The following is a 288,358-nucleotide window of genomic DNA, read 5'->3' as shown; positions in this document are numbered from 1 at the left end:
CTAAAAAATCATGTAATATTAAATAAACCCAATAACATTGTTTTGTTTCTAATAAGGATTCTTTATATCTTAGTTGGGATGAAGTACAAGCCAGGTACTCTTTTATTGTTACAAAGAAAAAGGAAATCATTTTTTTTAAATGTGAATTATTTGATTAAAATGGTGTCTAAGGGGAATTTGCTTTCCTGTAATTCTGAGCTTTCTGGATAACGGGTTTCCTGATAACAAATCCTATACCCGTATATTAATCAAGAGATAACATTACCTTAAGAGGTCTTTATAAATAGATTTTGTCGTTTCCAGATAAGGGCCAATCATATCTTCAAACTGGCAGATTGCTCCCCCAAGACAGAGATGTTTAAAGAGAAGGAAGAGAAACTGTTCTCTGTCTGATTGCTTGAAAATGTCAAATTTATCACAGTCATCCACTAGAAGGACCTAGAAGAAAACACAATATGATTGAAATGTAAGGGTATAAATGATAAATTAAAGGGGTGGTTCACTTTTTAGTGGACTGATTTATCAAAGGTCAAATGTTAGATTTTTTTTAACCTCGAATGGACTCGAATGACCTCGAAACTCAAAAAAAAAGTCTAAAATTCAATCAAATGTCACTGACCCAAAAAACTCGAATTGAATTCAAACGCAATTTGAACCCAATTCTCCAAGGGAAAAACTCGAATGTCAGGAAGGCTTAATAATAGGTCAGCGGAATTTGAGTTACTTCCAAGGTGTGGGAATGATAAATCTGATAAATTTTAATTTTGAATTCGAGTTGGTGGTTTTGAACTCGTTAACTCGTTGACCAAAAAAAAGAACTCGAAAATTTGAGTGACGTGCGTGAAACACGCTTACTGTATATGCTGTAAACATAGAACACCAGAGGGCACCTCTAGAAACGTTTACACTACAGTCAGGAGCCACATTACAGTCTCTCTTCTAGCCCTGTTGTTAAAGGAAAAATAAAGCATAACAAAGAATGTGTCTAGAAATGCTATACATGATGCTTCGGGCTTTTGTACCAGCCCAAGGCAACCACAGCACTTTAGCAGTGAAGATCTGTACCACAGAAGGGGATCAGGGGTACAGTAGGTCTCCATTTTGTTGTGCTCACTTCTATGGGCTTCTGTCAGATGCCAGGGCTTTGGGACCTCCATTTTATGTTTTTCAGGGGACCAGGAAAAAACTGTGTAAAATCCATGGAAAATATAAACCATGTCACATTCTATTGAGGCTTATGAACACTTTGTTGGGCATTGCTCTGCTGCTGCCTTGTGGGGTAATTGTCTTGTGTGACATTCCCCTTAAATCTCTTTTCCTCTGATTGTTAAAGGGATACAGTCATGGGAAAACATGTTCAGTAAATAGTGCTGCTCCAGCAGACTTCTGCACAGAAATCGGATTTTCAAAAGTTTTTTAAAAAAATGTTTAATATATAATTTTGAAATCGGACATGGGGCAGTCAGTTTCCCAGCTGCTCATGTGCCTTGTGCTCTGATAAACTTCAGTCAGTCTTTACTGCTGCGCTGCAAGTTGGTGTGATATCACTCCCTCCATTTCCCCCCAGCAGTCCATCGGCAGAAAAATTGGAAGGTAACCAGATAAAAGCTCCCTAAGAGCAATACTCCGTATTAAAAATCCATGTCCCACTGCAACTCCTTCAGTTACATTGAGTAGGAGCCTGCCAGAAAGCAGTTCCATAGTGCAGCACTGGCTCTTTCTGAAAGCACATGACCTAAGATGGCTGCCTACACACCAATATTATAAAAAAAATACACTTGTTGGTTCAGGAATTAAATTTTACATGGTAGAGTGAATTATTTGCAGTGTAAGTTACCTTAAAAAAATCATGACATAAGCCCTTTAAATGAGCTACGGCGATCTCCTACACCTCTGTAGCATATTTATAATTTTAATGAACCTTTTAAGTAAATTATTTGTCCTGTGGGAAAGTGATTCTAATACAGGAAGTATATCTGGAACCAGGTCAATTAATATTGCCCAGGTAGCTGCCGAGAAGTCAACCTTTTTCTAGATCTGGCTTCTGATTTTAAGACATTGTTATGAGTACCTTGCGGAGTTCATCTGAAATAGTGAAGTCATCTATGTATTCATCAAGACACTTGCAAATGTGCCCACTTTCTCTTACGATTCCTTCGGAGTACAGGCAGTCAAAAATTGACATTGACAGATGAGAACAGGGGATTTCTTCTACATCAACTTTCTTTACTTTGGTGCCTAGAAGGAGAAATGGGATGTTGTACAATTGATATTCTTGCCAGTTTCTGGATGGAAAAAATGAGGGCAGAAACACAACCTGTGCCATCAGCCTAAACAGGGGAAGACTGGTCAATTCTATCTTTCCCCATACCTTTCTGTGACATAGGCTATGTAGTACAGAGGCCTAAGCTAGGTTCTATGACTCCCAACAGAAGTGTAATGGCACTAAAAGGTTTAAAATGCACCACTTCTTGGTTATTCAGAAAGCACTTCTGGATGTGCACTGTAATGGTGTGTGACTGTTTGTCGGCCCACAGTGGACCCAATCCCATATATATATATATATATATATATATATATATATATATATATATAAATTGTTTATAATAAACAAGGGAAAGTTGTGCTCACCATTAATTATATATATAATATATATGGAATAAGACATGTAGGGTGCGTCCTAAATCATGGTGAGTGAATCCATGTATAACATATATATGTTCCAGCAGAGTCGCACTCCAAAAATGTTAAAACGTAGCATTTATTGTTCCATCATAAAAACATGTTCAATGGCAATTGCTGTTCAATGATTGCTTCACGGAAAGCGACAGGGAATCCAGGTCACCCCGCCATATGAGGAACACATCATCGATGTACCGCCACCACGCCAGACAATGTCAGGCAAACAGCACATCAGTATAGACATGTCCCTCCTCAAACCAACTCATGAGTCCGAATGGGTTAAATAGGGACTTTGACCTACACTTATTCATTTGATATGAATGCTTATTAACCCGCCTGGTGATTATAACAACATGTAATCAATTAATTATGTTGTGGCCAAGCTGTAAAGGTGATAACATAAAGAATACAAGATATATATACTGTATGGATTGTAATATCATCCCTGTATAATACTAATGGATATCTACCATACATGCAAACCCCGTTGTAACATAGAGTGAATATAGCCAATAAACAATATGGCGTGAGTTACTTCAATGGGCGGACGCTTGTGTGCTCGCTTCTGTGACGCACTGACGCTGTGGCGTCTTTGCGTCGGAGTGACCGGGCACGCAGCCTCCGCTATATCAATGGTAATGACCGACTTCTGGCTCCTTTCCTTATTCCATGCGAGACACTACGGGGACACACTTGAGAAAGGGGGCAGGGGACCCCCAAAACATCGCGTGATGTCTCCCATGTAGATGAGTATATCTCTATTGAACATGTTTTTATGATGGAACAATAAATGCTACGTTTTAACATTTTTGGAGTGCGACTCTGCTGGAACATATATATATATATATATATATATATATATATATATATATATATATATATATATATATATATATATATATATATATATATATATATTCGTATTCTAAGGAATGACGCACTCCAGGACTTCATAATGAGATCAAGCAAAGTGAAGTTTTATTTGTCAACGTTTCGGTCCAGTCTGGACCTTTCTCAAGACATTTATCTGACCTTTCTCAGATAAATGAAACGCACACTCAAAATGCTTACCAAAATACACTTTGTGTGCCTGCACCCAGGCCGATGGTTTAGCAACATGTGCAGGCACAGGGTTAGACTGGTGCAAGTGTAGGGGCTGTAGCCACAGAATGAGAATTATCCTGTTGTGCAGTAGCTTAAAGTGGCCATACACAGGCCGATAAAAGCTGCAGACAGACCGAGTCTGTTTGTGGGGCCCACCGACAGGCTTCCCCGATCATCATCTGACTGGGAGTTGGGCAGATGTGGATCGGGCAGGGTTAAAAGTTCTTTTGGATCGTGGACCGCATCTGTTCATTGATGTGGTCCTGCGATCCACCCACCCATAATGCCTGCATTATGATCCAATCGTTGGGCCCTAGGGCCCACAATTGGATCAGCCCGATATCGCCCACCTCAAGGTAGGCATATCAGGGAGAGATCCGCTAGTTTCTCGATTTCTACGTGTATGGCCACCTTTAGAAAGCAAGAACATACTCTGGTGGCCAGATGATCATTGAAGTCTTTCTGCTCGTCACTTTTTCAGGGGCAGCGAATTAAAAAAACGTGGAAAAACCAAGAAATGCCTGTTCAAAACAAACGCCTGTCTTTATACAGCAGATATTTTGGCTGGATTTCCCATACTGTTGAGTGTTATTTTTGGGCTGGAAAAAAAAAAAAGGTCAAAACAAAAACAATCACTGTGACCAAACTTCCCCACAGCATGTGGTAATACCCTCAGACTGACCACCTTCAAGACACTGATCCCTGATGACAGTGAAAGCTGATAATCCTTATCTACTATCTCAGATCAGGGTGGGTAAGCCCTCGGGGAGTGGAACGCTTCAATGCAGAATTTCATTGGAAGGGTGGGGATTCACTTCTGAATCATCAATCAGGGTGAAATGCAGGCCAAGCAAGGCGTGGTGGAGCTGAATTGATTTGTTGGCTGCCATCAAAAAGTCAAGGGATTCCCAATGACATGTCAAAATAATCTGCAGCTTGGGAAATGACAATGTTTCTCTCGGGCCATTCATGGATTAATTACAGAGTCTCACAGATAACTCTTACCTGAGAGGTGTTTTTGTTCAGTGTGTTTGAGCATTTTATCACCACATTCAAAGAGAATGGAAATTGTTGCCAGCCAGCAAGTCTTGTTTCACTAATAGGTATGATGTCAGGGGTCAAAGGGGTAATTCACCTTTAAGTTAACTCTTACAATGTTACAGGATGCCCGATAATTAGCAACTGTTCAAAACACGATAATTAATTAAACTAATAATTTCCTTTCCTCCTCTGCCTCTTTCCTGCATGCAATCTAGCTGGCTACTAAGCCGATAAGCCCCAAAAAAAATTATTCCAGCAATTCAAACAATTGCCCGGTGGCTAGGCTAAACAAAAAAATAACAAGAATGAAGACCAATTGCAAGAGGTGTCATAATAAAACTGTCTATCTACTATTAATTCATTGAAAGCAGAATTGCCCCTTAATCATGCTGCTGGGCAAATATCAGTGCCTTAAATCATAGTGGATTACTATGATACTAAAAAAGTATGGTGGTTATTTAATAAACTCCAAATGCAAAAATCACGAAAAATTCATGATTTATTTTTTTATAAAATCGGACATTTAAAAAAATCACAAATTTTTCGGAATTTATTAACCCCCGAGGATGGAAAAGTCCGAATCTGAAGATCTGGCATCTCAGACCTGTCGAGGTTGCATATAAGTCAATGGGAGAAGTCTCAGTGATTTTATGATGTGCTCTGGGTCTTCGGGCAAAAATCTGAGTTTTCGGGTAAAAAACACAAAAATAGTGAAAATCGGATGAAAAATCTGAAAAATAGGGAAAATCTGATTTTTTTTTCCGGGAAAATGCAATAATAAATAAGTGTAAAAAACCTGAGCGGATTTGATTGGAGTTTGTAGCAGAAAATATTTAGATAAATTTTGACTTTGATAAATAACACCCTAAGTGTACTCTGACAGACAGGTCTGGGCCTTTGGGTGTCTATATATAAAATCCAGTCCTGGTAACAGGCATGAATATTCTTGTACAGGTATAAGACCTGTTATGCAGAATGGTCAGGACCTGGGGTTTTCTGGATAGGGGGGGGTCTTTCCGTAATTTGGATCTCCATCTTTAAGTCTACTAAACAATCATTTAAACATTAAATAAACCCAATAAGATTGTTTAGTTTCCAATAAGGATTAATTATATCTTTGTTGGGATCAAGTACAAGCTACTAATTTATTATTACAGAGAAAAGGGAAATCATTCAAATTCTTAAAGGAACAGTAACACCAAAAAATAAAAGCATTTTAAAGTAATTAAAATATCATGCACTGTTGCGCTGCTGTTTGATTTAGAAAGACTACTATCTTTATAAGAATAGGTTGCTGTGTAGCCATGGGGGGCAGCCATTCAAGCTGAAAAAGGAGAAAAGGCACAGGTTACATAGCAGATAACTCAAAGGTTAAAAGCATTTCCCACTTCCTCCATTGTTTTTTTTTTTTCTTCATAAACTGTATCCAGCTTTGAGAAGTTGAGAGACCTTTCATCCAATTTGAGATATTTATTACAATTCAAGGGGTATTAGGGGAATTATCAAATTTTGATCTTGGAGGATTCCCAGTGGTTTAATATTTTTCTTATTTATCAACAACTTCCTGACAGTCAAGAAAGCGTTTTAACGAACTGACACATTTATCAAACAAGATCCATGATACAAACAAGATACACAAGTCAGTTCAGCAGTCTGTTTTAAGGGATCAAACACATTTTTTTGTCTTGATAATGCTATCACCAAAGCTTACTCTCTTATGTAAATCACATACAGAGAGAAAGGATTTGGATAACTGCTAAATAGGAAGTACTGCTAATAGCAGTAAATGATAAACCTGGCTCAAATCTATGGGAAAAACCTGTAATTCAGCATTTTGTTTTACTCAGGAAAAAGGCACTAGGAAAGAATAATAAATATGGTACAATTTCCTGGCAGTTCAATTTTTTTTCCACACGTGAAAAAAAAATGAGAAAAGAAAATAATTCTTCTTCCATGGATACATCTGAATCTAAGGATTTATCTAAATATTGCCAAAAGTGCTCAAATCCCGCCAAATCCCATGCAATATACTGGATCTGGTTAATTCAAATTTTGATTCAAAAGTTCTAAATAATATAGAATATTTGATTTTTTTTTATCTCTTTTTATTAGAGTTTAACTTCGGAATTGAAAGATATGGGGTCCGCCACGATTTGGCTATCAATTGTTTCACTGATGTGAATATAAATGTAATTAATTTTCTGGAATTACCACTAATATTAGGTATCCGGTGGTTGAATAAGGCTACCCAAGGGTCTCGAATAGGGATTTGGGTGATGGCCAAAGACTCTTGACCAATATCTTTGCACTGAAGGACAGTGCCACCAAATATGAGCCATCGTTCCCTCTCCCCCACAATTCCTAAAACAAGTTAAAGGTTGGGATGGAAACATTTTATGTAGGAGTTAGGGAGTGTAAGTATTTTATATGAGGTTTCTACTTGACCTAAATTGACTGAACATTTGTTTGTTCCTTTCCATATTTCCTTCCAAGCCTTTGGGTCCAAGGTTTTTCGTAGCTCCCGCTCCCAAGTTTTTATGTAGGATGGAGGGATCAAATTAGATTGAGAAATTAGGGATTGATACAGCATTGAGATTAAACCTTTCGAATGGGGATATTTCATACACACCATCTCAAGTACAGATAGAATATTTGATTTTAACTTACCTAGTCTTACCCATTGGCCAGAATTTTCAGAGACTACCTTCAAATGGGAAAGTACATCTGGATCTTGGAAAAAAGCCTAGAATTAGAAGACAGAATAGACAAAGTATCAAAGCACTGATTGAGCACTCTGAAGAAATGCAGACAAGGTTGATCTTATCAAAACGGTGGCATTCTTTTGTGATCTTCAATCACCAGCCTTAATTAGTAGGTATCATACATGATGCTAGGGACTGCAGCATTTAAAGCCCTGCAGCCCAACATGACAAGCGGAAATAATGCCATTCATCTAACTAGGTTCAAAGCATTGCTTCATTTGTTTCCTGGTTCAACATTCTGCCTATTTATAATGGAGCACTTTCCATGAATGGTGCCTGTAAAGTATCAAACTTTATCGAACTAGAAAGCCCTCAGCTTGTGACTGACACCACAGTCTTGTAAAAAATAGGCATCCTGTGGAAATGAAGGCAATTACTTAGAATGATCAATAGAGAGTGCCCATGCTGAACTGGCCAGGCTGCTCAATATGATGCATTTTCTGGATAGGACATTTTAAGGGAGGGGGTGCTATCACTCCAACTTGCAGTAAAGAGTGATTGAAGTTTATCAGAGCACAAGTCACATGACTTGGGCCAGCTGGGAAATTGACAATATGTCTAGCCCCATGTCAGATTTCAAAATTGAATATAAAAAAATCTGTTTGCTCTTTTGAGAAATGGATTTCAGTGCAGAATTCTGCTGGAGCAGCACTATTAACTGATTCATTTTGAAAAAAAATTTTTTTTCCCATGACAGTATCCCTTTAAAAAGGTTGTACCATTTAAGAAATAATTAAGTTAGTCTTCAGTATCTCACTCTTTACAACCTGTCACTCTTCATGCTCTCGTCATGCTGAGGACTGGGCCACATTTTGATTGACAGGTATGTCTAATACCTCGTTTAGGGGCTCCATTTCTTAGCAGAATAACTCAAATAACCAACTCCAGCACAAACAAAATAACAGACCCTGGCATATAACCCTGCACACAGAGAAACAGGATTTCCATCAGAGCCGGTTATTTTTAAAGAGTGAGCACCTAGGTTAAGGGTGAACCCCAAGGATGTATTAGATCTGTCAATCAAAAACTGACTCCACCTACTGCATGAAGACAGAATGAAGATAGACAGGTTGCTCAGAGGGGGAGAGTGAAGAGTAAATTGATTATTTCATAAATGGTACATCATTTTATAATTGATTATATTTAGCAAGATGAAGCTTATGTTAAAATTTAATTTTCATGATAGATCCCTCTAAAAAAATGTTACCAGCTATCTTTTTGAAATCAAACCTTTGTTTCAATTTTTTTAACAGTGGGAGGCCATGATCATTAGGTTTTGCTCAACCAGCCCTCTACCCACTGGCTCTAATTTATTTTCTTGCATTTTGGCTGTTTCAGGTAATAAGGCCCTATTTAAACCTGCTATCTGTATATGGCCAAGCTCCAGAACTTTTATTAGATATAATGTTGTCTGCCTAGTTCCTGGCATTTGCATGTGAACATATTATGATACTAGCTATCTGCTTTCACCCTTAGCCTGGATACAGGCTAGTTCCCAGACCTCTGGCTTGGATAATGGCTAGGCAAGTGAATGAACTCTGTATGTATCGTAGCAGATAGCCTGGCTCCCATAAGCTAGTCAGTGAACATCTTTTTGGGAGGGTTTCATACTAAATAATGGTAGCCTCAGTATAAGGGCCAGTCATACCAGGAACTGGAGGCACAAGTAGAAGACACATACAAAATGGGTGCAACTCAAGTAGCCCCTGGGTAAAACAGCAGCAGAGGGTTATAAATGTACATGTCTTTCAATTGCGTGTGATTCAAGTGGTCTATAAGCACAACTCCCAAAGGGTGCTCTAGTCAAGGTAGTTTGGGTACATGGCTTCCCATGTGTGCAACTGAAAAACTGTTGAACAAGTATAGCGGAAGTAGGCAGAAGCATACTGTGTATGGCATTCTGAAAGGCATAACTCATAGACATTTTAGTGCCTACTGCCTAGCAATCATAAATGAGCCACATAACATTGCATGTTCCATATGATCAGGGTAAAATGGAAGAATAACTCATATATGGCATAATTATAAGGATAAACAGTCTAGGAGCAGATAGGCTCTTGGCATGATTATCAGACGTATACTTCCAACAGCATATTTATACACATAGCTATTCAATCAACTTGTGTTTGTGTTGCTTGGCAGCATCATTGGACTATAGTCAACAGTATGTCTTGAAATTTTTATTGTCTTAAAAATTGTTCCATGTGTCACCAACTTACTTTAGTAGGGAATTCATTGATGCATTCCTCTGGTGTCTCAGACACTGCAAAACTGAGCTTACCAAGTTGTTTTATCAAATACCTGCCTAATTTGTCTCATCCCTAGGGCTAGGCAAACAGTGGCTCATACCTAGAGTAGAGATCTATGGCATACACAAGGCTAACTAGAGTAACCAATATGGAGGCACACGGGGCAAGATTATCCAGACAAATTCTACATGTGATGTAATATAGACGACCCTATGTCCACTAAAGTTGGCCATACACGGCAGATAAAGCTGCCGATATCGGTCGTTTGGACCGATTTGACAGCTTATCTGCACGTGTATGGGGGCTTCCGACGGGTCTTCCCGATCGATATCTGGCCACGATATCGATCGGGAAGGTCGGATTTTTACCCGACCGACCCGTCGGAGCCGCTTGGCGCATCGTAATTCGATCGTTCGGCCATACGGCCGAACGCTCGAATTACCCCCAATATAGCCACGCAGTTTAGTGGCATATCGGGGAAAGATCCGCTCGTTTGGCGATGTCGCCAAACGAGCGGATCTTTGAGTCTATGGCCACCTTTACTTGGTGAGGAGCACCAAGAATAGAAAACCATGGTTCTACCCCTCTAATGTACCTTCAAAACTTCACTCTGGCAAACTCACCCTGCAAAGGTTCAGCAAACCTTCACAAACACAGATCTTAGCTGACATTACAGCCACATTTGTGTAGGATAAAATTGTGTGGGATATAATCTTGTTTTGCTTATGCTTATTATGATGAGTCATTTATTTGTTTGACTAAGAATATCACTGATGTGTTTGAGACAGAGACAACTCTGAGGCTAGTCCGACTGCTGAGAAGCATGGCACAACTTTGCAATATAAACTGGCCATACAATTAAAGGGTCTTTTGCTGATATGCACAATTCTGGGCTGATCCGATCAGGCCACAATGAAAGTAACAGTGTCCATACACAGGCTAATAAAAGCTGCCAATTTGGTCCTTGAAGTTTATTGGTCCATGTATGGGGAAGCTGATCGGCCTGTATAACTGATATCTGGCCAAACGATCATATCAGTCCAATATCCCCCCATACTGAGGAAAGTGACACTAGTCTGGAGACCGTGCCAAAACATGTGGATCTTTAGGTGTATGGCCAGCTTATTTCAGGCTTTCAGGGCAGCATCAAAGATGTGATATTCATCCTGATGGGATTTCTAAATATGTCCAGACAGGAACATTGGCAGGCCCCATGCACAGCCCAACAGCAACTGTTGGGGGTCCAAAACTGTAAATTGCCCAAGCCTGAAAAAGAGAAAGGGGACATATTTGAAACAATTAACTTACCCAAACAAAATCATTCTTTTGGTACGACTGGAAACACTCATCATAGCGAAAGGCTTGGGCTGTGATTCTGCCATTCATAGACCTATATATATATAAATATAAAGTACATATATATATGTGTTATATAGAGAGATATACATCATAGGAATTACTTCTCTTTTACAGAATTGGTAGATTATTGGCATTGTACTGTATACAACACAGATGGAAGACTGAATTTGCTGTTGTAGTGTATAGCTCAATGGCAGGAGAAATGAACTGCTAACAAGTACAGCAAATCAGCAGTCCCGAGCTATCAGTTTGTGTGTGGATTTGTGCTAAAAAAATATATACAGTGTTACCATTAACATGTTGCCCTAGTGTGTCTGGTCTCTCCAATTCTTCCTATCTACAACTTCTCCATAATATTCAGTTGCTCTGATAGGTGCTGGAGTCACAGCAGGACTGGATTCAAAATATTCTCTGGCATTTCAAGTACAGGTATGAGATCTGTTATATGGAAATCCGTTATCCAGAAAGCTCAAAATAAAAGAAAGGCAGCCTCCAATAGACTCAATTTTTTCCAATTATTGATCTTTTTTCTCTGTAATAATAAAACAGTAGCTTGTACTTGATCCCAACTAAGATATAATTAATCCTTATTGAAACCAGCCTATTGGGGTTATTTAATGTTTACATGATTTTCTAGTAGGGATGCACCAAATCCAGGATTCGGTTCGGGATTTGGCCAGGATTCTGCCTTTTTCAGAAGGATTCAGCCGAATCCTTCTGCCGGGCCAAACCGAATCTGAATTTGCATATGCAAATTAGGGATGGGAGGGAAATTGCATGACTTTTTGTCACAAAACAAGGAGGTAAAAAATGATTTCCCCTTCCCACCCCCAATTTGCATGTGCAAATTAGGATTCGGCTTTGGTTCGGTATTTGGCGGAATCTTTCGCGAAGGATTCGAAGGTTCAGACAAATCCTAAATAGTGGATTCAGTGCATCCCTATTTTCTAGTAGACTTAAGGGGTGGTTTACCTTTACGGTAGCTTTTAGTATGTTATAGAATGGTCAATTCTGCTCTTATTTTTTATAGTTTTATAGTTAATTGCCTTTTTCTTCTGACTCTTTGCAGATTTGAAATGGGCGTCGCTGACCCCTTCTCAAAAACAAATGCTCTGTAAGGCTACAAATGTATTGTTATTGCTACTTTTTATAACTGATCCTTCTATTCAAGAATCTCCTATTCATATTCCAGTCTCTTATTCAAATCAACGCATGGTTGCTAGGGGAATGTGGCCCCTAGCAACCTGGTTGCTGAAACAGGAAACTGGAGAGCTGCTGAATAAAAAGCTAAATAACTCAAAAAACACAAATAATAAAAAATGAAAACCAATTGCAAATTGTCTCAGAATATCACTCTCTACGTCATACTAAAAGTTATCTCACCGTGAACAACCCCTAAGGTATGAAGATCCAAATTAGGGAAAGATTCATTATCTGGAAAACACCAAGTCCTGAGCATTCTGGATAACAGGTCCCATACTGTACACAGAGGCCAAAGCAGCCACCAAAGACCCTATAAATAGAGACTGTCTGTGAGATCTTCCAGCAGCCCCTCTGGTATTTGCCAGAACCCAAAAGCCCTTCAGCTGATACTAAACTACGAATTAAAGGTGCAGCACACAGAATTCTGCTCTTGGCTGGTTGCTGGGAGTTATAGTTATAATAGCTGGAAGACAAAATAAAAGGTGTACTTTCTGCTATAGCCACATGCGGCCCCTGTGATACAGAATGTCCCCCCGGTTTGTGGATCCCCAGCGGCCAGATGGGAATGCTGGAGTTGAGCAACAGGAAGTACAACTGCGTGTGGTCACCATTTCATCAGCAGCTCCCGAGTGTCACGGTCTGTGAGAAAACCGAATGTTTTGTTCAGGATGGGGGAAAAGGTAAATGTAGCCGGTTCGGTAGGGAAGCTTCCGGCAGACATCTTTCTCTGTCACATTCACTGCTTGTGTATCCCGCCGCGTCTCCCGTATCCAAGGAAACCAGGGAATATGCGCAACCAGAAAATGGGCCCGACCGCAACTGCGACGAAGCGGAGTCGTTCCGCCACATCTATGGTTCCAGTTATCACTAAATTAGTCATTACTATTTCTGCTGGTCTAATCATAGGATATAACCCAAGTCCTCATTTACGGGGTCCACTTACTTATGTAAATAATAATAGCTGGGCAATAAACATGTTTTAAATACTGGTATTCTCTATTTCCCCCCTCAGAAACCTGAAACACACCTCCCAACATTTGCAAAGTAGAAATAGGGACAAAAAACGTTTTTGAACACGCCCATTTTATGGCCACACCCCCTAAATACCACATTCATTTACAAGATTTGGCAGGTTATGAAAGTTTGAACGCATATCTGGGGGTTTTTAGAGCCATGTTTTATGTGTTAAACAATTGCCCTTTAAGGTGCAAGTTTTCCCAAGAGACCTGCTTAAATTGTTACAATTGTTTCTTTGCTTATCTTAAAATGTTATTTAAGTGCAGCTGCCAAGTATTCTGGGCTCTCTGCCAAAAGCCTTTTATTAGAAACTTCGGGGTAGATTCACTGAAGGACCAAGTGACTAACGCTAGCGACATTTCTCCAGGAATCCCATCCCTAGGGACATCGCCAATTCACTAACATAATTCTATAGCGAAAGAGACCGTTGTTAGCGTTCGTTCGCATTCTATCTCCAGGCGACTTTTCGCTCTGGCGAATGGTCATTGCTCCGCAAATTCACCAAATTGCGGATTTTACTTAACGTTACCTCTTTCGCCAGAGTTTCCTTCCCCACCTCAAAACAGGCGAACTGCTGAAACTAACCTACATCTTCCTCAATCAGTGACATCATATCCTGTTCGCCCGGAAAGTCATAAAAAGTGTAAAAAACGCAGGCAGCTTTTCTATTTTTAAAGTGGGATTGCCTTCAAAAGTCCGAACTATTAGGGGCAGATTTAACAAGGGTCGAAGTGAAATCGAGGGAATTTGCGAAGTTAAAAAATTCGAAATTCGTAGTAATTTTTGAATACTTCGACCATCGAATAGGCTACTACGACTTCGACTCGAAGTAAAATAGTTAGACTATTCGATAATTGAAGTACTGTCTCTTTAAAAAATTTCGACTTCAATACTTCGCCAACTTAAACCTGCCAAAGTGCTATGTTAGCCTTTAGGGACCTTCCAGAGCATATTTCTAAGTTTTTTGTATTCGAAGGAAAATCGTATGATCATACGATAAAATCATTCGAATCGTAAGATTTAAAGTACGATCGGAGTACAATCGTACGATCGGAATACGATCCTACGATGCAAAAAATCCTACTATTTCGACTTTCGTAGTATTCAATTCGATGGTCGAATTTCAAAGTATTTTCCACTTCAAAATTCGACCCTTGATAAATCAGCCGCTTAAAGATTTTTGTGAACATTTTTTTTAACACATTTGAGGGGCAAATATATTTTTGGGTGGACTCTTGTCTAGGGCATTAGTGGAGCTTTTATGTCTTTATTAAGCTGTCTTGGACATTTGTAATAAAAAGTGGGCACTTCAAGCATTTACACCAATATCTCTACAAAAGACGTGTATACGACTTTTCTGCGCCTCCCCTATTCAAATTGACCTAAGTGTACGTTTACTAGCAAATTTTCGTTAGGCACAAACAACACTAGCGAATCTGAGATGCTCGCACTGAAGAAGTATCACTGAAGAAGTATCACTAGCGAAAAGTCACCAGCGTTCGGCACCCAGGACGCAACCTCGCAATTTTGTGAATTAGCGTAGTGTTAACTGACAAATTTGCGCCTGGTGAAGTGGTGCAAATTGTGTGAAGCGGTGGCTGGCGACAATTTGTCCTTACGTGAATCTGCACCATTGTATCTTTTTCTGCCTGTTCAGTGCAGGAGATCAAAAAGAAACTGGGGACATTTCAGTAACAATCCGGGACTGCAGGATGAGCTGTCAAAATCGAGACTGTCCTGCAAAAAACAGGGCAGTTGGGAGGTATGATTAATTGTGTGGGATTTTGCTATTGCTCACACACGCACACAGTAAAGGGTTAATTATTGCAGTCAGACGATAAATAATGGAGATTATGACAAACAATAAATTCATAAATAAAGAACAATACATTTCAACATCATAGGGACCTGCTGTGATTACTCCATAGGCACTCCTCTGTAACAAGTCTCAGCAGCACCCATCATTTCTGCATATTTGTCTCCAAACGCATTGAAGCCAATGGGTGTTTTTTCGCGTGACAGTTTTTCAAACCGCAGAACATTATTTTAAACCGTGCAACATTTTTTTTTACTATTATTATTACCATGTATTTTTAGAGTGCCAACATATTGCGCAGATCTGTACTATTCATTATAATCGAAGGGCATTTTTTCTCAGCGAAACAAGGTGAAATATTTCGCTCATCCGAGTGCGAGTGATACAATTTGGGTCATTAATACTTGTGTATTATATAGGGATGCACCGAATCCAGGATTTGGTTTGGGATTCGGCCAGGATTGGGCCTTTCTCAGCAGGATTTGGATGAATCCTTGTGCCGGACTGAACCGAATCCAACTCCTGATTTGCATATGTATATTAGGGACAGGCATGGAAATCACATGACTTATGTCACAAAACAACAAAGTAAAAAAAAAATTCCCCCTTTTTTCTTTCCCATCCGTAATTTGCATATGCAAATTAGGCAAATTAGGATTCGGATTCAGTTTGGTATTCAGCAGAATTATTCACGAATTTCAAATAGTGGATTTGGTGTATCCCCAGTGATATACAACGTATCTGAAAACATTGTGGGTTCAGGCACCCTGGTGCCATTAAGAATATCATTCACAGAAATGACATACAGTAGAACAGTGGCCCCCAACCTTTTTTGCCCCACGGACCCCCAGTCTGACCCTTGATGTGTAAAATTTGGTTCCGACGCGTGAAATTCGGTCGACACGTCAAATGCGGGCTCGGCAGGCCAGTTCAGGTATGTCCTGACGTATGGGGACCCCTGCAGTAAAACACCACTTTTCGTGGGCAGATTTATCAAGGGTTGAATTTCGAAGTGTAAAATACTTCGAAATTCAAATATCGAAGTTGAAGTATTTTTCAACGAATTTGGCCATCGAACGATCAAATCAAACGATTTTAGTGTACGATCGAACGATTTTACTTCATTGTGTAAAGACTTAGAAAATTAGGCACTTCGGCAGGTTTAATTTGGCGAAGTATTGAAGTCGAAGTTTTTTTTTAAAGAGACAGTACTTCGATTATCCAATGGTCAAATTCGAAGTAAATTTGAAGTCGTAGTATCCTATTTGATGGTCGAAGTATCCAAAAAATTACTTCGAATTTTTTTACTTAGAAAATCCCCTCGAATTCACTTTGACCCTTGATAAATCTGCCCCTTCCTTTTTATCAGTACTGCTAAAAGCGTGAAATATGGGAATAAGTCACTTAAAGGGGTTGTTCAACTTCCAACATTTTTTTTACTTCAGTTTTTTTCAGATAGTTTACCAGAAGGAGGAGGGGGGGGGTCACCGACTCTATTTGCTGTTTTAAATTGATACATTTCTTATCTTTATGAAGCTTTTGTCATTGATACAGTAGTTGCTAAGATTCCACAGATGCTGCTGAGAAATGTATGAACTAATGTAGCAAATTGTAACAGTTCAAAATCACAATGCACCTGAATTACTGAGCTGCCAGACTTAAACATCAGAGGCAGGAACAATAAACTTAACTTCAATTTTGGAAAAACAGTCACAAAAAAAAAAAAAAAAGGAAAGTCATTGGATAAAAAGTCTTTATTTCTGGTGAACAATCTGAAAACAACAACTGAAAAAAGTGTTTTGAAGGTGAATAACCCAATTGCACCTGACCACAATTCAGTGATGTCATAAAAGGTGTAGGAACTGACTTTCATTATGTCTTGACCTGCAGCAGGTCTGTGCAAAGGAATTCTGGCCTTCAAAAATGTTTACAGAAAAGGGGTAGATCCTATAGACAGAATCCTACATGGTATCTACCCTTTCATACTTTCAGGGTTCATATCTTAGGATATTCTAGTTAGGAATTTACTGAGTACATGTCCACAGACTGTACAAAAATCCCATCCTCTAAAGCTTTCGATAAGACTTGAAAGACAGACAGGCTGTGGTATGCTGCACCCTATTAACTGCACTACATAAGGGAATTTTATATTAAAGGGGAACTATCTCGGAAATAAAAATTTAATATAAGCTCCCTCATACTGAAATAAGAAACTTTCTAAATACAATCAATTAAATAGTCTGCATTGTGTCTAAAATAATGAAGTTTATATTCACTATTCCTCTCTCAGCATCTGTTTCTCTTCATTCTGTCTTCATGCAGCAGTTGGGTGTCAGATATTCATTGACAGTTAGATCCAATATATCTTATAGGGGGGCTCCTTTCCTAGCAAATGAATTAGAGCTCACTCAAATAACTGATTCCGGTACATACTAAATCTAACAGAATAACTCCCTTTTGCACAAATTCTGCATGTAGAGAGACATGATGTCTAGGGAGTTTAATAGAGTGAGCTCTAATACATCTTCTAGGCAAAAGGAGCCCCCCTATAAGATATATTGGATCTAACTGTCAATGAATAACTGACACCCAACTCCTGAATGAAGACAGAATGAAGAGAAGCAGATGCTGAGAGAGGGATAGTGAAGATAAACTTGATTATTTCAGAATACATAATATTTCATTGATTGTATTTATAAAGTTTCTTTCAGTATGCTGAAGCTTATTTAACATTTTAATTTTTGTGATACTTCCCCTTTAAACAAAAAAAGGGAAACTATCACAAAAATCATTCTAAAATCAGAAATGTTCTAAATACAATTTATTAATTAAAAATCCAGGTCCATTTCTGAAATAATCAAGTTGATCTTTGCTCGTTACCAAATTTTAAATTGCTTATACAGGTATGCTCTGGTCCTGGAGTTTTCCAGATAATGGATCTTCCCATAATTTGGATCTCCATGCCTTAAATATATACTAGAAAATCATTTGAACATTAAATAAACCCAATAGACTGGCTTTGCTTCCAATAAGGATTAATTATATCTTAGTTGGGATCAAGTACAAGCTACTGTTTTATTATTCTGAAGAAAAAGGACATCCTTTTGAAAAATCTGGATTATTTGGATAAAATGGAGTCTATAGGAGATGGCCATTGCGTAATTCCGAGCTTTCTGGACAACGGGTCCCATACCTATGTATAGAAAGTTTCTTATTTCAGTATGATAAAGCTTGTATTAAATTTGAATTCTCATGATAGTTCCCCTTTAAAAAAAATCCAATAGTCCAGTAGTGTCTGAAAGATCACTAGGATTTACTTAAGACCTCTTTTCCCTGGATTCTGCTGGACTCCTGTGTCATAAGCAGATGCCACCATCTGTGTCTCTCTTAGCATTCTGCAGTCTAAGCCATACTGAGCTTAGTGCCCCAGTAAAAGTCTTTTGTGCTTCTCGCTACATATACTGGAGACTGCCAGTAAAATAGCTCTTGGACAGGGGTCTCCAACCTTTTTAACCTGTGAGCCACATTCAAATGTAAAAAGAGTTGTGGAGCAACACAAGCATTAAAAAGACCCTTGGGGTGCCAACTAAGGGCTGTGATTGGCTATTTGGTAGCCCCTATGTGGAGTGGCAGCCTACAAGAGACTCTATTTGGCACTATAATTAGTTTTTATGCAATTAAAACTTGCTTTCAAGCTTGGAATTCAAAAAACAAGCACCTGTTTGAGGACACTGAGAGCAACATCCAAGGGGTTGGAGAGCAACATGTTGCTCACGAGCTACTGGTTGGGGATCACTGCTCTAGGACAATCACCCGTCCCTGGATGACAAATCCATATGACACCAAAGTATAGGGAGAAGAGCTGAAGGGTCTTTGAAACAAGGGCACAAAGAAAGGTAGGGTTCTGATCTGAAAAAAAAAAAATACAGATAAACCTGGTGGGAGGTGTGTCAGCCCACAGTTATTTGCCTTCAACACTGACTTAGGTTGTGTCACCAGACCATGAGTGTTCTGCTGCAAGTCTGCCCACCACTGCCCTTATACAACACATGATGGGAATTATTTCAGAAAATAAATATTTTGTAACTTGTTTTGAGCTTAAAGCATTGAAACACGTGAGAAGACAGACAGGAGTACTGTGGCTCACAGGGTCAGCCACGGCGTAATTGTAGCCCTTGAGCATCCTTTGCTCTGTCTGGAACGGGTTAGAAATGTCAGCTTCTGATGCAAACGAAGCTCAGTGTTTACAAAACATATCTGGACACAGTCCACAGGAACAGCTGGCTCAAGCTGGTTTGGATAATACCAGGGTTCTTTCTCAATGCACTGTGGCTGCTCCTTTATTCAGTAATATACAGTATCTATAAATGTATATACCACCAATGCCTATGTATACCTGATAATAAGGGCACTTGATGTTTAATTTAATAAATTTAATATTTTAAGAAGCTTTTCATTGCCCATGTCTTGGTTGTGGATTGAATCCCACGGATGAACTTTTGTACTTCTGTACTTGCCATCGTTTATTTATTTTAAATATAGCAATCATAAATCATGTTAGTTACATAGTTACATAGTTAAATTGGGTTGAAAAAAGACAAAGTCCATCAAGTTCAACCCCTCCAATTGAAAACCCAGCATCCATACACACCCCCCTCCCTACTTTTAATTAAATTCTATATACCCATATCTATACTAACTATAGAGTTTAGTATCACAATAGCCTTTGATATTATGTCTGTCCAAGAAATCATCCAAGCCATTCTTAAAGGCATTAAGGGGCTGATTCACTAAATTCGAGTGAAGGATTCGAAGTAAAAAAACTTCGAATTTCGAAGTTTTTTTTGGGCTACTTCGACCATCGAATGGGCTACTTCGACCTTCGACTACGACTTCGAATCGAAGGATTCGAACTTAAAATTGTTCGACTATTCGACCATTCGATAGTCGAAGTACTGTCTCTTTAAAAAAAACTTCGACCCCCTAGTTCGGCAGATAAAAGCTACCGAAGTCAATGTTAGCCTATGGGGAAGGTCCCCATAAGCTTTCCTAAGTTTTTTTGATCGAAGGATATTCCTTCGATCATTGGATTAAAATCCTTCGAATCGTTCGATTCGAAGGATTTAATCGTTCGATTCGAAGGATTTAATCGTTCGATCGAAGGAATAATCCTTCGATCGTTCGATCGAATTTTCTGCGCTAAATCCTTCAACTTCGATATTCGAAGTCGAAGGATTTCAATTCCTAGTCGAATATCGAGGGTTAATTAACCCTCGATATTCGACCCATAGTGAATCAGCCCCTAAGTGTTGTCAGATGGTATCACCCCTTGTCCCCCTCACTTCATGCACTGAGCTATTTCAGCATTTAATCCACTAATGGGTGGATAAATAACTGGGATGCCAGAGAGGCTTCCAATGCGTTTCTGCAGCAAACAATTAAGGGTCCATGGAGTATAGAATGTAACAACGTTGTTCTGTTTGTTATGTGGTTGCTACTGCATATCCTGTGTTGTTTAGTTGCATGCGGTTTGCTGATTTAATGGCCACGAACATGATAATTCTCACCATGGGGGGCAGTCTGTACAACAATTGGTAAAACCTTGAATGTTTGAAATCTTCCAGGAAATAGCTCTGACTCATGACCATGCATTTATCATAAAACTCGTATGCACAGCTTCTATTCTCTACGGCAGGGGTCCCCAATCTTTTTTTTTACCCGTGAGCCACATTCAAATGCAAAATAATGTAGGAGAGCACAAAGCATGCAAAATGTTCCTGGGGCTTCCAAATAAGAGTTGAGCTTGGGTATTGGTAGCTCCTACGTGGACTTAAAGGACCAGTAACATCAAAATTTTTTTTTAAAAAATTCGTTAGAATACAACAAAAAAAAAAACACCAAGACAAATTAAAATTTATTAAGAAATAACTTACCGAAACTCCACTTCCTGTCCTCTTCAGAAACGGCCATATGGCGACCATCCATAGTGCGGTGCTGGATTTGTCCTCCCTGGCTAGCTCCCATAGTATACTGACAGCAGGAAGACGGTGCTGGAAAGCAGACGGCTGGATGAAAAGCTGAAGTGCCCGGTGTGTTCCCGGAACATCCTTGTGAGGAGCAGCGAGCCTCTGGGGAGATCTTGCGGGGACTCAGCCTCCTTAGTCCCGCTCTGGAGAGAGGCAGCTGGGATTGTACTGATTCCCCTTTTGGTTCCACTCAAATCCCTCATCACCGGGGCACCCCTCCTCCTCCTCAGGTTTATCAGCATGCTTAGTGAGAGTGCCACAGGCGGGGGGCCCTGGGTGCTTCACATGCAGGCGGCAGTTGTGGCAGTGACCGGGAGCTGAAGCCGGAGCAATGGAGGCGAAAGGAGGGGACAGGGGAGTGCTGCTGCTGCCTGTGAAAAAAGTGTGCGGCTGTCGGTGTGCGCTCACTCTTGCGCCTCACACAGACACCGGCACCAGCCGCACACGCTTCTTGTATCTGAGCGATGTAACTCTCCTGCGCTGATACAGTAGATGCGCCCAGAGGGGATGAAGAGACAATCTGCGATGCATGCGATGTCTGTGTGCCCTGCCACCTGCCTGGGGCACTCTCGCTAAGAATCACCTGCTGCTGCTGCAGGGCCGGGTTAGTAGGAGGCTGAGTCCCCGCAAGATCTCCCCAGAGGCGCGCTACTCTGCACAAGGATGTTCCGGGAACACACCGGGCACTTCAGCTTTTCATCCAGCCGTCCGCTTTCCAGCACCGTCTTCCTGCTGTCAGTATACTATGGGAGCTAGCCAGGGAGGACAAATCCAGCACCGCACTATGGATGGTCGCCATATCGCCGTTTCTGAAGAGGACAGGAAGTGGAGTTTCGGTAAGTTATTTCTTAATAAAGGCTTTGCAATTTTAATTTATCTTGGTGTTTTTTTTCGTTGTATTCTAACAATTTTTTTTTAATTTTTTTTTGATGTTACTGGTCCTTTAAAACCAACAGGAGGCTCTGTTTGGCACCTGTTTTTTAAGCGATTAAAGCTTGCCTTTAAGCCTGAAATTCAAAAATAAGCACCAGCTTGGAGGCCACTGGGAGCAACATCCAAAGGTTTGGAGAGTAACATGTTGCTCATGAACCACTGGTTGGGGATCACTTCTCTAGGGAATGAACGTTTTCTTTTCAATACAATGTATTCAGTTTATGCTCACCTATTTATATCAGTATCTGTTATACAGTTAGGTCCATAACCTGAAATGAAGTGACTGTGTTAAAAAAAGGCTTTAGTTCCTCATATTTTTATGCCATCTTTTTGTTCAACCCACTGAATTTAAGGTGAAAGTCTGCAGTTCAACTGCATCTGAGTTGTGTCAAACGCCCCCAAATGCCCAATGTCCATTCTGCAGGGTGATTTGGCTACTACAGCTATGTATTATATTATCTGGAAACCGTTATCCAGAAAGCTCCGAAATACAGTACAGGTATGGGATACATTATTCGGAATCCAGTTATCCAGAAAGCTCCAAATTACAGAAAGGCCGTCTCCCATAGACTCCATTTTATCCAAATTTTTAAAAACGATTTCCTTTTTTCTCTGTTATAATAAGACAGTAGCTTGTACTTGATCCCAACTAAGATATAATTAATCCTTATTGGAAGCAAAACCAGCCTATTGGGTTTATTTAATGTTTACATGATTTTCTAGTAGACTTAAGGTATGAAGATCCAAATATCGGAAAGATTCGTAATCCGCACCAGGTCCCAAGCATTCTGGATAACAGGTCCCATAGGTATATATCATCCATTATCCAGAATACTTATAACCTAAGGTTTTCTGGGTAAGGATTCTTCCCATAATTTGGATCTCCATACCATAAGTCTGATAAAATCAGTAAAAAAAACCCCACTAGGATTACTTTTACCACCATATGGAATCATGCAGTTTAGTTACCATCAAGTATAAGCTACAGTTTTATTATTACAGAGAAAAAAGAAATACTAAAAAATATTTTCTTAAAATGCAATCTATGTAATTCAGAGCATTCTGGATACTGGGTTTCCAGATAAGGGACCCCATACCTGTAATATGAATTGCCATTATGTCCTATTGAAATAAACTTTTTATTTACATTTCTGAACTGATTTGCTTTTGCTCTTTAAAGGGGGATAACTTTTTGAGATAACATTTAGTATGATGTAGAGAGGGATATTCTGAGAAAATTTGCAATTTGTTTTCATTTTTTATTATTGAAAGTTTTTGAGTTATTTAACTTTTTATTCAGCAGCTCTTCAATTTGCATGTTAACCAATCTGGTAACTAGGGTCCAAATTACCCTAGCAACCATGCATTGATTTAAATAAGAGACTGGAATATGAATAGGAGAGGACTGAATAGAAAGATGAGTAATAAAAGTATAAAAAAAACCGAATACATTTGTAGCCTTACAGAGCATTTGTTTTTTTTAGAAAGGAGTCAGCGACGCCCATTTGAAAGCTGCAGAGAGTCAGAAGAAAAAGGCAAATAACTATAAAACTACACAAAATAAATAATGAAAACCACTTGAAAAGTTGCTTAGAATTGGCCATTCTATAACAAATAATAAAAGTTACCTTAAAGGTGAATCACCCGTTTAATTAGTAAGGAAGCTGTCTGAATCCACACTAAAGGTAAATAAAAATCGAATGCTTATATTATTTTTCGTAGCTTTAAAAGATGGTGGATATTAAAAACAATATGCCCAAAGTGTGTTCTGTACAAACCCTAGCCAGTGTTTTAAAAAAAAAGGAGGTGTAGTGCCCCTTTAAATCACAAAATACAATGAAAGAGCCAGAGACAATGAAGCCGGCAGAATCGAAGAAAATAAACACAAATGACGAGCAGCAAAATCATTTTATATTAGTTAGCAACGGAAAACTCAAATAACACACTCAAACCATTTTTTTTTTTTAAAAAAAAAAAGAGGTATTTTCAGAATGTAAAAAATAGAACAAATCTAATAAAGTGCATTCAAATAATTACAAATTCCTAAGGTGTAATTAAGGCAAATTCTATTTCCATCCAAATGTGTTAGAACTCCCAGATCATGGAAAGCAGTGTGACTCCGGTTATAGGGTTTAAAGGCACTGGATATAAAGTGAAGGCACTGCAATGCCCCCAAGTGGAAGACGAGTATTATGGCTTTGAATGTTCTCTTATGCCTGTGTGTGTGTGTGTATATAGGCTACACATATAAACTAGACAAGTGGGGCAGATTTATCATGGCAAGACAGTGACGTAACTACAGTACTACGGACATTGCACCTGCTTAAATGAAAGGAAAGCCCAGTAAGGATCCACGCTCACCCCCTGCATGCATCCATATCGACCATCCTCGTGGGGTTGTAAGTAGGGATGCACTGATTCCAGGATTCGTCTCGGGATTTGGCCAGGATTCTGCCTTTTCAGCAGGATTCGGCCAAACGGAATCCTAATTTGCATATGCAAATTAGGGACGGGGAGGGAAACTGTGTGACTTTTTCTCACAAAACAAGGAAGTAAACAGTTTTCGCCCCTTCCCACACCTAATTTGCATATGCAAATTAGGATTCAGATTTGGTTTTCGGCCAAATCTATCGCAAAGGATTCGGCCGAATCCAAAATAGTGGATTCGGTGCATCCCTACTAATTAGGGATGAACCAAATCCAGGTTCGGGATTCAGCCTTTTTCAGCAGGATTCAAATTCAGCTGAATCCTTGTGCCTGGCTGAACCGAATCCTGCATATGTAAATTAGGGGCCAGTAGGGAAATCACGTGACTTTTCGTCACAAAAGAAGAATTTTTTTCCACTTTTTCCTTTCCTGCCCCTAATTTGCAGATGCAAATTAGGATTCAGTATTGCCGAATCTTTCACCAAGGATTCTGGGATTCGGCAGAATCCCAAATGGTGGATTTGGTGCATCCCTACTTCTAATAGGCCATATCCACTAGCATTTTATCCCTAGCAAGAGTTTAGGTGCCCAGCGTCTTCCTCAGGCTGTCACTGTATATATTCTTCTTTAAACACTAAAGGGCTCATTTATCAAGGAGGTAAAGTTGCAAATTGCAATAAAGCCTAAAAGTGCATTTTTTTCTGTCACAATGCCCTGGCCTCGTGTTATAATAAACACAAAGGTGCTACAGGGCTAGGGATGATGTTACAGGAGTGGGGTTATGACGTGGCAATCAGCAATCTGTATCAAACTAGGGGAGTCCTACTTAATTTTCCGAATTTGGAAAACTGGGCAGACAGTTTTGACCTGGGCAGTCCTTCTGTCTGGGTCAAAACAAGACAGGTGGCAAACCTATTCAGAACACTTTATTTAGGGGGTTATTTCCTAAACCTCGATTTTTTTATAGTTTGGCTCTTTGGGGCAAAGACTGGAATTTTTTGTGGAAAATTGTTTTTTTTCAAGATTTCTTATACTCCGATGCTGCAAAATTCCTGTCCGGAAACCTGGCATCTCAAACCCAATAATCCAAAAAAAAAATGGAGCAATGCAGGAGCCCTGAAAAGTTCACACGATTCGAGTTTTTGCTAAATTTTATCGACTTTTTTTTCCCAACCGGACTTTTTCCAGGTTATTCTATTGATAAATGAGATAAAATCATGGATGGGAGTTTGGTCGAGCTTGGTTTAATAATAATATGAGATAAATCAGAGTATTAGTAAATAACCCCTTAAAGGGATACTGTCATGGGAAAAAACATTTTTTTCAAAATGAATCAGTTAATAGTGCTGCTCCAGCAGAATTATGTGCTGAAATCCATTTCTCAAAAGAGCAAACAGATTTTTTTATATTCAATTTTGAAATCTGACATGGGGCTAGACATATTGTCAATTTCCCAGCTGCCCCAAGTCATGTGACTTGTGCTCTGATAAACTTCAATCACTCTTTACTGCTGTACTGCAAGTTGGAGTGATATCACCCCCTCCCTCCCCTCCCCCCAGCAGCCAAACAAAAGAACAATGGGAAGGTAACCAGATAACAGCTCCCTAACACAAGATAACAGCTGCCTGGTAGATCTAAAAACAGCACTCAATAGTAAAAACCCATGTCCCACTGAGACACATTCAGTTACATTGAGAAGGAAAAACAGCAGCCTGCCAGAAAGCATTTCTCTCTTAAAGTGCAGGCACAAGTCACATGACCAGGGGCAGCTGGGAAATTGACAAAATGTCTAGCCCCATGTCAGATTTCAAAATTGAATATAAAAAAATCTGTTTGCTCTTTTGAGAAATGGATTTCATTGCAGAATTCTGCTGGAGTAGCACTATTAACTGATGCGTTTTGAAAAAAACATGTTTTCTGATGACAGGATCCCTTTAATGTCTGCTTGGACTACTCCAGACTAGGTACGATTTTGCTTGCACAGTGCTTGCATCTGTCATTGCTAAATGAGCCCTTTTGGATCAATTCAGGGGTCCAGAACTGCTCCAGTATTGTCATGAGATTATATATATACTGTATGTATGTATATATATATATATCTCTATATCTATATATATATATATATCTATATATATATATATATATATATATATATATATATATATATATATATATATATAAATAAATACACAAGAGCCATGAATATCCTGTAAATTATATCCTTATAAACGATGACTAGTGATGTCATCAGTTATAAACGGTGAGTTCTGAAGTCATTTTTGTTGAATGACTCACTAAAACTTGTATATTACAATAAATAAAGTTCCCCTTATTGGAAAATATAAGGATATTAGAAGTCAACTCAGAGTTCCATGACCTGTATAAAAACACTCGGCCTTCGGCCTTGTGATTTCATATGGTCATGGAACTCCTCGGTGACTTATAATATCCTTATATTTTACAAGAGGGGGTACTTTATTCACTATCTTTTATATATATATATATATATATATATATATATATATATATATATCCCTCATAATGTTTACACTGCATAATCTCAAGTGAGGCGTGAGAACATCAGCACTTCTGATTCTGACCAGTAGTGATAAGCTGTGAGACCAGCTACAGCCCCCAATGCACAGGGTGCATTATTATATCATTATTTTATTTACATATATTAATTACCTTCCAAAATACACTACAACAGAAGGTGATGTATGTGGAAATCTGCCAACTCTCACATAGATAATAATAACATCACCCCATTCTACAGAATATAAAAATAAATAGTTCTGTAAATAACAATAATTAATTGTAGGCAAAACACAGAAATCCCAAGTTAAACATGTAGTTACCAAAGAGGATTTGCTATAAGAGTTGGCAGATCCTCCTACTCATCTCTATGAGTCCAATTCATTAAGGAATTAAATGTACCAAATATGTAATACAAGGAAAGGATATTTATGAGATTCAGTCATTGAGACAAAAAACTGAAAGCAAATGTGAGAAATATGTGAAATGTAAGACAGAATGCTGGCAAATCCCCACCGCTCCTGTGAAATGTTGCTATAAAATGTCGTTTTCTACTGCATATAGTACATAGTACTGATAGTCCATATAAGATGTATTACAGTGGCAGATAATACTCTGGTGTTTGTTGCTGGCGATTCAGTACCGTCTTTGGATTTTTATGCGTGGATCAGCTGACAAACTGCGAAATCGCTGCACATGCGCTGGTGTGTCAGAAGGGTGGGAGGGAGATTGTTGGAGATTCTGTAAAAGAATTTGGTGCAAAATGACATCAATCTAAGCATAGCACATAGACAATAACACTGAATGGGATTCTATCCTACTATTGTATATCTTGAGGGAAATCACATTTGCCTACCCATAACTCTCTTAGAATTCAACCTTAAATTAAAAAAAACCTACCCCCTACCCTACATAGACCCCCCCCCCCTCCTTCCTCCCAGTCACTTTCTGGTTGATTGCCACATTACAGGATAGTTATATAGGCAGGTGCTGGGAGTCCTGTGAATCTATAGGAGATGTGCCAATAATTATAGTGAAAGAGCCTATGGGATAGTGAGTAAGAGACCCAATAGTGAGACCCTTTTTATTGTGTGCGATATCATTTATGGCTGATGTGATGTAGGAAGTCTCTGGGGAATGAGAGTGGCACCATAGATACAACTGTCAGGAAAATTCTCAGTGGAATTTTGTTTATTAAACTGAATGAGGTGAACTACAAGAAAGAGAATGTGAATCTATGGGTTCATTTGGAATGTTCTTGGTTCAATTCATTTTCTTAAGATGTTCCTTAAAGTATGTTTATCACTGTAATGAATGTAATATTCTTGTGACAATTGTACTGTATGAAGTCTGAACTTAATGTAAAAATGTACAAAATTCCCTCAGTCCCAGCCTAGCTGCCCCCCCCCCACCCGGGCAAATGCCCCTGAGTCTTTACTTACCCCTCGGTGCAGATTCTGTCCAGCGGAGTTCACGGCAGCCAACTTCCGGCTCTTCTGAATGAGAGCATCGTTTCGTCAATTTCCATGACTTTTGCGTAAAGAGAAAATTGCTCCAACTGCGCATGCGCCGATAGAGCACTTACTTCCCAAAGATTAGCGAAGAGAAGGAGATGTCTGCCGTGAACTCCGATGCACCGAGGGGCAAGTAAAGAGTTAGGGGCATTTGCCCGAGGTAGCAGCTAGGCTGGGGGGGAGGAGGGTCTATATAGGGTAGGAATTTTTTTTACTTTACGGTGGAATTCTCCTTTAATCTTTAGATGCATAAATTACAGGTGCAGGAAGAATCTCCTGATGCTCTGCTCTATCATTAGTTTCACACGGAGTGGTAGAAGAAAAGCACAAAAGCGCTCGAGGATACTTCCTGTATCAGTAACTTAAAAAGGTGGTTCACCTTTAAGGCAACTTTTAGTATGTTATATAATGCCCAATGCTAAGCAACTTTTCAATTAGTTTTCATTATTTATTTTTTATAGATATTTCTCTTTTTCTTCTGACTCTTTGCAGCTTTCAAATGGCCGTCACTGACTCCCATCTAAAAAACAAATAATCTGTAAGGCTACAAATGTATTGCTAATGCTACTCGATTTTCCTGATCTTTCTATTCAGCTCCTCTCCTATTCATATTCCAGTCTCTTATTCAAATCAGTGCTTGGTTGCTTGGGGAATTTGCACCCTAGCAACCAGATTGCCTAAAATGTAAATTGAAGAGCTGCTGAATAAAAAGATAAATAACTCAAAAACCACAAATAATAAACAATGAAAACCAGTTGCAAATTGTCTCAGGATATCACTCTCTACATCATACTTAAAGGTATCTCAAAGGTGAACCACCTCTTTAAGCTCACAAAGCTCTGCCCAGCCCTCGGCCACACAAAACAACAGGGGGTGCTTATGACAAACATTCACAATAACAGCATTGCTCGGGCTGCCTGTCAACGGCATTTGAGCACAAAAATGTGCATTTAAGCAGAAATACCCAAGGGTGAAATAAACTAGTGATGATGGGGTTGACAAACTATCGACCTGAACCTGACTGCCTCTCCCAACCCAATCTTATATGAGCCCATGATTTATAAGCATGGCAAGATATGCAGACTGTTGGGGCAACAATACTGGAGGGGCTGGGCCTGGGGTAGAGTCAGAACCCACCTGCGAATAATTAATTGGCCAAAAACCACACGCCTAGCAGGTAAACCCACAAGTGTTGTGTAGACATTACATGGGTTTAACAATTCAGCAAAGAGCAAGAGAGACTTCTGCGGATGTTACAAGGCACTAAAAAAAAAAAGAGTTTTGCTGTATGGCCCACCAACATTTAGACACCACAGTAAAAAGTCCCATACAAAACTCACCAGTTGAGATTTCCCTGGAAAATTCATTGTTGATGTTGGATATTTGACTATGGCTTCCTGGACATCTAAAAGAAATGCACGATGATGAGTTTTTTCAAGTTTGGGACGAAATGTTTAAAGGAAACCAAAAAATTAATTGTATTACTCCAAATCAGTAAAAATAAGTCAAATCAACTGGACTTGCTATGTTTGTTTCTTTTTGAAGACTTTTCATCAGTCATCCGACTGGCTTTTTGGAATAAATACCATGGAATGTTGCTCCAATCAGCAAAAGCAATGGTTCAAAAGTCATTCTGAGTTGAGAAAGCCAGTTGGATAACTGGTGAAACGTCTTCAAAAAAACAAAAACACAGCAAGTCCAGTTGACTTGACTTAACTCTACAGATATACCATGACCTGGACGAATGAGAATCTTCACAAACATTACTCCAAATCTGTATTCCAAGTTTGTGTTTTTATTTGCGAATATTGAATACACATGGAGACTGATTTTTTTTTTCTTCCGTTTTGGAATGGAGCTTCATCGTTAGTAGATTACCCAGAGTGGTCTAATCAATGTAGCTAACTCCAGGCAATAGCGAGCTATGTCAGCACCAGGTATGGTGGTGCAATCAAACATCTAGGGGCAGATTTATCAAGGGTCAAATTGAGAATTCAAATTTTGAATTGTCGAGTTTGTTTACGGCCAAAACTGACAAATTCAACGATTCAGTTTTTTTGTTTTTTTGTTTTTTTTAAAACATTCAAATTTGAGATTTATCATACTCTGGCCCTTGAAGAACTCAAATTTGACTATTCCACACCTAAAACCTGCCAAATTTCTGTTTTAGTCAATGGGAGACATTTTGGGATCAAATTGGAGTATTTTGCAGCCTTCCTGACAGTTTTTAAAACTCGAATCAAATTGAATTTGAGTTTTCGGGTCGATCCTATTCACCTGAATTTAGGAAATTAGATTTTTTTTTTATACATTTCAATTGGTCCAATTTCGAGTTTATGGGAGCTTTTAAAAACTCACATGAATTGGAAATTCGACCTTTGATAAACGTGCCTCCTACGTGTACTCTTCACCAAGTCACCATGTTTCAATGAGACATATTATCCGAGTTAAAATGTGATTTGCGGAATCAGTTACTGTACTTACTCTGCAATCTCTGGTTGAGACGGTCTAGTGATTGTAGAAGCTTTTGTTCCTCCTGAGACAAAGCACTAAGACATGTACCATGAGGACCTTTGTGCATCTGAAGGCCTTTTCTGCTGGATGACATAGCTTGTATCTCAGCTAGAATTTCCCCTTCGGTGGCAGATGTTTCCACCAGGTCCTCAGCCAGCATAAACTGAGCTGTGCTCTCTGAAACTGCAATGAAACAATGTTACTGTAAACAACTGTGCTGCAAACTGGAATCTATAAGTGCACTGCGGAGACTTCAATTTGTCATTTTATTGTTTTGGTTTCATAAAACTAAACACTTAGCCTGTTTACACTAGGAACACAATTAATCATAAGGATGAAGGCTGATCCATATCCTGGTTTGCATATTTAAAGTTTATTGTACTGAACATTCATGGATTCATTATGGCTTTGCACTGTGAGCAAAATAAGGGAACCTCATGCCTGAGATAAGCTTAGTTCTATGTATTGCCTATGTATTCTGCTTTTTTCTTGCAATGTTAGGGCCTATGCATGTTTTACTCTTCCTGCAGCATTCGTTCCCCAACTGTGGGAGGCCCAGAGAGGTGACAGTTTGTAAAGGAGAATAAACTACCCTCTTTTTATAGTTACACTACAAGAATGTTATTAAAGTTTCACTATTTCAAAGATTTCAATTGCTACCAATTATCCACACTCAAGTGCTCTTAAAAACAAAAATCACTATTGGGGCAATCAGGGCCGGACTGGGAGTAAAAAGCAGCCCTGGCAAAAAAAATCAAAGCAGCCCACAAATGCGTGCTAGTCTTTTACCTATACACACACACATATATATATATAATATCCTTATCATTTACAGTCGGGGGTACATTATCCCTTATAATACATGAGTAATACTCAGAGTTCCCTGTTTAACTCAGCCTGCAGCCTTGTGCCTTTATACGGTCACAGAACAACCCCTCAGTGACTTCTAATATCCTTATCATTTACAGTAGGGGGTACATTATCCCTTATAATACATGAGTGATACTCAGAATTCCCTGTATAACTCAGCCTGCAGCCTTGTGCCTTTATATGGTCACAGAACAACCCCTCAGTGACTTCTAATATCCTTATATATACCTCCCATCCCCCATATACACTCTGTGCTGCACTTACCTACACTATCCCCTGATATTTACCTCCCATATACACCCACATATACAGCAAGCAATAGGACAGTTTCCTGCCTCAATACCCTGTAATGTGACAGTTAATTTTAAAACAGCAGAATAGGGAACAATGCTATTGTCTTCTGTCTCTACTCCCCTGAAACAGTTAATTATAAACAGCAGCAAGCATAACCAACAATACCATCTGTCCTGTGTCCTTAAAGCCCCCCCCCTTTCCAGCAGCCAGTATGCCTAGAGAATTTACGATCCTTCTTGTGACCCACGTTAACTTTAAACAGCAGCCTTCCAATAAGAGTGTGCACTTCTCCAGAGCAGCAGAGAACAGGCGCTCAGTGCAGGCCAATCCTCCCACATTCTTTTATTGAGAGACGTGCACACTCTTACCTGTCCCGTGCTGTTTAAAGTTAAATGGTACAGCAGACCAAAGCCACAAGACGGATCATAATGTATTGCTGATTAAAAGATTCATGCTATTAGAATGAAGTTTAGGTCAGCGCTGCTGCACTGCTCCTACATGAATATGTTTACCTTTGAAGAGTAGAGCGCTGCTCGCTCAAACACAAGCAGGTCATCAATCTCGTAGGAGGTGGGCTGGGCTAATTGCAAGGGCAGGCATCAGGAGAATGCACGCTCCTGCGTGCACTCTTAGCATATAATCAGAAGAGGCTGCCCACAGATCTTCCAGTCTCTGCCCTCGTGGCTCAGCCCTCCCCCTGTCCTAAAATGCTTGCCGTAAACCTAAAGTAGACGGCAGGCATTTTTTCTAAAGTAAGCACCGCATCTAATAAGGAAGAGTGTGGCCCACTTCAACACAGAATAGAGCGGCCCCTCGGGCATTTGCCCGAATTGATACATTACCAGTCCGGGCCTGGGGGCAATATTTACTTACCATACATAGGTATTGAGTACTTTTTGAACATTAAGGGAGATATTTACTTAACTCTGAATGCAAAAATCCCCAAAAATGTGTGATGTTATTATTTTTATAAAATCTGACAAATTTTCTGAATTTATTAAATCCTGAGGATGGAAAAAAATCTGGCACCTCAGACCTGTCAAAAACAAAAATCACTATTGGGGCAATATTTACTTACCATACATGGGTATCGAGTACTTTTTGAACATTAAGGGAGATTTTTCTTAACTCTGAATGCAAAAATCCCCAAAAATTTGGGATGTTTTTCTTTTTATAAAATCTGACAAATTTTCTGAATTTATTAAATCCTGAGGATGGAAAAAAATCTGGCATCTCAGACCTGTCGAGGTTGCATATAAGTCAATGGGAGAAGGTCCAATGATTTTTAGATGTGTGCTGGTTTTCGTGCAATACCCCAAAGTTTTCGGGAAAAAAAGCATAAGAGTTTTCGGGTGCAAAATCCGAAAAAAAAATCGCGAAGATCAGATTTTTTTCCTGCAAAGCAAATTTTCGGGAAAACGAAATAATAAATAAGCGTAAAAAAATCGAGCGGATTTGATCAGAGTTTGTAGCAGAAAATGTTGAGATAAAATCGGACTTTGATAAATAACCCCCTAAAGGATAAGTCAACCCCAAAAATATTTTTTGCCTAATAAAAGAAAACACAATTTCTCATATACATTCATTGCAAATTTTCTATGGTTATTTTTGGGGTTGACTTATCCATGAACTGTGACACAAACAAGATATGCGCAGGCCCTACATTTGCATTTGAGAAGCAAAGTACGGCTCTAGTTGTCTCTGATTTTTCAGACAATCTGGTATCTTATAACTGAAGAACCAGACAGCTCTCATTTAATGCAGATTTTTATGAAAATGTATTCTGACCTAACTAACTGGAAATGTGAAAACTGTAAATGTTCCAGCTTTTGCAACTGCCATATAATGAGTGCAGTCCTACTATGTTTATCTTATTGGCTGAGCTTCTGCAACCGACCACCATTACATTTGCTGAAGGCATTTGGCTATAGTGTGTGTAGGATACAGTCGTTGAAAAGATTAAAACAAAGCGTACCTTCACCGGAATGACTAAATGCTGACGGCACTGGTTCTCGTGCACTCGCCAACGGATTTATCTTCAGTGTGTGCTCATTCTGTACAAGAAATAACAAATGGAAAGAACTGAATTCAGCTCAATAGCTAGCTTATTGCACCCTAAAACTAAAAACTGCTCTTCACTTGACTTCACTTCACTAGAAACTGGAGATCCTTTCTGGAACATGCAGAACCTCTGCAGAACCATCCACACATACTACTGCTACAAATTGCTGATCCACCATAAAAACCCAGGCTATTGTTTCAAGATAGAATTGTTGTCCAACTGGAGAGCCACATGTGGAGAATGTTATGGACAGTGGTTGTGATGAAATTTGCAACTTTGTTCAACCAGTAACAATAAAGATAGCTATAAGGGGAAATCCACTCTATCACCATTTAAAAAAATTTTTTGGTAGCTAAATAGGCGACTGCTTTGCGGATAATAGATCCCATACCTTTACTTTACAGTTATCTTGTTTGCAGCAACAAATTCTATGAATATGCAGTCTTTTTAAAGGAGAACCTTATGTAGTAGTACATTATGTTGTGGGCTTCCCAAGGCAACCACAGCCCTTTAGCAGTAAAGATCTGTGTCTCCAAAGATGCCCCAGTAGCTCCCCATCTTCTTTTCTGCTGATCCACTGCACATGCTCTGTGCTGCTGTCACTTACTGAGCTTAGGGACCCACTCACAATATACAGTACACATAGAATAGAAATGTCACAATATAAGGCTGATTGGTAATTAATACAGATAATTACTACAGGGCAGTACAGAAACCAGTGCAATTAGCATCAGAATTTAATAATCAGCCCTGTAGCATCATCTTATATTACAGGCCAACCTCATTTTCTGCTTGATAATTTGTGAAGACCCCTAGGCTTAGCTTCTCAACAGCTGCTCAGAGCCCACTGAGCATGTGAGTGTCACAGACACTTTCCAAGATGGTGACCCCCTGTGACAAGTTTGAAGTCCTGGATCATTGCTGCTATTGACAAGCTGAAACTTTAGGCTGGAACAATAAGTTCAGTATATAAAATAATTATTTTCTTAAATGAGGATTATAAAGGCCCTTGGGCTTTCTCTTTGCTTCTATGATTGTGACCAGGGTCTGATCCACCTATTTCTTCTGGTATTTAAAGATTGGGGAGGTTTATTTAGAACATTAAAAACAAAACAAATATGTATATAACTCATATTCACACACTTAGATAATATACAAGTAAGAGTTTTACATAGTAAATGAACAACTGCACCGGCGACTATTTGTAGGTCACTGCTGATAAGTAATGGATTTATTTGGTCCACATGTTTGTTGCACAATTATTTACAGACATGTGCATGCAGATGTAGGAATGCTGGATGGAAAATTAATTTCTAATCTTTTTTCTGTAATTGTTTTTAGTTTTTTATTTGCCGTTTGTACACAATTATGAAAGCAGGATGATGCTAAGCCAACATATTTGTGCTTTAAGTAAACAAGTGTCATTAACAGGCCATGTAACAGCTGTATGTTTTCATATCAATCTCATTATTGTTCATTTTATCTAGTGGAGTTTAGAGTTCAGGCTCATACATAACAGGCATCAGTTGCCTTATGTTATAAAAGTCTAATGATGGGACTGTTCTAAGAATAAGGTCATTCATTTTTAGCGATTCACAAACTATTTCTGCAGTTCAACTTAAAGTCCAACCTTTTGAACATCCTGTAACTTATATCCTTATAAATGGTGCTTAGTGATGTCATCGTTTATAATCAGAGCTAAGTGATGTCATTTATGTCACATGACTCACTGAAACTTGTGTATTATAATAAATAAAATACCCCCTGTTGCAAAATATGAGGATTTTAGAAGTTACCTCGGCCTCGTGTTTTTATATAGGTCATGGAACTCTTCCGTAACTAATAATATACTTATATTTTACAAGAGGGGGTCTTTTTTCACTTAGTCCCTTTGTAAAATGTATAATGAAGCAATAGAATTCTTAATGAATCAGATGCAATTTGAGTGTAGGACTGGCCAGATATGGGATGACTTATGTTGATTTTCCTAGAAGCACATCATTAATACCTCAGTCTGCAGATGCCGCCAGTTTGTAGAGTTTGGATTCATCCGCCTCTGTTCCATCAGTGCCCTGTGCTTGTTTTCGTTGTTGTCTAAGATCTGTTTTCTCCGCGTAAGTGCAAGGTGACCTTTGGAAAAACAAGACAAAGATTACGTTGAGGCAGATTGTCTGCAGAACTGACAGGCCATTCAAATAGTATTTCACAGTATGGGGAGAGATTTTAAAAAATGTCAGCATCTGGACAACTTAAGCACACCTATTATTTAACTCTTAAAAACAGTAATATTTTATATTGTATTGTGTACTTTGCTTTTGCTGCCCTAGACCATGTAGGTGGTCAAGTTGGACAATCTGCTTGTTTGGTGACCTTGCTAAATATCTGATCATCATGTAGAGCTAAGGAGCTCCTTCAGGAGACAGTCCTCACCCACGAGATTTACCCTTTAGATATCTGGCCATTTCCAGACAAGTTGCCAACTTGGTCTGAACAATTAAAGGAGACCTGTCACCATATTAAATAACTCAAAATTGCTTTCTTTTGATTTGCCTAGCAAAATAAACTTTATTTACACAATATAAATGCGTTGACTCTTGTTTCCTTCAGTCTTGGAATTCACAATGACAGCAAGCTGGCAGCAGCCATTTTGTAAACACTGTTATTAAAGGAAGCATTGCATCATGCCAAAACCTTGTTTATATGCCAGAATGGAGGACCTGATGCCCATACACATGCACTGGCTATACAATTAGATGGCGAGGAGGGAGGGGAATGTGAGTAGTGCAATTGAATCTAGCAAGTGCAGCAAGTGAAAGTAACTGCCTGTGCCCCACTCCTATGCCTAAGGCAAATAAATGGGGCAGGCAATACATGATTGACAACATGGCAGAGTTTTTTTTAAAATACTTTAATAAAAGGCATGTTAATTGAAAAAAGAATGTGTGTTCCATATTTAATCTGAAAAATAATTTTATTATAAAGCTTTTTATGTCTGGGTGACAGGTCCCCTTTAAATTGGCAGCACATGTATGGCTTCTTGGAAGGGCTTAGTTAAACCTCGATTTTTTTCTGGTCAACTTTTTAAAGTGAAAAACTGGAATTTTTTTGTAAAAAAAGGAAAAAAGATTAATTATAGCCCAAAGCTGCTAAAAATTGAATCTGAAAATACTCCAGCTAAAACATGTAGAAATCAATGGCAGATGTCCCTGAAGGTGACATCGGGATCTGAGCTGGTTTTCATATGTTAGTCCAAAAAAGTAGGGGTTTTCAGGCGACAACTCAAAAAAAAAATCGAGCTATTCGGGCATCGCAGTTCAAATTTCACACGATTTTGTCGAGACTTTTCTGGCACTGATTCTTTCGAGCTGATTTTTCAATAAATGAGTTAAATTCGTGGATGGGAGTTAGGTCGACTTTGTTTTAATAAACAAATGAGATAAATATGAGTTTTAGTAAATACCCCCATAGTCTATGGATCTAGTTTAAAGATCAAGGTCATATTTTCCCGTAGATGTTAGTGGGATTTTCACACGGCAATCCATGACATACCATTTTCTTATAAAACGGAATCTGTGCCGTCATTTAATAACTTCTACACAAATGTTCTAACCTCCTGAATGTTATGAAACTTTTCTTACCATTTGTGGGTGGTGAGAAATATCCATTTATTCTAGAAAACGATTTCATATTAGTCAGCAGATTTCCCCCGTCAATAATAACATGTGATAAGTTAGTCCGTGTCGGCTGCATGCTCGGCCGCTGATCACCAGGTTGGAAAGTTCCTAAAAATAGCAGTTACATATCTTTCAGCAGAGAATATAATAGGTTCAAGTACATTTATTCCTGCAAGTAGTTTGGCCTTTCCATTACCTTGCACTCACTTTCAACTTTGCTTTTTATAAGAGTTCTTTATTAAAGGGAACTTATGCCTCTGGATATCACTCTCTACATCATACTTTCAGTTAATCTAAATGTGAACAAGCCCTTAACAAAAATGTTATTTTTGGATTTAACACTTTAAAGAGATACGGACACCAGAAATTTTTACCTCTATGATAACATTGTCTTTGCATGCTATTTATAAGTTTGCCTTTAAAGTATTTTCCCAATGCTTTACATTACCTATCTGATCGCCCACGTTCCTCTGTAAGGGAGCTGCCATATTTGAGCAGCAGTAGTCAGTTCACATTGGAATCATTAAAGGAGAACCAAACCCTGAAAATGAATATGGCTTCAAATGGCATATTTTATATACTGAACTTATTGTACCAGCCTAAACTTTCAGCTTCTCAATAGCAGCAACGATCCAGGACTTCAAACTTGTCACAGGGGGTCACCATCTTGGAAATTGTCTGCGACACTCACACATGCTCAGTGAGCTCTGAGCAGCTGTTCCGAAGCTAAGCTTAGGGGTCGTCACTAATTATCAATGAGGTTGGCCTGTAATATAAGCTGATGCTACAGGGCTGATTATTAAATTCTGATGCTAATTGCACTGGTTTCTGTGCAGCCATGTAGTAATTATCTGTATTAATTACTAATCATATATTGTGACATTTCTATTCTGTGTACTGTATATTGTGAGTGGGTCCCTAAGATCAGTAAGTGACAGCAGCACAGAGCATGTGCAGTGAATCAGCAGAAAAGAAGATGGGGAGCTACTGGGGCATCTTTGGAGACACAGATCTTTACTGCTAAAGGGCTGTGGTTAAGTCCAAAACATAATGTACAACATTTGTAGCTACTTCTTTAGTTTGTATTATTATTATCAGTGAAGATGTTTTGATGTTGTTACCGCAGAATTGAATAAAAATAATGCTCACCTGTTCCAGAATGTTTGTGTGTTAATGCTGTACGTACTCCTTGCCACAGAACAGCAATTTCATCATCAGTCGGGGTATGATCCAAGCGTATTCCATTTTCCCCATATACGGGGTATCTTTTAGTAGACATGGGCAGGCTATCTTGTAAAGTCATCGCCGATTTTGTGCTAGGTTCCCAAGTAGACGAATTGTAGGGATTTGCAGCCAACAGATTTCCTGCAGATGGTGCTGAACCTTGAAAGGTACCAACATCCTTTGCCACAACCAGATTGGATGGTAGCATCATGTTATTCCCACTGTGGGAACGATTTTGACTCTGAAGAGTGCTGTTGGCTACAGTGGGGTTATTTACTTTGCCTGAGACAGGCCTTGGAGGAGGACGGGGCATCATTATTTTTCCCTGAGATCTAACAATTTTGCTTGCCTCACTAGCTGATTGTGGTCGGATTATCGTTCCCTTTCTATGTTTGTGCAGAACAGAACTTTGGTTCTTTGCAGATTTTGGTCTCCGTATGATTTTTGTCTTCCCTTTGGGTACATGTCTGTTATTATTACAATCTGTTGCACTGGTTTCCAAACCTTTACTTGCCTGCCAAGCTTGTTTAGCAACATGGAAGCCTGTGGAATGCACAGAGCCACAATGCCCATTGGATATTTTTTCTGTTTCGGCTGTAGAACCGAAAGGTGCCGGGTCACCCACTTGATGACCCAAACTCTCAGAATGTTCAATGTTTGACTTGGGTGAAGCACTTACATTCCTCTCCACATTGCTCGCCTCTTTTTCAGTCATTATTTTATCAATCTCATCTAACCATCTTAGTTTTTTCTTGCCTGTTTTTTTATTCTCTTTTTCTTTGACGAGTTCAATGCTGTCCCGGATAGCATTTGTACCTGCGTCACCAGTCTGTAATATTTTGCTGATGCCCAAGGCTCTGCTGTAGCCAAGCTCGTATTTTGAACCTTTCTTTAAAATGCCTTTTAAAAAACGTTTTTCATCTTTTCCGGAGAGGTTGATTTTTGCCTTTTTACACTGTGAAGGGAAACCAACTTGCATATCTCGTAAAGGAAGATGTGGCGGATTCTCTGTGCCTTTGGAATTGTTACTGCACATGGGTGTAAATATAGGTGAACTTTCTTGCACCGATAACTTCTCACTAGGAGTTTCTACACTCTTATGTTGCCCGTGTCGCATTTCAGTATTGTTTGTTTCTACCCCATTACCCGCACTGGCAACGTAAAACATTTCTTCCGGATGTCTATCGCTTTTATGTTCACCCTGAAAATAAGGAACCCATTCAGTGGATGAGATGACTATAGGAGTGGTGAAAGGTTGACTTGTGATAGGGGGCTTTTCTGATGGTTGCGTTGGGTCTTTCTTTTCCTGCGGCACTAAGGTCTGAACGACTCCATTGGGTGTGGGTTCCGGAGTGCCCCAAGCATTGGTTGGTTTAGCTAAAATTTTTAATGAGTGTTCTCTGCTGTCATGTTCAGACACAGCAGTCCAAGGATTAGTTTTTTCTCGAACATTCTCTTTGTTTTGAGTAGAAGCAATCGGTGGCTTTTGTGGAAATAGAATGCCATTCTGGGTAAAAGCGTTAGTCATTATATCCTTCTGCATATGACCAATCAGAACATCTGGATCCTGGTCATATAACATTATATTTGTTGCCATTCTGTCAGGCGATAAGGGATTAGGTGTAGTATGACTCAGACCATTCAAAGCAGACACATTTTCATCACGAACTTGATATTCATTAGACGCTTCCACAGTGACATTATTCAGAGGAAAAAGATCTATTGCTGAAAAAGCATTCTGTAAGTTTATAGCTGCAATGTTTTCTTCTGTTTTAACTTCTTTCTCTTCTTCCAGGCTGTCCACGCTTGACAGACTTTCAGAACGGGCGAGGTGTTCTACTTCACGGTGGAAGTTCTAAAATGCAAAAAAGGAAACGCAAATTAGGCCATATACTTAGGGTCTTCTTCAGACGTGACACCACCAAGGTGCATTTTATTTTCCAAAATGAACAATGGTAAACTACAATACAGAGCAAAAAGTTACAATACTACAAAAGTTTTAGTGAATATTTCACATCCTCTGTTCAGCTCTGGTTTCACCTTTCTTCCACGCCACTACCACCTATGGAGCATTGGGGTAACTTTAGAACTGCCGCAGTGAAAAATATTGGGAACAGGGCCAGAACTAGGGGTAGAGGGGTAGGTGAAGAAGCACCTGCCTAGGGCGCAAACATAAGGGGGCGCTTGGCAGGTACCTATTAAGCGTATTCTGCCTAAACCGTATTCCGTGTTTGCTACACCAGTCTGTAGTTCTCCTCTCCTTGAAAGTTCAGGAGGAAGGCAAACTAGCCGTTTAGATTGTATTGACTGTACAGTGCTGCAAAATATGTTGGCTCTTTACATATTCGTTTTAATAATCCGTGATTAAGAGCAACAAATGGAGTTTTGGTACTAGAGTTTTGGCTCCCTCTACTGGGTATTCTGCAGTACTTTACAGAGATATATATATTTTTTTTTTGATGCAACAATAAAAGATTATACTTTTTACACAAAAGGGAGTGCTGGTTTCTGAAACTATTGGTGTATATATATATATATATATATATATATATATATATATATATATATATATATATATATATATATATATATATATATATATATATATATATATATATATATATGCTTAAGGTATACATAATTAGCTCACAACAAGAAAAAATAAAGATCCATTCAAGCAGTTGTATGGCAATAGCATGGAAGGGGTAAATAAAAGGCAGGGCTGACCAGCACTCAAACGGATCCACAGGACCGGAAAGAATAAGTTAAAAAAAATATTTTTATTTATACCAAGTTAAAAAAATGTATATCTGCATCTCCAACCGCCCTATGCGCTTTGCACCCACTTAGGGTACTCAGTCATGGGCAGGTTACCAGGGGCTGCAAAAAGCTGCTCCTGGTAACATTAAAGGAGAATGAAAGCTTCAATCACTTGAAGGTACCAAATGTTAGGCACCCCCGTGTATTTATAATCACCTGATACCCTGGTGCTCCTGCTAGCAGAAAACTGCACCGGCTCAGGGTACTTCTCATCGAACACCACTGAGCGATCATCTCCTTCAAAATAAAGCTTCTAAGATTAAAGCCACGCAGGGCGTTTTAACCACAATCTGACGCTTCTAAGTTTATAAGCAGAGGTCTGCCTGTCCCTCCTACATGGGTTTCAGGAAACGTGCGTCACACAGATCACTTCGGGAAGTGGTGACACTGTTTTCACCCTAAAGACAATGGTGGAAAAAAACCCTGGGTGCCAACTACTACGGATGTACTGAATCCAGGATTCAGATAAGGATGTTGCTGAATATTACCAGAATTCTTCGAGATTTTTTTATACTCCGACCATGGAAATAGGTTCAATCCGAAAGTACACCATCGAGGTCATGTAGAAGTCAATGGCAGAGGTCCCTTAAACCATTGGAAGATATAAATAGCCTTCATAATGTTTCAGTTTTCAGGGGTTTGTCCAAAAAACTTGATCAATTTGAGCGATTAGAGATTTTGTCCCACCAAAATCCCGATAAATTCGATTTTTCGCGTTGTTAACATCAAACTGATGCCAAAAAATCTGCCTCTAGCTCAGATTTTGCCACAATGTTTTTAGCAAATTAGCAATCTACTTGCTTGTTATAGTGCCCAACTGTACCTTTCCCACACACTGAACAATATGAATACATAATCATTTGCTATAAAATACTACAGGTGAAAATTTCCAATATACCTATTGTATACTCTGGATGCCAAGATTCTAGAATCAGTTAGGCAACAAGAATAAAATCATCACACCTAAAAGCTAATGTATGGGACCTGTTATCCAGGATGCTCGGGACCTGGAGTTTTCCGGATAACGGATCTTTCTGTAATTTGGATCTTCATACCTTAAGTCTACTAGAAAATCATGTAAACATTAATCAAACCCAATAGGCTGGTTTTGCCTCCAATAAGGATTAATTATATTTTAGTTGGGATCAAGTACAAGGTACTGTTTTATTATTACAGAGAAAAAGGAAATCATTTTTAAAAATTTTGATTATAACAGAGTCTATGGGAGATGGCCGTTCTGTAATTCGGAGGTTTCTGGATAATGGATCCCATACCTGTACAAATATAAAGGATAAAGCTACAAATTATGGCAGAAGGTGAACGAAACATAACATGTCATAACATAAAATGCAAAACATAAACAGCCAGCATGTCTCTGGTAAAAACATGAAAATCCATTGGTGCCTCTATGGTGTTTGTATGTGAGTGTCTGGTGAATAGTCTGTGTATAGTGCTGTGTAACATGCCGGTGTTATAAAAATAAAGGTGGTGCTATATAAATCAAGGATAATTAAAAAACTACACCTACAGGAATAAAACATTACACCTATTGCTAACTAAGCATTGCTGCAGAGGGAATGCATCCATTCAACTTTGATCAAAATGTCCTTACCTTTAGGTTGCTCAGATGCTGCTCTTCAAGGAGACGCTGTGCTTCCTCCAGTCTGTGCTGGAAGTAAAGTTGATTGCTATCCAGATGAATGGCACTTTTTTCTTGAAAAGTCTTTTCAAATCCCAACTTTGTGGCTGACTGTTGCTTTTTATGCCAGGTCCCATGTCCTGCACTTGATATGCTTGAGGGCGTATCTGTATTTCTTATAGAACACAAAAATCATAAGATAACAGGACACCAACGGGCTGATTTAGCTACATTAGAATTTGAATTTTGAGTTTCAAATTTGATCTAAAACTCACAAATTCGAATTTAGAGTTTCAAAAACTTCTGGAGATTTATTAAGCACCAAAAACTCGAATCTAAAAATTCTGCTGCAGACTTCATGTAGACATTAGTGGGAGTTGTCCTATGTACATGCAATATTTTTTTTTCAATGAGAATTTTTCATATCATTTTGAGAGTTGGTAGACTATTACCATTCGAGTTTTGTTAAAATTAAAAAAAACTCTAAAATTCACACATTTTGATGAATAAGCCTCCCAGTACAGTAATATGTCTGGTGGAATTTACAATTGAGTGCTTTTTCTTGAAACAAGACAATACAGGCAAAATAATACTGACACTATGGGGCAAATTCACTAAAGCGCGAATCGGCTAACTCCAGCGCAAATTCGCCAGCGTGACGTCATTTTGTTACTTTGCCAATTTACTAACGGGCGCTGGCGTAAATTCGCTAGCGAAGTAGACCTACTCTAGCGCTACTTCACACCCTTACACCAGGCGAAGTTGCGCCATGGCGAAGGGACATAACTACGCTAATTCACTAACTTGCGCATTTTACTGAACGTAACTCTTGCGCCAGACTTGCCTTCGCCACCTCAGACCAGGTGAAGTGCAATCGAGTAGATAGGGATTGCTTCAAAAAAAGTTGAAATTTTTTGAAAACTCACAAAAAAAACCCCTACATTTCCTAACATATGGCACCTAAACTATACAGTGGGCTCATGTATAGGGCTAAATAACAACTATTTTATTCTATGAAGCTTTCCCAGGCTTGTGTAGTGTAATGTATTTGCTGCTACATATTCGTCCATTGTACTTTAACTTGGCGCTGTATGCAAATTGAGCATCGCTAGCGTAACTTTGCTTTGCTTGACGAATTAACGTTAGCGCAACTTTGATACCTTTCGCCTCCCTGAGCACAACTTCGCATTTTAGTGAATTAGCGACGCCCTGGCGAAACTTCGCCTGGCGAAGTGCGGTGAAGTCAGTGCTATCGCAACTCCGCAGGTTAGTGAATTTGCCCCTATATCATATACTCGAAAACCTGATGCTTTAGAAAATGCACCTTGAGGTGGGCGATATTGGCAGTTGGACAAGGACCGAATCAAGAAACCGATGCAGTCCTCGATCTAACAGTATTTCTAAACCCGTCCTGTCGATATGTGTCCGACTTTCTGGCAGATATCGATCAGGGAAGCTTCAATAAACTGCTGACTTAATCTGTCGGCAGCTGATATCTGCCCGTGTATGGGGGTATGCAAGGGCTTATTCATTTTGTATTTATCAAAAGTCAATAAATCGGGTCATAAATGTCTGATATTTAATCTTGCCTTGTTTTGTCTATATTCAAGAAAGTATTTCAGCAGCACTCTGATTAAGTGAAAAAATTGAAATTTTATTTGTGCCTCAAGCTAAGAACATCGCTTAGCTTGAGGCACGAATAAAATTTAAATTTTTTCACTTAATCGGAAGTGCTGCTGAAATACTTACTTGAATATGGATTAGACCTGAGCAGACAGAGTCACAGTCGGCACCTGACCCAACAAAAAGGAGTGAGAGTGTTTGTGCAGCAATACTTTGTTTTTGTGGCCTTGTTTTGTCTAGTTACTTGATCACAGAAAATTGTTTGACTACACAAAGGAGCCGTTTGATTAAAATATGAGCCCTAAATTCACATCACACCTTGACTGTGTTGTCATACAGTTCACATAGAGTGTGCTGACCAAAAAGTGCTAAAACAAACATTCTGACCAACTTCATTGTTCACACACAAGAGAGAGGTTTTTAACGTTTGTTCTCGGCTATTGCTAACAGGCCAAGAAACAAAAAAAAAAAAAAAGGATATAGGATAGAAAGGATAGGAAGGATATAGTGTTATTATATGTACAGGTATGGGACCTGTTATCCAGGATGCTCGGGACCTGAGGTTTTCCGGATAATGGATCATTCCGTATTTTGGATCTTTTTGCCCCAAGTCTACTAGAAAATCATGTAAACATTAAATAAACCCAATAGGCTGGTTTTGCTTCCAATAAGGATTAATTATATCTTAATTGGGATCAAGTACAAGCTACTGTTTTATTATTACAGAGAAAAAGGGAATCACTTTTAAAAATTTGGATTATTTGGCTAAAATGAAGTCTATGGGAGAAGACCTTTCTGCAACTCAGAGCTTTCTGGATAATGGGTTTCCAGATAACGGATCCTATACCTATACACCCATAAATACGGATATTTTTTTAAACTCATAATGGGTCAGTATATTGTTTCTTCAGAATAAACAGAAAGCAAAATAAAAAAAACCTGATACAGACATTTGTAGCTTTATGACCCAAGGAAAAGAACAGGTTACCTGGTATGGCTTGGATGCGTGTTATTCGATAAATAATAGAATGATGGGGTAACTGATCCTTGAATCTGATTCAGAGCATCTTCCAGCTTTGGGGTGGGCTTTTTATGAATAACATAAGCTGCAGACACAGAAACCAACAAAGGAATTAAGCAGTGCATTTTACATTACCAAGTTCTGTAACGAGAGCAAATTAAACACAACACTTCTATAAAAAAAGATTAATAATTTTGGGGGGTCATTTACTCCAAATGTATTTCATTATTTTATTTAAAAAAACAATAAAAACACAACCAAACTCCCATGCCCCATTTGACCTTATTTATTAATTGATTACAAAACTCGAATTATTTGGATCAGCGGATAAAATCAAGTCTAACCTGAATCAACTGATCCCCCCCTCCGATTGATGTTTATGGGTTTTTGACGAAAAGCCAGAATTTTTTGGATTTTTGGGCTAAATAACTTCAAATTGAGATAGGTGCCTATCCCATTGACTTATACAGGACCTCAATAGATCTGAGATGGCAGATTTTCGGATTCTGGATTTTTGCAGCATCAGGATATGACAAATCTCAAAAATTTGGTCTTCTTGCGCTTTGGTAATTTCTGTCCATTTCGGCGGCATGTGCAGTTGTCACAGACCAGTAAATTGTTCAAACTGCGCATGCACCGATTCGCCGGTTTCAGTCCCATATTACTGAAGACCAGGAAGATGGCTGCGGTGAACTGCGAACTGCATTTTTTTTTCGGAGGAAAAATCTGATTCGAGTTTCGTTTGTATTCGATTCAAATACGAAACAAATTTTCGTATCGTTCCCATTCGATCTAATATTTAACGTTCAAATTTTTTCATAAATAACCTCCCATTTGAGTTGTGAGTAAATTCGAATTTATTAGAGTAAAAGAATTCACATCAATTCAAAAATTCGACCTTTGATAAATATATGCCCAATACAGTTGCAAAAAAATCACATTGCAGTCCAAGGGTTGCCAAATCCCAAACTAGGTGAAAAAGACCCACTGATATAAATGCATTAGCAAGAAAAGTTATAAAATTAAAAATGTAAATTAGGACATGTGTAGCTTTAGGCCTAATAAACATTTTTTAATTTTATAATTATCCTTGCTACTGCATTTACTATGAGTGGGTCTTTTTCATCTATTTTTAAATTTCCCGATATGCAATGTTCTAAATGAAAAAGGGACAAATATGGAGCACACCTTCTCAAAAAGTAAAACCGCTTTTTATTGGTTCATTAAAACGATAAAAGTGGTTGCTGTGGAATAAAATCCTGATGCATTTGGGAAACACCACTTAATCATAGGCTGTTCTGTTGAATCTTAAACCTGTGCTGACAATTGGGCATATATGAAATGTTACCGATTGCAACTGACCTGTTCTCCGACGCTGTGAAGGCGGTAGGTGAGCGCGTAGGAACTTCTCTGTCACTTCTTGCAATTTCTGCTTCCTCTGCTGGAGGACAGTCTCTCTGAATCTCTGCTCCTTCACTTCCTCCTCTCGGCGTTTCTCTGCCAGGGCTCTAATACAGGGAAACATGCAGTTTTAGTTCTCAAAAATCTCCACCAACATAATATGAAGTTAAAACATTCTAAAGGTCCCCCATAGACGCAAAGATTTTTCTTTGGTGAACGACCGATTTTAGTGCAATCCAACCAATCTGTCAAATTAGCGTGAGGTTAGTGGGAATAGAACGATCGTGCATCTAACGATTTTTCATCCGACATCTGTCAGAAAATTGTTTGGCCAGGTTAAAAAATTTTCATCCGTCACAGTGAAATCTATCTATGTTTGCAGGGCCAAGCAGGCAGCTACCCTCAGTTTTCCTGGCTTCAACTAGACAATATCTTTTTAGTTGATGGACAAATCAGACATTTAAACGATCGTTTCAAGATAATCTTGGTCTAACGATAACGAAAAGATCTTTTAAAAATATTGACATCTATGGCCAGCTTTACATTTCCAGAATATAGGGATTGAGGTCATGAATGTAATAAAATTGGTCAGTAAGAAATGCACATTTTTTTTTTTAATTTGTGGAAGAGGAAACTCAACATATATTTTTATACTAAGCTAAGTTACAAAACACCTTTTTTCTGTCAGAAAATATGCCCCTATTTTTGACTTGAGCTCAATGTAGAGGTACTTAACACTTATGTAGGACTTATGTAGAGGTAGATAACACTGTTTGAACTTCTAGAAATAAAATAAATATAAATTTATTTACTCATTATGAAAACCATGAAACCGGTAACGCCAATTACCAACCCACCTTAGGCTCAAAGAGAAAAGCAACATCCTACTTGTTTCACTGTGAATTAACTAAGGATGCACCAAATCCAGGCTTTGGTTTGGGATTCGGCCAGAATTTGGCCTTTTTGAGCAGGATTCTGATTCGGACGAATGCTCCTTCCTAGCGAACCGAATCCTAATTTGCATATGCAAAACAAAGAAGAACATTTTTCCCACCCCTAATTTGCACATGCGAATTAGGATCTGGTTCAGTATTCACCAAATCTTTCACGAAGGATTCAGGGATTCCAGTGAATCCCAAACAGTGGATTCGGTGCATCCCAAGAAGTAATGGATTCTGGGATTTAAAATCCCTCTGCTTTCCATAGTGGGTGGTGCACAAATTCTCTGGAAAGCAGAGGGACAAGTGAAGTCCAACACTTCATTATAGGGGAGGGGAGAGACAGATATGATCTATGCACACGTCAAAATGAAGCTGGTAAGCAGAGAAGAGTCATATGACATTTCTCTGGTCAGTTCATTCATGCCAGGACCCTGCTTTTCTCATTACCAGTCTATTGCACTTCTCGTGAAATTCATTTCAAGCGAACGGTGGCAGTCGACCAAAATGAACAGCAGGTGGGGCTGTTGTTCCAAATGCAGTTTTAAAAACCCTGAATATCATAAAAACTAGATAAAAACAAACAAATTCATATAAAATGTGAATATAATATTTTCGTGGAATTTTCGTGGAAAACAACTCGATCCTTAATAAATCGGCCGACAAATATGAGAAAAAGTTAAAGACCACCGGTGATTTAGGATATTTGAACACGTATTAATTTTCATTTTAGGGCCCTCTAATCCTATTGTACTCTGTAAAACCTTGTTTGTTACTTTTGTATATAGACAGCACCACCCAAAGTAATTTTAATTAAAAAGCCTTTATTTGAAGGGCTTCATCTCAGACAAGAATACAGTTCAGCAACGTTTCAGGCTTACACCAGCCTTTCCTCAAGCTACTGATTGCACATAAGTGAACACATTTTATACAATTTGGTGCAGGGATCAGGAACCTTGGCTCTCCAGCTGTTAAGGAACTACAAGTCCCACAATGCAATAATGGAGCCTTTTGAAGGAGTCTAAAGGCAAATGCATTGTGGGACTTGTAGATCCTTAACAGCTGGAGAGCCAAGGTTCCTGATCCCTGCGCCATCTATTGCCTATATAACCTTGTTTGTTATTCACCATTTATTCCCCGTAGGTTGTAAACAAAGGTTGTACAAGGGGATCCTTGTACAGAACATTATCAAGCCACAAGAGATGGCGTAGGCACTGAGTAAGTGTAGGCGAGTCAGGACAGCTCATTTTGGGTACATTCCAGAGATAGTTCTGTTCTATTTATATGGGATATTTGCTAATGTCTTCATTTTAACCTGCAATTATGTGCGTCTTAAAAGGAGGAATGCTAAATGAAAATACCGAAGCAGACAAAAGCATTACATTACAATTATAAGAACCTAGGTGATCGGACAGTGAGATTTCAAAAACCAAAGGGCTAGATACATTACATAAGTTATTATGGTATATATTTATAATACACAAAAGCCATGAATATCCTGTAAATTATATCCTTATAAACGGTGAGTTCTGATGTCATCAGTTATAAACGGTGAGTTCTGATGTCATTTCTGTCACATGACTCACTGAAATTTGTGTATTATAATAAATAAAGTACCCCCAGTTGCAAAATATGAGGATATTAGAAGTTACCTCGGCGTTCCATGACCTGTATAAAAGCACTCGGCCTTCGGCCTCGTGTTTTTATATGGTCATGAAACTCCTTGGTAACTTATAATATCCTTATATTTTACAAGAGGGGGTACTTTATTCACTATATACATATTTAATCATAATTTGGCACTCATATTTATTCATGAGGTACACTTCCGTAAATAAGGCTGTCATTTATTAGCGGACATGGAACCCTGCCACAAGACAACTATTCTTGTTGGTGCTTGCTTACTTTATGGCCACGAATAAAATCCACAAGGTTTGATTTATGAACAAAGCACCAGAATTGCACCAATGCAGTTAGTTCTAATTTTGTATCTTGCAACCTGTACAAAACAAATTGCCTGTATATTAGTAAATGTCTCCTGTACATACAAATTGTGCATAAGCACCCCAGAATTCAACTTGGATGAAACCATAAGTGGGTCTAGGCTTTATATCTCAATCGTCAGTTTTCTCCTATGTCATCATTTAATGCTGAAACCATCACCCTTGAGTTGATGGATTGCAACTACCAGAATCCTCTGGTCATGGCACTAGTATGAAGTATAGGTTTTCAAGCTTAGGGCTCCATTTTTAAAGGAGAACTAAACCCTGAAAATGAATATGGCTAAAAATGCCATGTTTTATATACTGAGCTTATTGCACCAGCCTTAAGTTTTAGCTTTTCAATTACCAGCAATGATCCAGGACTTCAAACTTGTCACAGGGGGTCACCATCTTGGAAAGTGTCTGGAAAAGCCCACTGAGCAGCTGTTGAGAAGCTAAGCTTAGGGGTCCTCACTAATTATCCAGCAGAAAATGAGGTTGGCCTGTAATATAAGCTGATGCTACAGGGCTGATTATTAAATTCTGATGCTAATTGCACTGGTTTCTGTGCTGCCATGTAGTAATTATCTGTATTAATTACTAACCAGCCTTATATTGTGACATTTCTATTCTAGGTGTACTGTATATTGTAAGTGGGTGCAGTGAATCAGCAGAAAAGAAGATGGGGAGCTACTGGGGCATCTTTGGAGACACATATCTTTACTGCTAAAGGGCTGTGGTTGGCTGGGGCTGGAACAGAAGCCCAAAACATAATATACAACATTTCTACCTACTTACTTAGTTTAACTTTCCTTGTCCATTAAATGCTTTTTAAATATTGTCTGTTTTCTTTGTCTGTATAATGTCATTATATAATACAGGTATGGGATCCATTATCCGGAAACCTATCATCCAGAATGCTCCGAATTACAGAATAAGGAATCTCCCATAGACTCCATTTTATCCAAATAATCAAAACATTTTAAAAGTATTTCCTTTTTCTCTGTAATATTAAAACAGTACCTTGTACTTGATCCCAACTAAGATATAATTAATCCTTATTGGAAGCAAAATCAGCCTATGTTTATATGCTTTTCTAGAAGGCTTAAGGCAGTGATCCCCAACCAGTAGCTCGTGAGTAACATGTTGCTCTCCAACCCCTTGGATGTTGCTCCCAGTGGCCTCAAAGCAGGAGCTTATTTTTGAATTCCAGGCTTGGAGGCAAGTTTTGGTTGTATAAAAAACAGGTGTACTGTCAAACAGAACCTTAATGTAGGTTGACAATACACATAGGGGCTACCAAATGGCCAATCACAGCACTTATTTGGAACCCCAAGAACATTTTTAATGCTTGTGTTGCTCCCCAACTCCTTTTACTTCTGAATGTTGCTCACGGGTTCAAAAGGTTGGGGATCCCTGGCTTAAGGTATGAAGATCCAAATTACAGAGAATTCCATTATCCGGAAAACCCCTGGTCCCGAGCATTCTTGATAAAAGTGCCATACCTGCACATACCTCTTCCTATAAATAAAAAGCCAGGTATAGTTTCCATTAGCTTAATGAGCTTTGGCACTGAACATATGCGATTATAATTTGGCAAATGAAACCTTTAGGAAATGGACTTAATTTGAAGGCAAAATAGAAGCGTCACACAATCACTGCAGTCGACTTAGGGCTATGGTCACAGATAATGTTCATTTGCCCAATTCACCATCCTATTCCAACATTGGTAGTGAATCCAAAGCCCTGTTCTAGCATCAGACACATGCAGTGATTAAAAGGATTGTTCATCTTTAAAAATTAACTTTCAGTATGATGTAGAGTGGTATTCTGAGACAATTTGCAATTGGTTTTCATTTCTTATTATTTAAGGTTTTTGAGTTATTTAGCTTTTTATTCAGCAGCTATTCAGTTCGCAATTTCTGCAATCTGGTTGCTAGGGTCCAAATTGTTTTGATTAAGAGACTGGAATATGAATAGGAGAGGACCTGAAAAGAAAGATGAGTAATAAAAATAAGCAACAGCAATGCATCTGTAGCCTTACAGAGCATTTGTTTTTAGTGGGGAGTCAGTGACCCCCATTTGGAGACAGAAGAGGAAAGCAAATAGTTCAAAAACTATAAAAAAAAGGACAAATGAAGGCCAATCGGAAAGTTGCTTAGAATTAGTCTATTCTATAACATACTAAAAATTAACTGGTGAACATCCCCTTTAAAGAAGGACTAACCAGGGTAGAAATGCTACACAAGGGCTTATGTATTTCCACAAGTGAGGTTGCGGTTCTCACAATTTCCCTGCAGTCAGTTGAGCATAAAACTGCTTTTATTAAAGGTACAGGTATGGGACCTGTTATCCAAAATACTCGGGACCTGTGGTTTTCTGGATATTGGACCTTTTCATAATTTGGATCTTCATACCTTAACTCTACTAGAAAATCATGTAAATATTAAAAAAAACCAGTAGTCTGTTTGCCTTCAATAAGGACTAATTATATCTTATTTGGGATCAAGTACAGAGAAAAGGGAAATCATTTTGGAAACTTTGGATTATTTGGACTCTATGGGAGACAGCCATTCTGAGTAATTCAGAGCTTTCTGTATAACAGGTTTCCGGATAATGGATCCCATACCTGTACTTGCTTCACAATGTGCTCCTTATAGTGTATTCCCAGTTAGACTGCAGCTTTCTAGGCTGCGTTGGCCCAGATATATGCACACTGGAAGATTTCAGTGCAGAAATCCACCGTGTGTGCACCCTGGCCCATGCAATGGTTCTGGTTGCAGGCAAAGAAGAAAGTTAATGGGAGCGTTAGGCCCGTGTGGCATAAGCCTTAGGGTTTTTGGTTTACTCTGCTCCTACAAGCTGTCTCTTACTGGCAGTCCTAATGATAAATATGTACTGCGTAATGCAACAGTTACAATTATACAGGGTATGTGGTTACAGTAGATGAACAAGGGAAAATGATGCTTGTAAATTAATTACTTCTGATCTCTTTTAATAGATTCTCCCTGTAGGTATACAGAGGGCCTTTGCCAACATGCTAGAGATTAAGCATAATGTGAGTAATTCTATTTACTGCCAGTTACTGGTATGATTAGTAATCATGAGCAAACTTGTAAGTTTGCTGTTAAATTACCTACAATGTGTAATATGATGTAATAAACCGAAATGACACGTGCGGGTTTTTATTGCGTTAATTACAAGATGGTGCATTTCAGCTCTCATTCTTAAAATATTCATCCTTATGTACAGTAATATATTATTATTATTAGCTGTTACACCATTTCTTTCAGAATTTAGACATTCCAAAATGGTTGGATGGAAAACAGTAGAGAGGGCCCAGACTAAAGACGGATTAGGTGGATATTATCTTTGTATGATATTCAGTGCATGTATGGCTGGAGATGGAATGATCTATAGCGGCCAAACACTTGGATATCAGTCGGTTCGTCGATTGACCAAGAAGGAAAATTTTGATTGGGCCTTTGAAGGTGCCCGAACATCAGCCAGGGTTTACTGCTGAAGCATCAGATAGAGGTAGAATTCTTTAGTTTCTACGTGTATAGCTGACGGTGCCGCTCTAAACGTTTGTAATGAAAACAAAGTAATAGTCACAGGAAAGATCGAAAATGTTACGTGTCTGGCTATTTAGGGTGAACCCTTCTTTGTTCATCAAAAATTGGTAGCTCAAGGTAAAGCATGTAAAAGGGCAACATTTAGGGGGTTATTAATTAAACTCTTAATGCCAAAAACCCGGAAAAAAATTGTGTTTTTATACTATAAAATCTGAATTTTTAGTGGGGAAAACATTTTTGGGATTTATTATATCCAAGGATGGAAAAAGTCAAAATCCGAAAACCCGGCATTTCAGACCTGCAGAGGGAAAAGTCCCGAAGATATCTTGATCTGCGCTGGGTTTTGTGCAAATATCCAAAGATTTTCGGTCAAAAATCTGAAAAAAAATCGGAGTTTTCAAGTGGAAAATCCGAAAAATTCGCACAATGCGTTTTTTTTCCCAGCACATAAAATTTTCGTGAAAATGTATTGATAAAGAAGGAGAAAAAACCCATGCAGATTTGGTCAGCGTATTTTACAGAAAATAATGAGATAAATTCGGACTTTGATAAATGGACCTCTTACTGATATGTACATTGTAGATGGTTATGTTTGGGTGGGTCGATGTACAGGTTTTGTCTGGGTGGGTTAGGATCAGATGCAGGCCAACTATTTGTCAGCCGACACATTACTGGTATAGTTTTACTTAAAGTGAAAGATGGCTCTGCTGGACCGTAAAGGAGCACTTAAAGGAGAACTAAACCATAAAAAGTAATACTACCCCAAATGCCATATTTTATATACTGAAATTATTGCACCATCCTAAAGTTTTAACATCTCGATAGCAGCAATGATCCAGGACTTGTCACAGGGGGTCACCATCTTGGAATGTGTCTGTGACATTCACATGCTCAGTGGGCTCTGAGCAGCTGTTAAGAAGCTAAGCTTAGGGGTCGTCGCAAATTATCAAGCAGAAAATGAGGTTGGTCTGTAATATAAGCTGATGCTAAAGGGCTGATTATTAAATTATGATGCTAACTGCACTGCTTTCTCTGCTGCTATGTAGTAATTATCTGTATTAATTACTAATAAGCCTTATATTGTGACATTTCTATTCTATGTGTACTGTATATTGTGAGTGGGTCCCTAAGCTCAGTAAGTGACAGCAGCACAAGAGCATGTGCAGTGAATCAGCAGAAAAGAAGATGGGGAGCTACTGGGGCATCTTTGGAGACACAGATCTTTACTGCTAAAGGGCTGTGGTTGCCTTGGGCTGGTACTGAAGCACAAAACAATGTACAACATTTCTAGCAAATTCTTTAGTTAAGCTTTAGTTCTCCTTCAAATTCAAAAATTGAGAAAACCATGTGCCGGATTACTTAAAGCATTTAACCCACAGCTTCTAGCAAAGAACAACTGGATCTAGAGACCATTAGAACTGAGGGATAAAAAGGTTTTCAGCTGCCCTATCTAAACCAGAGGTGTACAGAACAAAACCATGTGAGAAAAATCAACTACAATATTGAAATTGTGAAATTAAGTTCTGGGTGGTTTCTTTCTTTTTTTTTGTATTTGACTAGTGGGACCAACTGAGTTAAGGTTTATGAATGTCTGTAAGTTAAGGCCTAACTTGTAATCAATATTCATATCAAGTTAACATTCCGGTTTGCTACAGGCATTTGTGAACTCACAACTGGCATTTAGAAAAGAAGCTTTTATGCCAGTGTCTGTTCAGTAATCGGTGGCGTTTCTATAACCGATTAGCAATAAAATGGCAACTGCATTAATAGCAAATGAGTGCACAAAGTGAATTGCAAAGAGATGATTGTTACAGTAGAGTGTAAGTTTCAGGATCACTAAACCAATGAATGGGTTTTCCTTTCTAAAAGAATTAGTGTAACAAAGGATCTTCGGGACATATTATCTATCTATAGCCTCTAATAAGTTAGGTCTAAGGTAACTCTTAACCTATGAATGCTTCAAATGGAAACATGCATATATATGTGCCTCCATACATTCTATAGCAAAGTATTAAGTTCACCTACACGCCTGTTACTTATAAGTTCCGCAAAATTTAGTCAACAGATGTCCTTGTTCTACAGAACACATAAAAAAGTGAATTAAAGGGGTTGTTTACCTTTGAGTTAACTTTTAGTATGAGGTGGAGAGTGATATTCTGAGACAATTTGCAGTTGGTTTTCATCTTCTATTATTCACGTTATTTAGCTTTTTATTCAGCAACTCTCTGGTTTGCATTTTCAGCAACTCGGTTGCTAGGGTCCAAATTACCCTAGCAACCATGCACCAATTTGAATAAGAGATTGAAACATGAATTGAAGCGGGTCGGAATAGTAAGGGCAGATTCGTGGAGATTTAGTCGCCTGTCGACTAATCGTCTCTTCTGCGGGGCGACAGAAGAGGTGATTTCTGCGTATCGAACCGCCGTGAGTGCATTGGAGCTGGCGTTTTGTCATTATAGCTGGCGGCAAGCATCTCCCCGAATGTGCGCCTGTGAAGTAGTTAATAGCAGCTACAACAATAAATTTGTAGCTTTACAGAATATTTGTTTTACATGGTGTCAGCCAGAAAGAGTCAGAAGAAGGCAAATAATTAAAAAAATAACAAAAAAAATGAAAAATTGCTTAGACATGGCAATTATAAAACATTGTAAAAAGTTGAATCAATGATGAACGACCCCTTTAAGATGACAATTTAAAGGACAAAATACTCATTTTCTTATTCAGGCATTTTCCTTTAGGGATGCACCAAAACCATAATTTTTTCATTTGTCTGAATACCGAACTCTCCATCACAGGAATATTGGTCTAAATCTGATCCCCAATTTACTTATTCAACTTTAAGGAAGAAGACATCAATTATGAACACAACTTTGTCATGTTCAGTTTTCTACAGCTTTAAATGTATTCATTAATAAGCGTAAAAAACCCGTGCGGATTTGATCTGAGTTTGTAGCAGAAAATATTGCGATAATTTCGGACTAGATAAATAACCCCCTTGGATACATTTCTCAGCAGCATCTCTGGAGTATTAGCAACTATTGTATAAATTATAACAGCTGCCTGTAATGAAACCCAGGGATTTTGCTCAGCAGGGACAAACATAAGAAATGTATCAACTAAATGAATCTATTTAGAAGAGTTTAGAGAGTTGGTGACACCCTCCCTTCCAGAGCTGCTTTAGAAGGTGAAAAACTAGATTTACTTCAATATTAGAAAAACAGTCACACAAAGAAAATAGAAAGTAATTGGAAAAAGTCTTTATTTCTGGTGAACTATCTGAAACCAACTCAACTCAAAAAAGTGTTGGAAGGTGAACGACCCCTTTAAAGGGTTGGTTTACCTTTATGTTAACTTTTAATATGTTATAGAATGGCCAATTTCAAAGCAACTTTCCCATTGGTCTTCATTATTGCGGCGCTTTGATTTCCAAAGTCGCCCAAAGGTGCCGTGAGTGCATTGCCTCAGGCAATTTTTCATTTTAGCAGACGGAAGGCAATTCGGGGAGATTGTGGCCCCGAAGAAGAGGCGATTAGTCGCCAGGCGACTAAATCTCCCCAAATCTGCCCATGTGGCCCTGCCCTAAGGAGTAGAGATGCACCGAATCAACTATTTGGGATTCGGCCAAATCCTTAAAGAATACCGAACGGAATCCACCTAAAACCTGTTGAATTCCTGCTGTATAAGTCGATGGGAAAGGTTCAGTGACCAACTTGTAGATGATTCCTGACATTCTCTGAAAAAAAAAATTCGAATCTAGTTTGGTTGAATTCGAATGGAATTTGATTAGAATTTTAGGGTCTGTAAAAGTTGTCCGAGTTTTACATATTTAATTTTTTAAATAAATGACCACAATCGAATTCTGAGTAAAATCTAATTAATTGGAGTGGTGCGGTCCTTCGATGTCCGAAGTTTCCTCATGAGGCAAATTTGGCCAAACCCGGAAAACAAGGGGCTGCGAGTGCCATACCGCAGGCGATTTCGCATTCTACCAGCCGGGAAGCCGTTCGGGGAGATTAGTCGCACCAAAGAAGAGGTGATTAGTCACCGGGTGACCAAATCTCCCCGAATCTCCAGTTGTGATCTTACCCTTAGAGTTGCCAATTATTATCTGTATGTAAACACTGTAATGCTGTGAAAGACACAGTTCAAAAAGAAAATCCAATCACTGCTTGGACCCAAAATAACAAAGCCTAAATAGAGTCAGGTAGGGGGTATTTAACATATTGCGCAGAGCTTTAGAGCCCTCCCAGAATCCTTCAATGCTATTATATCTGCCCCTGAGCCTGAGGAGCTGCAGATCATTCTGTTCTTCACAGGCCATTCATTACTTGGAGGCACGTTTATCAAGGGTCGAATTTCGAATTCATGCGAGTTTTTTTTTTAAAACTCCCATAAATTCAAAATTCGACTAGTGGTAATTTATTAAATTCAAATTTTTTTTTATACTCGGACGAATTTAAACAACCCGAAAACTCAAATTGAATTCAATTAGAATTTTCTCTGAAAAAAACTTTAATGTCAGGAAGGCTGCAAACATCTCCAAATTGATCCCTGCACCTCTCCCGTTGATTTAAACAGTAATTCGGCAGGTTTTAGGTGGCAAATTTGAATTATGATAAGAGTATGATAAATCTCGAAAATGGAATTCGAATTTTTAAAAAAACTTGAATCGAGTTTGGATAACTCCTTAGTCAAATTTAATTTTTTTAATTTTAAATTCGACCCTTGATAAATCTGCCCCATGGCGTTTCGTCCAAACAAGAATGCCTAACCCAAACGTGCAACAAAACAAACGTGCCATAAGCAAAAATACTTTCTCTTTTAATTCACTATTACATATTGGTCACCTGTTAATGTAATTTTCCTTTAAAAAGAAATTTAGAAATTAAAATAAGACTTCATTTGGGTTTCCTTAGAAACTTACTTTCTTCGCCGATTCGTCTCTATGCTTAATTTTTGCGCTCGTATTCGACATAATTTTTGTTCTTCAAGCAGCTCCTGTCTTTCATCATCCAAGTTTATTTCCAGATGTGTTTTTTGGTTTCTTAAAGCAGGACAGAGTTAAGGGACATGTCTTGATAAATTTAGCCAACACTGTTTGTAGTCAAGCAAATCAGTTTTTTATGCAGGCAGGGAGAAATTGTAGTCATTTGAGTACGGATCACTGCTCTTTAGATGAGTAGACGAGACAAAACAAGATCCAGTCACCGGGAGCTCCAAACTAAGCACAGTTGGGTGTCTAATAGGAGTGACTGGATCAAAATGTTGACTATTTATACTAAGAAACTACCTATAATTATGTCACATATGAGTTACATAGATACATTGTGTATCCGCTGATGCACATAATAAAATGCCTTGCAAATCCCAAGGTGATACCAGATGATGAAAGTTCTTTAAGTAAGCTCACCACTTTGCTCGGTGGGTCCAGGTGCTCCAGACCTTCAGTTTATGTTTCAATGTTTTTTATTGGGGTTTTTCAAGAAAATTATTACAGCCATTGGAAAGAAAAATAGGCATGTTGTAAATAAGTAATATGTTTACATTAAAGATTGTACATATATGCAGCGGACCAACATCAGCATCGCAGCACAATAAACAAATTACCAATATTCCACTAACTGTAAAACAGTGTTATCAAAGTGGAGCAGAGTCTCCCTGGCAACCTCCGGAAGACGCATCCACATCTTTATATTAATATGTATCATAAGATGTGTGACACTTAACAATAAACTTGTGGAATACTATATTTTTATTACTTAATGATACATTTTTAGATACATTTCTCTCTCAAAAAAATGTATCAGATCTTCAGTTTAAAGAGCAGCTGTTGGGCAAAAATATTATCCCCAACCAAAGAAGTGGGCTCATACAGCCTGCACTCCAGTTCGGGGTAACACTAGAGGTATGGGATCCGTTATCCGGAAACCAATTATAAAAAGGCCGCCTCCCATAGACTACATTACAATCAAATAATCCAAATGTTTAAAAATTATTTCCTTTTTCTCTATAATAATAAAACAGTAGCTCGTACTTGATCCCAACTAAGATATAATTAATCCTTACTGGAAGCAAAACCAGCCTATTGGGTTTATTTAATGTTTACATGATTCTCTAATAGTGTTAAGGTATGAAGATCCAAATTAAGGAAAGATCCATTATTCGGAATACCCCCAGGTTAGAGTCCTGCAGTGGGTCGGGCACGCCTACTTCTGATGATGTCACTTCTGGTTCACGACAGCACTTCCTGTTTTACTCCTTTTTTCTGACCACGCCTACTTTCGATGATGTCACTTCTGGTTTACGACAGCACTTCCTGATTCTTGATGGTCATCGGGTCGCTGGTCCGGGTTGCGGATAAGGTACTTGCGGGTCGGTTAGCGGATAAGAATGCGGGTTGCGAGTACGGGTTGCAGGTTGTGGCTACGGTTTCCAAAAAATGGACCAGCATAGGACTTTACCCCAGGTCCCCAGCATTCTGGATAACAGGTCCCATACTTGTAGTTTCTTTTACAAAAATTGCCCCTGCCAGCGCTAGAACACTCACACCGGTACCGCTCATACTGGGTGCTGGTGGAGGGCAATTTTAAAAAAAAAAAAAAACTACTGTTATCCCACAACCAGAGCGTGGGGTCTATTAGCCCACACCATTGGTTGGGAATAATATTTTTGCTCAACTGCTGCCCTTTAAGGAGTATGCCACGAACAAAACACTGGAGAAATAGGCTGGCACAAACTGGACCACAGTCGACTTCAGCTGTTTAAATGGCTTGTTAAAAAGTTATGGCACCCATAGTGCAAACAAAAAGCCATGTGCATTTCATGCCTACATGGGGCACTTACTCATAGACAAATGATTAAGTGTCCCGTGTAGGCACGAAATGCATAAGGCTTTTTGTTATTATTCTTGCCTTGACAATTGTCTATTAAATCATACTCACTTGCTACAACAAAGCATGACTTCGCTGCTCCCCCACACGGAATAGTAGATATCAGCCATATTAATATCATAAATTATCTTGAATCAAACAGGAACAAAGTAACCATATAGTTATATTTATAGTTTTAATTATAGAGCAAAAAGTTTCTGCAGCACTACAATGCACCAATCAATGCTGCACAAATAAAATGTTCAATTGTGAGATAATGCTATCCAGACAATGGTAATATCTCTGATACAGATTCAGCTTGATCGACACTCAAGTCTTTGAATGACTTATCTCTTTGTTCAGCAACTCTCCAGACTGGAATGTCAGAGGCAATCTAGTTGCTAGGATTAAGTTTACCTTAGTAACCAGGCAGTGGCTTGAACAAGTGTAGAAAAAAATAGAAAAGGAAATATATATATATATATATATATATATATATATATATATATATATATATATATATACACACACACACACACAATATAAGTACAATATAAGTTTGGCTGTCGGGGGCTGTGATCTACATTTGAAAAATGAAAAGAGGTAAAAGAAGAAAGTAAACTATTAAAAAAAATGCAGACAAATTGCAAAGAATAGAACATTCTGATTGTGCTCAAAGAATCACACGCTAATGGGATATCTTTCCCACCAATAAAATAGCTGCAAATATATATGACACACTTTGCATACTGCCCTTGTGTAAATAAAATGACCCTTCATATATTTTGCAAATTCACATTCTGTCAAATTCAAAAAAGGTACAAATGTTTAATATGAAAAGAATACATACAAATTGTAATAGCTCTGAAATCAACACATTTACTTCCTTATAAAGGGGTTGTTCACTTTCAAATTAATTAGGGGCAGATTTATCAAGGGTCGAATTTCGAAGTGAAAAAAACTTCGAAATTCGACCTTCAAATAGTGTAGTCCAACATTCGAAGTTGAAGGATTTTTAAGATCGTACAATTTTACAAAAAAATCCTTCGACTTCTCAAAACTTAGCCAAACACTGGCTATAGGTTCTAGGAGGTCCCCATAGGCTAACATAGCAACTCATCAGGTTTAAGGTGGCAAAGTGTGAAAGTCGAAGTTTTTTAAAGAGGCAGTACTTCGATTTTCGAATGGTCGAATTTGTGAAGTATTTTCAATTTGAATCTAAGTCGAATTTGGCCTGTTCAATGGTTGAAGTACCCACAAATTACTTCGAAATTCATTTTTTTTAATTCGAAAATTCACTTTGACCTTTGATTAATCTGCCCCTTCGTATGATGTAGGGAGTGATATTCTGAGACAATTTGCAATTGGTTTTAAATTTTTAATTAGTTGTGGTTTTTGAGTTATTTAGCTTTTTTTTCAGGAGCTCTCCAAATTGCAATTTCAGTAATCTGGTTGCTAGGGTGCAAATTTCCCATATCAACCATGCATTGATTTGAGTAAGAGACTGGAATATGAATAGGAGAGGCTTGGATAGAAAGATGAGTAATAAAAAGTAGCAATAACAATACATTTGTTGCCTAACAGAGCAGAGTTCTTTAGATGGGGGTTTAAAGCTGGAAAGAGTCAGAAGAAAAAAGGCAAATAATTCAAAAACTATAAAAAGAAAAAGAAAAAATTAAGGCCAATTGAAAAGTTGCTTAGAATTAGTCATTCTATAACACACTAAAAGTTAATGTAAATGTGAACCACCCCTTTAAGTGCAGTAAAGGACACAAAGAAAGAAAATAAAACCATATATATTTGAAAAGTGCACATGCTGAGAACGCCAAAATAGCCTGTCTTTAAAATACTCTCCCAAAATATAAAAACTTTGCTAAAATTTGTCTTTTTTCTGAAATTTGTAGAACTCACCGTCATTTTGCACTAAACCGCATACTATCTCCCATGTCATTAGATGATAACACGAAGATAACACTAAAATAAACGCCAGGGGTCCCCTGAGCACTTTTGATGCCCCCTCTATGAACAGGTGTACACAACTATGGGGCATGTAGAGACAAAATAAAAATAGTGTAAACTCATTACTGTTGTGGCTGTCACACTACTGTAAATATGTTTTTCCACTCCAAACTAACAAATTGCACAGCTTTACTAACAATGGTTCAATGCCATTATGCATAGAATTACAGACTTTTGAGGCCCGTAGAGGACATAATAAAATGAAAACATTGCACAAAAAAGTCATAGGGTAAAACAGGTAATAAGAACATCACAGAATGCAATAAAATCACCCAAATTAATTAAAAGCAAGAAATACAATAAAATCCCCAACAAAACCGTGATTAGCCTTCATACTAACCACACAGTCAATAAAACATTTTTAGAGCAAAATAAAACAAGCAAAAACATAGAAAAATATTAGAAAAGTGGAGACATATTAAGTGCATATAAATGTGTACAAGTATGTGTGTGTGTGCTGTGAATATGCAAAAGCCCCCAAAAAAGTATGTGTGTGTGTGTGTGTGTGTGTAAATGTATCTGTGTGTTTTTGTAAAAGGCTTGTGTATGCTGTGACACTGTAAAAGGTGTGTGTGTGTGTGTAGTGTGACACTGTAAAGGTTGTGTGCATGTTGTGTGACACTGTAAAAGGTGGTTGTATGTGCTGTGACACTGTATAGGGTGTATGTTGTGTGACACTGTATAGGGTGAATGTGGTGTGAAACTGTAAAGGGTGTATGTTGTGTGATACTGTAAAGGGTGTATGTGGTGTGACACTGTAAAAGATGTGTGCATGTTGTGTAACACTGTAAAAGGTGTGTGTATGTGCTGTGACACTGTATAGGGTGTATGTTGTGTAACACTGTAAAAGGTGTGTGTATTTTGTGTGACACTGTAAAAGGTGGTTGTATTTTGTGTGACACTGTATAGGGTGTATGTTGTGTCACACTGTAAAAGGTGTGTGTATTTTGTGTGACACTGTAAAAGGTGGTTGTATTTTGTGTGACACTGTATAGGGTGTATGTTGTGTCACACTGTAAAAGGTATATGTTGTGTGACTGTGTAAAAGGTGTGTGTATGTGGTGTGACACTAAAAGGTGTGTGTATGTGGTGTGACACTAAAAGGTGTGTGTATGTGGTGTGACTGTGTAAAAGGTGTGTGTATGTGGTGTGACACTAAAAGGTGTGTGTATGTGGTGTGACACTAAAAGGTGTGTGTATGTGGTGTGACACTAAAAGGTGTGTGTATGTGGTGTGACACTAAAAGGTGTGTGTATGTGGTGTGACTGTGTAAAAGGTGTGTGTATGTGGTGTGACACTAAAAGGTGTGTGTATGTTGTGTGACACTAAAAGGTGTGTGTATGTGGTGTGACACTAAAAGGTGTGTGTATGTTGTGTGACTGTGTAAAAGGTGTGTGTATGTGGTGTGACACTAAAAGGTGTGTGTATGTGGTGTGACACTAAAAGGTGTGTGTATGTTGTGTGACTGTGTAAAAGGTGTGTGTATGTGGTGTGACACAGTAAAAGGTGTGTGTATGTTGTGTGACAGTGTAAAAGGTGTGTGTATGTTGTGTGACAGTGTAAAAGGTGTATGTTGTGTGACACTTACCTGGGGCAGGCAGGAATGGCTGGAGGTGGGATGCAGGATCTGGAGGGCGGCAGGCATGTGCCTCTCATAAGGCAGAGGATTTGTGAGACCCTGGAAAACTGCACCACAGGTGTCAATCATTCCTCCCATTTGTTGCCTTGGGGCAGGGGAATATGGGCTTTAAAAGCCACACCCTGAATGTAGAATGTCAGCTTTTGCCACTTAAAGGGTTCACTTCTGTGACTAGCCCCACACAATAATTACACAACACCTAATTCTAAACGGCAACATTATCTTCCAATTCATTCCTGTAAAAAGTGCCTTTAAATAAACACGGGCCCCTGCCCATTGAAGCCATGAAGGATAAAAAGAATCCATTAAAAGGATACGCGAATGAGGGAGCTTGTTGGCTTTGCATGTTTTCTTCTCCTGAAGGAGTGAAGTTGGTATCTACGGAAGGCGAGCGGTGAATTGGATAAGTAAACTCATTGGCGGACAGCGGGGAGGCTGCCGGGGCCGCATCTATAGGGCTTGGGACAGCGAACGGTCTTGTAGCTCTACTTCTTGTCAACAGCAGCCAGGACGCGTAACTAAGCAGCGCAACGTGACGTGTGACGTCACTCACACACATCACGTTGCTTCGCTACATAGTTCACATATCTAGGACTGGGCGCTGAGAAGTTGATCATTTTTTGGTGACACCAAACTGAGACACGAGGCAGTGTGAGTGGGGTGTGAATAGCTGCAGCTTATTACTTCAAAGTTCAGCAAAGCTCTGGTGATAATTGTCTGCGTGTCAGGCGCCTGTACTAGAAAAGGGGTGATTTGCCTTTAAGGGTTTTAATAGATCATAGAGATGCTAATTCTAAGCAGTTTTTTAATTGGTCTTCATTATTATTATTTTTTTTTTCCTGCTTTCAAATTCATTGTGTGCACCATGAATCCTACGATCCCAGGGGACGGCCCTTATTTTTTAAAATATCTGTTTTCTATTTAGGATTACCCAATGGTTTATTTACATGAAGCCGGGCTTGACATATGAGCTGTTTTATGCAATATAGTTTTTTTATGAAGACCTGCATTGTTCGGGGGTATAGTTTTCCTTTAAAGGAATTGTTCAGTGTATAAATAAAATCTGGGTAAATACATAGCATACCTCCCAACATTTTGGAAGTAAAAAGAGGGACAAAAAATTTTTTTCCGCACGTAGCGCAGCAAATTTTTTGACCACACCCCTTTCTGTGGCCACGCCCTCTAATTACCATGTTCATTTTACAAAATTTAGCAGCTTATGAAAGTTTGAAAATATTTCTCCTTATCTAAACTGTGTTTTTGTGTCTCAAAATTGTTACAAAGTATCTTATTTGCACCTGTTAGCTGTTCTGGGCTCTCTGCTAAAAGCCAATTAAGTGAGAAACTTTATTTCTTTTTCTGGCTGTTCAGTGCAGAGAAAAGAGGGACTTTCCAGTACAAATGAGGGACTGCGGGTTGAGCTGTCAAAAGAGGGACTGTCCCTCTGAAAAAGGGACAGTTGGGAGGTATGACATAGGCTTTGCAAAATAAAAAAATATTTCCAATATAGATAATTAGCCAAAAAGGAAATGTTTTAAGGCTGGAGTGACTGGGTGTCTAACATAATAGCCAGAGCACTACTTCCTGCTTTGCAGCTCTCTTGGTTTCCACTGATTGGTTACCTGGCAGTAACCAATCAGAGACTTGAGGGGGCACGTGGATCATTATTATTAACATGTATTTATATAGCGCCAACATATTGCGTAGCACTGTAAAGTAAATGTGATTATACAACGAAATCACATGAATTCTATACATAGAACATATGGGGGTCCGTTTACTAAAGTGCGGTAAATCTGACTTTAAGTTTCCGCATGTTATTGCTGAGAATAATTTTACGCCAGAATATTCGCAGCGACTAAGTTTACTAAACAGCGATGCGCTCAGAAGTCATTGCGATCACTTGCGGTAACTACGATAAGGAACCAGCTTACGTTAGCGGTAATTTTAGCGAGTTGCGAATTTTCTGGCGAAAAATTAAGTTTTTGCGAATATTTATGCTATAAAATAGTCTTGTTTTATGGCGGTTATTATGGCAATTTTTACTGTGACATTTATGGCCAGAAATGCATCTTCAAAACTCATAAACTTTATTGACTGATGATTATACCATCCAACAACATCACCAGAGTAACACCAATCAAACATGTCTGCATCATATAAACCCTTCTGCCAATAGAATCATATGAACAAGAAATCATACCAGTCAATCTCTTTGCTTCATAGAAATGCACAGTTTAATGTAGCCAATCACAATGAAACCAAAAAAGTGTAGAGGCTGACGAATCCTTGGACTGTGATGCCGCTGCCAATAACACGACTCTGAGCTGAAACTGCTGCTGTTGCACCAGATTGAAGCAGAAGCCAAAAACATCCTTTCAGCAATAGCTACAGATCTGTCTCCTGTCAGCAAAGAATGATGGGTAAAAAAAAACAGTATTATGGGATATTTCCTGCCCCTTGAGAATATACTGGCGAAAAAAATACTTTTACGCCGCTACATAGTTGGCGGTAAAAGTTTACGAATATTCTGGCGTTAATTTTGTCTTTAGCACATTTCGCTGTTTAGTAAACCATGCGTTAATGTGTACGTAGCGTTATTTTCAGCGAATGCGATAACTGGCGAACAATTATTCTAGCGCAAGAAAATTCGCAAATTTATATTTATATTGTATTTATATTTACCGCAGGTTAGTAAACTGGCGATAACATATTTGGCAAAAATTCTGTCTATATATTGTGCGAATATTTTTAACGCACTTTAGTAAACGGACCCCATGGAGTTACATACATCACAATCAATACAGGTACTAAAAGGTGAGGAAGGCCCTATGCATAGGCATACAGTCTAAAGGGAAGGGAGTAATACACAAGGTGTGGGAGTGGGCAAGATCGAATTAAGTGGGTGAGAAATGTGGTACTGTATGTGGTGTTGCGTTTGGTAGTTAAGCAGAGTGAGGGTAGGCTTCTCGAAAGAAGTGCGTTTTAAGAGATTTCTTGAAAACAGAAAAACTGTTGCTTATGAATCTGAGCTGAATGCTGAGGATCAATTGCAAACTCACTGAACAGTTATGTCCCATGTGGCCCCCCCTTCAAGTCTAACTTTTTGAAAAATGATCCCAAAGCATGCTTAGAGATAAAAAGTATACGTTTATTTCACATAGTAAAAAGTCAGAAATACCCCTTATGGCGCCTAACGCGTTTCATGCTTACCTAGCACTTAGTCATAGGCAAAGTGCTAGGTAAGCATGAAATGTGTTAGTCGCCATAAGGGGTATTTTTGACTATTTACTATTTGAAATAAGGGTATACTTTTTATCTCTAAGCATGCTTTGGGATCATTTTTCAAAAAGTTATGGCAGTACCTCTGTTTGGCCACTAGAGGCTCCCAGCGTGCTACAACACTTTTTACTACCCCTCTGATCTAAGGTAACTTATATGTTTTGTATTGATTGCCTCCTTCAAGTCTAACTCAGAGTTAGAGAGCTGAAAGCAGGAAGTAGTGTTCTGGCTATTATGTTACACATCCAGGTACTCCAGCCTTTATACATTATATTTTTGCCTAACTTAACTATATTAGAAACGTTTTTTATTTTGCACAACCTACCTATTTACCCAGTTTTTATTTTCACACTGAACTGTTCCTTTAAGGTCATGGGATGTAGTCCTCAATCCGACCATCTGTATTCTCCTCGTTGTATCTGATCTTTGGGCACTAGCACCCACGATCGGATCAGCCCAATATCGGCCACCTCAAGATGGGATATCGGGGAGAGATCAGCACTTTTGGCCACCTTGCCAAATAAACAGCTTTATTCAAATCAATGAATGGTTGCTAGGGTAATTGCTGGAATTACAAACTGGAGAGCTGCTGAATAAAAAGCTAAATAACTCAAAAGCCATACAAAATAAAAAGAACAATTGCAGATTGTCTCAGAATATCACTCCCTACATCATAAAAATAGTGGAAAAAGCGAACAATCTCTTGTTGTTTGATGGGTCACAGAGGAACTTGAAGGAGAGAGAGAAGAGGTGAACAAAATAGAATCTGTAGAAGTCTATAAGGGTTAAGATGCACAGATATAATCCAGCAAAACAAAGTTTCGTATGATTTTCGGACTGTGTGGGCTCCATATAATTGTCCCAACAATGGTGTATCACGGAGACTGGTCATATAGTTGATCGACAGGTTAAAAAGTTATAACAATATCTTTTCATGTATTGCCTATCTGACGATATCCATGGGTAACTGTCTACTATTTCCTACAGTTTAAATCAGAATGTTAGTTTTATATGTGTCATTAAAACATATGATCGATATCCGAACGTTCACCGTACGACAAATAAAATCTGAATGTATATGGCCAGCTTTAGGGTGGTGGCACTCGAAACGATTAGATTTCCGAAGTCGCCCTAAGTTTCCTCATGAGGCAGCTTCGGGCGACTTCGGGAAAACGAATCGATCCTAATGCCATCCCGCTGGCGATTTACATTCTAGCTGGCGGTAAGGCAGTTTGGGGAGATTAGTTGCCCGAAGGAGAGGCGATTTGTTGATGGGCGACTAATCTCCCCAAGTAGCAGCATGGGCCACTACCCTTAGTGCAGTAAGGGAGATTGGTGGGAAGAGATAAAAATCAATCAGGATGCTGTTGGGAATGAATATCTGCAAAATATTACAGGACAGTGAGATGTTTGAGGTGAAAAGTTCAAATACATTTCATGATTATTTGTGTTTTAAGATTATATAAATGTAATAGGTAGTATGGGAAATGGGCACAGGTTGTGGGCGAGGAGTAGGAAGGAAGGTGGCAGATTGGCACCAGCATTATGTAGTAGTAAGTAGGGGTGGGGGATGGGTGCATGTAAGAGCTGGAAAGTGGGGCTGTGTTGGAGAAGGGCACAGGTAATGAGTGATAAGCAGGGTCTGTGACATTGAGATGGTTAGAATTGAAGGATACAAGTGCTTTTGGGAGATGGATACAGGCAATGGGTGTTCAGGGGAGATGAGTAGGAAGGGATGTGTGAGATGAACAACGCATACAGGTGAAGGATGTGAAGGCATTTGGGACATGTATGCAGACTATGGGTGATCAGGGGGTAGGTTATGAGGGGGGTTGTGAGATGGGTAGAAACCATTGGTGTCTGCAAATAGGGGCAGGGGGGCAGTGTCCCTCCCTGGACTATAGCTCTCAAACAGATCCAGCATTGCCCCTTACTAGCAGCTTTCTTACCTTTCTTCTAGTCCTGAATGCCCACTTGCTGCCTGAAAACTCTCTTCTAAGGAGATGAAAAAATTTAAAAATGACCGTGTGACTGAATAACGTATTGCCAACTTTAATTATTATGCAGGTTTCTGCAATGTGAAAAGCTGAGCTGGACAAGCAACAAAGGAACACTAAAAAGAGGGAACGTTTTTGGCATTCTGCTAGGTAATCATTTCAAACTATCCATTTTCTGCAGTGATCTTACTGACATGTCTGGGGTTAATGTGTTTATTGATCATCTGTTGTAATCTTACTGACTTGTCTTTATGTAGTTAATATGTTTATAATCCATTACTGCGGCAATCTTACTGGTATGTCTGGAGTTTGCTCATTATCCATTTTATAGTGATTTTGATAGTATGGTGCTCATGATCTATTTCTGCAGCGATCTTACTGGCATGTCTGGGGTTAATGTGTTTATAAAAAAAAGCATATAGTTACATTGGGTTGAAAAGATACCAAAGTCTATTGAGTTCAACCCCTCCTCACAAACTCAAAAAGCTAGTTTCTTAATGGGAGATATGATAGTGATAATTATGTATATATATAAGGGATCATTTACTTAATTGTCCAATGCTTTATTTACCAGTGGGTCCTTCCTGCAGACAGGAGGGCACCCATTTCAACTAGAAGAAAGAAGGTTCCATCTTAATATGTAGAAAGGGTTTATTAAGTGAGAGTTTTGAAGTTGGGGAATTCTCTCCCTGAATCAGTCATACTGGCCGATATATTAGACAGTTTGAAGAAGGTGTTGGGTGGCTTTATAGGAAATCCAGGGTTGTTGAACACAGTTCTTATTGCGAGTTGGTTCAGGGATTGGTCATCTGGGAGCCAGGAAGGAATTTCCCCCTCTGAGGCAAATTGGAGAGGCTTCAGATGGGGTCTAGCAGTTAGGCAGGTTTTATATAGATATAAAAAGTTGAACCTACTGATAATACCATCAAAGGCAACATTAGATTAGCAGACATAATGGTACTTATAACAGTCAAAACTATTCTGAAATTTTTGGACTGACACGGCCACCATCAAAACAGACACGGGAACGCAAACTACTGTACTCGATGCAACTCCAATGTGTTTTGGCATTACAAGATAAGGAATCTAAAGGCTCTTTATTTAATGATAGCTGGAATAAATACTTAAGCACAATTGAAGGATAGAAACAAAATAATTTACTAGCCCCTTTCCGATACAATAAATCAGGGATCTCCAACCTTTGTTACCCGTGAGCCACATTCAAAAATAAAAAGAGTTGGGGAGCAACACAGGTATGCAAAAACTTCCTGGTGAGCTGTGATTGGCTATTTGGTAGCCTCTATGTGGACTGGCAGCCTATAAGAGGCTCTCTTTTGCAGTACTCATGGTTTTTATGCAACCAAAACTTGCCTTCAAGCCGGGAATTTAAAAATAAGCACCTGCTTTGAGGCCACTGGGAGCAACGTCCAAGGGGTTGGTGAGCAATATGTTGCTGGCGAGCTACTGGTTGGGGATCACTGCACTAAATGGTGGGCAGAAGCCTCTCTCAGAGGTAAGCTTGCTTAAAGACATATGAACAAAAGAAATATCAACAACCTTACCTCCTCCACCAAGGTATCTATAAATGGTGACATCCTCTCTCTCCTCCTTTTCTCTCCTATAGTTTCTCTTTTTTTCTTCTCCTGTTTAGTTATGTCTTCAGTTTTTTCTTATTATATTGTTTGATATGTAATCTCACAGTGACAAACCTGGCAAAAATCGTTTACAAATATGCAACGTCGATTCATAGGTATTAAGGCGATTCATAGGGCGTATAATGGAAATATTATGCACAATATAACTATGTAACAGAATGACTATTTGTTCACTGTCACGAACATTCTCTCCATGTTTTTTTACGCTCTAGGAAAACAATAAAACAGTTTTACAAAAAAAAGAAAAATAAAGTTCCACATAACTTACAGTGTTACAGCCATTTCTACCAGTACACCTATATCTGATGTCTCCATAACTATATGGCAATAACTAAAATTCCCATATCTCATGGAAAGACCCATGGTATTATTAAGAGGCTCGGTATATTCATAAATCAACAATAAACCTTTTACATAACAGAAGCATCCTATACTAATCCAAGGGAAAATTCAACTGGAAGCAGTAGCCATTTCCTTTGAACTGAGAATTGCTCACTACATTGAATAAACTTTGCTGTTATACGACCACATACTAAGAGTTAATAAATTGAGTCCTGGTTGAAATTATGACCTCAGCTAACCCAAGACAACAAACTGCTGCCAGTTCGTAATTGGCAGACTAACAGTGAGCTTTTTCATCCAGAAATTGAAACATACTTTTCCTTTAATAAAGCAATGAAAAAGATAAATACTTCTTTGGATTCCATTTTTTGAAGAGCTGTATAACTTTTTTTGCTTCCTGCATTTCATAACTGCATGGTTTTCTTTTGAAGCCTTGACAACACCTACGGTAGAAAAAACAGAGGAAATAAGATCATTCATCATATTTGAACCGGGAAAAATAAAACTGAAATCCTCTTTAAAACGCAAAAAAACGGCAGAGGACCGATGCCCCAAATGCGGACAAGCAGAAGGTAATCTGATTGTATATTGCGTCGCCCATTCATTAGAAGATTCTTGATTCATATAAGAAATTATAAGGTCTGTCACTTGATTAAATAAATATGTACCTCTATCCCCTGCATGGGCAAACCAGGAAAACACCAAAATAACAAGGGGAGCTAGAAGACTGTTATTGATACTAACAGCAGTGGGCAAACAATCTATACTGCATTTTTTAAAAAAATGTTTTTTATGTGGACTGGGTGGAGGCATCTCGTGCGTGCAGCAAATCTCCCTGTGTGCCATTAGCCTTAAAGGAAAACTATACCACTGAACAATGTAGGTCTCTATAAAAAGATATTGTATTAAACAGCTCATATATATATATATAAAACCCTGCTTCATGTAAATAAACCATTTTCATAATAATAGACTTTTTTAGTAGTATGTGCCATTGGGTAATCATATATAAAAAAATTGCCATTTTAAGAATTAAGGGCCACCCCCTGGGATACTACGCTCATGGTGCACACAAACAAACCATACATGTTAGGTCACATGAGCCAATTAACAGACAGAGTTGTGTCTTTTTGCTTCGACACTAATAATAATATTCTGTTACACTGTTATAGATCAAAATGTATAATGACAGACATTACATTATTGGCTTGCTTTTACTGTTCCGATGTAATGACAATTGTACCAATTCTTGAATAAAAGTTCTTAAAAAAAATCAGAAAGTACAGATATTACGTTTTAATGATTTAGAAATAAGCAAACTTATAAAACATGAGTTTACAAGAAGGCTGCACAGGGCATGTGTAACTGTGTTTAGACACACAGGGGGTTATTTATCAAAGGTTAGAGTTTTTTTATACCTTGAATGAAGTCACAACTTGAATGGTTTCTAATTTTTTAAAAAAAACTCAAATCAGCGAGTTCAGGGATAACAACCCGAAACCTCAAATTGGTCGTGTTTTCGTCGGGAAAAAAACGTGAATCGAAATTGATCAAGTTTTCGGACAAAAACCTCGAACATCATGAAGGCAATTAACATCTTCAAATGGTTCAAGGGACCTCTGCCATTGACTTCTACATGACCTAATAGGTTTTAGATAGTTAATTGTGGTTGAAAAAAGATCATCAATCCCTGCAAATGATCCCCAGTACACACGTATCACACACACATAAACAGATCTATCTATACACTCACATATATAATAACACCTATACTGAACTAACTGTAGATCCTTAGATGTAGTATTCATTTACTTTAAAGTTGCATTTAGTTGCCAGCTAGTGATGTGAGGGCCAGCCCAAACCCCAGGAGTTGGATGGATTTGAGCTGGTAAGGCATATCTTTATTTCCAGATAGCCTTTATTATTTTCCAAAAAGAAAAATAAAAGGAGGTGAAATAGGCAGTTCCTGTATTTAAACCAAAATCCTATTGCTCAAAAAACAGTGTATTATATAGTACAATCAGATTAGGTTGATGGAACCGTTGACCCTTGAGTAGATAATGTTTGCCTACACAAGTATGACTGTGTTTTGGGTTGCCCGTTTAATATGTAAGGCACATCTTTAGTGGGTCACGGGTAGGTGGGGAACCCTTACATGCCTCCCACTCCTCCAGCAGCCACCTGCCCTTATTTATATGCTCACCACTGCATTATTCACCCCCTCTGGTGATGTCAGAGATGTGAGGGTCAGTATGCAGGGGCGTAACTACAGAGGAAGCAGAGCCTGCTGCTGCAGGGTGGCCCAGGAGTTATAAGGACCCTAATTTATATACAATTTTAATAAATATTGGATGGAAAACCAAACCTGGTTAGGATGTGAAGGGCTGAAAGGAGTGAAAAATCCCTTCACTAGCAATTACATGTAAAGTGAAGCCTTCTGAAATCAGAAGGTATTTACATGTCTCATGCCATATACACAGTACTGCCTAGATACCAAAAATGAGAGTTTTGACTCTCCCATAAGACATCATGGGCGGAGACATGCAAATCACTCCTTTATGTCCCTTTGGCCAACTATGCATCCAGAACCGCTGGTTTTATAGAACAGATACAGTCTAATGGTTCAGAGCCATATATCCAAACTTGCAGACAGCCTGTTTTGATCTTGTTAGATCTCATCAGTGCAAGATATTGGAACATGGTTTCTGAGGGGTAGGACTTTGAGAGTAACAAAATGGGAAACCAAACCTGGTTATGGTGAGAAGGGCTGAAGGAGCCAAAAAGCCCTTAACTAGCAATTACATGCAAAGTGAAGCCTTCTGAAATCAGAAGGTATTTACTTGTCTCATGCCATACACACAGCGCTGCCTAAATACCAAAAAATGGGAGTTTTGCCTCTCCCATAAGGCATCATGGGGAACAACCAGTTGGGGTTGGGAGAAGGCAGTGTGGGTCAGCTTTTAATATCCTGTGCATGATTATTGCAAACCCTCATTTTACAGAAAATAATCATATTTCAGCTCAATAGTTCTTGCTATAAATGATGGTGTTTGAAATTAGAATTTGAAATGATATGTTCATATAATTAGGGGGTTACTTATTAAGGTTTCAAGTTGTGTTTTCCATGAAAATTTTAGTTTTCCAGTTGATTTTTTTGGTCAAAACTCATATTTTCCGGTTAAAAAACCTCAAATATTTAGAGTTTTTTAAAAAAAAAAACTTGAATTTTTCAAGCTTTATTATACCCCGACCCTAGAAATGGCTTGATTCCAAAAATACACCTGTCATGGTCATGTAGGAGTCAATGGCAGAGGTCTCTTGAACCATTTGAAGACGTTAATGGCCTTCATGATGTTCGAGTTTTTTTCGGGGGGTTTTGGCCAAAAACTTGACTAATTCAAATGATTAGATTTTTCCCGCAGAAAACTTGATTAATTCAAGTGTTTGGGTTTCGCAACACGAAATCGCAGAATCGAGTTTTTTCATTCAAGTTTTTTCTTAAATAAGATACCACTCAAGTTTTGAGTTCATTCGAGGTATAAAAACCTCTTACCATCTACCATTTATAACCCCCTAAATTATATGATTAAAACATCTGAATGTGGATAAGATTATAATCTGATGCAAAAAATATCAACATTTGGATCACATAATATTCTGATGGAGAGAAAGGCACAGTATCTGTCTACTCAGCACATGCAAAGCAATCCACACATGAAACTTTTAAATCAAACCCTTGTGTCTGCAGCTTACAGAACTACAGTAGATCACATATAAACCTTTGCAATAACCCCTGCTAAAATGTAGTCTCAGAAGCTTATTATTCTGTTGGACTCAAAGGCAGTGCTTTGAGAGACCTCTAGTAGCCACAGCTGGTATTGCAGAAATCTAATAACACTAACTGCGATAAACTTGATATAGGTTTGGGACCTGTTATCCAGAATGCTCTGGACCTGGGGTTTTCCAGATAATGGATCTTTCCATAATTTGGATCTTCATACCTTAAGTCTACTAGAAAATCATGTAAACATCAAATAAACCCAATAGGGCGATTTTGCTTCCAATAGGGATTAATTATATCTTAGTTTGGACCAAGTACAAGGTACTGTTTTATTATTACAGAGAAAAGGAAATCATTTCTAAAAACTTGGATTATTTGGATAATATGGAATCTATGGGAGACGGCCTTTCCATAATTCAGAGCTTTCTGGATAATTTCCGTATAACGGATCCTATACCTGTAATATGATTTAAAAAGACATGGACTCCATCTGTATTTGCGTATACAGCAACTTTTCCATGTTTTATTACAGATTTTCATTAGTGTCAAATTTTGTGGAGGATGATTAATGTATTTTCTGCCCCCTCCTCTTTACTAAGGCATAGAGGCAGAGCAAGCAATTACTTCAGCACTTCCTAGATGTCACTGCTCTCTCCACATTCCCCCAGTTCTCAATTGTGTAGCCAGTGCATGGGAATGGACATCAGTTCTCCCACTGTGGTGCACAAACAAGATTCTGAGATGATGCAAGGCTTGCCTTAATAAGGCAACAAAATGGCTCCTGCCTGCTTGCTATAATTATGAATTCCCAGACTGATGGAAACAAGATTAATATAATTTTTATTGTGGAATTAAAGTTCATTTTGCTTGACTTATGTAGGGACCATGAGGCTTAAAGGAGAAGGAAAGCTACAGAGGCATTTTATTGCCAATAGATTAGCTGCAATAGTGCAAGCTAGAATGCTATATTTATTCTGTAGAATGTTTTACCATACCTGAGTAAAAAGCTCTAGAAACTCTGTTTATTTAGGATAGGAGCTGCGGTATTAACATGGTGTGACATCACTTCCAGCCTGAGTCTCTCAGAGAAGGGGGGGGGGAGCAAACTGAGCATGCTCTTGCCCAGGGCAATGAGGTTTAAACTGAAGGCAGGAAGTCTGATACAGAAGCCCATGTGTACACAATAGAAGGAAAGAAATGCAGTGTTTCTTTTGACAGAGGACTTAGAGCAGCACTTTGGGGGTTTACTGGTATATTTAGATGGACCTTTCTGATAAGGCTTACTTAGTTTTAACCTTTCCTTCTCCTTTAAGTTCCCCTTTTCATTCGGAGCCTCATGGTGGATACAGGGTCTCCTAGAGTTTCCAGGGGCAGAGCTCTTGGATTGGTGCAGCATGGCTGATCCCAAAAGCAGCCACAAGGTGTCGCTGTGCCCTATAAAAGGATTGCCATGTGCTCAGTCAGCCATTACTGCTGGAGGATTCTGCTGAGTTGTACTTCACTAAGGAGTAGTGAGTTCAGCTGCCACTATGTAGAGGCTGGAAGGCCTCTGCGGCTGGGGTGGCGACCCCATGCCTAGGAGCTCGATCAAGAGGGTCAGGAGCTCCCGATTTTCCCAACTGAATGTGCAATGCTCACGCTATATACAGTGCTGGGAGCTACAGTTCAGCTATGGATTCAGCAACAGTGTGCTTGTGATATAGACAGTGCTGGGAGCTATGTCATGGAGAATAATACAAGCTGCATGTGTTTATGGAATGGATTCATCGCTGTGGATGCCTGCTCCAGCTCTAGGTGAGCCTGCCAGCTCTGTGTATGAGCCCTTGGGTGAGTGATGCCAGGGGAGGGTGGAAAAAGAGAGGCTCCAGCAATATTCCATTAGTGACCCAGGCTTTGTTTATGCCTGCCATGAGGGAGCCAGTACCTAACCAGAGGGAAAGGTATTTTGGGCTGCTAGTGCTATTTGGGGCCTAATGTGCTCATTTGGGATAAGGGACTGAGACTTTGATCTGCAAATGAGTAGTGCAGGACTTTGCCTGGCATTGAGGGCCAGGAAATGGACTGCCACAGGTTCAGGGGAGTGGGATATATCGTATGATGTAAATCTGTTTTTACTTACCCTTTAAATTACACTTTCTTTATATAAAGTTGTTGTTTTTATAAAAGCAAAGTGTGTGTTGCATGTTATTCCTAATGGGGCCACCTGCAGGTGTATTCCCGGATCCCATTAGGTGGAGGAACTGCCAGAGAAGAGAATTCCCAGTACCCTTTCACCTTGCAAAGGGGACTAAGGACCTGTAAGTCTGAAATATTGTGATGTACCACCTAAGCACCACTAACATGATAAAATTTTGAGTGGAATTTTTTTTTTGAGTGACATGAAACAAACCACTAAAAAGTAAACCCAAATACAGTTTAAGCAATTTCCAAGTGTTATATATGCCATATATTACCACAAGTTGCTAATTAATAGCAAGCGCATTCTTTTCAGATTTCAAACAAGAATCTTTTAGGATTGTAAGTGAAAATCCTTAGACTCTTAGTTAAAGTCTTCTTTATTAGATCCAGGCAGCAGCGAGCTGATGTACTGGCTCCTCTCATGTTGTACAACTTCCAGGAACTCTCGACACTAAGGATCTGTGGTCTGCTGTGCTCCCAGAAGAGAAGCTGAAGGTTGTCAGAGAATTTGCTTTAATTCAGATAAAAGATCATGTATTATTACGCAGCTGCACTGATCCTTTGCCATATTGTTTTTCACGGAGATGAACATTATATTATTAATAATTTATCCCAGACCTCTGCAAAGGTAAGCACTCAGCTTTCATTCTGTTCCGCATAACTCAATTAGTACATTTCATAAAGTGCTTTTGTAGGTAATATAGAATACATTCTGCTTTAATCGCCCTGAAAAAATTCTTTGATTAAATCTGCGGGCTTTGAATATCATTTTTCTTAATGACTCGGACATATATGAAGTTATTGCTTTTAAAGGCAAATATGTGCTTTGATCGTTAAACTGCCGTTTTGAATTTTCAGAATTAATGAGAGAATGAATAAATATTTGGAACAAAACTGCTGCCTGCTGTGACACTCGTAAATATCTAGTTATTCTATTAGCTCAGAAACTGGAACAGCTGGATAATGACCATCTTCAGGAAAGCCAAGTTTGATCGTTTTCTTTTGTCTTTAAAAGGTGGTGTAGAACCAAAAAAAAACCTCCTATAATAAATAAAATGGTTGTATATATGTATTGCAATAATAATGATCTAATGTATGAAGCAGTTATCTAGAGTTCTGTATTATCAGCAGAGTCATTGTTTTAGGTTACATAAATTTACAAACAGAAAACAGGGAAACTGAACCCCACCATTAGAATTTCATTTGTAACTAGTGTTTTTTGCAGAATTTTTTTCCCTGCACTCCTCTACCTTCAGTCTTACCTTTTATGCAAAAATGAAGTTAAACTTTCTAAATTAAAACAAACAAATCTGTTCCCCTTTCTGCAACATGACCTCCCCCCCCCCAAACTGTACAAACCACTTTAGAGAATCTCTGTTACTGTTTATGTAACCTTTAGTTCTAGTGAAATGATCACATGTTCTGAACGGAGAGGATTTGTGTAGTTTTAGAGGTCATCAACCATGATTGAGCGATCAGTTAAATACATGATTATTTTTCTGGTAGAAGAAAAAATGTGATCTTAGTAAATCAGAGTCTTAGGGGCAGATTTATCAAGGGTCGAAGTGAATTTGAGGGAATTTTTGAAGTAAAACAATTATAAATTCGAAGTAATTTTTTGGATACTTCGACCATCAAATAGGATACTATGACTTTGAATTTACTTCGACTTCGATTCAAATTAAAAATCGTTTAACTATTCGACCATTCGATAATCAAAGTACTGTCTCTTTAAAAAAACTTCGACTTCAATACTTCGCCAACTTAAACCTGCCGAATTGCTGCTTAGCCTATGGGGGACCTCCTGTGTGTTTTGCTAAGTTTTTTTAAGTCGAAGGATTTTTTGGGAAAATTGTACGATAAAATTGTTCGAATCGTTCGCTTCGAAGTACGAACGGAGTACGATCCTATGATCATACTATGATCGCACGATGTATAAAATCCTCCGAATTTGAATGTCAGAGAATTCTATTCAATGGTCGAATTTCGAAGTTTTTTTCTACTTCGAAATTCGACCCTTGATAAATCTGCCCCTTAGTGTAAGTGGACCAAAAAAAACATTTATTCATAATCATTTTTTTTGCTGTTGAAGTAGCATGAAGAGTTTCATATTTTTATATGGCTGACCTGATCAGCAATTTAATTTGGATTGTTACATTACTTTCTCCCCTTATATTATTAAAGTAACATTTCAATTTAAAATACATGTGAAAAACTAATATAAGATTAATGGCCTTATTTATCAAAATCCGAATTTTTTTGGCTATTCAAAATAAAAAAAGTCAGACCAAATTAGAATTCATGATTGGACATTGTTTATTATTAAAAAAAAAGCACAATTTAACTGTACCAGGTATAAACTCGATAAAATCAAATGATACCGCTTTTCCAGAATCGCTAGATTTTTTGGGCTTTTTCCTGAAAAGCTAGAATCTTTGGGATTTTTTTTTTTTTTTTTTAGAAAAGTCCAAAATAGTCTTTTTTTGGGCTAATTCCAGCACAGACCAGAGAAACTTCCAAACAGGATAGGGACCTTTTCCATTGACTTATATACAACCTCGGCAGATTTTTTGGATTACGACTTTTTCCATTTTAAGGGTATAATAAATCCCGAAAAATTTAAAAAAATTTCCACTAAAATTTCATAGAACAAAGAAACTCGAATCTTTCGAGTTTTGGCATTCGGACTTTAATAAATAACCCCCTCACTGTCAAAGATAATTAATTCATATGATTTTTTTCAGAGAAAATAAAATGAATTCACATTTACTTTATTACTATAATAGTAAAAACTTTTCTTTGAAGAGGATTGTGTTGGAAGACATTTGTGCTACTTGATAATAGACTCAAATCCTTACGTAACCCGGCACATCTGGTTTTAATCCAAGGTTTTGTCAAGTAATATTATGGTAAAGTGTGGTTCTAATTTTGATTCTTTAGAAAAATAGAAATCACATTCACAAAAAATGCTTAGAATATTTCCAAAATATTAGATGATTTTAGATGAATTCCCTTTTAAAGGCAGCAGTTTCAGATACAGAGGTAGACAGTACAGTGTAAACCCATTACAGATGGATAGATTGTCATCATGATTGGCACCTTCTTTGACATTATCACCCAGTACAGATTTTTTTGTATTGAAACTTTTCTTGGTTTTGGTGAATTGCAGGAAAGAAACATTTGGATTCATAAACTGTATCAGTGATTTAGGGGCTGATTTTTCTAAGGTCGAGTGTAGGGGCACGTGGGCAGATTCGGGGAGATTTAGTTGCCTAGCGACTAATCACCTCTTCTTTGGGGCGACAATCTCCCCGAACTGCCTTCCCCCTGATAAAAATGCACTTGTGGCGCTTCGATTTCCGAAGTCGCCCGAAGTTTCTTCATGTGGCAACTTTGGGCGACTTCAGAAATCGAAGCACCGCGAGTGCCATTGCGCTGGTGTTTTCTCATTATCGAAGGCAGTTGGAAGTAAGTTCGGGGAGATTGTCGCCCTGAAGAAGAGGCGGTTAGTCGCCAGGCGACTAAATCTCCCCCCGAATCTGCCCGTGTGCCCCTGACCTTAGAGTTTCATTGAAAGTTGTCATTGAAACTCAAATAGTATCTTAATTAACAAAAAACTTGAATGGCAAAAACCTGATTCTATAAGTTTGAGTCCCGCAACCTGGAAACAAACAAATTGATCAAGTTTCAGCGGAAGAGCAGACTGTTAACCTCTTCAAACAGTTCCAGGGACCAAATGGGGCCATTGACTTCTACAGAACCTTGACAGGTTTTATATTTATATGGTATATTTTCGTATTCAAGCTATTTCCAGGGTCAAGGTATAATAATTCTCAAATAGTCTAGTTTTTTTAAAAAAAAAAAAGAAAGAAAGACTCAATTGATTCGAAAATGTGAGTTTTGACCAAAACATAAATAATCAAATTTTGTGGAAAAAACAACTCGAACCTTAATACATTTTGTTAGTCATTATTTGCCCAGGACAATAAATCAGAAATAAATCACAAGTTTTTTCGGTCATCTATATTAAATAATATATCATCCAAAAACACAATTGTTTAAACCTACTGAAATAAAAGCAGCCTACCATAATATTTTTTTTAATAAAAAAAGCTTGAAAACTCACAAATCTTGAATGTGCACTTATAATGAGAAACCTCGATCTATGTAAAAATGTGAAAACAACTGAAACAAAGTGAAATCACATTTTAGTGATCATTTAAATTTTTTTTGCCAAATCTCAAATAAGGCTGGAGAACTCAAGAAATAGCTTCCAATGTGTGTAGGTTTCATAATTTTATGCAGACAGGAGGATGTGCCACTTTTTATTGACTCTGTAGATGTTTCATCTTGGACAAATGTCTATATGCCAAGAGAGGAAGTTCTAAGAATATTTTTCACACTCTGTCATGTTTGTCTAGTATGGGCGTGAGCTCTCTCATAATTGTCAGTAGGATTTCCAGATGTGAGTTTACTGGGACCATTAAGGAAACCTGGCCGTGGGTCAGGGTATACCAGTTGCTTTTTCGGTTTGTTTGATGCTGTATTCAGTTTATCTGAATGTTTGTAGTGTATGATTTTTAATTTCGAGTATCACTGTTTACAATATGTTTTACTGCAGAATTTCTTCTGTGCCTGAATTCATCGGTTGGCATCAGTGGGTTATACCAGGTCCGAAGTGGTGCAAAACATTGTCCATTGTTGGTGTTCTTTTTTTTTTCTTGAAGGTTGTTCACCTTTGAGATAACTTTTAGGGGCCGATTTATCAAAGGTCGAAGTGAAAATTCTAATTTAAAAAATTCAAATTTCGAGCTCATTTTTGTGTATTTCCACTACGGGAATAGTCCAAATTCAATTCAAATCTGAAAAAAATGTGAACATTTGAATTTCGAAATTTATCATGTACTGTCTCTTTAAAAATTAGACTTTGACCATTCACCATTTAAAACCTACCGAATTCCAGTTTTAGGGGCAGATTTACATAGGGTCAAATATTGAGGGTTAATTAACCCTCAATATTGGACTGCCGATTGTAAATCCTTTGACTTCGAATATCGAAGTCGAAGGATTTACCGCAATTAGTTCGATCGAATGAAAAATCGTTTAAATCCTACGAATTGAAGGATTTTAATCAATCGATCGAACGATTTTTCTACGACCAAAAAAACCTTAGAAAGCCTATGGGGACTTTCCCCATAGGCTAACATTACACCTCGGTAGGTTTTAGGTGGCGAAGTACGGGGTCGAAGTTTTTTTTAAAGAGACAGTACTTTTGAATATTCAAATGATTTTTAGTTCGAATCGTTCGATTCAAAGTTGTAGTCGAAGGTCGAAGTAGCCAATTCAATGGTCGAAGTAGCCAAAAAAATCATTTGAAATTTGAAGTTTTTTTCCTTCTATTCCTTCACTCGAGCTAAGTAAATGGGCCCCTTAGCCTATGGGGACCTCCTAGAACCTATTTGGAGTCAATTGGTGGACTTTGAAAAATCTAATTTTTTGGGGGGAAAACGTAGAATCGGATGATTCGAATGCGCTATTACTTAGATTTGTACAATTCGAACGGAAAGGGACCTATTCAGCCAAAAACTTTCATTTAATTTCAGTTGGTCTTTTTGAATTTCGACATTTTTCAAATTTGAGATTTGACCCTTGATAGATCTGCACCTAAGTATGATGTAGAAAGTGATATTCTGAGAAAATTTGCAATTGGTTTTCATTTTTTATTATTTAAGATTTTTGCGTTATTTGGCTTTTTATCCAGCAGCTGTTCTATTTACATTTTACACAATCAGGTAGCTAGGGTCCAAATTACCCTAGCAACCATGCATTTGAACAAGAGATTAAAATATGAATAGGAGAGAGCCTGAATATAAAGATGAGTAATAAAAAGTAGTAATAGCAAGAAAAAGGCAAATAACTATAAAAATAAATAATGAAAACCAATTTAAAAATTCCTTAGAATTGGCCCTTCCTTTAACATATGAAAAATTACCTAAAAATGGACCACCCCTTTTAGGATTGTGAGAACAGCCCCCCAAAGAAATAGGACAAGAAAGAAAGAGAGATGAGAGGAATTAAAAAAAGGATGGGAGATAGGAAGTGATACACAATATATGTTGGTATTTAATCTTACTTAAAAGAAAATGCACAATTTTTTTGTAACAGATTATTTCTGTAATCGCAGATAATCTTGATCATACCAGAACAGTATAAATTTGGCATTTCTTTGCACCATGTTTTATGCCATTTTGTAAGTGTAAATGATCTAGCACAACCTTCTTAATATGTCTATTGGTAGAGCTTAGCAATATGTACAAGGTGTGGACAACTCCCTATTGACCATAAAGGAGAGCTAAACCCTAAAATACATTATCTTGGATCTTGTTAGGAGTATCAGTGACACAGCCCATGGTTATGGGCAGATTTATTAAAGTTCAAATGGTAAATTTGAATTCGATTTTAAATTTTTTTTGTTGTCAAAACTCACATATTCGAATTTAAAAGCACAGATTCGAAAGTAAATTTGTATTTGAGATTTAACACATCTTGACCATGGAAACAGCTCTAATTCGAATGTTTGCCATCTAAAACCTGCCGAGTTCATTTACAAGTCAGTCGCAGAGGTCGGTTGAACAACTGGAATATGTTAATTGTCTTCCTGACATTCAAGGTTTTTTTGAATATTCAGGTTAGGACTATGCAATCAAATTTAAGGAATTCAAGTTTTTTTATAAATAAAAATCCACTATTTTGGATTAAGCCGAACCCCTGAATTCTTTGCGAAAGATTCGGGCGAATACCGAACCTAATCCTAATTTGCATATGCAAATCCGAATCCTGCTGAAAAAGGCCGAATCCCGAACCAAATCCTGGATTCGGTGCATCCCTAATAAATAACCTCCCATTCGAGTTGTGAGTATGTTTAAATGTTTTTAGACTAGAAAAAAAATGTACATAAATTCAAAATTCAACCTTTGATAAATAACCCCCTTAGTGTGTTCTGGGCAGCTGTTGAGAAGCTATGGTAATAGTGCAGCAAATGTTCCTGATCTTTTTTTTTTTTGTGATCTGTTATATGGCTATTAGTGATGGGCGAATCTGTCCCATTTCTCTTTGCCAACCCCCAAAAAATTGGCCAAATGGCAAAAATTCGCAAAAGTCAATGGCGTCAAAATAATATTGATGCGCAACAATTTTGACAAAATCTACAATTTTTATACGAGCGACTCTTTTGTCCAAATGGATTAAAGTCAATAGATGTCCAAATAATTATGACGGTCACAATTGTTATGTACAAAAAAATTGACGCTCATAAAAATTGTCACCCGTCATAATTATTTTCCATGGCAAATTTTCGCCGTAGTTTCGTGAAAACATTCACGGGCAGCAAAAATGTGCTGCAAATCCATGTCTGGCTAATAAATTTGTCCATCAGTAATGGCTATAAGACATTCATATCTTGTTTCTCATGTTGTTTCTAAGTAATAAGGACGGTTTAATTTGTTTAGGGCCGCTTAATTGTCGGTGCCGCATCAGCCAGTGTTGTCAAAGCCTCTCTGAAAAATCTCACGTCGTCAAGGAGAAAAAGTGAACCACCCACAATTGAAATGTGCTTACCAAACTGCAAGGAACATTCCCCAACTTTGCAAGAAAAGAAATACAATATGTGCAGTAAGTAGTAGCTTTATAAATGGGCGCCCACATGTTTTTACCTATAACTATGAGAATAGGGAAAACTAACTAATATGACTCATGCAACTGTTTCCTAATGATGTATTGTCTGTATTGTAGGGAACCTGCAGAACTCCCTTATTTATTATGCAAGAAGCACCAAGAAAATGTTAAAGAATATGTTGGAAGAACAACAGAAATCTCTTGATTTTCTTTCAAACCAGGTATATTGTTTAGATGAAGGCCGTGTGCAGCCAATGTTATATTTGTTGCTGTGACAGAGGTAATTAGGAACAGGAGTAAGGCAAAGAGACAGAAATGCCAGATTGGTGTAAGGTTCGTTTTGTGAGGTGTGCCTATGTCTTTGTTAAAGGAGAAGGAAAGCCAAAAAATGACTTAAGCTGCAAGTGTTGCCTATAAATAGTAGATATAAGTACCAGCAAGCAATCTCCCATTAGATTTTCACTCAATCTTTTAGCTGCAATCGTTTTTTAAAAAAGTGTAAGCATGTATGAAATAGCATACCTTTGTTTCTGTCCACAAATGCTTCTGAATAGGGCACACGCATGCGCAATCGTTTGCATCCGTGCCCTGCGCATGCGCACTAGAATCATTTTTCTTCTATGTGCAGCGATGACGATGCGGTCACATGACACCTCCGCTCGTCATACAGAGGATAAAAGGTCAGCACTCACCCTTCATAAACAGTCTTTTGGTGCACGTCCCAGGCTGCCACCAACAGCCGAAATTACAGGAACATTTTGCATAAATAGACAGCACCCAGCGGGAATTTTCTTAAAAAGCCTTTATTTCCAGGGCTTTATTCAGACAAAATACAGCACGAAATACAGCTTGTCATCGCTAAGGAGCTGAGAACAAACATGCGCATTAACAACAGAGCGCAGGGCGGAAGTGACGCGCCTATTTGAATATGGCCGCGCCAAACTGTTACAAGCGCCATAACTTCGGAGTGTAAGTGCTCAGATGCAGCAGTGAAATACAAGTTTTTACAACATCGTTTCAGGAGGGGGCCTGGTGGGACAGGCAATAAAGTAGGATTCAATTTTTTACTTTCCTTCTCCTTTAAGCTGGCCATAGACGCAAAGATCCGATCGTACGATCGGACTCCCCCATCTCCCGACCTACCACTAACCATTCCGGTCAAATAAAGTAGTAAAAGAACAGATCTGTCGATGTTCTGCCCCTGACAGCAATCGTACGATAGTTATGTCCAACCAAAGCTGGTGACAGTCTCCCCCTACAAATCATACGATTGGCAATACACGCAGAGATATTATTGGCAGCCAACAGAAATCTTTTAACTTGTCCGATCGACTAAACGACCGATCTCCATGGGGCGAAAAATGTCGGGACTCTCCACACACGGTCCGAAAATCTTATGAATCCTTGATTCGTACGATCTGATCTTTGCGTCTATGGCCAGCTTAAAGCAAGCATACTATAAGGGTCATTTTGATGCTGGATCTGTCCATCGACCAATTGGAAGCCCAGATTACAGTGAGCATATTTCTGTATTGTGCAGATATATATGTTTATATTGAAAAGGTCCAAATTGCTTCCTGTGCCCTATAGTGCTATGTCCGTGTATCTAGATCGTCACTTAGGAGGATATTTACTAAATATGAATGCAAACATCACGAAAAATTAGGGAATTTTGACTCTGACTTTGAATCTGACTTTTAAAAAAATCAGGAATTTTTCAGAATTTATTAAACCCCGTGGATGGAAAAGTCCGAATCTGAAAATCCGCCATCTCAGACCTGTTGATATTACATATGTCAATGGGAGAAGTCCCAATGATTTTTTGATGTGCGATGGGTTTCGTGCAATACCCTGAAGTTTTCAGGTGAAAAATCCGAAAAAATCGCATACCTCCCAACTGTCCCGTTTTCAGAGGGACAGTCCCTCTTTTGACAGCTCAACCCGCAGTCCCTCGTTTGTACTGGAAAGTCACGATTTTCTCTGCATTGAACAGGCAGAAAAAGAAACAAAGTTTCTAAAGTAATTGGCTTTTGGCAGAGAGCCCAGAACAGCCACAGCTGCAGATAAGACACTTTTGTAACAATTTTGAGATAAGCAAATAATTAATTGTAAACACTATAAGATAACAGGTCCCTTGGGAGACGTTAGACTCACAGCTTAAAGGGCAATTCACCTTCATTAGCAAAACTGTAATAGCTGGAAAAAAAACACAGAAATATGTTCACCTGGCAAATTTTGTAAAATGAACATAGTAATTTGGGGGTGTGACCACAAAAATGTGCGTGGTCAAAACTTTTTGGACCCTCTTTTTATTTACAAAATGTTGGGAGGTATGAAATTGTGAAAATCTGATTTTTTTTTTGGGAAAGCAAATTTTTGGGAAAATGTAATAATAAATAAGCGCAAAGAACCAAAGTGGATTTGATTGGAGTTTGCAGCAGAAAATATTGAGAATAATTTGGACTTTGATAAATAACCCCCTTAATCCTTTGACAATTTACATGGGCAAGGTTTGCTCTGATAGCTTTGTTTCTGAGCTAAACTGTCATTTTCAATTAACTAAAGTTTGGCATAAAAATGTAATTTCACAAGGGACTGAAGCGTACATTGCACTGCTGCTGCTAAGCAAATTAAAATACATTCGGGAACAATACCCAAACGTTATTAATAAGTGATGGTATGGCAAGTGAAAGAGAGGTTATACTGTATCTCAATTTATGAGAACATTAAAAGCCCTTAGCATCTTATCTTAACCTTATGCATAATTCAATGCATAATCAATATACATTATGTTGCGGCTCTTCATATATATGTTTAGTAGGTGGGTATTAATAGTTCTGTGGCTCAAGCTTCGATTTGTTTTTATACTAATACGCAAATCACACATTTTTGGGGCCCATTTACTTAGTTCGAGTGAAGGAATAGAATAAAAAAAACTTTGAATTTCAAATGTTTTTTTTGGCTACTTTGACCATCGAATTGGCTACTTCGATCTTCGACTACGACTTTGAATCGAACGATTCGAACTAAAAATCGTTCGAATATTCGACCATTCGATAGTCGAAGTCTCTTTAAAAAAAACTTCGACCCCCTACTTCGCCCCCTAAAACCTACCGAAGTCAATGTTAGCCTATGGGGAAGGTCCCCATAGGCTTTGCCAGGCCCGGATTTGCGGCAAGGCCGCATAGGCCCGGGCCTAGGGCGGCAAAAAAATAGGGGCGGCATGCCGCCCAGCCGCATTATACGCCCCCATGCAATTACAGTAGCTGCGCCGGCGTTTTTTCGCCGGCGCGCTGGGAAGGGGAGGTGAGGTGGGCGCTAGGACCGCGCGGCCACCTGGTCGGACCGCGCGGCCTAGGGACGCCCGAAATTGAAATCCGGCGCTGGGCTTTGCAATCTTTTTTTGGTCGAAGAAAAATCGTTCGATCGATGGATTAGAATCCTTCGAATCGTTCGAAGGATTTAATTGTTCGATCAAACGATTTTTCGTTCGATTGTTCGATCAAACTATTTGCGTTAAATCCTTCGACTTCGATATTCGAAGGATTTACATTCGACAGTTGAATATCGAGGGTTAATTAACCCTCGATATTCGACCCTAGGTAAATCTGCCCCTTAGTTTTTAACAAATAACAATATACAGAGTGAAAAATAAACTAAATCTTACTGTCATTAAATCTATAGGTTCTTGAACTAACCAATAAGGTTCTTCTTTTGAATGCAGAAGTCTTGAAAAAACATACAGATCCTTTTCCACAAAGGCCAATTCAAACACACGGTGAGATATATTAATCTTGAGTGAAATACAGGTATGGGACCTGGGGGTTTCCGGATAAGGGATCTTTCCGTAATTTGTGTCTTTATACCTTGTCTACTAAAAAATCATTTAATGAAGCCAATAGGCTGGTTTTGCCTCCAATAAGGATTAATAATATCTTAGTTTGGATCAAGTACAAGCTACTGTTTTATTATTACAGAGAAAAAGGAAATTAATTTTAAAAATCAGAATTATTTGGATAAAATGGAGTCTATGGGAGAAGGCCTTTTTAGAAAATATTTAAAGGGCGTATTGCTAACAGCGCCTTGATAAATATTGTTATTAATATTACTATTATTAAATAATAGTTATATAACTGGTGACTAATAAATACTAACTTCCTATACCAATAGGTTTTGATTGCAGTGATATCAAGGAAACATTTCACTCAGTTTCTAAAGCTCCAAGTGGGTTGTACATAATCCAACCAGAAGGAACCTATTCACCATTTGAGGTAAATAGTGGCTGTTTTGTATTTCGGCTCTACATTCATGCTAATGAGATTTAGCTCCTTTCTTGTGTATCTTAGGCAGTCTTTATAAACATGGAGTAGCTTCACTTTCTGTCTTGCATGGTTAGGCTGAACATAGGGATGCACCGAATCCCGAGTATGGTTAGGGATTCAGCCAAATCCAAGTCATTTTTAGAAGGATTAGTCCGAATCCAAAAGCCTAGATGAACAAAATTCAAGCCCTATATAATGGGGTTTTTTTCGCTCGCACATTGGCAGTTTCCGCCCAGCGTGAGGGTTTGGATATGACTCAGTATTTGGCCGACTCCAGACAAAAGTATTCTGGGATTCGTCCAAAAACCCAAAAAAGAAGGGTTTGGTCCATCCGTAGTTGAAAGTAGTTGTTGCATTGCTGACTCGTCAGCCTATACTTCCTAATTGTGTTTGATCCCTTAGCTAGGACTTTCTCCCTTGGATGGGTAAGTTCCCTGTTATTTATACACTTATGCTTTTACTTTTTATGCTGTTGTGTTCCACCCCAGGTCAGTTCCTCTGTATTTTGTTGTTCTAATGCTGCTACTCTTTTGATTCAGAGCCTCAGTAGTGATGTGGATTTTTCTTTTATGGGTTGTTCAGCTATTGACAAAATATATTTCCCAGTGCCAAATCCCAAAAACGTCCTACCAATCTAAGTTACCAGGTTCTTACTCTAATTTGATGCAGTGATCCAAGGGAACCAATGGAACTGGGGGTCACATTTACTAAGCTCGAGTGAAGTATTCCAATGAAAAAAACTTCGAATTTCGAAGTATTTTTTTGGGTACTTCGACCATTGAATAGGCTACTACGACCTTCGACTTCGATTAAACTAAAAATCTTTCAACTATTGGACCATTCGATAGTCCAAGTACTTGTTAGCCTATGGGGACCTTCCCCATCACTTTTCTAAGCTTTTTTTGATAGAAGAAAAATCCTTCAATTGATCGCTTAAAATTGTTCGAATCGTTCGATTCAAAGGATTTTATCGTTTTTACTTTGAACGATCGATCGTAGGGTTTGCGCTAAATTCTTCGAATTTGATATTTGTATTCGAGGGTCGAATTTGAGGTTTTATTAACCCTCAATATTCGACCCTTAGTAAATGTGCCCCTTGGTGTTAGTGTTACAAGAAACCTTCTAATTGTTATTGATACAATCCATCCAGTAGAACCACGTAGTCTTTGACAACTACGGCTCTTGTGTCCAGAATATAAAGTACTTTGTTTTAGTTGATTTCCTTATTCCCTTAGTTGATTCTCCTTTGTGCGTGGATATCAACTGTAACATTTGCCAAGTAATGGCTACTGAGAATAATTTATTGAATGTACCTTTGGGCTGAAGAAAATCAAATAGGCAGTTCACAAATCTGGTTCCCCAATTCACTTTTATGTTCATCCCCCAATAACCAAATCATCTCTTACCTTCTCGTGTTAGTCCAGCTCACAATTATTTCTGTTAGAAAAATTTAATTATTTTGCATATATGCAATTATTGAACACATGCTTTTTATATATACTTCTGGAAGAGCTGCCTTCTGAGATGTTTATTTTCCTTTTGATGATGTAATTGTATTTTCCATATTTGAGTGCATTAATTTACTGTAAAAAAATGCTTTCCAGCTGCAGTAAGATCATAAAAAGTAACAGGTACAGTACTAAGCAGAGTTATAAAATATTTCTGAGTAAACTCATACATGATGTGACCCAAGCCCAATGAGTATATTCTCTTTGTAAGAGATCACTATTTATACATGTTGGAAATGTTGAGAAAACTCCTATAATGTTGAAAAGCTCCTTTAAAATAATGAGATGGATGCTTAATGGAAGAAAGTAAGACTTCATGGAATTTTCATTACTTTTTCAACCATCTTCTGTTATTGGTTGGAGAGTACCATTGGTTTAAACACTAAGGAACCAAGAACCAAATACAAATTCTGCTTTATAATCTAATGTTCTGGGTACTCCTGCACACGGACACACGTTATGGCACAGCCCACAGCATGCCGATGTTACTGTAATCTTACAATCAACTTAAAAGCAGCTTTGCTTCAATGCAGTCGCTACCAAAGTTATTCTTCATTTTCAAAAGCAGGTTCAGGTAAAATGAAAAAAATTGCAGAGGTTTTTTTTTGTGTCACACAACCCCATGTGATTTGTAAACTCAACGCAGGGTTTCCTTAAAGGTTGCAATCTTAAATTGCCCCTTAATGTCTTTTGTTGCATCATTCTCCCCCAAATAATTTAGACCCTGAGGGATGGCTGCAGTCATTGAAAAGCACAGCAAATTCCTGGCCCCACAGAAACCCATTCAGCATCTGTTTTGATGTGAATCTTGTAGGGGCAAATTCATCAAGGGTCGAATATCGAGGGTTAATTAACCCTCGATATTCGACTGGGAATGAAAATCCTTCGACTTTGAATATCGAACGATCGAAGGAATAATCGTTCGATCGAACGATTAAATCCTTCAAATCAAACGATTCTAAGGATTTTAATCCAACGATCGAAGGATTATCCTTCGACCAAAAAAAGTTAGGCAAGCCTATGGGGACCTTCCCCATAGGCTAACATTGGGTTCGGTAGCTTTAAAGTGGCGAACTAGGGGGTCGAAGTTTTTTCTTAAAGAGACAGTACTTCGACTATCGAATAGTCAAACGATTTTTAGTTTGAATCCTTCGATTCAAAGTCGTAGTTGAAGGTCGAAGTCGCCCATTCGATGGTCGAAGTAGCCAAAAAATCACTTCGAAATTCAAAGTTTTTTTCTTCTATTCTTTCACTCGAAGTTAATGAATTGGCCCCTTTGTGTTGGATTGGCTCACCAGGGTACCAGAAAAACTCCTAGTGAACCCAGGTGTCAATGAGCCCACCTGCTCTTTGATTTTATAATGCTATACTACTGTCATTTTTCATTTTGGTGTTTTAGATATGTCAGAGTAGATAAAACAGAGACTGGGGGAATAAAAAAGGCATGAGAAGAGAGGAGAAAGTGTGGAGAGTGGACCTTTTGACTAAGGTTTTCAGGAGAAATCCTAGCATCTCAGTCCAACACTGGAGACATATTCTAATGTGCCAAAAGCAGTTCCCATACGGTAGCTCACGTTTCATATGATATTTGTTATGAATAAGCCTTGTCTTAAGTGGCTTAAGCACACAGGTGAAGCGAGATCTGAGGTCTCATTTAATTAAGGTAACAGCTTATATTTTATATATATTCTTTTTATAGTTTTTTTCCTGATGGTGCAAAAAAATGAAGCACACTTTGCATTATAGGTGCCAGTAAGTTGCCTCATCTATATATTCAACCATATCATTGGTCTATCCGAGAATACACAGAAGAAGCCAAGTACTTACAATTATTTGCATTTTTATTTAACCAACTTTGCCACTGTGCACACTGGTTGGGGAGAGTCTACACCTCCCTTTGTCAAATGGTCAACTGTTTTGGTACTCTTACAGGAAAATGCAGCCTGATTTTTTTAACAGTCATTTTAAAAACCATATAAATTGCAACTGTGAAGATGATTATGTTTCCTTTAATAAGTACTGTCTTTTTACTTGTGACTAGGCATTTTGCGACATGGACTATCGAGGAGGAGGTTGGACAGTTATTCAGAAAAGAATTGATGGATCAATTGATTTCCAGAGAAGCTGGATTGATTATAGGGAAGGATTTGGAGAGCTTTCAGGTAGTGAGATTTAAAGGAGTCCTTAAAAAAAGTGTGTTAGTTTGCTCAGAGTGCAGTTTCACATTGCTGATAATGATTCTAGTTCATTTTCTTTTCAGTCAGCATGGGGTTCAGCAGAAAAAACTGTAATTATCTCCAAATGGGCTTTTGTAACAAGGAAAAACTTTGGCAGTTTTAGGTGCCAACGTTTTTATCCAGGGAAATATTGCTGAGTTTTTTTGGCCAAAAACCCAACATAAGTACGGAAACTCACGGCAGTTGTCCTTAATGGTTGCTCGAGCCAAAAACCTAAAGCAATCATCAATAGGGGCCTTATTGTGTGACAAAATAATTAATATTTTATAATTTGTTTTTCAAGGAGAATTTTGGTTGGGTCTGAAGAAGACATTCTGCATCCTGAATCAGAAAAACTCAATCTTCATGCTGAACATTGCTTTGGAGGCTGAAGATGGCACAATTGCTTATGCCTCATATGATAGCTTCTGGCTTGAAGATGAAAGTAATAATTTTATAATGCACGTTGGACGCTATTCAGGAACTTCAGGTAAGAGCACTAAAAAACATGTAAATGCATTATTTTTTTGAAGGAAAAAGACAATAAAAAACACAGGAGGTGCTAATTTTTAAGATACACCAAAAATTGCTGTTACACCACAGACCACTTGACCAATTGAGTATAGAAAAACATTGCGTGACGTTTTCTGTAGGAATGTTTTTAGGGCTGGTTTGTATTTTAAAGAAGAGGTGTATAGGCCTTGCGTAAAAGGTTTGTGATTTTAGTCATTGGGCTGTACATAACAAATTGCCACCCATTCAGGATCAAGAAAATGTACATATATAATACCTTTATCCCAGTGGTTATCGTTTTTTTTCAGTTCAAGCACCCTTGAAGGTCCAACTTTTCTTTAGGCTCACCCCATAGCTAATAAAATGGTTGCAAATATCGGGAAATATCAGGGTATCAGTCATTTAGCCATATTTCCAAGAATATCTAGAACAGCAAATAAATATTCACCCCAAGTCTAACTCTAACTGACCTTCAAAAGTATCTAGGAGAACCTATAAGTCTACCACAGAAGCCCCAACAGATATTCATTTCTTGCTTAGATCAGTGAAATATAAACTGGTAACCTACAATGTATGTGAATTAACATTTATTTTGAAAAAATGTATACAGTATGTACTACACTATGCACTAGGATTGCTACCTCATTTCTGTTTTTTTTTTTGTTTTTTTTATTTATTTTTATTTTTGTGATTTGTTATTGAAAAATCTAAAAAAAAAAAAAACATTAAGAGAGAGAGTATCTAGGAGAGCAAATTGTAATTTTCCCAAATTTTCCCAAATTTTCAGTTTCAACTAGCCTTTAGGCTACTCTCATTCTGCCACTGCTCTAAGCCCCCGGTGGGGTCAGCTTCAGAGTATTCACCCTAAGTCTTACCTTAACCTTCAAGCTTGGCCTTCAAGTGTGTCTAGGAGAGCAAATTGTCAGCAGAAAGGGAAAAAAATATTGGGCATATTTTTACTGTTGCTAACATTAGGGGCATATTTAACAAGGGTCGAATTTCGAAGTTAAAAATACTTTGAAATTCGACCATCGAATTGAAATACTTCTACTTCGAATATCGAAGTCGAAGTTTTTTTCATCAAATTTGGGTATCCTGCGAAGGATTTCATCGATCGATCAAACGATTTTACTTCGACTTCCAAAAACATAAAAAAATGCACTAGAAGGTCCCCATACGCTAACATAGCATTTCGGCAGGTTTAATTTGGTGAAGTATTGAAGTCCAAGTTCTTTTAAAGAGATAGTACTTCAATTATCAAATGGTCGAATATTCGAACGATTTTAATTTCAATCGAAGTCGTAGGGGCACATTTACTTAGCTCGAGTGAAGGAATAGAATAAAAAATACTTAGAATTTCGAATGTTTTTTTGGCTACTTCGACCATCGAATTGGCTACTTCAACCTTCGACTATGACTTCGAATTGAACGATTCGAACTTAAAATTGTTTGACTATTCGACCATTCGATAGTCGAAGTACTGTCTCTTTAAAAAAAGCTTTGACCCCCTACTTCACCACCTAAAACCTACCGAGCATCAATGTTAGCCTATGGGGAAGGTCCCCATAGGCTTTCCTAGCAATTTCTGGTCAAAGGAAAATCGTTCGATTGATGGATTAAAATCCTACGATCGTTCGAACAAACGAATATCGGTAAATCCTTCGACTTCGATATTCGAAGTCGAAGGATTTTACTTCGACGGTCGAATATCGAGGGTTAATTAACCCGTATTATCCTATTTGATGGTCGAAGTATCCAAAAAATTACTTTGAATTTCGAATATTTTACTTCGAAAACTCCCTCGAATTCACTTCGACCCTTGATAAATCTGCCCCTACGTACATTCTCCTTACTCATTCACAAATGAAAGTTTTCTCTACAGATATAACAAAGAACGTGACTCTGACTGTTTAAAGTAGTTAGATAAACATATTATCTATATTTAATTGTAGGTGATGCTCTTCGAGGCTACAAGAAAGAAGACAATCAGAATGCTATGCCTTTCAGCACCTTTGATGCTGACAATGATAGGTGTAACCCATCATGTACTGTTAATGGCAAGTCTATAAACAGCTGTAGTCTGCTCAACAACCGGAGTGGCTGGTGGTTTAGTCAGTGTGGTACAGCCAACCTGAATGGAGTTCACAAAGTAACAAGGCATGTGGATATCTCCGGCATACACTGGGACACGTGGAAAGAAAACAAGGAAACTGTGAAAATCAAATCTGCTTCTATGAAAATTAAAAGAATATATAATCCTTATTTCCAGTGATTTTGGTTTACTGAAAAGTAGAGTATATTGAAAGGTTATTAAAGGTTTTTCATATATTTAAATGGCATATTTATGTAAAGTATGTTTAATAAAATAACATGCAAACTGCCCAAGAGTATTTATTTAATGAAAAGGTAGTGCCCTAACTCCCGCTACTTCTGTACATTAAAAATCCAGCAACGGCCTTTGTAGTACCTTGCATGATTACACTTATATCATTAATGTAAGGACTTTAATCCACACTGTTGTTCATATTGCTTCCAGTCCTACATTTATGATCAGCAGAATGACTGGCATAGACATGCATAATGGACTTCTTTTAACAAAACGGTTACAACAAAGGGTGGAGGAAGGGAGGAGGTTGTATATTGGTAATCTAAATATCTACCTCTACCTTGCAAGGACCAAACATGGAGTAGTTCTCTTTCCCAGTTTGCCCAATGTAAAACAACTCCATAGATATATGATTAAAACAATAGACCAAAAAGTATGTTAGTCATGGGCCCTGTTCATTGGTTCCTTGATTTCTATTCATTCCATTTGTACCGTTGTGTAACTTATAAGTAAGGGCCAGTCATTTAGTAGTGCAGTCTGATTCCGTGGCTATGATCCATTCCATATGTACTGCAAGATATAATGATCAGATCAGAAAAAAAGGGTGAATGAACAGAGGACTGTGAAAGAAATACTGTGGGATCCAGAACATTTTGAAAAAAAGAGGAAATGGACTCATTTAATTCTAAATGTCTTGCGATTGATAAATCCTAGAAATTAGAGTTAGAAAATCTTGAATTCGAAAAAATTTAGAAGTTGAGTTTTTTCCCAAGGCTTTTCCAAATTGAAGCAAAATCTCAAATTCCAATGATAATAAATTTGTGCCATGGAGGAAAATATGGAAATTGTACTCCAATTACACTTTTTTTAACCAGTTTTATAACTAAGTCCCCTCAAGCTCCACTAATGGGGTTAATTACTAAACTCTGATCGGGAGTTTATCTGGTTGGGCTTTTTGAGGCAAAATTCTATTTTTTCAGGGTTTTATTTTAAAAACTAGAACTTTTCGAGATTTTTTAAAGCCCGATGCTGCAAAAAGCCAGAATCTGAAAACCTGCCATCTCAGACCTGCCGAGGTTGTGTATAAGTCAATGGCAGAGGTCCCAGTCCTATTTGGAAGTTTCTGTGGTCTGGAATTAGGTCGGGAAATCCGACCATTTCAGGCAAAAATACGGAAATTTCTGGCTCTTTGGGAAAAATCCGGAACGATTCGGTAAAAACCCCCGAAAAATCATACAATGTGTTTTTTCACATGAGTTTTTACCCAAACTGTTTAAATCGAGCTTTTTTAACAATAAATATGGTACAATTAGGTATGGGTGTTTCTTATGTTTTTTTTTAATTTAAATACATTTGGATTTTAGTAAATAACCCCTAAATGTTACCTTCAATGTGCACCCCATGCTCATCCTTTAAACTCAGCATTATTTTCTTTATAAACACTCAGAATTCACTGAACTTAAAAGAAGTTGACTAGATTAGAGGCACGTTTTTACTCCTTTTCTACTGGCTTTCGTGTGTGCCCAAAGAAAGTCCTCCCTATTTGCCAGCCTATGATTAAGTGTCCCTGTGTGACACAAAACGCGTCAGGCGTTATTCTTTTTTAGATGTGATGTAAACTAAAGTATTATATTTTATATATAATTTCTGGCTCTTGGAATCTACTTTCGTTGGATATTCCGGATTGGTGCCTGCCTAATGTGATTTGTTGTGAAGTACTCCCCTATGCTGAAGGTCTGGGGCATGTGCACCCAACTGGGAAAGCGGTAAGCTTATCCTAATGATACATTAAGATTTATGCTTCTCATGAAACTTTTGGATTTTTTGCTCCCTATTTGCTAGTCAGCCTTCACCCATTTTTGATCATAGGTGCCTGCACGGATCAGAAAACCGCATGTGTCTTAGCCCCTGAGCAGTAATGAAGCAATAATGAAGCCCTCCAGTTCATCAAATATTATTATTTAAACCAGATAAGTGCTGACAATATGTGATTGCGACTGTCTTCCAAGACCTTCTATTGGAGCCATTTCCAGGGAAACCAGAGCACAACATAAATAAACTCACAATAATGTTCATGTATTTGGCCAGTGTTATCCAGAGAAATAAAGTTCAGGAAATTAGCATTGTCATATCTTTCCCTATCATTTCGTGGCAGTAAATAAAATGTCACTTCTTCACTGCAATATAGAAACCTACAGATTCTGTTCTGAGTGTACAGTTCATCTTTGGATCAATTGATTCTTTTGTAGGAAGATGGAAAGACTTATTCACATGGAACGCAGTGTTGCTGACGTGGCTTTTGCTGAACATCTGGAATCACTAGTGGGGTTTTTGTGAAAAGTTTAATTAAACATTAAGTCTGTAACCAGATTCCCCATGCTGCTTTGCACTGTATATGGGTTATACAGTAATTAATCACATTGCTTAAAGGAAAACTATACCGAACAATGTAGGTCTCTATAAACAGATATGGAGTAAAACAGCTCATTTGTAAAGCCCTGCTTCATTTAAATAAACCATTTTCATAATAATATAATTTTTTTGTAGTATGTGCCATTGGGTTATTATAAATAGAAAATTGCCATTTTAAAAAATAAGGGCCTCCCCTTGGGATCGTACGATTCAGGGTGCACACAAACAAACCACATGTTAGGTCACATGAGCCAATTTACAGACAGAGTTGTGTCTTTTGCTTCCTCACTTCTTCCTGTTACAGTTAGTGTTGTAGTATTTCTGGTCAGGTGATCTCTGAGGCAGCACACAGACCATCACAAAATGGTGGTTCAAGGCAAGAGATGTGAAAGGGCAATATTTACTTAAATATATATACCAGTTTGGTAAGATTCTTTAACATGTCACTTAACTTGATATAAACTATCTGTTGCTTAAGTATTCATTTTGGGGGTACAGTTTTCCTTTAACACAACTCACGCCATTCTACCTGCAGCTGTGATGTTTCAATTAGATCATTAATCTAAACCTCAAAATTTTCAGGTTTAGCAAAACAATCAAAATTTTATCCCATGTCAGACATATTTGTTTTATGAAGTATCCACTGTAAAAGTGTAGTTCACTTTTCACAAACCTTGTATAAAAACAGTAGTTGCTACACTTTTTCAGTACAGGTATGGGATCGATTATCCAGAATGCTCGGGACCTGGGGGTTTCCGGATAAGGGGTCTTTCCGTAATTTGGATCTTCATTTTTTAAGTCTACTAAAAAATCATGTAAGCATTAAATTAGCCCAATAGGCTAGTTTTGCTTCCAATAAGGATTAATTATATCTTAGTTTGGATCAAATACAATTTACCTGTTTATTATTATTACAGAGAAAAAGGGAATTGTTTTTAAAATGTTGGATTATTTGATTATAATGGAGCATATAATCTGAGCTTTATGGATAAGGAGTTTCTGGATAACAGATCCCTTACAAGCTCCTTTGAAGGTCCAATCTTTAGTCAAGCACCCCCTTAGCTCAGTTATAGATTTAGGTAAACATTGGCACAGGTATGGGATCCGTTATCCAGAATGCTCCGATAACGGCGGAACAGAATTGGAAGGCCGTCTCCCATCGACTCCATTTTATCCAAATAATGCCTTAACTGAAAATAGTTCCGTCATGAACTGCTGGCTCTTTATGAAAGCACATGACTAGGCAAAATGACCTGAAATGGCTGCCAACACACTACAATATTACAGCTAAAAAAATACATTTATTGGTTCAAGAATAATATTTTAAATGGTAGAAGGAATTACTTGCAATGTACACTATGAAATTTAGTAATAAAAACTATACCATAAAAATGATGACAGAATCCCTTTAAGTGACACGATGGGGCAGATTTATCAAGGGTTGAATTTGAAGTTCATGAGAGTTCTTTAAAACTCCCATAAACTCCCATAAACTCCCATGAACTCAAAATTTGACCAAACTAAGTTTATTTTAAAAAAAATAGAATTTTTCAAAGTCGGGTGAATAGGATCGACCCGCAATCTCGAAACGGATTTGATTTGAATTTTAAGAACTTCATTCGTTTTTTCTCAGAAAAAAACTCGAATGTCAGGAAGGCTTCAAACAATTCCAAATTGATCTGAGGACGTCTTCAATCGGCTAAAACAGCAATTCGGCAGGTTTAAGGTGGCGAATAGTTGAATTTGAGTTCTTAATGGGCCAGTGTATGATACATTTCGAAAATCGAATTCAAATTTTTTTAATCGAATCGATTTTATTAATTCCCTAGTCGAATTTGACAGTTTTCGCCATAAAAAAACGTGAAAATTTGAAAGTTCAAATTTTCTCTTCTAATTTTGATAAATCTGCCCCGACGTGTGTTCTCTGTAGTGATGCAGATATGGATGTGGTGGTTGTATTTTTCCCTGTATTTGAAGTTATAAAGGATGAAACATAACCCAGAGAAGCCACGTGAGCTTCAAGTGTTTAAATCAAAGCAGCTAGATATCTCTATAGCTGACACACTTTTAAGAAGACAAAATATGAACGATGGCTAAATATGAAGAGTGAATGGAAACATTTTGTTGAAGCTGGATTTAAAAACGTGTAAACATTAATTAAAGAATTCTCTCATAAGATTAAATTACATCCAGATGTGCATACGTTTAAAATTAAAATGTTGTGCTCTTTTATTTAAAAACTTATTTCCCATTTATTATCCAATTATTATTGTTTTTGTCTTGTGGAACAGATTTGATGGTAGGAGGAAAAGCCATTTTGTAGGTATTTTGTGGAATTTAACCTCTGATTGTAGAATGAGGGTTGAGTGATAACTATCAGGGTTTACATATTCTGACCTTTTACAGCAGGGATCCAGAACCTTTATTACCCCTGAGATACATTCAAATGTAAAAAGAGTTGGGGAGCAACACAAGCATGAAAAAAGCTCCTGTGGGTGCCAAATAAGCACTCCTATATGGACTTATAGGGACCTACCGTATATACTCGAGTATAAGCCGAGTTTTTCAGCCCCCAAAATATGCTGAAAAACTCTACCTCGGTTTATACTCGGGTCAAGCGCAAAAACGGTCGCTGGCGCCTAAGAATAGTCGCCGGCGTGCAAGAATAGTTGCCGGTGTCCAAGAATAGTCTCCAAGAATATTCACCGGCGTCCAAGAATGGTCGCCGGCATCCAAAAACGAGACGCCGGCACCTCCAATGGGAGCAGAAACCCTCAATTTTTTGATTGGAACTTACCAGAAGCTGCTGCATTTCTCACCCTAGGCTTATACTCGAGTCAATAAGCTTTCCCAGTTTTTGGAGGTAAAATTAGGTACCTCGGCTTATACTCGGGACGGCTTATACTCGAGTATATACGGTATATGGACACCAAGCCTACAGTCTCCAAGTACTGTTATAACAATTGCTAGAATCGTGACAATAAATCATAATGGAACTGCTGCTTTGTGGGAGAAAGGAAGGAACATTAAACATATGATTACTTTAATCAATGCTAGCACAGGTAGCAGTACTGGCTTTCCAGATAATGTCATTTTCTTTCTGTAATTTGAATCTCCATGCCTTAAAGGACCAGTAACATCAATTTTTTTTAAAAATGTGTTAGTAAACAATGAAAAAAAACCACAAAGACAAATTAAACTTTGAAATCGCTAAGTCTTTCTTAAGAAATAACTTACCAAAACCCCACTTCCGCCCCTCTTCAGAAATCAAACGTGCAATGCTCGATTTTTCCTCCCTGGCTTTCTCCTATAAGGAAGGCAAGGAGGAGAAATTGAGCACCGCACAGTGGATTGCTTGATCGCCTTTTCTAAAGAGGAGCGCAAGTGGAGTTTTGGTAAGTTATTTCTGACATATGTTGCCTTACAATGAGCACTATCCCATATTTATAGCCCCTTCCCCTGGCATCACCTTGGCTTGCTATACTCACTATCCCTCAGTTACAGCTCCTTACCCTGACCCTATCATGCCTTACTATATACACTATCCAACTAGGGTTGCCACCTTTTCTGAAGAAAATACCAGCCTTCCTATATATTTATCTTTTCTCCCTATTAATAACATTGGGATAAACCATCATTTTTACTGGCCAGGCCGCTAAAATACCGGCCAGGTATATACAGTATATAGGTGGCAACCCTATATCCGACAGGGACAGCTATTTCCCCTGACACAATCTTGCCTTAGTATACACACTATCACACCGTAATAGCCCCTTCCCCTGACACATTTTCCTTACCATATAGACTATGCCACAGTTACAGCCCCTTCCCATTAGGGATGTAGCGAACGTCGGAAAAAAAGTTTGCGAACATATTCGCGAACTTGCGCAAAAATGCGAGCGGTTCGCGAACGGTTCGCGAACCCCATAGACTTCAATGGGAAGGCGAACTTTAACATCTAGAAAAGACATTTCTGGCCAGAAAAATGATTTTAAAGTTGTTTAAAGGGTGCAACGACCTGGACAGTGGCATGCCAGAGGGGGATCAAGGGCAAAAATGTATCTGAAAAATCTGCCTGTGTGTGCTTGGAAGAGATAGTGTAGGGGGAGAGCTGTTAGTGATTTCAGGGACAGATGATAGTAAGTTTGCTGGCTAGTAATCTGCTTGATACTGCTCTGTATTGGAGGGACAGAAGTCTGCAGGGATTTGAGGGACATTTTAGCTTAGGTAGCTTTGCTGGCTAGTAATCTACTGTTCTCTTTAAACAACTGCCATACGTTGACCTTGTAGGCATTGTTTGCCCAGTTTTTTTGGACGCAGCCACTGAAGCACAGTTGCCATAAAAAATATGCCATATAAATGCTGAAAATAGTCATTTTTCGCCATACGTTGACCTTGTAGACATTGTTTGCCCAGTTTTTTTGGTTGCAGCCACTGAAGCACAGTTGCCAGAAAAAATATGCCATATAAATGCTGAAAATAGTCATTTTTCGCCATACGTTGACCTTGTAGACATTGTTTGCCCAGTTTTTTTGGTTGCAGCCACTGAAGCACAGTTGCCAGAAAAAATATGCCATATAAATGCTGAAAATAGTCATTTTTTGCCATACGTTGACCTTGTAGGCATTGTTTGCCCAGTTTTTTTGGTCGCAGCCACTGAAGCACAGTTGCCAGAAAAAATATGCCATATAAATGCTGAAAATAGTCATTTTTTGCCATATACGTTGAGTCAACGTATGGCAAAAAATGACTATTTTCAGCATTTATATGGCATATTTTTTCTGGCCTCTGTGCTTCAGTGGCTGCGGCCAAAAAAACTGGGCAAACAATGCCTACAAGGTCAACGTCGTTGACCTTGTAGGCATTGTTTGCCCAGTTTTTTTGGCCGCAGCCACTGAAGCACAGAGGCCAGAAAAAATATGCCATATAAATGCTGAAAATAGTCATTTTTTTGGTCGCAGCCACTGAAGCACAGTTGCCAGAAAAATTATGCCATATAAATGCTGAAAATATGCATTTTTTTGGTTGCAGCCACTGAAGCACAGAGGCCAGAAAAATTATGCCATATAAATGCTGAAAATATAAATTTTTTTGGTTGCAGCCACTGAAGCACAGAGGCCAGAAAAATTATGCCATATAAATGCTGAAAATATGCATTTTTTTGGTCGCAGCCACTGAAGCACAGTTGCCAGAAAAATTATGCCATATAAATGCTGAAAATATAAATTTTTTTGGTTGCAGCCACTGAAGCACAGAGGCCAGAAAAATTATGCCATATAAATGCTGAAAATATGCATTTTTTTGGTTGCAGCCACTGAAGCACAGAGGCCAGAAAAATTATGCCATATAAATGCAGAAAATATGCATTTTTTTGGACGCAGCCACTGAAGCACAGTTGCCAGAAAAAATATGCCATATAAATGCTGAAAATAGTCATTTTTTGCCATACGTTGACCTTGTAGACATTGTTTGCCCAGTTTTTTTGGTTGCAGCCACTGAAGCACAGAGGCCAGAAAAAATTAAACCAGTAGGGTTTGCACCCTAGTTTGTAACGGTGGCGGAGGGAGGAGGAGGACGCTAAAGGACAGCTGTGTGTGGAGTCATGAGGCTTGAAGAGAAGGACAGCTGCATAGAAGTCAGAACAAGTCTTCCGGCGTGCAGTAACCCTCCGAGATCCACCCCTCATTCATTTTAATAAAGGTCAGGTAATCGACACTTTTGTGACCTAGGCGAGTTCTCTTCTCAGTTACAATCCCTCCTGCTGCACTGAAGGTCCTTTCTGAGAGCACACTTGAGGCTGGGCAAGACAAGAGGTTCATGGCAAATTGTGACAGCTCTGGCCACAGATCAAGCCTGCACACCCAGTAGTCCAGGGGTTCATCGCTCCTCAGAGTGTCGATATCTGCAGTTAATGCCAGGTAGTCCGCTACCTGCCGGTCGAGGCGTTCTTTGAGGGTGGATCCAGAAGGGTTGTGGCGCTGCCTTGGACAGAAAAACATTTGCATGTCTGACGTTACAGACTGGCCAAAGGGCTTTGTCCTTGCAGGTGTGCTCATGGCAGGATTACTGGCACCTCTGCCCCTGGAATGTTGATGAGTTCCTGAAGTGACATCACCCTTAAAAGCATTGTACAACATGTTTTGCAGGCTGGTTTGTAAATGCCGCATCTTTTCGGACTTGTGGTATGTTGGTAACATTTCTGACACTTTATGCTTGTACCGAGGGTCTAGTAGCGTTGCGACCCAGTACAGGTCCTTCTCCTTAAGCCTCTTGATACGGGGGTCCTTCAACAGGCATGACAGCATGAAAGACCCCATTCTCACAAGGTTGGATGCAGAGCTATCCATCTCCGCTTCCTCATTATCAAGGACTGCATCATCCACGGTCTCCTCCCCCCAGCCACGTACAAGACCAGGGGTCCCCAAAAGGTCACCACTAGCCCCCTGGGAAGCCTGCTCCTGTTGGTCCTCCTCCTCCTCCTCCACAAAGCCACCTTCCTCCTCTGACTCCACTTCTGGCACCTCTCCCTGCGTTGCAGCAGGTGCCTGGGTTCGTTCTGGTGATTCCGACCAGAAATCGTGCGCTTCCAGCTCCTCGTCACGCTGGTCTACAGCCTCATCTGTCACTCGTCGCACGGCACGCTCCAGGAAGAAAGCGAAGGGTATTAGGTCGCTGATGGTGCCTTCGGTGCGACTGACCATATTTGTCACCTCTTCAAAAGGTCGCATGAGCCTGCAGGCATCGCGCATAAGCACCCAGTAACGGGGGAAAAAAATCCCCAGCTGTGCAGATCCAGTCCTACCACCCAGTTCAAAAAGGTACTCGTTGACGGCCCTTTGTTGTTGCAGCAGACGTTCCAACATAAGGAGCGTTGAATTCCAGCGAGTCTGGCTGTCAGAAATCAAACGCCTGACTGGCATGTTGTAGCGCTGCTGAATGTCAGCAAGGCGTGCCATGGCTGTGTAGGAACGTCTGAAATGGGCCGACACCTTTCTGGACTGGGTGAGAACGTCCTGGAATCCTGGGTACTTGGAGACAAAACGTTGGACTATTAAATTTAACACATGTGCCATGCAGGGCACATGTGTTAAATTGCCTAGTCTCAACGCTGCCAACAGATTGCTTCCATTGTCACACACCACTTTTCCGATCTGCAGTTGGTGTGGGGTCAGCCACCGATCGGCCTGTGACTGCAGAGATGACAGGAGTACAGATCCGGTATGGTTTTTGCTTTCCAGGCACGTCATCCCCAAGACAGCGTGACAACGGCGTACCTGGCACGTCGAATAGCCTAGGGGGAGCTGGGGGTGCACAGGTGTGGAGGAGGAGAAGGAGGACCCAGCAGCAGAGTAAGAAGAAGAAGAAGACGAGGTAGAGAGCGATGGAGGAGTAGGGTGGTGGCAGAACCGCGTGCAATCCGTGGCGGTGACACCAACTCCACTGTTGTTGTTGAGCTACCCATTCCCTGCTTCCCAGCCATTACCAAGTTCACCCAGTGGGCAGTGTAGGTGACATACCTGCCCTGACCATGCTTGGAGGACCATGCGTCAGTAGTCATATGGACCTTTGGCCCAACACTAAGTGACAGAGATGCGGTAACTTGGCTCTGCACATGTTGGTACAGGTGTGGTATTCCCTTTTTAGAAAAAAAATTGCGGCTGGGTACCTTCCACTGCGGTGTCCCAATTGCTACAAATTTGCGGAAGGCCTCAGAGTCCACCAGCTGGTATGGTAAAAGCTGGCGGGCTAAGAGTGCAGACAAGCCAGCTGTCAGACGCCGGGCAAGGGGTTGACAGTCAGACATTGGCTTCTTACGCTCAAACATGGCCTTCACAGAAACTTGGCTGGTGGCAGATGACTGGGAATGGGAACAGGTGGTCAAGGTGGAAGGCGGAGTGGAGGGTGGTTCAGACGGGTCAAGGAGAGCAGAGGTAGAGCAGTAAGATGCTGGACCAGAAGGAGTGTGGCTTTTAGTTTGCCTGTTGCCTTTGAGGTGTTGCTCCCAAAGTGCTTTGTGCTTGCCGCTCATGTGCCTTCGCATAGAAGTTGTACCTATGTGGCTGTTGGGCTTACCAAGGCTCAGTTTCTGACTGCACTCATTGCAAATTACAATGCTTTTGTCAGAGGCACACACATTAAAAAAATCCCACACTGCTGACTTTTTGGAAGTGTGCGATCTGGCGGTAACAGTAGAAGTTGGCGGCATTGGCGGCAATGGCGGGTGCGTTGGCCGGCTGAACACAGGTGCCGATACATGTTGTTGCCCTACTGATCCCTGCGGGCTGTCCTCCCTGCTTCTTCTAAGTCTTATTCTCCTACTGCCTCTCTGACTCTCCGTCTCTCCATCTGAACTACCCTCCTCTTGCTCTCTTCTACTAGGCACCCACAAAACATCAATCTCCTCATCATCATTCCGGGGACCTCCTCCTCATCACTCATTATGTCCATCTCTATCGTGTTCTCTGCCAGAATTAAATCTGGTGTAAGGTCCTCATCTCCTTCATCTTCTTCTGGCAATAATGGTTGCGCATTACTCAGTTCAAGAAACTCATGGGAAAATAACTCCTCTGACCCCAGTGAAGAAGGGGCACCGGTGGTGGAGGAAGTGTTACGTGGGGTGGCCATAGCAGTGGAGGATGAGGAGGATGTTGTGGTAAAGTTAGAAACGGTAGAGGATGGGGTGTGCTGTGTAAGCCAGTCAACTACCTCTTCAGCATTTTGGGAGTTCAGGGTCATTGGCTTTTTAAAACTGGGCAATTTGCTAGGGCCACAGGATTGCATAGCAGCACGGCCCCTAGCACGGCCTCTGCGTGGCGGCCTGCCTTTGCCTGGCATTATTTTTAAAAAAACAACAACAACAACAAAAACTCAGTTGGTTTTTCTGGAAACGATAATACACACAGCTAGATGGCGGGTTGAAGAAAACAGTGTGCAAATAATGCCTACAAGGTCAACGTATACACTACTACAGCGGTGGATACGGATTACGTAAAATATATGAATGCTGCTTGAAAAAAAGTAACTCAAGTGGTTTTTCTAGAGACGATAATATTATCAATATTTAGACAAAATGTGAACAAGGTCACACAGCTAGATGGCGGGTTGAAGAAAACAGTGTGCAAATAATGCCTACAAGGTCAACGTATACACTACTACAGCGGTGGATACGGATTACGTAAAATATATGAATGCTGCTTGAAAAAAAGTAACTCAAGTGGTTTTCTAGAGACGATAATATTATCAATATTTAGACAAAATGTGAACAAGGTCACACAGCTAGATGGCGGGTTGAAGAAAACACTGTGCAAATAATGCCTACAAGGTCAACGTATACACTACTACAGCGGTGGATACGGATTACGTAAAATATATTATGGCTGCTTGAAAAAAGTCACTCCGGTGTTTTTTCTGGAGACGGTAATATTATGGATATTTAGACAGAATGTGAACAAGGTCACACAGCTAGATGGCGGGTTGAAGAAAACAGTGTGCAAATAATGCCTACAAGGTCAACGTATACACTACTACAGCGGTGGATACGGATTACGTAAAATATATTATGGCTGCTTGAAAAAAGTCACTCCGGTGTTTTTTCTGGAGACGGTAATATTATGGATATTTAGACAGAATGTGAACAAGGTCACACAGCTAGATGGCGGGTTGAAGAAAACAGTGTGCAAATAATGCCTACAAGGTCAACGTATACACTACTACAGCGGTGGATACGGATTACGTAAAATATATTATGGCTGCTTGAAAAAAGTCACTCCGGTGTTTTTTCTGGAGACGGTAATATTATGGATATTTAGACAGAATGTGAACAAGGTCACACAGCTAGATGGCGGGTTGAAGAAAACAGTGTGCAAATAATGCCTACAAGGTCAACGTATACACTACTACAGCGGTGGATACGGATTACGTAAAATATATTATGGCTGCTTGAAAAAAGTCACTCCGGTGTTTTTTCTGGAGACGGTAATATTATGGATATTTAGACAGAATGTGAACAAGGTCACACAGCTAGATGGCGGGTTGAAGAAAACAGTGTGCAAATAATGCCTACAAGGTCAACGTATACACTACTACACGCGGTGGATACGGATTACGTAAAATATATTATGGCTGCTTGAAAAAAGTCACTCCGGTGTTTTTTCTGGAGACGGTAATATTATGGATATTTAGACAGAATGTGAACAAGGTCACACAGCTAGATGGCGGGTTGAAGAAAACACTGTGCAAATAATGCCTACAAGGTCAACGTATACACTACTACAGCGGTGGATACGGATTACGTAAAATATATTATGGCTGCTTGAAAAAAGTCACTCCGGTGTTTTTTCTGGAGACGGTAATATTATGGATATTTAGACAGAATGTGAACAAGGTCACACAGCTAGATGGCGGGTTGAAGAAAACAGTGTGCAAATAATGCCTACAAGGTCAACGTATACACTACTACAGCGGTGGATACGGATTACGTAAAATATATTATGGCTGCTTGAAAAAAGTCACTCCGGTGTTTTTTCTGGAGACGGTAATATTATGGATATTTAGACAGAATGTGAACAAGGTCACACAGCTAGATGGCGGGTTGAAGAAAACAGTGTGCAAATAATGCCTACAAGGTCAACGTATACACTACTACAGCGGTGGATACGGATTACGTAAAATATATTATGGCTGCTTGAAAAAAGTCACTCCGGTGTTTTTCTGGAGACGGTAATATTTATGGATATTTAGACAGAATGTGAACAAGGTCACACAGCTAGATGGCGGGTTGAAGAAAACAGTGTGCAAATAATGCCTACAGGGCAAATAATGCCTAAAAGGTCAACTTATACACTACTACAGCGGTAGTAAAATTAAAAAAAGTAAAATAAAAAAAATGAATATTAAAAAAAAAAAATTAAAGTTGGTGCTGCTGAACTACTAGGAGCAGCAGATTAGCACACCAGTCCCACTCCCCAACACTGCTAGACTAATAGCACTGGGCTCTTATAGTAGTAGTAGTAGTAGTAGTAGTAAAACAACAAAAAAATAAATAAAAGCAGTCCTTACAAGGACTACTGTTATTGCAGCAGTCAGCAGATGAGATCAGAAGCAGGACAGCTGCCCACTGCAGCTACATACAGAGCACTGCAGTAGAAGGTAGATTACTAGCCAGCAAAGCTACCTAAGCTTAAATGTCCCTCAAACCCCTGCAGACTTCTGTCCCTCCAATAACAGAGCAGTATCAAAACGATTACTAGCCAGCAAACTTTCAACTGTCCCTGAAATCACTAACAGGCAGCAGCTCTCTCCCTACACTATCTCTTCAGCACACACAGGCAGAGTGAAAAAACGCTGCAGGGCTTCGGTTTTTATAGGGAAGGGGAGTGGTCCAGGGGAGAGCTTCCTGATTGGCTGCCATGTACCTGCTGGTCTGGGGTGAGAGGGCAAAAAAAAGCGCCAACAATGGCGAACCCAAAATGGCGAACGTCGCGCGACGTTCGCGAACTTCCGGCGAGCGCGAACACCCGATGTTCGCGCGAACAAGTTCGCCGGCGAACAGTTCGCGACATCTCTACTTCCCATGACTCTATCGTGCCTTACTACATATACTATCCCTTATTATAAGCACTATCCCTCAGTTACAGCCCCTTATTATAGGTGATGGATAATAAATGCACTGACTGGAACATTATTTATAGCACCAGTTCTGTACTGTACAGAATTTATATCATTCAGCCCCTGCCCTAGACAGTTTACATTGTCATGAGCCCTTACCTTTTGGCCTGCCACTGCCCAAAACATCCCTTTCTAAAAGGGGTTGCTGGTATAAACGTCAGAGTATTACCAGTTCCTATGGGGCAGGCCATATGGGCTTAATACAGTGGCACAGACTGTGTATCTAGGCAGTAAGGAAGGGGCGTGAATGTGGTGCCAAGGTACAATTGGAAACAAAGCAGGGCAGGAGCAGTTATTCATTGTGTTGATTATTATTGTGCATAGCAATGCCAGAACCATTGAGTCACACTGAGAAGATCTGGGTGGAAAGATCGTCCACAATAGAACGTGTTGAGAATAACAAACTGGCAGGTGCATAAGGATCAAATGGTTCATAGGGTTACTGTTGTTACCTACTTGGCAGGGAATCCCTACAATCCAGTCCAACCAGTGCTGCTTATTCTAACAGAACAAATCCCATAATCCCAATCGTGGGTCAGGTCACTAAGCAATGGTTCTTATTGGGCGAAGGGACTTGTTTGCCCTATAAAAGTTTCCCAGTCTGCAGATGACATGTCCAAGTAGTGAGTGTTGGGTGATTGTCCAGTGGATATGATTGTTGCTTTGTTATTTGCTGACATGAGGGACCGCTGAACATTTTCCAAGGGGGGGGGGGGCAAGGAAGAAAACATATTACACAAATTACCCATATTTCAGTTTCCACACAAACCTAACAACAGCTTTTCTATAAATATTTAAAGTAGTAAGTGTTGCACATGTATAGCATTGCCATTCTATTAGTGACACAAATTCCTTGTTTGCCGGTACATCACTTGGTCTTTCCTACTTTCTTAGCAGAATTAGTAGCCAACAGTTTGTAGAATGTTATTCCCTCTAGAGTTCTAGTTACAGCTGGATATATACAGTGAAGCCTCCATTTTACATACCCTCATTTTAAGTTTTTCCATATTTTGTTGCAATTTTTTGTGGTCCCACCGATATATAATGCATAATACATTTCCCTGACTTTACACAATTTTTTCTAGTAAATGTAGATAAAGTGTGCTTCAAAAGCGGATTAGGCTCCTTGCAGCCCCGGGTGCAAGCCGTACCCCCTGCCAGGGCAAAGTATACATGTAGCAAATAAAGGCTATGGCATTTGAGTAAAGTTTTGCAAATTTTTCAAAAATACCAGAGTGCTGCTGCTTTATTTGCTACACCATTTTTTCTGGTCCCCTGAGAAATGTAAAATAGGGGTTCTACTGTACATAAAGTAGAGTAACAACAGCAGGAAGAGGTTGTGCACAACAAAATATCACTATCATAGAATCTATGTTTATACATTCTAAGGGAAGGCTGCTTTATTCCCAGAGTGGCAGAAGGATTAAAAGATAAAAGTCATCCTAAAAGAAACAATGAGGTGGATACAAGACAGGAGCAGGAAAGGGGAGTGAGGGGATTTTTTCTATCTATACAGATATATAGAATAAGGCAGAGAGTTATTAGAGACAAAGAGGTGAGTGTGTGGGTAACTCAGTAGAACTAGAAGGGAAAGGGTAAGAGGAGAGTGAATGGAGGGAGGCAGAGAGTTATTAGAGGCAGAGAGGTGAGTGTGGGGGTAACTCAGCAGAATGAGAAGGGAAAGTGTTATGTTTTGGGTAGCCGAGGATGAGTAGAGTATAACAGTGCTTTATTAGCAGAGTCATGCAGGCATTACACAACAGTAACTTTCACTTTTAAGCTGTCAGGAAGTATTCACAGTATAAGTCTGAGCACAGTGACATCTACAGGCCATCTGCACAAACACCACAGAAAGGGTAAAAGAGGACAGTGAAAAGAGTGAGGCAGAGGGTTATTAGAGACAGAGAGGTGAGTGTGGGGGTAACTCAGCAGAATGAGAAGGAAAGGGTAAAAGAGGAGAGTGAATAGTGAGGACATGGATAGGTGGGGGATACAATGGAGCAGCAGGACAAGGAACTGTAGGGGTTAATGTATTTTGTGGAAAATGCCCTGATAGAATGGTTGTAGGCAAAACCCACAGGCAACCTGTATCTATAAGATTCAAAAATTGATTATAGTTACACAGCTATACACAGGTTCATTATAGTCTCTATAACTCACACAGTCTAGTCTGTCAGACCTTCATACACACATTAACACTAACAGCTCACTTTACACACAGAAATAGACACAGACACACACACCCACTGGCATTCACACTGCAAGCTAAATACACCTGACAGATTCACACTCATCTGCGCTGGGGAAGAAGCTGCTGAGGAGCAGGAAGCATCTCAAAGAGGGAAGGGGAGGAGCTAAATCCAGACTGCTGCTCTGAGCAACAGAATAGGCATTGGGATGGATTATTTGAAGGGGTGCTGACCTGACATGATGTAAGTCTTTCATAAGCTTATTTCAGGTTCTCATTGGTAATTTTAAGAAATATGTTCATATAAAAGAGAACAAAACAATATATATACATATGGTAAGGGAATATCCTTTATTATGAAGTACAAGTCCAGGGGGGGCAAGTGCCCCCTCTTGCCCCTATCTGTGGACACGCATGTTTGCTGATTGTGTAGAAATCTTATATTATATGAGCCTTGTGCCCCTGTGATTGACTGGAGCAACATCTCACCCTGCATCTCATCTGTAGCAGAAGCTACAGATCATGAAAATGGCAGAACAAGTGTTTTGGGGCCCTCGCGCACCAGCACAGGCTTTTATTTTGGGCCCTTTTCCAACTAACTATGCACTTGTTTCAGAAACACTCCTCAGCTCAGCTCAAGATTTTGCATCCCCTTTTATTATAGGTAAGAGATTAAACCCACATTCACCTTATTCTTCTTCCAGGTTTGGCGTGCAGGATAGATACTGGCGTCTTTTTACTTTGTCGCTCTGTGTGATGTCATCACATTTGGAGCGAAAATTCAAATATTTAAAGCTACAATGTACTTTTTCCCATCGTCTAACATAGGTCTATTTTCATAGTTACTGGGTGCGATTTCTTGTTGTCTTGTCTGTTCCTGATCTTACCTGTTCCTGACCATTCCAAGTTTGCTGCCTGTCCTGACCTTTGCCTGTTTATTGACTACTTTTTTGGATCCTGTTACTGTACCGGCCTGTGACCTCGACTACGCTCTTGTCTCTTGATTTGGTACTTGATCTGCCCGTTTGGTATTGACTCAGCCTGTCCCTTGACCACGTTCCTTGTTCCCCTTTCTCTAGTTCACGTTTGGTTCCCTTGTCTGCCCAGAACTTTCCTCTTGGTCCTCTCACTATAAGACCTGGTGGTATCCGAGTAGCCGAGGGCTCCTTCTGAGGTGAAAGGCGGCTGTTATAGGCAGAAGGGTGAGCCGAGGCCAGGACCTTGGGCTTTGTTCTGGTTTCTGGGTACCTTACGTAACACTGTCCCTCTGGATAAATTAATTCAGACTCCACCAATTACTTACCCAGATACACTAATACAATTTCTGTATATGTCCTGCTACTGAGCGGCTCGCTTTCCCATGGTCGTTCGCACAATGGACAACTTTATACTCATTAGCTCCCATTTAGCTTGGTTGCCATGCTGTGATGTGCACAGTTACACTGCAGCTGACATTATGACACAGAAATGTACAGTATATGCATGTGATCCAGGTTTTGATGCTGAGGTGGGGAAGGGGGTTCCAATTTTTATTGTGGCTATAAATCTTATTTTTTGTTGCCTTCTTTAAATTTTATTTGTTCTGTCATGGCACATGCCCAGCTGGCTTTGTCAGGTTCTGTTCAGCTTGTTTTTATTATTTCCATGAGTTTCCTGAATACTGACCTGTGCCTGCCCCTAGCTGCCTGCCCTGATCTTTTTGGCTTACGTGATTCATTCCATCTCATGTATAACCCCCATAGCACTAGTGTGGTTTCTGATGTAGAGCTCTCTGTTAGCATTGCTGCAGAAACTTCTGGGACCCCAAAAGGGCATAGGTGAAGATGGGTGGTATCAGAGGTCTCCTGCTTCTCCAAAGGCTAAGACTGCCACTGGCTGCCCACTAGGGAATTGACACAATGAGGAAGCAATTGCTATAACCCAGCATGATATCAGAATGCACAGAAAATGCAGGCCGGCTGTAAATCTAATCAGAACTGCCAGAAGGTGGCAGTCATTGGGGCTTATTTATCAACACTTGTCACCTGGCAAATAACCATGGCAACCAAATATTTATTGTTTTACCTGCTGTTGGTTGAAACATGCTAATCACTGGTTGCTATGATTAAGGGTAGCGGGCTGCGTTTTCATCCGACAGTCGGATAAATGTAGTTCTTACCTGCGATTTCTCCTTCACTTCCGTTTTCTTTAGAACATCCGACACGTCGCATGCGTTTTGTCGCATTGCAATGTGTTGGCTCCTCTTGTGTCGTGGAGTCCTACCCTTACTGCCCAGGTACAGATCTGCTCAGCTGTGGTAAATGAGCCCGACAGGCAAGTGTCAATGCTTTGCAGACAGGTGAGTGTTCTTCCCCTGCCTATTGAGTTAAATACCGACTTCCTGAATTTGTATCTTGCCCTATTAATAACATTGGCATCAAGCAGACCAGTAAGTATTGGTCCAGTTTCTGTATTCATCTGCTGGTGGACACATATTTACCGTCCCTCCCTGGAATGCACCATAGCCTGAACTCTGGGCAATATGCCCATCTGTACATGTGCCACAGCCTCTATGCTAATGGTGTAACAATGAGGGCCTGGGCCACCCACAGCATTTTTCCCCAGGCTCTTCCCATCCAGACTTATGGGTGACCTATTACGCACTCAAAAACATGTCATGTCCCACTCCTTCCAGCTCACCACTTCCCAGCACAGCTCACTGCTTTAACTGCATCTCAGGATTGTGTCCTGCTCCCTCCTGCCTCAGCACACCTTGCAGCTTCTGACTGTAATGTCTCCTGTCCTTTCCCAATCCTTCTCCAGTTGACCCACTTCTCCTTTTAACTGCTTCTGCATTTGCACTTCAGGAGCCTTAAATCTAAAACGTAACATTTTTATAAATGTAAAAATTCAGCGGTTGGCAAGGGATGGCAAGTGACAAGTCGAATATAGAGGTGTAAACTCCAGGAAAACAAAAAGGAAAACCCAGCAATAGCACCCATTGAAATGCATTGAGACTTTGGGGTTCTACTGTAGTTCAGTTAGTACAGCTACAGTATTTATCTTGGCCACATCTTCTAAGCTGTTGGCTATTCTCACCTATAAATGTTAATTTAAAGGAGAAGTAAAGGTTAAAACTAAGTCACCTTTACCTGAAAGGTCTATATAAATACGCCAGTAAACCCTAAAAGTAATCCTCTGTCAAAAGAAACACTGCATTTCTTTCCTTCTATTATGTACACATGGGCTTCTGTATCAGACTTCCTTCTCTCATCTTAAACCTCCAGGGCTATGGCTTGAGCATGCTCAGTTTGCTCCTCTCCCCTTCCCTCATCCCCTCCCTTCTGTAATCTGAGCCCAGAGCTATGATTGAGCAGGGAGAGAGAGAGCAGGAAATGATGTCACAACATGCTAATATGGCAGCTGCTATCCTAGAGAGTTTCTAAAGCTTTTCACTCAGGTATGGTAAAGCATTCTACAGGATGAATACAGTGTTATGGCTTGCACCATTGTAGCTAATCTATTGGCAATAAACTCTCTGTAGCTTTCCTTCTTTAAAGATCAGATCATTTTTATAATCTTTAACTCTATTAAAGCAACAGTAACAGCAAAGCATAAAGTGGGTATAATGTATTTTTGTCCTACAATGGTAAGACTTGTGTGTTTGCTTCAGAAACACGTTAGTAGTTTATATAAACAGGCTGCTGTGTAGCCATGGGGGCAGCTGTTCAATCTAAAAAGAAGTTGACATAGTACACAAAAGAAAAGTTCTATAGGATCTCTACAGTTTCGCTAGGCAGAAATGAACGTTAGCGAAAGTTCGCAATGAAATGCTTGCGCTGTCGAATTAACACTAGTGAAACTTCGCCAGCGTTCTTCTGCAGAGATGCAACTTCGTATTTTAGTGAATTAGCATGGTGGTAGTGAATTTGCGCCTGGCGAAGAAGTGTGAAGTGTAGTGAAGCCTTCGCTGGTGAAAAAAAAAGTCTTTCTGACACCATCCCTTTTTTATCTTTGGACAAGTGTGTTGTATGGCAGAAGTTACATGTAGTTTCCACATCAGATTTTTGTTTGAGTCCCATTGTCAGACAAATGATTAGTTCAGAAGTTGCTGCTTGGAATCAGATGAGTATTCTTTCTAATAATGCCAGGCTCCCAATATGTTTTCTGAAGATTTATAGAAAAAGAAAATGGATGCACACACTGCAAATTAATGCTATATTTTCTCTTAATTTCCACATTTGACTCCCATATCTTGATAGCAACTCCTATCCTGCTATCTGGATGTTGTAGGCCACAAAACCAATATATGTAAATCCCAGGTTAAATGTGATGTTTTCATTGCCATGAGGCATAGATGAATAGTTCAGGGGCAGCACCTCAATGTTGTTCTTGCTGTTGTGCCCCTTGGTAAAAACCTTGCCATTTTCCGTCCAGCCAGGTACTTTCTTTAGAGTGGTCTGTAGCTTTACCGAGTTTTTTTGATCTGTGTCCCATTTGAATGTCCGTTCATTTAAAGGGCCAGAGAGCTGCTTCTCTATAATACTCCTGTGTTTAAATTTCTGCAGTCCATGACCATGACCAAGAAAGAAGTGCACATTGGTCCTTTTCTTCCTGACGGGAACACTTTTCAGCCTCTTATTGTGTAGTCGCCCTGCAGTTTGCCCAGCAGCTGTCAAGATATCGTGCCCATATTTTTCAGGAAACTTGTCATCGGGCCAGTAGAGCATGAATATCAGAAAGTAGGCACTGGGGGGAAACTCTTTCTGGTGATTCAGAAATCGTTTGCAAAGGTCTCGGAGCTTCTGGAAGGGCAAAAGTTTTGAGGACTCTGAATTTACACACCCTAAAGCAATATGGCACATAGTGTAATTGATCAAGTCTATGTCATCTAGTGAGTTAGGTTTACTATCTTTAGGGTAATTATCTATGATAGTCTCCAGCTTTCCTGCTGGCCTTTCATTTTTTGGATCTGACAGTAAGGCAAGAATAGTTGCAGCACTTCCACCTCCAAGCTGATAAATCCTCATCTTCTGAACAAATTCATTTACAGTGCGGGAATCGCTTGTTAAAATCTGATTACAAAAATACTTGGCAAATAACTTAGTTTTCCTTAATAACCACCTTCTTGGGTTGTTGATATGATCTTCAATTCTGTTGGTAGACTCACCATCGTCTGTTTTATCCATTTGGAAGTAGCCTACTTCATCTGAAATCCACTTTAGAGCATTGTAAATATTTTGGTAAAGTCCTTTCAATTGACCATGCAGTCTGCTCCAAGGTTTCTTTATCTCCTCTGGTGTATGGTCTGTCAGCAGGTACTGCAGAAGTTCTGTATTTTTGCTTTTGTCCTCCTTGGAAAATATTTCCAGGGTAGAAAGAAATTCTAGTAAACGACAACCTACATCTACCTCACCAAAGTACCCCGAATTATTGATTGTTTCTGTCTCTGATCCTGCTGCCTTTTCTGCTGCCCTGAAACATTCCATGGATCTAAGCGCAAGTCCAATCAAGTTGATTGCTTCTTCTGATGGGATATCATTTTGGTGCTTGTTCAAATTTACATTAAACCATTTTTTGTATACTTGTCCCTCTGTATCCAAAATAAAGGAATCATATGGTGACTTGGCTTTTGCTGTTTCTGCCCATTTTTTGGCTTCCTCAAACATTTCATTTTTATAATGTATCCTAGCTAATTGCTGTGCAAAAAGAGAATCTTTATCAAGATGCTCATAAGCATCTTCTAAGAGATTAATGGCCATTTTGACATTGTTTTCAGTCTTACAGACATGTTCAATTAAGGGGGAAAAGACGCTGTCTACAATATCCCCTCTGCTTTTCTTGTGACGTCTTAAAAACAGTTGTCTGATGAACTTCACAAAGTCTTCTCTACCAAATCGGTGATAGAGTAGAGATTTTTCCTCCAAAAGGTCCATAGCAATCTTACTCTGAAGGTAAGTGCTGGGCAACTGAACAAGGATTTCCTCTGCAATTAGTGGGTGCAGGATGCGAATGCCTGAGATCCAAGTGGTGGATTCCCGTAATTCAATAAATATTAATCGTGCCTGATCATTTAAGCTGTTTACAAAACTATATTGGCTCAGTGACCCCTCTTCTGACTTTTCTTCACCACTCACTGAGGAAGTAGTTTGGCTCCCCTTGTCTGAAGGCTGTTCTTCTGATGACTTCAATTGGCCCTGTTCTTTCAATTTAGCCTTAGATTTATTCTGACTATCTTTTTGTAGATTCTCTTTTAGATAAGGTTTAATCCCAAGAAATTCTTCACAGTGTGAAAGAGAGATATAAGAATTTTGAACATAATGGTTGAGGAGTGCAACATATCTTATTAATCTTGTGACATTGGAAGAGTGGTCAATATCATGCATTACATGCGCAACAAAGTCTTTTAGGTATTGTTTGTCAAAGCCGTGACTCATTATGACAAACGTGATAATAAGTTCAGATGCAAAACAAGCAGAAAGTTCTTTAGCTTTAGCTTGGAACATCACTTGCTCCTTTCTGGTGAGTTTGTGAGTAATTGCCACGGTGTCGTGATAGGAGGCTTTACAAAGCTTTTGGGGGTCATTAGATCTTTTACAGCTCAGAAGGATAAATCTTGGCTTTAAATTGTTGATCTTTTTATAAACCATAGCTTCTGATAAGTCATGCTTTAAATCGTCAATATACTCTTCATCACAGTCCTCAAGAAGAAGGAAAACTGGAAGGCATTGAATGGGCTCCTTTTCTTCATAGTCCCGAAACTTTATGACATGCTCACAGACTTGTGAAACTGAATAGAAAGAATTTACTATAGCACATCTCAATTCATTTTTGTATTTCCAAAGAATCTGTCTTGCTACAGTGCTACCTCCGCTGCCAGGCTGGTGAACAATGTTTATTCTAGCTACAGGGAGCTTTACTGTGTTTTTGTGTAAGATATCCTTGAGTATTTGTTCAACCTCTTTGCATCCATGTCGCTCAATAACCGTGCCAAATTGTTTGTGTTCTGCGAGCCATAGATGTTTCCAGCTGATCTTCCCTCCTCGATAAAATGAACTTTCAAGTTTCTTTAGTTCTTCTTTGTCCATCTGATCTATGTTAATGTTGTTGCACTCATTGACACATAATATATCAAGTGAGGGCATTCTCTCCTCTTCAGGTACTGTCAGAATGCACAGTCCATTTGTGGAAACAGGTAGGGTTCTCTGGTAATCTGTAGTAGGCATCATCTCTTGGACAGTTCCATCAATGTGACTTAACTGCATGCCCACAATGCTTCTCTTCTCAAGCTCTTCCCTTGGACAAGTCTCTTGTGCTAGTCTGGCCCATTTCTCATACTGCTCTTTATTTTCTGCAATGCAAAGAATGTAATCCAGGCCATTCATCTCTCTATAAAATTCAAAGAAAGCTTCGGCTATTGGCTTTTCAGCAGGTGACATCAGCATGAAGAGAACAATGAAAGAAGCCCTTTTAATAATTTCTTCACAGATAAAAGAAATCGCCCTATTTAAATATTTCCCTTTAGTCCTGATCCAAGCATATTCATTACAAGTCTGGTCTTCACCTAGAAAGTTTGAGCGTCCATTGCAAAAAATCCAGCAGGTTTGTCTGAAGAGGCACAGGTTGCTAATGATTTCATCCTTACTCCTTCCACATTCGTTCGAGTAGCTCTCCAGAGAGTACATATTGGTGGCGTGGAACTCTTTGAACTTAGAACAGAGTCCAGTGCTGTCTGAATCCGGATCAAAATCAAAGACACATAATATGTTTAAGTGCTTCAGAAACTTAAGGTGCTGCAGATGGTGTTCTCCAAATTTGTTTGTCACAATCACATACCATTGGGACCCATCAAAATATTGCTTGCCATTGGTAATAAGCACAGACAGCCTTCTGCCCAAGTATTCTACATCTTTGGTCTGAGAGGTGACCCTGGACTCTGCGTCTTTCCTGCGACAATCTGCTTCCTTAAACCTTTGTCTAAATGCACCTAGTTCTTCTTCTACTTTAACAGGCTCTGACTTTGTTCCATTCCGCTCATAAGTAGCTTGTGCTTTGTAACAAATCTTATTATTATTGATGTAAGGCAAACGCACTTGGAACACTTTATCTTTAACATTGTCCAATGTAGCTTCAATATCAACCTCTACAACAAATGCCTTTGTATCAGAATCTTTGTCATAGACTTCAATAAATATTGGGGGGCGAATACACAGCCTAGCAGCTGCAAATGCACTTGGGTCTTGGAAGCATTCTCTCATATTATTTAATGCATCTGCATACCAGTCTAGCTGGGTGATGGCAATGCCAACAATCTGCCCGTGCTCATAGCCCTTATCCTCGACACTGTCCATGATACCGAAGTGTATTGTGCCGTTGCTTCTTACATTCAGGCAGGCAGTGGCAAATCTGAACACCTCAGCAGAGAACTTTGCCTGTAATCTGATTTTGTCCAACGTGGCTGCAGTAGCAAATGACTTGTATTCATGGCAAGGCCTGATCAGGTCAATTACTCCAGTTTCAGGAGACAACCGGTGGTTTTTCATGTAGGTAAAAGTCTTGTCCTCCTGGCCAAATTCTCGGAAACTGCACATTTTGAGTGGGTGTTTAGCATTGCCCTCGGAACTGGGACCCCCAGCACTTACATTGTTGCCTTTTTGTTTTTTATTTTTCTGAGGTGATAGTTGTGGAAGAGTTTCATGTGGAACAGTTTCCTGGGATTCTGACCTGTTGCCTTTAGCAGGTCTTTCCACAGTCTCTTTCTCTTTCCCACTCGGGTGTTTGTCACTATTTCCTGACTGGAGCTTATTCTGGTCAACTTTTGTACTGTTCTGTTGCGTGCACAATTCATCCCTACTAACCAGTAAAAGATGAATTTGTCCTGCTTTCATGCCAAGCTTTTCCAGATACTTTTCTGTAATTTTTTTCAGCACCGGTCCAGTCACCTCCTCTTCAAACATCCTGGTCACATACTCTTCTTTTATTCGAATCATACGCAGCCAGTCCCTGACATGGATCTCAGTCCAGTCGTCCAGAGGCAAGAGCTGTGAATCTGTAAGACATTGGCAACATTTTAATTTGTGAGTAAAAAGTACTGCCACTGCACATATAATCTATAGAACATAGCCGGCACTTTACGGAGGTCCTCACAAAAGCCTGAAGCAAAACAGCGGGGTAGGTCTTTTATTTTATAAAATATTGTAAGCATTTCTTAATCCTTTGTTTTATTGATTTTTTGCAAGGGAGGGACTTAATAAGTCTGGGAGCAGAGACACGGAGTGAGGGACTTTGTCAGACTGGCACAACTAACTTTGTTAGACTGGGAACAGAGAGACAAAGGATGGAACTTAGGCTGGGAGCAGAGAGACACATGGCGGTACTTAGGTTGAAAGTAGAGAACCATAGGGTGGGATTTAGGTTGGGAGCAGAGACACAGGGTGGTACTTAGGCTCAGACCAGAGAGACACAGGGTGGGAGTTAGACTGGGAGCATATACAATACACAAGGTGGGAGTTAGGCTGGGAGCAGATACAGTACACAAGGTGGGAGTTAAGCTTGAAGCAGAGACACACTGGGGAGGACTTATTTAGGCTGGGAACAGAGACACACAGATAGGGACTTAGTCAAGCTAGGAGAAGAGACAAAGAGGGAGGGACTTTGTCAATCTGGGAGCAGAGAGACACAGGGTGGGACTTTGTGTTGGAGCAGATAGACACAGAGCAGGATGTAGATTGGGAGCAGAGATTCAAAAGGCAGAACTTGCAGTGACCCAGAGTGGTATGTACACTTGGACCAGAGAGTCAGGGACAATTCTATCAAGTTTATTTAATATCTAACTGATTAATAGTAGTCTTATGGTATTGTAATCTGAGGTACGGAATGATAACATATCCAAACATATCCCAATAACATATCCAAACATATCCCAGCATTCCAATAATAGATCCTAAAACTGTATTGTGAAATGGGTTACTGAAGCTGACTGGGGGAGTTTTGGCTAGACTTAGATATTTAAGTATTTATACAAATTAAATAAGTTACTTACCCATTTGATGTAACCGTTCTTTTTTACTGTTTGCTCATTCAGGCTCTATAGAATAAAGCAGAAAAAAAGTAAGTTTATAAAGGGTTCATGGGCAGTGACTGCTCTAACATAAGCCTTATGGTCAGATTTGGACTGGGCTCGGGGGACACTGGGAAAAAACCCGGTGGGTCCCCACCAGCCCAGACCTGCTCCCCAGATTGGCTGCCCCATAAAGAACTGTTGTTGCAGGGTACCAGTGCTCACGCATGCACAGGTCCGAACTGGGAATCAAAATAGGTCCTGGCATTCCAAGTACACAGAGGCCCAAGCAGCCCCCACCAGCCCAATAAATAGTGACTGTCTCTGGCATTTGCCAGAACTCACAGATTGTTAGTCCAGGCCTGTGCATCCACATGGCTCATTTTTCGCATGCGGCAGGGACAGGAGTTTGGAGGTCGGGAGGGGCCCCTCGATGACTGAGAGGAGGGCCTTTTGTTTTGCAGCACCTGTGGGCCCTCAGTGCTGCCTAGGGCAGCAGCTTTAAGGGGGTGGTCCAAGGATGCCTATATGGTAAATAAAAGCTTTGCAATAAAAAAAACAAAAAACAGCCGCTTCCCCTGCTGCTGGATATTCCCCATGAAATCCAGCAGCAGAGGTGGAGAGTAGGGGTGTGTGTCCTGTAGTGCTCGAATGGGAGTGATCTTTGTCATGTACACACAGTGTGTTGTGACCTCACGTCTGCTTATGTCCTCATGCACAGTGTTGGACAGGGACACCAGGGGCCCACCCAAAAACCTTTGACTAGGGGCCCACCAATTAATCTTAGACCATTAGTACTATTATTCTTCCTTTCCTCACTCATCTATTCTCCTTTTCTTTACATACTATAAACTATTATTCCACCTATTTAGCCACCTTGTTCTCATAGAAATAGGGAATGACCATGAAATAAGCCAAATGTCTAGCAGCATTAGGGCCCACTGACACCTTGGCCCACCGGGACTTTTCCTGGTATCCCAGTGGGCCAGTCCCACACTGATCATGCATGTGCATATGGGCACACACAGGTCCAGTGCCTAGAGCAGCACTGGACCAAAATACACTCCTGAATGTAACAAGATCAGTTGCATTCAATTTGGGTACTACATTGGCTGATCTACATGCTACCCATTATGCACACTGGGCATTAAACTGTTCAGTAGATCCCTGGCATTCATATTAACCTTTTAAATGCCACAGATCGTAGAATCTACGTTCTGTGGCAAAGGTACTTGAAATGCCACAGAACGTAGATTCTACGTTCTGCAGCATTTCCTGTTTCAGGAGCGGAGGAGCGGCTGTTAGAGCCGCTCGCTCCGTTCCTGCTCGATCCCCTGCCCCTAGGCAACGAGCAGAGCAGGGGATCGAGTGGCCCCTGGGGCGCGATCGCCCAGGGGCCCAAAAACAGCAGCAGGCACGTGTTACTTACGTGTCCTGCTGCTGCAGCCTGCACCGGATCGTCGATCTCCGCCCCCACAGCACACAGACAGGAACCACGAGGCAGATGTCTTCCAGGGGCTCTTCCTGATCGCCTGCAACAGTCTCCAGCGATTTTTTCAGGTTAGTGCAACAATTACACACACAAACACACCAACACACACTTATTACAGTAATACACACTTAGATTCACACTTACACACACTTACACATACATTTTTGGGGATTGGGGGGGTCACTTACACTCACTGCACTTACACACATGTGCACACGCACACACGCGCACATAACATGTAATTTACCATTTGTACACACGCACACGCACATACATGGCATTGTGGCCTTTTTTTTTTTTTCTTATCGCATCGTTTCTTTTTTTGGCTGAAAAAAATGTTTTATTGCCATTACGCATAGCGTATTCGCTAACCGTACTGTGCAATACCTTTTGTATGTTATTTCGGTGATTATATTGCAATTTTGGGTATTTTGGTGCATTTTTAGCCATTTTATTGAATTTTTAGCCATTTTATTGCATTTTCAGCTCTGCATATATTGTGTTCACTTTTTTCTAGCCGTATAACCTGTTTGGCCCATCTAAAATATTCAAACTGTGATTCTGACAGCTGATAACACTAGTCTGGAAAAAAAACATTGATTTTTGTGGTTTTATTGGATTTTTTTGCATTTCACCCTTTACTGCCTTATTTTGTTTTGCCTTGTAAATTTTATCTACTATATATCCATTTGGGGGTCTCTGTGCGCCACATAGTTTGGTATATCTATGCATTTTGGGCATCAAAGTGTTCAGTAGACCTCTGGCGTTCATATTTAGGATGTTTTATGCTGATACGTTACGAAATGTGGGGCATATAATGGGGTAAAATTCAAGCTTTCTGACAATTTTCAGAAATTTGATAAAAACCGTTATGTTCAGCATTGCTTTGCAGTTTGGCAGTTTGCAGTAGAAACACTTATTTACCCATATTGGATTCGTCAGAATGTGTACTTTCTGAAAATATATGGTTTTCTGGGGTCTCTGTACTGTTAGGGGGGTCTAATGTCGCATAATACACACACCAGGTGCTTATATTGCAGCAGCCAGCGCGTCAGCTGTGAAAATGTATATACACTATTGTCATTTGGGGGTCTCTGTGCGCCACATAGTTTGGTATATCTATGCATATTGGGCATCAAAGTGTTCAGTAGACCTCTGGCGTTCATATTTAGGATGTTTTATGCTGATACGTTACGAAATGTGGGGCATATAATGGGGTAAAATTCAATCTTTCTGACAATTTTCAGAAATTTGATAAAAACCGTTATGTTCAGCATTGCTTTGCAGTTTGGCAGTTTGCAGTAGAAACACATATTTACCCATATTGGATTCGTCAGAATGTGTACTTTCTGAAAATATATGGTTTTCTGGGGTCTCTGTACTGTTAGGTGGTCTAATGTCGCATATTACACACACCAGGTGCTTATATTGCAGCAGCCAGCGCGTCAGCCGTGAAAATGTATATACACTATTGTCATTTGGTGGTCTCTGTGCGCCGCATAGTTTGGTATATCTATGCATATTGGGCATCAAAGTGTTCAGTAGACCTCTGGCGTTCATATTTAGGATGTTTTATGCTGAAACGTTACGAAATGTGGGGCATATAATGGGGTAAAATTCAATCTTTCTGACGATTTTCAAAAATTTGATAAAAACCGTTATGTTCAGCATTGCTTTGCAGTTTGGCAGTTTGCAGTAGAAACACACATTTACCCATATTGGATTCGTCAGAATGTGTACTTTCTGAAAATATATGGTTTTCTGGGGTCTCTGTACTGTTAGGGGGGTCTAATGTCGCATAATACACACACCAGGTGCTTATATTGCAGCAGCCAGCGCGTCAGCCGTGAAAATGTATATACACTATTGTCATTTGGGGGTCTCTGTGCGCCACATAGTTTGGTATATCTATGCATATTGGGCATCAAAGTGTTCAGTAGACCCCTGGCGTTCATATTTAGGATGTTTTATGCTGATAAGTTACGAAATGTGGGGCATATAATGGGGTAAAATTCAAGCTTTGTGACGATTTTCAGAAATTTGATAAAAACGGTTACGTTCAGCATTGATTTGCAGTCTGGCAGTTTGCAGTAGAAACACTTATTTACCCATATTGGATTCGTCAGAATGTGTACTTTCTGAAAATATATGGTTTTCTGGGGTCTCTGTACTTTTAGGGGGGTCTAATGTCGCATAATACACACACCAGGTGCTCATATTGCAGCAGCCAGCGCGTCAGCCGTGAAAATGTATATACACTATTGTCATTTGGGGGTCTCTGTGCGCCACATAGTTTAGTATATCTATGCAAATTGGGCATCAAAGTGTTCAGTAGACCCCTGGCGTTCATATTTAGGATGTTTTATGCTGATACGTTACGAAATGTGTGGCATATAATGGGGTAAAATTCAAGCTTTCTGACAATTTTCAGAAATTTGATAAAAACCGTTATGTTCAGCATTGCTTTGCAGTTTGGCAGTTTGCAGTAGAAACACTTATTTACCCATATTGGATTCGTCAGAATGTGTACTTTCTGAAAATATATGGTTTTCTGGGGTCTCTGTACTGTTAGGGGGGTCTAATGTCGCATAATACACACACCAGGTGCTTATATTGCAGCTGCCAGTGCGTCAGCCGTGAAAATGTATATACACTATTGTCATTTGGGGGTCTCTGTGCGCCACATAGTTTGGTATATCTATGCATACTGGGCATCAAAGTGTTCAGTAGACCCCTGGCGTTCATATTTGGGATGTTTTATGCTGATAAGTTACGAAATGTGGGGCATATAATGGGGTAAAATTCAAGCTTTGTGACGATTTTCAGAAATTTGATAAAAACTGTTACGTTCAGCATTGCTTTGCAGTTTGGCAGTTTGCAGTAGGAACACATATTTACCCATATTGGATTCGTCAGAATGTGTACTTTCTGAAAATATATGGTTTTCTGGGGTCTCTGTACTGTTAGGTGGTCTAATGTCGCATAATACACACACCGAGTGGTTATATTGCAGCAGCCAGCGCGTCAGCCGTGAAAATGTCTATACATATTGTCATTTGGGGGTCTCTGTGCGCCACATAGTTTGGTATATCTATGCATATTGGGCATCAAACTGTTTAGTAGACCCCTATGTTTATATTTAGGATGCTTTATGCTGGTAATGATACATGGACAATACGATGCTGGAAAGTTGAAGCTTTGAGGCAATTTCCAGATATTTCACCAAAACCGCCAAATTTGGCAAAGCCTTGCGACTCAGTAGTTTGGAGCAGAAAGGCATGGGTACCCATTTTAGATTCCGTAGAATGTGTACTTTCCAAAAATATATGGGTTTGGGGGGTAAACATATATTTCTGTGTTTTTACCCCGCAAAAATGCAGTCAATGTGTTGATTTTCATTAGCTGAAGTTACCCACGGGACTGTTTGTATGCGCTAACTTCATTTTGGGGCCTCTAAATGCCAGATACTTTGGTAAACTTATGAACAATGGCCACCAAAATGTTCAGAGGAACCCTGGCAATCATATTTAGGGTGCTTTTTCTTAGTACGTAATGACACATGGGTGATATGGTGCTGGGAAGTTGAAGCTTTGAGGCAATTTTCAGATATTTCACCAAAACCGGCAACTTTGGGAAAGCCTTGCGACTCGGTAGTTTGGAGCAATAAGGCATGGGTACCCATTTTAGATTCTGTAGAATGTGTACTTTCCAAAAATGTATGGGTTTGGGGGGTAAACATATATTTCTGTGTTTTTACCCCACAAAAATGCAGTCAATGTGTTGATCTTTCATTAGCTGAAGTTACCCACAGGACTATTTGTATGCGCTAACTTCATTTTGGGGCCTCTAAATGCCAGATACTTTGGTAAACCTATGAACAATGGCCACCAAACTGTTCGGAGGAACCCTGGCAATCATATTTAGGGTGCTTTTTCTTGGTGCATAACGATACATGGGTGATATGGTGCTGAGAAGTTGAAGCTTTGAGGCAATTTTCAGATATTTCACCAAAACCAACAAATGTGGGAAAGCCTTGCGACTCAGTAGTTTGGAGCAGAAAGGCATGGGTACCCATTTTAGATTCTGTAGAATGTGTACTTTCCAAAAATGTATGGGTTTGGGGGGTAAACATATATTTCTGTGTTTTTACCCCACAAAAATGCAGTCAATGTGTTGATTTTTCATTAGCTGAAGTTACCCACGGGACTGTTTGTATGCGCTAACTTCATTTTGGGGCCTCTAAATGCCAGATACTTTGGTAAACTTATGAACAATGGCCACCAAAATGTTCAGAGGAACCCTGGCAATCATATTTAGGGTGCTTTTTCTTAGTACGTAATGACACATGGGTGATATGGTGCTGGGAAGTTGAAGCTTTGAGGCAATTTTCAGATATTTCACCAAAACCGACAACTTTGGGAAAGCCTTGCGACTCAGTAGTTTGGAGCAGAAAGGCATGGGTACCCATTTTAGATTCAGTAGAATGTGTACTTTCCAAAAATATATGGGTTTGGGGGGTAAACATATATTTCTGTGTTTTTACCCCACAAAAATGCAGTCAATGTGTTGATTTTTCATTAGATGAAGTTACCCACGGGACTGTTTGTATGCGCTAACTTCATTGTGGGGCCTCTAAATGCCAGATACTTTGGTAAACTTATGAACAATGGCCATCAAAATGTTCAGAGGAACCCTGGCAATCATATTTAGGGTGCTTTTTCTTAGTACGTAATGACACATGGGTGATATGGTGCTGGGAAGTTGAAGCTTTGAGGCAATTTTCAGATATTTCACCAAAACCGACAACTTTGGGAAAGCCTTGCGACTCAGTAGTTTGGAGCAGAAAGGCATGGGTACCCATTTTAGATTCAGTAGAATGTGTACTTTCCAAAAATATATGGGTTTGGGGGGTAAACATATATTTCTGTGTTTTTACCCCACAAAAATGCAGTCAATGTGTTGATTTTTCATTAGATGAAGTTACCCACAGGACTATTTGTATGCGCTAACTTCATTTTGAGGCCTCTAAATGCCAGATACTTTGGTAAACCTATGAACAATGGCCACCAAATTGTTTGGAGGAACCCTGGCAATCATATTTAGGGTGCTTTTTTCTTGGTGCGTAACGATACATGGGTGATATGGTGCTGGGAAGTTGAAGCTTTGAGGCAATTTTCAGATATTTCACCAAAACCGACAATTTTGGGAAAGCCTTGCGACTCAGTAGTTTGGAGCAGAAAGGCATGGGTACCCATTTTAGATTCGGTAGAATGTGTACTTTCCAAAAATATATGGGTTTTGGGGGGTAAACATATATTTCTGTGTTTTTACCCCACAAAAATGCAGTCAATGTGTTGATCTTTCATTAGCTGAAGTTACCCACGGGACTGTTTGTATGCGCTAACTTCATTTTGGGGCCTCTAAATGCCAGATACTTTGGTAAACTTATGAACAATGACCACCAAAATGTTCAGAGGAACCCTGGCAATCATATTTAGGGTGCTTTTTCTTAGTACGTAATGATACATGGGCGATATGGTGCTGGGAAGTTGAAGGTTTGAGGCAATTTTCAGATATTTCACCAAAACCGACAATTTTGGGAAAGCCTTGCGACTCAGTAGTTTGGAGCAGAAAGGCATGGGTACCCATTTTAGATTCAGTAGAATGTGTACTTTCCAAAAATATATGGGTTTGGGGGGTAAACATATATTTCTGTGTTTTTACCCCACAAAAAATGCAGTCAATGTGTTGATTTCTCAGTAGCTGAAGTAAAGTCCTGATCAATTTGGATGTGCTAACTTCATATTGGTGTCTCTAAATGCCAGATACTTTGGTAAACCTATGCATAATGGGTATCAAACTGTTCAGTGGACCCCTGGCAATCATATTTCAGGTGCTTTTTCTTGGTACCTAATATAGTTTTGGGATATGTGGAGCAGCAAAATAAAACCTTTGAAATGATTTTTCAGAATTTTGAATTTTTTTTTGAAAAAACCGCTATTTTCAGACAAGCTTTTATGTTTGGTAGTTGGGAGTAGAGAGACATAGTTACCCATTTTGTAATCGGCAGAATGTGTACTTTTCAAAAATGTATGGTTTTCTGGGGTAAACCTACGGTTTCAGGATTTTTTGCCTTGGAATCTAAAGCATGCCGTTTTCTGCCTTAGTGCTTTCAAAATTCGGTAATATACTGCCGGGAGTTTTTGCTGTACAGAAATCCTAAATCTCCCTAAAACTATACATATCTGGTATTGGCACGTTCGAGAGACATAAGGCTTTCCAAATCAGTTGGATTTTCATCCCTAAAATGAAATATTTTTCTGGTATAAATTGATATACGATGAAAAATGGTAATTTTTCTTTTTTTTTGGTATTTAGCACTATAAATTTTTTTGCACAGGTGGAAATACATGAAAACTCCGGCAGATTTAGAAAGCTCAGTTTCTACCGAAAAAAACAATGTATAGTTTTCCTAGGTAAACTATAGGTTTCCCCTCAGAAAATGCCCCTAAAGTGAGAGAGCACAAAATGTTTCAAAAACGGCTGGCATTTCGCGTAACCAAAATGTGAAATTCTGCTGGCACTTAAAGGGTTAAGGATATTTTCTCTTGGTACCTAATGACATATGGGAGATAAGATGCAAAATGGAAGCTTTGTGGTGATTTTTAATGAAACCAAATAACTTTAGGAGAGAATTGCAGTTTTGTGGGTTGAGAGCAAGACACAAAAGGAGGGACTTTGTGAGGCTGGGAACAGGGAGACACAAAGCAGGATTTAAGCTGGCCATACACTATGAGAGCTGTTAGTTTGGCAAAGTTGAAGACCTTTGGTGATCTTCCCCCCGTATGCCCACCAAAATGTAGGCAATATCAGGCTAATCCCCACAGGCATGCAAGCCAACAGGACAAGGACCACATCAACTAGCCATTGCAATCCTCGAGGTCCCACACACTGGCAGATAAGCTGCCGAATGAGTCAAAATGACCCGAATCAGCAGCTTAATTTTGCTTGTGTATGAACTCCTTTAAGTTGGGAGCAGAGGGGGTTATTTATCAACACTGGGCAAATTTGATCATGGGCAGTAACCCATGGCAACCAATTGAATTGCTGCATTCATTGTTCTATTTGCAGCTAGCTTTAAAAAGCTAATCATTGAGTGGTTGTTATGGGTAACTGCCCATGGGACAAAAGACTTCAGGACAGCACCAACAAATTATTTTATATTAAAACGCCTTTATTCGCCATGTGGCCTAAAACGTTGCCGTGATGCCCCTGTGAAGCACGAATAAAGGCGTTTTAATATAAAAGAATTTGTTGGTGCTGTCCTGAAGTCTTTTGTCATTTTGTGGTGCCAGTGGAAAGTGGCCACTGGTGGACGTGCACCATCTACTAAAAAAGAGTGAAAATCGTTGTGCTGACTGCTTGTCTACTACACTAACTGCCCATGGGCAAATTTGCTCGGTGTTGATAAATGAGCCCAAAAGGGTTGGACTAGGCTGGGAGCAATGAGTCACAGGGTGGGACTTATGAAGTCCAAGGAACTGCAGCACACTATTAGGTTGAAGCCATTTTCTATCATGGTGATTTATTGGCTCAAGCAAAGGTAGACAAAGAAAGGCAACATTTTGGGCCTTACTGGCCTTTTATCAAGCCTATAATCATACGCACTGCTCTGTGTTAAATAGCATCACGTGAATGCATCATGGACACAGTCTTTACGGCTGCAGAGGAAGGGGTAATAGAGAAGGATCTTAAAACTTTCCTCATTAAAGAGAACCCTATCACGCCAGTTTTCTACAGCTTACCAAAAATACACAAAAACGTCCAAAAACCCACCAGGTCGCTGATTGTAGCAGGTACAGACTCTCTATTATTCCCCCTGGCAATATACTTAGATAAAGTATTACAGGCAAAATTGTTTGTAAAGGATACAACAGATCTGCTTACATTAGTAAGAAAAATCACATTACCTGAACATGATGTTTTATAGGTCAGTTTTGATGTTATAAGCTTGTATACATCTATTGCTCATGATTCTGGCCTTGCAGCGATTCACTACTATTTAGATACCACAGATTTTTCCACGGAACAAAAAAAAAAAAAAAAAAAAGACACATTGCTTCCTGTATTTAAGATACATTGACAATCTGTTATTCATTTGGGACAGCACACATGACAGTCTATGTTAGTTTCATCAATTTCTATATGATAGAGAAACCACTTTGAAATTTACATTGGTCACTGATAAATCAACTTTGAATTTTCTTGATGTACAGATCACGAGAGAAGGAGACAAAATTAAAACCAATCTCTATAGGAAGGCTACAGATAGGAACAATCTCCTACATTTTGAAGCTTTCTTCCAGAGCCTTTAAACAAGGACACATGTGCGCGGGTGTGCACAAACAAGCGAGGACGGCCTGCGTCAGCACACTTTGTCTACCTTTGTTTGAACCAATAAATTACCAAGCTACAAACTTGATTCACCCTAACAGTGTGCTGCAGTTCCTTCAACTTCACTTGTAACTTTTGACCCATGGCAGGTTGGGTAGTAAACTGTTCAGCATCGGATCCTAAAGGATTATACACAGAGGTTGAGCACTTTATTATTGTGTGGAACAGGGTTGGACTTAGGCTGGGAACAGAGAGACACAGGGTTGGATTTAAGGTGGCCATACACGGGCGATATCGGTCGTTTGGACCGATTTGACAGTTTATCTGCCCGTGTATAGGGGCTTCCGACGGGTCTTCCCGATCGATATCTGGCCACGATATCGATTGGGAAGGTTGGATTTTTACCCGACCGACCCGTCCGACCCGTCAGAGCCGCTTGGTGCATCGAGCAGTTCATAGATCCCTGGCATTCTTATTAAGGTTGTTTTATCTTGGTACCTAATGGCATATGGGATGATAAGATGCTGCAAATTGTGGTGATTTTTTAGAAATATCTTTTTTAATAAAACCCAATACCTTTCTGAAAGAATTGCAGTTCGATAGTTTAGAGCCAAACCAAATATTTACCCATTTCGGATTCATAGGAATGTGTTCTTTTTTCAAAAATAATTACTTTCTAGGGTAAACCTGCTGTTGGTGGCAGTTTTGGTCTTGAAATCTAAAGTATGCAGTTTTATGATGCAGTGCTTCGAACATTTAGTAGTGTACTGCTGGGAGATTCTGACCTATATATGACCTATACAAGTCATAAATCTATAAAACTATACATATTTTATAATGGCACATTCAGGAGACATGAGACCTTCCAAATTAGTTGCATTATCATGCATAGCGGAACCCCCCCCCCAATCATGTGTAGACAATGATAAATAATATATGGTTATCATTATGTTTAAAAAGGACCACTTTATTGGAACTCTCCAAAGATTGGCTATTGTCCATGTGTTTTTAATCAAGGGTGGGCATATTCTAACAGTATCAGAAGCACAGTAGGAAGATGCTAGCCAATCACAGCCGTGCATTTAAACAAGCAAAGACAAGCTGGGGTATCAGGATGAGGCCTGGAACTCAAGTAAATTTAAAGGGATACTGTCATGGGAAAAACATGTTTTTTTCAAAACGCATCAGTTAATAGTGCTGCTCCAGCAGAATTCTGCACTGAAATCCATTTCTCAAAAGAGCAAACAGATTTTTTTTTATATTCAATTTTGAAATCTGACATGGGGCTAGACATATTGTCAGTTTCCCAGTTGTCCCTAGTCATGTGACTTGTGCTCTGATAAACTTCAGTCATTCTTTACTGCTGTACTGCAAGTTGGAGTGATATCACCCCCTCCCTTCCCCTCCCCAGCAACAACAGAACAATGGGAAGGTAACCAAATAGCAGCTCCCTAACACAAGATAACAGCTGCCTGGTAGATCTAAAAACAACACTCAATAGTAAAAGAGCCACTGAGACTGATTCAGTTACAGAGAAATAACAGCCTGCCAGAAAGTAGTTCCATCCTAAATAGGGATGTAGCGAACTGCCGTTTATGTGTTCGCGAACGCCGTTCGCGAACACCGGCAAAAAATGCGAACAGTTCGCGAACTGTTCGCAAACTTCGAACATCCGAAAATCGTTCGATTCGAACGATCGAAGGATTTTAATCGTTCGATCGAACGATTTTCGTTCGATTCGAACGAAAATCCTTCGATTTTAGCGGTCGAATGGTCGAACGATTTTTGACGCGAACGCCTATTGGCGAACGTGGCTCGCGACGTTCGCGAACATTCGGCGGACGCGAACAGTCGAAGTTCGCGCGAACTAGTTCGCCGGCGAACAGTTCGCTAAATCCCTAATCCTAAAGTGCAGGCACAAGTCACATGACTGGAGCAGCTGAGAAACTGACAATATGTCTAGCCACATGTCAGATTTCAAAATTGAATATAAAAAAATCTGTTTCCTTTTTTTTTTACTTGGATTTCAATGCAGAAGTCTGCTGGAGCAGCACTATTAACTGATGTCTGCTGGAGCAACTGAGTCTGCTGGAGCAGCACTTTTAACTGATGTGGTTTGTCAAAAAAAACATGTTTTCACATGACAGTATCCCTTTAAGTGAAAAGTGACTTTACTGGAAAAGCTGCCTTTCCCTTTTATAAATAGAAAATCAGAAATATGCTCTGCACAGAAAGTGGGAGGGGCAGGGACAATGGGGCACCCAAGGGTGCTTCATATAGTCATGTTAAGAAGTAGGTACACCCCATGACAATCTGTGACTTTTAGCATACAGATATTTAAATTTCAATCATACTGGTAGATAACATGGATGTATTATTACAATACTTGTTATATTATAACAAATGTAACATTCATTTTGTATAATCCATTGTATAATTTAAATAAACCGAAATGCAAGAGGAAAAATGAAGTGCCCCCTACAAGCATCACTGCCCCCCCTACATGTTTCTTCACCCCCCTACATTTATAACTCACCCCTTACATGCATCGTTTGCCCCCCCGCTATATGTATGACTCACTCACATACCTAAACGAATCGCTTGCCCCACCTACATGTATCACTCAGTCACATACCTACAATGAGAATAAAGTTCAATAAGTAGAACACGGTTACACAACATCTTCAAGGAATCTATTTTATTTAAACATCAGGGTGCAGAGTGCAAGAAACAGTTACAACCTGCTTTTTTTGTATTTTGTACCCTGCGTAGCCTAAAGTAATTGCTGCAGATATCTTAGTTCTATTTCAGAGTACAAAGACCTGTGGTCACCCTCTTTCATCCAGTGCTGCTCATGTTCTACAGTACTGTATTCATGAGGGAAGGAGTTGTATAGGCATCCCCCTCCTGCCCTTTACCTGTCCCCTAATTTGTGGATTATTCAGACATTCAACTCTTGCAGTTCTGCCCCAAGTCTTCATCATTTGTTTTTCTAGTCTTTGGTTTACTCTTTGTTGTTAAAGTATGTGGTATGATCATGCCTAAATTAAAAGTGTTCTCTGAGGCACTTAGAAGAAAAGTTATAGATGTCTATGAGCCTGAGAAGGGATTTTAAATGATCCCCAAACAATTGGACATCAATCATTCCATTGTCCAAAAGATAATTTACAATTGGAGAAGATTTCACTGTCAGCAAGTTTAGCCCGAGACCCAACCCCAACCCAAGAAGTAGATAGAAGTCTCTTAGAATCCTAGACTTTCACGTATCTCTCACCACAAAGAGACCACACAAGTGAAGAATGGGAGATATGCCATGAAGAATCTCATCCCAGAAAGAACATCAAGGCAATACTAAAGTTTGCCCATGAACACCTAGTCAAAGAGCAGTGCTTTTGGGACAATGTGCTCTGGGCAGACAAAGTCAAAGATAGAGCTATTGGTCTTGCTGTATCCACCCCATCAGTACAATGGCCCTTTGTAGCAGCACCATAAATACTCACCTTGGGGGACACAGAATGGGATCAGCGTGTGCAGTCTCTGGACTCCGGGCCAAGACTTTATGTGATGGGGCCCCTTCTCCCTCAGCGCTGGCAACAGGAAACGGAGCTCCAACTATCTGCACTATATCTGCTTTATATCTGCATTATATTAGTCTGCCTCCCAGTTTCAGTTTCGCTTTACTGAGTTGTTAGGTGTGGCTGGAGCTGCTAGCTGGGGAAGCTCAAGGGCCTGTTATTTCCCGTTATGCAGAAATCCTCTGTCTGCGAGTGGTGGATGGTTTGCAATAAGGACTACTGTATATATTTTCATACACAAGTCTTTGCATGTGCTGAGCTCAAGATTCATGTGTATACATGCACAGTTTAGGGGAAACATTGCCAAACATTCTTGATGGTAGAGCCTTTCAATTCCTATCATATATCTCTAACATATCCTACAGTTATTCACTCCAATACCATTATATTTTACACCTATATCTTACACACAGTCCACAGAATCTCCTAAATAAGAATTTATGTTTATATGTTATGGTATATATATATATATATATATATATATATATATATATATATATACACATACATACAGTATATATATATATATACATATATATATATATATATACAGTAGGCAAGATATTGGTGGTGGTATATTCTGCCTGGGTGCAAACCTCGTCTTAGGGTGAATAAAAAGAAAATGATTTTATTGTGGATGCCCTCAAGGCGCTACTAACATCAGCCAAAAAGTTAGTTGGCCTTGAGGGCATCCACAATAAAATAACTTTCTTTTTATTCGCCATAAGACCTGTGAGTGTGGCTTCTTCTGACAAACTATATATATATGTATATTGTGACAGAGTGTTTGGAAAACACCACTGTCTTGCAGGAAAGTACATGGACAAGAGTACATTTAAACTGCAAGATAGGTGTTGCAGAGGGATACTCGACTCAGGTAGGGTTAATAATCAGCCAGGTAATTAAGTGGCAGCTGAGAGAGGATCTAGCTGGCAATGTAAAAGGGCAGTGTGAGGATAGCTCTCAGGGCTCTCCAGGGAAGTGAGGGGCTGTGAGAGGCAGAGCTGGGCAGAAGGGTCTTTTCTGCCAGCAAGAGAGTTCCGCAGCTTGGAGCCTAATTCCCTTGTGTGGAAAGAAAGAGGAAAGTACTGGCAGAGGCTAGTGAGTCTGAGTCCCAGGAGGGTAAGCCAGCAGGGCTGAGTGTGAAGCCAAAATACTTCAAAGCGCAAGAGGGTTAGAGTTTCCCTTGATGGTGAGCGACCAGATGGGGGAAAACCCTGAATGTTTTGCAGTGTATTTACTGAACTGTACCCTGCATGTTCTACAGTGAAGTTGAACTGTAACCTGAACATTTTTCTGTTGCCTTTTTGTTCTGAATGTCCAGTGCTTAATAAAGCTGTGTTTTGTCCTAAACCTTGGTGTCCCTGTCTCTAAGCTCCAAATCCTATTCTGCCTGCCTACCAAACGCTAATTCCCCCAAAAAGTGCAAGTGCAGGCCACTATATATATATATATATATATATATATATATATATATATATATATATAATTAGTTCAAGAGGACCCACACTCCATGGTTAGTGATAGATATAGATATATATATATATATATATATATATATATATATATATATATATATATATATATATATATATATAAAATAACTTGTATTCTCAGTGTTGTACATTTTTACAATACCATAATACTATAGACAGTAGGAACAAACATTTCCTGAAACATGGTTAACATGCAGCACAAGAGACACTAGTATAAGGCTCAATTAACCAGTGGCATTACCATAGAGGAAGCAGGCCCTATGATTTGCTGGGGGGGGGAGGAGCAGAAAACTGGGTTGGCTTCTTCTATAACTTGAAAATTCTTCTTCCCCAGTAACTGCTTATTTTAATAAACTCAGGCGACCTTGTGACCAGGCACAGGCGCTTCTCTTGCACAACCATGCAATGTGGTGGTGGTGGGGGGGCAGGAAAGGTTTTTTAGTGGGGGGCCTGACGCTTGCTTGTTATACCACTGAAATTAACACTTTGCCTAGTATCACCGTTACAGACAGCTGTGAGACCAATAACACAGTGCAATTGCAATCTCTGGTATTTAGGCAGTGCTGTGTATATGGCACAAGGCAAGTAAATACCTTCTGATTTCCGAAGGCCTTATGCTGCATGTTTTGCACATGAAGGGCTTTTTGGCACCTTTTAGCCCGTCTCAACCTAACCAGTCTAGATTCTTTGCATTATTATAAAAAAACGTAGAGGCCACCAGTAGAGGTCACAATTGTACAACATTCATTAAAGTGGACCTGTCACCAGACATAAAAAGCTGTGTAATAAAAGTCCTTTTCAAATTAAACATGAAACCTAAATCTTTTTTTTTTATTAAAGCATTCATAGTGGTTATAAACCCATTTAAAAATCTCAGCTGTCAATCAAATATTGCCTTAAGCATAGAGGCGGGGCAAGCAATTACTTTCACTTTCCATTCAGCACTTCCTAGATGTCACTGCTCTCCCCACATTCCCCTAATTCTCCAATTGTGTAACAAGTGCATGGGGATGGACATTGGACCCCCCATTCTGAGATGATACAAGGCTTGTCTTAATAACAGTGTCCACAAAATGGCTGCTGCCTGCTTGCTATAATTATGAATTCCCAGACGGAAGAAAACAAGATTCAAATAATTTTTACAGTGTAATAAAACTTCATTTTTCTTGACTATCATGATAAAATAAGATTTGGAATATTTTTTTTTTGGGTGACAGGTTCCCTTTAAAATTCCATCCATCGAGACACTCTGTAAAAAAAATATGTAGAAAATGTTACATTATTATCATTGTGTTTCTATTTGTCAACTATCAAACATTGTAATAAAACCATGTTTCAGAATTATTTTACCAACTTCAAACATCCAATAATCAAGTTAGAAAACATCCCAGTTTAAGCTGTCCATTCAGAAATCCTTTGTTGTTACACAGTTCAATTCATTTATCTAAAATGCCTCTTTTTACTGCAATTCATTATGTAAGTCATCTCCTTTATGCCCAGGTAGGACACGTTCAATTAGCATACATCTGAATGTCGATGCATCATGTTGAGCCTCAGGCCAATGTTTGGCTACCAGTTGTTGGGCAATATCTTGTTTCTTTTTTTGTTGAATTGTTTTAGTGGCTCTATCAGAATTGCCTATATGCTAGCTTGATGCATTCCAATCCCTTCCAATCCCTTCTTTGAGCTGCCTAACTGTTTCTACAGTAAACCAAGCTACATGGGTACTTTATTATTTACACTACCATAGCAGTTTCACGTGTCGTCCTATGTTTAATTTTGTACACTTTTCCCTGTATATAAATGTGTAAAACTAAGCTACTACACATTACACGGCCTCTGCATCTGTAAACCCCTGGATGGAAACCCAGCAATTGTTCCTGATTTGGTGCTTTCATATACTTATTTATTGGGACCAATGGGCTTAACTGTTCCTTAAGATTTCTTGAACACGAATAGCTAAACCTAGACTATTATGTAACTTATGTCAAATATTCATCAGTATAACCGACATTGCAATGTTTAATCTTCTGACTGTCAGGGCCTTATTGGCTCACGTAATATCCTGTTGTGCTTCAAAGGAGACCTTCTCACTTTTTGTATCATTTTGTTTCATAATCTGACTTCTATCCACAGACAAGGTATCATGTGTCAGCTTTTTTTGGATAGCTCCTATTAAGGAATTTATTACCCATCTGATGAAAATCCTCAATCCCTACTTCAATATCACTGTCAATACAAACTATGTGCAACATCTGCAATTTTGGGAGAGAATTAAGCAAATCTCTAGGATGTTGACTCTTGTAGTGTAATATCATATTCTTGTCTATAGGTTTAGAATACCAGTGTGCTTCTTAAAGCAGTGGCAGGTGGCTTTACCGGATCTTTGTTCTTCATTGCCGTTGCTCCTAAAAAAGGCTTCCACTATAGAGAATTAGCCACTCACTTCTCTCTGCTTCACTGTCCATTCCAACACTGCTGGATGGGTAGCCTGCCAGTCTCTGCACACTGCGTATAGGTCCCAGCCTCTTGAAGCTACCTGTGCCTCCAGACAACCTGACTTCTATGCGGCTTTCTTTATTATCCTGTTGGATTTTCAATATTTTGGCATTTTCAAAGGCAAGTACATCAGCTTTGTATTTCGCTACCTGCTCCTGTAGTTGGAGGCACCAATTGGTTTCCTTATCCGCCACTGGTGCAGACCTATAGACAGGTCTGGACTGGGAGTCAAAATAGGCCCTGGCATTTCAAGCAGGCCCAGACTGGCAATCTATGGGTTCTGGCAAATGCTGCAGAGGGGCTGCTGTAAGGTCCCATAGACAGTCACTATTTAGTGGGCTGGTGGAGGACTATTTGAGCCTCTGTGTACTTGGAATGCCAGGGCCTATTTTGACTCCCAATCCAGACCTGATTTCAAATACACAGAGGCCCAACCAGACCCCCACCAGCCCACTCCACAGTGACTGTCTATGGCATCTTATAGCAGCCCCTCTGGCATTTGCCAGAACTCACAGATTTAAAGTCTGGGCCTGCCTATAAGCAATTTCAAAAGCCTCTAGATTACTTTGCATCTTCAACTCTCGCCCATCCTCCTCAATTACATGTAGAATCAGGTCTAGCGAGCATCGATTTAAAATTTGACTCCATCTCTTGCAAAATTCTTGACATGATCACCAATGGTAGGCACATTATTAATGCGGAAGCCCTTGGGGTTTTTCTTTTCTGTGTAATAATCCAACAATGATACCCTGTGCAAATGCAATTGTCTCTCTCTTTCTCAAATGAAGTAACTCATGCAGTGGTGTAACTTGGCAGCGCAGGGCCTCCTGCCAAAAATATCTACTGATAGAGCCCAGTGCAAACAGTACTTTTCCACTGGCCCCCCGCCCGACCCGCCTGTGCTGCACCTCCAGGGCCGGCACTGTGACGATATTTTAAAGGTAAAAGATGAGTCGGGAGGGGGACTATGATGCAGCAGATCCCGAGGTCCCCACTGTTGCCCAGCTGTTTAGGTAGTTACGCCAGTGAACTCATGATATATTTCTCTCGCTCAAGGCTTTCTCGCACGTCTCAGTAAATAGGATGTTTTGGATATCATTCACAGTAAAATTGTCTCATCTTTCATAGATAGCGTGACTGCTGCCTTGCACTCTCCATATCCTGCTTGTATTCCAATAATGAAAATTGTGAAGGGCACACAAATCAGCTTCTGCTGTTTTTATAAAAGTCTCTAAGTGCCTGCACTAATGAAAACAAAAAGCGGGGTGCATGGTCAAATCTTATTTACACCAAATATGGGATCATCAAGTCCAGGACCAGCACTCCCTATGTGATTCAATGATTTTATTATGAACTCGTTCACAGAGGTTTGATGTTTCTGTCCTCGTTATTAGGACCTTTAACATTTATAATATAAAAGTGTGTGAACGTGCTTAAAATAGTGAAACAATCAGGGGTGTAACTACAGAGGAAGCAGACCCTGCGGCTACAGGGGGGCCCAGGAGGTACAGGGGCCCAGGAAGCCCTAATTCATATACAATTTCAATAAATATTGGTAAAACCAGTCAATCTTTAGATATTTTGGGGGACTGAAAAATAATTTGCTGTGGGGCCAGGGTTGGACTGGGCCGGCAGGACACAGCCTGCCTTGGAAAACTCCAACCCCCCGGTACAGACCAGTATGCGCTGGAGGAAGCAGAGGATGCAGCAGGGCAGAGCAGGATTTGTGGCTGAGGAGGGGGACGGGGTCCTTGATCCACCAGCAGCCCTTGTGAGCCCCACTGGCCTACACCCACTCCACAGAGCCTGCACTCTTGACCTCCATCCCCCACCATTGAAGAAGTTATGAGCACAGGTAGGCCGGGGGGCTGGGAAGGCAGACCAGGATTTTCGGCTCAGTAGGGGGGACCTGAAGGGGACCCATGAGGGGGGCAGGGTCGTGGGGCCCATGGGGGGCAGGGCCCTGATGCGGTAGCCCCGGTGGGCCCAGACCCTCCCAGTCCAACACTGTGTGGGGCCCATTAATATCTAGTTATGACACTGGAAACAATTCAAAAAGTTGCCAGAATTACATCATAGTGCTATTGGTTATCAACCAATAAAATACATCTCCATCAAATGCATTGATTTCTATTCATTGGTGCACATTATATGTATGTATATATCAAAGGAGGCCGATAGGAAATTCAAAGGAATTTTGAAAGGACTAAAGAACATTCTCCTGTGGGGTTATGGATAATAGTATGATATGTCAAATTCAGCATTCATGCCTAAAGGTATTCGAGTACCTAAATGAAGAATCCAAAAAGCCTCACAAATCCTTTCCTCTTGGTCTCAGAAAAACCCTTTCTACTCCCTGGACACAAACACAAGATAAGTCTGATTGCATGTGCGACTTAGGCCTTAAATCAACTGCCTTTCATTTAGATCAGACTGCAATTATGATGTCCCTTTAAGGAATTTTATATTGGAGGCTGTTGAATTTTTATTGATTCATAATTTCTTCTTTTTTGACAGTGCTAGATACAGAAACATGGAAGCACTGAGAGAGTAAATTTGCACCATTATATGCAAAGCTTTTTATGACTTGGTGGGAACATCCATATATTTATATATATATTATAGTAACATTTTTAGTAGCCATATTTATTATTATGGAGGCTATATTGATGTTTTGCTCCTGATTTGGCATGTAAGAATTTTTTTTATTTTGAGCCAGTAAATTCATAATGAGTGATTTAAATTTGCCATTCACTTTCAGAGATTCAGAGGGACAGTATAAATTTTTGGACATCACAAGTGGTTATATTATAGTTACATCATTGTATAGAAAGGACGTTGCAGTTAATATCATCCTACAAACCATATCTTCTCATCCAAAACATCTTATATTCAATACAGAATAGAGTGGATTCGACCAGACTGTTCAATCACTAAGCCTCCGTCCAATGAAGCCAATATCAAATAGAACAAGAAAGTGATGAATTTCAGTCCAACGCAGTGGGTTGCTGCAAAATCAGTGCTTTATTCGACACAACATGTTTCGAGCTAGGCTTGACCAAGAGCCTAGCTCGAAACATGTTGTGTCGAATAAAGCACTGATTTTGCAGCAACCCACTGCGTTGGACTGAAATTCATCACTTTCTTGTTCTATCTTATATGCAATATCCCAGTTGGTCAGTTTGTAACGTTAAGGTAACTAGGTTCAGATTTTGGATGTTCTTAGATGTTGTTCAAATAAAGTTTTGTTTTTATGTTTGTTTTGGTGACCTTTGTGGTTTTTAAGTGTCTGAATCTTCATTTTTGTGGTTAATATATATGGTTTTTCTGAACCCTTTGCTAAGATTTTGGAACTGGTGCACCTGAACCATGTTATGTATTGGGTAAGATCAGTTTACACTTTTCCTAAAGTGACTGATCCAGGACAGATGTATCTGGGTCTGTGCTGGTAGTTGTGAGTTTCTTTGTGATGCACACTTTTATTTTGCCCATCACATTTGACCTATAGCTCATTTCTGGCCTTCCTAAGTGAAAGACCTGAGACTTATGTACCTGGGTCCTTTTTAACTTTGGTGAACATCTGTTTTTCTAAGCACTTTAATAATTGTATATTTATGGCACATTGCACTTTATATTATTAATTGGCACATTGTAAACTTTGATGCTGTTAGAGAGGGCATTTTTGTACATGTTTTTATGAGGTTTTTACTGCTTGATGAATTTTTAAGGTCGCCTTCTCCTATGTATAGGGGCTAACTGTCTTGATAAACAACGGATGAACTGTAGATATTTATTTTTTTAATATGAATATTTAGTGTACTAATTCTTTCAAGTGAATTTTTAAAAGGAACTTGAGTTTTTTTTACAAGTGTGTCTTGTCCTTTGAGTTTGTTTAGGGATCATTGTCATAGGACGGAGGGTGATTTTTATGTTCGGGGAGGATATTTAATCCCTTCCTTGCCAGGACTTTTTGGGCTTGCAAGTCTGCTTATGTCCAGTATATACATGGCATATCATAAATCAAACTACTATGCTGGCAGTCAGATCCCTAATAACCAACACTTCAATATTTAATATTTTTGTTAGATAAGTGAGTAAAGATTTTTTTATGATTCTGTTTTATGAAGACCTTTCCATTAGTACCCCAGTAATAAGTAAGAATAATGCTAAGGAACTAGCAGAAAGATGTGTATGTGTAGTGCTTATTCCTGCAAATCAGGCTCCTGAATTAAAAACACTGACAATAAAGGTCATGTAAGGAGGTTCTACACAGTTAATTACCACACATAAAATGCAGAAAATAGATGGGTTTCACAGAGGTGACAGCTACAGTAAGACAATTTGTATGCCCTATTTTTTATTTTTGTATTTTCTCTACATGCCACATACTTTGCTGTGCTCAAAGTATGGTGTTCATATGTCGGATGTTTTCACTCAGTACCTAACAATACGTGAGATATAAAAAGCTGAAAATTGCAAGATTTGAGGTTATTTTCAGAAATGGTAAAGATCTGCTATTTCTTCTGTTAATGTTTAATGAGCAGATTATAAATAAGAAGAGACACGCTGGCAATTTCATCATGTCATATTTATTGGGCAGATATTGGACATGACAGTTGCATAATAAACGCAGCTTATTGCTTCTGACATCTCTATATGTCACATGATCGGTCAATTTATTGCTAGCTACTGTGGCAATATTGTTGCACTTTGCTTTTATGGACCTTTCAGGCATATTATAGTTTACCCTTTTGCAATAGCAAACATAATAAAATCAAGCTTCTATTGAAGCTACAAAACAGCTGATATTGAAACTAATTTGTAAGATTAGTAAGAGCAAACGATGGATTTAGGCTAATGCCACACTGGGTTGAAAACCATCCTATTGACAGTCATTAGCCAAACTCCACCGGAATAAAGATTATGAGCAGTGATATAAATAGAGGAAAAGCCAGTTGCAATGCTAGTTCTGAATGTGCTGTATCCAATAGCAGCAGGAAGCCACTTGGACTGTTCTGTTCTTCCCTAACACAAGAGAGTGTAATAAGTGCCCCAAAAAGTGAAGAGGGTCTCAGCTCAGCCGACACTGCTCCACTTCTGGAACAGGAACGTATTAGAATGTAACAGATAAAGGGAACCGCCCATCCATGACGGGCAATAGTCTGTATAAAGGGACTAATAATATAATATAAAATGTCAATTGAACACTTAAAACACAGAGACTCCACTGAATGATGAAGTGCTCAACCTCTGTATTCCTTCCTTTTGGATCAGGTGCCAAACAGTTTATTACCCAACCTGCCACGAGTCTGGAAAGTCACATATAGTCCAAATGGCTGTTACACACTGACAGACTTTTAAGTTGTGCAATTTTATTGGCTCAAAGTAGACAAAGCCTTTGTCTACTTTGTTTGAGCCAATAAAATAATACACAGATACTGACTTTAGCGAGATGGTTGATGGAGGATGAATGGTGGTCCAATAAAGTACAAGTATGTTATCCAGAATGCTCAGGACCTGGGGTATACCGGATAATGGATCTTTCTGTAATTTGGATCTTCATACCTTAAAGAAAAACTAAAGCTTAACTAAAGAAATAGCTAGAAATGTTGTACAGTATGTTTTGTGCTTCTGTATCAGCCCAAGGCAACCACAGCCCTTTAGCAGTAAAGATCTGTGTCTCCAAAGATGCCCCAGTAGCTCCCCACCTTCTTTTCTGCTGATTCACTGCACATGCTCTGTGCTGCTGTCACTTACTGAGCTTAGGGACCCACTCACAATATACAGTACACATAGAATAGAAATGTCACAATATAAGGCTGGTTAGTAATTAATACAGTTTATTATCTGGAAACCTGTAATCCAGAAATATTTCCTTTTTTCTCTGTAATAATAAAACAGTAGTTTGTATTTGATCCAAACGAATATATAATTATTGGAGGCAAAACCAGACCCTGAGCATTCTGGATAATAGGTCCCATACCTTTATTAATGTTTAGTTAGGATGTTTAGTTCCCCTTTGAAGTCATTCATGCATTTAATACACAAACTGTTTATTCATATGTTTAATTAACATGGAAAGAGACAAGAAGAATAGAGAAGGGAGTGTGATTATGAGTTCTGTATAGGCTACTGGATGTGGCACCTGCTCATCCCACCACATTATTCTGTCCAGTTCTACCCCAAACAGTAACAATGATTTGAGTTAAATGTTGGTTGTGTCACTGGTCAGAGCAGGATAAAGATCAGAGGAAGGATCCACTGGATCAATGGACAATAACTTCCGGGTGGCAGATTCCCAGTCTTTGCCCAAGCCGAGTCGATAACAGATGCCAGGATACTGATTGTCTCTCTTTTTCACCCATTCCATGGCTTTCTCAGTTGTCTGCTGGAAATGGCTGTGTAAAGGCACATTCATAGGTTACACACACTGTGCCTTCTATTTTGGTTTAAAAAGAAAATTGCCCCTTTAATTCTTACAAAAAGCGCATTGCGAACTCTTTCTTTGTAATACATTACAATTATTTGCTTGTTGTTATACCATACATTCCATCTCAATTATTTCTCTATTGTTTTTAACTTCAGTTCATCTAGAAAGTATCACAAACCCATAATGAAATTATTTTGTATGATGATAATTTTGAAAGACTGGGGTTACTTTAGTCAGTTAAATGAAATATAAAACAACAACAGAATTAATGTAAAATTGCTCAGAGATCTCTTCTAAGCACTTTTGACTTGTGTATTTTCCCTAGTTTTCAAGATATAAGCAGTATTAAACTGCTAATATAATGAATGTAAAACGACAATACCACCTGCTGTTGGTTCACATTAACTTTAAGTAAGTTAACTTTTAGTATGTTATAGGATGTCCTATTCCCAACAACTTTGCAATTGGGTGTTTATTGTTATATTTTATTAATTATTTGCCTTCCTCTTGTGCCTCTTTCCAGTTTTCAAAAGGGGGTCACTGACCCCAGCAGCCGAACAGTACTGCTCTGTGAGGCCACAATTTTATTGTTACTGTTCTCTTTTATTCACATATCTTTCTATTCATCTTCCAGTCTCTCATTCAACCACTGCCTGGCTGCTAGGATAATTTGGATCCTAGCAACCAGATAGCTGCTGAAATATCAAACATGAGTTGTGCTAAACAAAAAGCGAAATAACTTAAAAACCACAAAAAATAACGACTAATTACAAATGTTTCAGAATATCAATCTCATATCATACTACAAGTTAATTAAAATTAATGATCATAATAATAATGATCATTTTAATATTTTAATTTTATTATAGTTCATTTTGTGAGTAAAGCAACGCTGTGTGATGGTGCTCTGCTTAGAATTGACCAGAGCAATGGCAGATGACTCTTCTCTACTCACAAACTTAATTTTCAAAAGACATTATTATTTTATTTTATTAAATTAACAAAGACCAGATATATTCAAGCTTGAGGCAACTGATGCCTATTTTGTCGTATGCAATGCATTTGATGCTTTCGGAGCTGCTGTTCCTACCCTGTGAGGTCAGTTTATCAAAAGTTGAAAATTGTTTTAAACCCAAAAACAGTTGTAGGGATGCACCGAATCCACTATTTTGTATTCGGCCGAACCCCCGAATCCTTCGTGAATGATTCGGCCAAATACAGAACAGAACCCTAATTTGCATATGGGAAGGGGAAAAATGTTTTACTTCCTTGTTTTCTGACAAAAAGTCACGTGATTTCCCTCCCCGCTCCTAATTTGCATATGCAAATTAGGGTCCGGATTCGGTTCGGCCTGGCAGAAGGATTTGGCTAAATCCGAATCCTGCTGAAAAAGGCAGAATCCTGGCCGAATCCCGAACAGAATCCTGGATTCGGTGCATCCCTATAAAAAAGGTGTAAGTAACAGTTCTGTCTGTCAAGCTGGGTTGTTTTCCTGTCATCTATTGCTATTTCTGAACTCAAGTCACAATCCATTTCAAGTTATTACAAGTTAACCCATTAATCCATTACAAAGTTAAAGTGGTGATATGTATGAAGGTGTATATTTTGACTTGCTACAGAAATGTACACCATTATTTTAAACGGCATCAGAGCTGGATTAAGCCATTAAAGTCATGTGGTCCATTTACCCTTTACAAAACCATGTATATACAGTAAATGTACGCACAGTGACAATTACCTGGCGCAGGAAGATTCATCCAGTGACATCAAAGTCCTACACTTTATGCCCTGCAAGTTATTAGTGCGGATTACTTGCAGCACCAATAATGTGGCAATGAGTTTTGGAATCTCCTCCTTTCCTTTTCTCCCTAAAACAAAACATTTCATATGAATTCATTAAACCAATACATCAAAATAAATAAGACCTGTCCCCAGACTTTACCCAGAAAACACTTTTTTTATTGAAACAAGATTCTACATCTTTACATAAAAATAATATTGTGGGAAATGCATCATCTTCCTAATGATCACTCAGTATGCTGCAGCTATGGCCCTATCTCAGAGTAAACACTTGGCCAACAGAGGCAGCATGATGCCTGATCCAGGGTCCCTAAAAGTCACCTGGGGATCCCTAATTACCTGAAAAGAAAGAAGTGTCTGGCAGGGAACTGAGAAGTACTTGCTACTGAGAAAAAGGGAGGGCTTCCAGGGCCCTAAACATGCATATTCCCTGCACCATATTTCCCAACGGAGGCAGAGTTAATGCACATGTACTCCATTCTATCACTGGGTGATGAATTCTAAGGCGAGAAGAGTGAGTAGCTGATACAATGTGAATAGTGTGTTGATGTTATTCCTTTAGTGACCATTGTGGAAAGTGTCAGGATCCCTGTTAGTTTGAAGGCACATGAGTGACCTTTCCAGGCTGAGACATGGCAGAACTTTAACTTTCAGGCAGATTACTGGGAGACAGAATAGATCAGGTACTTCTCAACCAGCGAAGAAAACACCCCAGGTTTACATTAAAAATAAAGCAGAATACAGTATCTCCTGGAGAGGGCGGGATTGTGGTTAACATGCTGTAAAAGCTATGAATGTAATGCAAGCATATTACTTACCAAGGGACTGGATACCATTTTTTACTAAAAAGTCATTGCACAAGTAGTTGACATTGATGTTTATCAAAGATCCGAGAGCTTCATTCAGCTGCCAGTATCCCTCCTGATAAACAGGAACATACAGCAGCCGATTACAGTCAATATATTCACAGTTCATCATGTAGAAAGCGAAATAAATGAGTAATTGTCTCTTCCATTGTGTAGTACACTATGAAACAGGCGTCATATGATACATTTCCACTGGAAATGATACCAAGTGCTTTAGCTTAAAGGGATCCTGTCATCGGAAAACATGTTATTTTCAAAACGCATCAGTTAATAGTGCTACTCCAGCAGAATTCTGCACTGAAATCCATTTCTCAAAAGAGCAAACAGATTTTTATATATTCAATTTTGAAATCTGACATGGGGCTAGACATATTGTCAATTTCCCAGCTGCCCCTGGTCATGTGATTTGTGCCTGCACTTTAGGAGAGAAATGCTTTCTGGCAGGCTGCTGTTTTTCCTTCTCAATGTAACTGAATGTGTCTCAGTGGGACATGGGTTTTTACTATTGAGTGTTGTTCTTAGATCTACCAGGCAGTTGTTATCTTGTGTTAGGGAGCTGCTATCTGGTTACCTTCCCATTGTTCTTTTGTTTGGCTGCTGGGGGGAAAAAGGGAGGGGGTGATATCACTCCAACTTGCAGTACAGCAGTAAAGAGTGATTGAAGTTTATCAGAGCACAAGTCACATGACTTGGGGCAGCTGGGAAATTGACAATATGTCTAGCTCCATGTCAGACTTCAAAATTGAATATAAAAAAATCTGTTTGCTCTTTTGAGAAATGGATTTCAGTGCAGAATTCTGCTGGAGCAGCACTATTAACTGATTTTTTTTTCCCTTTAAGGTTCTTACAGGGCTTGTCCCTTTTGGATAAACAGTTTCAAATATTCATGTTACAATAAGGTGGGCCAGTTTTTGTATGATAAAGCCAAACATATAATATGCAATGCAATAAGGCTCTTCAAAAAAAGACCAAATTATTGATGACGCCCGTTAGAGTGTGTAGAGTGCACAAAGCTGCATTTTTCTTTCCATTTGATCATTTGGCTTATCTTTGGAGGGGTATATTGGTGATAATTTCACAAGCATGCGAGTGGATCCTAAAATCATTTGCAAACAGTACCAGTTTCATAATCCAAACATTTAATTGCTGTCCCATGTGCTGCCAGTTTTAACAGCAGTTACACCTCTCTCTCTCTCTCTCTCTCTCTCTCGGCACCTTCAGAATAAACTCAAAACTGACAAATCTGTCCATAGTCCCATCCTCAACCATGTCCGCATCACACATTTCTGTTTTTTGGGTTGTTTGGCCCCATTCAATAGACTTTTGCTGGGCATCACAAGAAGTGTTTTTGGGGACTCCTAGAGGGGAATCTCTTAAATGCATATAGCTGCGTGGGAGTTTTATATCCATGATAAACACATTCGGCATTATTTCGTTTAATTTACAAAACAAATATAAAATGTTCCCTTCTACCTTACTTGTTCATTTTGTTCAAATATATTAAAGAACACACAGATACACATAAATATATTGCAAAAAAAACAAAAAACACATTACCTCACACTGTAGAGCAGACAGTGAAGAAAAAGATGGACATTTTCCTTCTTTATGGGACAATGAGGAAGTCTGTAATAATAATAAAACATCTAATTTACAGATTCATGATAGTATATGCAATAAAAGCTTTATCCACCACTGGTACTTTACATTTGGCATAAAAAAAAACAACTGCCCCTTCCCTTTCATCTAAAGGGAAACATGCAACTGCACATAAACGAGTGTTCCTGTGCTGTCATGGTTCTAACTTGCAAATAAGTATAAAGGTACCTTTGGTGCTGTGGGATCTTCATGTGCAGTATGAGGAGTCACTGGATCAGATCCTTCTTCACCCTAAAATGAAAATGTACTTATGTTAGAGCACTTATACTTGTTTAGCAAAAACATGGGATGCAAAGGTCCAGACAGTTGTTTTGATTACTGATTGTACCAGAACTCCCTTTTGTGAAAAAAAATCAAAACAAATTGATTCCCTCTATGGGTGCATCTGGGACATTATTCTGGAACTGTAGGGTTCATCTTGTTAAGCCAAAGACATAAGCTGATGGGGAGGTCAGGTAAATTCTATGTGAATATCTGACCTGGAGCATCTTGTCTTGACATATATCAGGGAGCCATTGGCAGATTCAGGAATATCTGACCAAATATTAGGGTCATATCAGGGATGTCTATGGCCCATTTTTCATAGAAGTAAGGAAGGAGAGGAGTAGAGGGTTGAGCAAGAAGATCACAGAATTAGGACAGTGGTTTCCAAGGGATTTCTGTATGTATCATGTTTTCAATTAGTTTAGAGTCAATGGACATACATTTGAATTGAAATGTGAGGGTGTGCAGGATTTGCAGATATCAAAAGAGCATTTTATTGTTAAAGGTAAATTTGTCATTGAGCAAGGGGAAGGGAGGATCCTTCTCTTATCTAATAACATTTGGGGTGGTCTTGAGATAACAGAGTTTTGGGTTTACTGGGCTCACTACCAAACAATGGCCTGTAGTTTGTAGAGAAGGGTTATCAAGTTTAGTTTTATTAACATCCTTGTGCATTGTCCATTCCAAACTTAGGGTATGTACCACTGAGGGGCATGGAGAAGGGTCATTGGGAGATATCACTGATTTTCTAGTTGATTTAAAGCCCAGAAAATGTAGTGTGTTGGTTAATTAGATTGAGTGCCTTCAAGAGGGACTCATGAGTATTTTATAGGAATAATAGTGTCTCTTCTGCAATTGTTTTCATGACTAGATATTTAACTCAGGACTGACATTTAAGGCAGTAGCTTCCATGGTAGTTACAAAGAAGAGCATCTGCCTGGTGCCCTTAGCAAGCAAAAAGGTGGCAGAGAGAACTTTTAAATTTTTATCTAGGCCTGTGAGATCCATTTTTTATCTACTTACATCAGAACTGTGGTCACAACTGCCAGGTCTTTCCTCATCGGTTCGAAAATAACCTGCTCTCCACATTATATTTCTATAGCGGATAGTTTTCTGCCACGGAGTTTTCTGTTTTTTACGATCCCAGTCCATGTGTGGTAGAATGTCAACATTTATTGCTGAAATCATTTCAAGCACTTTCTGCACCCAGTTCTCCTGATTTCCCTGCTCATCCTAAGAAAATAAAGAATTTATATTTAATGTCATGTTAGTTTCATTACTTTAATTTCCAAAGAACCCCGCCCCTAGGGAACAAGATGAATCTGAGAATATATAAATTCAACCAAACACTCTGAAAATGTCCCCATGACTCACTTGTTTTTCTCCGGCAACAAAGCTTGTAAATTGACTCACAATTGAGTACTTCTTGCTAAGACCAATAATAAAGGGTTTTAATTGTTGTTTTTTCATCTGCATGTAGAAAATAAAAATATATTAGTTTATGTTATATAGCACACTTTGGTCTGACAATTAAGATTCCCATCACTGCAGATCTAACACTATGGATGCTAGCCAGTGCCACCACTGGATAATAAAGTTGGTAGGCGGTTGTTTCTCAGGCAATGGGAATCATACGGTGTAGCATTATGGAAACATTATGGAATCTTGACACAAGTTTAGGCTAAGGGCTTGTTATTGGTTGGCTTTCCTAGCAGAAATGTAGCTGTTGTTGCCTGCCAGTATCAACTGGCCATATCTGGAGTTTCTGGTGCATGTGATGCTGTACTGCAGACCAGACTGCCACGTAAAAATTGCATTTGGTAAAATGTATTAAAAGCTGAGCCTCCACTCCTCAATCATTCCTAAAACTCTTAGTCAACAAGCAGAGTGGGGGGGGGGGGGGTGTAGACATAGGAGCACAACTGCTGCAGGCAACGGTAGACACATAGGGGCAAATTCATTAAGCAGCCAAAATGCGCTAGCGATGCCTCCGCCAGGCGTAGTTTCACCAGCGCTACGCAAATTCACTAAAATGCGAAGTTGCGCTCAGGGAGGCGAACGGTAGCGAAGTTGCGCTAGCGTTAATTAGTCAAGCAAAGCGAAGTTACGCTAGGGATGCCTAATTTGCATATGGTGCCAAGTTAAAGTACAATGGAGGTATATGTAGCAGCAAATACATTACACTACACAAGCGGAAAGCTTCATAAAATAAAATAAAGTTGTTATATTGCCCTACACATGTGCCCACTGTATAGTTTAGGTGCCATATGTTAGGAAATGTAGGGGGGAAGGAGGGTACCCCCATAAAAATGTACGATATTTTTCAGCCTATCACCCTTAAAAAAGGAAAAGACGCCAGTGTTTTTTGGGACTTAGAAAAAAAATTAAATTTTTTTTGAAGCAAGCCCTATCTACTCTATTGCACTTCGTCTGGTATCAGTTGGCGAAGGCAAGTCTGGCGCAAGAGGTAACATTCATGAAAATCCGCAAGTTAGTGAATTAGCATAGTTACGTCCCTTCGCCATAGCGCAACTTCGCCTGGCGTATGGGTGCGAAGTAGCGCTAGAGTAGGTCCACTTCGCTAGCGAATTTACGCCAGCGCCCGTTAGTAAATCGGCGAAGTAACGAAATGACGTCACGCTGGCGAATTTGCGCTAGCGTTAGCCACTTTGCGCTTTAGTGAATTTGCCCCATACACTGTCTGTATTACAACAGGTCCATTGGGCAGATAATGCAATGACTGAACAATTAATTCAAGGAGTCCTGCAATTCAGGATGCCATTACACCTGGAATATAACCTTGGTGTTATCAGCTCTTTAAATCCCACAGTCTTGTGACCTAAAATGGCTATCATTTAAAGCAGTGATCCCCAACCACTGTTTGTTCCCAGTGGCTCCAAAGCTGGTGTTTATTTTTGAGTTTCTGGCTTGGGTGCAAGTTTTGGTTGCATAAAAACCAGTTGTACTGCCAGCCAGAGCCTCCTGCAGTAGCCATTCACAGCCCTTATAAGGCACTTTTATAAGACACTTTTTTCATGCTTGTGTTGTTCCCCAACTCTTTTTACATTTGAATGTCGCTCTTGGGTAAAAAAGGTTGGGGACCCATTCTTTAAGGAGAGATTACAACCCTAAACTTAAAAAAACCCAACCCCCCTACCCTACATAGACTCCCCTCCCTCCTCCCCCCCATCCTACTTATTACCCTGGGAAAATGCCTTAAACGGTTTACTTACCCCTCAGTGCAAATTCAGGCATCGGAGTTCACAGGCGCAATCTTCAGCCGCTTCGGTAGCCTTCGTAATGAGACCGGCGCTTCACCAATTTTCATGAGTTTTGGCACATGCACAGTTGTCGCGAAACAGATAACTGTTCCAACTGCCCATGCGCCGACATGCCGGTCTCATTCCGAAGATTTCAAAAGAGAAGAAGATGTTGCCTGTGAACTCCGATGCCTGCATCTGCACCGAGGGGTAAGTAAAACGTTAGGGACATTTGCCCGGGGTAACACTTAGGCTGGGGGGAGGAGGGAGGGGGGTCTATGTAGGGTAGGGGGTAGGGACTTTTACGTTTACAGTTTAAGTTTACTCCTTTAAGAAAATCTTTCTTATTGCTATAAGTGTCTGAATTTGCATCTCTTTCCTGCAAATGCCCTGGTTAATCACAAACTAATTCAAGTCTCGAGGACAATATTTCGGGTTCCATATCAGGAAATAATTTTACCACTTTCATTTATTTTACCAATTCCATAGAACGGGACTATAGCAAAAAGGAAAAAAAAAGTTTAGAATGACAAATGAAACAAACCTCGTGCTCATGCTCTTTTAAATGAAGGATTCCACCCTCACAGTCACTAATAATTGCTCTAGCGGTCATTCTGTGAAGCATCTGAATAAAACATAACAAGCAAATATGAACAGAAGAAGTTGAAGCCTTTGATTAAAAGTGAAAATTAAAACAGTGATGCACTCAACCAGCAACATTCTGTATCAGCCAATGACAAATCTCTACTAAACACTACTCACTAACTCCCCCCAATACACACACACACAATGGTAATATGCTTTTCTGTATGGTAAACTACTAACAGAAAGGGAGACACCAAATCCAGGATTTGGTTGGGGATTTTTTTTAAAATCCTTTTGAGAGGATTTGAAGTTGGCCAAAATGATCTCTAAACTGAAACAAACCCCGGGAGACCAATTAATTCATTTTCTAATTTGAGTTTACAATTTCTAATTTGAGTTTACAAAAGAAATAAATTAATAAACAACAGATTTTTTTTATCCCACAATTGTTTTTTTCATAATCATTGTTAAATTGTGCAAAAATGTTTTTTTTATAACAATGAAAACCATTTATAGTTAAAAGTTTGAGTGATCAAACTGGACAATTAAAATAGCATGAATGTTGAAAATATTCCTCCCATTGATTTTTTTTATAGTAGATTATCAAGTTTTAGTTGCTGGATTTTTTTATTTGATTCTTTTTCAATTGTTAATCTCAATAATTTGACTTCGAAAAACTAGAATTAAAGATTTTTCTCCATGATCTTGTGGCAAAAAAACAAAACACCAGTATCTGCTGCCAAATCTTGTGTTTATTTATTTAGAATGTGACATGGTTTTAGCCATAGTAAGATGTTACATGCATTTTCCTGCATGGAAACAAACTTGTATACCAATACTAATCCAAGTCAAAAAAATGTATTTAAAATATATATATATATATATAATACATAAATTAGGATATAAAAAAGTTGTGAATACTAAACGATTATATATAAAGGTATATTGATTACAGCAATAAGGAGTGGTGCCTGTCATCTTCTATGTGGCCCATTAAATGCCTTATCTCCTGCATACACATCCCATTTGGTCAATTCACTCAGCAAGAACATACACTGATAATGGGAAAAAATGGTCAGTAATGATTAGAGTTCAACTTTTAAAAAATTTGCAAATCTATGTATCTAAGTATTACGTTTCCCCTTCCTCCAAATATTTACCGTTCCTGTCGTTTTCTGTAATTCGCCATCTGAGACCACAGTGTCAAGCTCTTGATCTTTACATAAAGCTTTAAATGTCACCTAAAAGTACAAAGGTATAAATACATAAACAACATGATGTACAGGGCAGGGGCCAGGGCTTCTACCCTATGGGTCTACATTATTTTTTTTATAAAATATAAGAATAAAATACATATTTTTTAAATTGTTATTGTAGTATCTCAAACACTTTGTAATGTGCGTCAAATCAGAGGCAACTTTCTTTTTATGAGACTTGTCATGACAGTTGTATTCAGTGAGTGGGTAGGTAAATGTACTGAAGCACTACGTCAACTAAATCAAAATTGTGCCCACACACTAAGCTGTTGCACCTTTCCAAAGCAAAGAGATAGCTGTTCAAGGTGCAGATTGCAGCATCGGTGGCACAAAGAAGCCCTGATCTTCAAATGCACATCTACATGCACTTTGTGGCTGCATTACTCCTGCTTTTCTGCCATTCAATTAGTGCATGAAAACACCCATTCCCCAGCCTTTTAAACTGCCCCCTTCCCACTATCATAAATGAGCCCTACAATCTTATGATTTATTATTAACATGAAAAACAGATCCATACCTGAGTGCAATCAGGAACAAATGCAAAAACCAGGAGGTGCTTATAAGGGAACAAAGGGGCAATGTGTGCTGGAGCTTGTACTGGTTTTGGATAGTTTTCATTAGCTTGCTGCCACTTAACAGAAATATCCTGGCATGAAGATAAGCATATTCTCAAAGTCTGCAGAGACACCTGTTAAAAGTAACAAAATAAAGTAGTATCTTCATTAAGCCCAGGGGTGTCCAAACTTTTGGCTCGCTGGGCCACATTGGAAAAAGAAAAATTGTCTGGGGCCACACATGAAATACACAAACACATTTGAAAAGATACAGAAAAGAACTACAATGGCAGTTGGATAACCAGATGGAGCTATACACTGGAATATGGGACACCTGGATAATAAATAGACGAATTATTATATTATTATTACTAACTGGGCAATGGACAGAGTCCCCCCTTCTCCTATTTCCTTGGGAACCAAGCGTTTCAAGCTGGGCCACATTCATATGCATCCTGGGCCGCTTGTGGCCCTCGGGCCGCGGTTTGGACACCCCTGATTAAGCCTATAAAAATACACCAGATCAAATTCAGGAACAGCTGGATGTCCTTCTGGGCTCTGTAGTATTTGTCTGGGTGCTTTGTTTCTTGTCACCCTAAAGTGGCTTGGGTAAAACCCAGGGCTCTGCATCTGTTGGAAACTACAATTACAGATATTCCAAATCACATGGTTATACTATAATACAATAATTCTTTCCCCAGACATTAAAACAATGCCCCAAATCTACCTGAATAAGAGAAAGAGGAAGACTCACACTAAAGAAATGGCAAATGACATAAGGCAGAAGTAGTAAGATTTCAATATGTGTTATGATCAAAGAAAAGGGCTTATAAATGGCCTTTATGGCTGTCTGGAAAGGTTGCATGGGTCATGCCTGGGTTTATTTATTTACAGTATAAAAAGAGAAATGTAAATAAATGGGTAGACACTTCCATCTCCTTCCCGTGTACCCTATCTCCTGTAATACAGACATCAGATTGGGGAAAAGCAGTGTCGGACTGGGATGACCCACCAGATAACCTTTGGCCACAGGCCCACTCTCCAAAATATTTTTCCTTTTTTTGTCATTCACTTTATTCTTTTAATCACTTTTTCTGAAATATTATCATCAGTCTCTACCTCCATTTCTTCTCTATGCTCTTATATAGAAATGGGGCAACTGCTGTTTTATAGGAATACAAGGCAAATAGTTGGGTGAGTAGAAGGGAACACTGACACCTGGGCCCACCGGGAGTCTTCCTGGTATCCCATGGGCCAGTCCGACACTGGGGAAAAGAGATATTGAGTTGATTTATTTATTGGGGGTTGAGTGGCAAACACAGCATGCTCTGCACAAAAAGCAACATGGGGTGCAAAGATGTAAAGATGTGCACCCACTATTGTACTCAAATACCAACTGGAATGATTGCCTGTGCTTAGCACAATGAGGTGCCACCAACCAGACAATTACATGATGTGTGAGGATAAACTTTATCACACAGCAGAATGATACAAATTGTAGATCCACTTCCTGTTGAACAAATGGGTATACTACCCCTTTAAAAAAAATAACACTGAGTTACCTACTTTTGTTTCCAATATAGTTGCATCTTCAAAATATTCACAGGTACCATGACTTTGTTGTGACAAAGAACTCAGCATATGACGATTTGCTGTTGCACTGGAAGCACAAGGTGAGTTAGCATGGTCCAGCGGAATCAAAACCAAAAATTATGAACTAGTGATTCGTAGATTCATAGATCCAAAATTCTAAATTAATAGAACACAAAAATGTGGCAAGATTGTTTGTCTCCAATTAACGCCGAATTTAGTACATACAGTACGCACATGCACACGTGGGGAACACACACATCTGGGGTTTGGTGCAGTCGCTGTTTCTACAAGTGTGGAGTTTTGTAGTGTGTTACCTGCAAAGTTATCCATTTCATTTCATGTATTGTAATACTAAGCCAATGGTTTAGACTTCAGTATGAGGGGTAAATTACCTGTACAATGATCCGATATATATATATATATATATATATATATATATATATATATATATATATATATATGCATGTCTGTACAGCTATGGGACCTATTATACAGAGCACTTGGAATCTGGGGCTTTCCGAATAACGGATCTTTCTGTAAATTGGATCTTCACATCTTAAATCTACTAAAACATTATTTCAACATTAAACACACCCAACAGCCTTGTTTTGCCTCCATTAAGAATTAATTATATGTTAGTTGGTACTGTTTTATTATTTATTATTTTTCATTTTTAAAGATTTCCCTTTTCTCTGTAATAATAAAACAGTAGCGTGTACTTGATCCCAACTAAGATTTAATTAATCCTTATTGGAAGCAAAACCAGCCTATTGGGTTTATTTTACATTGATTACATGATTTTCTAGTAGACTTAAGGTATGAAGACCTAAATTACGTAAGATCTGTTATCTGGAAAATTCCAGATCTGGATAAAAGGTGCCATACCTTAACAGAGAAAAAGCAAACAATTAAAAAAACGTTTTCATTATTCAGATAGAATGGAGTCTATGGGAGATAGCCTTCCCATAATTTTGGAACTTTCTGAATAAAGGCTTTTTGGATAACTGATCCCATACCTCTATTTATAAAGCGCAGCACTGTACAATCTTACAATGTACAAAGGTACACACAGGGAGGACAAGTATTATAATAAGCACAATAAATAAATATAAATACACAGAGATTTAGGGACAGATTTACTAAGCTCGAGTGATGGTTCGAATTTCGAAGTAAATTTATGGGTACTTCGACCACCGAATAGGCTATATTCGACTTCGTTTTGAATGAAAGTACTGTCTCTTTAAAAAAAACTTGGACTTCATACTTCGTCAAATTAAAGCTACCGAAATGCAATGTTAGCCTATGGGGACCTTCCAGAGCACTTTTCTAAGTTTTTTTTGGTCGAATAGAAATCCTTCGATCGATCGCTAAGAATCGTTCGATTCGAACAATTTAATCGTTCGAATGAACGATTTTTATTCGATCGTAGGATTGACAAATTTGTTGAAAAAACTTCGAATTCGATAATCGAATTCAAAGTTTTTGAATTCGATGGTCGAATTTCAACGTTTTTTGTACTTTGGAATTCGACCATTGATAAATCTGCCCTGATAAAGTGCCATGTTTTAAGAGACACATTAGGAGCGAGATCCCTGCCCCATAGAGCTTACGACCTAAGTGGGTGGGTAACATAGAGGCAACAAATTGGAAGGCAAAACTGCAGAAGGTTTGGGTTTTGGCCCATAGTGCAAGAACTAGACTAGACTAAATAAAGCTCTAGTGCTCCAAAAGGTAGAATCCTTTGAATAAATGCAAACCAACTCATGTTTTAGGAAGCATGCCTGAATAAAGGTAATGGTTAATCCTGCACAATCTGATGTCCTTTTGCTCTTTGCAAAATGCTGACAAAGTATTAAATACCATTTTGCAAGCATGAAATAATGAAATAACTGCATTTGTTACAAACTCCAAAATTCCAGTTTTAAATATTAGGCCATTTTTGGTATGCCTCTGATCCCTCCAGGCCATACCTCATTCTAACAAGACAAATCCTCCTTTTTGCCATGGCCTGATCCACACTGCCTCCTCCTTGATCCACTTCAATTCTACTTCTTTGATAAAGCAAAAGTCTTTTTGGGTCCACTACCCAAAATATTACACAGTGGATTAATATAGATGACCTGCATTGTAAAAGATGTACATCTCCAAGATGGATGTTTTTACTGACGTCCAACTGTAACAGCTTCATGTAGCCAATACTCTTATGAAGTACATTGAACTCTGCTTGATCAACGCATTGGTCTTTCACCAAACTACACCCAAACAGCAGCTGCACAAAGTGACCATTGCAACCGTAATTGTCATTGCTGTGCCGTAGTTCTCTTAATCAGTACAGGTCAAAATTAGACTAGACAGTGGGAAATAGAATCCCAAATCATTATAATAGGGGAACAAATAGAATCTTAGTTCAGTATTTGATAGTACAGGAAATTATATTACTAGTTAAGCACAGGCTTCCTAAGGGGAAAAAGGCTTAGACTAACAAATATAGAAGGAATTTTGGGAAGAAAGCAGAAGATTGCTCCTAACATTTATAGTTACATGAAGGATCCTAAATTGAACTTCACCCACTCCGTTTTAAAGCACAACTAGGGCAGCATAAGCATCAAATTTCTACCTGTTCACCAGGTTTGCCCTTCTTGGGCAGTGCAGGGTTTTCTGATCAGCATGTGTAGAGCCATTGAAGTAGAACATAAAAGTATTTTGGTTGAATGAACATTTCTTACCCAACAGCACAGCCGTATATACTCATTTTCCCAGCATTCTGGTTCAGGATTTTAAAAACAAGACTTTCATTCTGTATGTGTCCATCAGATATAAGAAGAATTTTATGCATTCCAGTGGATGGAGGCTGCAAAGTTAAGGCCTGCAAAAATTTCCACAGTTCTGTGCTCCCCATGTTTGGCTTTGCCAGCTAGGAAAAAACAAAACCCCTTTCATAAGGTGACCGCAGCAGACAAGATTAAACTACTCTTCATTATTTTTTTTCTTTCGTTTTCACATTTTTACATCAAGCTTAGAATAAACTGTTGTCTGGTTGCTATGGGTTAATCTGTTACTAGGTTGTGAGAGTTAGTGACCCCAAACAACCCGGGGGCATTTTCAGTTGCAGGTTATAAAAAGCCAGAACTGAAATCTACAGGTGAACTTGTCCTTTAATATTATTTTTATTATAACAACTCATTAGTGGTCATTTAAGACTTGTTGAAGGCATTCTGAGCCCTAGAATAGTTTTCATGAAACTTTAGCCCTGTTAAACTAAACAAGCTGTACACATTTCATGTGCCACAAAAATCGATCACAAAATATGGAAAATCACTGGAAAAAAGAGAGTTCTCAAAGAATTAAAAACTGACAAATATGACATGCTATTAAGGATGCACCATATCCAGAAAAAGTCAGCAGAATCCTAGGTTTATCCCTACTTTGATTATTCATATCTATACAAAATTCACTAAAGTTGTTATATGTGGGGGAAAAGCACTTTAAAATCATATGATATTAAAAAAAGAATTACTGTAAATCACAGCAGGGTGACAATTTGTTAGAACTTCCCCATAGAACTTGGCTTCAACCCACCCCTTTGTCTTGTTCTATTGTGGTTGGTGCATAAATTCTATGGAAAGTGACTTCAAGGTCCATCAAAACATGGATCAAAGGAAGAGAAGGGAAGGATTGAATTACTTTGTCTGCTTAATGGGATTGGCAATGGTTTCTCTCAATGTGAAGAATCATTTAAGTCTATATGAGATCTGAAGTATAGTAACAGCTCATGAAGAATGACAGCAGGCTCGAACATTAGCAAAGGTGGCAGAAAAAGGCAAAGACCAGTTAAAGGCTAAAGTCAGGGCAAACCAACCGCAGGTAGATGACAGTGATGAATATTAGAAATCAGACCAGGAAATCTAGAGAATGACAGGGTAACAAGGACCAAGGCAGGGATACTGGATATACAGGGATTCAAGAACAAACAGGCAGGCTGGATCAGGTTTAGAGCATAATAGCCAAGCAGATGAGTTGGCCTTTCTCCTCCTGTGTTTCAATGCAGGAAGAGAGAACACCTAGTTGTGAAACTAAACTAAAATGTCCATTATCAAAGTATTAGGCAACTGGCTTTAAACAGGTGGGAGGATGTAACAGTAGAGATAGATGTGGTAGATAAGAAATATAGCAATGCAGCAAGTTGCTCAATAGGGAAACGTGACTGTCAAAGAGTCCAAAGTTTGGATTCTAACAGGTCTTGACTAAGATACATTGTGATTTAAGAATTCAAAAGAGCATTTATTGTTGTTATATAGTTGTATAAAAGCCAGTGCAGTGCAGGTAAATGAGGTATAGAAAGAACATGTAATTCACTACTAGAAAACTAAGTACTAGAATAAAACCTAAATTTGATAACATTGAGTTGAAATCTGTAACCTCAAGTAATGCTGAATTCTCTACTTCACTTACTAAGTTCTGTTGACAGCTCAGAGAACACTGAGCATGTGCAGTGCAGAAAATGGCACTTGGTTAAAAGTTGTTTCACTTTTTACAAACATTACTGGAGTGCTGCTGTTTTTTTTTTTTTTTTTACTGGTTTTCAAGCATTTCCAACTCACTCCATTGATGGCGTTTAGCACCTTTTAAAGGAAAAGGAAATGCTAAAACTAAGTAAGCTTTATCAGAAAGGTCTATATAAATACACCAGTAAAGCCTCAAAGTAATGTTGCTCTGAGTCCTCTGTAAAAAGGAAACACTGCATTTCTTTCCTTCTATTGTGTACTCATGGGCTTCTGTATCAGACTTCCTGTTTTCAGCTTAAACCTCCTTGCCCCGGGCGTGAGCACGCTCAGTTTGCTCCTCTCCCCCTCCTATCCCTGCTGTAATCTGAGCTCAGAGCTGTAAGTGAGCAGGGAGAGACTCAGGCAGGAAGTGATGTCACACCAAGCTTATATGGCAGCTGCTATCCTAAACAAACAGAGACAGTGTTTAGAGCTGTTACTCAGGTATGGTAAAGCATTGTGCAGAATAAATATAGTGTTCTAGCTTGCACTATTGCGGCTAATCTATTGGTAATAAACTGTCTTGGAGCTTTCCTTCTCCTTTAAATAAATGGCAAGTGATAATATACTTGCGCTAACAGGGTACAGGAATAACCAGCGAGTCCCTGTAAAACAGAGAAACAAAGGATAACTCATAAAATAGGTTTGTGCGGCAGCTCCATTAGCAAGAATGTGCTTACGTTGATAAACTCTTGCAACTCCAATTGCTCATAGTGGTGTGATTTTGTATAGGCATACAATTCCATATAATCTGCAATAAACAAAATATGTGACATCAGTTGCTAGGGTACATTGGTGCCATGTGAAAATGCTTCCCAATAGGGTTGCCTGTGCAGGAAGTCATTTCCTGTGGTTGGGAATAGCTTGTGTGTCTTTACCCTTAAAGTGAAATTGAGATTCAGGAGCCTGTAGAAAGGATCCGACTATGTCCAACACGCTAGGGCTCATTCGTCAATACTGGACAATTTTGCACCTGGGCAGTAACCCATAGCAACCAATCAGTGATTAACTTTTTTTCAGCCAGCTGCTGGTAGAACAGTGAAAGCATCAATTTGATTGGTTACCAAGTGTTACTGCCCAGGTGTAAATTTAAACAGTTTTGATAAATAAGCCTTAGCTTATTTAAAAAATATACCTACTTAGCACAGAAGATGATTATTTTGACCAAATGACTTACTTGTTCCAAAAAGGACTACATTTAGCTTGTGGTATACAAGAAGGTTACGAGCTGCAGTTAGAGCGATCTGCTTTGCCGTTTCAAAACAGGATTCCATAGAATTGGAGCAATCAAGGCAGATTGTTACATTCCATTTATCAAATGTATCTTCGAGACTGGAGTGAAACACCAGCATGCATGCCTGTAGTTAAAATGAATGGAAAAAAATATATATATATATATTTATCATTTATATATTTATTTCATTTACAGTAGCACAGCTGTAACAATAATAATATCTATAAGCAGTGCTTGAATTGGGAACAAAAAGGTGAAGGGATGGTGCGTGTGGCATGTGTAGCCCTGCCCACAGAAAAGCCCCGGGCACAGCAAACCGGCGGCATGCGAAACGTGCCAAAGAAATTTTCCCTTTTGTGGCCACGCCCCCAGCTAAACCAGGACGGCATCATAGCAATTTATGTATAAATACACCCCAGAACCCATATCAGGGTAGCACAGAGGCAATTTCATGTATAAATGAATTAGGGATGCACCGAATCCAGGATTCGGTTCGGGATTCGGCCAGGATTCGGCCTTTTTCAACAGGATTCGGCCGAATCCTTCTACCCGGCCGAACCGAATCCGAATCCTAATTTGCATATGCAAATTAGGGGCGGGGAGGGAAATTGCGTGACTTTTTGTCAGAAAACAAGGAAGTAAAAAATTTTTTCCCCTTCCGTCCCTAATTTGCATATGCAAATTAGGGTTCAGTTCGGTATTCGGCCGAATCTTTCACCAAGGATTCGGGGGTTCGGCCGAATCCAAAAAAGTGGATTCGGTGCATCCCTAAAATGAATGCAGCCTGTCAGGAATTGTAGTGACGCACCAATAGATGTGAGTTCCTCCAAAAAATGATAATCCAGCAAGTAAAAAAATATTAAATATTTATTAGGACATATTGGGAAAAGACCGGTCTTTTCCCAATATGTCCTAATAAATATTTTGTATTTTTTCACTTGCTGGATTATCATTTTTTGGAGGAACGCACATGTATTGGTATGTCACTGTATGTTTGCACCCTGGGACTGGGGCAGAACTGTGAGTATGCCCTCCTGTCAATATTAATCTTTTTTTTCAAATTTTTTAATTAATTCCTTTCGGTCAGTGGTGTAACTATATATTACTGGGCCCCACAGCAAATTATTTTTCAGGCCCCCAAAATGTTTAGCGTTTGGCTTGTTTTAACAATATTTATTGAAACTGTATATGAATTAGGCCCTCATGAGGCCCCTATAACTCCTGGGCCCCCCTGCAGCTGCAGGGTCTGCTTCCTCTATAGTTACGCCCCTGCTTTCGGTAGTACTAATATTTTTGCTTTGTGCACCATTCCTTTTTCGTAATTTGTCAGGAATTGTAGTCACACATGGTAAAAAGCTGTAGTCACTCCTCTGTCCTGCCATAAATCATGCTTTGATCTCCCCTATTGTATCTCTTTCATGGCCACAAATCAAATTGAAATCTTGCTCCTCTGCGTGTTTTACTTCTGTGCTCCCCCCTCAGTCAATGTAATTTTCCGTCTTCTCCCTCCAACTTCAGCCTTATTTAAAAACATATGTCACTTCTCACTTTCCATGTGGCGTCCATTTTAACTACCCTTCCATAATTTTCTACACAATACTGCAAACTTCCAACCAATATCCATTTAATTTTAACCAATCATGTTTCAGCAGGTATTTTCAATCTTTAAAAAAAAGAAGCCATTTTTTTGGAGCCAAGCAGGCAGGCAAAGCTCATATTGGCCGACATTTGGACTTAACCGTTAATTAACTTGTTTATATTCCTATTTAATGTATGCTAATCTTAGTATTTCCCATTTATTAATCATTGGCTGCAATAAAAAAAACATAAAGATGCTTTTTTTAAAAATTGGAAATGCCTGCTAAAACACGATTTGTTAAAATTACCTGGAAAATGTACAGTGAAATATAGTAATTATAAGGCTTAAGTTGAAGGGAGAAGAAGGAAAAGTACAATGACTGAGGGGGTAGGTTGGAGCACCAAAATAAAACATGTGCTTTGCAGAGGAACACTAAATTACAAGTACAGAGAGGGGAGGAGGGAAGCTTTAGGAAGAAGATGTGAAAACAGTGCGGAGGGGCAAGGAAGGAGAACAGAGAAGTAAAGTCGGAAGGATTAGAAATGGAAAAACACAATGACTGAGGGGGGAGCACAGGAGTAAAATACGCAGTCAGAGATACGGAGATTAAAACTTGATCTGTGGCCAGGACGGAGACATGATGGGGGAGATCAGTGCATTATAAATTTGGTGGAAAAAAAAGAAGTGGCGGGATGGTATCTTTTTTTAGAAAGGGAAACAATCAAAGTAATGTTGCTGATTCAGTTAAAGGGGACCTGTCACCCTAAGAAATAATTTCAAATTCTTTTCTATCATGTTAGTTGAGCAAAATAAACTTTACTTACACTGTATTTATTATTTAAATTTTGTTTCCTTCTTTCTTGGAATTATACAATCACAGCAAGCAGGCAGCAGCCATTTTGTGGACACGGTTATTAAGGGAAATTGTGTATCACCCCAAAATCTTGTGTATGCACCAGAATGGGGGACCTAATGTCCATTTGCAGTGCCCTACACAATTATAGAGCCTGAGGAGGGAAGGGGGAATGTGAGGAGAGCTGTGACATGTAGGAAGTGCTGAATGGAAAGTGAAAGTAATTGACTGCCCCTCCTCTATGCCACGGGCATAGAGGCGGGGCAGGTAATATTTGATTGACAGTTTAGATACTTAAACACCTTTATAACAGGTATGGATGTTTTAATGAAAACATTTTTTGGGGTTTCATATTTAATTTGCAAAGGATTTCATTATGCAGCTTTTTATGTGTAGGTGACAGGTCCACTTTAATGACTATAAGAATGGCTTGGATGATTTCTTGGACAGACATAATATCCAAGGCTATTGTGAAACTAAAATCTATAGTTAGTGTATGAGTGTATACAGTTTATGTGAGTGTATTGAGGGGTCAGTGTGAGTGTGTATGGATGCTGGGTTTCATTTGGAGGGGTTGAACTTGATGGACTTTGGTCTTTTTTCAACCTGATCTAACTATGTAACTATGTACCCAGGGTCAACCATAATATTGCTATAGTTACAGGTGCCCTAAGGGAAGACCCAAATGCCACCTAACGTGGCTGACCCACTGTTGCCTCTCAGTCTCTCTGTTATTATTTACACCTATTACAGGTTTAAGGCTAATCCTAAAATGTTACCCCAGCCATGTGAAATGTCTTCATTCCCTTGTATATTTACTAAGGGAGTAGGAGGGGACCCAGAACAACAAAAACTCTGTGAAAAGATGCCCATTCACTGCAATGCATTTGGAAAGGGAAGAAACTTGAGGAAAACCACCCATTGATTTTAATGACTATAGACGAAAAAAAAAACTCCCATGGACTTTGATCTGTTTTGAAAAATGCCTACTGACCAATGAATTTTGAATGGGAAAAAACATCCATTGACGGATGCCTTTCACCAATTTTTCAGTGAAAGGAAAGGGATGTATTTGCTTATCACTAGTGTCGAGGGCTTGAAGGATAACTATACTGAAAGTTAGAAATTTTGTGAAACTGATTTTAAGTTGCTTAGGAACTGTGTTCCCCTATTTAAGCTGGAGAAAACAGAAGGTCATCAGGTAAACTGCAATAATTTTCTGCCTTAAGGCAACTTGGATATCCTGTATATTTGGGTTCACTCAGCAGCATTTTAAGCCGAAAACGTTGCAAGCAAGAAAAACGTACAGGTATGGAACTTGTTATCCAGAAAGCTCAGGACCTAGAGTTTTCTGGAAAAGGGGTCTTTAAAAATTATTAAAACATTAAATAAACCTAATTTTTATGCCTCCAATAAGGGTTATTTATATCTTAGGTGGGATCAAGTAGAGGGCACAATTTTGTTATTACAGATTAAAAGGAAATCTCCCAAATGTAATAAAACTAAGTTTGCCCAGCAGCAGTAACCCATAGCAACCAATAAGCTGTTTGCTTTTAAACAGGTGACCAGTAAATGCTACTTGCTGATTGGTTGCTATGGGTTACTGCACCTGGGCAAACGAAGTGCATTTTATTACGTATAACCTCAAATATGTTTTAAAATGTTGAATTATTTGAATAAAATGGAGTCTATGGGAGACAGCCTTCCCGTAATTGAGAGCTTTCTGGTGGGTTTCCAGATAACAGATCCATACCTGTAATACCAGTTGACTCTGTCAAAGGCCCTTTCCATACCAGTGTCTAATGGTATCAACATAACTCCTGTTTGATTGGCCTAGTAAGTGAGGTTAATTAGCCTATCAGCATTGTGGGGTCCTTCCTACCCTAGTATAAACCCCTCTTTCTCCAACAAAATGATTTATTGAAGTATTTTCTGCAGTCTGTTCGCAAAGAATTTTAGGAGCAGTTTCATGTCACTGTTAATCAAGGAGGTTTGTCTATGACTGCATGGATCATGGGGGTCCTTGGCAGTCTAACGTCGGTCTCAATAGGCTGCCTCTTGAAGTATTTACCCTTTTGGATATTGTGAAAGGTTACGCATAGTTGTGGGAGCAAAAATGCCTTTTCTGTGCTTATAGATCTAAATGCAAATCCACTATACAAAAAAATCATATTACAGAACACATTCAAGAAATGAAAGATTTGCATATTTTACTTCACTGTCTTCATCAGGGTGTTTTTCAACCCACAATCTAGGAAACGAATATTCTTCCAATGTGATATCCAGACAAAAGCCTGTAGAGTTCATATCAATGTCTTTTGATGTGATCACAGCTTTACGGTCAGTTTTCTATAAGACAATAAAAATGTTAAGTCAGTAATAATTCATTGGAACAATTCTCATCATCAGGGCAGGGACACACACTTAGATTTGGGGAGATTAGTCACCCAGCGAAAATCTCCTCTTCTTCGGGAGACTAATCTCCCCGAACTGCCTTCCTGCCGGCTGGAATTTAAATCACCAGCGGGATGGCACTTGGGAGCACTTTGTTTTCTGAACGAAGTCATCCAAGTGCCATCCCGCTGGTGATTTAGATTCTAGCCAGCTGGAAGGCAGTTCAGGGAGATTAGTCGTCCGAAGAAGAGGAGATTTGACGCTGGCCGACTAATCTCCCTTAATCTTAGAGTGTGTCACTGCCCTCAATAATCAGGTTTAGGAATATAAGGAAACATATGACTGTTTGATCCACAGGCTTTGGAAGGTGATCAGACCCATGAATTTAAACCTTTAATACACTAATGCAAAGAAAGTGTTATTCTGGGTCTGAGGTGAACAATTAGAATCACTAAAGCATAATAAAGAAATAGGGTAGAAAATGAAATGCTACAAATTATGTGTTGGGGGTCTGCACAGGCTCTGGGCTGCTGTCACTTACTGTATCTGAGCTTAGGGATCAACTCACAATATACTGTATATAGAGAATATACATGGTAGCTCCAAACTCAGAACAATTAGCACCAAAATGTAATAATCAGCCCTGTAGATTCAGATTATATGACAGATAAACCTAATTTTGTGCATCATGGTTTGTGACACCCCTAAGCTTAGCTTTTCAACAGCTGCCCAGAGCACACTGAGCATGTGCAGTGCCGTTGACATGCCTAACAAAATCCAAGATGGCCGTCTGCTACTTAAAGGAAAACTATATCCCCAAACAATGTAGGTCTCTCTAAAAATATAATGCATAAAACAGCTCATATGTAAAACCCTGCTTCATGTAAATGAACTATGTTCATAATAATATACTTTTTTAGTAGTATGTGCCATTGGGTAATCATAAATAGAAAATTGCCATTTTAAAGATAAGGGCCACCCCCTGGGATCGTATGATTCACGGTGCACACAAACAAACCATACATGTTAGGTCACATGAGCCAATTAACAGACAGAGTTCTGTCTTTTGCTTCAACACTTGTTACAGTTAGAGTTGCAGTATTTCTGGTCAGGTGATCTCTGAGGCAGCACACAGACCATCATGAAATGGTGCTTTAAGGCAAGAGATGTAAAAGGGCAAGATTTATATTTAAATATATATACCAATTTGGTAAGATTCTTTAATATGTCACTTAATTTGATATAAACTATCTGTTGCTTAAGAATTCATTTTGGGGGTATAGTTATCCTTTAATGTGTTCGTGCCTTTATAATGAATAGCTGAAGCAACCCTGATCAGATATCAGTTGCAGTGATGATTGTTTTGGCTAATTGGCTGCTGACCAGGACAAAAGTGGCTTTATAGGCAGCAAAATTTTAGCCATACAAAGTCAAAGTTACAGAGCACACTGATCATGCCTTTCAGTTTTAGTTTTAGTTTATATATGTTGGTGAATGAATACATCTAGAAATAGTTGGAAACATATTAACATAGTGTAGGGATCCATAGGGTTAAAAAATGGGACAGACTGTCTTTGTCCACCCAGAGTGGAGTGTGGGACTGGTAAGGATGTGCCAGGATTGGATTGAAAAGGGTTTCCCAGGGTAGTGGGTCATTGATATGTGAATTGTACTTTTTTTTATTATATAAAGTTCCATTTGTTATACATCACTTGGTGTGTAATTACTGCTTCCTAGTGGGGCCACCCAAAGGTGGATTCCATTAGGTAGAGGCACTGCCATGAGAGGTAAATACCCAGTACCCTTTCACTTAGTAAAGGGAATTCAGGACCATGGTAAGGCACCCCCAAGTGAATGTATTTACTTACCTGAAACCCTTGGCCGATGCTCCTATCAACAGAAAACTGCACCGGCCTGGGGTTATTCCAGCGAGCACCACGGAACGCTTCTCTTCCGGCTTCTTCTTGCTTCTCTCGGCTGCGCACGCGCATTAGAGCGAAAAGCCGAACTTTAACTAAAAAGCCGGATATTTCATTCTACTGCGCACGTGTCTGCCACGGGAACTTTGAAGAAAGAATAAGTCGGAAGAGGATCGCTCCGTGGTGCTCACTGGTATAACCCCGGGCCGGTGCAGTTTTCTGCTGATAGAAGCACCGGCCGGGGGTTTCGGGTAAGTCAATACAATCAATTGGGGGTGCCTAACATTTGGCACCCCAAGTGTGAAGCGACTTTCCTTCTCCTTTAAAGGAAGACATTAAAATAGGGTTACAATAGCTTACTTTTACTTTAATCAGGTGTGTTTTGCAATAAAAAGATTCAATTTTGCAAGGCATCTCAATAGATAGATCCAGAGAGAAACAACTGGAACAGAAAATAAGAAAAAAATGCCACAATTATTAAATATATTCACTGGGAGAAAAAGATGCAAAAAATAAGATAATGTTAATAATATTTTACAGCACTTCTCAAAAAACTTCTTAAGTGCAATTTACTGAACAAGGGCACTGTGCCTACACCATCAGCATCCCCATGTCTTACAAATGGACAGGACCCATTCACATGTCATTCCCTTCCTGATTTCTGGATATACCAGACTATGTGAAATATTGGGGGCACATCTATAAAATCGAGCTTAAAGGGGTAGTTCACCGTTAAGTTAATGTTTAATATGTTATTGAATGTCTACTTCTATGCAACTTTTCAATTGGTCTTCATTTTTTCTTTTTTATAGCATTGCCATATCAGTCTAGTCCCATTTAAACAAGCCATTTTTTATTAATACTTATTTTTTTTTCAGACAGTACATTGGACTTGACAACTAAGCTTGCATAAATCCATAGTGGCACTTGTAAAATTATGAATTCAAGGGGATTAGTTACTAAACTTGGGTCTGGCTTTTTGGGGCAAAACTCGAATTTTTCATGTTTTTTTTTTTTTTTTAAAAACTCGAATTCTTTAAGATTTATTAAAGCCTGATGCTGCAAAAAGCCCAAAATCTGAAAATTCGCCATCTCAGACCCGCCAAGGTTGTGTATAAGTCAATCCTATTCTATTTTGACATTTCTGTGGTCTGCTCTGGAATTAGACCGAAAATCCAGGAACATTTCAGGCAAAAATCCGGGGTTTTCGGGAAAAAGGCCGAAAAAAAACCCCCATATGATTCAGGTTTTTACTTGTTTTTATTGAGTTTTTACCGAACCAATTAAATCTAGCTTTTTTAATAATAAATATGGTAAAATTGAGTATGGAAGTTTGTGTTTTATTTATTTAAATAATGAGATAAATTTGGATTTTTGTAAATAACCCCCCTAATGTCTTCAATTTTCTTTTTCTGCTCAAATTTTCTATAAGTTTTACTATTTAAAAAAAAATGTCCATACTTTTTATAAGGAGTGTAAGCTCATGCAGCATGCAGTTTAAAAATTGCACCATGTGACCAGCCAGTAAAATCTTTCAGAATAGAAGTGGGTAGGGCTTAATGTCACTGATCAATGATTGGTTCATGAATCTGATGGATGTCAATCACCTGAATCCAAATTTTCTTGTACAGCAAAAAGGGCCTTGTACCCGAATTCCAAAACCTTTGCTGTGTGTGATACTATGGGACGTATTTATCATGCTGTGTGAAATTAACTTATATATATAAGCATATATTAACTTCTGTAATTCTACATTAAAATTGCCCTTGTCTGATACGTACCCCTCTGGCGCAAGGTTTTCCACACCTTCATACTGCAGAAACATAAAAAAATTGGTTAATAACGTAATAACATCCAAAAAGCTACCAATTGTACTGTAGCCCAGTGATAGCAAACCCCGTGTCCTACAACTTTTGCCATCCTACAGGATTCTGTAACCAAACTGGGTTTGTCACAAATGCAAAACACAGAAAATAATTACATACTGGGGCAAATTTACTAGATTATTTTCCATAGCACCACCATAAAAATTATTATATGAAAACTTTCTTGATTTGCTAAACTTGTTTTCATATTTGTTGGACAGGAAATCACCCCACTTTATTTTCAGAAAATCCATTATAGTTAAGAAAGTTTTTCTCAATTATTATTCCACAAACCAAAAAGTGAATCCCTTTCCCTTAAATTTGATAGTGTGCTTACCCTCAGTGAAATTCCATAGAGGTCAATGAATAATTTGTGTCGCCTAATCTTTTGGAGCACAGCACTGTTCCTATTGATGCAGGACACCCAAGGGAACCCTGAAACTAGAGTCATGCAGCGAGTCGGGTACCAGCGGGTTACTAGGAAAAAAAGCGGGTTGGGGGAAGAAGTTTTGGGAGCGGGTACAGACACAGGTCGACGGTTCTGCGGGACGCGGGTCTGCTCAGTAGTGAGATTTACTCCTTTTTTCTAACCACGCCTACTTCCGATGATGTCACTTCCGGTTTACAATGACAGCTCTTCCGAGTTTTACTCCTTTTTTCTGATCACGCCTACTTCCAATGACGTCACATTCCGGTTTTCAATGACAGCACTTCTTGATTCTTGATGGTCAGTGGGTTGCGGATAAGGTACTTGCAGATCGCGGTAGCGGGTCCAAGCGGGTAAGAATGCGGGTTGTGTCTTCTTTGAATATTGTTTTCTTTTTTCTTTCCCTTTTTTTTTTTTTTTTTCTCCTTTATTTTCTCGGGTTGATTATTTGTAAAGTGTCTAATGGTAAAATGTCAAACTTGTAAAAGTAATAAAAATTTAAATAAAAAAAAAAAATAAGAATGCGGGTTGCGGGTCCCGGGTCAGGTTTAACAAATTGGTTCCGCACAGGACTCTAACTGGAAGTACCACCTGGTTTTTAAAAATTATCCTCACCGTGTAGGCAATGTTAAAAAACATATGGTGTCTCAATAGCTTTAAAAGTTGCAGCTCTATAGAAGCCTCTCTAGATCATCAGTTGTTTGTGTCAAATGAATTGTGAATGTGTCCATATTGTCCTTTCCCAAAAGCACAGTAGGATATATTTAATCAGTCCTAGTTTTGACTTTAAACTGGGAAAGACTGACACAGTTCGGTGTAAATTCCCCCTGCATGGGAATTGGCTGCCATCTCACAGGCCTCCATCTCACAGCAAATGTACAGTAAACAATTCCACCGCAGTTCTTTACTGTCCCCTTTTCAAGTTCCTTTTAAACAAAATGGAACACGTACCTTGTTTAGCTTCAAATGGGGTAATCCTAACTTTTATTACAAGGTGCTTCAGACACTGCACACCCGATCAAACGTTTCGGGGCCCTTTCCAAGTTCCCCCTCTTGATAATTACACCACTATATATTCTATTTTTTCTTGATATGGCAAAATCCTTGCTGAAATTTATGCCATAGTCTTAGCAAACTTGAGTATAAATACCTCTTTATAAACAGTACTACTCATCATACAAACCTGAGTGTATTCTTTCTCATTCGTTTCCCAAGATGTCACTGTAGGGGGAATGAGGAATCGTACAGGAAGGCTATCTTGATCCCGACTCAGCACTGTTAAGTAGGTGACTTTAATGATGACAGTGGCTTCTGGAGGCAGGGTTGCAAGACTCACTGAGAAGATGCCCTGTAAATAACATTCACATTCTTTGTAAATGTGTAATATTGTCACATGTGTGTTAGTGTCCTCATTATCTGCAAATTATTAGCCATGGGTTTTAAATTATAATAACATTACCGTTGCATTAGTTAAAATGTTCTTCTAGCAAAGCTTTAAGTTTTAGGCTTATAGCACATTAAGAACCCAGAAGAGGACTTGTACCGTGCAGACCAATTTAAATCCTTCATGTGTCTTAAAAATGAACTATACTTAGAAAAAAATGACTTTCACAAATATCTGCTAATACGGAATTATATAACAACACTTCCTTATTCTAAACTCAAAACACTATCGAGCTTTGAAAGCTACTTCTAAGATGGTTTGAGCATAAAAAAAGGAATGGCAAAGATGTATGGTCTTTTAGCAGAACCAAAGGAAATACATAAAATTCCACACATGATTAAATGGGAACAAAGAATTAAGAAAAACTATACAAAGAAGGAATGGCAAAAGGCTATCTCCACATTGCTATTACAGAATCTTATATAACTGATTATCAAAAATGTACTCTGGAGCTTCAAATTCCTGTTGGAGATGCGACAAGGACATAGGAGATATGCTCTATATTTGGTGGACATGTTGGAAAATACAGAGATATCCCACAGTCCCCGGAAGTTATGCTGCTGAATTTATACGGAAAACTTCCAAACAAAAATTTAGAATTTCTGACTTTCCAAATACTAAACACTTGTAGACTTTTGATTGCTAGAAATTGGAAAAAACAAGATGTCCCAAGTACAAAGAGAGGTGACCAACAATTTAGAATAAGAAGAAGCAGTACCGAGGAGTTTAGGGGGGAAAAAGTTGTTTTTGAAGCTCACAAGTTTATGGGGCAGATTTACATAGGGTCAAATATCGAGGGTTAATTAACACTGGATATTCGACTGCCGAATGTAAATCCTTCACCTTTGAATATCGAAGTCGAAGGATTTACAGCAAATAGTTTGATCAAACAATCGAACGAAAAATCGTTCGCTCGAACAATTAAATCCTTCGAATCGTTCGAATCCTAAAAATTGTTAGAAAGCCTATGGGGACCTTCCCCATAGGCTAACATGGCACCTCGGTATGTTTTAGGTGGCGAAGTAAGGGGTTGAAGGTTTTTTTAAAGAGACAGTACTTAGACTATCGAATGGTCGAATAGTCGAACGATTATTAGTTCGAATCGTTCGATTCGAAGTCGTAGTCAAAGTAGCCAATTCGATGGTCGAAGTAGCCAAAAAAAACATTCGAAATTCGAAGTTTTCTTTCTTCTATTCCTTCACTCGAGCTAAGTAAATGGGCCCCTATATGTATTTATATACATATATACATATTTATATACGTATTTTTATATGTATATGAATTGTAACTACCCTGAGAGACATACAGATATAATATAGGTTACACTACCCTTTCCATTTTTGTTTAATTGTGTGTATATTATTTTGGTTAACACAATGAGTATACCTGCAATGTTTTAAACCATTATATGCCAATATAATGATTGTATTGTTGAAAACTAATAAAAATTGTCAGTACAAAAAACATAAAAAAAGGAACCCAGAAGAGACGCTTGCGATTAGCATCAATGGAAACAGCATGTCACGAGCAGTGACCAGTGGATACCAGTCCAAAAATGTCCCAATGACCATTTTAGGACTAAAAATCTTGGTAGGATTTGGCCAGGGTCAGACTGGGTCATCCAGGACTCACCAGGACTGTGACCAAAGTGCCCTGTTACAGGTGCCCAGCATCTAACCTAAGCCCCACCTGCACGCACGCTGCATAGCTCCTCTTCCTTTTCCGCTATTGGGTCCAAATGTGGGAGAGAGGTTTTGTCCTGGCGGCTCAGCCTGACACTGGATTTGGCAAATGCACTTGCTGAAAAACACTAGTAGAGAATAGGAGATGTGTCATGAGCCTTTCCTAAGCTTTGAGGCTATCCATAAGATCCTTATAACCACTCCCATGGCCATTATTGTTTTCAATATCCCTTTTAAAGAAAATGGGTGCAAAACTACTCAAACTGTCAAGCAAGGATGGCATGATTACCATATTCAAAAATTGCACTTTCCATAGCAGGAAATCGGGACAGTTGCCTATGTAGCTGCCCGCCCAAGCCAATCTAACATTTGAACTGCATAATTCATTGTGACTGTTAATATAAGAGAAGTTTATAGCAACTTAGCGCTAGTTTGCAGTACAGAACAATATATACCTCTATACGCTCTGTTGTATGGCAAGCAGAAAAGTTATTCCTGCTGTTAAAGTTCATTTGTGTGTAAAGTAACAGCCAGCAGCTATAATACAGCCAGCTAAGCACAGGACATTACAGGGTTAATTTGAGTACTCCAGCCACCTGACAGTCTAGTCCAATCAGAACCCAGCCTCACTCTGAGATCTTCTAGAATCTAGCCAGACATGCTAGCAGCCATCTTAGAGACAGAATCTTCAGAGAGCATGCCAGAGTAGAGAAACTGCCCTTAAGATCCTATGAGGCGAAAATAGGTGAACTATCTTTGTTTATGTGTACTGATTAATGCTGCTAATGACAATGTTAGTGATTATATGTTAGAATATATACTGAATGCTCTTTTTGTATGTTTGCCCCTAGTTCTACCTCACATTCTCACATTCTACGCATTCTATGTGTACTTACTGCACTTATATCGCACCAATATTGCTAAAACTCATCATCTTTGTTCCTGATTCCCTATCATGATGATGTTACCAATAAAGAAAGTTATTTTTGTACCAGTGGTATGTTCTTAAAGTCTTTCAAGGATCCGAGGACAGTTACAGTAGAACTATTACCCTCTGAGGAGGCGAGAAGACGCACCTCATCAGAGCTAGAGCAGAAGCCATATCAAGTGTGCCTCAGAGTGTAATTGCAAGCCCTTAAAGAGACAGTGCGCAAAAAAAAAGAAAGATTAAACAGCCCTGCAAAGCTAACCTGCCTTTTCTGTGGCAATAGAGTTGACAAAATACCACAGAAGAAGCACAAATAGAGCCCAGTATTGCACCCAAGTAGATGTATGCCTTCCCTGCGGCCTTCAGAGTCAGAGCATTGCCACAGTGAGAGCGCACATATCGACAAGCGTGTTACCGCCCAGAGTGAAACAACCACGTGCTGCAATTCACCCAGAGACATCGCACACAAGCAGAGCAACAATTCTGACAGCTGCATCTCTGCAAGTAAAGACACAGACCATCAGCATCCTGTAAGCAACTGCAAGCAAGCCAAAGTCCCTCACCTTGCATCTACTTCTGCAAAGACTGATCCTGAGTGATTCCTAACTTCTATAGAGAGACACTTATTTTGAATCAGCAAGCCAAGTCACTGTATCCTGCTCTTCACATTAAGGTCAGAGTTTCCTGTTTATTCCTTATTGATGGTTATGTGCTGACCTTGGCACATTAAGAGACACTGAATAAAAGGTAATAAGAACTTTGAGAGAATCCAGAGATATTTGCATTATAAGGACTTTATGTGAATTTGAATAAAGTTATTTATTCCTTTGTGTTTAACTGATATTTAACTCTTTCAAGTCAAAATGTCTGTTTATAGTGATTCAATGCCATTGTTAGAGGGTGAAGCGTTCAATAGTGAGAGATATTCCCTACAACAGAAGGTATTAGAGTTGAGGGAAACCTTAAAGTCAGAGACAGATCCTGAAGAGATAGAAAGGATACATTGTGACATAAAAAAGTACCTGTCTAAGATAGAGACTTTAGAAGCTGAGCTTAGGGAGTCTCAAGCAGTCTCAGAACAGATAAGCAAGTTGAGACAGTCATCTCGTGAGAGGAGACCTACCCCAAAAATGCTAGAATATATGCAACAAGAGGCTGCACAAAGAGAAAGGAAATTCAACCAAATGTACATAAAATGGAAAACGCATACCAATGAGGTTCGCATGAAGCTAAAACAAGAGTGTGCAGAGGATGAATTATCCAATATGATGGATGCTGTAGAGAAGCATGAGTTAGATATGAAGACAATATATGATGAGCTAAGGTCATACACAGCACCCTCCCAGGACATTAAGAGGAAGATCGACACATGCACTGCAATAACAGCAGATTTATTAGGGCTTATGAGAATACGATCAATTGAAACCGACTTTGATGTAGAGACAGAGAGGACAAGGCTACTAGAGCTTTATAAAAGGGATTATGCAAAGTCTGTATATGGATCTACAGTTTCAAGAGTAGCATCTTCTAGCAAACATTCTAGCCACTCATCTAAGTGCACAAGTACCTCAGCCAAAAGAGTAGAAGCATCTGCACAACTTGCCGCTAAAAGAGCTGAGATTGAGATGGAAGCTGTTATCGAAGCACAACGTCAACAATTAAAAAAGTTAAAAAACCAAAGAGACATCGAGGTCATGGAAGCTAAACTTAGAGTATATACTGAAGAGGAAATAAAAGAAAATGGTGATAGATCCAGAGCAGTACTTCCCGAGAGAACAGATCCCTGTCCTTCTATCCCCACTAGTCATCATAGTGACCAAGGAAGTGTTGCAGCTATTGCCCAAGCAATACATGAGACAATGGTTCTTACAAGACTTCCAACTCCTGAACCAACTGTATTCTCAGGAGACCCATTGAAGTTCATAGAGTGGAGTACAAGCTTTGAAGCACTTATTGAACGTCGCTGCTCCAATCCAGCAGACAAGTTGTTCTACCTACAGAAGTATGTTAGTGGAGAAGCAAAGAGGGCGCTTGAAGGTAGCTTCTACAGGAAGGATGAAGAAGCCTACAAACAAGCATGGGAGAAGCTAAATGCACGGTATGGTCATCCCTTTGTAGTACAGCGAGCCTTTAGAGAAAGACTTAACAGTTGGCCAAAGATAAGCTCTAAAGAGTATGTTAGGCTTAGAGAGTATGGGGACTTCCTGCAAGCATGTAGCAACGCCATTCCTCACATAAAGGGTTTGCAAGTACTGAATGACTGTGAAGAAAACCAGAAAATGTTACTTAAGCTGCCTGATTGGGTGACCTCAAGATGGAATCGTCATGTAACTAAACAGTTAGACCAAGGCAAGGAGTATCCCAGTTTTGAAGAGTTCTCTTCATTTGTCAATTCAGAAGCACGTATAGCATGCAATCCAGTGTCATCCCTTCACGTTCTGAAACCTTTGGAAGGAAAGCCAACGAGAGAGATAAAACGTGCAAAGGCAACTTCATTTGCAGTCGATACAATGACTAAAGACCATGATAACAATGAGAGTAAGCCTAAGGTCATTGATGTACCGAATAGAGAGAAAGTACAGACAGAGAGACACACACCTCTTCAATGCATGTTCTGTGGAGAGAATCACTACATCTACAAATGTCAACAAATGAAGGAAAGGTCTGTAGAGGAGAAGAAAAGATTCATACTGGATAAACAACTCTGTTTTGGTTGCCTAAGAAAGGGACACAGTGCCAAGGACTGTAAAAGAAGAGCCACCTGTGGCATTTGTAAAGGACGTCACCCAACCCCATTACATGAAGATCGCCCAAAAAGGGATAAAGCTTCAACACTCAGTACTCTCATTGAGGGAGAAGTAATATCCACACTATCTTGCTGTATGGTTAAAAGTGAGAGTAAGAATACGTCAATGATCATCCCAGTGTGTATCTCATCTCCAGGAACAGAAAGCAAGGAGGTACTTGCTTATGCATTACTAGACACACAAAGCAGTAACACATTTATCGATCAAGAAGTCTGTGAGAAATTGCAAGTGGCAATGGAGCCAGTGAAGCTTAAACTCTCAACGATTATGGGAAAAGACTCATTGGAAGATAGTCAAAGAGTCACAGGACTAAAAGTCAAGGGACTTTGCTCAGATGTCACCATAGATCTACCTCCGGTCTATACAAGAGACTTCATACCCCTAGATCGTGAACACATACCTACCTGTGAAACAGCCCAAAAGTGGAAGCACCTATCAGTTATCTCTCATAAAATACCCCCTCTGAAGGAGTACCGTGTGGGGCTTCTGATAGGTTATGACTGTTCTAAAGCACTGATGCCACGACAAATAATAACAGGAGGTGATGATGAACCATATGCCATCAAAACTGATTTAGGATGGAGCATTGTTGGAGGACCACAACAGGCTGCAAGCTCAAGACAAGTAACCGGGTTATGTAATCGCATATCTGTCAAGATGTCACTAACCCCAAGTCCTGCTACAGTGATCAAGATTCTTGAGTCAGACTTTGCAGACACCAGCTCAAAAGAAAAGAGCATATCTCAAGAAGATATAACATTCCTACACATCTTGGAAGGAGGCATTCAGCTAAACCAACAAGGCCATCTAGAGATGCCCTTACCTTTCAAAAAACGCCCTGACCTTCCATACAATAAGAATCTTGCCTTAGTACGACTAAGACGTTTAGAGAGGAAGCTGGGAAGAGAGCCAAAGTTCAAAAGCGACTATTTCAAGTTTATGGAAGGCATCATACAAGACGGAGATGCAGAAAGAGCTGACCATCAACCAGACCTGGGGAAGGTTTGGTACATTCCACATCAAGGTGTCTATCACTCGAAGAAACCAGACAAGATAAGAGTGGTGTTTGATTGCTCAGCAAGGTATGATGGTGTTGCATTGAACGATTATCTGTTAACGGGACCAGACCTCACGAATATGCTATCTGGAGTTCTCTGTAGATTTCGGAAATACCCCATTGCTGTCATGTGTGACATTGAAAAGATGTTCCACAGGTTTCATGTGAAAGAGGAAGATAGAGATTTCCTGAGGTTCCTATGGTGGGAGAATGGAAACACGAATACAGAGCCTGTGGAATATCGCATGAAAGTTCATCTGTTTGGAGCAGCATCATCCCCAGTTTGTGCCAATTACGGTATGAAACACCTGGCCAATCAAAACGAAAGAAATTATCCATCTGCAGCAAACTTCATTACAAAAAACTTTTATGTTGACGATGGACTTGTAAGCCTGCAATCTGCTGACTCAGCAATCAAATTAGTGAAAGAAACTCAAGAGTTGTACGCAAAGGGAAATCTGCGCCTTCACAAGTTCATCTCAAACAACAGAGAAGTGTTGGAATCCATTTGCGAATCTGAACGTGCATCAGCAATGAAAAATGTAGACCTCAACTACGATGATCTTCCATTCCAGAATGCACTTGGCCTGAGATGGGATGTGGAAAATGATGAGTTCTTCTTTAAGGTCTCTATTGAAGAGAAACCAGCAACAAGACGCAATATTCTCTCCACGGTAGCTTCTATTTATGATCCATTGGGATTCTTAGCCCCAGTGATCCTCAGAAGAAAGGGAATACTCCAAGAGCTGTGCAGACAGAAACTAGGTTGGGATGACTCTATACCAGAAGAACTGAGGCCAAGGTGGGAGAGTTGGATTAAGGATTTACAAGATCTGCAAGGAGTCAGAATACTAAGGTGCTTTGCACCCTACGACTTTGGAAAGTATGAGAGAATCGAACTGCATCACTTCTCAGACGCTAGTAGTTACGGTTATGGCCAATGTTCCTACATCACGGATGCTCCCTTGTCATGGCCAAGACCAGAGTTGCACCTACCAATGTTCTCACAATACCAAGACTGGCACTAGCAGCTGCTGTAGTTTCTGCTTCAGTGAGCAAGTTCCTGAGAGACCAATTAGAGTTCAAGGTAGATGAAGAGTACTTTTGGACAGACTCACAGGTGGTTCTAGGCTACATAAATAATGAAGCTCGAAGATTTCATGTCTTTGTGGCAAACAGAGTTCAAAGAATTAGAGAAATTACTGATCCAGACCGGTGGAACTACATTGAGTCAGAAAGGAATCCAGCTGATCATGCTTCAAGAGGTCTTAAAGTTTCAGAAATTAAGGACTCAAATTGGTTTACAGGCCCAAAGTTCCTATGGGAAAGGGAAATAGTACCCAACAAAGATTGCCTAGAGCTATCAATGTGCGATCCTGAAGTGAAGGTCATTCAAGCCTTAAACACTACAACCAACAGCCAGGAAGATTGGTATACCAGAAAGAGATGGCGACGTGTGCAATATTTGACCGAACATGATCAAATGCATAACAAGAAGGAAGAAGTAAAATCCCCTTAATTTATGCAACCCAACCCAACAATGAATGCATAAATTAAAGGTAATTTGGTGGGAGTGTAGCTGCCCGCCCAAGCCAATCTAACATTTGAACTGCATAATTCATTGTGACTGTTAATATAAGAGAAGTTTATAGCAACTTAGCGCTAGTTTGCAGTACAGAACAATATATACCTCTATACGCTCTGTTGTATGGCAAGCAGAAAAGTTATTCCTGCTGTTAAAGTTCATTTGTGTGTAAAGTAACAGCCAGCAGCTATAATACAGCCAGCTAAGCACAGGACATTACAGGGTTAATTTGAGTACTCCAGCCACCTGACAGTCTAGTCCAATCAGAACCCAGCCTCACTCTGAGATCTTCTAGAATCTAGCCAGACATGCTAGCAGCCATCTTAGAGACAGAATCTTCAGAGAGCATGCCAGAGTAGAGAAACTGCCCTTAAGATCCTATGAGGCGAAAATAGGTGAACTATCTTTGTTTATGTGTACTGATTAATGCTGCTAATGACAATGTTAGTGATTATATGTTAGAATATATACTGAATGCTCTTTTTGTATGTTTGCCCCTAGTTCTACCTCACATTCTCACATTCTACGCATTCTATGTGTACTTACTGCACTTATATCGCACCAATATTGCTAAAACTCATCATCTTTGTTCCTGATTCCCTATCATGATGATGTTACCAATAAAGAAAGTTATTTTTGTACCAGTGGTATGTTCTTAAAGTCTTTCAAGGATCCGAGGACAGTTACAGCCTAGGCTTTAGTACCTGTACTATAATGTGGTAAATATACTCCATAGCGCTTTGCTTTACCTAGCTGATGAGTCTGAATGATGCACTAGCTGGGGGGAAACCAGGGATCTGTTCCACTTCTCATGAACAAAACACTTCCAAACCCAGTCAGTGTTGTATTTATGAAGCACAAACCTGCGCCTATAGGAGTTAAGCACATGGCATGGTGCAAAAAATAATAAAAAACAATGTACCTATTTCTTTGGTACTTTGAAAACTGCCCCATGTAAATAAGCCTTGAATTATACAGTACATATAGTCTATGTCTATGTCTCTATAGTCTATTATACAGTCTATTTTTTCTGTACTGTATATTATATGTGATTGAGCTGCCAACATTATATAAGAATATTAGAAGTTACCGAGGAGTTCCATGACCATATAAAAACACGAGGCCGAAGGAACTCGGAAGCTCCGAGCTGACTTCTAATATCCTCATATTTTGCAACAGGGGATACTTTATTTATTATAATACACAAGTTTCAGTGAGTCATGTGACAGAAATGACATCACTAAGCTCCGATTATAACCAATGACATCACTAAGCACCGTTTATAAGGATATAAATTACAGAATATTAATGGCTCTTGTGTATTATATATTTATTAAGGCCACACTTTAATATATGGGGCACTTAGATGAATTTTCAGAGATGTCTTATTGAAATGTATTTTTAGCTATTTATGTATAGACTAGGTTTGATAGAAATATGTTATGGGTCAACCTTTCATGGCGCTCTTTCTTTTTGCTTTTATACTTAACGCCTTTATTTCAAACTATCAGCGATAGGAGAGCGAAAAGGAAGGGTACTATACTAGCTGCACTCATTAGCAAGGCAACGCATCATTACACTGTTATGTTTTATTCTCTTCCTGCCAGGATGGAATAAAGGAGGTTGTAAAACCATATTCAAGTGAGTGCTCTCTGCATTTTACTGCCAGCTTACACAACTTGATATTTTGCACTTATATGTGAATTGGTTTGAAGCAAACTTACATCAGCCTCCTCTTCCATAAAATAAACACCATGTCCCTCGCTGATAGCCGCCCTGTACTCCTCATGTGACCGCTCCTTTTCTTTAACCTGCCAAAAAGGTCTCCTTACATTAGTCTCACCAGAGAAATATTCATAAATGACGACAATATAATTACATTGTATTCTACTGTACCTCTCCTATAAAGTGTCTTCCATTTATAAATGCTTCAAATCCACATACAGTTGCATTGCTGTCCAGTGGAGAAACATATTTAGCCTCTATGGGGTCCGTAGAATGACTTACATATGTCTGGAAAAGTGTAACCTAAACACAAATGTATTAATAAGTCACAGAGTTTATTTATTTCTGAATATAGTTTACGCAAGCTCACCTACCTCTGCAGCGATATCTATTATTTTGGCTTTTACATGAACACTATCCTGAGGAATCTGCTTGCCATCAATGCTCTGAAGACCATGTATTATGCTCTTCATTGGTGGCTCATTCTCTAATAAGGGAATGTCAAGAGATTAGATTCATGAAAAATCATAATAAACATACAATAAACATATCTGGTACCTAATAAAACCAATGTCCAGATGTACGATTTGTATGTACAAGATATGACAAGGTATGTAAAGCATGAAGCATCATTAGTAACTTCATGGTACATCCAAACCACACAACTGAGTTAAAACTCAAATGGATGGATTTCCCCATACAAGTACAAAAAATAACAATAACACCTTTTATCGTGACACCAGTATCCCTTTAATAGCAGCACTATGATGAGAGCACTATTTGAAACATCTGATTGGAGCATTAATATTCTATAGAAACCTGCTGCACCTAAGGCAATGAAAGCTTAGCAGTAAGAAGATGACTTTGAATCCTCTTCAGCCCAATAACTCTGTTGTGTGATACAGGATCTCAGAGGTGGCTAAAGATCAAGGCATTGGTCTCACTTTATAATGAAAGAATAAGACATGCTGTCAAGCTTTTTGGACCCCCCCAAAAATGCAACTGTATTTTGTAAGGTATGGAATCCCTTATCCAGAAACGCATTACCCAGAAAGCTCTGAATGACGAGAAGGAGATCTCCCATAGAAACTATTTTAATAAAATAACTTTTATTTTTAAAAAATGGTTTCATTTTTCTCTTTCATAATAAAACAGTACCTTGTACTTAAAGGGATACTGTCATGGCAAAAAAACTTTTTTTCAAAATGAATCGGTTAATAGTGCTGCTCCAGCAGAATTCTGCACTGAAATCCGTTTCTCAAAAGAGCAAACAGATTTTTTTATATTCAATTTTGAAATCTGACATGGGGCTAGACATTTTGTCAATTTCCCAGCTGCCCCAAGTCATGTGACTTGTGCTCTGATAAACTTCAATCACTCTTTACTGCTGTACTGCAAGTTGGAGTGATATCACCCCCCTCCCTTTTCTCCCCCAGCAGCCAAACAAAAGAACAATGGGAAGTAACCAGATAACAACTCCCTAACACAAGATAACAGCTGCCTGGTAGATCTAAGAACAACACTCAATAGTAAAAACCCATGTCCCACTGAGACACATTCACTTACATTGAGAAGGAAAAACAGCAGCCTGCCAGAAAGCATTTCTCTCCTAAAGTGCAGGCACAAGTCAGATGACCAGGGGCAGCTGGGAAATTGACAAAATGTCTAGCCCCATGTCAGATTTCAAAATTGAATATAAAAAAATCTGTTTGCTCTTTTGAAAAATGGATTTCAGTGCAGAATTCTGCTGGAGCAGCACTATTAACTGATGTGTTTTGGAAAAAAAATTCCCATGACAGTATCCCTTTAATGGTATCTGATCTGCATTGATCCCGTTGGGTTTATTTAACATTTAAATGTTTTTTTAATAGACTTATATGGTGATCCAAATTATGAAAAGGCCCCTCATCTGGAAAACCCAAGGTCCCGAGCAGTCTGAATAATAAATCCCATACCTGTAGTATCAATATATTGGCACAAGAATGCCACCTGCCCGTGGAGCTATTTTGGTGAAGAAGCATCAAGAAACAGTATATTTCTATAATGTTGATAACTGAGATTGATGGTTACCATAGACTGGGAAAACAGAAACTTTTACAAATAATTTAGACAAATCAGTTCCTTCATCACCTGATTCATCATCTGATTGTACTTGTTCCCCATCATCATCTGATTGCACTTTCTCTCCTTCATCATCTGATTGCACTTTCTCTTCTTCATCATCTGATTGCACTTTCTCTTCTTCATCATCTGATTGCACTTGTTCTCTTTCACCATCTTCTTCTATGTTCTCCAGCTCCATAGGAAGTTTATTGTGTTCCATGTTCACAGTGTCTTTATCGGTGCAGAACTGAACAACATATCTCATTCTCACTTGATCCTTCTTATACACCAAAAATTCTTCATCCTGTTAAAGGAATACACACAAACACTTATAGGCCCATTTATTAAACCTCTGATCGAGTTTTTTAGGGGGAAACTTGAATTTTTTCGAGGAAAAAAACCTTGAATTTCTAGACATTTGTTATACCCCAAAGCTTCTAAAATCTGAAACCGAGAATACTCCATCTCAAACCTGTCGAGGTCATGTAGAAGTCAATGGTCAAAGTCCCTGAAGATGTTTCTTGACCTTGTGATCTGTGCTGCATAATCCGATGAAATTTTAGTTTTTGTCCGATAATCTGATGAAGTCAAGTTTTCACAGCGACAATTCGATAAAGTCAAGTTTTTGGAGCGTCATTAATACAATTCCAATTGGCGCTCAATTTTGTTGCAATGTGTTATCCCTCTGACTTTTTCGAGAAGAATGATTGATAAATACTTTCGATTTGTAGATGGGAGTTAGGTGAACTTTGTTTTAATATAAAAATTAGGTTAATTTAAGTTTTTGTAAATAACCCCTTTACTGCCTACTGACACTCACCATCTTAAAAAGAAAAAAAAATCTTGTATTTTACAGCATATGAATGCTACACATAAATTACCTTGAAATCTATTCTTGCATATGGAATTTGCCGGACACTTTGAACACTGTGAAAGCCACTTGAAGCTGCAGTTAAGGAGAAATCCCTCTTGTAGACATTCTTGCAGTTACCAAGAGCCACATCACAGACCACCAGGAGACGTGCCCCATTGGTTATAGAGGGTTCTGCGTATTTAACACTTGAACTGCAGGGCAAAAGCAGATATTACTTGATTCTACTGGTACTTGTTATTCATATTCCGTTGATTTTGTTCAACCCGATTTTCTTATTTGGCACCAAAATCATAGAAAGGTTTGTGTAAATGAAAAGTTGCAATAAAGATTTGGGTGGGGGGTTTATAACATGAAAAGTGCCCGTCATCACAAGACATGCTTTATTTAATGTGCACACCAGGGTGTTCATGGGTAGTGGCCCAGCAATCAGTCTTTTGCAGGGAAGCACAGGAAGTGTAAGTTATTGTGCTGGAACATTATATGCAATACATTAGTAACTGCCTCTTTGGGTCATTTGTATCAAACAGAAACAGTGTTTATCACCCTCTCACCGAATCGTCACATATATGTTAGAGATATATAACATGTGGTACATATTTAGGCACCGACAATAGTGGGTGACAAATGTTATAGCACATTTTAGAGACAGAACTGTTTAATCGTTGCTTTGTCGCAACAGTTTTTTTTTTTATTATTGAGAAAAACATTTTGGTGAAGAACATGCAAAATGATTTTCAAAAACACTGAGCAAAAATGAGAAATGAAGAGTATATGTGGCTAATAGATGGGTTACGCACTTTTCGCTATCTTGGAGTGTGTGGCACATACACATAAATGTATGGATGGTTCCCCACCAGAGATATAGGGAGCTTTGGCACCACTATTCCTAGCTGGTATATATGTGAATATACATGCACAAGAAGTAATTCATATTTGAAAAATGGAAAAAAACATTTTTGGTGGATGCCAAAAGTTTTCAAAGAGAATATATATATATATATATATATATATATATATATATATATATATATATATATATATATATAAACACAACAAGTCATTTTGTGTGTGTAAACAATGATTGTTGGTCACTACGGCATTAAGTGACAGTGTTACTTATTTGGGAGAGTCGGATGGCCTTATTCTGCAGCCGGGAAGTCTAAAGACCTTGTCACATGTGGTGTTTTCTCTGCCCTGGTGTATCTACGCCGGGGGGAGAATCCACCATATGTGACATGGCCTTAACCTCCAACCCTGCAGCTATGGTGGCTATACATGTCCAAAACCTTGGCATCATTTATTAACACAGGATTTCCATCAGAAGTTTCTGGTATAATGATAAAAACAGAATTCCAAACCTTATTGAATTGCTGAAATAAATTCCACTTCCATGATTTCCTGAATCGGTTCTCAGCAAACCCGAATCATCTTCAATGAATTTTGGCAAGAGCAGCCCGCTGGAAAAATAAGAGTCTCCATAAATCACACAAACGTCTCCTTAGAAGAAGTGTTTTCTTTTGACATTAGGCTATTGTTTACACAGGGTCCCTATTTCATAAGTAAAAAAAAAATACTGGCAAAAATACTGGTTTTAGTTTCTATTTAACATCGTAGAAACCTTTGGCTTAGAAGTACAGATCTGTTTTTATCCTGGTTTTTCCCTGGACCCTGGCATAAAAATCAAATAAACCTTCTTACCGGTAAAGGATCCCAACAAAACTGTGAGGTGAGGATGCATGAATGAGGGACCTGATGTTCCCAAGATTTCTTTCAAATTCCACAGCTTCGCTTGGTTTTGAAATGTGGAATAAGTTTATTATTTTAATCATTTCTTCACTTAAGAAAAAAAGAAAAAAAAATTAATTATTATGATCATTTCATATGTCAACCCCCTTTCTTTCAATATACACTTCTCTACAGTCGCATGGTTCTAACAGTGAGACACAATATTATGGCACTAGAGTTAGATGGCAGTTGCATGGTTCTTCTAATAGGGAGACACAATATTATGGCACTAGAGTTAGATGGCAGTTGCATGGTTCTTCTAATAGGGAGACACAATATTATGGTACTAGAGTTAGATGGCAGTTGCATGGTTCTTCTAATAGGGAGATACAATATTATGGCACTAGAGTTAGATGGCAGTTGCATGGTTCTTCTAATAGGGAGACACAATATTATGGTACTAGAGTTAGATGGCAGTTGCATGGTTCTTCTAACAGGGAGACACAATATTATGGCACTAGAGTTAGATGGCAGTTGCATGGTTCTTCTGATAGGGAGACACAATATTATGGTACTAGAGTTAGATGGCAGTTGCATGGTTCTTCTAACAGGGAGACACAATATTATGGTACTAGGATTATATGGAAGGCAGGCTGAATGTTTTAGAAGCATATGTTCTCCCTGGTCCTCTTAGTTATATAGATATACATTCCTTGGGGCTCCAAGCGAAGCGAGGTGTATAAATGTCAACAGTGTACACAATATTAATTAGCTCTATGCATAGATACAGAGAGTATCATTATGATGGTAATTAATAAGCTGAACTTTAGCAATTCATTGTTCTTATCTTGTGAGATTTAAGATAGTGTTCCTTCTTAGCTTTTATTCCATTATAATATGCCTGAGTAGGAGAGTGTTGCTTTCAAGTCTGATCTACTGATATACAGGTATGGGACCTGTTATCCAGAATGCTCAGGACCTGGGGATTTCCTGATAACGGATCTTTCCACAATTTGGATCTTCATACCTTAAGTCTACTAGAAAATTGTGTAAATATTAAATAAACCCAAAAGGCTGGTTTTGCCTCCAATAAGGATTAATTATATCTTAGTTGGGATCAAGTACAAGGTACTGTTTTATTTTTACAGAGAAAAAATAAATCATTTTTAAAAAATTTGTACTATTTGGATAAAATGGATTCTATGGAAGACAGCCCTTCCGTAACTTTGGATAACAGGTTCCCGGATAGTGGATCCCATACCTGTACTCTGATGATTATTGCTAGTGATGAGCAAAACGCATTGAAGTCAAAGGTGATGGGCGTTTTTTCTTATGACAACTTTTCTGTCTCTGTGACTTTTTTGTTGCGGCAAATTTTTGCCACAGTTTTGCGAAAATAAAAATTCTCTCATCACTAATTATCGCCATTGCGTTTACACAAGGTTGGTGTTGTTAATACAGTATGTCATTTTGATCCATGCTGCCAATGCGCTAGTGTGGGTGATTCAATGTTGCCTTGATCCTTGGTTGCGCTGCATCTCCATAACGCTGCTGATATCAGTTCCTTTTCGAATGCATGGGTCATATAATAGCACCTGAACAGCTTGATAAAGGTCAAAGAAATGGCCACCAAATTTCACAATTGGATTGAGCCTAGAGTTGTCTCATTTGATGGCAATGAGTTTTGGATTACTGATTTTATTGGACAAGTGCTCCCTTTACCTTGTGTCATTCTATTTATCATATTTACCAGCACTCTGGCAAGTTGCTATATACTGTACATTTAGGGAGTGCTCCTCCAAGGAGGAATATATATATTTATACTGTATATCCAGCATGTCCAATACCCGTGTTGGTTCTTCAGAATTTGCTGTGACACCTGAAGAAACTCCTCAGACTCAGGATCAATGTGCTCTATTCTGCATTGCAGGGCACGGTACTTTGCAAAGCTGCTTGGGTTGAGATCTCCAAAGTTTATCTCACACACATTCACAATGTCTCGAATAAGCTACGGTGTATAACAAAACAAGGGCACAAGTTTCAATGCAACGCATTTTAAAATAGCAGAGACATATATAGAGACATATGTGTAAATATGGCAATCATTTCATTTTCTAACCTATTCTTTTCACATCAGAGCACCTTTCTAAAAGCTGGGGCAAGAAAAAGAAATAATCTTAACATCGAAAAATGATTTAAGTGTAAAAGAGTACTTCATCTTAAAGCTAGCGAGGTCATGTCGTATTCAATGGGAGCTGTCCTTTTCCAGTTGTAAAATATTGCGTTGATTTGAGGTTTTAGAGGTGGTTTTTTTCATTTGCACAAAATTCTTACTAAAACAAGGATTTTTTTTTTGTTGAAAGTTTTTGTTGTTGTATTTGGATTTGTTCCACCGTCTTATTACTTCTCGCTTATTAAATTCGGATTTTATAATAAATAAGACAATATTTGTGCTGAAAAGTAACCTTGAAAACTACACAAATCCAAATTTTGATAAATAACCCCTAACTTTATACAAATCAACTCTTAGGGGGTTATTTACTAAAATCCACATTAATCTCATATTTTATTGAAAAAAACCACGACCAAATTTCCATGGCTGATTTTATCTTATATATTAATAAAAAAACCTTGAATTGATGGGATCACGGAAAAACTCAAAATCAAGCAGAAACCTGAGTTGCTCAAAAAAGTCAGATTTTCGGGCTAAACCCAATGATGAAAACTTCAAATTGAGATAGATGCCTCTCCCATTGACTAATACCAGACCTGAAGAGGTCTGAGATGGCGGATCTTCAGATCGGGGCTTTTTGCAGCATCAGTGTATAATAAATCTCTATAAATTACAGTCTTTTTTCTCTAAAAATCCGAGTTTTATAGTGAAAAAAACTCGAATGTTTCTAGATTATTTGGATTTAAATAAATGACCCCCCTTTTTCATGATCGTTAACCTTTTACTGCAATGAAAATTTGCAAACTCAAATCTTCATCGCTTGAAAACTGAAGCACAGTGAAATCCCATTCTACCATCTTCAATGAGTCAAATCAAAGTAATCAGAAACTGGTATTGAGAAAAAGCTTGAAATTTAAAATTACTATCTGTTGACTTCTACATGAACTTGCCAGCTTTCAGAACGCACCTTTTTTATTCCAATTTCATTGTGCTCAAAAACTCAAACTTGAATGTACAATATTTACCACATAAAATTTGCAGTAAATTTTTTTTTGATAAATCTCCTCTGAAATGTTGATGACTATTAAAGAGAAATGATCCAAACCTGACACAAATCCATCTTTATCAACAGAAGCTTCACATCAATATTGGCCAGCACAGGTTCCTTATGGGGAATGAGCTGATAAAACTCAGCCATTACTTTCTTTATTTCAGCAGATTCTGTTCCTGTGTCCAGTAATTTCCTCACATAAAGTAGAACTCCCTCCGCTTTGTTTACCTATGAGTGAAAACAAAAAACAATTCACAGAGATCAGCGTTTAAGATTTACACAAACACCATGGGGCAAATTCATTAACCTCTGAAAATTCGCCAGCGACGGCTTCACTCACAGCGCAACACTTCACCAGGTGTAGATTCGCCAGGACAACGCTAAATCACTAAAATCCAAAGTTGCGTTCAGGGCGCCTAAGCTGGAGAAGATGCGCTAGCGTTACTGTGCCAAGCAAGCAAAGTTGCGCTTGTATTGCATAATTCGCATACGCCGGGAAGTTAAAATAGAATGGACGTTTATGTTGCAGCAAATACATTACATTACACAAGCCCAGGAAACCTTAATAAAATAAAATAGAGTTGTTATATTGCCCAACACATGAGCCCAGTGTATAGTTTATGTGCCATGTTAGAAAATGTAGGGGGGAAGCCGTTACCCCCAAAAAATTCAGAAAGGAAAAGACGCTAGCGTTTCTATTGCACTTCTCCTGGTCTGAGGTGGCAAAGGCAAGTCTGGCGCAAGAGGTAACGTTCAGTAAAATCTGCATCTTAGTGAATTTGCGTAGTTACGTCCATTCGCCAGAGAGCAACTTCGCCTGGCCGCTAGAGTCTATCTCCTTCTCTAGCGAAGGTACGTCCAATAGTAAATTGCCGAAGTACGAAATGACGTCACGCTGGCGAATTTTTGCCTGCGTTAGTCACTTTGCCCTTTAGTAAATTTGCCCCATGACTGAAAATAACGTTAACTGCTTACAGACCTGCAGCAGAGAGTAAGTGGTGGGTTGGGGAGAGATGGGGGCATCTGGTAGCAAATTATGAATCTTTCGGAACAACTGGCTGTTGGGATAGACGTTTATATTTATTATTGTTTGATCATAAGCATAACAACGAGTTGCTGTAGTGGAAGCCACCAACTTTCATTGGAAATTCAGTGCGTGCAGTATAGTCAGCAGTGGTTAATTTCTGATATCTGCTGCTTATTTGTTCGACGAGGTGAAGCATAAAAGGGATGGTCACCAAAATAAAAGGAAATTTCATTTTTAGTAACTTTCAAATATGAACTGATTTTTTTTAGTTATTTTGAAATGTAACCTATTGTATTCAAATATATCTGTGCATTCTGCTTTAAGAAATATTTAAAAAGAACTGGAAGTTGCAGACCCCTATCACATGATATTCATATCATTATAAATATAGCAATACCAGTATTTGCACACAGCCATCATCATGATTGTTTATATAGCGCCGTGGTCTTACAATAAATTGAAAAAACAAGGGTTACAGAACGAAACAGCTGAATAAGAGGGACCATATTTACTGTTGTGCAATACTCACATCCATGAGATTGATGCTGTTTACTGGGCAAGAGAGGATCTTTTCCATGTGACTGAGAGCCTCAGTCCAAACTGTTTCCACAAAATACTTGACCTCCAGAGACATTTTGGGCAGAATTATGTTGTCTTCGATTAACACCTATTAAAATCAACATAAATCATGCAAGCAGCCTTTATCTTTACTTTCACATTTGCCAGTGTGTCTGTTTGTCAAAACTGGGTGGGTTGGAAAAGCAGCTTTACATGATAAGAAGGATCTTTCCAGGAAAGATCGTTTGTTTCAATACACACAGGTAGAGCTGAATCATCATCATCATTTGCAAAATAGGTTGGCGCTATATAAATACATGTTAATAATAAAATTAAAAAAGACTTCTGCTGATATCGGTCACCTGGTCTCCCACCATACAGGCACTGAATATTGCCCGAAAATGTTTTTGTAGGTTATTATCGGTGCGTCTATGTCACCTTAACACATTGTCAGATTTCCTTTACACAAAACAAGGTTACAGATGAAAACTATTATAGTTCTAGTATCAGTACAGTGAATACGCTTCCAAATGAGGCCACATATACTACTCCATGCCTCTCCAAGGCTCATCTAGAATCTTTAGTAACTATGGTCTAATAATTCTGTTATTAATCGTAGGATTCAAATACATTACCTTCTGCAGTGTCTCTGATAGGGATTTTATAATATCTTTTGGAATCCTTTTCATAACCTTGTAGCCATCCTTTTTTAGCTCTTCAATGCGTCTTTCATACTTATGACAAGCCAACTCAATATTGTCTGCGAACTGAAAGCAGCAGTCTCTCTGCAAAAAGAGACCTTTCTTAAAAAACTAAAAATCAGTGTAGGGGGAAGATAAGATATTCTGATTAGGAGCAGAAATCATGCATTTAGGGGTTGTTGTTAAAGAAGAATAACTAAGCTCAAGAAGTGACTGAACAACAGGTACATTGATAGTGTTGTAACTAAAAAACACTGGGCCAAACAGCAAAATAATATTATACCCCAAACTTTTCAGGACATAGGGGGTTATGCAATAACAGGCACTAGGTTTGCTCAGGAGCAGTAACCCATAGCAACCAATCAGCAGGTAGCATTTACTTGTCATTTGTTTAAAATCAAACATCTTATTGGTTGCTATGGGTTACTGCTCCTGGGCAAATGTAGTGCCATTTATTATAGTACATATGGGGGATAGTGTTTAATATACATTTTACAAATATATATTGAAATTGCTCATCATTCAGGCTCTCAACACATGGACCTCCCAGTAGTGACATGGCCTGCCCCCCTAGTGTTATACCCAATTGAGGTTTAAATAGATACGCCAAAAAAACAAAACTGAACTTACATCTCTTCACACTGAACAATAAGTATATAATTCAAAGACAAACCAGTTTATTTACTTTATGGAAGAGTTTTTAAGATTATGTTATCATTTTTTTTATACCTCTGATCCATTGAGATGGCAGACTATTGTACATATTCTGAATGATGATGATTCTGGAAAGCGCAACAGCTCGAAAACAGCCACTTGTGATCCCTGTAAAAGAAACTCAATTTGGAAAATGTTTCCTTGACTTTAGTATTGGCCAGAGGCTGGTCATGCAGTCAAAATGGAAATGTAACAGAACATATCGTGTGATCAAAATTGTTGAAATCATCCTTGCCCATTGCAAAGGCGGCACACTAGGCATTATAGGAATATCAAGAATAGCCACAGAATGGCTTAAGCCATGAAATCACTTAGGGGGCAGATTTATCATTGGTCGAATTTCAAAGTACAAAAAACTTCAAAATTCGACCATCGAATTGAAAAACTTTGAATTCGAATATCGAATTCAACGTTTTTTCACTGAATTTGGCAATCCTACGATCGAATAAAAATCGTTCGAACGATTTTAGCGTGCGATCGAAGAATTTTTATTCAATGTATAAGGACTTAGAAAAAGTTGTAGAAGGTTCCCATAGGCTAACATAGCAATTCAGCAAGTTTAATTTGGAAAAGTATTGAAGTCGAAGTTTTTTTTAAAGAGACAGCACTTCAATTATCGAATGGTCGAATATTCGAACGATTTTTACTTTGAATTGAAGTGGAAGTAAATTCGAAGTCGTAGTATGTAGCTCTGGTTTGGAAAGCAGGAGGATTACTCTAATCTCTATGCTGCTTGGTCAATATATATAATATTGGTCTAATAGGGTTTCCAAAGGTGGCCATACACTATAAGATCCGCTCGTTGGGCAAGGTCGACAAACGAGTGGATCTTGACCCGGTATGCCCACTAACAGCTGGGTGAATCCGGATGAATAAGCTCCGACGGGTCGCAGGGCCACAACTAGCCGATGTGGTCCTGAATCGTCCAAAAAATTAAACTTGACTGATCAATATCTGGCTGATTTTTGGCCTGATATCGATCGGTTGGACCCGTCGGGAGCCCCCACACATGGGCAGATAAGCTGCCGAATTGGTCTAAAGGACCAATATCGGCAGCTTTAATCTGCCCATGTATAGCCACCTTTACTTTCAATTGGTATTGGCATTGGTTTTTAAAACTTTCCATAAAACATTATTAATTAATTAATTAATTAATTTCTGGTTAGCAGCATCAATAGGATCACACTAAAGTATTTAGTAAATTATTCTGTTCAACATGTTTTTCCACAACCACTATCTGCAGGTCAGATAATTAATTTATAGACTTAATAGCCATAGATTCTTCACCTTTCACACAGTCTCATCCTTACTGAATCGTGCTCTTGCTGGTCAAAACAGACCCAGTTAACGTATACGTAAACTTTAATAAAATGAATGTAAAACTGCACAGGGTGTTCTTTTGCTTTTTACAGAATTTTCTTTTTCATTTCAAAACTTTTATAAACTGCTAATATTATATATTATATTATAATACCATTTTGTAACAGCACCACCTGATCAGTTTGTCTGTCTGTATAGTCATAGAGATTTATGTTCAGAAGAAAAACAGTTGTTGCTCTGCTCAGAGATCAGAAACCTCAGATGACCTTTACCGTCCCTTTCCTGAGCAGAGCAACATCAGAACAATTATCTGTCCTTGTGAATGTATGTCTCTCCAGCTGTACAGTAAGATTCGTTTACATTATCTTGCGCTTGTTGTGCATCTTATATTGGGAAACAAAATGATTTAAAGAATTCTCGCTGACTAATGTAAAGCCATTGGTACTGGGTACCACAATAGATATACTATTAACGTATTTTGAACATGATACAGGGGCCACTACAATTCAGATTTATTGGTATAGCAATAGGCATATCGTCCTGATTTGAACTAACAGTTCGGTTCACTGGTCAGGATTAGACAGGATATTGAAAGAACGGCTGATTGGCTCACACTTTAGTAAAATATTATTGTAAAGTGAGTCATCCTTAATAATAATTTGACAATTGGAATCACCAGTGCTTTGAAGTCTGTGTATGATATTTCCCTTTACCTCTACAGTTATTTAGTATGGCATATTTCCAACACGCACACACATTATTCATATTTATAAAATAGCCCCACAGTGTTTTGCTTCCAATAAGGATTAATTATATCTAAGTACAACATACTGTTTCATTATTACAGAGAAAAAGGAAATCCGTTTTAAAAAAAATTAATTATTTGGATAAAATGGAGTCTATGGGAGATGGCCTTTCCATAATTTGGAGCTTTCTGGATAATGGGTTTCCAGATAAAAGATCAAATACCTGTATACTGTATATAGGCACCAGATCTCAGCCCGCTGTACAAAGGTACCCACCCCTCAGCTCTTTATCTGGATTTTGCTGGGAAGTATCCAGCAGCGGGCTGGGAGTCTATATCGGAACATATAGCAACACATTCACTTACTTTTTGAAGGAAACAGTATTTTACCATCTCAGCATTGGGAGGATCAGTGATATTATTTTCATCATCGTTCCAATGATCCCTGTCACACATACAGCAATAAAACCAGTGTTAGCAACAGCAATTACTGAGTCTCTTATTGCTTTCAATTGCGGAGTAGAATAATTAAACATTTAATATTTTTTTTAAATGGAATAATTTAAAACTATTTGACATAGTATTGGCAGAGAAGTAGTGTGGGTAAAGAGCTCAAAGTGGTGCCAGAACCATCTGCATTGGTCAGGGCCATAACTAGTAGAAGTTGTACGTGCCTGTGGGCACCAAGCACTTACTTCTTCAATCGCCTACCCCTGGTCCAGTCCCTTGTTCCCCCACTGACACTTCTCTCCAGCGCATTTCTGTGCATGCACTCCTCCCCGCACATATTCACATCAGGTATGCGCCGGGGAGGGGACAAAATGGCCGGGCTGGGTTGCTGGGTTGCTGGGTCCTGGCACTGGGTTGCCTTAGGTCCTGGCACTGGTCTAGCACAGAACCTGTGTTCAACCCCTGCCGTCACTTAGATTTATTGTTCAGGTTTAATTACACAACTACTGCCAACTAGGGGCATTTCAAACCTCAGTGCTACCCTGAGTTATCCAAGTCTATGCCACCCCCTTTGCTTAGTTTTCCATATTAAGCAGTTTTTTACCACTCCTGTTATCTTGTGGGCTGCTGCCACCTGAGGAGCACATACACCATATGCCAAAACCACTCTATTTTGCCCAAAGTTTGCCCAAAAAGTACTGTTCCTCCATTTGTACTACTAATAAATATATATACAGTATGAGATTATTCATAAAGCGACATTACAAACCGTAACTTAAAATGGCTATACCATCCAATTTAACTCTTTATCAGGAAAACTGCTCCTCAAGCAGCTGAAATGCTGAAGAGTCAATTGCATAGTAAGAGTAAAATATACTGATAATTAACATATAATTACCTGTCCTGTATATTATTCTTGTTTTCCCTTGAGCTCGGTATTGTATACAGTGTATTCTTGTGATCTGCTGGAATAAAGTGTTATTATTAATATTTTGTAAATTGTTATTTGTAATTAGTAAATTGTGTGACCAAACACTGAACAGATTAAACCCAAGTTCTTTATCAAGTAACACCCAGGGATATTTCTGTGAGATTTACAGTAGTTGTATCTTTGTACAAAACTCATCTTTTCATCACTATTAGTGCACCATTTTGGAAGTTAATGAATGTGCATAGGAAATGAAGTGCCTTTTTTCACTTTACTAAATGCTCAGCATTACTTTGCAAGTGCATGTAACCCCCATGTAGGCTAGGCTTTGTCTCTTTATTCTCTTAAAGTGCAAATCAGGGTTTTTCATATTCCCAATCCTCTGACGTATTCACATACATGTCAGGTAACATCACAGCAATTCAGAGGCAGCACCTTGTGACATCTTTGTGGAGATAGTGTATCAGATAGATGAACCATCAGGATATCTGTACTGTGACCTGGATCCCCCCATGTTGGATCAATGAAATCACATTATCTAAACTCCTTTTACTCTGTGTACTACAGGCCAGTCTTACCTGAGAGGAGAGCTACTCCCATGCCATCCCTCTTAGTCGGAGCACAGGCTGCTCTATCTGCATCACTTTCCTAAAAAGTATTGTTACAGACAACTACCCTGTCCTGACTACACCTCGTTCACAGGGTCCCTGTATCCCCAATTTCATCAAGGGCCTCACCTCCAGGGGCGCGCCGCCAATGAGGCGAGTTGAGAAACTCGCCTCAGGCGGCTTGCCGGAGAGGTTTCCAAGGGCGGAAATTCAGCTTTACTAATGCGAGAGATCGCAATAGCGCTCTACACATTAGAGTTCCTGCCTCCCCTCCCAACTGGTAAACCGGGGAGGGGGGCGGCATTGCAGGAGCCGCCTCAGGCGGCGTTTTCCCCTGAATCAGCGCTGCTCACCACCCTGAGGGCCTTTACTTTACAGGTGCCCAGGCTCCTGGCAACATCCACTCCCTCCTGAAGTGAAAGACAAAAGCAGAAACTCTACCTTCTGCCCAACACTATACTGAATTGTGGCAGGAAGTGGTCATCAGCCTCTGGGCCAATGATACATATTATGCTAATAACCTGAACTGGATACATTCCCTTCTGCCCAGCAACCAGGGAATAAGGAAGTGTAGGGATTTAAAGCCATAGGGGAGCATTAACCCTCTGGGTCCCTACATCTATTATATCACCAGACAGCAATGATATCTGTATTATACGCTATTGAAGGGGCTGCCATTCCAAACAACACAATAATTGTCAATACTGAGGTTCGTTGGGCGCGTTTTATGTGTCGTGTGCAATCCCATAAACCTAGACCACTCCAGGGGTTAACTTGGCGTACACACAGGGACATACCATTGTAAGGAAATGTGGTTACAGAAGAAGAGCCGATGTGGAAAATCATCATCTTTTTTTTAGACATTTTCCAAATGTATTTCTTAAAGGGCTTGTTCAACTTCAAACACTTTTTTCAGTTCAGAAATAACCTTACTCACAGTCTACATTGCAGTTCAGGCTAAATAATCTCTCCGGCCTTTAAAGCAAGCCCATCATTCATACTGTTTGAGCCTCTTGCCCTATGATTTCTTCACTAGGGCTCCCATCTCAAGCTCCAAGTTTCCTATAGGAACAGTAGGCAGCCCATGGGGTAGGTCTAATCTCCAGTCAATTCAAGGACATTCAAGATAATTGGGCAATTGTTATAATTGGGCCCATATTTCCCTATGACACAGTTTACGCAATAAATCGCTGTGACTACTATTAATGATGCAACCTCTTACACATTATTATATTAGGTGTTATCAGAGATAGAGAAATTGTGCAATACACAATACTCATTGCATTTAATTCAGGCAAACAAGAAGCATGAGAAGGGCTGAAGACAAGAAGGACTGGTGTAAATTTCACTATACAGGAAATTCCTCAAGTTTTTGGGGCCTGGGAAACTTTTACTTTAGCGTTGAATAATTCCAGTTTTACATGCAGACACAGCAAGTAAGACCAAGGCCAATGGGGTTTTTTTTTGCCCTAACCCAACAGGCATCACAGTTTTACAAATACGTTTTTCTAATTGGGTTAGACAATGCTGCACCGTATGATATAATGCTTACACCATGGGAAACCATAAAAGCAATCTATAGTCACATATACTGTATCTGCACATCAAGATACCGTGGCAAGGGTTAAGAATAAGAACAGCAAACTTTTCCCATGTATTTCTTGCAATTACCAAATAAATGAATTCTTATCCAGAAGACCACAACAAACCACACAATTAATTCCATAACAATCAATGGATACTCTTACCTTGCATCATCTGTGCTTGTTTTTCACTTGGTGGCACACCCTTTGGATACTGATAATTTTTAATAAGGCTCTGCTTCTCTATACATTCCCCCACATAATCTGCTTCTACAATTAGAATCTGATGCTTCTGGACAGTTTTCAGTTGGGAATCACTTAGAGAGCCAGTGGTATCCACCAACACATGAGTGCACTAAGAAAGAAAGAATAAGGCTTCTACTTATGTCTGCGTGTGATAAACATTTATCAATGCGCGATTTGCTTATTTACTGCATTCATGGAGCAATATGCCAATACAGTATGTATCATTTGTTTCCTTATAAACAGACAAAGGTAGTAAGTTCACGTAGAACTGAATTTTCCAATTTTAAGCAATTTTTTGAATTCATGTATTTCAAGTTCCACTTGAAATTTAGCCGATTCACTGATAATGAGTTTGTTTCAATAAAATTAGTTTGTTTGTTCACGTTTCAAGTGATCAAGTTTTGAATGTTGTCGGAAATAAGTGCACATTCCAGATTTTTTATCTTTTTTCGAAAAAACACTTGAAAATTGGAATTTTGCTAAATCAGCCTCTTAGGCACCAGTCATTATTGCCTTAAAGTACTGCAGCCTTGGGTAGAAAAGGGAAGATAATGAAATAATATAAAAGTTTTCAGACCACTATTGTAAGTGAAACTGAGCAAACAGACAGGCCCATATGTTCCAAAGAACATACAAATAGAAAACTTTAATGTTATATCTGTAACTGAACCCAATGTATTGCATATAATTAAAACAAATCTTATTCACTAAACCACCGTTTTTATTTATTTTCTAGATTTTAACAGTAGAGGCAGTAATGCCTCGGTCATATGTTCCCATTTAGTTCAAACAGATGTGTGTTATATGCTTATATTTAATCTTCATGATTTATCGCCAAATATAAAATAACCTTACCTTGTGATTCAGTATAAAAGATACACCACCTCCATTTGAAGTTATTGAGCTGTGCAATGCTTCCTTCTCTTTAATGGATAAATTAGTCACTTTAAGGAAGAACACACAATCTTCAAAAACACCCATGGTCATCCTAAATATTGAAATACTTTTATTAAATGAAATATATTTAGGTATAAACTACTGGTAAAGCCTTTGCAACGAATTACAGATTGAATGAGGTGGTTAGATAACATTCTATTAAAGCAGATAAAACTGCAGTTGAGCTTTCTACTTGCTGCTAGATCCTTAAAGGCGTAAGAGCACAATCAAAACCAATTATCACTCCATTGAAAGGCAGCTGTATAATGATCTGCTTCTTATCTCACAACCTAAAAGGCTGCAACTAGGGGAAGGGAGGGCTTTTCAGTGGGCAACGATTTGTTTCAATAGTGCTCGTACAAAACAGGAAGTAGAATGTGACTTTAATTTAAGGTTTTGCCCTGTTAATTGTAAAGCATAACAAAAACTACACATATTCCTCATTAAAATAATCGGGAAAAAGTATGTTCAGCAAAAGCCGTGTTTGAGAATTTTTCATAAGATCTTACGTGGGATTTTTTTCCCTTTTCTTTAAAGTGTGAGACTTACATGTAGTGAGCCAGTTGCATCCATGCCAAAGTAGTCAGCAGAACTCAAAGTCCACAAATGAGGCGGATAGAGATAAAGTCAGATATTTGTGTGGTATGAAATACAAGGTGTGCCATATGGCACGGATCCTGTATTTACTATAGGAAACAAAAAATGTTCTGACTCGGCAGGTGACCTCTTTGATAGCGATGCAGGTTAAGGGAAAACCTAAAATAAAACATCATATATCATAATAAACATTCCCCCAAATGAGTGTTAGTTCAGAGAATCGATGGAGAACCCGTTCATAGACGTTCAGTTCACCCAGTTCGTGAATTTGTTAAATTTGGTAATATTTTATAAAACATATTTCTGTAATCTCACCTTTCAGCTGAACTTGCTGCTTTCACAGGAGGAGAACAAGGAGTAATGAGAGAGGCGCAAGTGATGTGCCTTCTGTTATGGCACCGCTGGGCTTCCTGAAGCGGAGGAGCTACTTGATTGCTCTTACATATGAGTCACGTAAATTGGGGCTGCACATTGTGACCAAGACACACCAGGTGTCACAATAACAGAATAATGCTTAATACATGGAAAGTAAAAAAATGTTGGTGTGGGAGGTTGTGCAGCCATCTTGGAGAGTAGTAAGGATTTTATGTGTTGTGGTTTATATAAATGAGTTGGCAGCTCTTTGAGCAATGGGAAATTTGGCCCACTGGCACATCCAAGGGACACAAAACTCCCCAAAATACCTTGCCACTGTCCTAAATGTAAATTTCAGTGTCTATGTCACTCATATTACATAACTGTATGAAAACGCATTTGTAGAAATTTTCAACATGTACTTTGTGTGACATACCCATGGCAATTTACATTTAGAGCTATGGCAAAGTAGTTTAGAGGATAATAGAACTCTTCCCCTTGTTTTGGCTACATTCCTTTCAAGTCAGCCAGCTCCTGCACCTTAGCTGCCTCTGCCTGTGATATCATCCAACCTGGAAATCCAGATATCACATGTTTATGTGTTTCTTTAAATACAGGTAAGTATGTTTTGTTCAACGGACATTTCTCTATTTTATAATATTTTTAATGTGCATCAAGTGCATAAAAATGGAGCCTGTTCAGTGTGGGGCTGCCACCTGACTAGTTTTCACAAGGACAGTCCAGGTGAAAAAATGGCTGTTCTTATTTACAAATTAAGAAATCTGGACAGGTACACCCTCGGAGCATTACCCTCTCTGCCCCATGACATCATCCACCAGCCCCCAACATTACAATGCCCACCCGACTAGGGTTGCCACCTGGCCGGTATTTTACCGGCCTGGCCTGGCCGGTAAAAATTATAGTTGATCCCAATGTTATTAATAAAGAAAAAAGATAAATGTATAGGAAGGCCGGTATTTTTTTCCAGAAAAGGTGGCAACCCTACACCTGACATGACCAGATCTGACCCCTGCATGGTCTGCCTATTGGCAGAAGGTGGCAACCCTAGTTCAGTGGGTACAATCAGGCAGAATAATATGGAATCAAAGTTGTATAGGGTTGCCACCTGTCTGGTTTTGACCTGGACATCCTGGTTTTGGGAAGGGCTGACAGGGTCAGAACTGCTTGCCTGGTTTTCCAAATCATCATGTCATAGCCCCACACCCATGATGGATTGCTCCGCCCCAGTGACATCACCTTCAACCCTCCTGCCCGGACCTACATGCAGGGAAACCTAAAACTGCATCCTAAATGCCCTTGTGCAAGGACCCCTACCGTCGCTAACAAAAGATTAAGCAACATGAATTGTATAGAAAAATATAATACAGGTATGGGATCCATTATTCGAAAACCCGTTATCCAGAAAGCTACAGATAAGTACAGTAAGCAGCAAATGTTGCTGAAGAAACAAATTTCTTTACAAATTTCTTTTTTAAGTTAAACTTCCTCTTTAATGTATCAGCTCGCAGTGTGTGATGCAAAATGTATAGTTTGAGACTTGATTCTACATTGTACCACCTGTGAAGTCACATCCAAGAAACTGTAGGTGATCCAGAGAATAAACTGGTTTAAGAACCACTGGTGCCCAAATTATTTTGATATCTGTTGTGTGTGTGTTAACCAAGTTAGTGTGTTTAACCCATCCTCTGTCCTACAGTCAGACCCCACATGAATGAGTGAGTCCCTGGGAGTTGCAACTTTCCAAGTCTGTGTTCGGTAAGAAGCGGGAAGTATCAGAGTGGTCCATCTTCAGAATAGCATTACATATATATCTTGATCCCTTTCATTGGTTTAACCCCATTGCTTTAGACGGTAAGCTCTATAGGCAATGTCTTTTAAAGTGATACTGACACTAGAAATTTTCTTTTCATAATATTAATCTACATTAAAAGTTACATATATGTCACGTTAATCGTTTTTTGCTGATAGTTCTGCTTTTGCAATTAATTATTACTTAAACTTCTAAACCTGACTGTTTTGCCAACCTGACTGTCCCATCTCAGTCTGTCAGTTCGAGTTTCTAATGCTAACAGACTCCTGCTGCACAAATATGGCAGCCCCTCATTGAGGAACATGGGGGTAAGGAAGGTAATGTAAAAGCAACAGTCAAATACTTTTATGGCAAAAGTATAAATAGTATTCAAAGATAATGTTATGATGGATATAAAAAAAGGTTATTTTCTGGTGTCAGTATCTCTTTAATACATGGCACTTGTTATATTAAAATCCTTTTCCTACTAATTTGCTACATTTTAAGACTGTACAGCTCTGAGTATCCTAGTGACATTATATAAATACAGTTACACACACACACACATTTTTTATGTGTATATATATATATATATATATATATATATATATATATATATATATATATATATATATATATATATATATATATATATATATATATATATATATATACTATTTATCTCTAAAGTACTTTGCAGCATTAAAGGTGTTGTTCACTTTAAGTTAACCTTTAGTATGTTCTTCGGAATCTGAGCTGAGTTCCGGCACATTTCGTTCATGACCGTCAATGTACTCCAACTGCGCATGCGCCGAAACTCCGCTCAGATTCCGAAGAAGACTAAAAAAAGAAGATGGCGCCTATGAACTCCAGATGTGCACGGCGGGGTAATTAAAAAATTAGGGGCATTTGTCAGGGGGGGCAGGTAGGCTGTGTGGGGAGGAGGGAGGTTGGTCTAAGCAGGGTAGGGGGGTAGGGGTTTTTTTTCTAGTACGGGTCTGAGTACCCTAGTGACATTATATAAATACAGTTACACACACACACACACACATTTTTTATGCATATATATATATATATATATATATATATATATATATATATATATATATATATATATATATACTATTTATCTCTAAAGTACTTTGCAGCATTAAAGGGGTTGTTCACCTTAAGTTAACCTTTAGTATGTTCTTCGGAATCTGAGCTGAGTTCCTGCACATTTCGTTCATGACCGTCAATGTACTCCAACTGCGCGTGCGCCGAAACTCCGCTCAGATTCCAAAGAAGACTGAAAAAAGAAGATGGCGCCTATGAACTCCAGATGTGCACGGAGGGGTAATTAAAAAATTAGGGGCATTTGTCAGGGGGGGGCAGGTAGGCTGGGTGGGGAGGAGGGAGGTTGGTCTAAGCAGGGTAGGGGGTAGGTACGGGTTTGTTTCTCCTTTAAAAGATGGAGAGTTGCTGAATAAAAAGCTAAATAATTCAAAAACCACAAATAATAAAAAAATGAAAACCAATTGCAAATTGTCTCTCTACATCATACTAAAAGTTAACTCAAAGGTGAACAACCCCTTAAAGCGGTGTTTCACCTTCAAACAACTAGTTGTTTTCAGATAGATCACCAGAAATAATGACTTTTTCCAATGACTTTCTATTTTCTATGTGTCACTGTTTTTTATTATTGAAGTATGAAGTGTCTTTTTTCACCTTCTGAAGCAGCCCTGGAAGGGGGGGGTCGCCGACCCTGTAAAATGTTCTAAATGGATACAGTTAGTTGATACATTCCTTATCTTTGTCCCTGCTGAGCAGAATCTTCTGGGTTTCATTACAGGCAGCTGTTAGAATTAATACAATAGTCACTAATACTCCAGAGATGCTGCTGAGAAATGTATCGACTAACACATGTTGTAAAATTGTAACAGTTTAGAGTCTACACTTGAATTACTGAGCTGCCAGACTCAAACACCAGAGACACGAACATTCAACTTTAAACTTAGATTTTGGAAAAACTAAAAAAATGGAAAGTAATTGAAAAAAGTCTAAAACAGTTGAAAAAAGTGTTTGTAAGGTGAAAAACTCCTTTGAACTCCCAGTCCCAGGGCTCCCATTCACCGCACCCTACTACAGGAGTGAGCTTCCAGCCATGAAGTTTCAGTCTCCCCAAACAGTCCCACAACCAAACTCAGCCCACTGAAGTGATATTAACCCTCACGGCCTACACATTAACCCATTTGTACCACTGAGTTTGATGAATCATTTGACATTAAGTAACGAACGGATGAATCACTGGGAAATGACCGTGGGGATGTTTATAATGCAGGGCAATGCTTTAGCTTTTATAGTTTGTCTTTGTACTTCTATAGTCTGCAACACAGAACAATCTATATATTCTATATGTACAGTATATAATGACACACACAGAGAGTACAAGGGAACTATACCTTTATTCTGCCTGTGTCCCAGCCTGGCTTCACTTGGAAGGGGAGGGACAGAAGCTGTGACTCACTAACACTGGATTGGCTGAACTAGTAATAGTAAGGGACTGAGGGAAAAGTCTGAAATAAAAGTGAGCTGTTAAGGGTATTCTGCTCAAAATGAACTCTCTATTTTTGGTTTAGTTTTTTTAGGAAACAAACAAAAAAAAAGTTCACGTTCAAAGTGACAAAATTCTTTGCACCTAAATAAAAATAAGGCTAGAAATGCTGTATTGTGTATACTGAGCTTACTGTACCAGCCTAAAGTTTCAGCAAAAACAGACCCAATCCTTCAGCCAGTAAAGGAACTAGGTGGGGGCTGGTGCGGGCTGTGCAGCCGCCCCCCACCCTCGTCCATGCGCATTTACTTTGCGGCTGCAGCCGACTCCAGCCGGCTGCAGCGCACACGATCTGCCGGGGGGGGCCCTGCGGGGGTGCGGGACCCTGGCCCAGTTGCACCCCCTGCTCCCCCAGTAGTTACACCACTGCCTTTAGCATTGTCCACAGTAGTGGCATGCGGCCAGTTACCAAGGGCGGCAAAAAGCCTCTGGTTATCTGAGAGACGTCTTTTCATTTATTAACACAGAAATCGGTTCTGCCAGTGCAATAGCACTTACTGCACTAGCGATGTGCCCCCCCCCCCGTACCAGCTCTGCGCTTTCAACTTTAGCAAAAGTGACCCCTGAAACGCCTCTGTGCAGACCGGTACAAAACCTGCATCAGGGATAGGTGGGTCGGGCGTGGGTATATAAGTACAGATGGCTTCCCGGGTTGGGTGTGGGGAGGATTTGCAGGACCCCTTATGGACAGGCTTTTCAAGAATTCTCAAACTACATACCTCCCAACTGTCCTGTTTTTTCTCTGGACAGTCCCGATTTTGACAGCTCAGCCCACAGTCCCAGATTGTTACTGAAATGTCCCAACTTTCTCTTCGATCTCCTGCACGGAACAGCCAGATAAAGATACAAAGGGGTATATTTATCAAAGAGTGAAGTTAGAGATCGCCACAGTCCGCTACCGCTACACAGGATGTGGTCACAACACCTTTTGGCCAATAACTGGGATATGTAAATTACAACTAGCTATATGGACCTCTGCCCAGCAACTAGGGAGATCAGGAAATGCAGGGATTTAAAGCTATAGGGGCACATTAACCATTTGAGCCCCTACATACACCCGGGGAAAAATAAATTTTGTCCCGATAATGGTACAAAACATCCCCCACACCTTATCAAACAATAGTGCAATAATACAGTACCATACATCTGTCTTCTGGTACCCTCTCCTGAGGCACACCACAAAACTCATGGCTTAACGGGCAATTCATCTACATTAGCAAAACTGTAATAACACAGAAAAACCACAGAAATGTGTTCAAACTTTCCATAGCTTGCCAAATTTTGTAAAATGGACAGGGTAATTAGGGTGTGTGGCAACATAAAAGGGCATGGTCAGAAAATGTTGCCACGTGGAGTGCAGCAAATCCCTTTGTCCTTCTTTCTATTTCCAAAATGTTGGAAAGTATGACTAGGGTTGCAGCCTTTTCCCCCAGTAAAGCCCGGGCAGGGGGTGGGGCCGTGAAGCGCAGTGGCCGCAATGTATAGAGGCGTGGCCGTGATGCAGAGGGGTGGACGTGCAATCAAGGGGCATGTCTTTGATGCAGTGATCAACGATTGGCCGATTGCCATGTCAATCATGGGGAATCCTGCCCGGTTTTCCTTATTTGGAAAACTGGACAGGAAGTTTTGACCCGAGCAGCCCTTCAAATTACCGGGTTGTCTGGGTCAAAACCGGACAGGTGGCAACCCTACTGGGCCCGCGTGTCACTACTGTGAACAGTGCTGAAGGATTGGGTCTGGTTTTAGGCTGGTACAGTAAGTTCAGTATACACAATACAGCATTTCTAGCACTATTTTTTTTTTTTACTTTAGGTGCAAAGAACTTTGTAACTTTGAATGTGAACTTTTCTTTTGTTTCCTAAAAAAAAAAATAAAGCAATAATAAATACGGAGAGTTATTTAATTCTAAGCAGTATACCTTTAACAACTCACTTTTATCTCAGACTTTTCCCTCAGTCCCTTATTGTGAAGCTTCCCTATTACTAGTTCAGCCAATCCCGTCTCTGTGTGTTGCAGCTTCTGCCCCTCCCCTTCCAAGTGAAGCCAGGCTGGGACACAGGCAGAATAAAGGTATAGTCCCCATGTACACTGTGTGTGTCACTATATACCAGTGATCCCCAACCAGTAGCTCGTGAGCAACATGTTGCTCTCCAACCCTTTGGATGTTGCTCCCAGTGGCCTCAAAGCAGGAGCTTATTTTTGAATTCATGGCTTGGAGGCAAGTTTTGGTTGTATAAAACCCAGGTTTGCTGCCAAATAGAACCTCAATGTAGGTTGACAATCCACATAGGGCATACCAAATTGCCAATCACAGCCCTTATTTGGCACCCCAAGAACATTTTTCATGCATGTGTTGCTCCCCAACTCCTTTTACTTCTGAATGTTGCTCGCGGGTTAAAAAGGTTGGGGATCCCTGCTATATACTGTACATATACAATATATAGATTGTTCTGTGTTGCTTTATGCTTTAGGCGTTTGAAAACAAAAATTGCATTGCTTTGCATCATAAACGTACCCACCCCTCCACCATTTGCCAGTGATTCATCAGTTTGTTACTTAATGTGGAAATTATAACTCATCATCAAACTCTGTCAATCTGTTGCCCATGAGGGTTAATATCACTGGAGCTGCTGATGGGGTTTGGCTGTGGGATTGATTGGGGTTAATGCACCTTCAGAAGTTGGAAGCTGGAAACTACTCGTGTTGCAGGGTTGGGTGAATTGGAGTTTTGGGACTGGGCATTAACACAGCTAAAATTCTAGACATGAAAGGTAGAGTTAATTGTAAGAATGGCATCAGTATATGGCTGACAGCTTATAGGTTTTTTAATCATGAAGGAATTTTTAATGAGGAAAAGTTCAGGAAACTTTTATACATGGGAACAGCATCCGACTGCCTCACCCCCCTGCCCCCGCTCCAGACACAAAGCTCTGTCTGGCCCCATTTCCCGAGCCACAATTGCCCAGTCTGATCCCATACCGCCTAACTGTCCAGTTTTTCGAGGGACAGTCCCAACAGCTCAACCCTCAGTCCCAGATTGTTACTGAAATGTCCTGACTTTCTCTTTGATCGTCTGCACTGAACAGCCAGAAAAAAGTTACAAAGTTTCTAAAACTTAGCTTTTGGCAGAGAGCCCAGAATACGTGGCAGGTGCACTTTGATATATTTGTAACAATTTAAGATAAGCAAAGAAGCAATTGTAACAATTTAAAGATAAGCAGGTCTCTTGAGGAAACTGTGACTTGCAGCGTAAAGGGCAATTCACCTTCATTAGCAAAAGTGTAATAACATAAAAACCACAGAAATATGTTCAAACTTTCATAACGTGCCAAATTTTGTAAAATGAACATGGTAATTAGGGGGTGTGGTCAAAAATGTTCATGCAGCAAATCCTTTTGTCTTTTATTTCTAGGTATGTAACCCTGCATAAGAGTGGGACACATACAAGAACCAGGTCTCCGTTGCCACTGCTGTAATTTTGCCATATACTGTAGGCTCATGCTAGTTTATTTTATTAACTTGTGGGGGGTCGGATATTGGTTCTGTGGACCCATAGGTCCTGGAACAGAACATCAAGCTATTTTTTCAATGCAAGGTTTTTTTTTGTTTTTTTTTGAAAGTGGGTAGACTCATTGAAAACTATGAGTAGAATACAATCACACTTTATTTCAGTTTTTTTTCCCCACTTTTCAAGGGTTTGTTCACTTTTGCTTGACCGTTTTTAGTATGATGTTTGCAATTGGTTTTCATTTTTTAAAATGTGTGTGTTTTTTATCTTTAGCCTTTTGTTGAGCTATCAGGTTGCCACTTGCCAGGGTCTGCATTATCCTAGCAACCATGCAATGATCTAAATAAGAGACTGGAATATGAATAGGAGAGGCCTGATTAGAAAGATGAGTAATAAAGAGTAGAAATAACAATATATTTGTAGCTTTACAGAGCATTTATTCTTAGATTGGGCGGCCCCCATTTGATAGCTGGAAAGAGAAGAAAAAGGCAAATAATTAAAAAAAAACTATAAAAAATAAATAATGAAGACCACTTGATAAATTGCTTAGCATTGACCATTCTATAACATACTAAAAGTTAATTGAAAGGTAAATCCTTTCATGATTCTAGATTTTTTAATAAATAAGTGTACTTTCAAGTTCGGCGAGTTTTCTTTTATTTTTCATTAAAAAAAACTCCTAAAATTCAACAATTAGAATTTTGATAAATAGCTGGAAACCCTACGAATGCACTGGAGTGAGTTTTTTATTCCTTTCTAATAGTAATTTGTTTAACCTTGCTAAAGCTAACCCTCCTAAAAGTAGATAATGGTAGTTTCAGGGGTTTTGTTGACAGGCAATTTTTAGCTTAGCAGGGGAACACTCTGAATAACCCACATTAAGCTCTGTGTCAGTTGCCTGTACCAATAGGTGCATTAAAGGATCAATAACATCAAAAAAATTAAAAATTTGTTAGTATAACAAGAAATAACTTACCGAAACTCCGCTTGCGCTCCTCTTCAGAAAAGGTGACATGGCACGATGGATCGCCCAATCGCTTTCTGAAGATGAGCGCAAGCGGAGTTATTTCTTAATAAAGGCTGTGCGATTTTAAAGTTTAATAAGTCTTGGTGTTTTTTTTCCAATGTATGCTAACAATTTTTTTTAAAAAAAAAAATTTGATTATACTGGTCCTTTAGGTATTTCAGGAACTCGCTGGTCTTGAACCAGGGACCTTGTCTGTATTGGGCACTATTGAGCCACAGGAGCCAGTGTAGTTTTTGCCAGTTTATATGAATGACTTTTTATTACCTGGTTGACACCTAAAGCTACTGGGTTTCCAGCTGCAGGCAGTTGTGAAATTACGGTGGTATTTAAACCTACTTCATCCTCAACCCTGTGCTGGATCATTAAAGGGATCCTGTCATCAGAAAACATGTTTTTTTCAAAACGCATCAGTTAATAGTGCTACTCCAGTAGAATTCTGCACTGAAATCCATTTCTCAAAAGAGCAAACAGATTTTTTATATTCAATTTTGAAATCTGACATGGGGCTAGACATTTTGTCAATTTCCCAGCTGCCCCTGGTCATGTGACTTGTGCCTGCACTTTAGGAGAGAAATGCTTTCTGGCAGGCTGCTGTTTTTCCTTCTCAATGTAACTGAATGTGTCTCAGTGGGTCATGGGTTTTTACTATTGAGTGTTGTTCTTCGATCTACCAGGCAGCTGTTATCTTGTGTTAGGGAGCTGCTATCTGGTTACCTTCCCATTGTTCTTTTGTTTAGCTGCTGGGGGGGAAAGGGAGGGGGTGATATCACTCTAACTTGCAGTACAGCAGTAAAGAGTGATTGAAGTTTATCAGAGCACAAGTCACATGGCTTGGGGCAGCTGGGAAATTGACAATATGTCTAGCCCCATGTCAGATTTCAAAATTGAATATAAAAAAATCAGTTTGCTCTTTTGAGAAATGGATTTCAGTGCAGAATTCTGCTGAAGCAGCACTATTAACTGATACATTTTGAAAAAAAATGTTTTTCCCATGACAGTATCCCTTTAAGTTCTTTGACTTGAACAAGCATTTTGAGATCCTGTCTGTATGTTTTGGCATTTCTGCATAGAATATCTACGCTTTAGAGTATATTATAATACACAAAACCATAAATAATCTCTAATATGTACCCTTGCCCAACTGCATTCATTTTTCTTTTACAACTAAAAAAAATAGGATATTAACAAAGGTACCATGGTGTACAGCTTATTCTAATTTGTTACTTACTTTCACAGTCCAACCGTTTTGTTTATTTTGTCTTATTTTCAGTATCTCAACTAATATCACTTTAGGGGTGGCAATGTGGCCAGTTTTGGTGTTTTTAATTGCTGTAATGAGATACACCACATTCTGCAAATAACCTGAACTAGTACAGGTATGGGAACTGTTATCCAGAATGCTCGGGACCTGGGGTTTTCCGGATAACGGATCTTTCCGTAATTTGGGTCTTCATGCCTTAAGTCTACTAGAAGTTCATTTAAACATTACGTAAACCCAATAGGCTGGTTTTTCTTCCAATAAGGATTAATTATATCTTAGTTGGGATCAAGTACAAGCTACTGTTTTATATTTACAGAGAAAAAGGAAATTATTTTTAAAAATTTGGATTATTTAAATAAAATGGAGTGTATGGGAGACAGCCATTCCGTAATTTGGAGCTTTCTGGATATCGGGTTTCTGGATAAGGGATCCTATACCTGTACTTAATATTCCGCAACAAACCCATAAAACATATTGAACATTATATTGCTGTAGATGGGAAATTTAACAGTGGCTGCAAAAGAGGTTGCCGAATGCATATACAAAATGGCGGTGTTGTTTTGGTCACATCTCGTGACCCCAATTTGAATTGAATTTTTGGCAAGTATATTTAAATAAACTCCTCCCATTCAGGAAGCTGAGTTTTGCACCTCTCTCATTACTCCTTGTACTTCTCCTGTGAAAAGCAGCAAGTTCAGCTGGAAGGTGAGATTACAGAAATACGTTTTAGTAAATATTGCCAAGTTTAATGCCTTTATGGACTGAGTGACCTGAACTATGATTATCGGAAAACATACCTTTTGGGAAAACATCTATTATGATAAAGACTTTCATTTTCTGTCTTTCTATTCTTATCCTGCATTGCTAGTAAGGAGAACGGTTTCCTTGTTTCTTTATTTACTACAGCAAATATAATAGTCCATGCCAGATGGCACACCTTGTATATTTAAACCACGGGCATATTTTACTTTATTTCTTTCAGCCTCATTTATGGACTTTGAGTCCTCTTTGGCAGGGGTGCCAGGGTTGGATTTCCCTAGGTGGCACCCTGATCGGGCTGCTCGGTCCTAGAGCCCGCACTTGCTATCATGCACACGTCCCCGTCCCCCCGTACACATACACTGAAACACTGGAGACCTGTGTTTCCACAGTGCACCTTACTATGCGGCTAAGTGGTATGCCAACACTAAATTATTGCCTCCCATGCCTTTGTGGCCTCACCACAAATTCAGGACTGAGGGATGCATGTTAAGTCTCAGGCTAAATGGAAAATAAAAATCCCAGTGTTGGAAGCTTCAAAATCTTGATATTCTGAAACATGAATGTTATTAAAGGGGAATTATAGCAAAAAAAAAAAATTTAGGGGCCGATTCACTAACTTCGAGTGAAGGATTCGAAGTAAAAAAACGTTGAATTTCGAAGTTTTTTTTGGGCTACTTCGAAGATCGAATGGGCTACTTCGACCTTCGACTACGACTTTGAATTGAAGGATTCGAAGTAAAAAACGTTCGACCATTCGACCATTCGATAGTCGAAGTACTGGCTCTTTAAAAAAAACTTTGACCCCCTAGTTCGCCATCTAAAAGCTACCGAAGTCAATGTTCGCCTATGGGGAAGGTCCCCATAGGCTTGGCTAACTTTTTTTGATCGAAGGATATTCCTTCGATCGTTGGATTTAAATCCTTCGATTCGAAGGATTTAATCGTTCGATCGAAGGAATAATCCTTTGATCGTACGATCGCACTATTTGCGCTAAATCCTTCGACTTCGATATTCGAAGTCAAAGGATTTCAATTCCCAGTCGAATATCGAGGGTTAATTAACCCTCGATATTCGACCCTTAGTGAATCAGCCCCTTAATCTAAGCTCCCTCATACCGAAATAAGACATTTTCTAAATATAATCAATTAAAAATTCTGTCCTGTTTCTGAAATAAATCAAGTTCATCTTCACTATCCCTCTCTCAGCATCTGTTTCTCTTCGTTCTGTCTTCATACAGGAGTTGGGTGTCAGATTTTCATTGACCCATCTTTTAGGGGGTCCCTTGACTAGCAGATCTATTAAGAGCTAACAACTGTTTTTAGTTCAAAAAAACTAACTTTGACTGTGGCAGAAATTCTGTATGTAAAGCAGGGATCCCCATCCTTTAGAACCAGTGAGCAACATTCAGAAGTAAAAGGAGTTGGGGAGCAACACTAGCATGGAAAATATTCCTGTAGACCCTAATAAGGACTGTGATTGGCCATTTAGTAGCCCCTATGTGGATTGTCAACCTATATTGAGACTCTGTTTGGCAGTACACCTGGTTTTTATACAACCTGAACTTACCTCCAAGCCTGGAATTCAAAAATAAGCTCCTGCTTTGAGGCCACTGGGAGCAACATCCAAGGGGTTGGAGAACAACATGTTGCTCACAAGCTACTGGTTGGGGATCACTGATGTAGCGAGACAGAATTTCTGGTGATTTTAAAAGAGTGAACTCTAAGGTTAGGACTAAACGGACGATTTCCGCGACATCCGACACGCTGGGCAAAAAACGTGTCACGTCGGATGTGACAGAAATAAGGTAACTTTCGGATGGTGTTGCATCATTGATCTGACAATGCTATTACTTATCTTATTTCTGTCGCATCCGACGTGACGCCTGCATTTTTGCGCGGCGCGTCTGATCACGTGGAATCGTCCGTGTAGTCCTACCCTCATACAGATTTTAGGCAAAAGGAGCTCCACCCAAAAGTTGTATTAAATCTGTCATTCAGAATCAGACTCTTGACTCCTGCATGAAGAGAGACAGATGCTGAGTAGTGATTATATTTCGAAATTGTATTATTTCGATATGACAAAGTTTTCATTAACACAATAGTTTCCTTGTAATATATTTTAAAGGGTAACTAAATCTTTATAAAGAATATGGCTATAATACTAAATTGTATGTGCTAAACGTACTTTTCTGAGACGTTCAGCTAAATCCTAAGGTAATTTGGCTCTTAGAAATACAAAACAAAAGTTTAATTTCTGGTAATCTCTTTAAGGCCTGCAAGAATTTAGTTCCACACTTTCAGGCAAGAGTTATCGTATTAAGGAGTAAATTAACTTCAATGGTACAGCACTGTTTTGTGTGCAGGGGGTACTATGAGGTCTCTAAAAGAAAGAGTGAGAGAATGAATCACAATGAAGCAGGAGTATTATTAGGTCATTTTCTGCTCAGTAGTGATGGGCGAATGAATTCGGCAGGCGCGAATTTGCGGCGAATTTGCGCGATTCGCCGCGGGCGCGAAAATTCACTGACAAAAGTTCGCCGCTGTCAAAAAAATTGTCGCCGGCATCCAAAAAAACAGACGACGGCGTAAAAAACAGGCGTCAGCGTCAAAAACGGGCATCGGTGCTGAAAAACGGGCGTCGCCGTAAAAAAAACAGACGCCGGAGTCAAAAACAAGACATTTTTCGGCGAAGCAAAACGGCGCAAATTCGCCCATCACTACTGCTCAGGGCATAGAAGTATTCTAGATTTTGTTTTTCTATATACTTGTATACTACTTGATTTCAACTATATTTTTAATGTGACTTGTTATACTAAATAACACCTGTTTATGACTTTATGATGTAAAAAAGCAATTATAGCACTTTGTATAGATGTGGTTTTTATTAGGGATTCACCGAATCCAGGATTCGGTTCAGGATTCAGCCTTTTTCAGCAGGATTCGGATTCAGCCGAATCCTTCTGCCCGGCCGAACTGATTTTGCATATGCAAATTAGGGGCGGGGAGGGAAATCACGTGACTTTTTGTTACAAAACAAGAAAGTAAAAAAGTTTTCCCTCCCACCCCTAATTTGCATATGCAAATTAGAATTCAGGTTCTGTATTCGGGGCGACACTTTTGCGAAGGAATCGGGGGTTCGGCTGAATCCAAAACAGTGGATTCGGTGCATCCCTAGTTTTTATAGCTGCACTTTCTACTATGTATAGATACCGGTGGTTATAGTCTGCTCTTTACTAACACTCTGTGGAAATTAGCAAGGGCATTAGAAATCATACAGCGTTTATAGTGGTTGGTTTATCAGATCAGTTACATGTATATTTAATACAAGGCATTTAACTAAACGTTGATGTAAAGAATAATGATTTGTTTTAATTGGGGGGTCATTACTGTCTAGAGTACCACAGGGGGTATGCAAGGCAAGGATCTGCAGGGTTTGTAAGTTTTGTTTATATCATGATTTCAATCGATTTCAATAATTTAATTAATAGTTATTGAGTTGCCAATTCTTAACTTTTCTCATGAAAGAAAAATGAAGAGGTGTAGGGGATGATAGGGGGATAAGGCTTTTTCTGCAGGAGTCATTGGCGTGATTGTGTGTCTTGTGCTGTCCTGAGGTCTTCCTCAAAATCATCCCTGATAACTCCTCCTGCAGATAAAAGCCTTGCTTAAAAATGGTCATATACAGGCCATTAAAGGTTGCACATTGTCTCGTTGGGTGATCTAATCACAATTACGTGGATACAGGCGGTCGGGGTGAGGACCACATCAACAAGCCTATGCAGTCCTCATCCTGGCGGCCTGAATCTCCGTCACTGTGCAAATATTTGGTCTGAGGGCATATTGGAGAAAGGTTCAAGGTTAAACAAGTAGATCTTTCAGTGTATGGTCACCTAAAGGCTAGGGCCAGACGATGTTGAATCCTAGCCTTTGGAGAAACACACGCCGATATCTGCTCCTCCGTTGCAGCCCTTCTGTCTGATGTACCTGCACACAGAAATATTACCTCCACTTGGGTGCTGGCAGATGTGGCGGATTTCGGAGCAACATCTAAAATTTTACATTTCTCTGCAGGCCGAAATCGGACTCGTCTGGCCCTAGCCTAAGGCTCTTGGTTATCAGGTTAACTCCCCGCAACCTTTTCTTATCACTCACCCTTTCCGTGAGTGAGGCAATGAAATACTTAGGGTAAAGTATAAGCAAATAAAGTGTTGTGAGTTTGCTCATTTCCTTTACGTAGAGATGCCAAGAAACTGTGTCAGAAGGAAAATGCTCCTGTGTATATTGACCCGTAAGCCATTGCTTAAGGAAATACCCACGTGCAGAATGTCAATTACTTTTTCAGCCATTTTGGCTTAGTTGGCATGGAGCATTTCTAAGGATCTAGTTGGGAGTAGAAAGTTCAACTGCAGTTGGATCTTCTTAAATAAAAGAACATTCCAGAAATAGTTTTATCTCAACACCTTATTCAATCACTGTTTCATTGCACTAGCTTTTCAAGTTTTTTGTGTTTATTCTTAAATATATTTCATTTAATAAAAAGTTTTTGTTTTTATATTTAGGGTGGCCATGGGTGTCTTTGAAGATTGTGTGTTCTTCCTTAGAGTCGATAATTTACCCATTGAAGAGAAGGGAACATTGCACAGCTCAATAACTTCAAATGGAGGTGTTATATCCCTTATGCTGAATCACCAGGTAAGGTTATGTTATATTAGGTGATAAATCATTAAATATAGGCTCTACTAGGGCTCTACTGTCCCTATTGTTAAAATAAAAATAGGCGACAAGCAATACTTGTTGTTTCATTATGAGTATTTTAAGGCAAAAATGAATAGTGACTTAGAGGCCCATTTATTAAAGGCTGAATTTTAGTGGTATTAGAGCTTTTTGAAACCACAATTAAACAAATGTTCTCTTAAACCACAAATGTCATAAAAGTTATTAAAAGATCAAATAAAAAGTACAAACTGAAAAACGATGCATTACTTAATATGAAAACCTCTGATATCAATCTTAGACGTCTCTTTACTAATCCACAATTACCCCATGTTGAAACAGGTACAACAGTTGTAGCCTTACTCCCAAAGTGTTTGACTCCATAGAGTTGGTATATCTGTGGGAGGTCCTGCAATGCTTTGGCCTTGGCCCAACTATAATGATTTAGATCAAACTGTTTTACAAAAATACCACAGACCAAATTAGGGCTAACGGATTAACTTCTCCCCTATTCCCTCTTACAACAGGTACAAGGCAGGGATGACCCCTATCCCCCATTTTATTTGCTCTGGCCATTGAGCCTCTCGCTATAGACATTAGGCACTCCCCTCAGATTTAAGGCCTCACATATACACAATTCAGGAAAAATCGCATTATATGCTGGTGACCTACTCCTCTACTTCCCAATTGACTCACTTTTTGCCCTGCTACAACTGGTGAACAAATTTGGCAACTTCTCAGGACAGATTAACTGAGAGAAATCAGTACTATTCTCTTTTGACATTAATCAATCATAACTTTTATCCCAAGGGATCCCCTTATAATGGATCCAACAATTTAAGTACTTAGGGATAATGGTACACACTGACCCTGGCAAATACATTAATCTCAATTTAGATCCAATCATTACCCTAAACTGACCCAATGGGTGAAACCTTATACAGTAAATGGGTGAATAAATCTTATAAAAATGGTCCACCTTCCCAAATTCCTATGTGTACTACTCAATGACCCTGGCTTTATTCCTAAATCCCATTTTAAACAAAATAACCAAATCTTGATCCCTTTTATTTGGAACAACAAGTTGCCCAGGGTAGCTTGGGCAAAACTAGCTCTCCCTCTGTCAGAAGGGGGCCTGGCACTTTCCCACATTATTTAGATTGGTGCTTTGTTCCTGATGCCTACAATCATATTACCTCTCTCCAGGCATCAGTTTTGGCATCCCTAGAGGTCTATGCAGATTTCCTTACCAACACACCAAAGATGCCCCACCACTACTGACCACACTCTCTACCCCACATAAAGCCTGGTCCGGGGTGCTCAAATAGTTGGGCCACTCCCCTCCATTGAAATCTCGTTATCTACTTTTATGGGATAACTCATATCTCCCGAACCTTAGAGCTCTACAACCTCTTCCCAACATACACACAAATAGACCCATAAAGTGCACCACGGACCAGGCTTTCTATAAATATTACTAGCTAAGACATGCATTCCAAGCTCAATTCGCCTCTCTCACCATAGAGGAAATCCTCCATTTGCCAAAACCTTATGTAAACAGTTCCAAAACTATTTCTGCAGAGGAATGGTGGTCTTTTCATATCCCTGAACTCACCTCTGATGTCTGGGAAGAGGCAACTGACAACATCTATAATACCTTTATTTCAATAAGAGACACATTTATTCAATACAAAACTTTCCATAAACTGTACGTGACACTTGTGAAGTTGGCTACATTGTTTCACTGCTCCAACAAAAAATTACAATTTTAACATAGTCTCACTTATCTTTCTCTGTAACTTTTAGACTTATCTGTCTGACTTAAACTTCAAAGTCTTTGTACATCTGGATATATTGGTGATCCTTACAGATCAGTCCATATTCTGAAAAATATAAAATGACAAATATTAAAATTACAACTGAATAAAAACTATTCTATCATCAACTTTTTTTGAAGTATAGAGATTACCTAAAAATAGGATGTAAATCATATTCACGGTTAAGGCCATGGGGTTCTAGGGTTTCCAGTGTACGAATCCATTTCGCTTCTTTCTTTAGTAATTCTTTTATCCTGTTCCCTCCCCGGCAGGGTATAGGGACTTGATCAATCACTTGAAATTTTAATTGATGAACCCCATGAGCCTTATCCGTAAAATGAGCTGAGACTGCCTGATCTAATTTCTTTAATTTAATTGCCGACTTGTGTTCTCTTATTCTTTCTTTAACCATCCTTGTGGTTTGGCCCACATATAGCAAGCCGCACGGACATTTGATAACATAAATTACAAATGTAGATGCACATGTAAAGTAGCCATTGATTTTTATAGGGTTTCCCTTTCGCGGGTGGTATATATAATGTCCCCCCTCTGACAATTGGAGCAACAATTGCAAGAAAGACATGGAAATAATCCATTCTTTCTAGGCCTCAAAAATTGTTGTTTATTACCTATACTGCCCACATCTGATCTGACTAACTGAGACCCCAATGTTTTGTTCCTTTTATACGACATTACTGGGGGTTGTCTAAAGCTCTCTATTTCCGGTAACCCATCCTTCAGTACTCCCCAGTGTCTCCTTATAATTTTTGCAACATCTCCACTTACGGAAGTAAATTTGGTCACAAAGGGGATACGTTTTATCTTCTCTTTTTGAGTTTTTTGTAAACTTCCCTCTTGTGCCTCCACTACTGCTCTTTGTTGCTCCAAGAGCAACAATGAGTATAAATTGTAGCCACATGAATGTATCAGTAATTTGAAAAAGGGCTACAGGTGAGCCCGAAACGTCATGTCTGTTGTAGATCCTGAAGCCATGAGCAAATAAAGGCTTTTTAAATTATTATCTCGACTGGAGCTGTGTCATATATTGGAACATTTCGTGAAATCGGTTGGACAGTGGGCCACTGGATACGTGCACCGCCAGAATCACTAAGAGGTTAATAAGTGGGTGAGTGCTGACTAAATAACTTACTTGTGAAGTTGGTACAAGTACCTACTAACTCCCACCCTAGAAACTGCCTTTTTTTCACATGATTTGGTCCTGTTCCCAGTCTTACTGATTTTGGTCCGCAGTAATAGAAACACTCCAGACTATTATTTAGATAGTCTGATGCTGTTAATATGGAGCACCCTATTGTTATTTCCCTCTATGAGTAAGAGACCTGTAGGTAATCTGGTATTTTATAAAATGTAAAGGATACAAGACAGGGTTATGTAATCTATCCAACTGCATATGTGACTCAGAAACTTTCAATTCTCTCTTTTCAGATACATTTTTACTTTTTTTTTTGTTTTGATTTTGAAAAAATAAAATGATCTTGAAAAAATGATGAAACCCCCTGCAATCTCTAAAAATGCAAGTTTTTAAGACCATTACTAGTGGAAAAAATCCAAATAAAAACCAGGATTTTTTATACTTACCGTTAAATCTGTTTCTCTGTGATCAATAGGGGGACACAGGGACGATGGGGTTAAGCTCCACCCTCCAGGAGGCAGGACACTTACTAATAAATTTGTGGGCGTGCCTAACCGGCTTAACCCCCACACTCCAGCTTATCCAATCAGTTTGTCACAAAAGATGCTGTAACAAGATTACGTAATAATCACAATAATAATCAAAATAATAACCCACGTAGAAGGTAAATCAGGGAATTATCCCGACATGACCAAACGGTCAATAAACAAAAGTTTTAGGGCGGGCCGCCCTGTGTCCCCCTATTGATCACAGAGAAACAGATTTAACGGTAAGTATAAAAAATCCTGTTTTCTCTGTCATCATAGGGGGACACAGGGACGATGGGGACTTAACAAAGCAGCCCCCAAAAACAGCAGGGCGGGAAAACGAATTAACCATTACTTCAGCACAGAATGAAGCACCTTGCGCCCAAAAGATGCTTCAGCTGAAGAAAAAATATCAACTTTATAGAATTTTGTAAAAGTATGTACAGAGGACCAGGTAGCCGCCCTGCAAATCTGGTCCAATGAGGCCGAATTACGCCAAGCCCAGGAAGCTCCGATTGCTCTTGTAGAATGAGCTCGAACTCCCTCCGGTGGAATCTTCCCTTTGGCCATGTATGCCTGTCTGATGGTCTCCTTGATCCATCTAGAAATGGTAGCTTTAGATGCAGGATGACCCTTCCTGGGCCCTGATGGTAATACGAAGAGAGTTTGAGACCGTCGAAAAGACCTTGACTTTTCAATATACCATCGTAAGGCTCTAACTACATCTAAGTTGTGTAGTCGACGTTCCTTATCATTCTTTGGTTCCGGACAGAGAGAGGGAACAACAATGTCTTGGTTGATGTGAAATGACGAGACCACCTTAGGAAGGAAAGACGGAACTGTGCGTAGGACTGCCTTATCCTTGTGGAACACTAGAAAAGATGGATCTGCCGATAGTGCACTCAGTTCTGACACTCTTCTAGTGGATGTAATTGCCATTAAGAACACTACCTTCCAGGTTAGCCAAGTATCTGAAATAGATCCCATCGGTTCGAATGGTGGATCAAGAAGGGCCTCGAGAACAACGTTTAAATCCCATGCTGGAACTGGAGGCTGATATGGAGGAACTATATGTGCCACTCCTTGTAGAAAAGTGCGTACTGTATCATTCAAGGCTAGTTTGGACTGAAATAGGATTGACAGAGCTGATACTTGTACTTTCAGAGAGCTGAGTTTTAGACCTCGCCTGAGCCCGCGCTGCAGGAAAGACAGAACTCTCGGAATGCTAAGCTTGTGAAAGGATAGATTGAACTCCTCGCACCAACTCCGATAGGATTGCCAGACTCTGTAGTATGATTTTGAAGATGAAGACTTACGAGCTCTCAATAATGTGGCAATAACTTCTTCTGTTAACCCTTGTTTTCGCCAGATGTCTGCCTCAACAGCCATCCCGTCAAAGCGAACAGCCCTGGGTTGTGATGTGCCACGGGCCCTTGGAACAGAAGGTCCGACCTGTTCTCGAGACGTATCGGTTGTGCTATTGACATTTCCTGAAGGTCGTAAAACCAAGTCCTCCGAGGCCAGTAAGGAGCCACCACAATTACCGTGATGTCTGACTGTCTGATCTTCTTGAGGACTCGTGGAAGCATGGGTAGCGGAGGGAATATGTACGCTAGATTGAACTGCCACTTCTGTGTCATGGCATCGACCCCTGCCGCCAGTCTCTCTCGGTAACGAGCAAAGAACCGAGGGACCTTTGTGTTGTTTCTTGATGCCATTAGATCGACCTGTGGTTGTCCCCAATGGAGTACTAGTTTTGCAAACACGTCTGGGTGAAGTTCCCATTCTCCCGGATCTAGACGAATTCTGCTGAGGTAGTCTGCTTTGGTATTTAGAACTCCTGGGATATGGATCGCGGACAGCTGTACTTCGTTGGTTTCTGCCCAACTGAGAATTTGTTGAGCTTCCAACAGCGCCGCTTTGCTGCGAGTACCTCCCTGGCGGTTTATGTACGCCACTGCGGTAGCATTGTCGCTCTGTAATCGAACCGGACTTGACTGTAATAACTCTGTCCATTCGGCCAGAGCTAGTCTTATTGCCCTTAGTTCTAAGATGTTGATTGGAAGTTTGGACTCCCCTGGAGACCATTGGCCTTGGGCAGACAAGTTGTCCCAGGTTGCTCCCCAACCCCTCAGACTGGCATCTGTGGAAATTATCTTCCAATCTTGCGTCGCCCAGGATTGACCCTTGGAGAGATTGGTCGGTCGCAGCCACCACTGGATGGCTACTCTTGTCGACTGAGATAAATTGAGCTTGCGAGTGAGAGCTCCCCCTCTCCATGACGTTAGAATGTTCGCTTGCAATGGCCGTAAGTGAATCTGTGCAAATGGAACGGCTTCTATGGTAGCAACCATGAGTCCCAGTACTCTCATTCCTAGATGAACAGTTGGACTCTGATCTCGGAGGAGTAGACGGACTTGCTTCATGACCTTCATTTGCTTGTCCAACGGAAGATGCACCATTTGTGTAATGGTATTGAACTCGAGACCCAGGAATGTCATGTGATGACTGGGTCGCAAATTGGACTTCGACCAATTTATGGTCCAGCCAAAATTCTGCAGAGGACTGATTGCCTTGCTCCGATCTTCCTCTGCCTTTTCCTCTGATCTGGCTTTCAGAAGCAGATCGTCCAGATAAGGAGTGACTGAAATCCCTTGTAGGCGTAATGCCGCAGCCGATACTGCCATTAGTTTTGTGAACACTCTGGGGGCTGAAGAGAGTCCGAATGGCAGAGCCACAAACTGGTAGTGTTGATTCCTGAATGCGAATCGAAGGAAGGAGTGATGCGGCGGCCAAATTGGTACATGGAGGTACGCATCTCTGATATCGATAGACATCAGCAGTTGATTTTTCTCCATCCCTCTTATCACTGATCTCAGAGTCTCCATTTTGAATCGTACTGATCTGACGAACTTGTTCAGCTGTTTGAGATCTAGTACCGGCCTGAAGGAGCCGTTTTTCTTTGGCACTATGAAAATGTTGGAATAGAATCCGGAAAATCTCTCTGAATGTGGCACTGGAACAATCACTCCAGTTTGTTCTAAATTTGTGATGCAATTTAGAAAGGCAGCAGCTTTGTCTGGGTCTGCAGGAACCCTGGACATGATGAATCTTTTGCCAGGAATGGTTGAGAAATCTATGTGGTAACCTTCGGAAATAATTTCGTTCACCCACATGTCTGACGCATGGTTGATCCACACCTCCCGGAATTGGAGCAACTTGCCCCCAATACGCTCCCCCGACTCCGGAAGGGGTACCCCGTCAGGCTGAAGAAGACTTATCTGCTGCGGGCTTGATAACTGGTCGATTGGTCTTCCAATGCATGCGACTTTTGTCGTTTGTTTTGGCTCGAAAGTGTGACCTCTGTGGTGAATTGTTTCTTCGTGTGTATCGTCTACTTGAGCCACGAAAAAACCTTCCCCGTCTGGTGGAAGTAGTTGTTTTACTTTTGGCCTGTGGAAGAAAAGTGCTTTTTCCTCCCGTCGCCTGCGAAATAATTTTTTCGAGCTCTTCACCAAACAGGCGCTGTCCCTTGAATGGAAGAGATGTCAAGGACTTCTTAGAACTCAGATCTGCTGACCAATTTTTCAGCCACAATGTTCTACGTGCTGCAACAGAAAGAGCGGAAGTACGTGCCGTGACTTGAACTGTGTCTAGTGCGGAGTCGCACAAATAAGCCGATGCCTCTGCTATCGCATTGGCTGATGATAACAGATCGGATCTGGAAACTGCATTCTGGATGTCCTTGACAAGTGATTCGGACCACGCTTGTATTGCTCTGGCCACCCAAGCCGAAGCCAGGCATGGGCGAAGAGCTGACCCAGACGAAGAATAAATTGACCTAAGAAAACCTTCCAATCTTCGGTCAGATGGGTCTTTGAAGGATGCCGCGTCTGTGACCGGCAATGTAGTGGATTTGGCCAATCTTGATACAGGTGCATCTACTGCTGGGGGATTAGTCCACTTTTCTACCAGATCTTTAGAAAAAGGATAAGACTTAGAAAATTTTCTAGTAGTCTGAAACTTTCTTTCTGGAACACTCCACTCTTCTTGTATTATGTGAAGAAGATGCTCATGAGAAGGAAAACAAACTTCGGATTTCTGCTTCCTCTTGAATAACCCCAAATCATCTTGGGATTTGGGCGTTTGTGATATATTCAACACATCCATAACACCTTTAATAATACCTTCCACATCATGCTGACTATCATGATCTCTGTGGTCCTCCACAGTTTCTTCCTCCTCCCCAGACGAAACTTCAGAAGGAAGTAATTCTCCCTCAGATTGTGAGGATGCCTGCTCAGCTGCAGATTCGTCAGACAAACAATGAACAGACGTAGTAGCCACTTTAGTTTCTTCAGACCGCTTTCGCTTAGAGCTAGTCTTTTGGTCAAGTCTGGCTAACATTCTTCCTAAATTGTCAGCAATAGAGGGAAGACCCTGCAAGGAAGCAAGGGACTGTGTTAATTGAATGGCCCACAATGGTGCTGGCACATCAGCATCTGAGCTGAGCCCCTGACCTTGAGAAATACTCTCCCTTGAAGGATTCTCTGGCTGAGCCGCTGGTGGGCTTGAAACATCTTCTGAAATGAGCGCTGTACTCTGCCCCACTAAACAGGATTTACAGAGCGGCTCCCCCTGCCCTCGAGGCAGCTTAACATTGCAATTGGCACAGGCAAAAAATTTAATCTGCGCTGTTTTGGCAGCCTTCCCCCCTGCCCTGGTGAATAACCCCTCTGACCTACCTTCTGCCATGGAGATTGGGTAAGTAGGAGTGTGGGGCAGCCACCAACCGCTTACAACTCGGCTAACACTTGCAGGAGCGGAGAAAATGTACCATCCGGTGCGCAGCAGAAGCACTATGTGCGCAAGATGGCCGCTGGAACGCATACGCGCATGCGCACAATGTGCGCAAGATGGCCGCTGGAACGCATACGCGCATGCGCACAAAGTGCGCAAAATGGCCGCCGGAACGCATACGCCGCATGCGTTCCAGCGCAGCGTGATCCGGCCCTCTCCCCCCTCAGCCATCTCCCTCACTTAGACAGAAGGCGCAGCGAGCGCCCAGACAACAGAATGGAGGGAGAGAACCGGCCAGTACAAGAGCACGTCCTGCACCCCTTACCAAACAGTAAGGATAAGGGGGGGGAACGGGGGGAGAGCTTCCATGACCCAAGGTAACGCTAGGGGGGAGGCTGCCAAGCCAGAATTGTGAGGTGAGTTGTTATGCCCAAGGCAGGTACTCACCTCGTGCCCATCCCGGCCAGACCGTCTGCCATCGCCAAACTTAGCAGGGATATGTCTGGGTGGTCGTTATAGCCTATAGCGGCTAGGAAATGACCCCAGTGGGCGGAGAATACTGGGACTGTACTAAGGACAAACATACGCTGCCCAGAGTAAGACCCCAGGAAGAGAATAGTCATCCTTGACTAACATCGCTGGACGTCCATCCTCCTGGTAACAGGACACTTAAAAAACTGATTGGATAAGCTGGAGTGTGGGGGTTAAGCCGGTTAGGCACGCCCACAAATTTATTAGTAAGTGTCCTGCCTCCTGGAGGGTGGAGCTTAACCCCATCGTCCCTGTGTCCCCATATGATGACAGAGAAAGTCTGAATGGCTAAAATAGATCAGTGCAGCTCCCATTGAATTCTATGGGACCTAAAATGCTTTTACTTGGTGAAGTTTTGTATTTGAGTTTTCCATGGTTTTTAAACTTCATAAATATAAAAAATTTAGAGTTTTAGAGAAATAAAAAACACACATTTTTAGAGAAAAGATATGATTTGTGAAATAGAAAGAAATCTGAATATTAGTAAATGAGTTAGGCCATCACGTCTCTGTTTCTGCTTTTATAGAAAACTAGATGAAGCAGAGAATAGATCAGCACACATATACAGTATAATGGGGTGTATTTGCTTATTCTGTTAGAAAAGGGGGGCACTTACGACCAATGCTTTTTTTTTTAAAGAATTAGCAGAAAAGGGGAGCTACTTGGGAGGTCCATGTATTCACTGCTAAAGGGCTATGGTGGCCCTAGGTTGGTTCAGAAACCCAAAATTGAAGATTTAAAAATAAATGAAACTGACATATTTTTCCATGTATACAGTAATAAACAAATCTCATTTGTATAAGGCTACACTTGATTTCTCACTATCACACACAGGCACAGTAAAAGCCATATAGCTTACGACTTTCTTTCACCTCTGTATATTGTGAATGCTCCTTGTTTTTTAGTGCACTCATGTGTTGGTGGATACCACTGGCTCTCTAAGTGATTCCCAACTGAAAACTGTCCAGAAGCATCAGATTCTCATCGTGGATGTTGATTTTGTGCGGGAATGTTTAGGAAAGCAAAGACTGATACAAGATTATCAATATCCAAAGGACGTGCCACCACCAGGTAAGAAACAAGCAGAAAGGTTGCAAGGTAAGAGTGTCCATTGATTTTCTTGGGATTAATTGTTTTTTTTAGAAGATTTATTATTAAATGTTTTTCCTTAGTAAGACTTAATTTGCTATTTGAAAGAAATACTGCACAGGATGATGGAAACTGGTGAGGCTTTGCACTTTATGTAAATGCCAGACACTATAGTGGACTTGAGCAAAATATTTCCCCATAAAAAAATGTCCAAAAATTGGTTTGATGGTTTGAAAAATGGTGAGTTAAAAAGCTCCCACGGACTTCAATGCATTTGGCAACTTTTTTGCCATTTCGTGATTTGGGTCAATGAATTCAAACATCACTAATGGCCTTTCATTTTTTAACTCACATTTGATATGTTACTGAGATTAAATCATGTCAAGCAGTTCGGCTGTCACAGTGTTATCATTTCAGATCTATGCAAGCTGTTAGATCACATTTCACTTGACCATGGACATTATCTTGCAACGTCATGCTTGACCTTTATGAAAAATACAGATCATTTGATTGCCTGTGCACATTCTTTATCTACCCAGATAGTGAACTAAAAGAGATAATAAGATAATATTTTTACAAGTGGTCAGGGCTGTATTTTGGTCCAATGCCATCTTAGCTACCAGTTCTATGGACTTCCCCCTCAGCCCCCAACTGTGTGTGTGTGTATGACATCACTGCGCACCAATAACGAGGCCCCTCAAGTCCACCACCAGATTTAGACAGCAAGGTGTGGCAGCTGTTGGAGGGGTGGCACCCAAGGGCCACCCTTTAAAGGAGAACTAAACCCTAAAAAGGAATATGGCTAAAAATACCATATTTTATATACTGAACTTATTGCACCAGCCTAAAGTTTCAGCTTCTCAATAGCAGAAATGATCCAGGACTACAAACTTGTCACAGGGGGGTCACCATCTTGGAAAGTGTCTGTGACACTCACATGCTCAGTGGGCTCTGAGCGGCTGTTGAGAAGCTAAGCTTAGGGGTCGTCACTAATTATCCAGCAGAAAATGAAGTTGGCCTGTAATATAAGCTGATGCTACAGGGCTGATTATTAAATACTGATGCTAATTGCACTGGTTTCTGTGCTGCCATGTAGTAATTATCTGTATTAATTACTAATCAGCCTTATATTGTGACATTTCTATTCTATGTGTACTGTATATTGTGAGTGGCTCCCTAAGCTCAGTAAGTGACAGCAGCACAGAGCATGTGCAGTGAATCAGCAGAAAATAAGATGGGGAGCTATTGGGGCATCTTTGGAGACACAGATCTCTGTTACTCTGGGCTGTGGTTGCCTTGGGCTGATACAGAAACCCAAAACATAATGTACAGATTTCTACCCTACTTCTTTAGTTAAGCTTTAGTTCTTCTTTAAAGCTGCTGTTCCATGCACAGACCCTCTGTGCCTTTATATAAATGCAGCCCTGCATTAATAGGGCGTAATTTGGTGAAGCACTTAGGTTTCATTTATTTATTGTTTTGCCATACTATTTTAAAGGAGAAGGAAAGGTAAAATCAATGGGGGGATTCCAAGTTCTTAGTTACTCCCAATAATTTTAGTCACTTGCCTACTACCCAAGGCTGACACTCCTTCTCCATTAAAATGAAATCCAATCAATTGCTTAGAACATATATCTAATCATATTAATAGAAACTAAAAACTAAAACTAAAAACTTTATTCCAACAGAACACAGGAATATTATGCACCCTATCAAGACAAATGAATTACTGGACAGGTATTTATATCTCAATAACCAGTGTATTTTACTATTGTTAAAAATGTATCAATGTTTTGATGTGGAGGGGTTATTTAGCGTTACACTGTCACTGTTTATGATTGTGTCTAACACCCAACTGAGGAAGGACCCTGTGTAGTCTGAAACTGAGGCCCTGTGCCAGACCAGGATGATGTTGTGCCACTTTGCTTTCAGGACCCTTGCTAATTCTTTTCTAGTACTACATACAGCCAAGTCTACTAATGTTATTTGTTTTAGTCCAGAGGTATCTATAGGGCAGTCCTGCTCATGGACTGATTGGCTGTACTGGTTCTGACTGTTGAAACAGTGTAGTAGAAGCCGGTGATGTGCGGGTCCAGTTTTCATTGACCTGCATCCTCCCAATCCTAACCCGGCCTGCTCCATTCCCTCTATTTATAAGCCCGCCCTCCCCGCGGTGATGTCATGAAAGGGGCGGGGCAAGCTCTAGTCTATAAATTCACTATGAATTGTCAGGGCCGGATTTCACAGGCGGGTGCCCCTAGGCCGCATGGTCCTAGTGCCTGCCTGCACTACCTACACATACGCAAGGAGCATGAAAGAGGAGCCGGAGCACTGGGGAACTGCGCATCCCCAGTGCTCCTGAGAAAGTGGCCGGAGTGGCATGCCACCCCCTGTTACTTTGCTGCCCTAGGCCCAGGCCTTTGTGGCCTAGCCACAAATCCGGGCCTGTGAATTGTGAAGAAGCATGGAAGGCATTATGGGTATTGGGGACTTGACTGGAGGAGAGCTGACTCTTGCAACATTGTTTGAAGAATCAGAACCAGAAGTGCAGAAAGAAGCAGATGGCTACAATGGCAAATTAAAAATTGTTACATGTTCCATTTTTTAGTCTAACAATCCCATTATGTGGAACTGCAAACAATTTTTCAGAATGTAACACAATGATTTCAAATGATTCTGCTCTACTATTTAGCAATGCAAATTAATAGGGGAATGCATGGGGCGTCGGTAGCTAACACTGGTTTTCTAATTGTATGTTTCGTTGTTTTAGCGACGACAACGAAAATAACATTGATGACTTTCCAGATACTGAAGTGGCAAAATACAGTTTCCTTCAAAAAGTAAGTGCTTATACCTTCAAAATGTTATCTGAAACATTCCATTTAAGAAATGGAAAACAACGTCGCTATGTTGCTGCACTGTCTCCTCGGCTTTTTACTAATGCCTTTCTGACTCTCACGCACTTCTATACACATACCGTATACTATTATGCGGGAACCAGTTATCCAAAATGCAGTGAAATATGGCATAGACATGTCCCATAGAGCCCTGTTTAAACATCTACACTGTAATAATTAAAGAGTGATGTGATATTTAATATGTGATATTTAAATGGTAAAACTTTTTTTTGGCGATAGCTAGTACAGGTATGGGATCCATTATCCAGAAAGCTCCGCATTATGGTAAAGCCGTCTCCCATAGACTCCATTATAATCAAATAATCCAAATATTTAAAAGTGATTTCCATTTCTCTGTAGTAATAATAATAATATGGTACAGGTATGGGATCCGTTATCCGGAAACCTATTATCCAGAAAGCTCCTAATTACGGAAGGGCCGTCTCCCATATACTCCATTATAATCAGATAATCCAAATGTTTCAAATTGATTTCCTTTTTCTCTGTAATAATAAAACAGTAGCTTGTACTTGATCCCGACTAAGATATAATTAATCCTTATTGGAGGCAAAACCAGCCTATTGGGTTTATTTAATGTTTGCATGATTTTCTTGTAGACTTAAAGTATGAAGATCCAAATTTCGGCAAGATTTATCTGGAAAACCCCAGGTCCTGAACATTCTGGATAGCAGGTCCCATACCTGTACCTTTTACTTGATCCAAACTAGGATGTGATTAATCCTTATTGGAAGCAAAACCAGTCTATTGGGTTTATTTAATAGTTCATTTAATTTATCATACTTAAGTCTAGTAAACTTAAGATATGAAGATACAAATTACAGAAACATCTGTTATCCGGAAAACCCCAGGTCCCAAAAATTCTGGATACTAGGCTCCATACCTGTATAATAGCAGGAGCAATATATTTCAACTACATTAAATCACTATTATGCAATTTCAGCAAAACCCTGAATGCAAACAATTTTTCAACCACACATGCACACACACACATATATGTTGGAGAGTTGCTTAGAATTACATTTTATCACATTCATTACATTAATGCAAATATCCGTTTATGGGTGAAGGAACCCTTTAAAGGAGAACTTAACCCTTAAAATGAATAGGGCTAAAAATGCCATATTTTATATACTGAACTTATTGCACCAGCCTAAAGTTTCAGCTTGTCAATAGCAGCAATGATCCAGGACTTCAAACTTGTCACAGGGGGTCACCATCTTGGAAAGTGTCTGTGACACTCACATGCTCAGTGGGCTCTGAGCAGCTGTTGAGAAGCTAAACTTAGGGGTTGTCACTAATTATCCAGCAGAAAAAGAAGTTGGTCTGTAATATAAGTTGATGCTACAGGGCTGATTACTAAATTCTGATGCTAATTGCACTGGTTTCTGTGCTGCCATGTAGTAATTATCTGTATTAATTACTAATCAGCCTTATATTGTGACATTTCTATTCTATGTGTACTGTATATTGTGAGTGGGTCCCTAAGCTCAGTAAGTGACAGCAGCACAGAGCATGTGCAGTGAATCAGCAGAAAAGAAGATGGGGAGCTACTGGGGCATCTTTGGAGTCACAGATCTTTACTGCTAAAGGGCTGTGGTTGCCTTGGGCTGGTACAGAAGCACAAAACATAATGTACAACATTTCCAGCTACTTCTTTAGTTTAACTTTCCTTGTCCTTTAAATACAGTATATATCCCATTCTGACTGTGTGGCCAGCTTTTGGCTAATGCAGATAGCAGACAAATATATTTCAATTGAATTTCTTTTAAAGGGGCCACAAGTGGCTGTTTTGGTGCTGTTGTGCCTTCCAGAATCATCATCAACATCTTTCTCATTCAAAATATCTACAATAATCTGCCATTCCAATGGATCTGAGGTAACTGTTGCTGAATGATGAACAATTGATGTTTGTAAAAATGTCCAGGAAAGTTTGGGGGCCTATATTTATTTTTCTACATGTTTCATCATCAATGTTGTTAACTTTGTGTTAACTTTTAGTATGATGTAGACCAGGGATCCCCAACCTTTTGAACCCGTGAGCAACATTCAGAAGTAAAAGGAGTTGGGGAGCAACACAAGCATGAAAAATGTTTTGGGCTGCCAAATAAGGGCTGTGATTGGCCATTTGGTAGCCCCTATATGGATTGTCAACCTACATTGAGGCTCTGTTTGGCAGTACATCTATTTTTTATACAACCAAAACTTGCCTCCAAGCCTGGAATTCAAAAATAAGCTCCTGCTTTGAGGCCACTGGGAGCAACATCCAAGGGGTTAGAGAGCAACATGTTGCTCACGAGCTACTGGTTGGGGATCACTGATGTAGACTGTAGAGAGTGATATTCTGAGACAATTTGAGACTGGTTTTCATTTTTTATTATTTGTGGTTGTTGAGTTATGTAGCTTTTTATTTAGCAGTTCTCGAGTTAGAAATTATAGCAATCTGGCTGCTAGGGTCTAAATTACCCTAGCAACCATGCATTTATTTGAATAAGAGTCTGGATTTGAATGGGATAGGGTCTGAATAGAAAGATGAATAATAAAAAGTAGCAGCAACAAAAAATATGTAGCCTTATGAAGCATTTGGTAGACGGGATCAGTGACCCTCATTTAAAAGCAGGAAAGAGTCAAATAATTAAAAAAACTATAAACAATAAAGACCAATTGAAAAACTGCTTAGAATTGACTAAAAGTTAATGTAAAGGTGAACCACCCATTATTTTTCCGACAGGACATTTAAAGTTGTTATGGTTGCTGGCAGCTTACTTATTCCTCGTTAATACCTCTTTAACACATGATTTTTGCTCCTTTTCAAAAGATTATAAATTCCCTCCCATTGGTTTTTGCAGAGTGACCGCTGCTTTCAGTTCGCAGACAATGCTGAGTTAGCTTGTCAGAAGTATGAGAAAAGCATCAAAGAATTAAAAAAGGACGGCTACCATACAGTAAAAAGCATTCCAGCTGATATTGTCCAGTTCCTATCAGGGACACTGCAGAAGGTGATATATTCTAAGATTAATATTGAATAACAAGAATAATATGCAATGGTTTGTAATAACTGTAGTCCAGGCTTCCCCAACTGGGGTTCTAGCTCATTATAGGAGCTTAAATCTGTACACAAGGCCTTATTTGAAAGTGAATATGTACTGTACTACCCTGTATAACTAGAACTATAGCAAGGTGACTGATATAAATAGATATTTATCTGTGCCTTTCTTTGGTATAAAGGGGGCTTGCTAAAGAGTTGTCAAAATAAAAACATAAAAAGTTCTGCTGTACAGGTTACTTTGTTAATTTCAAATTTTCTTTGTTCACACTGCTTATTTGCATCATTCACAAATTTGTAAGAGCAATCCCGATTTGATGCATGTCTGATATATGCTATACAGTCCATAGGGAGCAGAGCAGAGGGAATCTTGTATTGGGAAATCTAGTTTTGGTCTTGAAATTTCCATTTTTTATGCAATACTCTTATAGGCTATATCTCACCCATTAACTCTAGCTGCAAGGAATTTGTATGTTTTCCCTGTGCTTGTGTGGGTTTACCTCCGGGTACTGCAGCTTCTTCCCACAATCCTAAAACATACAGGCAGGTTAACTGGCTCCTGATAGAACTGACCCTAAAGGCCCCATACATGGCTGATAAAAGCTGCCGGCAGCTTATTGGCCCGTGTGTGGGGGCATCCGACGGGCTTCCACCGATCGATATCTGGCCGAAAGTCAGCCAGATCCCGATCGGGCAGGTTAAAAAAATCCCATCAGATCGCGGCTGCATCTGTGCATCTATGCGGTCCCACTATCCAACCACCAGTATCGGATCCATTATGATCCGATCGGATCAGTCCGATATCACCCGCTTCAACGTGGGCATATCGGGGAGAGATCTGTTAGTTTGGCGACATTTTCAAACGAGCGGATCTCTACGTCTATGGCCACCTTAAGGTGTGTAAATGTAATGGGGACCTATGATTGTAAACTCCGCTGGGGCAGGGACTTGTGTAAATTATGTATAATTTCTGTAGAGTGCTGGGGATAAATAAAGATAAATAAAGAATAATAGTTCAGGGAGGAGACCTTCTTCTCATCTGCAAGGAAAGTAATTCAAACTTCCAGGTTTTTTTTTCTCAGGATTCCCACTACTTTGGTTGTAATATAGAGATTTGTCTAGTTACTGAGACATCTGAAGGAAATACTGGCAGCTACACTGGTAAAGAAGAAAATCAGCCATTCAGCCCAGAAATGAAGTACTACTTTCTTATCTATAAAACCCACCCAGTTGACAAATATGACACACTAGCAAAATGTGCTATATGCAGATGAAGATTAAGACTAATGGCACGCTGGGCTTAGACTCTGCTTCTCTTTACCTGTGGTTTCTCCAGAGACGGAGTGTCTCTGACAGATGGTATTTGGTGCAAAATTCATACTTTTGTGGGTTGGTGCCCATTTCAGCAGGCATGTGTGCATGCATTTAGCCAATGAGTGCTTATGTGTCCTAGTTACATGATTCCTGTTCATTTCAATAGGTGTTAGTTGAAGACAACATAATTCAGCCCAAACTCTCTCTGGATGTCAGGTATTTTGTGGAAATGGTTTGGACCGAGGCTCTCAGTTACTTAGACAAGATTCTGTCTCGTCCAGTAAACAGCATCAGTCTCAATGACGTGAGTATTGCAGGACACTAAACATGACCTCCCTTCCCATCTCTGGGGCTGTTCCCCCCTTCTCCCACTGTCTTGTTAAAATTGAATTGCAAAATAGAAACTTTAAAAATAATATTGTCCCTCTGCTAAACTTAACCTGAATCCTACTGTTTCATCCTGTGCCCTTTGTTTGTTAATGTATTGTAAGACGCCCAATGATAGCAATGTAGAAGAAGCCACAGCAAGACTCCAGTTCCTACAATACTGTACCTTTCATGCTTCTTCAGTGCTGTTTCCACCAGTGCAGAGAATAGAAAGGGAGAGACCACTTCTCCTTACATAGCAATGGCATTTAAACAACTTTAAAAACACAGAAAGGGGCACATTTACTTAGCTCGAGTGAAGGATTAGAATGAAAAATACTTCGCATTTCGAAGGATTTTTTTGGCTACTTCGACCATCGAATTGGCTACTTCGACCTTCGACTACGACTTCGAATCGAACGATTCGAACTAAAAATCCTTCGACCATTCGACCATTCGATAGTCGAAGTACTGTCTCTTTAAAAAAAACTTCAACTACCTACTTCGCCACCTAAAACCTACCGAGCACCAATGTAAGCCTATGGGGACCTTCCCCATAGGCTTTCTAAGTAATTTCTGATCGAAGGAAAATCGTTTGATCGATGGATTAAAAATCCATCGAATCGTTCAATGAACGATTTTTCCTTTGATCGTTTGATCGAAGTAAATGCGGTAAATCCTTCAACTTCGATATTCGAAGTCGAAGGATTTAAACACTTTGGGGCACATTTACTATGGGTCGAATATCAAGGCTTAATTAATATTAAGCCTTGATATTCAACCCATAGTAAATGTGCCCCAAAGTGTTTAATTAATGTATATTGGAACTTTGCTTTGTATTTCATTTTCTTTCATTTTATGAAAACATTTGGCTGGAATAAAGTACCAACTTTTAGGAAATAAACAGCATGGACTAGACTACACTTGCATTGTGTTAAATAAAATGATAAAGGGTTGTAGGCTTCCATTACAGTAACCCTCATTATCATGAAAAATAACTGCAATAAATGTAAATAAATTATTATAGCCAGTTGCTGATATTTTGCCAACATTTCTGCCCACCCAATCATTGCTTACTGTAGGTTACAGTTTCATTATTTTCTTCAATATTATCACATATCTGTTTACCTTGGCGTTCATTACAAACTTTTGATTCCCATCGGTTTAGCTGTATATGTTTTCTTCTCTGCTTATTTCATTCGTAGGTAAGCAAAGCGGAGGGAGTTCTATTCTGGGTTGGAAAAGCACTGGACACAGGAACAGATCCTGCTGAAATAAAGAAAGCAATGGCTGAGTTTTATCAGCTCATTCCCCATAATGAACCCATGCAGGTCAATATTGATGTGAAGCTTTTGTCAACAAAACAGGATTTGTGCCAGGTATGGAACATTTTATCTTAAATATTCATCAGCTTTAAGTCTCGGATTCACTGCCTTGAACATCCATTGCCCCATTACTGATTATTGCCACTATGCCAGTAATTGCACCATATTCATATGGGGGGTGCTTTAAGGGGCAGATTTATTAAGGTATGAATTGTTATTTTAGAATCAAAAATACATTTTTCGGAATAAAAAAAAAATATGTGAAGGTCATGTAGAAGTCAGTGGCAGAGGTCCCTTGAGTCATTTGAATATGTTGAGCCTTCATGATGTTCGAGTTTTTTCCATTCAAGTTTTTTTTTAAATTAGAAACCATTCAAGTTCATTTGAGGTCTAAAAAACTCTAAAGTTCCACCTTTAATAAATAACCCCCTAAGTGGTTTGTACAATTGTCAGCATATAAACAAGCACATGACATGAACAACCAGATTCACTGTGCTGTAAAAGTAATGGCTTCTTCCATCAGAATTCCTTATATTCAACCACTGGTTTCCGCAACGCAGGTTTTTTTTTTTTTTGTAGGGATGCAACGAATCCACTATTTTGGAATCGGCCGAACCCCCCGAATCCTTTGGGAAAGATTCGGCCGAATACCGTACCGAATCCTAATTTGCATAAGCAAATTAGAGGGGGGAAGGGGAAAACATTTTTTACTTCCTTGTTTTGTGACAAAAAGTCATGCAATTTCCCTTTCTTTCCCTAATTTGCATAAGCAAATTAGGATTCAGTCTCGGCCGGGCAGAAGGATTCGGCCGAATCTGAATAATGCTGAAAAAAGCCGAATTCTGTCCGAATCCCGAATACTGGATTCGGAGAATTCCTATTTTTTTGTAGGTTTGTAATGGCAAAAACAATGAAATCTTATGGGCAACATCTGGGCAATATTCATAGAGCAATTGTTTTCAAAATATTTGGCCGTTTCTAAATCACCAGACATTGCACTAAACAATGTTCATTGCAACATGTAGACCATTTAGAGAGTGTTCAGCTACGGCATCTGATCTGTCAGCCGAAGCAGTTCCAGAGGCACATGGACTCAATCGTTGTGCCAAGTATTGTTCAAGTGATCTGAAGCAAAGATGGTTTTTCAGCTGTGTGATATAAATCAAAAACTGATAGGTCTTCATTCAAGGATCACCACTTGCTTATCTCATCCACTGATGAACAAAGCTCCCTAAAGATACAGTAACTGGCAACCGTAAATATATTCTAGATTTTTCTCATTCTTGTTTAGGGATGGAGCCAAATCTTGCAGAAAACGGCTCCAATTTGTCCAAATCCCAAACCAAATCCGGGGGGGATCCCTACTGTAATAAACTGTATGTGAAATCTTAACCTGCTTCAAATCAAGATTTCCTTCCTAGTATTTCAATTGGCTTATCTTTTGTTATACACCGTAGATTATTCGAGACATTGTGAATGTGTGTGAGATAAACTTTGGAGATCTGAACCCAAGCAGCTTTGCAAAGTACCGTGCCCTGCAATGCAGAATAGAGCACATTGATCCTGAGTCTGAGGAGTTCCTTCAGGTGTCACAGCAAATTCTGAAGAACCAGCGCAGGTGAGTTTTACATGCACTAGGGGTCACTGCTCCTATGCTTTTTTGAGAATATAATATACAACTATTTTACACACAATCATCTATAGAACTGTAAATTCAAGTTCGAATTTTCGGAAAATTTTTTTAGTCAAAACTCTCAAATTCGAATTGGGAATCATCCAAACTCAATTCGAATTTTAATTTGAATTCGAAAATCGAGATGTATCAAATCTTGACACTTGAAACAATTGAATTTGACTATTTGACACCTAAAACCTGCCGAGTTCATGTATAAGTCAATGGGAGAGTTGCAGTGACCCATTTGAAGATGTTAATAGCTTTCCCAACATCGACGTTTTTTTTGGAGAAAAAACTCAATTTGAGTCTAATTCGAGTTTTCGAGTCAGTAATATTAGTTTGAGAATTTTTTCTTAAATAACCTCTAGAGTGGGCCTCTAAGGGATATGATATTAAAACATATATGATATTACAAACATACATTTTTTTTTTAATAGATTTTAAATCGAATGAGGTTTAAGTACTGTATGGTCTCAAAATTATGTAGAAAAGGTTCTATGCAGGATGTTACCACTTCATAGACTAAACCGGAATTGTTTTGGGGTAATTTAAGTATTTGGGGGTTATTGTAGGAAACAGACTTTGCAACTACTGTATGTATGTAGAGATGTATAAGGGTGCTTATTAAAAGGACCCTCCTTTACTGTCTGGCTTAATGACATTTTTTAAGAACCTAACCAGTATTTTTCCTCTTCAGCAACTCTTATGTCAGATTTTACACTTCATAAGGGCAGAGACACACGCTCAGATTCGGGGGACTAATCTCCCTGAACTGCCTTCTCCTGTTTTTCTGCCGGTTAGAATGTAAATCGTCGGCAGGATGGCACTCGGAGAGCTTTGTTTTCCAAAGTCGCCCGAAGTTTCCTCGTGAGACAACTTCAGGCGACTTCAGAAAACGAAGCAGTTTGGGGAGATTAGTCGCCCCGAAGAAGAGAAGATTTGTCGCTTGGCGACTAATCTCCCCAAATCTGAGCGTGTGTCCCCTAAAGGGATTTATTTTCCAGTCTGTCAGACATCAATCAGATATTATTATTAACATGTATTTATATAGCGCCAACATATTGTGTAGCACTGTATGAGTCTGGGAGCTAGCTAAAAACTAGCTTGCACATGTTTTTAGTTGTAAATATTATGAAAACTATTTTAAAATATATTTATGTGCTATGCGTTGTATACATAAATATAGATTTATATATTTGAAAAGCCTGCCTTTCACATAATTCTAGTGCTGTTTTATTATGTTGGTGTATCTGTAGAAAAGTGTATGTGGAAAGAAAGGGTTCCAAATAAATGATCATATTCATTCTTCTTTCTTTATAAAGTGAAGAATCGATTAATATAATAAAAATATTCCGCGTTTCAAAATTAAGTGAAGCCACAGAATTCCAAAGGAATCTTGGGAATGTCAAGTCCCTTTTTCATGCTTCCTCGCCTCACAGTTTTGTTGGAATACTTTCCCGGTAAGTGTGTGATTTTTATGCCATGATAAAAAAACTGAATTTTAGAAAGAGAATATACACTTTTAAACCTGAAGTTGCTGTGTGTGATAAACAGCTGAGTCAGATGTACCTGCTCGATTAATCACCATTTTATAGGGCCACTAAAGCCCACTGTTTAAATATGTCAGTATTGTCACAGATGAAATTGGGTCTCAATTAGCTATGGGCAAATAAATTCGCCAGGCGCGAATTCACATCAAATTTCTGCATTTCCCTGCCAGCAAATAAATTTATGAAATCCGATGCGGCAATTCTTTTTTCCTGTGCATCAAAATAGTCACGCGTAGTGATGGGCGAATTTATTTGCCAGGCGCAAATTAGCGGCAAATTCCCATGATTCGCTACCGGCGAATAAATTCGCGAAACTGCTGTGAAAATGCCGGTGTCAAAAACGAGGTGCCGACGACGTTTCGCGAATTTCGCTCATTTTTCGGCGAAGTGAAACGGCAAATTAATTTGCGAAACTGTTGAGAAAATTCCCGGGCGAAAAATCCTATGCGGAAAATTTGCTAATTTTTTGGCAAATCGAAACGGCCTAAATTCGCCCATCACTAGTCGCGCGCTGTCAAGGATTAGGTAGGGGGCGCTGTAGACTGAAGGGAAAGGGCGAGTCCTTGAGGCAGGAGCTGTATGTGCCTAGGGAACACTAGAAGGGAAAGCAGGAACAGGTTGATGAGGGCGAAGAGTCAGTCTGGATCAGGTGCAGAACAGGATGGAGAGGGCGAAGATCAGGAGTGGACTAGGCAGGAAGAAGAGGGCGACGACTCAACAGGAACAGACTGGATGGGGCAGGAGTGGAACAGCTTGGATGGGACAGGACGGTGCGGGCGTAGATCAAACTGGGGGATAGAGTGCAGAGGGAGACAGGAGCGGATAGCAAGAGAGGACTGGAGCAAGAGAGGACTGGAGCAAGATAGCAAGAGAGGACTGGAGCACGATAGCAAGAGAGGACTGGAGCACGATAGCAAGAGAGGACTGGAGCACGATAGCAAGAGAGGACTGGAGCAAGAGAGGGCTGGAGCAAGATAGCAAGAGAGGGAGACTGGAGCACGATAGCAAGAGAGGAAGACTGGAGCACGATAGCAAGAGAGGAAGACTGGAGCACGATAGCAAGAGAGGAAGACTGGAGCACGATAGCAAGAGAGGAAGACTGGAGCACGATAGCAAGAGAGGACTGGAGCACGATAGCAAGAGAGGACTGGAGCACGATAGCAAGAGAGGACTGGAGCACGATAGCAAGAGAGGACTGGAGCACGATAGCAAGAGAGGACTGGAGCACGATAGCAAGAGAGGACTGGAGCACGATAGCAAGAGAGGACTGGAGCACGATAGCAAGAGAGGACTGGAGCACGATAGCAAGAGAGGACTGGAGCACGATAGCAAGAGAGGACTGGAGCAAGAGAGGGCTGGAGCAAGATAGCAAGAGAGGGAGACTGGAGCAAGATAGCAAGAGAGGGAGACTGGAGCAGGATAGCAAGAGAGGGAGACTGGAGCAAGATAGCAAGAGAGGGAGACTGGAGCAGGATAGCAAGAGAGGGAGACTGGAGCAGGATAGCAAGAGAGGGAGACTGGAGCAGGATAGCAAGAGAGGGAGACTGGAGCAGGATAGCAAGAGAGGGAGACTGGAGCAGGATAGCAAGAGAGGGAGACTGGAGCAGGATAGCAAGAGAGGGAGACTGGAGCAGGATAGCAAGAGAGGGAGACAAGGTACAAGGCAGGGTCGGATCAAGATAAGATAAAGCAAGACAAGGACAGGCAGAAAGACAAGGCAAGGCAAGGCAAGGCAGAATAACAAGGGAAAAGGGGCAAGAGCAAGAACTACCTAGTTAGGGGCGCTGCTGCAGTACTAGGAACACAATACAATGCTCTGGCAAGGAGTGGTCTAAGAGCTACCCTTAAATAGGGAAGAGTCAGCCCTGATTGGCTGATTAACTAGGTAGCAGCTGGGTTGAGGCTGGAGATGTCAAACAGGCTGCAGCTGAGCTGGGGCTGGAGAGGCCAATCAGGCGGAAGCTGGGCTGGGACTGCAGAAGCCAGGTTATACCTAGCAAGCAACCCTACAGGCTGCTCACCTGGCCAAATGGTCAAGGCATCGAGCCAGAAACCCAAAGGTCCCCGGCTCGAACCCCAGCAATACCTGACAGTATCCCCCCCCTCACAAGGCGACTCCCAGGCGCCACAGTGACCAACATTTTCGTGCACCTGGGGAACTGGCAATGCTATGGGCAGAACTAACCACATGGGTGCCCAACAAGAAGGTAATGCTATTGTATTAGCCACCCTGGAACTTGGCAGAGCCACCCTGGCGGGTGCCCTGATGCTCGGCAGAGCCACCCTGGCGGGTGCCCTGGGACTTGGAAGAGCCACCCTGGCTGGTGCCCTGGGACTCGGAAGAGCCACCCTGGCGGGTGCTCTGGGACTCGGAAGAGCCACCCTGGCGGGTGCTCTGGGACTCGGAAGAGCCACCCTGGCGGGTGCCCTGGGACTCGGAAGAGCCACCCTGGCGGGTGCCCTGGGACTCGGAAGAGCCACCCTGGCGGGTGCTCTGATGCTCGGAAGAGCCACCCTGGCGGGTGCTCTGATGCTCGGAAGAGCCACCCTCGCGGGTGCTCTGATGCTCGGAAGAGCCACCCTCGCGGGTGCTCTGATGCTCGGTTGAGCCACCCTGGCGGGTGCCCAGGTGTTTGGCAGAGCCACCCATACGGGTGCCCTGGGACTTGGCAACAGTATAGGCAACTCCACCCTCGCGGGTGCCCTCCACATGAGTGCCTGGGTTTTGAACATTATTTTATGAGTTGGTACAGTTACTGTGTTAAGACACGGCAGAAGCCCCGCTTCTCGGGGCACAGGACAAGGCAGAAGCCCCCCTTCTCGGGGCACAGGACAAGGCAGAAGCCCCCCTTCTCGGGGCACAGGACAAGGCAGAAGCCCCCCTTCTCGGGGCACAGGACAAGGCAGAAGCCCCCCTTCTCGGGGCACAGGACAAGGCAGAAGCCCCCCTTCTCGGGGCACAGGACAAGGCAGAAGCCCCCCTTCTCGGGGCACAGGACAAGGCAGAAGCCCCCCTTCTCGGGGCACAGGACAAGGCAGAAGCCCCCCTTCTCGGGGCACAGGACAAGGCAGAAGCCCCCCTTCTCGGGGCACAGGACAAGGCAGAAGCCCCCCTTCTCGGGGCACAGGACAAGGCAGAAGCCCCCCTTCTCGGGGCACAGGACAAGGCAGAAGCCCCACTTCTGGGGGCACAGGATCAGGCCGAAGCCCCACTTCTGGGGGCACAGGATCAGGCAGAAGCCCCACTTCCGGGGCCACAGGATCAGGCAGAAGCCCCACTTCTGGGGGCACAGGATCAGGCAGAAGCCCCACTTCTGGGGGCACAGGATCAGGAATGGGTGCAGGAGGCAGCTGCTGGGGAGCCAGCACAAGTGCAGGAGGCAGCCAGTGGGGAGCCAGTCGCCGGGGAAGCCTAGCTGAAGCCATGGGCAGCGGAGGCTGCTGGGGAACTGGCTCTGGAGCTGAAGGCAATGGCAGCAGCAGGGAAGGCCCCACTGGAACTGTGGGCAGCCGATGCTGCTGGGTAGGCCCCTCTGGAGCTGGGGGCAGCCGATGCTGCTGGGTAGGCCCCTCTGGAGCTGTGGGCAGCCGATGCTGCTGGGTAGGCCCCTCTGGAGCTGTGGCCAGCCGATGCTGCTGGGTAGGCCCCTCTGGAGCTGTGGCCAGCCGATGCTGCTGGGTAGGCCCCTCTGGAGCTGTGGCCAGCCGATGCTGCTGGGTAGGCCCCTCTGGAGCTGTGGCCAGCCGATGCTGCTGGGTAGGTCCCTCTGGAGCTGTGGCCAGCCGATGCTGCTGGGTAGGCCCCTCTGGAGCTGTGGCCAGCCGATGCTGCTGGGTAGGCCCCTCTGGAGCTGTGGCCAGCCGATGCTGCTGGGTAGGCCCCTCTGGAGCTGTGGCCAGCCGATGCTGCTGGGTAGGCCCGGGAACTGAAGCAGACTGCGGAGGGATAGCCGGCCCAGGAACTGGAGCAGACTGCAGAGGGATGGCCGGCCCAGGAACTGGAGCAGACTGCGGAGGGATGGCCGGCCCAGGAACTGGAGCAGACTGCGGAGGGATGGCCGGCCCAGGAACTGGAGCAGACTGCGGAGGGATGGCCGGCCCTGGAACTGGAGCAGACTGCGGAGGGATAGCCGGCCCTGGAACTGGAGCAGACTGCGGAGGGATAGCCGGCCCAGGAACTGGAGCAGACTGCAGAGGGATGGCCGGCCCAGGAACTGGAGCAGACTGCGGAGGGATAGCCGGCCCTGGAACTGGAGCAGACTGTGGAGGGATAGCCGGCCCTGGAACTGGAGCAGACTGCGGAGGGATAGCCGGCCCTGGAACTGGAGCAGACTGTGGAGGGATGGCCGGCCCAGGAACTGGAGCAGACTGTGGAGGGATGGCCGGCCTGGGAACTGAGGCAAATTTATCCAGGAATGCCAACAGAAACTGAGCAGTATCGTAGATTATAGGGGATTTACTGCACAGTAAGTTCTCGGCCCAGGAACGAGCTTCACCTTCTAGCAGGAAGAAAATGATTTCCGAAACTTGCTCGACTGGAGGAGCACTTAGAAAGTGTTTTTTCTCTGAAAGGAGCAGGACTTCCTCTAGAAAGATAGGAATTTTACTTGGGGAGCCATCACAGTATCTGCGGGTCAAAATAGAATATTCAGTCTTTTTGGGAATCCGGTCAGAAGGCACAGGAACAGCCCTTGCAGACTCTTTTGGCCAGAGCATTCTGTCAAGGATTAGGTAGGGGGCGCTGTAGACTGAAGGGAAAGGGCGAGTCCTTGAGGCAGGAGCTGTATGTGCCTAGGGAACACTAGAAGGGAAAGCAGGAACAGGTTGATGAGGGCGAAGAGTCAGTCTGGATCAGGTGCAGAACAGGACGGAGAGGGCGAAGATCAGGAGTGGACTAGGCAGGAAGAAGAGGGCGACGACTCAACAGGAACAGACTGGATGGGGCAGGAGTGGAACAGCTTGGATGGGACAGGACGGTGCGGGCGTAGATCAAACTGGGGGATAGAGTGCAGAGGGAGACAGGAGCGGATAGCAAGAGAGGACTGGAGCAAGAGAGGACTGGAGCAAGAGAGGACTGGAGCACGATAGCAAGAGAGGACTGGAGCAAGAGAGGGCTGGAGCAAGAGAGGGAGACTGGAGCAAGATAGCAAGAGAGGGAGACTGGAGCAAGATAGCAAGAGAGGGAGACTGGAGCACGATAGCAAGAGAGGACTGGAGCACGATAGCAAGAGAGGACTGGAGCACGATAGCAAGAGAGGGCTGGAGCACGATAGCAAGAGAGGGAGACTGGAGCAGGATAGCAAGAGAGGGAGACTGGAGCAGGATAGCAAGAGAGGGAGACTGGAGCAGGATAGCAAGAGAGGGAGACTGGAGCAGGATAGCAAGAGAGGGAGACTGGAGCAGGATAGCAAGAGAGGGAGACTGGAGCAGGATAGCAAGAGAGGGAGACTGGAGCAGGATAGCAAGAGAGGGAGACTGGAGCAGGATAGCAAGAGAGGGAGACTGGAGCAGGATAGCAAGAGAGGGAGACTGGAGCAGGATAGCAAGAGAGGGAGACTGGAGCAGGATAGCAAGAGAGGGAGACTGGAGCAGGATAGCAAGAGAGGGAGACTGGAGCAGGATAGCAAGAGAGGGAGACTGGAGCAGGATAGCAAGAGAGGGAGACTGGAGCAGGATAGCAAGAGAGGGAGACTGGAGCAGGATAGCAAGAGAGGGAGACAAGGTACAAGGCAGGGTCGGATCAAGATAAGATAAAGCAAGACAAGGACAGGCAGAAAGACAAGGCAAGGCAAGGCAGAATAACAAGGGAAAAGGGGCAAGAGCAAGAACTACCTAGTTAGGGGCGCTGACGCAGTACTAGGAACACAATACAATGCTCTGGCAAGGAGTGGTCTAAGAGCTACCCTTAAATAGGGAAGAGTCAGCCCTGATTGGCTGATTAACTAGGTAGCAGCTGGGTTGAGGCTGGAGATGTCAAACAGGCTGCAGCTGAGCTGGGGCTGGAGAGACCAATCAGGCGGAAGCTGGGCTGGGACTGCAGAAGCCAGGTTATACCTAGCAAGCAACCCTACAGGCTGCTCACCTGGCCAAATGGTCAAGGCATCGAGCCAGAAGCCCAAAGGTCCCTGGCTCGAACCCCAGCAATACCTGACACGCGCATAACAACTGTCTTGCTTCAAAATTATTCAGACGCCTCTTGACAAAGAGCAAAGCTCAAAACATGTAGTGTTCAATAAAAGCACTTATTTTGCAGCAACCCTCTGCGTTTGACTAAAGTTTATCACCTTTTTTCCTATGTGATCTATAGTGATAAGTAATTATTCATATGGAGGTTCATTAGTAAATGTTCTCATTGTTGTCTTATTTTTCCTCAGCGGGCTGCTATTGCCAAAATGTGTTGAAGATGATTTGGGTTTAGTGAGAGGCGATGCAGGAAATCTTGGAAGTGGAATTTATTTCAGAGATTCCATAAGGTTTGAGATGCCAATATTCTCAATACACTTTGGGGGTTATTTACTAAAATCCGAATTTATCTCATAATTAAAATAAATAAAGCTCAACCAAACTCCCATGCCTGATTTTGCCAAATTTATTAATACAATTACTCAAATAAATCGGATCGGGGGAAAAAACCTGATAAAATTGTGCAAAAATTCGAATTGTATGATTTTTCCTGACCTTTTTCCCAAATTGCTTGATTTTTTTGTGTTTTTGCCCAAAAAACACATTTATCAGATTATCGAGCTGAACCCAGCACAAACCATAATATCTTCAAATTGGGAATGGACATCTCCCATTGACCTATATATGACCTTGACAGGTCTGAGATGGTGGATTTTTGAATTCAAGCTTTTTGCAGAATCAGGGTATAATAAATCTCAAAAAACTCAAGTTTTTTTCCCACAAAATGCTTAACAAGATACATTTGAGTTTTAGTAAGTTCTACCTTTACTCCTCTTTGAATCGAGACAGTAACATAAGGAGGCTGGGAAGATGATGTTTAGGGGTGGGGGATGTTGTTTAGGGGTGGGCTCATGATATCAGTGGGTGGTGCAATGACATAATTGGCAGATTAAAGTAGCAAATTCAGAACACTGACACCCAGGTATCCAGGTGTGAACCCGACAGCCTGTGTTAAAACCAGAATGTCCAATTCCAAAACGAGTGAGACCCTAATTACACCTGGAATACCAAATGCAAACCCTTCTTATATCCGCCAAAATACAGGGCTGCAGATTTGTTTTCCCTGGTGCATTTTATGTTCAGCCTTTTTGCCCCTTCAAACAACAACATCACTACATACTACTATCTCTACATACTATACTCTATTCTTCCATTATTTAGCCTCTTTATTCCCATAAATAAATAGGGAATGAACATGAAATAGACCAAATGGTCACCTGAACCCACCGGGAGTTTTCCTGGTATCCCGATGGGCCAGTCCGTCACTGTTCATATTTAGAATTGTTCCTCCCAGAATATATGTTTTTATTCAGACAAACCGTTCTATTGTTTGGGTGCTGGGTAAGAAAATCTGGATGTGATAAGATGAATGAAACTGACAAAAGTATATGAATAAGTACCCATATAATCAAATAACACCCAATTTCTGTTGTTTTTCTTCAGCACAAGTGTTAAATATGCAGAACCCGCTGTAACCAATGGGGCGCGTCTGATCATGGTCTGTGATGTGGCTCTCGGTAACTGCAAGGATGTCTGCAAGACGGACTCTTGTTTAACTGCAGCTCCAAGTGGCTTTCACAGTGTTCATGGTGTCCGGCAAATTCCAGGCACAGAATCTGATTTTGAGGTATTCTATATGTAGCATCAAAGGCAAAGAATATAAAACATACATTTTCCTAATAACTAGTAAGCATCATTAAGCATTAATTGTTTTGTCATTGGCAATAATAACGGAAATGTTGTGTCAGCTGATAATAAGCATGAGCATAGTAGGTAAAATCAGTTTTACTTAAAGGACAAGGAAAGCCCGTTTTTTAGTAAGTGGATCATTTAAATAGTTGCATAATCCTCTCAGAGACTTTTTTTTGTGGAAATACCTTCTGTAAAGGCAATAATTTCTCCCTCTAGCTTTTCTCTTCATTAGAAGATTGCGGCCGACATTTTTAAAGGAGAAGGAAGGCTTGGTGCACTTTGGGATGCCAAATGTTAGGCACCCCCAAGTAATTGTATTGACTTACCTGAAACCCCAGGCTGGTGCTCCTATCAGCAGAAAACTGCACCGGCCTGAGGTTATACCAGTGAGCACCACGGAGCGATCCACTTCTGTTTTCCTCTTTCTACGAATTTCCCGGGGCAAACGCATGCGCAGTTGAATAAAAATCCCAGACTTTTTAGTTAAAGTTTGGCTTTTCATTCTACTGTGCACGCTCAGCTGCGCGAAGAAGGCGGAAGACAGAAGAAGATCGCTCTGTGATGCTCACTGGTTTAACCCTGGGCCGGTGCAGTTTTCTGCTGATAGGAGCACCAGCCTGGAGTTTCAGGTAAGTCAATACAATCACTTGGGGGTACCTAACATTTGGCACCCCCAAGTGCACCAAGCCTTTCCTTCTACTTTAATCGTATCATGTCACAGTGCGTGTTCTTTCCATTGATCTGCGCATGTGCGAGGAGGGCCAGTATAGCTATGCTGTACTTCGGACACAGTCAGGTCCAGGGGACAACAGCGATTTCGCAAAACATCGGATGTGTGCATGCGGCAAAATGAAAGAATAGCTATTGCGCATTTGTGCCAGTCTTGGTCTTGAGACCAGTGCAATGCTTTTTGGGCGATGTTACTGTGGTTTTTGGAAGTAATCGGCTAATAATCTTTTAAAAGGAGCCGTGCTTCAGCTAACTGATTCCACTGTTAGCCTGTAATAAGGTATGCCTTTCCCTACACCCCTTATTGTGTTTGCCCTTTTCTTGTCCTTTAAGGGCTCATTACTAGGCACCAAATTGTGGCCATAGAACCCCCATTTACAAACATGTATTCTTCTATATACTAGCACTCATACACCAATTGCAGCTGCTTTTTTTTACTGTGTTTAAGGTGCAGCACATTCAGGCACAATGGGGACCTGTACTTGCTGCCCATCTTGGATGGATAGTAAGTATAGGGCTACATTTGAGTGCTGTACCTATAGATCCCTCTATTCCAGTTGAATAGCCTGGAACCCCACTGGCAATACCAATCAAACTTGCGCCTCATTTATGAAACAAACCAGACTTTTATGTAAGCAGATATAATTTTACCTGTTTTTTTTTTAAAGGTGAACTCCGGCTTCCAAACCAATATTTGATAAAGGGCCCACATAACACAGAAACCCCTAATATTTCCATCACAGTTACCTGTTTCTTCAAAAAGTATGAATAAATGCCATTTTCTATGCTGAAATCCAGCTGTTTAACAGTTCTACTTTTTCTGCATCATTTGAAATCCTGGCAGGGAAGGAGGGACTAGACACTGATGTTACAAATTGTAACAACTTCTCCACAGCTTACAGACAGCATGCAGGAACTACATAACCCACAATGCATTGAACTATGATTTTCTGTTCCTTATTGAATTCACATGTGCAGGGAATTGTGGGGTTTGGAGGATGCAGGCTGAGGACAGATGGCTGCTGATACAAAGTAACAGTAGTCAGCCAGCTCAGCAAAGTAGTCAGACAGATCAGCAGGAGAGCAGGGGGCTAGGCTTAGGAAACTGTCAGAAAAAAAATCATGAAAAGTCTGCATATTTTTTAATTGATGTATATTGCAAAGTTGCTTGAAGTTATGTTTACTTTTCAAAAAGCTTAAGTTGTGTTTTTGTGGAGTTCCCCTTTAACATTGTTAATAAGCCTTGCAGAGTCCATTCCATGTACCACTGGCATCAGCAGAAGTGGGGATGAACTTTTATATAACTAAATGTGACTGATAACGTGTTTGGCCATTTAAAGTCATACCTCCTCCCTACACACACTCATCATTTCCAATAAATACCGTTATGGTGTATTTTCCTTTGGCAGGATAATGAGTTTGTGGTGTATAAGAAGGATCAAGTGAGAATGAGATATGTGGTTCAGTTCTGCACTGATAAAGACACCGTGAACATGGAACACAATCAGGTTTTTATGCAGCTGGAGAACATGGAGGAAGATATTGAAAGAGAACAGATACAGCCAGATGATGATGATGATGATGGAGAAGTACAAGCAGATGATAAATCAGGTGATTTAAAGGGGTTGTTCACCTTAAGATAAACTTTTAGTATGATGTAGAGAGGGATAGTCTGAGACAATTTGCAATTGGTTTTCATTTTTTATTATTTGTGGTCTTTGAGTTATTTCGTTTTTTATGCAGCAGCTGTGCAGTTTGCAGTTTCAGCACTCTGGTTGCTAGGGTCCAAATTACCCTAGCAACCATGCATTGATTTGTATAAGAGACTGGGATATGAATAGGAGAGGCCTGAATAGAAAGACGAGTAATAAAAAATAGCAGTAACAGTATATTTGTAGCTTCACAGAGTATTTGTTTTTAGATGGGGTCAGTGACCCCCATTTGAAAGCTGGAAAGAGTCCGTAGCAAAAGGCAAACATTTTGAAAAATAATAAAAATAATAAATGACGATCAATACAAAAGTTGCTTGTAACTGGCCATTCTAAAAGATTCTAAAATTTAACTGAAAGGTGAACCATCCCTTTAATTAATTTATTTTTTCAGGGTTCCTAGTGACTTCCTAGGAAAACACAACAGTCAAAGTAGATGTGGATGAAAATTAATTCATTAAAGGCACAGCTAAGGCAAAGTAAATAGATGCATTGAATTTATAAAATCATGTATAAATCTATTAAATGACAACCTTTAATGTAATGGAACAGTTTTAAAGCTTCTATAAAGAAAATAACTGGTGTAATTAAAGGTAGCAATAATTTGATGTCAGTATCCATTTCAGTTTAAACTCAGTACTATGGTTTTATTGTTCCATGGAGCTGCTAATGATGCTTGATCTTTCCATGTCTTGTCATGTGCTGGATATATAATCTATATATCTGGCTGTTAGTTCCATTAGATACCAGATTTTTTGACTGGCCACTTATGTATGTGTATTTGTATGTATAAAGCACTACAGCACTGTACAGCACACTTATCTTTCATTATAATTATTTCTTAACACTATCCTCATTAGAGAGTGAAAGGGAGTGGAGAGTGGAACCTTGGAAGAAAATAAAACGTGGTCTTCAGAGCATTGATGGCAAGCAGATTCCTCTGGATAGTGTTCATGTAAAAGGCAAAATAATAGATATCGCTGCAGAGGTAGGTGAGCTTGTGTAAACTATATTCAGACATAAATAAACTCTATGACTTATTAATACATTTGTGTTTAGGTTACGCTTTTCCAGACATATGTAAGTCATTCTACGGACCCCATAGAGGCTAAATATGTTTTTCCACTGGACAGCAATGCAACTGTATGTGGATTTGAAGCATTTATAAATGGAAGACACTTTATAGGAGAGGTACAGTAGAATATATTTCGATAGCATGGATATTGTTGTCATTCATGAACATTTCTTTGATGTGACTAATGTAAGGGGACCCTTCTGGCAGGTTAAAGAAAAGGAGCAAGCGAATGAGGAGTACAGGGCAGCTATCAGCGAGGGACATGGTGTTAACTTTATAGAAGAGGAGGCTGCTGTAAGTTTGCTTTAATCTGATGTTCATGTAAGCTTTAGTGCTGTATATCATGTTGTATTATTGAAACACCAGGCAGCCAAATGCAGACAACACTCCCATAAATATTCCCTGGCATTTAGAATTTGTGGCTAAGATTCATCTTAACCAGAGACTCCAAGCCAGCACAAAACACCATAGGGTCATATATATAATCATCAAAGGATGGACCAGCACTCCAGTTTTGATAAATAATGGTGCTTTTATTCACATATCATCGTGCATCCAACGTTTCGGCCTGCATTGGGGCCTTTATCAAGGATAAAAGTGCTTGTGATGATAAAACAATTTATATACCCACAATACCCTCCAAAATGGGTGTCATCATGACATCATCAAGTTGTGCCATAAGCATTTAGTGCAATTAAATTCACATGATTAAAATATATGATTAAGAATACATAGCTAAAAAGTACATATTAAAAAATGCATATTTAAAAGTACCTTATAATTTTGTGCCGCTAGGTGTCATCAGATTATAGTGATACAATTTCCTTCACCAAATTGCAATGATACAAAATGCTGTGTATTTAATCCCAAAAAAAAGTTGAAAGAACTGTTACAAATTGCTTATGTTGATTCCAGAAACAGCAAATACACTGTAACAGCACCTATAAATAGAAACAAATTTTTATCTCAACCATTTGAAACATATGTGTCAATCTTATCAGGACTATGCCTAGTATTTGGATACATATTATCTATTTTTCTATAATGAAAATCATAAGGTGCTGTCTAGTAAAAAGGGAGAAAAAAGCCAATTTAGACTAAAAAACATCCTAAAGATTGTTGCCCATTAAGACCCTTCGGTACCACACAATCCAACTCGTGGATCCAGAACGCTTCCCTTCTTAATAATGTGTTATCATAATCCCCCCCTCTCACTTTCCTGGGGATCTGTTCAATTGGCATGCATCTGAACGATGCTGGGCTATGCCTTGCCTCTGCCCAATGTTTTGCCACGGGTTGCTGTGTGATATCCTGCTTTTTATTTTTATTTTTCTCTATTCTGTCCGGATCCATTGCTGCCCTAATGCTCGACCTATGCATTGCCATTCTTTCCTTAAATTGTCTGGTAGTTTTTCCACAATAAATGAACCCACAGGGACACTTAATGATGTATACCACCATAGTGGCATCGCAAGACATCCTCTGTCTGATGGTGTATTTCTTACCCGTATGGGGGTGGGTAAAGAATGAACCCAGAATCAGTGCACTGCATAATATGCAGCCTTTACATTTATATACCCCTGGTTTTTGGAGTAAAAAGTGCTGAACTTGGGCTTTCTGGTATTTATTTACCGGATCTGAAGGACTCAATATCTCCTTCAAATTGCTGCCTCGCTTGTAGCTGAATTTTGGTTTGGAGGGCATCTTTTTGGCAAGGGTCTCATCCGTAGTTAGAATCGGCCAATGCTTTGTAACACTTTGTTTAACCGCTGTACTGTGCGGCCCATAGCCACTCACATAATATAGATCTTTGTCGCTACCCTTATTTTTATCTTTGCATTTCGACTCCTGTTCCTGCAGTACATCCTCACGATTAAGTGAAAGGGCCCATTCCTTTGTGTCTAACAACAATTTTTCTGGGTAACCCCTATCCAAAAAATTTTTACACATATTGGTGAGATCTTCCTCCCTCTTGGTTTGATCACTATCAATGCGTACCACCCTTAGCATCTGTGACTTGGGTAACGAATTAAGTAGATGTCTCGGGTGGTTGCTATGGTAGTGAACCAATGTATTTCTATCCGTTGGCTTTAAATAAATACATGTTTTTAATTCTTCAGCATCTTTGTATATTTTCACATCCAAAAAATCAATTTCCTGTGCATCATATTTAACTGTAAATTTTACTGGACTATCCAGACAATTTAGACGTTCCACAAATGTATGCAGATGCTCTGCTGGTCCCAGCCATAAGAAAAAGACATCATCTATGTAGCGTCTATAGAATGCCCCATATTTTCTAAACAGCAAATCGCCCAATATATGATCCATCTCGAATTTATACATATAAGCATTCGCATAAGCTGGGGCCACTTTCGACCCCATTGCAGTACCCGTGCGCTGTACATAGTAGCTATTTTCAAATTTGAAGTAATTTTTATCCAAGATGAACCGGAGTAAGTCCAACATAAACTCAATGGGTGGACCCGAATATAAAGAATTGCCGGTGACCAATTCCCGCACAGCCTCCACACCTGCATCATGTGGGATGCAGGTGTAGAGGCTCTGTACATCCATTGTCACCAATATTATGTCTTTATTTGGAAAATTGATGCTCCGTATCATTTTTAAAAAATCATTAGTATCTTTCAAATAGCTACATATATTTTGTATACACGGTTGCAATAAATAATCCACAAATGCTGCAATGCCCTCATTTAGAGAGCCATTCGAGGAAATTATTGGACGGCCTGGCGGCTTTTGCAAACTTTTGTGGATTTTAGGCAACGTGTATATCATAGGTCTGATCGGATGTTTCGGCAAAAAATATTCAAACATATGTCTCGTGATCCACCCACTATTCACAGCAAATTCCAAAATGTTATTAAGTTCTTTATACAACTGTTCCGTGGGGTCAGAAGGTAATTTTTCATATTTGCTTACGTCAGATAATTGGGACAAAAGTTCATGTTTATAGTCCACATAATTCATAACGACAATTCCCCCTCCCTTATCAGCAGTCTTTATGATAATATCCTTATTTTGTTTCAAGGACTTAATGGCTTCTTTTTCCGCTACAGTCAGATTGCCCCTCAATTTTCGCTGTGTGCTATAGTAGGAGGACATGTCCACGTTTAACATACGATTAAATGTCTTGATGGATGCATTGGCACTTACTGGGTCGTATGTACTTTTAGGTCTAAATTTACTCAAGGTAGAGACTATCCCCTCCGGGGTGCCTGCATGCCTGTCAGCCATATTTATATCGTGGGGAGCTGCCATAGTGCTTGCTTCCATAACACTATTATCACTATCGGGATCAGTATCTTTGGCATATTTCTCCTTCAGCCTCACTTGCCTAGTGAATTTAAAGTTATCCACAGTATGCAAAAAGGAGTTGTCACTTACCATCGGAACGTATCCCAATCCTTTCGATAGCAGTGATTCCTCCGGCGCTGTTAGCTGGTATCCTGATAAATTAAATATTAGGCTTTCTTTTTGGGCCCCTCCTGCGGTCTCCGTGACCTTGTATTTGCTGGCCCTCGATTTACCGCCGCGGCGGGTGGCCTTCCAGGGTCTCAGCCTTCCTGCTGACGCTCCCCTAAAAAATGCGCCCGTGCCGATGGTGATCCTGAGGCGCTTCCCTCTCCTTCGCTTTCCGATGCGCCACTTGCGGCTGATTGTCCAGGCGATCTGCGTGATCTCCATTCCACGTGCTTTCTTCTTGTCACTCCGCTCTGTTGCCAGCGATACACCGCGCCTTCCTTGTAGTCCTGGTTTACCTTAAGCCGTTTAGCGCTCTTAAATGCAAGCAGCTCACTTCTATATTTTCCGGTCTGCTCCTGTAAACGCCCCAGCCAATCCGTCTCCTTGTCACTCTGCAGGGCCCCGCGGTGTGCAGACTCGAAGCTGGAAAGATCACTCCGTACAGACTTTAGCTCCCGGCCTACCTCCTCGACAACCAGGAGCATCAGATCCAACGAACAGCGATCCAGGATCTGACACCACCGTGCACAGAAAGCCGGGTTAGTTCTCCCAAGAGTAGGCGTACTGTTGATCCGGAAGCCTCTAGGAATCCTATTCTCCCTGTAATAGTCTGACAGAGAGACGCCGTGTAAATGTAGCTCAATTTCCTTTTTCTTTAATCTGAGCAATTCGTGGTAAGCTTCTTTGGCTCCCAACTTACCAAAGGTCTCCTCATACGACTCGGAGAATAGGATCCTTTGCACTTCCTCTCTAGTAAAATTTTCTCCCTGTGTAGTTGCGTTCCTCTGGTTGCCATCTTCCATGACTTCCAAATCACGAGGTCCGTATTCACAATTTCTTTGTGGGGTGCCAAAAAGGTACAAATAAGGAGAATAAACCCCAAATGTATAATATGTCCAAGGTACCTGCACTCCAACCACTTAGATTTTTCACGGGTGCTTGGTCAAAGTAGTATTGTATAATCATCAAAGGATGGACCAGCACTCCAGTTTTGATAAATAATGGTGCTTTTATTCACATATCATCGTGCATCCAACGTTTCGGCCCGCATTGGGGCCTTTATCAAGGATAAAAGTGCTTGTGATGATAAAACAATTTATATACCCACAATACCCTCCAAAATGGGTGTCATCATGACATCATCAAGTTGTGCCATAAGCATTTAGTGCAATTAAATTCACATGATTAAAATATATGATTAAGAATACATAGCTAAAAAGTACATATTAAAAAATGCATATTTAAAAGTACCTTATAATTTTGTGCCGCTAGGTGTCATCAGATTATAGTGATACAATTTCCTTCACCAAATTGCAATGATACAAAATGCTGTTTTAATCCCAAAAAAAAGTTGAAAGAACTGTTACAAATTGCTTATGTTGATTCCAGAAACAGCAAATACACTGTAACAGCACCTATAAATAGAAACAAATTTTTATCTCAACCATTTGAAACATATGTGTCAATCTTATCAGGACTATATATATATATATGACTTTGACGTAGTTGGCCAGCTTAAATATATTGCAATATATGAACAAACAATCCCTGTTTTGTTTAAAGGGTAAGGCATTTTTTAGTAGCAGTATGCACAAAATGTCTCTGTCTTAAATATATTGATAATGGGTTGAGTGCAAAGGACTCTTGTATTTGACTATATATATATATATATATATATATATATATATATATATATATATATATATATATATATATATATATATATATATATATATATATTATATATATATATATTCCATTTTCAACCACAAATTGAGTCACAAATTAGCAGTCTCAAATCTACCAGTCTCAGCACTCTAGATGAGTAGCAGTGTTAGTAGTGCCAGATATCAGCAGGCTTCATACCTACTGTATCTAGTTATCAAGACAATACATTTATTGAAAGCCATGTTGCCATTGATAGCAGTGCCTAATATTCGGGCCCCCCGATGTCAGCTAAGAAATTGTCTGGTCAACAGCTAAAGGGTTTGCTTTCCCTTGTATCCTTTCTCCTGCTTGCATTGCCAGCCTAGGCCAGTGCTGCAAAATTAGTTTGATTCAATGGTTGGACCCAAAGGTGGCCATACACGGAGAGGTCCGCTCGTTTGGATCTCTCCCCGATATTGCCCACCTCAGGGCCCAACGATTGGATCCTAATGAATGGTAACGGGCGGTCGGATCGCGGGACTGCATCAACGAACAGATGCAGCCGCGATCTGACGATATTATTAGTCCCATCCGATCGAGATCAGGCCGACTTTCAGCCAGATCTCGATCAGGGAATCCCGTCGGGGGGCCCCATACACGGCCAATAAGCTACTGACTCGGTCTGTTGGCAGCTTTTATCGGCCCGTGTATGGCCACCTTTACAAGAAGATCAGCAGTGTTGTTCCTGAGGCTTTGCCACACGCATATACCCAGCCTTTGTCATTATTATTATCATGTATTTATAAAGTACCAACATATTGTGGAGTGCTGTACAATAGATGAGTGTAGCCGTTATCATCGATTGTGCCAACTGGTCTTGCCTTTAAGTTGGTTTTGCTTAATTCCAGGTATTTTTAAATAATGATAAATGCTAATTCAAACAAGATAAACACTGGTAAATATTTCCTACCAGTGTCTTCAAAATATCCTTGTGAATAAGCCATCGGGTTGCCTATGAATTTTTTCTAAAAAGCACTGAATCCTCTTACTAATGACATCAAAGAAGCAGTTTAACATTAAAGGCCAAAATATGCTCTTATTTTTCTGCCGACTTGTGATTATTACAGTGGGAAAACCATCATGGCATAATGTATGGTATCCATCAGTACAGGCAGTGAGAAAACCAGGGAACCGTCTCTGTCATGGAAAGTGCCATTTTTATTCCTGATCAGCCACTCTCCCAACATTACACCATGTGCTCTAGATTGCCTGGATCATTCCCCATCTAGTTTCTTGAAATGGGATTATGAAACATGTGAGAGGGGGATAAAACACTTTTGGCCAGACTACAGGGAGTTAGTAATCTCATTTGCAGTAGTTCTGGATTATGGGTAAAAATAATTTGAACATACATAATAGTCTAGATCTGACACTATTGACAATATTCTATATTTTATATTTGATTCACATTCAATAACTGTGACTAATTATATGCAGTTAACAAGGATACTACCTCACATGTGACATTACTACACGTTTTACTAATATGTAAATGTGATTTATAGGAGATCTTTACAATGAGTCTTGGAACTTTGCCTCCAGAAGCCACGGTCATCATAAAAGTCACCTACATAACGATGCTGAGTCAACAGAATGATATTCCTCCTTTAGAATTCTGCATTCCGTCTGAAGTAGCCTCTTGGGAATCGGATGATGCTTTGAAAGAAGACACAGAGGTCTGTATAACAAGTAGCACTGTATTGAAAGTGGTGTTTAATTCCATGTGATAAGGTATGACTTCAGCTGCACCAGGGATTTTTTTCATCAGAAAAATGTATCCTTTATATATACAGTGGCATAACTATCAGTGAGCAGACCCCATGTCTGTGGAGGGCCAAATAAAGAACTGCTGAGCTGTCTGTGAAGGTGAAAGGGCCCTAAAATTGTATCTTTTGTTGAGGGTCCATTGCTATAGAATGCTTCCCCTGAATATGTATAGATAATGTATATTGTATTTGCTCAAAACAGAGCAGGACCAAGGTGTCTGATGCCCACAGGGCCTGCAACCTCAAGGGCCTTCTCCCAGCATCCGCCCCCCACCGGCTCAATCCCACCCTGGCTCAAAGTAGCTACACTCAAGTTTATCCAGATAAAGGCTAAAAACTCCAATTGAAGCCTCTCCAATTTGCATAAGAGATGGATGGAAAATATGTCAATTTGATCATTACCTGAATCAGCTTTGTACTAAGAGCTATTTTCAAAACCCTGTTTTCAGTCTTAACTAAAAAGTTATCCAGCCCCTTCTTGACGCTATTTTATATATAGGGTCTGCCAGTGCAACTACTTTAGTTAGAGAAGTCCACGACCTGAAAGGTCTCATTGTAACAAAACCTTTTTTGAATATTAATATCTTTTCTTTAAATCTTACTGAATGCCCTTGTGTTTGCTTGAAGGTTCTACTAGTACATAAAGCATCAGAGAGCTTATTATATGTGTTGTTAACCCGCTTTTTACATTGGCTTCTTTCCTTCTTTTATTTTCCTCTTGGTTTTAAAACAGTCATGAAAAGGTCAAATCACCTTGTGCAATTCTTCATCTATACCAGAGAAAAATACAGAGGATTTTAAGTAGTAGCAGTGGTAAAAGATAATATCCCTTTTTATTTGTTTAGTTATAGTACGAGTAAATTATATATATTATGTTCCCTCATGTGTGGCATTACGCATTGTGCATACATTTTAAGATGACAATACATATTAAGATCCACAAGTTTGATAGCTCTATAATTCTGCACCCACTCCCTGGTTTACCCTAAGTTTACCCTAAGTCTCCACCTGCCCAGCCTCACTGTGGGTGGTGCAATCGTTCCACAGGCTAGAGTACAAATGCAAACTGTACTCCAGCTCATGGTAGGATCATGTGACTACCAGTGTTGCATGACCGAGAGGCAACTTTATGTATTAAAGTAACATTCTCAATATCGCAGTGTCAGGATGAGGTATTTAACAAAATAGGGAAAAACCTAGTTTTCTTACAGAATCCTGTAGTAGTTGTAGGACAGTAGTTTGGATATGTCTCAATTCGATATTAGCAAGCCTTTGTACATTTGTTGAACTAGTTTTTATTTTCTGGAAGGATGCAAAAGAAGAAGAGGACGAAAAAGAAAAAGAGGTTGAAAAAGAAGAGGATGAAAAAGAAGAGGGTAAAAAAGAAGATGAAGACCAAGATGATGAAGAAGGGTATGAAGATGAAGAAGATGAGGTTGAGGAAAGCTTTGTGCCAGAAGGGTAAGTGTTGGATGGGGACAATTTATAATACACCGGAGAAATACAATAGGCTCCACCCAGGATAATAATTGGTTTTCCCCTCTTGTGCTCTGGTTTGCACAGGTCCGGGAATCTTTATTTCCCAGCATTGCCTTCTTGCCTATATTTCCCAAGGCTGCATTGTGGTTTCTCCAGGCTACCATACTTGCAAATTATACAGAATAGTATTTCTTGTTTAAGTTGGACTCAATGGGAGATGGCATTGCCATTTTCAGAGGTTTCTAGAAACTGGGTTGTAGGATAATAGATGCCTTACCTGTAATAACATTTTTTCAACTGAAGCACTTATAGTATCGTGTGTATAATGTCAAATAAAGATGGAGCCATCTCAGAAAAATACACAAAAAGGAAGTGAATGTTTACATCAGATAGGAAGAGGCCCAGGTTCTCTGCCCTGAGATTTCAGCTGAGGGAGTGCTCTATCCATATTGTAGTTGAGCGGGTACTGAAAAGACCAAACACTCCAGCAGGAATGTAAAAGCAAGTTGAGGTTTATCATTCATAGTAAAGGTAGCCTTATGCATTTCATGTTCACCAACACTTGTGCCAAGTGAAGATGGAGACATCAACATTAATTATACTAGTATAGTACATAAAATTAGGTTTATGTAAAACTTACTAAAAGTTTAGTAGATGTTATTTTTTGCTAGACAACTAATATTATAATTTAAGAAAACTGGTCCATTTTTTTTTATTCATTGGAAGGTTAGTGAAGCCATTGCCTTAATTTAGGGATGCACCAAATTCACCATTTGGGATTTGGCCTAATCCCCGAATCCTTTGTGAAAGATTAGGCCAAATACCGAACAGGGAAAGGAAAAAGAGGAAACATTTTTTTAACTGCCTTTTTTTGTGATGAAAAGTTTCCCTTCCCACCTCTAATTTGCATATGCACGTTTGTATTTGGTTCGGCCAGGCACAAGGATTCGGCCGAATCCGAATCCTGCTGAAAAAGGACAAATCCCCAACTGAATCCTGAATTCATTGCATTCATTGCAAGTAGTAATGTGTGTGCAGGCCCGATACCCAAGGGTCGGACAGGGTTGGGCCGAACTTGCACCCCCCTTTCCGGACCTTCCAAAATGGCAACCTTCCAAATGTTGGCTTCCAACTGTTGAACTTTTATAGACGCATGCCTCTCGCCCCGCCCCTTTTGTGACATCATCGGTGGGGCAGGGCAGCGCGGGTCCATAAAAGGAACCCAGAAGTCTGGCTCGGGCAGGTGGCAGGCAGGTGTGGGTCAGGAAAAGCCCAACCTGCACATCACTAACTGGTAGTACAAAATCCCCTTAGAGGTTTACAGAATTATTAAGAACCACCTGTCATTATAAAGGAATGGAACATGTGGTAACTAGAGATCTACAAATCAGAACATTAATCTCCATCCCAAAAAGATGTCTACAATTTCCTGAGCTTTACAAAAAAAATGTGTGAATGAGTTCACTTATCCTTCAAGATAACAATTTTCTACTCAGGATTAGATAAGAAGCACTAAGGGGCACATTTACTATGGGTCGAAGTAAAATCCTTCGACTTCGAATATCGAAGTCGAAGGATTTACCGCAATTTGTTCGTTCGAACGATCGTAAGGAAAAATTGTTCAATCAATTTTCCTTCGATCAAAAAAGCTAGGAAAGCCTATGGGGACCTTCTCCATAGGCTAACATTGTACCTTGGTAGGTTTTAGGTGGCGAAGTAGGTGGTCAAAGTTTTTTTTAAAGAGACAGTACTTTGACTATCGAATGGTCGAACGATTTTTAGTTCAATTCGAACTCTTAGTCGAAGGTCGAAGTAGCCAATTTGATGGTCGAATTAGCCAAAAAAAAACATTAGAAATTCGACGTTTTTTTTCCTTCTAATCCTTCACCCGAGCTAAGTAAATGTGCCCCTAAGTGTGTCCTCACCGAGATAGAATTGAGAAGATGTAGGTCAAATGCAAAATGTTTAACCCTTCTAGCAGGATTTTCTAGATGTGCTGACAATTTTTTGCATGGTAACCTTAGTGAATATGACTTGCAGAGCTCAGGAAGGGAACTGTCATAGAAAAGGGCCCTAAAGTTCAGAAGTAAAAATGTTTCATCGGGTCCTGTACTTAACATGTGAGGCCTGGGATTAATTATGACATAAGAGAAGATTCAGTCAATGTGCCATTGTTCAGAAAAATTGCAGTTGACATTTATTAAGTTTAGTAACAAAAGATTTTTCTAGGCTGGACCTTTGTCACATCTTTGGTATCTTGTACTTCTTCTTCTAGCTAACCTATTTGCTCATTGTAGCTATTTTTTTTTCTCTTCCAGTTGTTTCTCTCTCGAGCTTTCTATTGAGATGCCTTGCAAAATTGAATCTATTAAAAGTGAAACACACTTAATTAAATTGAAAGTAAGTTATGTTAATATAGTACTAATGTTATTTGACTACTAATGTATGAAAACAGTCAATTAAAAATGGATAGTATTTGTACAAAAACACATTGTTTTGTAAAATTGACTATTCATGGACAAAATGTTGCTGCAAATGCAGCAAAAACAATTGCCTGTCCAACTGATATCAAATCAGGTATTCAGATATTGTTGGTTAAGGCTGAAAAATCCTGTTGGGCAAGGAACGCATCAAGAAGTGGATGGCCAAATTGGGCTCTTTTGGTGGCGTTACATTGTTAGCTAATTGGAAGGCTGCACTCTTATAAATTTCTTTATAAGATAAATGATCCATTTGGCAGAGTTACCAGTTCCCATGGGCAAATATGGCATTAAATTCAGCACTTTCATAAATATCAAAAAAGGTTGCTTCTGAGCTCTGCTAAAACGTCACTGTGCATGACACTGGAGGCCCTTGTGGACCTACCATCTGCTGTCTCCTCCAGCTTGCAACACAGTGTCAGGTAACATCAACAGCTGCCTGTTAAAGTGGTTCACCCATAAGTTAACTTTTAGTTAACTTTTAGTATGTTATGGAATGGCTTATTCTTAGCAACTTTTCCATTGGTCTTCATTTTGTATTTTTCATCATTTTTTATTTGCCTTCTTCTGCTGATTCTTTTCAAATGGGGGTCACTGACTCCATCTAAAAAAACAAATGCTCTGTAAGGCTACAAATGTATTGTCAGTGCTTCTTTTTATTACTTACAGAATCTTTCTATTTAGTCCCTCTCTTAGTCATGTTACAGTTTTAATTCAAATCAATACTTGACTGGACCTTAGCAACCAGATTGCTGAAATTACAAACTGGAGCTGCTGAATAAAAAACGAAATAATGCAAACAATTGATAAAAAATAAAACCAATTGCAAATTGTCTCAGAATATCACTCTGTACATCATACTGAAAGTTAAATCAAAGGTGAACAACCCCTTTAAATGGGCATGGCCAAACGTTTCACAACCATAAATGTGAGTTCCGCCATATGAGTAAGTGCCCCAAAAGGCATGAAACGCGTTGAGTTACTATGTGAATGCACCTTTGGACTGGGGTGAACTGTGAGTATGCCCTCCTGCTTATATCAACTTTTTTTACAACTTTTGAAATTATATTTATTTTGTTAGTAATTATATTGGCCTTGTGCACCATCCCTTTTTGTAGTTCATGGTCAAAAGTTTCACAAAGTACAGAGGGGGGTGATATCACTCCAACTTGCAGTAAAGAGTGATTGAAGTTTATCAGAGCACAAGTCACATGACCAGGGGCAGCTGAGAAATTGACAATATGTCTAGCCCCATGTCAGATTTAAAAATTGAATATAAAAAAATCTCTTTTGAGAAATGGATTTCAGTGCAGAATTCTGCTGGAGCAGCACTATTAACTGATTAATTTTGACAGTATCCCTTTAATAAAGATAAACATTTGTAATCTCTCCTTTTTCTCTTTGGGGGGGGTTATGTACATTAAACATATCATGTGGAGCAGTAGTATTTTTTTCCCTATTTGTTTTAAAGTTGATAATCTTTCCCATAATTTACAGAGATGTTACACTGACTTGTTGCTGACAGTTCATATTCTTGTCTTCTAGCAAACTGAATGCAAAGCTGTGGTCACAACATCAAAAGACAGTGATATGAACTATCAAGGCTTTAATCTGGAAATCACATTGGAAGACATTTCCTTTCCTAGACTGTGGGTTGAAAAACACCCAGAACAGGACAGTGAGGTAAAAAAAAAATATATAGAAATGTTACTTGAATGCACGCTGTAATAGGAATTTTAGAAGTGTGGTAGATAATCAAATGGCTTTTAACCACAGAACAGGGAATTTTTCTCCCCAATTCCTACCTAAGAGAGAACAAACCTCAGGAGGTAGTCTCTTGAGGTCTAATTGCCTTAATTTTGAAACCTAGCAAGAACCCCACATGTTTCTTGCAGTTATAGACCAAGCTCCTTGATTAGTAGTAATTTTAAACCGCTTGCAAAAATCATTCAAACAGACAGCAAAAAGTGCTGCATAAAATTATTTTGTTGGAGTAAGTGGGGTTTATACCAGGGTGGGAAGCACACCATTGAGTCAAGTTAAGTCAAGAGTCAAGAGTGAGTTTATTGTCATTTCATCCATATACATTTGTACAGTACATAGTGAAACAAAACAACGTGCCGAGTTTTTAGGCAGGAAACACATAAGTCCGGAAGCACCCACTTCACATACTTGCACCACTAAGGGGCAAATTCACTAAACGACGAAGCGCCTAACGCTAGCGTGAATACGCCAGCGTAGTGCATTTTTGTTAATTCGCAGATTCACTAACGGACATTGGTGTAAATTCGCTAGTGTTACTTCGCACCCGTACGCCTGGCGAATTTGCGCAACGGACGTAACTAAGCAAATTCATTGACGTGCCAATTATTCTGAACGCTACCTTTTACGCCAGACTTCCTTCGCCACCTCAGACCAGGCGAAGTGCAATAGAGTAGATGGGGATTGCTTCAAAAAAAGTTAAAAAATTTTCTAAGGCCCAAAAAACGCTAGCGTTTTTTCATTTTTTTATGGTTGATAGGCTGAAAAAGATCTAAAAAATTTTTTGGGGCTACCCTCCTCCTTCCCCCCTACATTTCCTAACTCATGGCACCTTAACTATACAGCGGGCACATGTGTAGGGCAAAATAAAAAATGTTATTTGCTGTTTGGAAGGTTTCCCAGGCTTGTGTAGTGCTGCTACATATTCCTCCATTGTAACTTGAATTTGGCGCCGTATGCAAATTAACCATCGCTAGCGTAACTTTGCTTTGCTTGTCGAATTAACGCTAGCGCAACTTCGCAACCTTACGCTTCCCCTGAGCCCAACTTCGGATTTTAGTGAATTTGCGTAGCGCTGGCGAAAATACACCTGGCGAAGAGCGGCGAATCGGACGCTGGCGCAACAACGAATCTTAGTGAATGTCCCACTAAGTGTGTTGAAATAAAGCCGTTTTGCAACAAACACATGTTCTCTTTGGATGTCCGGAACAATGCCCCCAGTTGTGCGGGATTAAATCGTGGTTCTAAAGTGCATGTGGGCAACACAATATTGCACAAATTGCTGTCTTATTTTATCACCAATCATATAAAAATAGGGAAATATTGTACATATATTTTATTTACTTAGCAACCTAAATCATTTTCACAAAAATTGTAGAACTCAGTATTGCTATCCTTTAAGTTGTCAGCACGATTCAACAGAATTTGACTTGTAAATGGACCCAAGTGTGATCATCCAGAAGTTAAGGGAGCATAATAGGGAATGACTGTCTCTGAACCTTGACGTATAAATAAATCTTAAAAAGTCTTAAAAAGGAAATCTTAAATCTTGTCTCTTGTACCCTCTGGTGGAGATATGGACATGCCCCACATCCTTCATTGTTCCAGGTCCTCTCTTTTTTACATCATCAGAATGCTTTGCTAAACCTACAGAAGGAATATGGCAATGTGAATTTTGTAGGTTTAACCTGAAAACCTTAATAGTGGTAAAAGATAATGTAAGGGTTGGTTTTCCTAATTTCTTCATAGTAGGAGCTGTAAACTCCAGGGAAGTTAAAACTGAATCACTAAATACAGTAGGGAATGTGTTTTATTTGTTCTCCTTTTGGATCTATCAAGCTGGGGTGCTTTGGTAGGAACTGGCAGGCAAGATGCTACATTGCACTGGCCCAATTCGCATATCAGAGCCTACTTATCATAGGATGGTTGTCTTGTACATATTTAACTGTATTTGGAAGTTTAGGATGGTCTCTCTGAGCAGGAAGACTACATGCCTTTTGAAGGTTCTCCAAGAGGTGCTGCTTTCCACTGCAAGGAGCAGAAGGAGTGATTGAGGCTGTAGCCCAGAGGCTGAGCAATGTCCCAAAACATTATTGTTTTTTCCAATTGAGGGAACTCACCAAGTATGTAGGTAGCCACCCATAGGGCATTTTTTATTTTGTATGCTGCAATGGGAACTATTGTGATTCAATAAAGTGCTTTATAATTGAAGAAACTGTCTGTGGCCGATACTGCAATCTTACAATATATATACTTTATATCATCCATTTCTCTACAGGCATGCATGCTGGTATATCGCTCCAATCTGAAATGTACATTTGATGAGTGGAATGTGACAATTTGTCTTGATTGCTCCAATTCTATGGAACCCTGTTTTGAAAGTGCAAAGGATATCGCTCTGGGAGCAATTGATTATTTTGTGTATACACAACACAAGCTAAATGTAGTCCTTTTTGGTACAAGTAAGTCATTGGAATAACCATCCATAGCTTTTATTAATGTGCTTAAATACTAATAAGCTCTCATCATTTCCTTTTTGGGTCAGCGCCTTAACCTCTAGGCTTGGCAGGGAGTTTATATGTTTCTGGGTTTGCTGGATTCTTACTTCCTAGCCTTCATACTACAAATTCTTCTCTGCCCTCCATTACACAAGAGACACTGACAGTTATTAAACATTGCTAAACTGCCTTTTGCTGAATTTCCCTTAGTCTCTCTCAACTCCCAGTATCCTTTATTCCCACTGGCCTGTGCTTTTCATTTTTCTTTGCAACAGCCAACACTCAGTTCAGCCTCAGGCCTGACATTACCAGCAGGAAAATGCAAATATCATAGTAGCTGCTGAAAATCGAAATTTAATGTACATTGCAAAAATGGTAAATACTTTTTTGGGTTTAAATTTCTTTTAAGGTCATAGTTATTTATTTTCTTACATGGCGCCAACATATTATGCAGCTCTTTACAGAGATTAAATATCATTCACATCAGTCCCTGCCCCAATGGAGTTTAGAATCTAAGGTCCCTATCCCACTCACATACACTATGTGAATTTTATCAAAAACCTGTCTGTATGTCAGCTGGAAAGACCTACTGGTAAATAAAGCATTAGAGAGATTATTATATGATCCCCTTATATATTTATACATAGTTATCATATCCCCCCTCAAGCGCCTCTTCTCCAGCGTGAACATCCCCAATTTGGCCAGTCTTTCCTCATAGCTAAGATTTTCCATACCTTTTACCAGCTTAGTTGCCCTTCTCTGTACCCTCTCTAATACAATAATGTCCTGTTTGAGTGATGGAGACCAAAACTATACGGCATATTCTAGATGGGGCCTTACCAGTGCTCTATACAGTGGAAGAATGACCCCCTCCTCCCGTGACTCTATGCCCCTTTTAATACAGCTCAAGACCTTATTTGCCCTTGATGCTGCCAACTGGCATTGCTTGCTACAGCCAAGTTTATCATCTACAAGGACTCCAAGGTCCTTTTCCATAATGGATTTGCCTAGTGCAGTCCCATTAAGGGTATAAGTGGATATTTTTACATCCCAGGTGCATGACTTTACATTTATCAACATTGAATCTCATTTGCCATTTAGCTGCCCAGATTGCCAGTTTGTCAAGATCATGTTGCAAGTGCCACATACTGGATGGAATTAATTGGGCTGGATAATTTTGTGTCATCTGCAAACACTGATACATTACTTACAACACCCTCCCCTAAGTCATTAATGAACAAGTTAAATAAAAGTGGACCCAATACTGAGCCCTGAGGGACCCCACTAAGAACCTTACTCCAAGTAGAGAATGTCCCATTAACAACCACTCTCTGTACCTGATCCTTTAGCCAGTTTCCTATCCATGTGCAAACGACTACATTAAGCCCAATAGCCCTTAGTTTACAAAGCAGTTGTTTGTGGGGCACAGTATCAAACGCTTTGGCAAAATCCTAATAGATCACATCTACTGCCCCCCCCCAAGTCCAGCATCTTACTTACCTCATCATAAAAAGCAATCAAATTTGATTGACATGACCTATCCTTCATAAAGATGTTTATTTAGAAATCCTCCTAACAATGATTGGCATTGCTGCCTTGCAGCTCTGGGCCTAAATTATTTGAACTGTTTTTCATTTAATAACATGATATTACATATTTTTTCAATGCCTTATCAACTGATGATGCATGGTTTGTGTTTTACAGATTATAAAGAATTGTATGCCTATACAAATCCAGACTGGTGGAATGACAGAGCTAAAGTGCGCAGGTTTATCAAAGTAAGCACCTTTCTGTTGGTATCATGTTCATATTTGGCCCTTGTGAAGTAAATCATACGATTGCAAGTTCACAGATAATCCCTCTGCATAATGTACTCAATGTACAACAATAACAAAGGGTAAAAGGAGTGCGTTGTATAATTGGAATCTAATTACCCGCCTTGCAAGAACCAGGAAGAAGCTTCAATTTCTCTGTTTACCCTGTTTAAGCTCAAGAAATAACAAAATCTATAGATTGTTTGTAATTAAAACAATAGGCAAAAAGTATGTTCAGGACAAGCCCTATTCATTGCACTCGTGTTGAGCAAGGGGGTGTACTGGCCTTTTAAGGTTGCATCCCTAGTAAATATACCTAAATTGTTTTGTGCAGGAACTGATAATCTTGCTAAGCACTTTTTGGTGTGTTCTGGCTCTTCTTCATGAATTATTTTGTTTCTTTCCTAGTTGGCAAAGCCAAACATGGGGAGCACAGAGCTGTGGAAGCCTTTGCAGGCTTTACATTTGCTGCCTCCATCCACTGGAATGCATAAAATCTTTCTTATATCAGATGGACACATACAGAATGAGAGTCTTGTCTTTAAAATCCTGAACCAGAATGCTGGGAAAATGTGTATATACGGCTGTGCTGTTGGGTAAGAAATACTATATCTCTATTTAGCGTTTGCCATAGTATATTGTTAAGTGATACTAGGGTCATTTAGCTCTGCACCCACAACCCACAATGAGCAAAGGGCAATATTCCAATGCAATCGCCATGTTATTTACCCATGATGCATCAATTTTCCATGCCACAGATCAGTTATGATGTGTGTTGCTGCAAAGGCTTAATTGACCGTTGTGTGATGACAATGGTCAGCAAAGCCAAATGATGGATTTATTGAATTATTGGTTACTTGCAATGAGTTGTATGAGATAGATATCTATATTAAAATAGAGCCCTGCACACCATCCTCTGTGTTTGATGGGTGGTGCACCCCATTACCCAATTTCTTCGTATGATAGATTTCTACCCCAAAATTCATGTGATGGTAAGGCTACCCTTATAAATATCCTAGAATAATACCTGAGCAATATAACCTCAATTACATTTACAACCAGCAATTGCAGTTGCAGTCACAACTTTAGGGACAGTCATTGCACCAAACCAAAATTGTTATCCATTTACAGGTACTTGTACTTCTAAAGCTGCTCCTTGCACTTCTGAATAGGTGACACTTGGTCTGTCCAATTGGCTCTTGCAAATAACATGCAGTCCACCTACTGACACAGAGGAACCCTAGAGCTACCACTACCTCCAAATGTGGCAGTAGCTCCAGGTTTACCACAGCGACCTGCATTAATTGTGTAATTTTGAGACAGAACTCCACTGTCAATGTGTCACACGGATGTGACACACACACCCTTTACGAACACATTGGGGGTCATTTATAAAGTTCGCTCATCGCATTATCATTATTTATTTGCAAATGGTTGTATTACCCATTTTTTTTCCTGAACGCTAAAATATTGCACTGCTGTGCCCGTCTTTCCGTTTTTTGCGAATTCGCATTAAGAGTACATTTTCGCAAATGAGATGGGTGTTTTCGTGAGTGCGCGAGGTTGTTGTACTTGAAAATAGCGTTGACAGTAACATAAATTCGCAATTTTCGAAACAGTTTTGCGAATATTTTCTCCGCCACCAAAGTTGTGGCGTAATAAACGCAGGGTGCGCACATAATACTCGCAATTTGCGATTTTTGCCATATTTAAAAAGCTCTTATAGACATTCGCAGTGTGAAAAAATAAACGCAATTCTGTTTTCTTATATAAGAAAAATTAAAACGAATATTACTGACCCTAAAAATCTAATTGAATTAGAATGAAACTCGATTTGAGTGTTTCCCCCCCCAAAAAAAAAGTCAGGATGGCTATTAACATCTTTAAATGGGTCAGCAGACCTCTGCCATTGTCTTGTACATGGATTCGGCACATATGAGTTTGTGCTTTTAAATTAGAATTTGTGAGTTTTGACACACAAAATTTGATATTCGAATTTATCATTTTAACCTTAATAAGTCTGCCCCTTGTATTTAAATATATAAGCCTATGTATCTCATCAATGCAAGCAAAAATGTCCTTGCCAACTTCACAGTAATGAATCCATTGTTACTAATACAGAGGGACTTTTCTGCTCCAATGAACTGAAAGGGGTTTTACAATTTTAAATTAACTTTCAATATGATGTAGAGAGTGATATTCTGAGACAATTTGCAATTGGTTTTCATTTTTTATTATTTGTGGTTTTTGAGCTATATAGCTTTTTATTCAGCAGCTTTCCAGTTCTCAATTTCATCAATCTGGCTGCTAGGGTCCAAATTCCCCTAGCAATAGTACGTTGATGTGAATAAGAGACTGAAATATGAAAAGGAGAGAGTATGAATAAAAAGATGAGTAATAAAAAGTAGCAATAACAATATATTTGTAGCCTTACAGAGAATTTTTGTTTTAGATGGGGTCAGTGACCCCCAATTGAAAGCCGGAAAGAGTCAGAAGAAGAAGGCAAATAATTAAGAAACTTTTTTAAAAAATTAAGACCAATTGAAAAGTTGCTTAGAATTGGCTATTCTATAAAATACTAAAAGGTGAACCACACCTTTAAGATGTTACATTTAGATTAGTGGCATTATATAAGCATATAATATATTATAGTTTTGTGTGATGAGTACAGTTCAGTGTTATAAACCTTTTGTTTGTGCTTCCAGTGCAACAGCAAATAAACACATAATGAGGTCTTTGTCACAACAAAGTCACGGTTTGTGTGAATATTTTGAAGACCCTTCCACCTTGAAAGGAAAGGTATGTTACATAACTGTGTGTTATCAGCACATGTATGGGTTCTGTTATACAGAATGTTTGGGACCTGGGGTTTTTGCGGAGAATGGATCTTTCCGTAATTTGGATCTTCATACCTTATGTCTACAAGAAAATTATATCAACATTAAATTAACCCAATAGGCTGGTTTTGCTTCCAAAAAGGATTAATTGTATCTTAGTTGTGATCAAGTTCAAGCTACTGTTTTTTATTATTATAGAGAAAGAAGGAAATGATTTTAACGGGTTCCAGATACCAGATCCTATACCTGTGTGTTGTATCCGTTAAAATAAGCCCAGACTGCTCAACCAAAAGTGTGGACTATTGTAAATAAAAAACATCAATGCTCTTATAGCCATAGGCAGATATAAAATTGCCACTAAACTGTGGTGTCTGGAACAAGTAGTACTTAACGGCTCTTTGGAATAAACATATTTTAATCACCTGTGTTAGTTCTTTTTTAAGGTTGTATGGTTGTGTCAGGTGTCTTTGCATATGAATATAGACTATAGCACTTTAAAGGGGATCTAAAACCAATCAATGAATTTATGTCCTACTCAGAGTTACTTTTGCAATTCACATTTAATTCTCAATTTAGTGGTTTTTAAGAGATATCTGCTTTCTTGGGTTAGCTAATCATGCAGAGAATGCGTTACCAGTGAGGGTAGGACTCCACGAGCGTTTTTGTCGCGATCCGACACAATGCAACAAAACGCATGCAACAAAAATAAGGTAAGTCTCATGCGACGCGACTGTCTGATGCAGACGCATGGTGTTGCAGTGCGTCGGATTGCAACAAAAACGCTTGTGGAGTCCTACCCTTAGGACTACTGCTCTGGTGCACAACTTTGCCGTGGAGAGAGTGTTATAACAAACAGAGGTGGGAGGGGAGAAGGTGGGATGAGAAAACAAGATATTCGTTAAACCATTTTATGGCTTTTGTGCTCATTGTGAAATACCCAAAATGCATCCGTATAGCTTCCCTCATTGCATAACATTCAGAATGAAACAGGTCATTTATAAACACTGAGTGTATTTGCACCTGGGCAGTAACCCATGGCAACCAATCAGATGATCGCTTTCAGTCCCTGATTGGTTGCTATGGGTTACTGGGCGAATACCCCAACATTTCGGAAAAACAAGTCCTTTGTCAAGGGGAATCCCCTTGACAAAGGACTTGTTGCCAAAAATATTGGGTTATTTTTCCACACACCAACTTGTCTGCCTTGCAAGTGCTATTGTTTTTGTTGAGACACTGTGTTTGGTATGTACTAAATGACTTGTAATTATACATTGTTGTAATTATATGCTTTATTAAACAATTTACTTGCATACCTTCAGACTAATGGAACATGGTAAGATTCGGATGAGATTATATGGCCAGCGATAAATCTCCTCTTCTTCGTGCGAACTTCGAAAACCGAAGCACTACGTAAGCTATCCTGCCTGCGATTCACATTCTTGCCGGTGGGAAGACATTGTGGGGAGATTAGTCGCCCGAAGAAGAGATTTGTCGATGGATGATGAATCTCACCCCGAATCTTACCATGTGCCACCAGCCTAAATGTCTGTAACTAATGATTTTCTACATCATACTAAACGTTAAGGTGAATAACCCTTAAATCATACTTTATCAGAACATACTCCCCACTGTACATTAAAATTATATGTTATAGTGTCCCACTTTGATCCTAAACAAGCCATAAGGACACCCTCGTGATCCTTAAAATTTTACAGTGAGCATTTTGTTACATGCTGTTTGGGTAACGATAACAATGCTATTCTGATTGTCATTCTGTTGATATGAACATATTTACATTAACAGGCAGAACTTCACGCAGACAAACTATGGTCTCCTTCATGCTGGGATATTTCTGTGAAGTGGCAGCAAGCTAATGAAAACTACACAGAACCAATACAAGCTCCAACACATATTCCCACTTTGTTCCCTTATACGCACCTCCTAGTGTGTGCATTTGTTCCTGATTGCACTCAGGTATGGATTTTTCTCTATCAATGTGTTATGTTTTGGGGAGCCGAAGATGAGCCATTTGCATAAAAACCACACAATGTTTCTATATACCACTGCAGTGAGAGTTTGTAGGTTCCTAAACTATAGAATATTACATTGCTGTTAGAAATTTGAGGATTTTTCAAATGAAGGTGAAAGAAGATGTGGATCTTCACTGTATTTAAAAGAAGCCAATGTAAGTCATAAGATTGGGACTCATTTATGATGTTGATCAGGGGGAAATGTATAAAAGGCAGCAGCATGCATTTGAGTTGCCCTTGGGTGTTATCACAAACCTCCTGTACTAGAATAGCACGCATGTAAGAGTACTGTCTAGATGTGCTACTTTGTGCCATCCATGCTCCTCTATGTGCCTCGCAGAGCTAGTCCTTTGCTATAGTTAAGGCCCCCATACACAGGCTGATAAACGCTGCCGACAGACCAAGTCGTCAGCTTAACGGCTCGTGTGTAGAGCCCCAAACAGGCTTTCCCAATTGATATCTGGCAGATAACCTCAGGTTATCTGGCAGGTTAGAGAATCCCGTTGGATCATGGCCGCATCTTTTCGTTGATGCGGTCCCGCGTTCCAACCACCCCTTTGGCCTCCGTTCTGATCCGATCAGTGGGCCCTAGGGCCCACGAACGGATCAGCCCGATATTGCCCACTTCAGTGTGGGCATATCGGGGAGAGATCCGCTTGTTTGGCGACATCGCCAAACAAGCGGATCTACACGTCTATGGCCACTTTAAGGAACAACAGTGCTGTATTGGGCACAATTATTTATTTCTTATCATTGTCATGACAAGACTTGTACAAAGAAAATGACCTCTGATATGACACGCATTGCTGTTCGTTTGAGATACTACAATAATAATTTACCATCTAAAAATGACCGCTAATGTCGATGCATAGGGTCGAAGCTCTAACCCCTGCACAGTATATCTTGCCCAGTTATCTAAACTTTTCTTTGTACATTTAGGTGATATTTAAAGCTTTATTTAAAGATCATGAACTTGACACTGTGGTCTCAGCTACTGAATTACAGAAAACGACAGGAACGGTAAATATTTGGAGGAAGGGGAAATGTAATATTTTCATATACCCAGCACATAGATTTTGATTTCACGCTCAAGCTAAACACTGGTGATTACTGACCTTTTTTTTTTACCCGTTCTTAAATAATGTATGACTGTATGGCCTAATGGGATGTGTGTGCAGGAGATATGGCCTCTAATGAGCCACATAGTGAATGACTGGACCAGGCCTGGATTGAGAATTACAATAGGCCCTGGCATTTCAGGTACACAGAGGCCCACTCAGCCAACACAGAGGCCCAAACAGCCTCAACCAGCCACTAAATAGTGACTTTCTATGGCACCTTATAGCAGCCCCTCTGGCATTTGCCAGAACCCGCAGATTGTCAGTCCGGGCCTGGACTGGACTCTTTACTGCTCTCTGCAAAGAGTAACCAATACAACCAAATACAGGTATGGGATCTGTTATCCAGAAAGCTGTGAATTACGGAAAGGCTGTCTCCCATAGACTCCATTTTATCCAAATTTTTAAAAATGATTTCACTTTTCTCTATAATAATAAAACAGTAGGTTGCACACTAGATCCCAACTAAAATATAATTAATCCTTATCGGAGCAAATTCAGCCTATTGGTTTATTTAATGTTTATGTGATCTTCTTGTAGACTTAAGGTATGAAGATCCAAATTCCAGAAAGATCAGTTATACAGAAAACCCAAGGTCCTAAATATTCTGGATAACAGGTCCATACCAGTATGTATTTTTTTAATGTGCTTTTTCATATTCCATACTGACATCTTAGTTTTGTTTCCCAAATGCGAGTGGAGCAATATTTTATATTCATCTCTTTAGTTCCGTAATCATTTGATTTATCATTGGTACAGGTATGGAACTTGTTATCCAAAATGCTTGGGACCTGGGGCTTTCCAGATAACGGATCTTTCTGTTATTTGGATCTTCATACCTTAAGTCTACTAGAAAATCATGTAAACATTAAATAAACCCAATAGGCTGGTTTTGCTTCCAATAAGGATTAATTATATCTTAGTTGGGATCAAGTACAAGCTACTGTTTTATTATTACAGAGAAAAAGGAAATAGTTTTTAAAAATTTGGATTATTTAGATAAAATGGAGTCTATGGGAGACGGTCTTCCCATAATTCGGAGCTTTCTGGTTAACAGATTTCCGGATAATGAATCCCATACCTGTATATGAGTTATATTGATTATATGTTAAGTGGGATGACTAATGGTTAGTCACTGCTTTAATTTTCACTCCAAATAAAAGGCTTCAGTTGCTACTGTATTTTTTTTAATTGTCTTTTTTTTCCTCCATGCAGTTGCTTCACAGAATGACAGCCAGAGCCATTATTAGGGATTATGAGGATGAAATCCTTCACTTAAACAAATACAAGCATGAGGTTTGTTGTTTTTTTATTTTAACTTATAGCAATGTAAATGTTCATTCTGAAGTCCGTTGGATTTTCTTTAATTGTTTTAACCTAATTATATAAATAATCTTGTATAATTTTTTAATGATACTAGTTTCTCCTTCTCTTCACTTTGGTTTACACTTGAAAATTTTGTCAGATGAGAATTACATTGAGTTAATGCAGCCCTCATCTAACAGCCTGCTTAGGCCCCAGAGTATGATCCAATTGTTGGCCTCAGGGCCCACTATCCACTATTATAGCAACTTGGACCTACTCATAGGTGGCTAAATTGGGCTATGATCTACTCATATAGCAACCTGGCCAAACAAGCAGATCAGGCAGTGTGTGGCCAACTTTAGTCCTTTAAACCATCAGTCCTTAAAACCAACATTGATAATGTAAGTGATATGATGGGTAGTGCCCTCAGACCAGTGGAAGTCCATAGTCTTACAGACCTTGATAGACCTTGAGTGTGGAAAGTTTTCTGGCATGCAAGAGGATCATTGTGGTGTCCTATGGAAAATCTATCTTTGACCATAGGTCTGCATGACTAATTGGGTTAGGCCACATAGTGGCTATTCATATGGTTCTGCTATTTAAAATATAAATATATTTACATTATAGTGTAACATATCTACTCAATTATTATAAAACTAGCTAGATTATCTTAAGATATATAGTAGCACTCTTCTCCAGGAACCTTGAGGAACTTCGAAAAATGCATCTATCCATTCTTTGAAAACATCTTCTCTTCTATGGGCATCCTGTACTTATATGCAAAAATACATTGTTCAATATAGAGGGCTAAAATTGTTCCACTTGAATCACAAAGCTACGTGCAACCCATCACTGACAACCTGACTTTCTATTCCAGGCTTATGCCACATGGTTTTTTCAAACTTGAATTGTATTATAAAAAATGAGGGCAGTTTTTGTAATCACAGAATCCTAATGGATGTACAGTGCAGTGGTGAAGAAGAGAGAGTGGAACATTGTCTTAGATCAATTTTTTTAGGAAGCAGTACTGTCTTGGAATGGGGAAATTTTCTGCTGTTTTACTGTTACTATAGAGTTTTTCAAAGACAGCGTCTACTTTTCATCTAGAGAAACCAACCAATGACAAGCCCCTAGGGTCAGGGCACATGCTCAGATTCGGGGATATTAGTCGCCTGGCGACAAATCTCCTCTTCTTCGAGGCGACTTATCTCCCGCCTCCCGCCAGCTCGAATGTAAATTGCCGTGGGATGGTACTCCGAAGTCGCCCGAGGTTGCCTCACGAGGAAACTTCGGAAAACGCAGCACTCCAAATGCCATCCCACCAGCGATTTAGATTCTAGCAGTTCAGGGAGATTAGTCGCCCGAAGAAGAGGAGATTTGTCGCTGGGCAACTAATCTCCCCGAATCTGAGTGTGTGCCCTGACCCTTAGCCTAACTTTGTGGCAATATTTCATAGTGTTTCTTGCTATGGCCCTTGACTCACATTGCCTGAGAAACAACCACCTACGAACTTCAGTGGCGGCACTGGCTAGCACTCAACTAGCCATGCTTTCATTGCGACAGGTGCCGTGAGTCACAATGTGCTCAATATAACACAACTACAGTAATATGTTTTTGTTTCCAACACACAGATGAAAAAGCAACTATTAAAACCCCTTATTATTGGGCTAAGCAAGAAGTACGCAATTGTCAGTCAATTTACAAGCTTTGTTGCTGGAGAAAAACAAGTGAGTAATGGAGACATTTTCAGAGTGTTTAGTTTTACTTTCCACAAGGTGGGGGGAAAGTAAAGTAATGAAACTAATAATATATTAAATATAAATAATTTGTTTGCTTAGGAGGAGCAGAGAAATCAGGAGAACTGGCTACAGAAAGTGCTTGAAATGATTTCAGCACTAAATGTTGACATTTTACCACACATGGACTGGGATACTAAAAAACAGAAAACTCCTTGGCGCAAAACTACGAAATATAAAAATATGATGCAGAAAGGCAGTAGCTGTCGAGCCGATGAGGAAAGACCTGGCAGTTGTAACCACAGTTCTGATGTAAGTACATTAAAAATGGATTCCACAGGCACATGAAACATTTAAAAAATCTCTCTGCCACCTTTTTGCTTGCCAAGGGCACAGGGCAGGTTTTCTTTTTGCAACTGCCATGGAACCTCTGGCTAATGCCTTAAATGTCAGTCCTGAGGTAAAAACCTGGTCATGGAAACAATTGCAGAAGAGACACTATTATTCCTATAAAATCCTGTTGAAGGCACTCAATCTAATTAACCAGCACACAACATTTTCTATAAATTAACTGGAATAATTAGTGATATCTCCCAATGACCCTCCTCCACACCCCTCAGGGGCACATACCCTAAGTTTGCAATGGACAATGCACAGGGATGTAAATAAAACTAAACTTGATAACCATTCTCCACAAACTAAAAAACAGGATAAAAGTCTGGCCCTCCCTCCCACTGACAGTACTTGGCCAGTAATCCAGCAGGCCCCTTATAATATCTCAGCCAATTTTGTCCACAAAGTAAGTACACTCCTGAGGGCACCATACTAGGCTCCATGGGTTGCTCTTAAGACCATCGCTTCTGTTGGGGCACTAGTGGTCCAATAACCTGCTGTACTACCTCTCTCTGTGAACTTTGTTACAGCGTGTAGATGGGCCTCCCATGATTCTGATAATCCCACCACTATTCTATAAGCTCAGACTGTAAACTCATTTGAGGCACTTAGAAATCTTCTTTACATGGGAACCAAACACAATATAAACACTACTTTATTTATGAAGTCTACAGTCCATTGTTGTTAGTGAGCCCAGAAAACTCAAAACTCTCTTATCTCAAGGCCACTCCAAATACCCAAGAATGGAATAAATATAAAATAAAATACACTGGGGATGTTATTACAGATGAGAAGGACCCTCCCTCCCCCTTGCTAAATGACAAATTTAACTTTAACAATAAAATGCTCTTTTGATATCTGCAAATCCAGCACATCCTCATCTTTCAATTTAAATGTATGTCCATTGACACTAAACTCAGGCTAATTGAAAACATGATACATACAGAAATCCTTTTGGAAACCACTGTCCTAATTCTGTGATCTTCTTGCTCAACCCTCTAATCCTCTCCTCCCTAACCTCTATGAAAAATGGGCCATAGACATCCCTGATATGACCCTAATATTTGGTCAGATATTCTTAAACCTGCCAATGGCTCCCTGATATATGTCAAGACAAGATGCTCCAGGTCAGATATTCACATAGAATTTACCTGACCTCCCCATCAATTAACAAGATAAACACTACAGTTCCAAGCTAATGTCCCAGATGCACCCAAGGAGGAAATACATTTGTATTGATTTTTTACACAGAAGGGAGTTCTGGTACAATCATTAATCATATCAACTGCCTGGACCTTTGCTCCCAGTTTTTTGTGAAACATGTATAGGTGCTCTAACATAAGGACATTATCTTTTAGGGTGAAGAAGGATCTGATTCAGTGACTCCTAATACCGAGACGAAAAAGTCTGCTACACAGGCATCATTGCTTCTCTCTAGCAGCTGCTTAACTGCACATGAAGATCCCACAGCACCACAGGTACCTTTATACTTATTTACAAGTTAGAACCAGGATATATCACTGCTGCAGGGATGTGTATCAATGTTTGATCCAACGTGAAATCATGAAGCACCAATATAAAAATTAGTAGAAATATTTTTACTAAAGCTTCACTGTTTCTTTTCTCAATAAAATGCTATGACACACAGGGGCACATTTACTAAGCTCGAGTGAAGGATTCGAAGTAAAAAAACTTCGGATTTCCACGTTTTTTTTTTTTGGGTACTTCGACTACGACTTCGATTCGAACGATTCGAAGTAAAAATTGTTAGAATATTCTACCATTCGATAGTCGAAGTACTGTCTCTTTAAAAAAAACTTCAACTACATACTTCGCCACTTTAAACCTACCGAACTACAATGTTAGCCTATGGGGACCTTCCCTATAAGTTTTCTAAGCTTTTTCTGATCAAAGGAAAATCCTTCGATCAATGGATTAAAATCCTTCGAATCAATTTTTCCTTCGATCGATCGAAGTATTTGCGGTAAATCCTTCGACTTTCAAAGTCGAAGGATTTTACTTCGAGGGTCGAATATTGAGGGTTAATTAACCCTCGATATTCGACCCTTAGTAAATGTGCCCCACAGTGTATATTCTCCATCAGCATCAGTATATTCTGCATCAGTTTTTATCCTGACGCAGTCATTTTTTCCTCCCATTGACTTGAATGGGGAAACCATGAGAGTACTGGACCACTTCATGCGCTCTTGCGTGTTTTCCTTCAGATGAAAGGAAAGGGGCAGTGGCAGATTTTGTGTTTTTTTTTTATGCCAACTGAAAAGTACCAGTGGTGGATAAACCTTGTCCAAAAAGTTTTTATTGCAACTACTGTCATAATATTTGTAAATTAGATGTATTATTATTACAGACTTCCTCATTGTCCCACAAAGAAAGAAAATGTCCATCTTTTTCCTCACTGTCTGCTCTACAGTGTGAGGTAATTTGTTTGTTTATTTTTGCAATATATTTATGTGTGTCTGAGCATTTTTTAATATATTTATCACTGACCTGCATTTTTAAAAACAACTTTGGCTAAGACCTGTAGAAGGGAACATTTTACATTTGTTTTGTAAATGAAAGTAAACAATGCAGAATATGTTTATCATGAGTATAAAACTCCCACCTAGCTATATGCATTTAAGAGATTCCCCTCTAGGAGTCCTGAAGAACACTTCTTGTGATGTCCAGCTAAAGTCTATTGAATGAGGCCAAACAATGTGTGATGTGGACATGGTTGAGGAAGGGACCATGGACAGATTTGTCAGTTTTGACTTTATTCTGAAGGTGCCGAGAGAGAGAGAGAGAGATGTAACTGCTGTTAAAACTGGCAGCACGTGGAACAGCCATTTAATGTTTGGATTATGAAACTGGTGCTGTTTGCAAATGATTTTAGCATCCACTCGTGTGCTTGTGAAATTGTCACCAATGTACCCCTCCGACTGACTGTAACCGGCTGCTGTATGTTCCTGTTTATCAGAAGGGATACTGGCAGCTGAATGAAGCTCTCGGATCTTTGATAAACATCAATGTCAACTACTTGCTCAATAATTTTTTAGTAAAAAATGGTATCCAGTCCCTTGGTAAGTCATTTGCATTACATTAATAGCTTTTACAGCATTTTAACTACAAACCCTTCTCTGGACAATGTCCTACTTTATTTTCAATGTAAAAATGAGTTGTTTACTTCGCTGGCAAATTTTAGCTGGTGGAGAAGTGCCTGATACTGTACCATCTATGCTGCCCCCCCAATATAGTGGAATGTAATCTGCTTGAAAGTTCAAGTGTAAAGGTCACCTATTTGCCTTTAAACTAAGAGGGATCCTGAGGCTTTCAACAATGGTCACTGAAGGAATAGCACTATGCACATTCTATCGGCTGCTCATTCTCCTCGTCTTACAATTCATCACCCAGTAATGGAATGGAGTACATGTGGATTCCATCTGCCCCCTCTGGGAACTATTGTACAGGGAATATGCATGTTTGGGGCCCTGTAAACCCTCCATTTTTCTCAGTAGCAAGTACTTCTCCATTCTCTGACAGACACTTCTTTCAGAGGATAGGGCAGGGGCACACGCGCAGATTCGGGGAGATTTAGTCGCCTGGTGACTAATCGCCTCTTCTTCGGGGCGACAATCTCCCCGAACTGCCTTCCCCCTGCCAAAATGAAAAATCGCCTGCGGCAATGCACTCGCTGTGCTTCGATTTCCGAAATTGCCCGAAGTTTCTTTGTGTGGCATCTTCGGGCGACTTCGCAAATCAAAGCGCCGCGAGTGCCAAACACTGGCATTTTCTCATTATAGCAGGGGGAAAGCAGTTTGGAGAAATTGTCACCCTGAAGAAGAGGCGATTAGTCGCCAGGCGACTGTCCCCGAATCTGCCCGTGTGCCCCTGCTCTTATTAGGGATCCCCATCTGACTCTTAGGGACCCTGGACAATGCATTTGCCAGATATTATGCTATCCCTGTTGGCCAAGTGTTTACTCTGAGATAGTGATGCAGCATACTGAGTGATCATTAGGGAGATGAGAAGGGATGCATTTCACCACCAGCCTACAATATACTTTTTATGTAAATATGTAGAAACTTGCTTCAATAAAAGTGTTTTCTGGGTAAAATCAGGTGACCGGTCTTGTTTATTTTAATGTATTGGTTCAATGAATTCATGTGAACTTTTTTCTTTAGGGAGCAAAGGAAAAGAGGAGATTCCAAAACTCATTGCCACATTATTGGTGCTGCAAGTAATCCGCACTAATAACTTGCAGGGCATAAAATGTAAGACTTTGATGTCGCTGGATGAATCTTCCTGCACCAGGTAACCTTCTTAAGATGTTTCTTTGTTTTAAAAATTAAGTTTGTGAATAGAGAATAGTCACCTGACATTTCTCTGGTCAGTTCTAAGCAGAGCAACATCACACAGTGTTGCTTTACTCACAATACAAACTATTATATAATTGAAATATTAAAATAATTATAATACATGATAATTAACTGAAGGGGTAGTTCACATTTCAATTAACTTGTAGTATGATATGAGATTGATATTCTTAGACAATTTATAATTGCTCTTAATTTTTTGTGGTTTTTAAGTTATTTAGCAGCACTCATGTTTGATATTTCAGCAGCTACTGTATCTGGTTGCTAGGCTCCAAATTATCCTGGCAGCCAGGCAGTGGTTGAATGAGATACTGGGAGATGAACAGGAGAGGGCCTGAATAGAAAGATATGTGAATAAAAGAGAACAGTGACAATAAAATTGTGGCCTCACAGAGCAGTGCTGTTGTGGCTGCCGGGGCCAGTGACCCCTTTTTGAAAACTGGAAAGAGGCACAAGATGGAGGCAAATAATTAATAAAATATAAAAATAAAATAATAAACACCAATTGCAAAGTTGCTGGGAATAGGACATTCTATAACACACTAAAATTTAACTTAAATGCGAACCACCCCTTGAATACTAGACAGTCAGCTGAAATGAACAGCAGGTGGTGCTGTTGTTTTACTTTCATTATATTAGCAGTTTAACACTGCTAATATCTTGAAAACTAGGAAAAATATGCATGTCAAAGGTGCTTAGAAGAGATCTCTGAGCAATTTTACATTAATTCTGTTGTTGTTTTTTATTTCTTTTAACTGACTCCATTAACCCCAGTCTTTCAAAACAATCATCATACAAACTGACTGGTAATACTTTCATTATGGGTTTGTGATATTTTCTAGATGAACTGAAGTTAAAAACAATAGAGAAAGAATTGAGATGAAATGTATGGTATAACAACAAGCAAATGATTGTACTGTACTACAAAGAAAGAGTTTGCGCTTTTTGTAAGAATTAAAGGGGCAATTTTCTTTTTAAACCAAAATAGAAGGCACAGTGTGTGTAACCTATGAATGTGCCTTTACACAGCCATTTCCAGCAGACAACTGAGAAAGCCATGGAATGGGTGAAAAAGAGAGACAATCAGTATCCTGGCATCTGTTATCGACTCGGCTTGGGCAAAGACTGGGAATCTGCCACCCGGAAGTTATTGTCCATTGATCCAGTGGATCCTTCCTCTGATCTTTATCCTGCTCTGTCCAGTGACACAACCAACATTTAACTCAAATCATTGTTACTGTTTGGGGTAGAACTGGACAGAATAATGTGAGTGGGATGAGTAGGTGCCACATCCAGTAGCCTATACTTAACTCATAATCAGAAACATAAATAAATATATAAAAAGAACTCATAATCACACTCGCTTCTCTATTCTTCTTGTCTCATTTCCTGCAATTTTACATGATTTTTTCAAGGTTGTCTAGTTTTTGTTGTTCATGCCGTTAGAATGGTGTTGCTACGATGTGATGCTCCAGCTCTTATGGAGTAGAAGCCTGCAGTTTAGGGACTGTGGTTATATAACCGGAGTGCTAGATGCTGCTTATGATCATAAAAATAATGATTATTAATAGGGAACAATAATGGAAAGCAGAGGTGTACCAGAGGGTATTGAACCTTATCTGCCAATCAGAGATTACTAACATTACTGTTACATTCTAATATGTTCCTGTTCCAGAAGTGGAGCAGGGTCGGCTGAGCTGAGACCCTCTTCACTTTTTGGGGCACTTATTACACTCTCTTGTGTTAGGGAAGAACAGAACAGTCCAAGTGGCTTCCTGCTGCTATTGGATACAGCACATACAAAACTAGCATTGCAACTGGCTTTTCCTCTATTTATATCACTGCTCATAATCTTTATTCAGGAGGAGTGAATCCATCATTTGCTCTTACTAATCTGAGAATAAAATGCATTAATTGTTTGTTTTAAAGCTGGAATAGAAACTAATATTCTAATACAATGGCTATGAAACACTTAAAAGGTCCTTGCAGGATACTGTCTCATACACAGAGATATGTGTATTGTGGAATATACTCACAGGGGTAGCCCATATTAATGGGACTATTGTACCTATTCAGTACCAATAAATATGACTCGTTGCAATTGGCTGTTTTCATTAACACAACACTGTTATATTTTCTTATGACAAAATAGCATACAATTAGCGATTAAAGGCAAGTAAAGTGACTCCTGAACATGGGGCTTTCTTCTCCATAACTAATAATAATTAAAGGGGTTTTTCACCTTTAAATTGATTTCTCGTACGATGTAGAGAGTGATATTCTAAGACAATTTGCAAATGGTTTCAGATGAGATTGGAATATGAATAGCAAATGCCCGAGTAGAAAACTAGTAATAAAAATAGCAATAACAATAAATGTTTAGCCTTACAGAGCATTTGTTTTTTAGATGGGGTCAGTGACCCCCATGTGAAAGCTGGAAACAATCAGAAGAGGCAGAAGGCAAATAATTCAAAAACTTTAAAAATAAATAAATAATGAAGACCAAATGAAAAGTTGCTTAGAAATAGCCATTCTATAACATACTAAAATTTAACTGAAAGGTTAAGAAATGGAGGCAGTACCTGAGAGTTAGAATTAGGGCGCTTTCAGATTAAATTTGCATATAGACGTTTATTCCTTGGCAGCCCAGATTTACTATATACACTGGTGGCTTAAACCGAACCCAAATAACACGAATTTCCCCCTCCAGGCCACCCTAGCAAGCTCCATAGAATTGCTCGCTTATATCCCATTCTGCAAGCTCTATGACCTACTGTACACACAGACCATCCCATTATAACCACACCCTACAAAGCATGGATGACAGTGCTCAAAGCATACAACTTAAAGCCTCCCCTGCTCTCACCACACCTACCTTTATGGGGAAATTCTTTTCTCCCGCATTTGCAGAATGGCATACAAACACTTGCCGCAGTTCTTACCTCCAGATATGCCAGGCCCATAGTCAATAGAAAACATGATTATACTTAAACCCAAATAACAGGGGGAACTACGCAAAGATTTGGGAGTCTCTGACAAAGAGGTCAATATTCGAATGTACGGGAAGTCAAATTATACACACACACACACAATACTGACATTGAATTGATTGATAAAGGAACCATGAATGTCTGTATTGCTATGTTTTTGTTGTATTGCTATAAAAATGCAAAATAAAAACCTTTTAAAAAAGGGTCCATATAGATTTGCAAGTGTTTTATTTGCCCCCAACAACTGATTCAAAGGAAAAGCTTTAAAGGAGAACTAAAGCTTAACTAGAAATGTTGTACATTGTGTTTTGTGCTTCTGTACCAGCCCAAGGCAACCACAGCCCTTTAGCAGTAAAGATCTGTGTCTCCAAAGATGCCCCAGTAGCTCCCCATCTTCTTTTCTGCTGATTCACTGCACATGCTCTGTGCTGCTGTCACTTACTGAGCTTAGGGACCCACTCACAATATACAGTACACATAGAATAGAAATGTCACAATATAAGGCTGATTAGTAATTAATACAGATAATTACTAAATGGCAGCACAGAAACCGGTGCAATTGGCATCATAATTTAATATTCAGCCCTGTAGCATCAGCTTATATTACAGGGAAACCTCATTTTCTGCTGGATAATTAGTGACGAGCCCTAAGCTTAGCTTCTCAACAGCTGCTCAGAGCCCTCTGAGCATGTGAGTGTCACAGACACTTTCCAAGATGGTGACCCCCTGTGACAAGTATGAAGTCCTGGATCATTTGCTGCTATTGAAAAGCTGAAACTTTCGGCTGGTGCAATAAGTTCAGGAACTAAAAAAAGGCATTTTTAGCAATATTAATTTTTAGGGTTAAGTTTTCTTTTAAAGAAGAAAAATGACTGAAAATAGATTCTAATTGGAAATGGTGTAAGGAATGTAAAAGCTACGTTGGTATTCTGATACCAAAAGAATCATAAAAAAGAGACTATACTCTTTACTAGAAAAAAAATTAATTCAGAAAACAGAGCTATTGAGTAAAGAGTTTGTTAGAAGGAAGCAATGGATCTGGAACTATGACTGTATCCAAGAACAGATTACTTCCAAAATGTACAGGGAACATGTTGATGCCATTGCTCACAGACCTGCATTGGTTTACTGCCAGACCCTTGCTGTAGACAGGGCCGGCCTTAGGCCAATATTTCCCTCAGCACATGATGCTGCCTGGCCTGCCCCCAACTTTGAGAGTCCAGCCCATCCCCAAATCCATAGGTCTAGCCGCCCCCAACTCTCATAGGCCCAGCTTTCCTCCAACCTTGATAGGCCCTGCCTGCCCCCAATCCAACCAAGCCTGCTCCCAAGCTGAATCGGCCCAGCCCCAAACTAATTGGCCCAGTCCACTCTCCTATTTCCTCCCTCTCTCTCTTACCCTGTGTGCCCCTATTATGTTACCTTGTCTGCCCCTTTCCTTTCTATTTTGTGCCTGTATGCCCTTATTTTCCTAAATACTTGGTGTGTCAGTAGCAAGCAACACTTTGTCTAGGGGCCCCGCCAACATGGTCCCAATTGGGCCCCACATTTGATAGGACCAGCCCTGGCTGTAGAGGCTCAAAACCAGCAGGACCATGGGATTTCTTGTCGTCCTGTACATCACTACTGAGAACATTCAGGGCTTACATGGGGCTAATGCTAATGTCAAACCTGGGAAGAAGAGATTTTGTCACCTTTGCTATTTTTTTTAAAGGCTTGCCACTTTTCTCTTCATTTCTGGCCCACATCTTTTCTTTACTGGTTTCCATTGTTTGCTTTTTTTTTTTCTTCAAAGTTTCTAAAACAAGGATTGTACCATGTCAGCCAATTGCAACGCATTCCTAAATAGAATCACAGCAATGTGTCCAGGTATAGAATCCATTATCCTAAAATCTGTTATCCAGAAAGCTCCTATTTGCAGTAGAGTGATCTCTCACAGACTCCATTTAAAATAATTGACATATTTTTTTACATCATTTGCGTTTTTTTCTGTAATAATAAAACAGTACCTTGTACTTGATCCCG

The 288,358-nt window shown here is 39.7% G+C and overlaps 6 protein-coding genes across 13 annotated transcripts in view; 2 read left to right on the top strand and 4 right to left on the bottom strand.

The window, feature by feature from the left end:
* cfap300.L (cilia and flagella associated protein 300 L homeolog) overlaps positions 1 to 13,402 on the bottom strand; it is a 25,306-nt gene extending 11,904 nt beyond the window's left edge. Inside the window, exons 1-5 of one of the 3 annotated variants that reach the window (XM_041581075.1) lie at positions 13,009 to 13,402; positions 11,147 to 11,228; positions 7,495 to 7,570; positions 2,072 to 2,238; positions 266 to 438 (exon numbers count right to left, since the gene is read on the bottom strand). In XM_041581075.1, coding sequence (XP_041437009.1) covers positions 266 to 438; positions 2,072 to 2,238; positions 7,495 to 7,570; positions 11,147 to 11,228; positions 13,009 to 13,121 — 611 coding nt within the window. In that variant the 5' untranslated portion in view covers positions 13,122 to 13,402. 3 annotated transcript variants of the gene reach the window in all.
* Positions 13,403 to 27,130: 13,728 nt separating this feature from the next.
* LOC108708731 (centrosomal protein of 126 kDa) lies at positions 27,131 to 65,411 on the bottom strand. 2 transcript variants are annotated; one of them, XM_018247754.2, is made up of 12 exons: positions 65,150 to 65,411; positions 59,230 to 59,349; positions 47,772 to 47,917; positions 46,377 to 46,494; positions 43,739 to 43,940; positions 39,232 to 41,161; positions 38,047 to 38,190; positions 36,417 to 36,538; positions 34,322 to 34,400; positions 31,153 to 31,365; positions 30,009 to 30,073; positions 27,131 to 27,895 (listed from the first exon to the last, which is right to left on the bottom strand). In XM_018247754.2, exons 1-12 carry the CDS (start codon positions 65,389 to 65,391, stop codon positions 27,791 to 27,793), a joined length of 3,486 nt encoding a protein of 1,161 aa, XP_018103243.1. In that variant the 5' UTR covers positions 65,392 to 65,411; the 3' UTR covers positions 27,131 to 27,790. The 2 variants fall into 2 exon arrangements, with proteins under 2 accessions (XP_018103243.1, XP_018103244.1); XM_018247755.2 differs by lacking the exons at positions 59,230 to 59,349; positions 65,150 to 65,411 and adding an exon at positions 64,782 to 65,091.
* A 20,155-nt stretch (positions 65,412 to 85,566) lies between these two features.
* On the top strand, positions 85,567 to 96,680 carry angptl5.L (angiopoietin like 5 L homeolog). The gene is made up of 7 exons (XM_018247753.2): positions 85,567 to 85,738; positions 85,859 to 85,962; positions 89,426 to 89,519; positions 89,912 to 90,012; positions 93,613 to 93,733; positions 94,092 to 94,277; positions 96,253 to 96,680. The coding sequence occupies exons 1-7, from the start codon at positions 85,675 to 85,677 to the stop codon at positions 96,570 to 96,572; spliced, it is 990 nt and encodes a 329-aa protein (XP_018103242.1). The 5' UTR covers positions 85,567 to 85,674; the 3' UTR covers positions 96,573 to 96,680.
* A 20,060-nt stretch (positions 96,681 to 116,740) lies between these two features.
* LOC108708729 (sterile alpha motif domain-containing protein 9-like) lies at positions 116,741 to 136,511 on the bottom strand. Its single transcript, XM_018247752.2, has 3 exons — positions 136,319 to 136,511; positions 122,915 to 122,959; positions 116,741 to 121,921 (listed from the first exon to the last, which is right to left on the bottom strand). The coding sequence occupies exons 2-3, from the start codon at positions 122,916 to 122,918 to the stop codon at positions 117,141 to 117,143; spliced, it is 4,785 nt and encodes a 1,594-aa protein (XP_018103241.1). The 5' UTR covers positions 122,919 to 122,959; positions 136,319 to 136,511; the 3' UTR covers positions 116,741 to 117,140.
* Positions 136,512 to 146,438: 9,927 nt separating this feature from the next.
* Positions 146,439 to 208,713, bottom strand: parp4.1.L (poly(ADP-ribose) polymerase family member 4, gene 1 L homeolog). Of its 4 annotated transcripts, none has more exons than XM_018247750.2 (36): positions 208,514 to 208,713; positions 202,990 to 203,196; positions 202,360 to 202,492; positions 201,424 to 201,613; positions 199,038 to 199,104; positions 198,056 to 198,134; positions 195,640 to 195,732; positions 194,845 to 194,994; positions 194,181 to 194,318; positions 192,679 to 192,852; positions 191,248 to 191,408; positions 189,374 to 189,511; positions 189,034 to 189,132; positions 187,683 to 187,866; positions 186,829 to 187,105; positions 185,073 to 185,185; positions 184,870 to 185,001; positions 184,698 to 184,784; positions 174,654 to 174,818; positions 172,960 to 172,991; positions 171,539 to 171,620; positions 169,080 to 169,214; positions 164,377 to 164,557; positions 163,880 to 163,950; positions 161,382 to 161,569; positions 158,629 to 158,722; positions 157,026 to 157,196; positions 156,413 to 156,493; positions 155,212 to 155,292; positions 152,782 to 152,877; positions 152,431 to 152,640; positions 151,312 to 151,374; positions 151,042 to 151,110; positions 149,437 to 149,539; positions 148,557 to 148,686; positions 146,439 to 146,786 (listed from the first exon to the last, which is right to left on the bottom strand). In XM_018247750.2, exons 2-36 carry the CDS (start codon positions 203,007 to 203,009, stop codon positions 146,594 to 146,596), a joined length of 4,380 nt encoding a protein of 1,459 aa, XP_018103239.1. In that variant the 5' UTR covers positions 203,010 to 203,196; positions 208,514 to 208,713; the 3' UTR covers positions 146,439 to 146,593. The 4 variants fall into 4 exon arrangements, with proteins under 4 accessions (XP_018103239.1, XP_041438613.1, XP_018103238.1 ...); XM_041582679.1 differs by having other exon boundaries at positions 199,038 to 199,101; XM_018247749.2 differs by lacking the exon at positions 208,514 to 208,713 and adding an exon at positions 207,643 to 207,895.
* An 878-nt stretch (positions 208,714 to 209,591) lies between these two features.
* Positions 209,592 to 284,690, top strand: LOC108708727 (protein mono-ADP-ribosyltransferase PARP4). Of its 2 annotated transcripts, XM_041582677.1 has the most exons (35): positions 209,595 to 209,864; positions 218,911 to 219,043; positions 228,798 to 228,963; positions 230,670 to 230,718; positions 231,752 to 231,821; positions 233,671 to 233,775; positions 234,746 to 234,895; positions 236,423 to 236,560; positions 237,828 to 238,001; positions 239,405 to 239,565; positions 240,945 to 241,082; positions 247,547 to 247,645; positions 248,799 to 248,982; positions 251,186 to 251,387; positions 252,346 to 252,473; positions 252,545 to 252,676; positions 252,768 to 252,854; positions 259,259 to 259,429; positions 260,829 to 260,980; positions 263,317 to 263,398; positions 265,024 to 265,161; positions 267,518 to 267,701; positions 269,442 to 269,515; positions 269,960 to 270,147; positions 272,257 to 272,350; positions 274,192 to 274,362; positions 275,358 to 275,438; positions 276,752 to 276,832; positions 278,473 to 278,568; positions 278,680 to 278,889; positions 280,329 to 280,448; positions 281,339 to 281,407; positions 281,948 to 282,050; positions 283,152 to 283,281; positions 284,373 to 284,690. In XM_041582677.1, exons 2-35 carry the CDS (start codon positions 218,918 to 218,920, stop codon positions 284,563 to 284,565), a joined length of 4,446 nt encoding a protein of 1,481 aa, XP_041438611.1. In that variant the 5' UTR covers positions 209,595 to 209,864; positions 218,911 to 218,917; the 3' UTR covers positions 284,566 to 284,690. The 2 variants fall into 2 exon arrangements, 1 of the variants encoding a protein (XP_041438611.1); XR_005965521.1 differs by lacking the exon at positions 281,948 to 282,050 and having other exon boundaries at positions 209,592 to 209,864; positions 284,373 to 284,509.
* Positions 284,691 to 288,358: the final 3,668 nt, after the last annotated feature.

Source organism: Xenopus laevis, chromosome 2L (assembly GCF_017654675.1).
Source record: "Xenopus laevis strain J_2021 chromosome 2L, Xenopus_laevis_v10.1, whole genome shotgun sequence".
Taxonomy (NCBI): Eukaryota; Metazoa; Chordata; class Amphibia; order Anura; family Pipidae; genus Xenopus; species Xenopus laevis.
Note: the sequence above shows the minus strand (reverse complement) of the source record. Positions and strands in the feature narration are given on the sequence as shown.

Excerpts from the sequence above, each read along its gene's own strand:
- LOC108708731 (XM_018247754.2), bottom strand. The coding sequence starts at position 65,391 with ATGTGTGTGAGTGACGTCACACGTCACGTTGCGCTGCTTAGTTACGCG. Across the intron at positions 47,918-59,229 it reads GAGACGAATCGGCGAAGAAA|AGCCCTGGCAGAGAAACGCC; the intron begins GTAAGTTTCTAA and ends TCCCTGTATTAG. Across the intron at positions 27,896-30,008 it reads TTCCAGGGAAATCTCAACTG|AATCTCCAACAATCTCCCTC; the intron begins GTGAGTTTTGTA and ends ATTCTTTTACAG.
- angptl5.L (XM_018247753.2), top strand. The coding sequence starts at position 85,675 with ATGTGCTTACCAAACTGCAAGGAACATTCCCCAACTTTGCAAGAAAAG. Across the intron at positions 90,013-93,612 it reads GAACCTATTCACCATTTGAG|GCATTTTGCGACATGGACTA; the intron begins GTAAATAGTGGC and ends ACTTGTGACTAG. Across the intron at positions 93,734-94,091 it reads AGGATTTGGAGAGCTTTCAG|GAGAATTTTGGTTGGGTCTG; the intron begins GTAGTGAGATTT and ends TTGTTTTTCAAG.
- parp4.1.L (XM_018247750.2), bottom strand. The coding sequence starts at position 203,009 with ATGCAACTGGCTCACTACAT. Across the intron at positions 172,992-174,653 it reads ATGAGAAAGAATACACTCAG|TATGAAGGTGTGGAAAACCT; the intron begins GTTTGTATGATG and ends ATGTTTCTGCAG. Across the intron at positions 152,641-152,781 it reads TTGTTGCCGGAGAAAAACAA|GATGAGCAGGGAAATCAGGA; the intron begins GTGAGTCATGGG and ends TTATTTTCTTAG.
- LOC108708727 (XM_041582677.1), top strand. The coding sequence starts at position 218,918 with ATGGGTGTCTTTGAAGATTGTGTGTTCTTCCTTAGAGTCGATAATTTA. Across the intron at positions 247,646-248,798 it reads TATTTCAGAGATTCCATAAG|CACAAGTGTTAAATATGCAG; the intron begins GTTTGAGATGCC and ends GTTTTTCTTCAG. Across the intron at positions 252,855-259,258 it reads TTATAGAAGAGGAGGCTGCT|GAGATCTTTACAATGAGTCT; the intron begins GTAAGTTTGCTT and ends TGTGATTTATAG.